Source organism: Amphibalanus amphitrite, unplaced genomic scaffold (assembly GCF_019059575.1).
Source record: "Amphibalanus amphitrite isolate SeventyFive unplaced genomic scaffold, NRLGWU_Aamphi_draft 000266F_arrow, whole genome shotgun sequence".
Taxonomy (NCBI): Eukaryota; Metazoa; Arthropoda; class Thecostraca; order Balanomorpha; family Balanidae; genus Amphibalanus; species Amphibalanus amphitrite.
Genome location: NW_024881761.1, coordinates 482417 through 752739, shown reverse-complemented (window position 1 = coordinate 752739; position 270323 = coordinate 482417). Strand labels below are relative to the sequence as shown.

Genomic DNA, 270323 nt, shown 5'->3' with positions numbered 1-270323 from the left:
GAGTGCAGGATTTGGGGACACAAACCCGACGACCTCAGCTAACACCTCTGACCTCCGTTGACCCTGTCTGTACTCCTGCTGACCTCACTGGTTGACCTCTCTCTGACCTCCGCCCCCCCCCCCCCCCCCCCAGCTACAACAAGGCGTGTCTGGCGTACGACAGCCACCGGCGGCGACCGAAGGAACAGCGCAGCCGCTGCTCCAGCAATCTGGACATGATACGGATCGTGGCCAAATTCCTGGTACACCGCGATCAGCCCTTCAAATACGTCCACCAGGCCGTGTGGTGAGTGGAGGAATACACTACAGGGCAGTGTAGACAGTGGGGGAATACACCGCGATCAGCCCTTCAAATACGTCCACCAGGCCGTGTGGTAAGTGGGTGATTATACCACAGAGGTGGGGAATATACTACAGTGGTAGGGGAATATACTACAGAGGTAGGGGTATATTCTGCAGAGGTGGGGAATATACTAGAGGTAGGAGAATATACTACAGAGGTGAGAAGGCACTACAGATGGGTGGGGTAATATACTACAGAGGTGCGCGAAAGGCCGTTTAAGAGAGTGTTTAGTGGGGGCCGGGGAATATTGTACAGAGGGGCTGATCAGTTATAGAGGAATATTCCACAGTGGTGTATGGTTAGTGTGGGAATACACTACAGAGGGGTGTGGTAATGGAGGAATACACTAAGGAGTGGTGTGTGGAAATGCGCTACAGAGTGGCCTGGGGAATACACTATAAAAGTTGACACCCTCTGTACCCCGTCTGTACTCCCAGTGACCACCAGAAGGTGGAGAGGTACGCCCTGAACACTCCCTGTACCCCTCCTCCCCCCCCCCCCCCGTACCCCGTCTGTACCCCCAGTGACCAGCAGAAGGTGGAAAGGTACGCCCTGGCCCTATTCCAGCCTGTGACACCCCCTGTACCCCCTCTGTACCCCCAGTGACCAGCAGAAGGTGGAGAGGTACGCCCTGGCCCTGTTCCAGCCGCTGACAGAGACGCTGGAGGGGCTCCAGCGCGGCCTGGACCTCGTCACTCGATTCCAGAAACAGCGCCAGGCCGAGATCTGGAACCTGATGCGGATCGTGGTAGGTTCTACCATGCCCTATATTGTAGGGGGTATAACAGCCTATCGTGGTAGGTTCTACAGCCCTACTGTAGGGGGTATAACAGCCTACCGTGGTAGGTTCTACTGCCCTACTGTAGGGGGTATAACAGGCTATCGTGGTAGGTTCTACTGCCGTACTGTGGGAGTTTTCCAGTCGACCGTGGAGGATTTACAGCCTTTTGGGATTCAAACAGGCGTTCTATGTGGTTTTGCAGCTGTTTCGTTGGGGAGGCAGGGGAAAGTTTACAGCTAAACGGTGGAGGTTTTACAGTCGTGCCGTGGTCTGTTCATTTTATTTAGTCGTGCTAACCTGCCAAGTGTCATTTCCACCAGTGACATTTTATTGTACCTTTGTGATGATCTACGGGTTTTCTTGTGTACTATTATCAAACACACGTCACATACATGTATTTGTCTTTGTTTCGATGATACCTGCCGCAGTGTCAGGCACCTGAAGTATCTCACTGCACTGTCCTGTTGATGACCTGTCTCGCTAACGCCTCCGTCCTCTGCTGTCTGTTTCAGCTGCTGGGCCGTCTGGCGGCGGCCGCCCCGGCGGTGGCGGATGGCGCCCCCGCCTTATCCGCTGCCCCCGCCCCCGCCGCCGCCCCCGCCCCGGTGGCGGGAAGTCAGTCGGTGGAGGAGCTGCTCACCGCGGGCCCTGACGGTGAGGACACTCTACTGGTCAGCTGACTTTGCTGAGCTGAGGCCTCTTGCACCAAAATCCTATTGCACCAAAGCTTGGATAAAAACATACAGCAATCCAGCTACATTGATGATCAGCTAGGAGACCAGCATATTCGTTCATTCAGCTGAAATAAGTTGGCACTCACAATATTCAAACACTCACAAACAATGACGACAAACCCAAATGTTCGACATTAGCGCCCGGTCCCCACTGGTCGCCTGGCCGTTTTACTGCGCCGTTTAAGCTTGGATTATTTTGCATCGTATACCCAGTCCAAGTCTCAAATGTAACAATTTGCGTGCAAAATTTAGCAAGCACATGTAGGATTATGTATTGGGCTATTGCAAACAAATTGACCACCTTTAAGATTAGTTTATTCTGAAACCGGTTTTTTCGATTTTACCTAGCAGGTAGTTTAGTGCAAGAGGCCTCTGCTCTTAACCCGCGCCCCGCTGGGGGGGGGGGGGCAGAATCTGCCCCCCCTCCCGTTTTTCGCCAATAACTTCTAAACGCGTTACGCCAGCGACGTCAAACTTTCAGTACCTTATCATACATCAATTTGACACGTTCCCTGAAAATTTGAGCGAAATCCGTGGGAAAATTTTTGAGAAATTGACGTTTTAGTGACGTCATGTTCGCCATTTTCGCCTCAAAAACGGCAAAATTTCAAACGCCGCTAACATCTTCATTTTTAAAGGAATCAAGACGTAACAAAAAAGGTTATACGTGATTCTACTTTGTCTATCAAATGGCTATCTCGGTTTTTTGAAAATTTTGGATTTTGGCCAAAATTTTCTCAAAAAACTGACTTTTTGGGGAAATTATTTATAAAATCCAAAATTTTGAGTGTATCGAAAAAACCGGAATATATGTCAAAGAAGTTGTCTATGTGCACCTACATACCAATTTTTAGAAGAATCGGTTCAAAAATGTGGGAGTTATTCAAAATTTTATGACGTCACGACACACAAAAATTTTGAAAAATGATTTTTTTGGAAGTTCTAGACCTCATACGGAAACAAAAATAGCACCATTCGATTCGTCGTGAAAAACTGCATCGGATAGACACCTTTTTAGGCCTTAACAACCAACTTCAAAATTTGACCTCACTTGACCTGACCTTGACCTGACCTCGACCTGAAATTCATCCAGAGGTGGTCCATATCTTTTATTGAGTGTGCCTATTGAATTCCATGAGTAAAATGACCCATAAAACATGTGTCGCACATGCCCTTTTCTATATTTTGTTTTTGGTGACCTGACCTGACCTGACCTGACCTGACCTTGACCTTGACCTTTGAATGACATTGTGTGCAACGAATATTGTCTTGGTAGTCTAAGAACACGTTTTGGGCAATCAGTCTCAGTCCATTCTTCGCCAACTACGGTGCAAGGCCGATACTGTAGAAACTTGCATTTTGTACCCTTGACCTGACCTTGACCTGACCTCTGACCTACTTAAGCAAAAAATTTTGGGCTCTTAAGATCCGCCTTGTTGAGAGCTTTCGATTGCCGTTTTCCCCGTCTTTCTACGACCATCGGTTCGGAAGTTAGACAGGGGGGGGGCAGAATCTGCCCCCCCCCCCCCCCAGCAGGGCGCGTATGGCTAAATAGCCCAGCGGGGCGCGGGTTAAATCTGGAACACAGCCTTCAAGCGTGGAAATCGCGTCTCAGCACCTCCCATTGGAATACAAAGCATATGTGTTGCTTCCAACTGGTAGGGCACTAAGCCACGTGTTGGGAGCAGAAAATATGCCATGCATTCCAATTGGAGGTGCTGAGACGCGATATGCACGCTTGAAAGCTGTGTTCCAGCCACTAGGGTGGGGTGTTAGGTATCGGTAATGTGCCGAGACTGGATTTTTAACGGTATGTAGTATTTGTTCTTGGCTACACGATCAATACAGTTTTGAATTTCGGTGTTTGCCGTTTAATTCGCTTTTTACTGTGACATTAATATTATGTCGTGACTCCCTTTTGTTGTGTCGTGCTCAGTGCACACCGAGTAGTTGGTTCTGGAATCAGCTGTTCATATTGCGTGATACTGCGGCTGGAGAAGCTCACTCTATTTTGTCTTGCCTTTGCCGTCGTTCACACTATGCATAATGCTCCATGTTTTTTTTCTTTTATTGGACAACCGTTTTGGAATTTATGCTCACTCAGTTTTTGTTGGGGGGGGGGGGTAGGCCCTTTCGGTCCAATGAGACCATTTCAGAGCCGCGAGGATGATAGGATATAGGGGGAGACATTGGTCAGGGCAGGCACCCTAGTGAGTCACCGGGGCCGAGCCCATCCCGAAGGACAGGCCGACCAGCCCCAAGATACTCACTGCACCCGGCTACGGGGTGCGCTCCCTCGGGAGCAGCGGTGCCGCTCCAAGGGAGCAGCCCGCATAAGATAAAGGTGCCCATGTCCATCCCGGAGTTGGGGTTTCGGCGTGGGGGAGAAGGATTTCAGTATCCTGACGATGGAGACGACGGAACGGAGACCCTACAACCATAATTTTGTGGTACAATGGGTATTCTGCCAACGCTGTGATATCTGACGCTAACACCACTTTTTATTTTCGGAAAACTCCAACCCCCGGTCCCCGGCCCCTGGCGGTGTGTCTGTGATGGTAACTGGTCTCTGTGTATCCCCCACAGAGAACTCCAACCCCCGGTCCCCGGCCCCAGGCGGTGTGTCTGTGATGGTAACTGGACTCTGTATCCCCCACAGAGAACTCCAACCCCCGGTCCCCGGGCCCTGTCAGTACTGTCTGTGATGGTAACTGGTCTCTTTATCCCCCACAGAGAACTCCAACCCACGGCCCCCGGCCCCTGGCCAGTGTCCTGAAATTGATTTTTCGGAGAGTGTGATTGAAGCCGCGAGGACGTCGCTATTTCAAAAGGACGTCGATATCGGTGCGGAGCCTAAGCCACTGAAGCCCTTACCTAAATCTCTTAAAATCAGCGATTTTCACTGGCAATATTGACTAATACCACCTCAAGGCACCTCACATGATCATATATAGACACAAAGTAATGCCAGTTTACCCCTAGTAAAATACAAAATTCAAGCATTCACCACAAACACCAAAACAACACTTTGAAGATGTCTAGTTCTTGTCCATGATCGTACATAACAGTCAACAACAAATATGCTTCAACAAAAATCAGCCCAAGAGCCAGCGGCTATCACTAAATATTGACGTCATAAGAGGGATATCATATCGAGCAAGAGGACTGAAGTAAAAAAACAGACGTCCAAACAAAGAGGTGGAAAACAGCTCGGAAAATTAATTTCCATAGCTTCCTGTTATGAAATTCAATTAAGAAAACTCCAAGGTGGATGCTGAATTTTTCTTGGCTGGAAAAAATGTGAAATCATTGTGCACTTTTCAGTTTTGTACCGACGTCGATTAAATGGGAATAAAAAGGTCAATCGACGTCCCCAACATTGCGTGTATTTTTAAGCCAAGGACGACATACTTGAATTAATACTGTTGAAATTCGGTGGCTTTATTTTAATTCAAACAGATAAACATTAAACTTTTTCCCCAACCACTATCAACATATGCAAAATTAACTACTTTTGAAGGGCATGTTCAAGGGGCAGCGCTAACTCGTTACTGTGACCTTCTGAGGGGAAAAAATAATTAAATATGTTACAGTAATTTGATACAAAAGGTATGTTGCGTGCTTATAAATAAATGTCCAAGTAATATATTCGCATGATTACTTTTTATCTATACACTGCACAGTTACTAAAACTGAAAAGTGGAAAACGACGTCCTCAGATCCCTCTATTCCGACATCTTTTCTCCTTCATATGGCAGCATTACCTTCACATGGTAAAGGAAAAAACTTATCCATATCTGACGCACAGAAAACAAAAATAAAATAAAACCGCGTTGTTTACTGTTGCGGCAGTTGGCCAGGAAAGGGGAGTTGAGTGTAAGAGTGAGTTTTCGAGGACTTAGGATATATTTATTGTCATTTTGCATAGCCGTGTTTTTAGGCTACAGAGGTGATATTTCTTTTTGTTAGTTTGCTTTTGGTGTTCGACATACCTATCGACTTTTATCTGTCAGGGACGTCGTTTGGCTTTCCGGGACGTCACAAAGAGAATCTGTTAGGTGTGGGTTTCCACCCAAATTCACGAAAATCAGGACACTGCCCCTGGCGGTGTGTCTGTGATGGTAACTGGTCTCTGTATCCCCCACAGAGAACTCCAACCCCCGGCCCCCGGCCCCAGGCGGTGTCTCGGACGCGCTCTCGCTCGACCCCCACCAAACACGATTTGGCAGCACTGTAAAGACGTCTGCTGGGCGTGTGCTGGGCGTGAAGTTTTCCCTTCACCATAGGGTTTACACACAAACTGGTCAAAGTTTGAGCCAGGATATACTAGTCTAAAAATGCAAAAAACGAACAAATTTTGGCATCAATAGATTCAGCATTTCATCGTGTGCCTCAAACCGTCCATCATTTGGCCTCAAAGGAGGTAAAAATTGTTCAAAATCGAAGTTGAAAAGATGCTTTCTGAGCACATAATCTGGTAGCAATCACGTGACCTGCTATAAGCAGCTTATCGATAATTTACAAACATAATTATTAATATGCTGCTTTAAACAACATTAATCATACATTTTGAGCTTTCAGTACTTTAAATAAGGTCAAAACATCGCATTACACAAAAGTTAATACTGAATAGTCACGTGGGTGTCAGGAAATGTCACAGGTGCGTCAAATTTGTGACTGGGGCTTTACTTTTTGTTTACTTTCAAACATCGGATCTACCTGTTTCTTATAGGTATCTTGCTCTCGCTGTCCGGCCTGCTGGACTCGGCGACACTAGAGACATCTGACGCCGTCTCGGAGAACCTCAACCTGCACGCCGAGTGAGTGGCGGCGCCACCGGGGCGAGGGGCTGTGCTAATGTGCTATATGACTGACTGCAAGACGAAGCTAGGGATTAGGTGTCATCCACCTGGGCCTCGTTTCATAAAGCGAGTTCGTAACTTAACTTACGCCAGTTTTTGGGCTTGTATTGCAAGCGCATGTGAAGCGATAAATTTATTTCCCCTTCTCCCTTCTGTTAGATCAGATCAGATCAGATTTTTTCTCGGGGTGTTGGCTTTGCAACGCCACCCCATCCGTATTAGGTATCTTCGTCTGATATTTTATCGATTCTTGTGATCTTCCTCTTTGGCGTTCATTTGTTATTTCTACATCTCCATAATTGGTATAAGTTGTTCTTCTTTTCCTCCATTGACTGGTGGCAGTCATTTTCAAAAAGGAAGTCTTCTAGTACTTTATCATAGTCCTCAATATATGGTTGTTGGAGTGCCGTGATGGAGTTCCTAGCATCTTTCAGTGCGGGACAGAAGAGCACGAAGTGTTGGATATTTTCTGTTTCCGCCCCGCACAGCTCACAAGCGGTACTTTCCTGACTGTGCCTTTTTCTATCATGCAATGGTAACGTATTCGTGCGAGCCCTGAATAGTATGCTGGATGCTGGTGTATTGTCGTATATTGTTTCTTCCTTAATTTCTTTCTTTCGGCGTTTGTACATTGATATACTCGTTTTATCGTTCATTTCAGAGAGCCACTGCTGACTGTCCCAAGCTCTTAGCTTGTTCTTTACTGCACATTTCTTCATGTTTCTTAGCTCGGGAATTCGGAGTTGCACCATTGCCAGGTATTCAGCTGTAGTCTTTGCCCATTTTGTCCTTTTTTCTTCCAGCTGGATCCGGATGACTTCTTTTAAGAGTTCATTTGTCCCTTGCATTGTGCTTCTTATGTATTGCAGGTGGCCCTCCATGATCCTCGTTTTCATCTGAGTCGATGCCCCCACGTCTCCGCGTAGAGTACAAGTTGGTGCATACCTCGGAGCTCCCAGTATTTGTCTATAAACGGAGTTTTCATAGATTTGCAGTTGCCTTGTTTCCTTGTCGCTTAGTGATATGATGTTGGAGCCATAGAGTATTGATGGGAGCGCTAGACTTTTCCAAAAACATTTTCCAATCATTAGCTTGTTGCAGCTTTTACCGATCATGCCCATCGTCATATTAGACATTTTCTGAGCTTTTCGAATCATTGCCTTTTTATGCTCTTTAAACATGTTTTTCTTGTTGTTAATGGTTACTCCTAAGTATTTTATGTCGTTGACGACCGGTATTCCTTCGATCTCGTTAGGTTGTTCTTTGCTGTTGTAGATGACTACGGCACTTTTATCTTTGTTAATCGCCAAGCCAAAACTTTCGCTGGACTTCGCTAGTGCCTTCAACATGACCTTCGTGTCTTCCATAGATTGACTAATTATCAAACCATCATCTGCGAAAAATAATAACGGTATGTGTACGTGTTCGTTTCGGAACCCTTTTTCTGTCGCTGAAACACTCTTCATAACTAGGTATGTCACAATCTTGAAATAGCTCGTGCTTCCCGTACAACCTTGTTTTATCCCACTAGTTACTTCTATTTCTTCTGTAATGTCCTCATTGAGCTTGATTTGTGTGACGTCTCCGGTATAGATTGAGGCAACTGAGTCAATCACCTTTGGATCGATCTTGTAGTATTTCAATGCTTGGATCATCTTCCCTCTTGCTATAGAGTCAAACGCTTTGCTGTAGTCCACTGCTACTACGAAAAGAGGTTTCTTCTTTCTGTAGCTCTCATCTACGCAGTAGTTTAGAAGGAATAGGTTGTCCTCCACCCGCCCTCCTCTCGTGAAGCCGGCTTGAGTCTCTAGTATCTCGTTGTTTTCTTCTAGATGATTTTCGATTTTTTCCTTGATGACGCTCATGCAAATCTTATAAGAAATATCGGTTAGTGCTATGGGACGTAAGTCTTTTGCTGTCGGCTTCGTCTTTTTCGGAACCATTTTGGTTTTTGAGGTTTTCCACGAGGATGGCTGCTTGTTTGTTGCTATTACATTATTGAGACATCGAGTGAGTGCAGTTTCTGTTATTGCTTGCAAGATAAATAAATTCAACGATTCAAACTATCGTCATCGCTTCATATGCACTTGCAATACAAGACCAAAAACCGACGTAAGTTACGGACTCGCTTTATGAGACGAGGCCCAGGTCGAATTATTCTTCACTTACGTTTGATGCCTGCTATTCAGTAATTATTACCGTTTAGGAAATGCGTGACACCTAGGCAAGTATTTTTTGCGTAGTGAAGAATGAGGATTTTGAGCTCTGTTTTCTTTCAAGCTGACACAATCATGCACTTTTAACCCTGCTTAAGTGATTGCATTGGACAGTCATTACAGAACAGATAGTCATAACAGATTTCATGGAAAAGTAATTACAGAATGGGCTGTAAAACGGCATGTGTTTCATTCGCAGAATCAGCGAGCTGCTACGGGCTGCCGACACCGTGCCGCCACCTGACGGCGAGAACATAGACTGGAGCTTCCTCAACTAGTCGCTGGCGGCGCTGCAGTCGCCGTGAGTGTCCGCTGCGGCCGACTATGAAAAACCAGGGTCAGTTCGGGTGGGCGGCGACAGCCTTTTTTCGAGACTGTACGCGTCTGGGAGGTATCCGAGACTGTACTGCAGTCTGAGTGCCTTGAAAATGATGCCGGCCAGTGCCATAATGATTATAATTATGGCTCTTTATGCAGTTTTGATGAGCGAGAAATAATTGTGTCTAAGGCCTTAGAGACTAGAATGTTACGCGTGCGAGTAGGTGGACATAGTCGAGCTCAAGAGATCCTTGGGCTGGAACTGATGCTTTGCCGGTTGTTTTAGGTTAGACTTGTGATACGAGCGGAGGCATTTCAGAATACTTTTATTGATTTTAGTGTGCGATTTCCAGCCTTTGCGCGCTCGTTTATCCTTTAGCTGTTATTTTAACATAAGGTGGTCATAGTGATTGACTTCATTCAATGAATGATGACCTATACGGTTTACCATGATTATTACCGCTCTATTCGAGGTTTGTGACAGTCACTCGCGCTTTGCACAATGTTACTCTCTTTTACCCTCAATTTCCATTTGAACAACAATATGTGTGTGAGACAGCCGACCGATGCTGAAAATAATTAGTTCTTATTTTATGAGAAGTCACTCGGCTTATTTCAAGCTAATTTCAGGACGACCAATGCTCCTTTAAAAAGAGTATGATTACACCGACTGTCCGAGCCGCTCAGTCATGGACTTGGTTTGGCTTTTAACCGGGAGGGGCTTCTCCAGTCATGTTTACTGTAGCTTAGAGTAGCTCAGAAACTCCCGATGTTTTTTTCTAGTTGATTGCCGATGCTGTTTGTCGAATTGCTGGTTTAGAGGTGACTGAAAGACTTGCCTTACACGCGATCAACGCCCAACTTCAGTTGATGGACGTTGCTCTATGAAAATGTTAATTGTCAAATCGAGATGTTACAATGGATTAGTTCGTTGTTAGTGGTGATTATAAGTGGATGAGCTCGACAATTATTCCATTTTACTTTTGTGCTGTCATTGCGATACTTATTGCGGAAATATGAGAAATGTTTTCTTGTTTCCTAGATATCCTTGGTTTGCTGGTTGTGTAAGTGTCCATATTGTTTATCTAAATGACCATGCTTTCAATGTTTTTGTACGAAGACTATTTTGATGTTTCATGATGTAATAATCGCCTTGCTGATTATGTTATGGCTATCAAATATCGAGGCTATATTATTACCGGCTTTCAGTTACCCAGTATATATTTACTCCGCGCATTACGGTGCGCATACGTGCTTGTGCTACTCCCTGCATTATGTTACGACGTAACGTTACGTTATATACGCTCTCGATCTTGATCCGCAATGCGCGAACTAAAACGAACGAATGAGCCATTTTGGCGGATTGCAATGGGTTTGAAATGACAGGATGACGTGGAAGTGACTCACTAAGACAGGTTGCGCTAGATTGGTAGGCTGGCTCTGACATTGTACTCCGGTGATATCATTGGAATTCCGTTAGATTTTCAATCATGAAATGTTTTGCCATTTTAGCTGAGAATGCACACCAAAAGCGAATACCCTCTTACATAGTTGGATAAAGTTTAACATATATCTATGAAACATTCAGTGAGCTTTTAAAAGATATTGTATGTCGCATACTCAAAAACCTGTTTTCTGTTTACTGCATTCATCTTTGCCCCGTCTTAGGCTCAGCTGTTTTAAGGTTGAAACAGACTCTTTCCGCGTTCAGGAAATCGCATGCGAGAGCCTATTCAAATACATTATAATTCTTCTCGCATCAATCGCTTGCGGGAGGTTCTTGCGATTGATGCGAACGTGTTTCCATGTATTTGAATAGGATCTCGCATGCGATTTCCTGACTACGGAAAGAGTCTGTTTCAGGCTTTATGCCATTCGTCCTGATGGCTCGTGAGGTATTTAGTTTTGCTATCTCCGCCTAGCTGCCTATCTGCCTGCCTATGTATAGTCTGTCAAAGCTAAGAAAGAACGGATTTGGAGTGCTCAATTGTTGATGCACGTGTCTGTATAGATAACTTCCAATACGCCAGATATAATTTTTCTCAAATTTGAGCACATGTAGGCTGTATCTTCTGCGTCCAATGCACGTGTTAAGTGCTTCGAGGCGCTTTAGCTTCTTTAGCTCCGTTCTTTCTTAGGTTTGTCAAACTAGTTATTTGCCTGCCTGTTTAGTTATCTACTCGCTTAGTCATGTTACATCGGTCGACTTTCTTTCGTTGCATTTCGTCCTATTTCGTGCGGTTGTTTTGTGTCTAGTCAGTATTGGTTTGTTATTGCGCGCGTATTTCAGCCGATGTGAAATACACAAACCTACCGCCTGTGGTCGTTTTCAATGTGTGAGCTGCAGAAAGGTGCTCTTCACTAAAACCGAATAACAAAAATCATTGGATATCAGTACCTATTAGCTAAAGACACTGTATTAACATTGCCACAGTTCTGAGGCCTCTTGCACCAAACTACCTAGCTAGGTAAAATCAAAAAACCTGTTTCAGAATAAGCTAATCTAACGGTGGTAAATTTGTTTGCAATAGCCCAATACATAATCCTACATGTGCTTGCTAAATTTTGCACGCAAATTGTTACATTTGAGACTTGGACTGGGTATGCCACGCAATATAACTCAAGCATTGGTGCAAGAGGATTTTGGTGCAAGAGGCCTCTGGTCTCGTGGCCGCTAACTACGTAGTAACTTACACGTAAATATGATGGCAACGACAAAGAAGGGTATTTTTCCGGCACGCAGTCGTTACATAGCTCATTACAGAGCTCGCGTAGTGTTTGTTCAGGATGGGAAGAGTCAAGTTCACCCATAGGTCGGGTGATGGGAAGAGTCAAGGTCACCCATAGGTCGGCGGGTGGGAAGGGTCAAGGTCTACCCGAGGTCGGCGGGTGGGAAGGGTCAAGGTCAACCCGAGGTCGGCGGGTGGGAAGGGTCAAGGTCACCCATAGGTCGGCGGGTGGGAAGGGTCAAGGTCAACCCGAGGTCGGCGGGTGGGAAGAGCCAAGGTCACCCATAGGTCGGTGGATGGGAAGAGTCAAGGTCAACCCGAGGTCGGCGGGTGGGAAGGGTCAAGGTCACCCATAGGTCGGGGGATGGGAAGAGTCCAGGTCACCCATGTGCCGGTGGATGGGAAGAGTCAAGGTCACCCATAGGTCGGCGGGTGGGAAGGGTCAAGGTCACCCATAGGTCGGCGGGTGGGAAGGGTCAAGGTCAACCCGAGGTCGGCGGGTGGGAAGGGTCAAGGTCACCAGAGGTCGGCGGCGGGGATGACAGACGGGAGTCATATGTCGGTGTCTCTGTTATGAATGTTCGAACAGATTCGAGGACTATCGAAGACGTCTGTGAAACAGAGTAATAGTAAAAGTCACGCTGTCAAATCAGACAATCCTACAGACCAGGGCAGACCAGCGGTGTACTCCTCCCACAGAGCACGTGTGGAAGTATAGGCTGTAGGTATATGTTGTGCCCTTATCACAGTCTTGGATTCCCGAAGTGTTGTAGCACCGCAGCCTACATCATAGGTTCTACCTACAGTATGCATGACAGGTCCTAAACTACACAGCGGCTGGTGGTCCGCACCCTTTTTTATTATTCACGTCTCACACACTATAAAGCTGTACCAATCACAGTTGCGCACTTCTAAATTTCTAATCTGAAATTCGTGCTGCTGGTTGTTGGTGTACAATGGTGGCTCAGCCACCCAACACGACAATGCTTATTTGCGGTGATGATATACTTGGAGCGTCCTTAACAAGTAGAGCTCACGATAACATTAGGTGCTATGTTTGATGCTATCTTCGACACTTGCCTATCAAAGCTGTGATGTAGAGCCTGCACACAACTGTCGGCAGTTCTCAGGGCCCTTCCTCGCTGATCACAAATGTTGTCGCTCTCAGGGCCTACATATATTCACAAAGGCGTCCGCGCGAGGTCAGCGAACACCCGCTGGTAAAGTCTGTCCTCAACTGCAACTAGCCATGCTGAGCCTACTCTTTCAAATCTGACCATCCTACGGTCTCTGTTCTCAAATGTGGCCATTATCAGTACTCACAGATGTACCCGTGCCCAGGGCCTGTACTCAAAGATGTGTCCGTGCACTCAGGGCCTGTACTCACAGATGTGTCCGTGCTCAGGGTCTGTACTCACAGATGTGTCCGTGCCGAGCGACATTACACTCGCTAGTGTATAGCCCGCCGGGCAGCATCACCATGCAGTTGCTGCTGGTGCTCTTGTGCACCACGCCGTACAAGAACCACTGGGGCGGCACGTCCACCCGCTCCCCGGTCAGCATGTCCACGAACTCGCCCTCCACCCGCGGCTCCCGCACCCCAACATGCAGCCACTTGCCTGCAGGAGTCAGCGCCTTCATGGCTTCATACTGAGCCTGCGTCCGAGGTACGGCAGGGACGGCCTCCGGGTCATATTGCCGGCAGGCGGAGATGACGGCCTCCGTGCCGCCCAGGAGGGTGAACAGCCGGGCCCGGTAGGCCACCGTCCGGTCGGCGCTCAGACTAAACCCCTCGGGGAGTTTACTCTGGTAGAGGGAGTTGTTTGACTCGGTGAGGGGGTTGGAGGCCGAGTGGAGGGGGTAGAGCTGACAGAGGGTGTTATTACGGCTCCATTTGATACAGGAGGGGGTGCGGAGGCAGAGGGCGGAACACTGGAGGGGGGAGAGGGAGGCAGAGGAGCGGAGGGGGGCGATGGCGTGTTGGACGCACCGGGCGCGGTACTGGTGGCTCTGCGGGACGGACAGAGCCGCGGGGAACGGAGAGAAGAGGAGCAGCAGGCCGAGCCAGCGGAGCGAGAGGCCGAACCTCCAGGCAACTGGCATGGTAGAGAGGGAGAGGCCGAACCTCCAGGGAACTGACATGGTAGAGAATGAGAGAAGCGATGGCTTCTGAGAGGACGACTTCATGTCGAAGTGTTTATTAGTCGGGATCACTGTGCCTGTGCTCAGCGTTCTTTGGGACCTTCCCGACTGGTTCTGGCAGCGTTCCAATTCACTTTTCCAGGAGACTGCTCCGGTGTCTTTCGCCGTGTTCTCGATGTCCGTTCAGCGGTCCTTCAGAGCTGTCGCGGTGTCCCCTCGCTGCTCATCCAGCGTTTTTCTGAGTTCCTGTCACACTACCTCGCCTCTTCTTCGGCTCTACTCTGGTGTTCTTCCTGGACTCTTTTGACTCTTCAGCGCCTTTTCGGTGTTCTTTCTTTGTCTTTCAACCCGCCTTCGCTGTGTTCAGTACGCTCTTTCAGTGTGCTTTCTTGCTCCTGGCAGCTGGTCTGACGCCGAAGCTCCTCCTCCGAGCACGGATGCACTGGTGGAAAATTCACTTCCTTTATATACCTCCGCCAAGAGAAAAAAGGTGGTTTTTATATTACCCTCTTTGTCAAACTCAGTACATACCCAGGAAGGCTATTGCAGCAAGTCGTCGCCAGTGCGAACTTGTAGCTCGCGATGTGCATCAAAGATAATGCATTTTGGCGATATCGTCTCTGAAGTTCTGTAAATGTGTAGATTCTGTATTCCTCAGCGCGCACCCTCACACCGTCAGTCCATCTTGCTCACTGACTCACCGCCTGCCCGGACACAGCTTGGCCCCGGCGGCAGCGACCTGACACCGCCTGAGCGAAGTCCATCCGACTCGCATCGCGGAAAGCATCACTTAGCATCGAAAAGCATCACTGAAACTACACTCCACCCTTGATCTCAAAGGATCAACCCATCGATTGGAAATACTGGGCCTGTCTACGTTCCCGCTCGCTTCTACGTGGAATCTGTCGCTCCTCCTCGCCCACAATCTCAGCTGACTCTCCCTCCACGACTTCCGGCCCACTGTTCCCCTCTGAGCCCGCATCATTCACCACCGGCACGGTAATGACCAGACTCTCACCGTCCCTCTCTCCCTCACTGTCGCCCTCACTAACGGGCCCCTCCTCGACGGCGGCATTCCGTCGGCGTAAATTTCTCACGTGCCACGGCACTCCATCGACTTCTACGACCTGCTCAGAAACGACATCAGACACCGTGCCGGGACGCGACGCATCAACACACCGAGTTCCCCGACGACGTACCCAGACAGGGTCGCCAACACGATACGCGGCTGCCTCACTGTTCACTGGTACGGGGTTGGGCGCCGGCGGTGCAGCAGCGGGCCGCACATTGTCCCTCACATTGTACCGGAACACGACACTCGCGGGTGCAGATCCACCCTCGCGCGGCGTTACATTGTACAGGTGGACTGCCTCGGCCACCGAGCATTGTTTTCGCGCAGCAATGACCTTGATCGTGCGATGGTTCCGCTCAACTATCGAATTGCCAGCCGGCTCATGAACCGCCCTAAATCGAAGACGCACGCCCCACCTCGCTGCAAAAGCCGCAAAACTCCGACTGCGAAAGATGGTGTCATTATCACAAAGCAGCTCCTCAGGTGCCCCGCGCTCGAAGAAGATCTGTTCGAGCTGAGCGATCGTGACATCAGCGTCCGGACGACTCAGGTGTCGCCACAGACCAGAAGTGCACAAACCTTCCTACTTGCCTACAATGTAGGAGACAGGAAAGAGCCGAAGAGGGTAGCCGCGAGACAGATTTCAGTTTGTGTTTTCTGTACAAAAATGACTATAAAAACAGCTAACTGGTAGCAATTGGTCGGTACAATCAGCTGTCAACGGCATTTGGTCATTACATTTCTTTACGTGTCTTCAAAAACAGTTCCTACAAATCTCCTCCATGAGACACCCACGAGACAGTTCCCATTGGATTAACATTGTGTCTCATGAGACACCGTGTAGGTAAAATGTAGGATGAAAAACTACGAAAGTGGTGGGCATGTTTCGAAAAACGGCGCACAAATTCTTGGGGCGCCTTAACAAAACTCCTGTTCGAAAATGGGTTCTGGTAAAGTTTCGTCAGCTGGTTTCCATAGCAACCGCCATTCGTGGGACAAGCTGACGCCATTTGCTATCGCGTTGCGTGGTAACCAGCTATCGGTGTCAGTTGAATTTGAAAGATAATTGTAACAGTGAACAGCTCGCTTCAGTTGCTGTACTGTGCTGTGGATGTGTGTCTTGTGCAGTGTAAGCAAAGTGTATACGGACTTTCACATTATATTTTGTGATGTGATGGTGTGGTAATAGAAGGTTGTGAGCTCTAAGTGGAGTTAAGGAATTGCCAAAGAAATGAAAACTCTGCATGGGCCGGAAATCTGCAGCCTGCACTTCTATAAACTCTTCATAAGAGGTTCGTGGCAGGGGGCATTTTTGGGAGCGATTATGGAGGTGCTGGTAAGTAGGTAGGTACCCAACATAATTGGCTTGATGAGAACTGAAACTGAAAGTCAAATGAATTGTGAAATTGCTTTACCTATCCTATCTGATCACTTCTACTTATTTTTTAAATTTTCCATTCATTTTGATTGATAAAGAACAACATTGAAAGATGCTAACATGCAGGTAACTACCTACCTAGCTCTAATGTAAATAGGTACCTAATAATTTCCTTCAAAAGAATATATAGCTCTTCAATGTACTGGAGATTTAGTAATTGAAGGCATCTCACTTCATTTTGAACATTACCTAGGTATAACTTCCCTAAACTGCATGACAAATTTTCAATTTCCTTGTTGTAACACCAATACCACAAACATTCATCTGGGCACAAGGCTCACAACATCAAATTATTCATGTTTTATAGACAGGTACCTATACAGCAAAAATGCAACAGATATGTGATTATTTTAAACATAGTCTTTGTGTTCAGTTGTGTATATAATAATTTTGTGGGTGGAAAATGTGTCATGAATTGTCTACAGGTCTGTGTAGAATTGTAATAAATATGATTATAGAAAAAGGAATGGCCAGTTAAGTAGTCAACATGTTTACTCAACAACAAGATATGCTGGCATGGAGTTTGCTCATGAGTTTGCTCAAAAACCTTTCAGTTAGTGTGGGAAGCATAGCAATTTGAAGCATATGCTTATAAAACTGATTTGTAATGGGGTTTGTGAAGTTCTCCATAAACTTCACACCTAGCAATGTACCTACCTAATGCATTGCATTACTTTAAAAAGAGGGAGACCATACAACTTGTCAGGTAGGTAGGCTTTGACATTGATTTCAAGATTTCAAGGTGATCTGTGCTTTTGCTTATAACTTGTCCTCATTCTCTGACTAAAGGAGTGGCAATACAATCTGACTTGTTCTATTTTCCTCTTGCCTTGCCATTTTTGACATAATCCTTGCCCAGGCTATATGTTGGTATGATGAAGGTCAATCAGATGACATATTTCAAATATTACAGTCATGATTTCAGTTGAATTTGCCTAACTTTATTTAAACAATATAAGATTACACATTGCATAGCTATAACAGCAATATTTGAGCCACCATTGGCATAGAAATTAATAGGTTGCAAAACATTACTCAGCAAGAAGAAATCAGTCGTTGACAGTGGAGAAAACACATCTAGACTTGACAACAAATTACAATTGATTATTCTTCTACCATTCATGTTGGCATAAGTAATAATTCAAATGGATACTTAGTGCATTTTCTAAAGATTTTAAGCACATGAGATCCATCCAAAGGCACAGACTCGGAACAAAGGCTGTGTTATAAACAAGGATATTGCACCTTTTTGGTATCTTAACATATTGTTATATTCCGACATCCTAAGAAAAATAATATGGTAATCTGCCCTGCTTCATTTGATACGTATCGATGAGTAATTGGATGTTGCGGGAATGCAATTAGTTTTCCGGCAGTTGTCTCCAGCAGCGACAAAATGGCCGCTTACTTTCTGTCAAACATTTGCTTTCATATGGCTAAGTACATTAATTTACTTAGTCTAACTTTGTCTAGCAAATCTCCAGTTTTACTTCGGAAAAACCGGCAGCGTGTTCCACATTGGTGACCCCGCCAGGCGAGGCAGTTCCGTCGGCCGTCGATGTCCTTCGGTCATATAACCCCCAATAAAACTAGCGCGTCGAACGATCGGCAGCATGGATGGTCTCACACCATCCATGGCAGGGACCGACCTCACAGAGCCACGCAGAAAACAGGAATATCGGATTTATCTGCCTCTAAACTGTAATGTATGAATGCGTCGTGAAAATTTTACAAGACAGCTGAGGTTTGCTAAGCAAGAAAAAATAGACCAGGATCTGTATTAGCGAAGAGATTAGCGATGCACGTGAAATGTGTATAGACTGCAGTATAGATGTATAGTCAGCGATGGATTATAAAAGGATTTAAAGCCGCTTCTTAAAGCCTACAGTCAAAACGTTTTCTGAACGTTTGTGGTCCTCAATATGATAGGTATTCTATGATAGGTATTCCATAGCAATTTAATGGGCTTCGTCCCATTAGCAAATATTGCAAAATCGTCCTCAAATAATGTTTTCTTACCTAAATGAAGTAATGTTGATCCAGGAAAAAACTTGTTACACACTCCTTAAAGTTTCATATTCCTAAACAGAAACACTGATGTGCACCGTACACTGCAGCGTTACGTCACTTCACCTTCAGCCCACCAAATGACATGATGTGGAGATGGAATTAAATTGATGAAATACTAGGACTTACTCCACAAGGAGATCGAATGGGTCGGAGCGCTTTCAATATGTATTATACATATCGTCGTCAGCGAATCAATAACGGGTCGAATCGAGTCGGGTATCGAAGAAGACATATCGATTATACATATCGATTCGCTGACGACGATATGTATAATACATATTGAAAGCGCTCCGACCCATTCGATCTCCTTGTGGAGTAAGTCCTAGTATTTCATCAATTCAGCCCACCAAGTAGTAACTGCCCCACTAAACGGGAGAGGGACACTATGGGACGGCAGATGGACGCCCGTCTGGTCCATGTGGAACTGAGCCCTCATTGGATGAGAGGAATTAATTGAGCGTCCCGGTGGTTTTATGAGGGTAGTTCTTGACTTTCCAGTGTTTCCAGACACAGTCAACAACCAGACCGCCTCACTCTAGTCTATTTATACACCAACAGTATGCATTTCAGGTGGAGGTGTACCAAGTCCTGCCTCGCACTTTGCCCAAATCAGCGCATACCGTATGTCTGTCGGCTTCTTAGAAAAATGACGATATATCTGCGGATAGCTTCAGAAATAAAAACACTTCAGGAATAGCGTTTACGTCCTGTAAATATTAATAACTGTAATGTAAATAACCAGCTTTACTTGAAAGTATAGATATGTTGGGATATACCTAAGGATGATCGGTGAGACAAACCGGAGCCATCGGAGACCGTGTAGGAGACAGGCTGGGCTATTTGTGCACCTCTGCCACAGACAGAACCGCGAGGGTCCACAGTCCACAACCGAGAGAAACGACTGGCCCCGGTAGTGCGTTACATCAATTGCCAGTCGCTTCCATACGTCAGACACTTCCAACGAGCCATGCCTCCACTTCATTGGCGCCGGATCGATTGAGCGGCATGCGTCACACTGGCTCACCACATTTTGCACTTGAGCTCGCGTCACGTCCTTTGAAATGTCACGCCGTGCAAAGTACAGTGTCCGACGAACCCCGGGATGTCCGGCGCGGTCATGCACTCCTGCGATGGCCTCCGCAATATCAGCAGAGCCTCCTGGTGCAAGCTGATCCTCCGTCCGGTCCTCTGTCGCGCCGGCCGAGTCTCCCCGCGGCGTCATCCGATCCACCTCAGCGCTGCTACCACCTGCAGCTGCGACTTGATCGCCTCCTCTCAGTACTGCCGAACCCGATGAATCGTCATCAGAGTTAGGCAATGCCAGCCCATTGGCCGCAGCCTCGCAGCCGACCATTGTCTCAGTAGCTGCAGGCGATGACTCATCACGCACCCAGTCTTTCGGCACTCGGGTCAGCTCGTCTGCTCGATTCGCTGCGCTCCGCACTAGAGTTACAGACAGCGACAGCTCGAGCTCATCCACCAGCTGTCGAATCATGTCGACCCTGCGTCTGATCAACATCTCTCCGTGTGCCTTGGTGCGCAGCCGAGTGCGGCCGCTCAACGCATCGTTGATCCAACGGTGCACTGTGACCGAGTCCGTGCGCAGATCGATGACACGCATGTCCCAAGCGACGGCCACGTTGATGCCTCTCACGGCCGCATTTAGCTCCGCAACATTTATGTGTGTGGATTCATCCTTCCTCAGCCAGCATCCGTCTTCAATGACGTCGCCGTCAGGTGACTCCACCACCACACCCGCTGCTACGGAGCTCGCATCCACCCAAACCACAGCGCGGTCGCTCCGCACGCTCCACAGACCGTGTGCCGGATCGTGACTGGCTACCCGAGCCGCGACATGACTAATCTGCTTCTGCAGAACTCCGTCGTAGGTGATGTCATCCCATCCTTGTGTGACGTCATTCACGCGTCGTTTCAGCCAGGCCACGGCAGGGCGGAGCCAACCACACACGGGCATGTGAGCGATCAGGCGTCCGCACCACGAGAACACTCCACGGCGCGTGATCACAGCCGGTGGTGGTCCGACTGGGTTGTCTCTGCTCCACACCAGCCTGCCAAGCTCCCGTGAGACTCGCAGACCGAGCAGACGCGCACCGCCTGCCGCCCGCTCTGGAGGCTTGCACTCGAGACCAAAGTTCGCCAGATGAGCCACCACTCGCTCTGCGCTAACAATGTCCTCGTTCACCAGCAGATCGTCCACGTACGGAAGCACTGCCCGGTTTACGTCCGCGTCACGTTCCAGAACCGTCCGAATCACCGCCTTCATGACGAGCGGAGCCACGCACAATCCATAACCGAGCCGTGTCAAACAATGTCTCTGGTTTTCGATCATCACCGTCTGAAACGGCCACAGCTGGCGGTCAACCTGAATCTGCAAATACGCGTGACGTAGATCTACGACCGCAACGTTTTCGCCATGTCGTCGCCACTTCCTCAGTTGGTCCGCACAGACGTCTGCGTCAGCTGTGTGAGCTGTTAAGTAGTTGTTCAGTTCACGATAGTCAAGCACAGGTCTCACTTTCGATTTGTTCTTTTGTTGGACTGCCATTAAAGGCACCAGACCCTTTGGTGGGCCAAGCTCTGACTCGTTGTAGGGAATAAGCCAGCCCTGCTCCACCCAACGTTTGAGCTCATCGTCAAATTCACGGCGAGCGTCACACGGCACCCTGTACTGTGCGACAGTGTTCTGCAAGCACTCCGGCTCTGCTCCGTCAGTCCACTTCCATTTCATTCTCCACGCCTTAGATGTCGGATCAAAGTACACGGCATAATCTGGTGCATCCACAACTGGTGCCCGGTCCGGGTGCAGGTCGGTCGGTGTCGGTTCGGGTTGCGCCGCCGTCTCATTGCAGCCCGGATGCAGCGATGAGGCTGCTCCATCCGAGACGCCACTGGCAGCCGCTGCAACTGGAGCGGCCGGCACAGCTGAGTCCACTCCAAAGTTCACTTCACTGGATGCACTAACGAACACGCCCTGCAGAGCAGTCACGCCGTTCATTCCCAGAATGAATGAAAAGTTCAAAGGCTTTCTAGCAGACACCAGCACTTCCAACTCAACTCGAGCACCAAACATGGTCTGCACTGACACGTAACCTCTGCCTTCGCATGCGTATCGTTCTCCACTCAGTGTCACAACGTTGATTCGCTCCGCAGACCAGCGGCGGCAAACGGAGGAGTGCGCGACGCTCACGGTGCATCCGGTATCCACGAGGGCTCGACACATCACTCCGTCCACCGACAGGCGCGTGGTCGGCAGAGCGCCACTCACTGGTGAGCCGGAGAGGAGGCTGGCGCTGAGGCCACCTCTCCGCCGCCGTTTTCCGGGCAGGTAGCTGCCACGTGGCCGGGTCGGCTGCACCGGAAGCAGAGCCTGCTTCCGCCCAAACCACCTCGACGTCCACGGCCACCTCGACCACGAAGACAATCGCGGGCCAAGTGGTTGGGCTGTCCGCACGCATAGCAAACGGTGGCTTCCTGACGGCGCGGACCGCGGTGGTCTGCCGCTGCAGCTACCCCCAGAACGCTATCTCGACAGAGGATAGCACGGGCCCGGTCCACCATCTCCGACAGAGACAGGGACTCCATGCGGGCGCCTGTCTGGAGAGCGTGCCGCACGGACTCGGGCAGTCCTGCCACAAATGCGCAGCTCAATCCCTCTTCGTTAATGCCTCCGAAGATCGACGACAGTCTTTGTAGGTCCGCCAGAAACACATCGACGGACTCGTCGACCCGCAGCTGGCGATCTCGGAACTCTTCGTAGGCTTTGAACTTGTCAACTGCAAACGCACGCTGCAAAGCCGCCTTCACTTTCCCTGCGTCCGCCTTGTCGGCTTCACTCAGTTGGCGATAAACAGCCGAGGCACCCCCTGTCAGTCTCAACGGCACCACCACGGCCAAGTCCACTGCCGGTTTTTGCAGGCCACACACCAGTTCCACCTTCTCATACCAACACGAAAAGTCACTAGTGCCATCATACTCCGGGATAAGTTTCAAGTCGAAGTTCGCCATGATTGCCGAAATAGCTTGTAGATTCTGTATTCCTCAGCGCGCACCCTCACACCGTCAGTCCATCTTGCTCACTGACTCACCGCCTGCCCGGACACAGCTTGGCCCCGGCGGCAGCGACCTGACACCGCCTGAGCGAAGTCCATCCGACTCGCATCGCGGAAAGCATCACTTAGCATCGAAAAGCATCACTGAAACTACAAAATGTTTGCGACTTACTAGAGATTCACTGTGCAAGTTTGCAAGCTTTACTTTTAGTATAAGTGATGCCTAGGGTAGTGGTTAGCCGACGATTTTTCTTTGAACACGTAAACATCCCTGTGCAGACACTTGCATGCTTTTAGTGAGAATAACTTTGTCCATTTATGAGGACCACGTTTGAAGGATGTAAACAGTTTGTAAATGTTACAGCCCTTTCAGTTGAGGTCTGGAGAACGGTTCGAAGTTTTAAAGTGCCCGGGCAGCCGGCAGCAATGCTTCTGAGCATCATCCAACAGCAATTTCACTCCTGGGTGCAACCTGCTCCACTACGCTAGTCGAGCGACACTGATAACCCAAGGCCTGCCCCGAACACTTGTTCCATGCCTTTATATTGCCGCTTAAAAGAAAAACTTGCAAAACGACCCAGCTCGTGACCGATCCAACTTCTATAAAAGCCAATCACATCCTATAGATTGTTCAATGTACATACAGGGTGTAACGAAATTATCCGGACATCTATTTTTTCGCCATATCTGCTCGCACAGTTTCTCTTTTAATGTCAGAAGCTGGAAAATTGGATGAATGCATACCTCTGGTATCTGCTCTCAACTCAGCAGTGACCTGACCTTGCGAAATGACTCTTGCTCTGAGTAAGAGTCGAGTCGCCGACGGGGTCATTTGATAGTTTTCGTTTAAGGCAGTGGAGAGAAAGGAGTACAGTCTCTCGTTTCGTAGTAAGGCTACGTGTTGGTGGCATGGTGGCATGAGCCAGAAGCTGGTCTGTCAGCAGCTGGACATCAGCAGCAGCCAGTAGCACATCTGCCTGAGGCGTAATAAGCTGGGACTTGGTGGCAGACTCAGCCCGGCATCGATCGCAAAAGGCGCCCTTTGCCAAGTGGTGAGGAGAGTTGTCAAGATAGCGACAAGGAAACGGCACCAATTAATCCGCATACTGACTCGAATTCTTACCAAGGTAGATAATAAGAGGTCCCACATCATGATTCACCGTTACCCGCCCTTTAGCTTGGTTTTACTGCCCTTCAAACTGGAAAAGACAATGAAATTGACGGGAAAACAACCAGTCCACCACCTTTGGCTTCAGGCCAGGGCGTGTCCACTGGTCGGAGGAAGACACGAATGAGGTGACCTGGTCGGATGGGAAGCTGTTCGAGCTGCGATACCCGTTGAACCGTCAAATCGGCCATGTGTGGGCTGCCAGCAACTCGAATATGCCGGCCGTCGCCGGCGTCAAACATCCGGCCAAAATCCAGACCTGGAGCATGTTCAGCTGCTGTGTAATATTCAAGCTGTTCATGACGACACAGAAAACCACTATCAGTGACGAGTATTACCGGCGCAACATCCTGGCTAGCGATTGGTTGGAGCCACTCAACCAGACGGCACAGGATGGCTCGGTTTCTGAACGTGTACCGATACCTGATTCAAGCCGCGCAGTCTTCATACGGGGCGGCGCACCACCTTCAAGTCCCTAGCAGAATGAGAAGTGATGCCGAGAGGAGCTTTTTGTTCTTCTGGGCTAAAGGGCTATGGCTTGGAAATAGTTCCCATGCAATTCCGTCGATATATTATGGACTATTGCCCATCAGGAGATGAATGAGGGGACACCCGCCACCAGCGCCGCCCAACTGCGGGCACAGGTTGAAAAGGCGCTACTCTATATGAAACCCACTGTGCTGCAAAATCCAGTGGCTGGAATGCTCCAAAAATGTGTACCTGCGCTCTTATGAAAGGTGGCTATATAATAATTCAAAAGGGAAAATATCAGAATGTCTTGCTTCTTAATTACAGCGCGAAGAAAGATGTCCGGATAATTTCGTTACACCCTGTACAAGGTAATATAAACAATTCACTGAAGACGTCAAACCTTTGATGGCGATGCTTTCCCGTTCCGTCGACCGGTTGATTTTGTTTGCGAGTCAAACTTTGTGAGTGGGCGAGAAGCCTGCTAGTTTGCCGAATTGTTAGAAATTGGTCGGACCGCCAGAACGTTAAATTCTCCTTTCCACACACTGAGCGCTGCGCCCACAGATAAGCAAGAGCGCAGTTCTGTGGTTTATTCCGGTGAAATATTCATTTCCCATCTGTCCGCATGGCACACACCAGGTCTATGTTCCAGCGGCGCCGACTCTGCCCGAGTCAGGGCCTTGTTTATTTGACATCGAAAACGCGTAACATATAGCTCGTCATCAAGCAGTTTATGAGGGGAGACATTACACGTACACGCTGCTGCAACAACGAACATGCCTGTATGGGCTACCGGGATAGGCCATCTCCCTACGTGTGTGGTATATGTTATATGTAGGTACTTTGTGTCCATCAAACATAAGTGGCATTTCAAAACCCTTCTATACGCGCCACCCAGTAGCCGTGGTTAGACACATTACGTCACTGGCATCTGTTATGACGTCATTAATATAATCACGAGCCACCAAAACCACGAACTGCGGTGAATTAACCCAATCTCATCGAATTATAGTCAAAACAGCTTCGACGCATAACAATAAGACACATTGAGAGGCTGGCACAGAGCTAGAGGTGTAGGTACAACAGTGGAAAAGCAAAAAGCACATTTCCCAGCAATATACATAATCAGCCACGCCTTGCAGCGTTCCAATGACGTCAAAAATATACACAAACTGACCCAGGACCCTGTGCGTGCATCATTTGACGTCACCTTCCCCATCCGATGACGTCATATGTTCCTTTGCAATGTCGTTTTCGTTACCAGCCCACACTCTTCTTACCTATTACCCAGTAAACATGCCGACGTCGGCCCAACGTCGGTTCAACCTCGGCCCGACATCGGCTGGACGTCGGATATGCCCGCATGTTCCGACGTCCAGCCGAAGTCCAGCCGACGTCGAGGCGACGTCGGGCCGAGGTCGTTTGCCGAGGTTGACGAGATCGTTCGTCGTTGGACCGACGGGGCCGACGTCGGCATGTTTATTGGGACAACGCGCCAAAAATATCAACCGGCGGCGTGATTCGAGCCACCCAGTCGCCGACGTCGGCATGTTTACTGAGACAACACGCCAAAAGCATTAGCCGGCGATGGGATTTGAACCCCGTGTCATTTGAACGCGGGGTTAGTGCGCTAACCTCTACACCACGCAGCCAGATAACGAATTTAGTTTGTTTTGTTGGGTTATGCCCTTTCGGTCTGACAAGACCATTTCAGAGCCGGAAGGATGATAGGATGGAGACATTGGTCTTCTTGGCGAGCACCCTGGGTCCAGTTCATATAGAGTCCCTGGTCCCATTGCTGTTACGTGACACTTATTGGAAAGGGCGACCCCACAATGGATTCATATAGCCAATCTTACACACCTGCACCAACGTTTCCCAAAGTGTCCCTTTGATAAGTGGCACTTTGGCAAAGTGACACTTGCCGACTGGCCTTTCTATATGAACTGGGCCCGGCCCTGGTGAGTTGCCGGGGCTGAGCCTGACCAAAGGATAGGCCGAGCAGCCCCCAAGCACTCACCGCACCCGGCTATGGGCGGGCTCGGCTTACGGGCAATCCCAAATGGGATAAAGTTTCCCGTCCAGTCCGGATCAGGGGGTTGCGGCGCGGAGGAAGGTTTTAGTTTCCTGAGGATATTTTGAATACAGAAGCTCTTTATGAAACATGAAACATGTATTTTATATTATTTTAACGGCCAAAACTGCGGCCGATGTCGGTCCGACGTCGCCCCGACGTCGGACCGACGTCGGCTGGACCTCAGCAATTGATCTCGGTCCGACGTCGGCCCGACGTCGGCTGGACCTCGGCTGGACGTCCGTACATGCGGGCATATCCGACATCCAGCCGACGTCGTGCCGAGGTTGGACCGACGTCGGGCCGACGTCGGCATGCTGATGCCGAGTTGCGGACGTCGGGCCGACGTCGGCATGTTTACTGGGTATTGATCCATCTTCTGAGCTGTCAAAGGGAAAACGTATGACGTCACATACGTTACGCATACGCCTGGTGAAATCGTCGGCCCTTCTCCAGTAACCTATCAGGTATTTATCATGTGACGTCATAAACGTACATGCGTCTGAGGACAATACCGCAGCTTCCATTCCAGCCGTAAAATGTTTTGCGACGCATAACTACATACTTATAAATTAGCATGGCATCGATGGGCGCCGATGACCACTGCAGTCCGGGCGCCCCCAAAAAAAGCCAATTCATCATCATCATCACCGTTGCCCAAACTACCCACCAAAGGCATAAGTTTTGTGACGTAATATGTTTTCACCTGTCACCATCACTATATTTAGACGCACACACCTGGATCTGACGGCCTCCACCCCTCCACTGACTGCCAGGGCTGACAGCAGTCATTCCCAGTGACGTCACAGGCATCACTGACGTCACTGGCTCTCGTTTTTCTGTGTGAAGTTGAGGAACAGCCCTCCCTCCGGTCCCAGTATGACGTCACTGGTAGCCGTGACGTCATTGTTTCTCGGTTATCAGCTCAGGAACAGACCCCCCTCCAGTCGCAGTAAGACGTCACTGGTTCCTCGGTGTGAAGCTGAGGAAGAGCCCTCCCTCAAGTCGCAGTATGACGTCCGGCCTCAGTTTGATGGTGTCCAGGCTGTCGTGGGAGGTGATGTGGAAATTTCGCACCACGCTGGCCAGCAGCACCTTCTCCTCCATCAGCGCAAACTTCTGACCTGCGGGGGTAACATACAATAAGTTAGAATACCTTATCTTTCAGCGCAAACTTCTGACCTGCGGGGGTAAGATACCATCAGTCAGAGTTATCTATCAGGGCAAACTTCTGACCTGCGGGGGTCACGGGGAGGTGAGATAAGCGGTCAGACTGATACACCAATCCACAATCCACAAGAGCGAACTTCTGCCTTGTGAATGTGAGCGTCCATCGTGACAAAATCCTGACGTATCAATGAGCGAAAGGGTGAGATATAAGCCAACTTCTGATCTGTGGGGCACTAACCGGTGATAAACTATAAACACTCAGACTCAGACGTTCCCCTTGTAACCGCTACTGCGGCCTAATCTGTCAGTTCTGTGATGCCGGTCCCGTCCCTGCCCTTATCTGTCAGCTCTGCGGTACCGGTCTCGTCCCTGCGCTAATCTGTCAGCTCCACCACGTACCGATGCAGTTACGGGGCCCGGCGGAGAAGGGCACATACCGGTCCCGTTCCTGTCCTAATCTGTCAGCTCTGTGATACCGGTCCCGTTCCTGTCCTAATCTGTACACACCACCACGTACCGATGCAGTTGCGGGGTCCGGCGGAGAAGGGAACATACCGGTCCCGTTCCTGTCCTAATCTGTACACACCACCACGTACCGATGCAGTTACGGGGCCCGGCGGAGAAGGGAACATACCGGCCCCGTTCCTGTCCTAATCTGTCAGCTCTGCGATACCGGTCCCGTTCCTGTCCTAATCTGTCAGCTCTGTGATACCGGTCCCGTTCCTATCCTAATCTGTGCACACCACCACGTACCGATGCAGTTGCGGGGCCCGGCGGAGAAGGGGACATACCGGCCCCGTTCCTGTCCTAATCTGTCAGCTCTGTGATACCGGTCCCGTTCCTATCCTAATCTGTACACACCACCACGTACCGATGCAGTTGCGGGGCCCGGCGAAGAAGGGAACATACCGGCCCCGTTCCTGTCCTAATCTGTCAGCTCTGTGATACCGGTCCCGTTCCTGTCCTAATCTGTACACACCACCACGTACCGATGCAGTTGCGGGGCCCGGCGGAGAAGGGCACATACCGGTCCCGTTCCTGTCCTTATCTGTCCACCCCACCACGTACCTATGCAGTTCCAGGGTCCGGCGAAGAAGGGAACATACCGGTCCCGTTCCTGTCCTAATCTGTACACACCACCACGTACCGATGCAGTTGCGGGGCCCGGCGAAGAAGGGCACATACCGGTCCCGTTCCAGTCCTAATCTGTCCACTCTGTGATACCGGTCCCGTTCCTGTCCTAATCTGTACACACCACCACGTACCGATGCAGTTGCGGGGCCCGGCCGAGAAGGGAACATACCGGTCCCGTTCCTGTCCTAAACTGGCAGCTCTGGGATACCGGTCCCGTCCCCGTTCTAATCTGTACACACCACCACGTACCGATGCAGTTGCGGGGCCCGGCCGAGAAGGGCACGTAGCTGTACGGGTGGCGTCCCTTGCTGTTCTCCGGACTGAACCTCTCCGGATCGAACCGCTCCGGGTCCGGCCAGTGCACCGGGTCCCGGTGGATGGCGTACACCAGCAGGCCGACGTTGCAGCTGCCCGGAATCGGGTACCCGTCTGCCGGCCGAACACCGTCATTGGTCAGTTTAGGTGAGGGCGCGGGTTCGAATCCCGGCGGGGGCAAACAACCACACAAACAAACAAACAAACAGAGAAAACGGATTTGAGAATTGAGATAATGTTTTAGTTTTCTTTTCTTTTCGCATTGCTGCGTACCTGCCCCCTAGCATTTAATGACAACGTGTGTTATGCGTTATTTTGCTCGACCAGAAAACACAGAAGGGATTCATTTTCAGTAACACTTCAGGTTCGAACTTCGAACCGTAAACCTCGTTAGACAACGGTCAAGTTCAAACCAACGTATCAGCTAACCTGTTTCCTCATATATGCATTATGCAGTCCCGATGACGTCACCGCACTAACTGACCAATGACGGTGTCTGAGGTTAGGTCACCGATGACGTCACCGCACTAACTGACCAATGACGGCATCCGAGTTGAGGTCACCGATGACGTCACTGCACTAACTGACCAATGACGGTGGGTGTTCAAGTTTAGGTCACCGATGAGGCGATGACGTCACCGCACTAACTGACCAATGACGGTGTCCGAGTTGTATTGTATTGTATTGTATTGTATTGTATTTTATACTGGAAACTCTCCACAAGTGGCTATTACGAGCCCAGTTAACATGGCGATGCATTGACAGCACAACATACGTTTGCAAACACACATACATGTAATGAAAGTAACACAGTTGAAAACAAGCAGATAAGGAGGGTATTTGTCACTGTTCCAGCCTGGTCATGAGCTGGCGACGTGACGTGGAAAGTGTAGTCACACGCGAAAGTTTATTCCATGACACGGCGGCTCGGTAAGGAAAAAGTCGCCGCGCGGTCGTCAGCTGGAGGCGAGGGGGCGCGAGTACCGCAGCGCCGGCGGCGGTGGCTCGCGTTCGACGCGAACACACTGTTTGGCGAGGGCGCGCCATGGCTTTGAGCGGCTGGGGGGCTGCGGGGTCATGTAAGGCGCGGTAGATGTTTATCGCGTCGCGACGCATCACTAGCGTGTCGATATCGGGCCACCCAAGCGTCGCGAGGGCGGGGGATATATGGTCGCCTCGGCGTAAACCAGATACCAGTCGGGCGGCAAAATTTATGACCTTCTGCAGTCGGTTCAGGCGGGTGCGTGTCGCCCCACCCCATACTGACAAGCAATACTGAAGGTGAGGGAGGACGTGGGTCTGTACAAGAATTTTGAGGATGTCATTTGAGAGGTGAGATCGGATTTTGAAAAGAGATATGATTATTGCGTTGGTACGCCGGGCGACTGAGGATATGTGGCGCTCCCAGGTGAGGGTCTGATCGAATTCAACGCCCAGGATTTTTAGATGTTTTTGTGGCCGGATTTCTTCGTTATTTATCCGAATCGTGAAGGATGATGCTTTTTCAACTGCATTTACTGTGCCAATGATAATGAAAGAAGTTTTGCTTGCGTTCATTTTCAGACTGTTTCTACTAAACCATTGCTGAAGACATTCAACGTTATTTTCGGCTCGATACCTCAGCGCTTGGAGTTCGTCAGGATTGTTTGGTGCTGAGTCTAGGATTTGGGTATCATCTGCGTAGGATACTAGTCTACCATGGGGCAGGAAAGATGGTAGGTCGTTGATAAAGATGAGGAAGAGGATGGGACCGATTATAGAGCCTTGGGGGACTCCATGTGAGAGAGGAAGAGCCGCTGAGGATCCTCCACGGACAAGTTGGGAGCGACCGGACAGGTAGCTGCTGAACCAGCTGGATGATACACCGTACCACTCTAACTTGTCCAGCAGTATCGGGTGGTCGACGCTGTCGAAGGCCTTGCTCAAGTCGATCGATGTTAGTGACACAAGGTGACCGACATCAATCTTTTCAGCTGTCCATCCGACAATGTCGAGGAGGGCATCTTCCGTAGAGTGTGATGGGCGATAAGCGTATTGGGAGGGTGAGAGGATGTGGTTTGTGATAAGGTAGGAACTGAGTTGGGAGCATACCACTTTTTCAAGGATCTTTGATAAGGCTGGAAGAATTGATATTGGGCGGTAGTTGCTAGGGTCGTTGAGATCTCCTGATTTGTGGATGGGAGTGACGACGGCGACCTTCCAGGCATCTGGAAAGGTACAGGTGGATATGGATGTGTTGACAAGGTGGAGAATATGGGGGACTATGACGGGGAGACAACTCCGGAGGGCGTGCAGGGGTATGCCGTCTAAACCTACTGCCCGTGACGCTCCGAGCCGAGATATAATGCGCGAAAGTTCTGGAAGGGTTACGCAATGTGGGACGAAAGAGGTAGCACATACTCGATTTGGGCGAGGCTCGGCGCTGAGGCCGTGGTCGCGGCGAGCGGCGTGTGCGGCCTCCGCTACGCGAGCACCGACGCTGGCAAAGTGCTTGTTTAGAGAGTCTGCGGAGAGGCTGTTTTCCGCTGTTTTCGATTTGGAGCGGTGGCTTTTAGAGGAGAGGTCCGCGCCGAAGTCTTTCAATCTCGCCCAAAAGCGCCTTGCGTCTTGTCCTAACAATTCCGTGAGGTAGGAACGACGATGCTCGGTCAGCACAACTTTGGCCCTATTGCGCAAGCGACGGTACTCGTTTTTGTCCGCGTCAGAATGGGTTCGATTCCAAGCGCGACGCGCAGCATCTCGCTCGGACATAACAGTTCTTACTTCTTCATTTTTGAGCCAGGGACAGTATGGGCGCTTCACACGTTTAGTTGTAACAGGACAGTGTACACTTACTACGTTATTCCAGATATTCATAAAGCATGTCAGTTTCGTGTTTATATCGGGGGCGAGGTAAAACGAGTTCCAGTTTGCACACAAAATGTCGAGGGAGAAAGCATCCCAATCTACTCTGTTCCAAGCACGTGTCTGAAAAGTCACAGGAGCTCTCCGGGCTCGTCTGGCGGTTGTACGAATGATAACAGGAAAATGATCAGTTAAAAGATGAGTGTGAACAGAGGCTCTGGCATCGATGACAGACGAGTCAGATATGATCAAATCGAGCAATGCGGGCGATGGATGTGGGTGTGTGATATCAGAAACATGTTGAGCAAGATTTAGATCATTCAACAACGCATTGAAATTACGACATTCGGCAGATTCAGCATTCATAAGGTTCACATTAAAATCACCGAGGGCAAAAACACGATTGCCTAATGCAAGTGCGATCTCAAACTGATTACGAATGCAGTCTAATTGTTGTGCGTTCAAAGCACCTGGTGGTCGGTAGAAAGCACCCACAGTCACGGTCGCTCGGCGGGCGCCGCCCACGGACAGCCAGAGGGCTTCCACGCCGGTGCTGTTGTTGTCGCTGTTGGTGTCGTGGAGGCGGGACGTGCGCAGCTCATCAGACACCAGGAGGGCCACGCCGCCCCCTCGGCGCCCGCCAGGACGGTCGCATCTGTATAATGAGTACCCCGGTACGATGAGAGCGCCGTCGAGGACAGAATTAGATAGCCAGGTTTCGGAGATGCATAGAACTTCAATTTCTTCGCTTTGTACAAGGTGGCAGACCTCGTTTAGCCGAGGAGCGAGGGAGCGGGCATTTATGTGGCCGATGCAGTAGGCATTACTCTCTGTCTTATCTTGTTGCGGTAGGTGGGTTTGGTGCGCGGTCAGGCGGGGCGGCTCCAGGAGACAGCGAGCTGCAGGGCGGTCCAGGCGCGCTCGGGGTGGGGATGGGTGGCGCCCTACACGGAGAGGTCCGGCTGGGACCCCGACGCCGGGAGCGGTCAGCTGGTCGCCGCTCCCTCGTGCCTTGGCGCGGCGAACCCGCCACCCGCCTCGGCACCCCCGCCTGGCCGGCCGCCGGGGACGTGCCCCGGCGACCGTCCCACCGTCCGGCATTGTTGACTTTAGCCGGACGGTGAGCCCTCGAGCGGCCCCGGGTGAGGGGGAGCTCGGCCGTCCAGTTTCGTTGTCATGGCGACGAAGGGGAGAGGTGTCGAATTCCTCCGCGTCGTCTTGAAAGTATTCGTGGGCGAGAAAGTAGTTTTTGAAAAATCGAGCAGAACTTGCGTGTAATTATTGTTATATTGAAACACAGGTTACACCAGGTATACAACGCGGGAAAACCTCAATGCTCACAAATAGTTAATCCGGATTTAAGGTAATTTTGGGCCAATGTCACGGCCGGTGCGGTAGGCGCGTCAACGGTGATGTATCTCACGTTTTCGTTGATTTCTTAGAAAATACTTGCGGCTCTTCATCAAAAACACTTCCCAGATATGCACTTGCGGCTTACGATCACAGTAGTAGTAAAAGCACTGGCAGAAGTATAAAGTAACCGGAGAAAACGATGAAAAAACTGAGGAGCGAGATGGGGGTCGCCCGTCTAGCGCGCCACCCACGCACGAATTGAAAGTTGAGGTCACCGATGAGGTCACCGCACTAACTGAGCAATGACGGTGTCCGAGTTGAGGTCACCGATGACGTCACTGCACGGACTGACCAATGACAGTGTCTGAGTTAAGGTCACCGATGACGTCACCGCACTAACTGACCAATGACGGTGTCTGAGTTGAGTCGTCGGCCAATCATGGGCACTGGCGGGAACAGTCGCAGCGTCTCCTTGATGACCATTTCCAGGTACCGGAGCTTCGGCAGGTCGTCGCGGGTCAGCGGCCTGTGAATAAGGTCACAGAGGTCAGAGGTCACAGAGGTCAGAGTTCACAGGGGTCAGAGGTCATAGAGGGGCAGAGGTCATAGAGGGACAGAGGTCTGTAAACAGGTCACAGAGGGTCAAAGGGACATGTCACAGAGCGGTCTGTAAAAAAGGTCACAGAGGGTCAGAGGTCACAAGGGTCACAGAGGTCAGAGGTCAGATGTCACAGAGAGACAGAGGTACAGGCAAAGCTGGTTAGAGATCTGTAAACAAGTCACAGCTGGGGTCAGAGGTCTGTGAAAATCTGTGAAAGTGTCATCGCGGGTCAGAGTCTTGTGGGTAACTAGGAAACTTAGGAGGTCCATCAGCAGTGTAGAGCAAGAAAATGGTCTTGCTCTGACGAAATGGATAAATTGTTAACTCAGCACCATTTCCAAATGGAGAACAATATTCCTTTTTCTAATGATACCTACTACCTTAGATTATTTTGTTTGTGATAAAAAATTAACACAACCGGTATTTCAACAGAATTCACTCCAACTTTGGGATTTCCAGAGAAAAAACGTTACATAGAAACCTCCAGCAACCCGAATTACCAACAACAAAGACCTGAAGTCTCTTCATCAGCGATCTGAATTTACAACACCAGTGACCCGGGCCTGCTCCTCTAGCGACCCGAGTCTGCACCTCTAGTGACCCGCGTTTGAACCTCTCAAGAACCGATGTTTGCACCTCTTGTTACCCGAGCCTGCACCTCTAGTGACCCGAGTTTGGGCCTTAAATAACCCGAGTTTGCACCTCTAGCGAACCGGGCTCGCACCTATAGGGAACCGGGTTTGCACCTCTAGCGACTTGGTTTTACATCTCTAGTGACCCGGGTTTGCACCTGTGGTGACCCGAGTTTGCACCTCTGATGACCCGAGTTTGCACCTCTGGTGACCCGTGACCTACCGCTGCTGGTCGCCGAGGACCTCCACCAGCTCGTCATAGACCTTCTGCTGGACGTCCGCGTTCCTGCCCAGGTTATACAGGGCCCAGTTGGTGCCTGCAGAAGTCGTGTCGTGACCCTGAAACACACCAGGTCAGGTCAGGTCAGGTCAGGTCAGAGGTTATACAGGGCCCAGTTGGTGCCTGCAGAGGTCGTGTCGTGACCCTGAAACACACCAGGTCAGGTCAGGTCAGAGGTTATACAGGGCCCAGTTGGTGCCTGCAGAGGTCGTGTCGTGACCCTGAAACACACCAGGTCAGGTCAGGTCAGAGGTTATACAGGGCCCAGTTGGTGCCTGCAGAGGTCGTGTCGTGACCCTGAAACACACACCAGGTCAGGTCAGGTCAGGTCAGGTCAGAGGTTATACAGGGTCCAGTTGGTGCCTGCAGAGGTCGTGTCGTGACCCTGAAACACACACCAGGTCAGGTCAGGTCAGGTCAGGTCAGAGGTTATACAGGGTCAGAGGTTATACAGGGCCCAGTTGGTGCCTGCAGAGGTCGTGTCGTGACCCTGAAACACACCAGGTCAGGTCAGGTCAGGTCAGGTCAGAGGTTATACAGGGCCCAGTTGGTGCCTGCAGAAGTCGTGTCGTGACCCTGAAACACACCAGGTCAGGTCAGGTCAGAGGTTATACAGGGCCCAGTTGGTGCCTGCAGAGGTCGTGTCGTGACCCTGAAACACACCAGGTCAGGTCAGGTCAGGTCAGAGGTTATACAGGGCCCAGTTGGTGCCTGCAGAGGTCGTGTCGTGACCCTGAAACACACCAGGTCAGGTCAGGTCAGAGGTTATACAGGGCCCAGTTGGTGCCTGCAGAGGTCGTGTCGTGACCCTGAAACACACACCAGGTCAGGCCAGGTCAGGTCAGAGGTTATACAGGGCCCAGTTGGTGCCTGCAGAGGTCGTGTCGTGACCCTGGAACACACACCAGGTCAGGTCAGGTCAGAGGTTATACAGGGCCCAGTTGGTGCCTGCAGAGGTCGTGTCGTGACCCTGAAACACACACCAGGTCAGGTCAGAGAGTCAGTGACTGTGGTCAGTCGAACCTTCTTGGACCAGGGAGCGTTACCAGTTGATCAGTCCTGATTAAAGTGTCCCCGAGCTAGGTCCTGCCCAATATCGGGGTGCACGATGGGTCAGGTCAGGTCAGGTCAGGTTAGGGCGCTGTGTCAGTGGTCAATGTCGGCTATAATCGCTAGGCTATAGCGTCAGCGCAGATAACCGCTCGCCATAATACACCTTTTTGCACTACAAATCGGCATCTGGTCATTCAATTTCGACACTTTGCATTCAATATCGACAGAGCCCCTATTCGAAGCAAATGAGAGAACGCTAAAATTGAATGCAATTCGCCGAAATTGAATGAAAAGATGCCTATTTTGAGTGCAAAAAGGTGTAGTTCAATGTGTATGCACTAGGCACTCGTATGTCGCAATAAACGTATTACATTGACGTTTACATTAGACATTCGCATTCCAAAACGCAATACGCACGACGTTTATCTTGTCCTATCGCTCATAATATAGACGAGAAGTATATTTAACCATGTTGCAACACTCCAGACTCAACATTGAATCCGCGACCTTCGATCTCCTGCTGAGTGCGCCGAAACGAAACCGTCTTTGTTGATAATCGTTCGACACAGACCTGTCTTTGAAACGTCAAAACATTGAGCTAAGAAATATGAGAGAGGATGAACGTCCAAACCGTTTACGCCCGATGAAATGCGTTACCTCACTAGTATAAATGTTTCTGTTGGATTAGAGTATTTTACTAAAAAGGGTGTCTGACTGTAGTACTATAATGACTGTTATGATTTTTCGGTCTGACTGTATGACCTGGACATTAGTTCTCCTGAGACATCGGAACTTAGTACACCGTCTCTAACCTTCTCCAACGTACATAACCTATATGAGTTAGGTACGTGACCTACCTAATCCTAACCCATGTGATCTCCCGCGTCACATGAGCCATGACCCCCCGCACTACGTGACCTCTGACCCCGCACACCACGTGACTTCTGACTAGTGATGTCAAATACACAAAATTGTAATACCGATACCAAACCAATTACCAACCCAAAACCGTAAAAAAAATACCAAAACCGAACCAACTTGGAAACATAAGGGAAATACCAACTTTTTACCAAATTTTCAGCCTCTTATACATTAGTGAGGGGTAACAATACCAACAAAATATCAAACACATTAGGATTGAAATACCAAATACCAAGTTGGTATCGGTTTGGTATCGGCATACCAAAAAGTTGGTATCCGATTGACATCTCTACTTCTGACCCTCCGCACCATGTGACCCCTGCTGACCTCGAACATGAACGTGTCGACCTCCTCCCGAATGTCTGCGTCGCTCAGCGGTCGGCCGTCGATGGTCGAGTGGAGCAGAAGGTCCAGGAAGGCTCGCCGCTTCTTCTTACCTGAAATCAGCGCGGAAATGGTGATCCACAGCACGATTTGGGAAGTATACTCCGCGTCAGAATGGCCGGTGCAATATTTAGGCACTACGAATTCCTTTGTTATGCTTTTGTTTGTTGTATAAAAATTCAGAGGAAGAGTGCCAATGTTTTATTTAATCATTATGTAAAAGTGCATTCCTTCGTAGTGTTGAAAGATAACCGAAGCATCAGCCATCTCCCGCATTGCACTAGGCATGAGATTACGAAATACCAGCATACTAATGCGCATAATTGCTCAGTAGCTCCCTGGTTTATCAGAATACACATGGTAACTTCTATTTGGTACTTTTAACCCTCGCACGACCAGGCCATTTCTCATAACACGAACGACCAGGGGGGGGGGGGTTGTTACGACCCCCCTCCCTGGCGTTTCGAAACGGAAGGTCGTAGAGCTTAGCGGAAAAAACCAACGGATTGCTCTCAACGAGATCTCGCGATTGGTGGTATATTTTTTGGTCCTAGGTCAACATTTGACCTACTTATGACCGGTCAAAGGTCAAATTTTCCGAAAAAAATCAAACTTTTTCAACTTTGCGCAACGATTGCGGCAAAACGGTGAGAGATATTAACTTCAAACCTTCAACAACGTATTCCCCACTCAATTCTGCATCATATATGGTGTTTTGGTGTATTTACCCTATAAAAGTAAGAGGCCTATTGCTGATGAGTGATATGGTGTCACATCACCCTCCGGTGTTTGTCCCGATTCGTCGGCTGTTGACCACGTGGGTATCACCGGCAGAAAACCTAGGGATTCGGCGCACACGTTTGGTAACTGTCGGCCGGAGGCTGTACCTCTTATGACGTCATAACTCCGTGACCTGACATGACCCGATCAATTTTTTTCGGCAAAAGATGCGCAAAGGTTGCCCCAGAGGGTATTGAAAATTTCAGCCCGCTACGACAAGCCGTTTAGCGTGCACTTCGAAAAAACCTCAGGGGGGGTTGATACAACCCCCCCCCCTAGGCGTTCTAGGGTTAATCCGTCCAAACACAGCAGAACCAAGGGGCGACTGTTACAATACTATGAAGGAACTCGCCTGCCTCGTCCGTCACGGCACCGCCGTCGCCTGATGTCGCCTTTTGCAACTCCTCCCGACGGGTTCGGATCACCTGGACACAATTGTGGATACAATTGATACGCTGGATACAATTCGGATACAATTGTGAGAACGAACCGAACCACAGCGGCGCTACAGACTACAGAGTGCTGAGAGACACAGGGGAATGGTTGTCACAGAAAAGTGAGAAATATACGAGAATGGGCGTTACAGAATAGTGAGAAGCACAGCGAAATCGGTGTGATGGAAAGTGAGAACAATAGGAAAATGGGCTACACAGAATAGTAAGAGTTACAGGGGTAGGTATGAGTGACACAGAGTATATACTAAAAAAAAAAACAAAAAAAAACACAGAATGGACTATAGAATAGTGAGAAGCACAGCGACACGAACATCATAGATTAGTGATCAATACAGACAGTGGCGCTCACTACATTGAAAGTAATTCTCGATATTTGATCGAATAGTTTGGTGACATTTTGGTGCGCTATAGGAACGATGAATATACGAGTATACGCTACGGATCATTTTATCGTCGACTACTTTTGTACCATCTACTGTGACTGTTTTGTGGGTTAGGTACACAGTGCCCTGCAAAACGTTCGTTACTAGTGATGTCAATTACGGAAAATCGGAATACCGATACCAAACCTAATACCAACCAAAACCACGGGAGAATACCGAAACCAAACCTTCTTGGGAAACTGAGGGAAATACCAACTTTTTACCGATTTCTTAGCCTCTTATATATTAGTGAGGGCTTATGATACCAACAAAATACTAAACACAGTACGATTGAAATACCAAATACCAAGTTGGTATCGGTTTGGTATCGGTATACCAAAAAGTTGGTATCCGATTGACATCTCTATTCGTTACCAGTCGCGGCGCAACTAGTTTGACGTACCGAGTCGGTGAATCCGTGCAGCAGCTTGAGACTGTCCTTTTGTACTTTGTACAGAGATGACAGTCGAAACACCAGATCGTTTCGCAGCCAGGGACGCATGAACCGGAAAAACACCACCTCGCCCATACTGGAACAAACGAACAGCCATCATATCACATCAAACCCTTAGGCATACCACAAACATAGGAACCGTAAATATAGCGGCTCATACTGAAACTAAACCTATCAAGAAACACCTCACGTCAAATATATACAGCACAATAAAATGGAAAATAAACACGACCTTGCCCACCCTGACGGAACAACATAGCAGCAATAACAGAATAAAACAAATTAAAATTTTAATTAACAAGCAACACGGCTGAGCATCACGAGTTATTGTTAGCGATTTGGCAGCAGAGCGTCTGTGATGTTAGATGTCCCGTTTAGAAGGTCAATCCGTGTGACGTCACCAGCCACTCGTAGACGTGTTATATGACGCCACTACTCTCGTATGTCAGCCCGCACATGCTAAATGACGTCAAAACTCACTCGTAGACTATTATATGACGTCAAAGCTCACTAGTAGACGTGTTATATGACGTCATTACTCTCTCGTAGCCGTGTTATATGACGTCACTTCTCACTTGCAGACGGCCTGCGCAGTGCACGTATTATATGACGTCATTACTCATTTCTGTCTCTATTATGTGACGCCACTACTCACTCGTAGACGGCCTGCACATAGTCTGTTCGAGCTCCATCCTGGGCCTTGATCTGAACGCCCATCGTGGCTTCTGAAAAATAAACGAAATAAATAACTTCAGTGCTGTTCAATGGTGATCAAGCAGAACATTGTCATCGTTTTATTGACTGTCTCCCTGCTGCAAATACGATGCATTACATGACCAAACAAAGCAAGTAGGTACAACATGATCTTACTTCATGGCTCAGTACACATCAGGCATCATATCGCATGCGTAGTAAAATATCCAGTGCGAACTGCGAAGTACACATAATATCTCTGCATATTTCTGTGAATTTATGCATCAATAATGCATAACGGATGTGAAATAGCATGCCGCTAATCATGCATAACCTCATGAAGCCCTGATTGCCCTAGTGATACGCTAGTTACTAGCATGACCGCTGACTCAAACGTTCCGTTGTCCACGCCGTACCGCATATGATATCCAGTGTCGCCTTGGTGATGAATGGGAACACGTTCACCCGCTGGCCGCCAGTGTCCTTCAGCTTGGCCACCAACACCTGCGACTGCTCGTTGAACACGTCCATGAACTGGTCCAGGATGGTGAAGTGGAACGCCGGCGTCAGCATCTTGCGCCGCTTGTGCCACTTGGTGCCTGGAACCGGATCATTGGGGAGGCTTACATAGCGTGGTATTTTACTATGGTTTTCTTTTGACGTTTTGAGGTACCTAAATGTTTCAATAATCACTGAGATGTTAAGCACTGCTTTTTAAAGTGTCTGCTATTTATCGGTATCGGTTGCCTATGTATCGGTTGTCATAGTTGCCCGTGCTGGTGATCAGTCCGGAGTATATATTGCACAGTTTGTTTATCGGTTGTCATAGTTACCGGCGCTGGTGAGCAGACCGGTGTCTATATTGGACAGTTTGTTGATTGGTTGCCATAGTTACCAGTGCTGGTGAGCAGGCCGGTGTCTATATTGCACAGTTTGTTGATTGGTTGCCATAGTTACCGGTGCTGGTGAGCAGACCGGAGTATATAATATATTGCAGTTTATTTATCGGTTGCCATAGTTACCAGTGCTGGTGAGCAGACCGGTGCCCAGCCACGGCTCCAGTGACTGGTACTCCTCTCCTTTCTGGATGTGCTGGTTACTGCTGAAAATCACCTGCAAATCGAGCGATGAGACTGTTAGTAAACTGTTACAGCGCCATACATATGAACAGCAACTCCAGTCCACTAATCACAGCTTCAGTGGGTGCTGACTGACAGGCCTAGCCTCTTGAACACGTTTCTTGAGCTTGGCATGATGCTTCAGCAAGCTCGTGATTCATATGTTTCATTATAGGGGCATTCCACGTCAAGTGGGACAAAAAATGATCATTTTGAACCTCACCTCCTCCGATTTTTGCGAAACTTTGTGAAACTACTCATCTATATGTGAAAAGAAAGGAGACATATTTTTGTCAAGATATGACGTCACGTTTCCGAGATACACGTCATCAAACATTGACTTAGGTAAGGCACATTATCATCTTTAAACCGTCATAACCATTGAAGTTTTAGACATATCACCACGAGACAAAGTGTGAAATGGAGGGAATAGGTCAGGCTTTAATTTGAGGATAACAATATTGACGTAATTAACTAATTAGTGAGCTTTATTAGAATTCAAAAAATAAATTTTGATTTTCTGAAAAATGGGTACCCTTCGATTTTGCTGATTTTTACATATTTTATTCTCCTATACATTAGCTACATCATATAAAAAATCCAGAATGCGCCGACGTCTACGTAACTGTCCTTTGAACTTCGTAATGTCTGGCACTCGCGTGTTTCGTTTTAGCAACCAAGGAGAGGCGCTACCCGGAGATGCTTCTTTCTGCCCCAAACCAAAGAAAACCTAACCTGACCTGACGTGACCTGACCTAATCTAACACGCGTAAATGCGACCCAGCGACCTTTAGATTTCGAGGTGGGTACACTCGGCACACTTACCACGAAGCCACGAAGATAGCTGGTCATCGTAAGCCAGTTTTTATGATGAAATTGGGCATTCTCCGGGCAGCGCCTCTCTTTGGTTGCAAAAAGAAAATACGCCTGACTCTCCCAGCGCTAAGGGAGAAAAGCCCGGTTTAGCCAAAAAAAGGTATTAGAAAATACGGAATTTGAATTGTAGGTGGGGCGGTGGGGAACTTTATCGTGTGCCAATTTCATGGCCCTAGATCAATATAATCAAGATCAAATGAGGTTAAACGTGATCAAATTTGCTATAGTGACTAGTTTGCGTTTATATACGCCCATAGCTCTAAGAGATAGGTACTGGCCGATTTTCCTATTTCTTCCTTTATACGACATTTGCAGTGTTATGAGAATCTCTAGTTAATCTTACCATAAATTTGGCAGTTAATGGCTTGCTAAGAGTAAGATGTCGCCGGCAGAGGCGGGGATCGGCCGACGCGGGAAACGTCATAGTCACATATTGTGTTTGCACCCTAAATAATTTAATTTTACCAGTTGATTTTCGTATTGATTTGAACATTAGCTTGCCTGTACATTTTTAAGCCTTCACACAAAATTTGACACGAATCGATCATAATCAGCGGTAAGAAGCGAGGTGCAAAGGTGGAACCGTCCTGCGCCGGCACAGTCTACCATTCAGGCGGCAACGGCCGGCGCCGGCCGCCGATCCGCTCCGGCAGGAATGTTTGACTTTACACCGCTATTACTAGAAAAGTTGTGGACCGATTTACCTATTTCTTGCGCGGGAGGATTTGCAATTCGATTCTGGACAGATGCTGAAAGTTTGACGCTAATATGATAAATATGGCGTGAGTTATTGGCGATAAACAGGTGGAGTTAGCGAAATCGGCCCCTTCCACCGCCCGTGCTACGTTGCACTACTTGTTGCTATATCATCCAAAGTTATCGTTGGCCCTCTCTAATTTTCTCAGCACCTGTGCACCACGTGTAGTGGAAGACAATATCTAAATTTGAGCAAAATCGAAGGGTACCCATTTTTCACAAATTACATTTTAAGAAATTAATTCAAAATAAAATAAATTCAAATTCACCAAAAAATGTTAAAATTGTCAAATTTTGCTAGCATAACTCCTTATGTATACGTTTCAGTTTGTTTGAAATTAATAGCTTCAAAAATGTTGAAGCTATAGATCTTTCAAGATTGCAATACACGTCCAATTCTGCTAAAAAAAGCAGAAGTTTAGCGACTTGTATCTCTGTAGCCCGAGGGCATATGACAAAATCCTTTCACCCTCAGAGGTTTCACCCAATAGCCAATAAGTATACCAAGTTTGAACAAAATCGCAGAGGTGGCCGATTTTGGCTGTCCCGGTTGACATGGAATGCCCCTATAAGGGATTAGTGCCAAGCGGTATTATTATTTTGGATTACATCTACCTAGAAGTGAAAATGATGTGTGAGTGTTCTCACAAATCTCCGTTACTTAAACTTAAGCATCGCCTTTATGTTGTGCTTTATCTATTTGATCCTTAAGTGCGAATAGATATTTTAATTGATCGTAAGCAGCTCAAGTCACTCCGGAAACTCCAATCATAGGTCCGATCATAAAACTTCATAGTCCGACGGACGGTCATAAAGATGTCTGACTGCAGGCCTATGTTCGGCCATTGAGCCCATGATCGGGCCCATCCCATCACTGACGCCGCAGCAGCCCCCCCCCCGCCCCCACCCCCTCCCAGCAGACGGACAGTCAAGGTCACGCGAAGGTCGCACTGATTTGCCACGCGTCGGTCGCCCCTCCCCCTCCTCCCCCCCCTCCTCCCCCCCCCCTCTCAGCTGGTGGGGAACGAGTGTGATTCTGAAAGTCATGCCTGACAAACAGTCATGGGGCCGAGGCGCAGCCCAGGCTCGGAGCCCTGATATAACCCAGAGCTTTGAGGTGACCGAGAGCCCTGCTCCGTACGCTGTAAAACGTAGCGTAAAAATAGCATGAACATGATAAGCGTCGCCAGAACTGTAGCTTCTAAGATTACCTACTCCTGTTTTGGCTAACGATTCAAGTTTTCATTTTTATGCTGCTGAGACATACTCGAGGGCAGCGCTTTTCGAGGAGCGCTGTGGCCCGAAGGTTTGAACTTTGAATTGTGAAAACGCCCGCCCGCCGCAAAACGCAAACACCGCAAAACGCACGCCCGAAACGCCAACGCAAAGGTCGCAAAAAATAAACAAACGCCCGCCGCAAACCGCAAATAAAAAAAACGCAAAAACGCCGCAAAACAATAAAACCGCCCGCATCGCACGCCCGCTAACCGCCAACCGAAAACGCCTGAAAATCGCCCGCCCGCCGCCAAAAAAAAGCACCGCAAAAAAACGAAAAAGCGGCCGCCAACCGCAAACAAATTTAACACCGCAAACGACGCAAAAAAACCGCCCGCATCGCCCGCCCGCCCGCCCGCCGCCAAAGACAAACACCGCAAAAAACACAAAACGCCCGCCCGCCGCAAAACGTAAACACCGCAAAACGTGTAAAACGCACGCCCGAAAAGCCAACGCAAACGGCAAAAAATCGCCCGACCGCCGCAAACCACACAGAAAAAAACGCCGAAACGCCGAAAAAAATAAAACCGCCCGCACCGCACCGACGCTAACTGCTAACCGAAAACGACTAAAAGTCGCCCGCCAGCCGCCAAACGCAAACACCGCAAATAAGCGCCCGGCCGCAGCAAGATAATAATTTATCAGCGGCTGGCATACCGCTAGGCTGGTCATTTTCACAAAGCAAAAAGATATCTGCAAAAATCTCCTAGATGAAAGCGCCCGATTAAAAAACGGATGGCACGTGCGTGTTCCTCGCCCCCAACTTCCTTCAGGTCAATCGTCATTTGGGTCATCTAACGCATTGACGTATCTGCAAAAATCTCCTAGATGAAAGCGCCCGATTAAAAAACGGATGGCACGTGCGTGTTCCTCGCCCCCAACTTCCTTCAGGTCAATCGTCATTTGGGTCATCTAACGCATTGACGACCGGCTGGGTGGAATGAACATTGCGCCAAGAAACGGAAGTATATTGTCAAAAAGAATCCCCAGAATGGTGGATCCCAAAAGTTTGAAACTACCACTTTGGCCCACTGGACGACACCTTAAACAGTTGCCGACCGGATGACACCCATTGTTTGGTCACCCACGCCATAGTATGCATCATGGGTGCGCCGAAATGACCAAAAGTCCCAATTTCCGGTGTGCAGGGTCATTTTCAACGGCACGTGGCACGTGTTTCTGGACTTTTCCGGCCACTTTGCGACATACCCATGGGTAGTGCACCGAATGGTGGTTGATCTGCATGTAAGAAAATGGGGGGTCGTTTGGATCGTTTTCGAGCAATCTGCCGTGGAACGCATTTTTTTCATTTTGCCCATTGGCTTAACACGGGAATTTTCAAAGTCACGTGGCACGTGCACCAGATGGTCCGCGGAGGGGAGACCCATACCAGAACGTAGATCACCTGGCCCACTAGAAATCCTGAAAAAATCAGAATTTTTGGAGCAGCCGTTTTCAAGAGCATCAAGTTGTACTGATCTCAGGCAGCTTTTGCCAAATTGTCAGGGAACTCAGATTTGTTTTTCAATAGAAAAACACAATTCTAAAGAATAGTGTTTTAACTATTGACAACAAACCTTCGGTTACCGGCATCTGCGATGCCGGGCTCCGCATCGCGGGACCGCAGGTTGTTTGAGCAAGCACCTTTGTAAACGCAGCAAAAACGCCCGCCACCAAACGAGAGGATGAGCCTTGCACGTGCAGACCGGAGTCGGTGTGCTACGGACTGACGTGCACGGCACCCTATTCGCCGGTCTATAGCGGTGTGCCAACTTTGAGTGCAATCGACCCGGCCGTTTTCGAGATCTGGAAGCGGCACCCTGCACGTGCGCACGTGCAAGCTGGGTCTTAATTGACTTTTGCACGGCACCCTTTTCGCCGGTCTCTAGCGGTGTACCGAATTTAATCTGAATTGGCCCAGCCGTTTCCAAGATCTGGAAGCGACCCCTACACGTGCGCCCGTGCAGCTGCACCCCAACCGTGGCACATGAAAATACATACTTACTGACTTGTGAACGGCACCGTACTAACCAGTCTCTTGTGGTATGCCAAATTTTAGCACAGTCGGTCCAGCCGTTCTTGAGATATGGAAGCGTCAGCCTGCACGTGCGCACGTGCAAACTAGGTCCCATCTGATTTGTGCACGGCACCCTACTCGCCGAGCCCTAACGGTGTGCCAACTTTGAATCACAATCGGCCCAGCCGTTCTCGAGATCTGGAAGCGTCACCCTGCCCGTGCGCACGTGCAGCGGCACCCCAACCGTGACACATGGAAATGCATTGCTGGGCGGGTGCCTACATCCATGCCAAGGATCAGCGCAATCGGCAAAATAACTACAGAGTTATTACACTTGCTACCGAAATGACACCTCTTCGTTTTGCACGTGGCACGTGCATTAGGGGTCACCCATACGCATCGAGAGTAGCACACTACGTGTAAGAAAGGAAGGAGCTATCCCACACAAAAGACCGCGAGTGAATCGGTCCAGTGGTTGCAGAGATATGAGGTTTGTTAAGGCACCCCACAGGCGGCCTACTGCCAATATTTAGCAATAATCAGTGTCGCATCCGCACACGGGAGGTATCGCCGTCACCTGTTCGTATACTCTAATGTGGTTGGGTTCAAGTCACAGTCGAGCCCTGCTTTTTTACAGCTTTTCTTAAAAACGGCACATCGTGCAGTGACGTTCTATACATCAATAAAAAGAGCATCAAAAGTTGTATATTATATTAACTTTTCACCTATATATATATATTACTAACGATAAAAGTTATAGAGGAATAAAGACGTATCCATTGACTTTCCATGTTAAAAATTTTCATTTTCAAACGAACTTTATTAGAAAAAAAAAACGATTTCTGCCAGCTTAACGAAGCATACCAGCATGTACTATGCTCCTTTCTCTACAAGATATAAGAGTTTGGACGAAATCTATCTCTAAAATTTTGTACAAAGATCGAATGAAAATGTCTCTGCAAAGTCTCGACATTGCCGTCCATTGACTTAGCATGGGACACAGCAAAATTCCAACTTTGACCTCGTGCAAAGACACGTTCCGAGATTCTGAGGGGTATACAGCGCACACTAGCGTGTACCGGAACGTGTTTGCCATAAAATGCTGGGAAGAAAACCACCTCTTCCTTGGCTCGTTTTTCCGCCATTGGCGATCGCGCAAAAAGTGTCCAAAACCCCGTTGACTTAACATGGGGAAAATGGAATCGCACGTGCCACGCGCAAAAGACTTTTTAGCGAGTAGCGACCGGTGCCATCAGGTAGATCGCCTCCGGGAGCCCATACACTGAACTTTTTACCAAGATTGAGCGATTCGTCTAGGCCCCGCTCAAGTTGTACTGATTCGCTGCCAGACTTGCAAAACATAGCCCGGAGAAGGACCGCTCCGGTTGTTTTTCAATAGAAAAACACAATTCTAACGAATAGTGTTTGTCTACTTCAAACAACCTGCGGTTACCAGCATCTGCGATGCTGGGCTCCGCATCGCGGGACCGCAGGTTGTTTGAGCAAGCACCTCTGTGAACGCAGCAAAAATGCCCGCCGCCAAACGAGAGGACGAGCATTGCACGTGCAGATCGGGGTGGGTGTGCTACAAACTGACGTGCACGGCACCCTATTCGCCGGTCTATACCGGTGTGCCAAATTTGAGTCAGGTCAAGTCAGGTCAACCGGTAGGGGTCGTGACGGGTATTCGTAGTACCTGTCATCCGCCTCTGACAGCTTCGTAACATGTTACGAAGGCACCAAAACTACTTCGTAAACATTCATATGGTTGCTAATTTCGAATTCAGCTCCAAAAACTAGTCTAGAAACATGTAAAACTCGAAAAAGTGAACCGAGGTCACCAAAGGTCAGTGACTTGACCTGACCTTCAGATGAACTTGACACCCACCCTAATAGACACCCCCTAGGAAGCAACATCATATCACATGTTTGGACGTTTGAAACCACGAAAAGCTTGCAAACGCGCGGCTAATGCGAGCCGACATAGGACGCAGAATCGCGATTCCGGCCAAATATGGTCTCGGAAAAGAGGTCACAGGTCAAAGGTCATTTGGGTCAGGGTCATGAAATTTTAAGGGTAGGTGTAAAATTGATCAATGCGAGGGTACTGAAATACTTCGTAAACTTTCAAATGGTTGCTAAATTCGAATTCAGCTCCAAAAAGTAGTCTAGAAACATATAAAACTCGAAAAAGTGAACCGAGGTCACCAAGGGTCAGTGACCTGACCTGACCTTCAGATGACCTTGACACCCACCCTTATAGACACCCCTAGGAAGCAACATCATATCACATGTTTGAACGTTTGAAACCACGAAAAGTTTGCAAACGCGCGGCTAATGCGAGCCGACATAGGACGCAGAATCGCGATTCCGGCCAAATATGGTCTCGGAAAAGAGGTCACAGGATAAAGGTCATTTGGGTCAGGGTCATGAAATTTTATGGGTAGGTGTAAAATTGATCAATGCGAGGGTACTGAAAGTTTCGTTGCGATCGGCCGCTTTTTACGCGAGTTATTCGCGAAAAACCCTAGGGGGGTTGCATCAACCCCTCCGTTAAGGACTCATGTCAACTAGTGACCTCTGAGGTCACGACAATTGACCCAAGATACGGGCTTGGTTTCCGCTAAATGACTTCGCAAAAATGGCCACAGAGCCGCGATTTCTGCATCATCGTGCTTACCTTGCTAAGGCGCGTCGAATGGTATACTTTTTGTTTGGTTGAGGTCAACCTAAGGTTGACCTGACCTGCCCTTGACCTCGGGTCAAGGGCAGGTCAGAGCCCCTCATGTCATGAGGTTGGTCGAATGAGGTCATATCGCATATCAAGTTTCAGCACTTTGTCGCCGGCGTGGCTCGAGCTATCACGAAAAAACCATATGGGAGGAGGCGGGTGCTGCCCCCTCTGCCGGCGAGGGTAAATCAATATTGACGCAATGGTGACGTCACGGTCGCCGTCGACGTCACCATTCAAATCAGAGTCATTGACTTGTGCCGACTATCAAGTTTAATATTGATGCTCCAACGGATCTGATCTTATCAGCCGAAAACACATTACATTCCTTTTTACTCGCTAGATGGCAGAAGCGTCAAACGCCTGAATGTATGCTGTGCCGCAATGCCGGCTCTATTGTATATAACCGCCTAAATGAATGGCGGAGTAATGAGGGATCCGGGAAAACCACTATCTCTTTAGAACTGATGAGTTATGACTCCCACGAAACTGAAGCTTTTGAAGACGATTACCCAGTGTGGTAAATGAGTCTGGCATTTTTGATTTTAGCCAAGCATTTACTCGCTAGATGACGAAGAAGTGTCAAACGCCTGAAAGCATGTTGCGCCGCAGTGCCACCTCTTCCGTATGTAGCCGCATGAATGAAGATTTAAGCGCAATTGGCTCAGCCGTTGTCGCCAATGTGTACCTACATCTAGAGGTCCAACCATGCCGCTGAAAATGATCTATCATTCAAAGCTTCATAACAATGCGCGGAGTAATTTTCCTAACAAACGCAAAAAAAAACTAATAGGCGTGGTTAAAAACGCCCCTGCCCCACTCGGGCGGAGGTTAATGTGTTGTGGTAGCAAACTCATTAATTGTTTCCTGGTCTAGTCTTCTATTTGGATTCGCGGCCAAGTATGCAAAACATAGCCCGGTGAAGGACTGCTCCGGCTGTTTTTTCAATAGAAAAACACAATTCTAACGAATAGTGTTTGTCTAATGAAGAAACAGCCTGCGGTTACTCACCGCCAAACGAGAGGATGAGCCTGGCACGTGCAGACCGGAGTGGGTGTGCTACGAGCTGACGAACAGGACACCCTACTAACCACTCTAGCGGTGTGCAAAATTTGAGTGCAATCGGTCCTGCCGTTTTCGAGATCTTGAAGCGGCACCCTTCACGTGCGCACGTGCAAGCTGGGTCCCAATTGTGTTGTGCACGGCAACCTAGTTGCCGGTCTCTAGCGGTTTACCGAATTTGAGCTAAATCGGCCCAGTCAATTTCAAGATCTGGAAGCGACCCCTGCACGTGCGCACGTGCAGTTGCAATCCAACCGTGACACATACCAATACATACTAACTGACTTGTGCACGGCACCCTACTGATAAGTCTCTAGAAATGTGCCGAATTTGAGTGCAATCGGCCCAGCCGTTCCTGAGATCTGGAAGCGTCACCCTGCACGTGCGCACGTGCAACCTGGATCCCATCTGACTTGTGCACGGCACCCTAATAACCGGTCTCTAGCGGTGTACCAAATTTGAGCTCAATCGGCCCGGCCGTTCTCGAGATCTGGAAGCGTCACCCTGCACGCGCGCACGTGCAGTTGCACCCCAGCCGTAGCACATGGAAAGGTATGGCCCGGTGTGTGCCTACATCCTTGTGTAGTTTCAGCAGAATCTCCTCAGGAATTACCGTGGTATTGTCATTGCAACAAAAGTGACACCTCTCTGTTTTACACGTGTCACGTGCAGTAGGGGTCACCCGCATGCATCGTCCATAGTAAAATACTTGTAAGAAAGGGTATACGCTACCCCATACAAAAAACCGCAAGTGTATCGGTCCAGTGGCTGCGGAGATATAAGTCGTACAAAAACGTCCCCACGGTGGCCGGCCGCTAATATTTAGCATTAAATTCGTGTCGCATCCTTCTATGGGAGGTATCCCTGTCACCTGTTCGTATACTGTCTGAGCCAAGGCCATAATAGGTGTGAGCTCAAATCTCGGTAATGTCGTGCTTTTTTACTAAATTTCTCGAAAACGGCACAACGTGCAATGACGTTCTATATATCACTGGAAAGAGCATCAAAAGTTGTATAAACTATCAACTTTTCACTTAAATATATCTTCAACGTAAAAAGTTATTAAGCAGCAAAGAGGCTCCCATTGACTTTCCATGTTAAAAATTTTCAATCTTAAACGAGCTTAAAAAGACCAAACGAATTCTGAGAGCTTAACGAAGCATAACAACATGTTCTATGGTCGTTTCTTAACAGGTCCTGACAGTTTAAACAAAATCGTATCATATAATTTTGCACAGTGAACGAATGAAAATGTCTCTGCAAAAACGCCCATTGACTTAACATGGGGAGCGAAAAAAGTTCAACTTCAAACTCGTGCATCTCAAGTTAACGAATTCTGACGGGTATACGGCGCACATGGGCGTGTACCTGAACGTGTCGGTCATAAAATGGTGTGCAGCAAACCATACCTTGTTCCGCGATTTTTTCCGCTATTCGCGATCGCGCAAAAAGTGTCCAAAACCCCATTGACTTAACATGGGGAAAATGGAATCGCACGTGCCACGTGCCACGAGGTTTTAAGCGAGTAGCGACCGGTGCCATCAGGTAGATCGCCTGCTGGAGCCCGTACCTTGAACTTTTTACGAAGATTGAGCGATTCGTCTAGGCCCCGGTCAAGTTGTACTGATTCGCTGCCAGACTTGCAAAACATAGCCCGGAGAACGACCGCTCCGGTTGTTTTTCAATAGAAAAACACAATTCTAACGAATAGTGTTTGTCTTTTCAAACAACCTGCGGTTACCAGCATCTGCGATGCTGGGCTCCGCATCGCGGGACCGCAGGTTGTTTGAGCAAGCACCTTTGGAAAAGCAGCAAAAACGCCCGCCGCCAAACGAGAGGATGAGCCTTGCACGTGCAGACCGGAGTCGGTGTGCTACGGACTGACGTGCACGGCACCCTATTCGCCGGCCTTTAGCGGTGTGCCAAATTTGAGTGCAATCGATCCGGCCGTTTTCGAGATCTGGAAGCGACGCCCTGCACGTGCGCACGTGCAACCTGGGTCCCAATTGACTTGTTCACGGCACTCTATTCGCCGGTCTCAAGCGGTGTACCAAATTTGAGCTCAATCGGCCCAGCCGATTTCAAGATCTGGAAGCGACCCCTACACGTGCGCACGTGCCGCTGCACCCCATCCGTGGCACATGAAAATTCATACTAACTGACTTGTTCACGGCACCCTACTACCCAGTCTCTAGTGGTATGCCAAATTTTAGCACAGTCGGTCCAGCCGTTCTTTAGCTATGGAAGCGTCAGCCTGCACGTGCGCACGTGCAAACTGGATCCCATCTGTCTTGTGCACGGCACCCTACTAACCGGTCTCTAGCGGTGTACCAAATCTGAGCTCAATCGGCCCGGCCGTTTTCGAGATCTGGAAGCGTCACGCTGCACGTGCGCACGTGCAGTTGCACCCCAACCGTAACACATGGACACGCATGGTGGCCCGGTGTGTGCCTACATCCTTGTGTATGTAGTTTCAGCAGAATCTCCTCAGGAATTACCGTGGTATTGTCATTACAACAAAAGTGACACCTCTCCGTTTTACACGTGTCACGTGCAGTAGGGGTCACCCGCATGCATCGTCCATAGTAAAATACTTCTAAGAAGGGTATACGCTACCCCATACAAAAAACCGCAAGTGTATCGGTCCAGTGGTTGCGGAGATATACGTCATACAAAAACGTCCCCACGGCGGCCGGCCGCTAATATTTAGCATTTAATCGCATCCTTCAATAGGAGGTATCCCCGTCACCTGTTCGTATACTCTCTGAGCCAAGGCCATATATAGGTCTGAGCTCAAATCTCGGTAATGTCGTGCTTTTTTACTAAATTTCTCAATAACGGCCCGACGTGCAGGAACGATCTATACATCATTGGAAAGAGCATCAAAAGTTGTACAACCTATCAACTTTTCACTTAAATATATCTTTAACGTACAAAGTTATTAAGCAGCAAAGACGCTCCCATTGACTTTCCATGTTAAAATTTTTCATTTTTAGAGAAGCCTTAAAACAACAAACGAATTCTGACAGCTTAACGAAGCATAACACCATGTTCTATGGTCGTTTCTCAACAGGTCCTGAAAGTTTAAACAAAATCGTATCATATAATTTTGTACAATGAGCGAATGAAAATGTCTCTGAAAAAATGTCCATAGACTTAACATGGGGAGCTAAAAAACTTCAACTTCAAAGTCTTACTACAAAAAATATCGACTTCTTACGGGTAGACGGCGCACATGGGCGTGTACCTGAATGTGTCGTCCATAAAAAGGTGTGCAGCAAACCATACCTTGATCGGCGATTTTTTCCGCTATTCGCGATCGCGCAAAAAGTGTCCCAAACCCCCATTGACTTACTATGGGAAAAATGGAATCGCACGTGTCACGCGCCACGAGATTTTAAGAGAGTTGCGACTGGTGTCAGCAGGTAGATCGCCTCCGGGAGCCCATACTCTGAAATTTTTACGAAAATCGCAATGTACGTTTAGGCTGGAGTCAAGTTGCCTCAATCTCAGGCCAACTTGCAAAACATAGCCCGGAGAAGGACCGCTCCGGTTGTTTTTCAATAGAAAAACACAATTCTAACGAATAGTGTTTGTCTTTTCAAACAACCTGCGGTTACGGCATCTGCGATGCCGGGCTCCGCATCGCGGGACCGCAGGTTGTTTGAGCAAGCACCTTTGTAAACGCAGCAAAAACGCCCGCCACCAAACGAGAGGATGAGCCTTGCACGTGCAGACCGCAGTCGGTGTGCTACGGACTGACGTGCACGGCACCCTATTCGTCGGTCTATAGCAGTGTGCCAAATTTGAGTGCAATCGACCCGGCCGTTTTCGAGATCTGGACGCGACACCCTGCACGTGCGCACGTGCAGCCTAGGCCCCAATTGACTTGTGCACGGCACTCTATTCGCCGGTTTCTAGCGGTGTACCAAATTGGAGCTCAATCGGCCCCGTCAATTTCAAGATCTGGAAGCGACCCCTACACGTGCGCTGGTGCAGCTGCACCCCAACCGTGGCACATGAAAATACATACTAACTGACTTGTGCACGGCACCCTACTAACCAGTCTCTAGCGGTATGCCAAATTTCAGCACAGTCGGCCCAGCCGTTCTTGAGATCTGGAAGCGTCAGCCTGCACGTGCGCACGTGCATACGGGTCCCATCTCACTTGTGCACGGCACCCTACTTACCAGCCTCTAGCGGTGTGCCAAGTTTGATCACAATCGGCCCAGCCGTTCTCGAGATCTGGAAGCGTCACCCTGCCCGTGCGCACGTGCAGCGGCACCCCAACCGTGACACATGGAAATGCATTGCGCGGCAGGTGCCTACAACCATGCCAAGTATCAGCGCAATCGGCAAACTAACTACAGAGTTATTAGACTTGTTACCGAACTGACACCTCTTCGTTTTGCACGTGGCACGTGCATTAGGGGTCACCCATACGCATCGAGAACAGCACATTACGTGTAAGAAAGGAAGAAGCTATCCCACACAAAAGACCGCGAGTGAATCAGTCAAGCAGTTGTGGAGATAGAAGCTTTGCAAGGCGCTTCCACGGCGGCCGACTGCTAATATTTAGCAATAATCAGTGTCGCATCCGCACACGGGAGGTATCCCCGTCACCTGTTCGTATACTCTAATGTGGTTGGGTTCAAGTCACAGTCGAGCCCTGCTTTTTTACAGCTTTTCTTAAAAACGGCACATCGTGCAGTGACGTTCTATACATAGTTGGAAAGAGCAGCGAAAGTTGTATATTTTATTAACTTTTCACTTTGATACATCTGCAACGTAAAAAGTTATTAAGCAACAAAGACGCTCCCATTGACTTTCCATGTTAAAAATTTTAAATTTCAAATTAACTTTAAAAGAAAAAATGAGTTTTGCCACCTTAACGAAGCATACCAGCAAGTACTATGCTCTTTCCTCTACAAGATATAAGAGTTTGGGCGAAATCTATCTCTAAAATTTTGTACAAAGATCGAATGAAAATGTCTCTGCAAAGTCTCGACATCACCGTCCATTGACTTAACATGGGACACAGCAAAATTCCAACTTTGACCTCGTGCAAAGACACGTTCCGAGATTCTGAGGGGTATACAGCGCACACTGGCGTGTACCCAAACGTGTTTGCCATAAAATGCTGGGAAGAAAACCACCTCTTCCTTGGCTCGTTTTCCCGCTATTGGCGATCGCGCAAAAAGTGTCCAAAACCCCGTTGACTTAACATGGGGAAAATGGAATCGCACGTGCCACGCGCAAAAGACTTCTTAGCGAGTAGCGACCGGTGCCATCAGGTAGATCGCCCCCGGGAGCCCATACCCTGAAATTTTTACGAAGATTGAACGATTCGTCTAGGCCCCCGTCAAGATGTCTCGATTCGCGGCCAACTTTGCAAAACATAGCCCGGAGAACGACCGCTCCGGTTGTTTTTCAATAGAAAAACACAATTCTAACGAATAGTGTTTGTCTTTTCAAACAACCTGCGGTTACCGGCATCTGCGATGCCGGGCTCCGCATCGCGGGACCGCAGGTTGTTTGAGCAAGCACCTTTGTAAACGCAGCAAAAACGCCCGCCACCAAACGAGAGGATGAGCCTTGCACGTGCAGACCGGAGTCGGTGTGCTACGGACTGACGTGCACGGCACCCCATTCGCCGGTCTATAGCGGTGTGCCAAATTTGAGTGCAATCGACCTGGCCGTTTTCGAGATCCGAAGCGACACCCTGCACGTGCGCACGTGTAGCCTGGGCCCCAATTGACTTGTGCACGGCACTCTATTCGCCGGTTTCTAGCGATGTACCCAATTTAATCTCAATCGGCCCAGCCGTTTCCAAGATCGGGAAATGACCCCCACACGTGCGCACGTGCAGCTGTACCCCAACCTCGGCACATGAAAATACATACTTACTGACTTTTGCACGGCACCCTACTAACCAGTCTCTAGCGGTATGCCAAATTTGAGCACAGTCGGCCCACCCGTTCTTGAGATCTGGAAGCGTCAGCCTGCACGACGTGCACGTGCGCACGTGCCAAATGGGTCCCATCTGAGTTGTGCACGGCACCCTACTCGCCGATCCCTAACGGTGTGCCAACTTTGATCACAATCGGCCCAGCCGTTCTCGAGATCTGGAAGCGTCACCCTGCCCGTGCGCACGTGCAGCGGCACCCCAACCGTGACACATGGAAATGCATTGCCTATTCGCCGGTTTCTAGCGATGTACCCAATTTAATCTCAATCGGCCCAGCCGTTTCCAAGATCGGGAAATGACCCCCACACGTGCGCACGTGCAGCTGTACCCCAACCTCGGCACATGAAAATACATACTTACTGACTTTTGCACGGCACCCTACTAACCAGTCTCTAGCGGTATGCCAAATTTGAGCACAGTCGGCCCACCCGTTCTTGAGATCTGGAAGCGTCAGCCTGCACGACGTGCACGTGCGCACGTGCCAAATGGGTCCCATCTGAGTTGTGCACGGCACCCTACTCGCCGATCCCTAACGGTGTGCCAACTTTGATCACAATCGGCCCAGCCGTTCTCGAGATCTGGAAGCGTCACCCTGCCCGTGCGCACGTGCAGCGGCACCCCAACCGTGACACATGGAAATGCATTGCCCGGTAGTTGCCTACGTCCATGCCAAGTATCAGTGCAATCGGCAAAGTAACTACAGAGTTATTAGACTTGTTACCGAACTGACACCTCTTCGTTTTGCACGTGGCACGTGCATTAGGGGTCACCCATACGCATCGAGAGTAGCACACTACGTGTAAGAAGGGAAGAGGCTATCCCACTCAAAAGACCGCGAGTGAAGCGGTCAAGCGGTTGTGGAGATATAAGCATTGCAAAGGCGCCCCCGCAACGGCCGACTGCTAATATTTAGCAATAATCAGTGTCGCATCCGCACACGGGAGGTATCGCCGTCACCTGTTCGTATACTCTAATGTGGTTGGGTTCAAGTCACAGTCGAGCCCTGCTTTTTTACAGCTTTTCTTGAAAACGGCACACCGTGCAGTGACGTTCTATACATCAGTGGAAAGAGCATCAAAAGTTGTATATTATATTAACTTTTCACCTATATATATTACTAACGATAAAAGTTATAGAGGAATAAAGACGCACCCATTGACTTTCCATGTTAAAAATTTTCATTTTCAAACGAACTTTATTAGAAAAAACGATTTCTGCCAGCTTAACGAAGCATACCAGCATGTACTATGCTCTTTTCTCTACAAGATATAAGAGTTTGGGCGAAATCTATCTCTAAAATTTTGTACAAAGATCGAATGAAAATGTCTCTGCAAAGTCTCGACATCGCCGTCCATTGACTTAACATGGGACACAGCAAAATTCCAACTTTGATCTCGTGCAAAGACACGTTCCGAGATTCTGAGGGGTATACAGCGCACCCTAGCGTGTACCCAAACGTGTTTGCCATAAAATGCTGGGAAGAAAACCACCTCTTCCTTGGCTCGTTTTTCCGCTATTGGCGATCGCGCAAAAAGTGTCCAAAACCCCGTTCACTTAACATGGGGAAAATGGAATCGCACGTGCCACGCGCAAACGAATTCTTAGCGAGTAGCGACCGGTGCCATCAGGTAGATCGCCTCCGGGAGCCCATACACTGAACTTTTTACGAAGATTGAGCGATTCGTTTAGGCCAGACTCAAGATGTCTCGATTCGCTGCCAGACTTGCAAAACATAGCCCGGAGAACGACCGCTCCGGTTGTTTTTCAATGAAAAACACAATTCTAACGAATAGTGTTTGTCTTTTCAAACAACCTGCGGTTACAAACAAGCATAGTTTTAGTTGACGTTGTAATTACCTCTTCACTTCCCTGTCCCGAGTCTTTTTATGTTATTCAATGAACTGACCTGTTGTCTTGTTCGCACTATTTAGTTAAATCTGACCTAACCTACAGAAAGGTTACGACAAGATGCATCTGTTTGCTGTTTAGTGTTCACCCTGCCGTTTAACAGTTGTTAAGCAAGCACCTTTGTAAACGCCGCAAAAACGCCCGACGCCAAACGAGAGGAGGAGCCTTGCACGTGCAGACCGGAGTGGGTGTGCTACGAACTGACGTGCACTGCACTCTAGTGTGAGCTCAAATCTCGGTAATGTCGTGCTTTTACACTAAATTTCTCGAAAACGGCACGGTGACTGGCCATGTCATGTCCGGCCGCCACCCAGCCGCCCGCCGCGCCTGGCCGGGCTGCTGCTTCGCCGGCCGGGTGGCGCGGGCGGCCCTCCTGGCTCCCGCCCGTCTGGGATGCGCTCCCCATCCGCAGGGCGTCGGCGGCGCCCAAGAGGCACAAGAATAACGGCGGTGTTGCGGGCGGCTTGCGGGGTTACGGTGCCGCGCTCCTTCTCCGGCCCCATCGCCGTCCGTCCCCCCTCCCCGGTGCCGTTTTCTTCCAGGGGAGGCGCCCCGGCCGCCGTGCTGGGGCGTAACGCAGTCCGTGCTTTTAGCACAGCAAAATATCCACCCAGGCTAGATTAAAGTCACGACAACCTAGGATTAAGAGTGGCTACAGACTTCAGACTTTATGCAGACTTAACATTGAGGTATTATATGTGCAACTAAATGACACACATGGTGTTTGTTCTAACCTTCTCAACAGAAAGTGGACGTGTCAGGACAGCACCCCTTGGTGACCATTATACTCAAGGGGTGTAGGAACTGATTCCCCAGGGGTGAAGCGATAGAAGCAAAAACATGAGTCACTAGTTCCCTCCTGTGTCTTCCCTCCAGCAGGAAAAAATATATGCGTGATGCCCAATGTGACTAATAACTGCATATCATAAAGCTGAAAATATTGTACAAAGTTGTGACAACACAAGCAAACTATGCATGTCACTGCTCTTGTTATTGCTATATGAGACCCCACAAGACACAAAAATATGTCGCTGCAATGTGAGCTATTCTTATAGGGTTATTGTAGTTGTCCAGTGACCAAGGCCAAACAATATTGGCCGAAATATTTGGACTTGCATACGCAATACAATCCCAGTGAATTCCAGTGAATTTATTCTACAATTTCACTACATCAAAAGTGAATGAAATTAAGTGATAATCAAAGACTCTGGAAAAAAATGTCTCTGCAAAGTCTCGACATCGCCGTCCATTGACTTAACATGGGACACAGCAAAATTCCAACTTTGACCTCGTGCAAAGACACGTTCCGAGATTCTGAGGGGTATACAGCGCACACTAGCGTGTACCCAAACGTGTTTGCCATAAAATGCTGGGAAGAAAACCACCTCTTCCTTGGCTCGTTTTTCCGCTATTGGCGATCGCGCAAAAAGTGTCCAAAACCCCGTTGACTTAACATGGGGAAAATGGAATCGCACGTGCCACGCGCAAAAGACTTCTTAGCGAGTAGCGACCGGTGCCATCAGGTAGATCGCCTGCGGGAGCCCATACACTGAACTTTTTACGAAGATTGAACGATTCGTTTAGGCCCCGGTCAAGTTGTACTGATTCGCGGCCAGACTTGCAAAACATAGCCCGGAGAACGACCGCTCCGGTTGTTTTTCAATAGAAAAACACAATTCTAACGAATGGTGTTTGTCTTTTCAAACAACCTGCGGTTAACGTCGGGTATGACTTCACCGAAGGTCAATATCTGGAGTTATTGGTGACAAACTGTGATGACCTTAGTACACCGAAGGTCAATATGCACGTGCGCACGTGCAAAATGAGTCCCATCTGATTTGTGCACGGCACCCTACTCGCCGATCCCTAACGGTGTGCCAACTTTGATCACAATCGGCCCAGCCGTTCTCGAGATCTGGAAGCGTCACCCTGCCCGTGCGCACGTGCAGCGGCACCCCAACCGTGACACATGGAAATGCATTGCCCGGCGGTTGCCTACATCCATGCCAAGGATCAGCGCAATCGGCAAAATATCTACAGAGTTATTACACTTGCTACCGAACTGACACCTCTTCGTTTTGCACGTGGCACGTGCATTAGGGGTCACCCATACGCATCGAGAGTAGCACACTACGTTTGGGAAAGGAAGAAACTACCCCACACAAAAGACCGCGAGTGAATCGGTCCAGTGGTTGCAGAGATATAAGGTTTGTAAAGGCGCCCCCACGGCGGCCGACTGCTAATATTTAGCAATACTTAGTGTCGCATCCGCACACGGGAGGTATCCCCGTCACCCGTTCGTATAGTCTAATGTGGTTGGGTTCAAGTCACAGTCGAGCCCTGCTTTTTTACAACTTTTCTTAAAAACGGCACATCGTGCAGTGACGTTCTATACATTGTTGGAAAGAGCATCGAAAGTTGTATGTTTTATTAACTTTTCACTTTGATACATCTGCAACGTAAAAAGTTATTAAGCAACAAAGACGCTCCCATTGACTTTCCATGTTAAAATTTTTAAATTTCAAATGAACTTTATAGAAAAAGATGAGTTCTGCCAGCTTAACGAAGCATAACGGCATGTACTATGCTCTTTCCTCTACAAGATATAAGAGTTTGGGCGAAATCTATCTCTAAAATTTTGTACAAAAATCGAATGAAAATGTCTCTGCAAAGTCTCGACATCGCCGTCCATTGACTTAACATGGGACACAGCAAAATTCCAACTTTGACCTCGTGCAAAGACACGTTCCGAGATTCTGAGGGGTATACAGCGCACACTAGCGTGTACCCAAACGTGTTTGCCATAAAATGCTGGGAAGAAAACTACCTCTTCCTTGGCTCGTTTTTTCCGCTATTGGCGATCGCGCAAAAAGTGTCCAAAACCACGTTCACTTAACATGGGGAAAATGGAATCGCACGTGCCACGCGCAAACGAATTCTTAGCGAGTAGCGACCGGTGCCATCAGGTAGATCGCCTCCGGGAGCCCATACCCTGAACTTTTTACCAAGATTGAACGATTCGTCTAGGCTGCGACCAAGATGTCTCGATTCGCGGCCAACTTTGCAAAACATAGCCCGGAGAACGACCGCTCCGGTTGTTTTTCAATAGAAAAACACAATTCTAACGAATAGTGTTTGTCTTTTCAAACAACCTGCGGTTACGGGACCGCAGGTTGTTTGAGCAAGCACCTTTGTAAACGCAGCAAAAACGCCCGCCGCCAAACGAGAGGATGAGCCTTGCACGTGCAGACCGGAGTCGGTGTGCTACGGACTGACGTGCACGGCACCCTATTCGCCGGTCTATAGCGGTGTGCCAAATTTGAGTGCAATCGACCCGGCCGTTTTCGAGATCTGGAAGCGACACCCTGCACGTGCGCACGTGCAGCCTGGGCCCCAATTGACTTGTGCACGGCACCCTATTCGCCGGTTTCTAGCGATGTACCAAATATAACCCTCGCCCCGTTGGGGGGGGCCATTTTGGCCCCCCCCCCTGTGGTTTTTCCTGAATAGCAAGAAAACGGCGGCGCGCAGCGCCGCCAAATTTTCAGTACCTTCGCGGGCATCAATTTGACACCTTCACACCAAATTTCAAGTCTTAGGTCACCTTAGGTCAGGAGTTATTGAGGTCAAACTGAGGTCATGTTCGAGCAAAAATGACCAAAAAACATGCAATCTTGAAACGCTCACCAAATCTACAGTTATCAAGCAATTTCAAAGTTCTTTATATGGTGTAGTAGACAAAAAGCGGCGCTACAAAACTGCTATCTCGGATTTTCAAAATTTTGGTTTTTTGACCCCAAAAAATTCAAAAAATTGATTTTTTTAGAAAAACTAAAAAAAAATCCAAAATTTTTCCGAATTTCGAAAAAAACCGGAATATATGTGATAGTCCCTGCGCTCTTCTATATACATACCAAATTTCAGATCGATATCTCGTTTTTTGGCCAAGTTATAGCGAAAAAACTGTTCAAAAATGATGACGTCAAATTTTTGAACTCAATTTTTAGCGATTCTAGACCACGTACGGCAAAACAAAGACCACCATTGAACTCCCCGTGACGAGCTGCATCGATTCGATACCCATTTTATGCAAAAATATTAACTTTAAAATTTGACCTAATTTGACCTGACCTTGACCTGACCTTGACCTGACCTTGACCAAAACGTGACCTAAGCTGGCCCCAAAGGCTGCCTGACCCACATAATCGCATTCGTCATGTAAAATGGACCATAAAACATGTATCACACGACACTTTCATATTGTGACCCCCCCGTGACCTGACCTCTGTGACCTGACCTGGTATCAGTGACCTCAAATAGCAAAATATGTGTTTGAAGAACCTTTCCCCATCGATGACTTTCAATGAAATGCATTTTACTCGATTTTACAACGCATTTCTTGAAATGCCTTTAAACGGTGAAAATTGGACCTTTGACCTGACCTGTGACGTCATCGGTTTGACCTAGGTCAATAAAATTGGGTCACAAGGTAGTTCCCTGATAGGGCTATCCAACACCGTTTGCCGCTTGTCGCTAGGTTGCGTGGTTCTCGAGATCTTAGGGGGGGCCAAAATGCCCCCCCCCCCCAACGGGGCGCGTTGCTCGGCAGAGCCCAACGGGGCGCGGGATAATATGAATCGGCCCAGCCGTTTCCAAGATCGGGAAACGACCCCTACACGTGCGCACGTGCAGCTGCACCCCAACCGCGGCACATGAAAATACATACTAACTGACCTGTGCACGGCACCCTTCTGATCGGTCTCTAGAAGTGTACCGAATTTGAGTGCAATCGGCCCGGCCGTTCTCGAGATCTGGAAGCGTCAGCCTGCACGTGCGCACGTGCAAACTGGGTCCCATCTGACTTGTGCACGGCACCCTACTCGCCGATCCCTAACGGTGTGCCAACTTTGATCACAATCGGCCCAGCCGTTCTCGAGATCTGGAAGCGTCACCCTGCCCGTGCGCACGTGCAGCGGCACTCCAACCGTGACAAATGGAAATGCATTGCGCGGCGGGTGCCTACAACCATGCCAAGTATCAGCGCAATCGGCAAACTAACTACAGAGTTATTAGACTTGTTACCGAACTGACACCTCTTCGTTTTGCACGTGGCACGTGCATTAGGGGTCACCCATACGCATCGAGAATAGCACAATACGTGCCAGAAAGGAAGAAGCTATCCCACACAAAAGACCGCGAGTGAATCGGTCCAGTGGTTGCAGAGATATAAGGTTAGTAAAGGCACCCCACAGGCGGCTGACTGCTAATATTTAGCAATAATCAGTGTCGCATCCGCACACGGGAGGTATCGCCGTCACCTGTTCGTATACTCTAATGTGGTTGGGTTCAAGTCACAGTCGAGTCCTGCTTTTTTACAGCTTTTCTTAAAAACGGCACATCGTGCAGTGACGTTCTATACATTGTTGGAAAGAGCATCGAAAGTTGTATATTTTATTAACTTTTCACTTTGATACATCTGCAACGTAAAAAGTTATTAAGCAACAAAGACGCCCCCATTGACTTTCCATGTTAAAGATTTTCATTTTCAAACGAACTTTTTTAGAAAAAACGATTTCTGCCAGCTTAACGAAGCATAACAGCATGTACTATGCTCCTTTCTCTACAAGATATAAGAGTTTGGGCGAATTCTATCTCTAAAATTTTGTACAAAGATCGAATGAAAATGTCTCTGCAAAGTCTCGGCATCGCCGTCCATTGACTTAACATGGGACACAGCAAAATTCCAACTTTGACCTCGTGCAAAGACACGTTCCGAGATTCTGAGGGGTATACAGCGCACACTGGCGTGTACCGGAACGTGTTTGCCATGAAATGCTGGGAAGAAAACCACCTCTTCCTTGGCTCGTTTTCCCGCCATTCGCCATCGCGCAAAAAGTGTCCAAAACCCCGTTGACTTAACATGGGGAAAATGGAATCGCACGTGCCACGCGCAAAAGACTTCTTAGCGAGTAGCGACCGGTGCCATAAGGTAGATCGCCTGCGGGAGCCCATACCCTGAACTTTTTACGAAGATTGAACGATTCGTTTAGGCCCCGCTCAAGATGTCTCGATTCGCGGCCAGACTTGCAAAACATAGCCCGGACAACGACCGCTCCGGTTGTTTTTCAATAGAAAAACACAATTCTAACGAATAGTGTTTGTCTTTTCAAACAACCTGCGGTTACCTGCCCGTGCGCACGTGCAGCGGCACCCCAACCGTGACACATGGAAATGCATTGCGCGGCGGGTGCCTACATCCATGCAAAGGATCAGCGCAATCGGCAAACTAACTACACAGTTATTAGACTTGTTACCGAACTGACACCTCTTCGTTTTGCACGTGGCACGTGCATTAGGGGTCACCCATACGCATCGAGAGTAGCACACTACGTTTGGGAAAGGAAGAAACTATCCCACACAAAAGACCGCGAGTGAATCGGTCAAGCGGTTGTGGAGATATAAGCTTTACAAAGGCACCCCCACGGCAGCCGACTGCTAATATTTAGCAATAATCAGTGTCGCATCCGCACACGGGAGGTATCCCCGTCACCTGTTCGTATACTCTAATGTGGTTGGATTAATGATTAATGACCTTACCCTCGTAGTTTGAAAAAGTTAGATCAAAACACTTGTTTATTAATAATTTCGAGCACAGCTCTTCATCAGAATACAAAGCTAAAAATGTCACGATAAAAATCCAATCTTTGACTGCATAACTCATTGCAAAATATTTCCCGCCAAACATTTTTGCGCGCAAATTCTCGAGCAAATAGTACAATCAGGTTCAACCGTTTTCAAGATCTAACAGCATGTTTGACCTAAAAATTAAATAAAGTGTTACACATCCAACCAACAAAAATATATCACTTTATAGTACCTCGACCAATAATTTGAGGCTATTGCTTACATGCATTGTTAAAAGCTTATTAAAAAAAAACATTCGCAATCAACCTGCCTATCTCTACTGATATCAATATCACGATAGCCTAAGGTCAAATAGCCAACGCTAATATTCTTTTAACATTCATGTCACACCCCATGGTAAAACATCACAAAATCACAATGCGAACAAAAACACACACACAAACACATATTAGCTCATCAGTACGCGCATACATATTCATTATATATATCTTCATGAGTGTCACAAATGTGGCTCATCACATGATCGGCCATGAGGTCACGTTCGAATTGAGGACAGGCTTTCGATTCCTGATAAAGATCGACTCCGCAATCTTTCGATCTGGGTGATCTTTGGCCCTATACAGAATTCTAGCCTCGATGGGGGATGGAGTGAGGCCAATGCCAGGATGGCACTCTGTAAAGTGGTCACCCATAGGCGTGTCCTCTTTTCTGTTGGCGATATCCCGGTAATGCTCATTGAACCTCAACCGTATGGGTCTCTTGGTTTCCCCCACATACTCCGTCATGTCACCATTTTCCATACATGCCTTGCATTGTAACGAGTACACAACATTCTTTACAGTACACTGTCCTCCGAAACCACTCTTACAGATGTTGCAGCGGTTTCTGCCTGGACAGAGCGGCTGTGTAAAAGCTGAGCGAACTAAACTTTTTCTGAGTTTGTTTTCATTCCTCCACGCAAGCCTAACGTTAAGTCCCGATCTCTTCACCACATACTTTACTTTGTGTAGCAAGTTCTCATCAATGTACGGCAAAGTCAAAAATCCATCAGATCCCACTTTACTTTTGTTAACGTTCTTGTTTTTCTTAGCTCTGCTCAACCTCACCTCCCGGATCAGCCTTTTTAACAATTTGGGCGAGTACCCGTTCCCCAACAATAAAGAACGAATCTTTTCCACGCTGGCATCTTCCTTACTCTGGTTTGACGAATTGTTCAAGGCCCTGTGAAACATATTTCTGATCATGTTGTGCTTTGTGGCTTTGGGGTGTGCTGAATCTGCATGAAGAACAATCCCCGAGTTAGTCGGTTTCAGATACAATTCTGTCTCTAGTGTCGCCTCCCCTGTGCTGGTAGTAGCTGCAGAGACCAAGGTGTCCAAGAAGGGGACCCCTCTTTCCTTGTCAGAATGATCCAAGGTAAACTGTATCTTTGGATGCAGACTATTTAGATACCGGAGGAACTCCAGTAGTTCTTCCTTACCATGTGTCCAAATCCCAGCGTAGTCGTCAATGTACCGCACTAGGAAGTCTGGTTTGTGGGCCGCATTGGAAAGAGCTTGTTGTTCCAGTCTATCCAAGAAAATTATTGCTAAGGGTGGAGCACACGGGTTCCCCATGGCAATGCCCTCTTTTTGACGAAAGAAATCTTCTCCAAACGAGAAAACATTATTCTGGAGACACTGATCTAAGAGAGTGCAAATGTAAGGTCATTAATCATTAATCAAAATGCTTTAATATGATCCTCGCACAAGCACTGAGAAACTAATGTGGTTGGGTTCAAGTCAAAGTCGAGCCCTGATTTTTTACAGCTTTTCTTAAAAACGGCACATCGTGCAGTGACGTTCTATGCATCAGTGGAAAGAGCATCAAAAGTTGTATATTATATTAACTTTTCACCTATATATCTTACTAAAGATAAAAGTTATAGAGGAATAAAGACGCTCCCATTGACTTTCCATGTTAAAAATTTTCATTTTCAAACGAACTTTATTAGAAAAAACGATTTCTGCCAGCTTAACGATGGATAACGGCATGTACTATGCTCTTTCCTCTATAAGATGTAAGAGTTTGGGCGAAATCTATCTCTAAAATTTTGTACAAAGATCGAATGAAAATGTCTCTGCAAAGTCTCGACATCGCCGTCCATTGACTTAACATGGGACACAACAAAATTCCAACTTTGACCTCGTGCAAAGACACGTTCCGAGATTCTGAGGGGTATACAGCGCACACGAGCGTGTACCTGAACGTGTTTGCCATAAAATGCTGGGAAGAAAACCACCTCCTTCTTGGCTCGTTTTCCCGCCATTGGCGATCGCGCAAAAAGTGTCCAAAACCCCGTTGACTTAACATGGGGAAAATGGAATCGCACGTGCCACGCGCAAAAGACTTCTTAGCGAGTAGCGACCGGTGCCATCAGGTAGATCGCCTCCGGGAGCCCATACCCTGAACTTTTTACGAAGATTGAACGATTCGTTTAGGCCCCGCTCAAGTTGCCCCAATTCGCTGCCAGACTTGCAAAACATAGCCCGGACAACGACCGGTCCGGTTGTTTTTCAATAGAAAAACACAATTCTAACGAATAGTGTTTGTCTTTTCAAACAACCTGCGGTTACCCGCCTCCAAACGAGAGGATGAGCCTTGCACGTGCAGACCGGAGTCGGTGTGCTACGGACTGGCGTGCACGGCACCCTATTCGCCGGTCTATAGCGGTGTGCCAAATTTGAGTGCAATCGACCCGGCCGTTTTCGAGATCTGGAAGCGACACCCTGCACGTGCGCACGTGCAGCCTGGGCCCCAATTGACTTGTGCACGGCACCCTACTCGCCGAGCCCTAACGGTGTGCCAGCTTTGATCACAATCGGCCCAGCCGTTCTCGAGATCTGGAAGCGTCACCCTGCCCGTGCGCACGTGCAGCGGCACCCCAACCGTGACACATGGAAATGCATTGCGCGGCGGGTGCCTACATCCATGCAAAGGATCAGCGCAATCGGCAAACTAACTACACAGTTATTAGACTTGTTACCGAACTGACACCTCTTCGTTTTGCACGTGGCACGTGCATTAGGGGTCACCCATACGCATCGAGAGTAGCACACTACGTTTGGGAAAGGAAGAAACTATCCCACACAAAAGACCGCGAGTGAATCGGTCAAGCGGTTGTGGAGATATAAGCTTTACAAAGGCACCCCCACGGCAGCCGACTGCTAATATTTAGCAATAATCAGTGTCGCATCCGCACACGGGAAGCATCGCCGTCACCTGTTCGTATACTCTAATGTGGTGGGGTTCAAGTCACAGTCGAGCCCTGCTTTTTTACAGCTTTTCTTAAAAACGGCACATCGTGCAGTGACGTTCTATACATTGTTGGAAAGAGCATCGAAAGTTGTATATTTTATTAACTTTTCACTTTGGTATATCTGCAACGTAAAAAGTTATTAAGCAACAAAGACGCTCCCATTGACTTTCCATGTTAAAAATTTTAATTTTCAAATGAACTTTATAAGAAAAAATGAGTTTTGCCAGCTTAACGAAGGATAACGGCATGTACTATGCTCTTTCCTCTACAAGATATAAGAGTTTGGGCGAAATCTATCTCTAAAATTTTGTACAAAAATCGAATGAAAATGTCTCTGCAAAGTCTCGACATCGCCGTCCATTGACTTAACATGGGACACAGCAAAATTCCAACTTTGACCTCGTGCAAAGACACGTTCCGAGATTCTGAGGGGTATACAGCGCACACTAGCGTGTACCCAAACGTGTTTGCCATAAAATGCTGGGAAGAAAACTACCTCTTCCTTGGCTCGTTTTTTCCGCTATTGGCGATCGCGCAAAAAGTGTCCAAAACCACGTTCACTTAACATGGGGAAAATGGAATCGCACGTGCCACGCGCAAACGAATTCTTAGCGAGTAGCGACCGGTGCCATCAGGTAGATCGCCTCCGGGAGCCCATACCCTGAACTTTTTACCAAGATTGAACGATTCGTCTAGGCTGCGACCAAGATGTCTCGATTCGCGGCCAACTTTGCAAAACATAGCCCGGAGAACGACCGCTCCGGTTGTTTTTCAATAGAAAAACACAATTCTAACGAATAGTGTTTGTCTTTTCAAACAACCTGCGGTTACCTCGGTCACCATGGTTATTCCAAGATCTGGAAGCGACCCCTACACGTGCGCACGTGCAGCTGCACCCCAACCGCGGCACATAAAAATACATACTTACTGACTTGTGCACGGCACCCTACTAACCAGTCTCTAGTGGTATGCCAAATTTGAGCACAGTCGGTCCAGCCGTTCTTGAGATATGGAAGCGTCAGCCTGCACGTGCGCACGTGCAAACTGGGTCCCATCTGACTTGTGCACGGCACCCTACTCGTCGAGCCCTAACGGTGTGCCAACTTTGATCACAATCGGCCCAGCCGTTCTCGAGATCTGGAAGCGTCACCCTGCCCGTGCGCACGTGCAGCGGCACCCCAACCGTGACACATGGAAAGGCATTGCGGGGCGGGTGCCTACATCCATGCCAAGGATCAGCGCAATCGGCAAAATAACTACAGAGTTATTACACTTGCTACCGAACTGACACCTCTTCGTTTTGCACGTGGCACGTGCATTAGAGGTCACCCATACGCATCGAGAGTAGCACACTACGTTTGGGAAAGGAAGAAACTATCCCACACAAAAGACCGCGAGTGCATCGGTCCTGTGGTTGCAGAGATATAAGGTTTGCAAAGGCGCCCCAACGGCGGCCGACTGCTAATATTTAGCAATAATCAGTGTCGCATCCGCACTCGGGAGGTATCGCCGTCACCTGTTCGTATACTCTAATGTGGTTGGGTTCATCTAATGAAACAACAACCTGCGGTTATGAAGAAACAACCTGCGGTTTGACCTCGGGTCAAGGGCAGGTCAGAGCCCCTCATGTCATGAGGTTGGTCGAATGAGGTCATATCGCATATCAAGTTTCAGCACTTTGTCGCCGGCGTGATTCGAGCTATCACGAAAAAACCATATGGGAGGAGGCGGGTGCTGCCCCCTCTGCCGGCGAGGGTTAATCAATATTGACGCAATGGTGACGTCACGGTCGCCGTCGACGTCACCATTCGAATCAGAGTCAGTGACTTGTGCCGAATATCAAGTTTAATATTGATGCTTCAACGGATCTATATCAGCCAAATACACCTCACATTCCTTTTTACTCGCTAGATGGCAGAAGCGTCAAACGCCTGAATGTATGCTGTGCCGCAATGCTGGCTCTATTGTATATAACCGCCTAAATGAATGGCGGAGTAATGAGGGATCCGGGATAACCACTATCTCTTTAGAACTGATGACTCGCACGAAACTGAAGCTTTTGAGGACGATTATCGAGTGTGGTAAATGCGTCTGGCATTTTCAATCCAAACATTCCGTTTTACTCGCTAGATGACGCAGAAGTGTCAAACGCCTGAAAGCATGTTGCGCCGCAGTGCCCCCTCTTCCGTATGTAGCCGCATGAATGAAGATTTAAGCGCAATCGGCGCAGCCGTTGTCGCCGGTGTCAGGTGTGTGCCTACATAGAGGTCCAACCATGCCGCTGAAATTGATCTATCATACAAAGCTTTATAACAATGCGCGTAGTAATTTTATTAACAAACGCAAAAAAAAACTAATAGGTGTGGCTACAAGCGCCCCCGCCCCAATCGGGCGGAGGTTATTGTGTTTTGGTAGCACTCACCGATTGTTTCCTGGTCTAGTCTTCTACAGCAATCACAGACACAGTTCGATTGCGGCCAACCATGCAAAACATAGCCCGGTGAAGGACTGGTGAAGGACTGCTCTGGTTGTTTTTTTTTCAATAGAAAACACAATTCTAACGAATAGTGTTTGTCTAATGAAGAAACAACCTGCGGTTACCCGCCGCCAAACGAGAGGATGAGCCTGGCACGTGCAGACCGGAGTGGGTGCGCTACGAACTGACGAACAGGACAATCTACTAACCACTCTAGAGGTGTGTAAAATTTGAGTGCAATCGGCCCGGTCGTTTTCGAGATCTTGAAGCGGCACCCTTCACGTGCGCACGTGCAAGCTGGGTCCCAACTGACTTGTGCACGGCACCCTAGTTGCCGGTCTCTAGTGGTGTACGGAATTTGAGCTCAATCGGCCCAGCCGTTTTCAAGATATGGAAGCGACCCCTATCACGTGCGTACGTGCAGTTGCACCCCAACCGTGACACATGAATATACATACTAACTGACTTGTGCACAGCACCCTACTAACCGGTCTCTAAAGGTGTGCCGAACTTGAATGCAATCGGCCCAGCCGTTCCTGAGACCTGGAAGCGTCACCCTGCACGTGCGCACGTGCAAGATGGGTCCTAACTGACTTGCGCACGGCACCGGTCTCTAGCGCTGTACCAAATTTGAACTCAATCGGCCCGGCCGTTCTCGAGATCTCGAAGCGTCACCCTGCACGTGCGCACGTGCAGTTGCACCCCAACCATAGCACATGAAAAGGCATGGTCCGGCGGGTGCCTACATCCTTGTGTAGTTTCAGTGCAATCAGCCAAGTAATTACCGTGTTATTGTCATTACAACAAAAGTGACACCTCTCCGTTTCACACGTGTCACGTGCAGTAGGGGTCACCGGCATGCATCATCCATAGTAAATACTTCTAAGAAGGGTATACGCTACCCCACACAAAAAACCGCAAGAGTATCGGTCCCCTGCTTGCGGAGATATAAGTCGTACAAAAACGTCCCCACGGAGGCCGGCCGCTAATATTTAGCATTAAATCGCATCCTTCAATGGGAGGTATCCCCGTCACCTGTTCGTATACTGTCTGAGCAAGACCATATATAGGTGTGAGCTCAAATCTCGGTAATGTCGTGCTTTTTTACTAAATTTCTCAAAAACGGCACAACGTGCAATAACGCTCTATATATCATTGGAAGGAGCATCAAAAGTTGTATATCCTATCAACTTTTCACTTAAATATATCTTCAACGTACAAAGTTATTAAGCACCAAAGACGCTCCCATTGACTTTCCATGTTAAAATTTTTCAACTTTAAACGAGCTTAAAAAGAACAAACGAATTCTGACAGCTTAAAGAAGCATAACAACATGTTCTATGGTCTTTTCTTAACATGTCCTGAAGGTTTAAACAAAATCGTATCATATAATTTTGTACAATGAGCGAATGTAAATGTCTCTGCAAAAACGCCCATTGACTTAACATGGGGAGCGAAAAAAGTTCAACTTTGACCTCGTGCAAAGACACGTTACGAAGTTCTGACGTGTATACCGCGCACACTGGCGTGTACCGGAACGTGTTTGCCATAAAATGCTAGGAAGAAAACCACCTCCTTCTTGGCTCGTTTTTCCGCCATTCCCGATGGCGCAAAAAGTGCCCCAAACCCCCATTGACTTAACATGGGGAAAATGGAATCGCACGTGCCACGTGCCACGAGGTTTTAAGCGAGTAGCGACCGGTGCCATCAGGTAGATCGCCTGCGGGAGCCCATACCCTGAACTTTTTACGGAAATTGAGCGATTCGTCTAGGCCCCTGTCAAGTTGTACTGATTCGCGGCCAGACTTGCAAAACATAGCCCGGAGAACGACCGCTCCGGTTGTTTTTCAATAGAAAAACACAATTCTAACGAATAGTGTTTGTCTTTTCAAACAACCTGCGGTTACGCAGGTTGTTTGAGCAAGCACCTCTGTGAACGCAGCAAAAACGCCCGCCGCCAAACGAGAGGAAGAGCATTGCACGTGCAGACCGGGGTGGGTGTGCTACGCCGCCAATTGCAAACAAACGACGCAAAAAAAAATCGGCACCGCAAAACAAAAAACAAAAAAGCACCGCCCGCCCGCCCACCGCCAAACATCGCCGCCGCAAAACCGCCCGCATCGCACGCGCGCCCGCCGCCAACCGTAAAACGCCGCAAAAACGGCCTCCCGCCGTCAAACGCAAAAACCGCAAAAAAGCGCCCGGCCGCCGCCAACCGAAAATAAACCTTATACCGAAAACGACGCAAAAACAAAACCACCCGCATCGCGGCGGGCGGGCGATGGGCGAATTTTTCCATGGGCGATTTTTTTAGCCAAACTCAGACTCGGGCTCTGAGTGGCGAGTATTCATGAGTGGTATTCATCATTAAAGGGACCCTCCCACCTTAACATTAGATTTGAGTTGAGATAGCCAAAATGGGGTCCCTGGCTCACAATTACCGGTTTCGGCACTCACAACATCGAGAAATGCCTTAAATCGGAAATATTGAATTTCAAAATTGCAGCATTTTGATTCAGAGGGGCTAATGCTTAGGAATACCCCTCTGAATGTGTGACGTCAGCGCAGATATCTAACGATTTTTAAATGTTTGACTAAAACGTTTTGTAGCACGCGGTGGTATATGCTATTTGCGCGCAACATCTGCCGCAAACGCCGCACTTCTAAAATAAAGTCGCTAGAAACAGCGGAGATCCCAAAAAGTAAACAAAAGTAAAAGTCTAATATCTTGAAAACCGGTGAATATTTTTCGGTGAAATTTGGTAGATATTCGTTTTCGCTCTTTCTGAACCGAGCGACATCACTTTCATGCCAATTCATAAACTTTTTTGAAGGTGGGAGGGTCCCTTTAAAAAACCTCCCCTCAGGTATGCAAGGTGACCACATATGTCTCCATGTGCATACACTACACACCTGGAAAGCCTGTAATGTAAGTAATGTGTCTCGTGTGTCTATCTATGGTTTCCGATTTATGTACTCCACCAGCCTGAAAATGGCGTCACAGAGCAAACGTCACAGCAGCCGTCACAGCAGTCGAAAACGGATTGTATTATTTTGTATTTAATCACCTTTTGCTGGCGTCACAGTCATCGGTGACGTCATTACTCGCGTCTCTCGGCGCTCTGACACTAGTAATAAGCCATTGTTCATAATGTTCTCGATAAATTCGTGTACTGTGCATCACGGTAAATAGATTTCTGCGACGCTGGACGTGGCCGAAAAAAAGATGAAGCGGAAAGTGAGTAAGTAAGACCTACCTGACACACGGGACAGTTGTTTTGAACATCACCAGTTGAACCACGAGGCAGATCCATACTAACGAATAGTTTTCCATCTCTTGGTATATTAGCCGTAGGCTAATATTCCAGGCAGCGGCACGAGGAGCCGGATGGAGGAAACATGGATGCACGCTTGGTAAGGGCAGGATTGTATATTAGGACGTGAGATTTACCAAAAGGCATCCACGCACCGCGCTGCCCGCCCTTGACGCAATTAGCAAGTAAGTTGGCTCCAAATGTGATAGCCAAATTTCAATTACGTTAATTCAAGTTCGAAAGATGATTGGTGTTACTAAAAATAAGACTACGTCAAGAGCCCGTTACGATGTAACGGAAGACAAACCAGCCACTCCACACCTAGGCAGTTTTCACACGCATTCCTGCATTCACACTCGTCATTTCGTGCACCGGCCTGCCCGCTGCACAACGTAATATTTATGGCAACTATACTGTCTAATGCATGATTGTTGCTCCAAATGGTTATCTTTTTCACAGACTGGAGTGTGTTTTACATGAAAATATAATGTGGTAGATGATACCTGTTCACCACTAAATGTGTGAAATGTTCAAATCATGTTGGTATGTGGATAAGAACCGAGACTAGGAATTTAAAGTGTAGAAATGTTCGGTGGCTGCTGGACGCATCTGCAACTGAGCTCATGGTCCTAATCATCCGCGAAAGCGACGAAACTACAGGAATATCACGATAAAGATGCGCAGTACCGTGTATGTTCATGGCATACAGCTGCAAGCTAAGACAAAACTAGAAAGTAGAAACGATCTTTGGGTAGAACAAAAATGAAGCACTACCGATGCAGAACTACTTGGAGTCACAGGAACCAATGTGTCCAACATATCAATCAATTAACATACTAAGGACGCATGTGTAAGGACGCATGTGCAACTGTAATCCCTCTTGATCGACTACAAGAATGGAAAGAAAAGGCCAACGGAGTAAAACTTCACCATGTGAATCTGTGTATAACAACTAGGATTCGTGATCAAGTATGCACAACAGGTGTGAGGTGAGAATGCGTTGTTATTGCGATACCACATCAACTGATACCATATTGCAACTGCATTTTGCACTCTTTCTTGCATATTGATAAGATCAAAAGTAAGGCGATAATGTGGATAAGTGTGTTGGCCGATGTCGAAGACTGACGGTGATTACGAACTGATTGACAGGCGACCGGATTGACGGTGATGTGCCTGACCGATCGTTGGGGTGCATGTCGCATCTGATGTCCATGGAAAACGGCAAAGGAGAAAACAGGACTATGGTGAAGGGCTGTTCTAACAACACATGAAACAGGAATGAGCACTAACACCTGCCAATGAAAGCAGTGAAAACAGCGAAACTGCCTGTTTATCCTGCCATGGTGCTAATGCCCAAAGTCAAGTTTTGTTTGTGTGTGTGTGGAAAGCGGTAGGGCGCTATACGCTAAGCTATCATCCGTTTTAGCTTTGGTATCACAATACAAGTATTAGGTGCTCGCACACTACTGCCAGTAGTACAGTCGGTACTGAGTAGCCCGCAGCTAATAACAACCTGATATTTCCTTCCTCCACAAACGTAAATGGCGGCTAGCATTTTGGAAGTGTCTTTACATGATGAGTCTGATCGACGATGATGAATGAAATAATCATTTGAATTCGTTGAAAGATAACGATGTCCGGGTCACAACGAAGTGACTTAAAACTTGCAGGATGAAGAACTGATGATTGGGCCGATGAATGTGGCTTGTGCTGCAGCCGAGGCCTGTGGAGACGGCAGACCGGTGAGGTACAAATGGAGCAAGGAAACGAGACGTGAATGTACACCAAGCACAATGATATTTAGCTATCATAAGCGTTGACAATGGTGAATAGTCGAGCTGTTTGCCATGTTGGACATTAACATCATAGTCATTGCAATATCAAGCTCCCCAAATTGTCATTAGCTTTCGCAGCCCAAGTCCAGTATTGAGTGCTCAAAGAACTTGCCAAGGCAATATAGTTGTGAGAAGCCCAAAGTTCATGGACGCGGATGATGACATTTGCTTCTAGCAAAAAGTAGACGACGTCCAGCGCTGTAATCGAGCAGTGCCACTGCCAGCAACGGAGAAGGTTTGCGAAACAAAATAATACCGGGAATTCGGTTAGATGGTTATGGGATGGACCATATTAAGGCATTTAGAATATCCCGCGCACGGTTTCCTGAAAACCTGAAAATCGTAGATAGTGGGAAAACCTCAGGGGGGCGGATATCCGCCCCCCGTCGGTGCGCGGGATATATTTGATTGATATGTGTAGACATTGCTTTAAAAATACAGTAAAACACTGAAAACCAAAGCAACGTTGGAATGATTTTCCGTAGGTATGCGTTTAGTTAGCCAAGCAAACAAAGTCACAGGCTCTTGCACATATTACAGAGTGCTCCGGCACTGGTGTAACAAACAACTCACTTGCACTGGGGTTCTGGCTCACAGAGTAGATCCAACAGATAACAGGTCGCATTCAGCATTGCGCCGGACACTATACTGAAAATGTTGACAAGTGTCTGTCAGTAAACGCAAACATCAATCCCAATAGATAGGTACATGAAGACGATGACAAACATGTTGGCATTGTGTAGGAATGAGGACAGTAAATGATCACACAAAATGTAAAGCATTCTGCAACGTGTTGACAATGGACATTCAAATATGAATTCATACCAGCCGTACGCAAGTGTCTTCGAAAATGTTGATCTCTTGATGGTGATGGAGAAGGTTTATCACGTCCACAGGCTTCAAGAAGTCGATCCATTGTCCGCATATTGTTAAATTTGGTCAAGATATGTCCGTTTTCAACGCATGCGTAAACCGATGGCGAGAACATTTAGAACGTTTGAGCATGTGACTGAAATACTCAAAGACACAAGTTGGAGGAAGGAGCAGGCGAAAAAAAAAGAAAGATAAGAACGCAGTGTATGAGCATCGTGTTCCAGTGCTAAAAATGCAACTGAGCAGGAAATGCAATATCATGTGTGGATCGCTCATGAGTGTGAACACATGCTTACATAGATGCAAACCTACACTATTACGAAAACATGACTGCTTTTTACGAGTGATTAACTGCTACATTCAGTGGACTGCATCATGTGGTACATGTTTGCGGGCGGAGCATGTCTACCGAATTCATTGGCAATTCAATTAAAACAAACACAGACATACGTAGAACTAGATGATGAGAGCTTGTGTAAGCGGGTGCACAGGTGGCCAATGTATATCTGCAGATAACTAATAGCTAGTGACAAATAAAAAAGTGCCAGCAACGGCCAGCGCAATGGGTGCTCCCTGATCGACGGTAAAATCTTCAACGGTATCGACGGTAAAGACGACTGGTAATGCACCTGTGAAAATAGGAGAAGCAGCGGATGATTAGCTGACATGACGGCAAGTCGAAACGAATCGTCGAGAAAATATAATATGTCAAGTCCGCGGATTTCTAAGCTTATGATTTTTCAATTTCGACGACTGAGAGTGAAAATGCATTTCAGATGAGATATTATATAAATTTTACTAAAACCCTTAGAAGTCAATAGGCAGAGGGCTACAAGCCTACTTGATTCCACGTTGAATACCCACCCATAAAGGTCAGTTCATCCGAGTATTACCAAATACTAACGTTTTGTAGGCATACAATACCGTAAAAACGTTTGGAATCTTGGAGCAGAGCTGTTCGTTCAGCTAACAGCATCCTTTGATAAATAAATAGGCCGGAGGCAGAAACTGGCACTTGAGAGTGCAGAGGCAGTCATCACACAGTCCCAGAAGACGTGACTGGACAAGGCGTCCAAGCGGCGCCTGGTCATACACGTTGCCATTGGATACTGCGAAATCAGCCTGCAGGCACATAAGGACAATGAGTTAAAGTTTTGAACACGCTTTTCGTTCCCTTGTTGCATTATGAACGTATATCTGCTGATAGGTGCCATAGTTTGTCCTAAGTTCGACCCTCACTGTAAACGTCTCTTCGAACACAGCACGAGAATTGCTAGCTGAATTACTAAGAAGAGGAAAATGGTTGTCGCACGTTGAATTTCACTGATGAAAAACTTTATCAAAGTTATTTCTTTCTGGCTCCTATTTCCCAGACCCCTCAGGCCTCAGCTCGTATTTGCTCATATTTACAACCCCACAGGGATAGACGATTTGTCAGGAGTGATAACTGAACTAATTAATAAATCGCACCGCGTTTAACACAACGGTATCAATGGGCGCTAACCAGTTTTCTCAGTAATTCTCGTGCTGTGTTCAAAAAGATGTTTACAGTCAGGGCCGAACTTTAAAAAGAAAACGAACTATAGTAACTGTCACCTAAGTGACAAATAAAAAATTACCAGCAACGGGAAGTACAATATGTGTTCCGTGGTCGACGGCAAAATCTTCTACGGTATCGACGGTAAGGATGACTTGTACTATACCTGTTGACATAAAGATGTAACGGATGATTAGTTAACATGGCGGAAGGGCGAAACGAGTCGTCGCGAAAATATCATATGTCAAGTCAGCGAATAGTTGCTTATAGCTTATAGTTGTATATAGTAGTTACAAGAGTATAGTTGTGACATCCGATGGTGGTGAGTAAAATGAATTGCAGGCTAGACACACGATAAATATTAATAAAAAGTACGTAAAGCCAATAAACAGAAGGCTAGAAGCGTAATTGATTCAACGTTGAATGCCAGTAACTAGGAATAAAGGTCATCCTATTCGGGCATCAACGCGTCCAGCAAATATTAACGTTTTGTAGGCATACAATACCGTAAAGCGATTTGGAATCTTGGAGCAGAGCTGGTCGTTCAGTTACCAACATCCTTTGATAAAGAAATAGGCCGGAGGCAGAAACTGGCACTTGAGATTGCAGAGGCAGTCATCACACAGTCCCGGAAGACGTGGCTGGACAAGGCGTCCAAGCGGCGCCTGGTCATACACGGTTGCTATTGAATACTGCGAAAACAACCTGCAGGCACATCATGACAAGGAATAAACGTTTTGAATAGGTACGCTTTTCGTTACCTATATGATCAAACATGACATTGACACTATGACCGAATAAAACAAATCACCTCCAAACGGTAATAAACGTAATGTTTTTGTTTATAAAAAATCAGGTTTAGTAGCGTGTACCATTATGCTCCCATTCCACTTACTGGTCACAGATCCAAACTCATGAAGCTCCTAGATGCCGTTCATGATGACGAGTGTGTTCAATGAAGCTTCTTCTGCTGCATGATGCACTGGTATGGTATGGTATGGTATTTGTAGCTTACGGGCCACCACAGCGTCCTGTATTTGGGCCCGGTTCTGTCGTCCGTCTTCGTTGTTGGTCCGTCCGTTGTCTTGAAGTGTCCGTCGTCTTCTTGGCTCGTAAGGGTGGGCTGAGGGGTGGGACTGGGTTCCTAGCTATCTCCTCCCGGGTAGCCGGATTGCCCCTTCTATTATTATTTTTTTTGTTTTTTTTTTTGCCATTTTGCCATTCTGGGGTCTTTTATTTTGATTCTCATTGTTTTGAATATTGTTTTTTCTTTTTGGCTTCTTTTTTGGCTTTTTTGGCTTTTTTGTCCTTGGCTCTAGGGGAGGAGATTTACAGGTCATTGATCAGCCCAGTGTTGTGTCTTTAGTGGATGAGTAGTGTTGTTAGCTCGGGGTGTAAGTCCCCGAGCAGTGTTGTGAGTGTTAGTGGGATGTTGGCGTCTCTGCAGTATGTTTGTATGTGTGTCCTGTGGTGTTGGTATTGTGGACATGTGAGTAGCAGATGTTTGACAGTGATGAAAGTGTTGCAGGTGTTGCATTTCGGTCTCGGGCTTCTTGTGATGATGTAGTTGTGTGTGATAGCGGTGTGTCCAATGCGAAGTCGTGTGATAGCCCTCTCGTTTTTGCGTGAGTTCATGTTCTTGGTGTGCCAGTGTTCTATGCGTGGTTGAATGCATCATGCACTTCTGGACAGTGATTGATATCCGACTTGCTTGGGCGAGTGTATGCGAGTGATGTGTAGTGGTGACCAATTGTACCAAAAGAAAATGACATTGAGAACATGATTTGCAAGCGCAACATGCGGCACAACTCACGTGCATACAACGACAAGAAAAACAGGAAAGTGTCGTAAATGACGCCATAAAACATTGTATGGCCTACAAATATATCCGCAACGCAATGCTGGCTTGAGCTAATTCAGTACCTACTTTCGCGGGAACACTTTAAACTCATGTAGGTAATGTTCACACGACGCAAAACTCATATACAAACATACAACACTAAAAACACAGAACACGGACATTTTGTAGCAGTATTGCATTGTATCAGCAGCGAGGTGGAAAACTGGCGGCACCTTTGTCTCCAACTACGTGCCAGCGGTGCAATAGGCAGCTGGCATTCAGATCTAGCAATAATGTGTGCTCATGATGTTAGTGGCAACTGTGAGGAGGATGAAACAATTCTGAATTTGATAGGACAAAACTGTCTGGCCAATCTGTTCCGAGCACAACTCACTTTCCCTGGACATGTAGAGTATGTGTTGCTGTGAGTTACTTATCAGATGTCACATCGCTCTGCTTATGGTAGACCTACAATATGTGACTTGCATGTAAACCCTGCCAGCAGCATGAAGTTTCGCACAACAAAACTGTTTTCTCTGTGTGGGCTTGCATATTTCGTTGGCAGCAGGCAGGCACAATGCGAGTTCCATACACCACTGACTACATGCACTCATGCACGTATTTACTTGAAAACTAGTACCTATGCACTCATTCACTAAATTACTTGTAAGATGACACGCACATCCTCACATACGCACATACATACCCACACACCCACATCCACCCTTACACACTCACAGGCACACATGCTCACAAATACCAATCATTCAGGGTTTCCGATGAGATGAAGTGTGTCTACTGTTTTCTGCCACATTACGTCATCACCTAAAAGGATCGAATCAAAAGTATCTAGGGTTAAGAAGCATAAGCAATTGCTGACACATACTTGTCACTTACTTCTAATATGCCCTACTGCAACCATAAGATTCAGTTGAACCACTTTGCTCATCTTTACTTTCAAGCTGACAATCAGCATTGACGAATCAGCATTGGTTTGGCCTTCATGAAAGCTTACGTCAATAGCGCAAATAAATAACTTGCTTGTGGACGAATGGCTTTTAGTATGAATGCACATAGGTAAAGTGAACTGCGCACATGCTGTGACAAACTTTTGTTTGCCTAGTAAGAAAACAGTAGACACACTTGCTAGTTTGGATAAAGGGATATTCTCGTGCGTGTAAACGGTTAATATATTCGAATTTGAGGTTGACGAAATGTCAACGGTTGTTTGTGACGAACGGGGACTATATAGTAACAGTTACTGAAGTTTGGAGGACGTATCGACTGCTGAAATAATGTTTGCCAATGAACAAGAACATCATGCGATAACATGATTAACTATATACGTTATTTCCGACTAACATTGCGTCGTAGTTTCGGATATTCCGAATGGCACTTAAAACCTTAACAAATACTTTTGTTTTCGGCCATCGTACAATGCTTGAAACAGTGCCTAAAACAAACAGTCAACGTCCGTAAATATAGTCTGGTGCAGTATGTGCACTGAGGGTATTGAAAACAACGCTCCTCAGGACATGGCACGCCCGACATGCAGGTCATCGAGAGTACAGTATGACGAGAATATCCCTTTAGTTGTCTAGAAGTTGAAGGTCTTGAAGTAGAAGGTCTTGAAGTTGAAGGTCCGCGGAGAAAGCTCGCCACCGTAGACACTATAGCCGGGGATAACAGCAGCAATTGAAATTGCGTTTGGCAAATAAGTGATGATGAGGCACAACTGCAAATGCAAATGACCGCCTTCCATTAGCAACGTGCTATAGTAACATAATTGGCAGAAGAAAACAGCTCATTTGTAGCCTCATTTGACGGACATCTGTTGAAGGAAATATATTTTCTTTTAACCTTTAACAAGTCCGCAAACTTTGTTGTGGCATGAGCGATTAAGCGCTACAAGTTGAAGCATGATCTAACGAAAAAGGAAACAATACCTAAGCTCATGATGCATAGACAGCTATGCACTGAGATTCCGGATGCGGCAGTGAAAGCTTGTGTCAACTGACGCAAGGTTGCAATGCTATTTACCGACGAAAAACGCGATTTTGAAGCATTTTCCTGGATGAAGTGAATGTAGACTCAGACGTATCAGGCAATAGTCTGCTTGGATAATGATAAATATCAATTAAAGAGAAGCTTTGCACTCACTCATTGTGCAAATGTAGCAGCCTAATAGCATTTACATGAATAAACTCAATTTTATCTTCAATTGCTGCCGTGATATCTTATCCCCGACCTTGCCTCGCACATGACGACCCGTGGGGGGAGTCTGGTATCCACCGCCAGCAATTGTGCACACTGGTTCGGTGGACTGGACGTAAAATGACGCCACTCTACAACAGACTCGTGATCTCCGAGTGAGATCGATCTCCAAGTGAGACCTGGGTTTAGAGGCGCTCTAGCATGGAAAGCTCCTCAAGGCTCCCGTCGCGTGCCTCGCAAATGATACGAGCCATACGCGCCCCCCGGGATTTTAGCCCATGCAGGCTGTTTTTTTAGATGAAGTCTCCACTAACGTTACGTCAGCTTGTGCGTCACCAGTTTCAACAACGAGAATAGTTTATGTTTGGATTAGACGGATGATATGCTTCCTAGCAATGTGGATACATAAATGAACTGTCAGGTAAGCTGAAGCCACCAAAGGTAGATTAGATATCGAACAAGTTTTGTGCAAATTTTATTGCACAGTTTTGTTTTTAAAACAAAGAATGCATTATGCAGTCATTGCTTCGTGCATTCCATTGGAAGCAAAGCTTCTAATCATCGTCTGCAAGTGAACTGATGATTTTAAGAATGGACGGCACCAAAGTAGGACACCGGTATTTGACAGAATACGTTAATTAACACAAATACGATTAAAGGGACCCTCCCACCTTCAAAAAAGTTTATGAATTGGCATGAAAGTGATGTCGCTCGGTTCAGAAAGAGCGAAAACGAATATCTACCAAATTTCACCGAAAAATATTCACCGGTTTTCAAGATATTGGACTTTTACTTTTGTTTACTTTTTGGGATCTCCGCTGTTCCTAGCGACTTTATTTGGAAGCAATAGTTCGGCAGCTCAAAGCAACATATACCACCACGTGCTACAAAACGTTTTAGTCAAACATTTGAAATTCGTTAGATATCTGCGATGACGTCACACATTCAGAGGGGTATTCCTATGCATTAGCCCCTCGGAATCAAACTGCTGCAATTTTGAAATTCAATATTTCCGATTTAAGGCATTTCTCGATGTTGTGAGTGCCGAAACTGGTAATTGTGAGCCAGGGACCCCATTTTGGCTATCTCAACTCAAATCTAATGTCAAGGTGGGAGGGTCCCTTTAAAGGGACCCTCTCACGTTAACATTAGTTTTGAGTTGAGATACCCAAATTGGGGTCCTTGGCTGGAAATCACCGGTTTCGACACTCACAACATCGAGAAATGCCTTAGATCGAAAATATTTAGATTCAAAGTTGCAGCACTTTGGATTCAGAGGGGCTAATGCATTTGGATGCCCCCTCTTAATGTTGACATCACCGTTTTACTTAAACTTTGGTAAGACAATTTTTGCCATGGTTTTATAGATACTAAATTGCGCGTGACATTTCCCGCGCTTTCAAGATACCACATTATTGCTTCCAAATGACGTCATAGGAACAGGTAAGGCCCCGGAAAGGGAAAAATGTTGAAGTCTTATGTCCAGACTGGTGTTTGATTCACCGTGATTGAATCGATTGGATTGAATCAAACAAAATTTGTTGAATCAAAAAGGTTTTATTCACCGTCCGGATGGTTTGATTCACAAGCCATGATTGAATCAAACGCATTGGGAATCAGGGTTGATTGAATCAAACAAATTAACGATTCATGAACCTTTAAAAAATGAAGCGAACATAGTTCATCAACAAATGTTAACACTACTGCCATGTGATGATAGTTGCATACCAACAAAAAGAACACAACAAATACAATACTATCCCTGATATTTATCTTTATTTTTAAATCGAATCAAAAAAGAATCGTTCAATAACTTTTTGGCTGAATCAAACGTGAATCATTCCTTTTTTATTCTCTGAATCAAAAGGAATCGATTCACCAAATTTTTGGAAGGAATCGAACAGTGATTGAATCAAACAAAAAACAAATGAATCAATGATTGAATCGATCCAAAAAAGGTGAATCAATAACCAGTCTGCTTATGGCCCAACAAAAACGAGCAATATTTTAAGTGAAATTTGGTGGATATTCATGTTTGTTCTTTCTGAACCAAGATACATCTCTTTCATGCCAATTCGTTAACTTTTTCGAGGTGAGAGGGTCCCTTTAAATTTGTTATTTGAATCAAGAGGTGACGCATGTCGCCGCACGAACGACCCAGCCAGCCTGCCTTCGTGGTTAGCGTGGGAGCTCGGTCCACAACCACGGCGATGATGCCCAGCTGTGGAGCCGTACAAGCACAGGCGCAAGACTAAGCAACCACGGGCAGATCTTCTTTTCAATGTGTGGTGTGTGCACGCCACCACACTCCCCAGCAACAGGGATTTACTATGCAGCAAGGGCGGGCAATCGGAGAGATTGCCGGTACGGCGGACAGCCAGGTGCCCACACCGTACCAAAGTAGATATGCTGGGATTTTTAGCAAGCCCTTGGTCTCGAAGGTCTCGAAGTCTCGAAGAATCTCGTCGGTGTTGATGGCGGACAATCTACCAATTGGAGAGATTGCCGGTACGGCGGACAGCATGGTGCCCATTCCGTACCACGTCGTCTTCGGCCCATGTCTCGAATAATCTCGCTGATGTCGATGGCGGACAATCTACCGATTGCCGGTACGGCGGACAGCATGGTGCCCATTCCGTACCACGTCGCCTTGGGGCCCAGGTCCGGTCTCGAAGAGTCTCGTTGATGTTGATGGCGGACAATCTACCGATTGGAGAGATTGCCGGTACGGCGGACAGCATGGTGCCCATTCCGTACCACGTCGTCTTCGGGCCCAGTCTCGAAGACTCTCGTTGATGTTGATGGCGGACAATCTACCGATTGCCGGTACGGCGGACAGCATGGTGCCCATTCCGTACCACGTCGGGGGCCCAGGTCTGGTCTCGAAGAGTCTCGTTGATGTTGATGGCGGACAATCTACCGATTGGAGAGATTGCCGGTACGGCGGACAGCATGGTGCCCATTCCGTACCACGTCGTCTTCGAGCCCAGTCTCGAAGACTCTCGTTGATGTTGATGGCGGACAATCTACCGATTGCCGGTACGGCGGACAGCATGGTGCCCATTCCGTACCACGTCGGGGGCCCAGGTCTGGTCTCGAAGAGTCTCGTTGATGTTGATGGCGGACAATCTACCGATTGGAGAGATTGCCGGTACGGCGGACAGCATGGTGCCCATTCCGTACTACGTCGTCCCGGCGCCCAGTCTCGAAGAATCTCGTTGATATTGATGGTGGACAATCTACCGATTGGAGAGATTGCCGGTACGGCGGACAGCATGGTGCCCATTCCGTACCACGTCGTCCCGGGACCCAGTCTCGAAGAGTCTCGTTGATGTTGATGGCGGACAATCTACCGATTGGAGAGATTGCCGGTACGGCGGACAGCATGGTGCCCATTCCGTACCACGTCGTCCCGGCGCCCAGTCTCGAAGAGTCTCGTTGATGTTAATGACGGACAATCTACCGATTGGAGAGATTGCCGGTACGGCGGACAGCATGGTGCCCATTCCGTACCACGTCGTCCCGGGACCCAGTCTCGAAGAGTCTCGTTGATGTTAATGGCGGACAATCTACCAATTGGAGAGATTGCCGGTACGGCGGACAGCATGGTGCCCATTCCGTACCACGTCGTCCCGAGACCCAGTCTCGAAGAGTCTCGTTGATGTTGATGGCGGACAATCTACCGATTGGAGAGATTGCCGGTACGGTTGGCAGCGTGGTGCCTTACCGTTACCACAGCGAGCTGGACTCTCTTTGCTGACAGCCATGAGCCAGTGAAGCATGTTGCGTTGGACAATGTGACATCACTCTAGATTTTCCGTGTTATCTAAGTCAGAAATGTACGGGATGCTTCCAAGAAGTACCCTGAATAAATGATAAATTGAAATTACCATCGTATTTTAGAGAGCATCAACCGTGGAAAGCCACAAATATGTTTATTTCATTTTAGATAAATTTATGTATATTTTGCATGTCCGTGATGCGATATAGACTTGGGTCATTCCACATGATACAACATCTGGCCTGTCGCGCATACTGTTTATCAAAATGTTTTGAAAATCTGACGGAGTGGCGTGTAAAGGCGCACTTTTAGTAGTTTATATTTGCTTAGAATAACCTACTTATTGAATTGATGAAAATGTGATGAACGCAATTTGAGTAAACACTACAAAGTACAAATCTATGTAATCTTGGGGAAATTGGGCCACAATTAGTGCACATGTTTCAAGGTGAAACGATGCGGCGAATAAAAAAGAAAACATTCCATGCTTATAATTTTGTCCCATGCCTTCGAAAACCCGCCACTAAAACTGATAAACAATGGCCAAAAATAGCCAAACCAGTCAACTGTGCATGGCGAGCAGGCATGCAGGAGTGCCCTTCCAAGCCCATGTGACCCGATTACGTTAATACCAGTTTAATTCTTGCCCACTGGGCCACACCACTCCCCGCTCCTATGAAACAAACAACGTGGCGTTACTTAAAATAATATATGTCTGCAAGGACCAAAAATAAGAAGCAACAGTACACGACTGTATTCAACCTCACCTAACTTGATGTTTTTGAAACAAAATCTGGCGCCAGTTTAAAACACGGAAAATCCATGAGCGATGCGTAGTGTCCACTTTTACGAGATGCGGCGACCCTTACCACGCCGGCCCCGACCAGCAGACGTGGAGGCTGGCCGCTTAGACGGTTTGGTGGTTGTGGGTCGTCGTCGTCCACGCTGTATTTTACTGCGCACAAGACAGCAGTGTTGCCGTGAGGTGAGGTATATATGATCTGCAAGGATCAGTGCCTCGTCCGTCTGCGACATTTTCTGGATGACGTGCTGTACGTCACTTACAGACACGTTCACTCCCTTGGCATGCAGCTCGTCGCACACAACAGAGGCCACGTCGCGTGTGTGCAGCCGCCTCCAAGCCACGTGGACAGCGTCTCCGATGACATTATCGGCGCTACTCCACTGGCCGTCATCCTCGGCAGCCACAAAGTGACGCCACGTCTTTGCGGCATTGATTTTCATTTGGCGCTCGAAGATCTCGGCCTCCAGCACGTCTGGATTCAGACGCTGAACTTGAATCTCCTCGACAGTTGGCCACTGGTCACTGGGAATGTGCAGGTGATGTGGGTGTCTGACACGCGACACCACCACCGTCCAGAACCCGGGCGTCTCTACCCACGCTTTCACTTTGGCCACCACTCGATCCAGCGTGGCGCCCTGGCCTTTAAAGCCGGTGAATGCGCTGCCGCCCTCCAGCGGCGGTCCAACACGAAACTCGGTCCGACTCTCTTCACCGCCGCCTATCGCCCGATTGTTTTTGCCCTTGTCACGGGCGCGCTTTACCATCCGTATTGGCACCAGATCGTCGGCATCTTCGATGCCGAGGATATTTGGGCCACGATTCTCGGTGTAGTTTGGAACACGCACCACAATGAACTCGGGCAGATGAGGCGGGTGCTTTGGCGTGTGAAATACCAGCTGGACGGTGCTAGACGCCGCGACCAGCTCGTCGAGACGATGCTCATCGCCGTCGACCGTGTGACCGTTGACCTTCACAATGACACTGCCCACGGGAACCTGGTACATACGCTCACGGTCCGAGGCCGGCGTGTCCAGCGGAGTGGTCAGCGTGACGCCACTGGTTCGCACCCTTTCTCTGTACTCACAGCTGGACAGTGTTACCTGCCAGTCATCCTCCAAGTACAGCGGTCCGACGAACTCGACGTGAGCGCCATTGAACAGACCGACACTGGGTGCCACGTTTTCCAACAGCATAAGCGGCAGACCACTGCACGCAAAGAACACTGCCGGTATGCTGCGGAACTCTCTGGGTGACACCTTTTGCAGTCGGGCTGCTTTTTTCGTCGGTAAATGCTGTGCGTTCACGGCCATTACCGGCGTGTCACGCTCGTTGGCGAAGCGAACGAGCGCCCTGGCGTTGTCCGACTCGACGGTAGCACGATTCACGGCCAGCTCGCTGAACCAATGGTTACCGTGCAGTGTGACAGCGCCGGCCCAAAGTGGATCAGCAGCCATGTGCTCGGCGGTGGCCGTGTTGTCGCGGAGCCACTGCAGACTGGCGTGTGTCGCCCTGCCGTAGCGGAACGATGGAATGATCACCTTTGTGAAATGGTCGGCTAGCTCGTCGTTCTGGACAGTGCGCCGCACTTCATTTAAGTAGACGGTCTCGTAATCGCCGTCCAGTGCTGCCGCACGGAAACGAGCCACCGCACGGCGCTCACCATCATTGAGCGTGTTCGGCTCCCGTGAAGCGGCGTGACTCCACGCCGCGAAGCCGTCCACAGTTTCCAGCGCCGGCATACGAAACACCTCACGGAAGGCGAGCATGCCCAGCCGCGATGCCTCGCAGCAGTCTTTGCCGTCGTCCATTCGCTGGCGGAGACTCCACACAGGACTGTCGCCGATCGGCAGTATCTGTGCCGGGTCACCGACAAGCACGACGCCGATGTCGTCCAAATTGATGCCGGCCTCCTCGAGTCGCTTTACTATCCAGCGCATCATCCTGCGCTGGATCATTGAGAACTCGTCGAATATGAGAAGACCCAGCTCAGGACCGAGCCTTTCACACAGTGATGCGAACTGTCGGCTCTCGGCCGGCAAAGGGTCATCGCCTACTTGACCGACTCTTATAGCAAAGAGACGGTGGATGGTGGTCGCACCGTGTGCCATGTGGAACGATGCGCAGCCCGTTGGCGCCGAAAGTTTGACTACGTCAGTCCAGTCGGCCTCATCAGAGACGAGCAGCTCGTTCAACTCGTGCACGGCAGAGCGCAGCGTAGTCGATTTGCCCGCGCCAGGATCACCCAGCAGGAATGCACGCAGTGCCTTGGGCCGTTTGTCCCTAATATCGGGGACCAGGGGCGCGACCGGCTCGGCGATGCGTGAAGACCGATTACGGCGCCATTTGGCCACCGCCTGATCGTAGGCATTCCATTCACGACAGGAGCGTCGCCACTCGCGCTGTTCTTTCAGATAGCCTGTGACCAGACGCGGCAGCACCAGCTGACGTCCACTCGGCGTCACCGGAGCAGAATGCGCAGCGTCTCCGGCGCTCAGACTAGCCAGTCGGCCATAGTTGCGACGCACATGTTCTGGATTGACTATGCGATCGCCGAGCCACTGCGCCTGGAAGTCGTAGCCGGCCGGGTTTGCGACGCTCGCCGCCGCTCTGTCAGCTCGCTGCACTGCGTCGTCAATGTCCTCTGCAGGACACGCCAGCATGGCGTCCAGAGCCGTCTGGTAGAAGCGATCACGCACACGCTGAGCCATCAGCTCACGCTCTTCCTCTACCTCAGGCGGCTCGACAACATCAGCAGCATCGTCAGCGTTGTCGCCGTCGTCGTCATCGTCGCTGTCCGATTCGTCAGACACGTCCTCGCCTGTGGCTGCCGTCGCTCGGCGTTTGTGGTCTTCGTAATACCGAGTGACCCACACAGGCTTGTGTACGTCAGATGCCATCAGCTGCTCGTACATGGCTCTCCAGTGAGCGGCTATGGCGCAGTCAGTGAGACAATCTAGTGGCGGCATCAGCTCCTGCGATGTCAGGCACGGCTGACACCACAGCACGATGTCGCGAGCATACTTCCAGAAATTGACTCTGGCCGGATTTGCCTTTGATATGCCATGATGTGGTGCCAACATGACTGTTTTCAGCACACCACACCATGAAGACTGGCGACGACTTATCTGGAATACGCGCTGACCATCTATAGTTTTCTCAGTGCACGTGAACGTGTCGCAAAACTCGTAGACTGACATTTTGCGCTGAATATCGGCCAGAGGAATATTGCCATGTCGAATGTTGTCGCCCAGCCGCGCGTTGAAGCGCTCCACCGAGTCGGCATACACGTACACCGGATTGTCAGCGGCATTGGCCGGTTTCACCACGCGGCAGCCGCTCATACTGAATCTCTTCACGTCCAAATTCTTCTGCAGCAGCGGCAGCTGCCAGTTTTTGTGCACTGCCTGAAAGATGGACTGACACATGGATGCCGCCGCCTGGTTGTACATTTTCTGTACGACACCGATATCCACGTTGTCGCTCGCCTCACGGCGTTCCATTGCCGACAACAGCATGTCGCCGGTGGTCCTGATCGGAGCCACCGGCTTCATGGCATACTTGAGCGCGTACTCGACGCTACCGTCGCCGCGGGACTGAGCGAGGAGCACGTTAAATGTGTAGCCACCGCTGTCCGTTGGCGAGCTTTTCCATTCGACACGCGGCGTACGGGTGAGCCACGCGGGCACCACTGCCTTGTCGTCGACGTTGTTGAGGACGTGCAGGATGGTGAACGGGTCATGACTACCTAGCCATTTGTCGTTTGAGGCCGTCTCGAACTGATATATGCGAGGATCGTGTGCATCTTTCACCACAGCCGGCTCGGTGCGGAGACGCCGTGGCATGCGTCTCTTGCACACAATCACCTCTTTTTTTACCTGCTTGGCACGTCCATCTGCCGAACGGGCCGCCTCGGTTGCCGCCTTGTCCACGACCGGTCGCCGCACGGCACACCCGTCTTTGGCAGACGGCGCGTCTCCGCGTCCGCTGTGGCCCGTGTGTCGCAGCGTGCCGTTGATGACGCGCACATAGAGCTCGTCAATGGCGGCAAAGTCGCCAGTTGACAGCGCGTCGTCCAGCTGGACGGCCATGCTAGCACGGCAAACGGTTGTTTTGCGATCGTAGGCAAAGTCAAAAGTGCGCTCGCCGTCTTTTGTGAAGCCGGCATTCCAGTTGGTGTAGCAGCGACCGATGTGCCTGACATACTCTTGTTGACAGTCACGCCAGGCCGCGCTGACGCGCGTCTCAAGAGTGACGCGAGAACCATCGCTCTCCAAAGTGGGGTCTTCCACCCGCAAATCTCTTTCGATCTCTGCCACCTTGTTCTTCAGAGAGGTCTGAAGCTGGTGTAGGAATCGTGAGAACGATTCACTGATCACGTGACGGTGAATGTGTGGGTTGGCGTTAGCACCCCACTCAGAGCGCACCAGGAAGTATGTTGCAGAGTGTCGTGCCACAGATAGTGCCAAGGTGTCCAGCTCACCAATCAGCGCCGACACCCACGCCACGATGCCGGGATGTCGCAGCGTGTTGGCTAGCCGTGCATGGAGATAGCGCTCGTCACTGAGCGCCTCATTCACGGCAGCGTTGTCACACAGCCGATGAATAGCCGGATGATGATTGTAGGGAACGGCTCGTGTCTGCCACAGGTACACCTCCATGGGGATTGCATCAGACCGCCACGGCGGCGGGCTCTCAAGGTAGCGAGCAATGCCGATGGCGTCCTGCTTTTGCACTCGCCAGTAAGCGTCAGAATCCTCCAGTTTTGAGCGTAGACAAAGCAGCGACTGAGCAAGCCTTTTGCACAGCGCCGGGTCGTTTTCCAGTTGCTCCTTGGTTGGCAGCCCGTCTGGAAAATCGGTCATTCTGATGGCAACATTGGCTTCCTGGCCGGTCTTATCACGACTCAGCTGGTTGCTGACAACGAACTGAAGGTCAACGTTGCCTTCCGCCTCGGGCTGACGCGACATCCAGTGAAGCCAGTTCTGTCGCCAGGAGGTGACTGGCTGACGAATGCTGACCTTACGGTCCTGGTACGGATCGGCGTCACCCGAGCGGAACACCTCTGGGAAAGCCATCTGCATGTAGCCGGGTGTCGACTCGGGCAGCGGATTTTCCCGGTCGACTCCCGGCATCGGTATGTGAAGGAGCGCAGAACGCGCGATACCCTGCCGGCGAATGTCTTCGGGACGTTCACTCTGCGGCCCGCAGACGGCACCGGCAGAAATGCCGCCAGCGCGGACGCCCTCATCGTTGCCGAACTCGCGGCCAAGCATCTCCAGCTCTTCACAACAGCGTAACAGCACGCTACTCGGCTCGCCGGTCGAGTCAACATTGTCTCCGTCGACGGGGGCGGGCAGCAGCCAGCCGTTAGCAACGGCACAGTTGAGAACGTGACGCATGGTGACGTCGATTTCATCGGCGTCCGATTCGTCGTCGTCATCTGTGCGTCGCTCGTGCTGCCCTCCGTTGTGGCGGTCGGCAGCCGCGTCGACAGCTTGACCCACCACAAAGTTCTCAATGACCTCCCATAAGTCATCCTGGCCAGCCTCTGTGGTGTCGGCACCCTCACCGCTGCGCGACAGCCGGAAGCTTTTCCACAGCTCGTCGGCCATGGTGAAGCCAGACTCTAGCCAATTGCAGAACTCGTTGAAACGCAACACCTTGTCTGCACGGGCGTGAATGTCGCTGGCCAGTACGACACGAAGACCGGCAGGCGTGCTCGGCCGGTCCGGCTCGGACAGCCGCCGCTGCAGCGCCGCGAGATTTTCGTTTGAAAACGGCATCCACTGTTCGCCGACAAAGCGATAGAATGGACGCGTCTGCCGTGGGTTGTATTTACACTCCATGGTGCGTTCCATAAAGTACTTGGCCCTCAGTATGGTCTGCATGTTTACCATGGCCTCGGCAGACGTGCCGTCTCGTCTGCTCTGCACCAGCACAACGAATGGCAGCCTTTCAAAATCATACCATGGTAAATTCCGCGCCCGGCAGGCATCCTTCAGCGGATAGGAAATGGTGCCGTGCTTGCAGAACGGAACCTGGTTGGCACGCAAACGCAGCACGCTGACAACCAGATGCACTGGCCGCAGCACCATTGTCTCAGCGGGTGTCCATGACTTAACAAACTGATGATACGCCTCGTCTGAGTATACATCAGTGGCTACCAGATTTTCTGCCGAGAACAGGCTGATGTCCGTCGGCTCTGGCTCGTCACTGTCGTCCTCTGGAGCACCGTTGTTTGCAGCCGATGCGCTCAGCGCTGGCTGGGAGGCGACGGGCCGCTCGGCGCCGCCGACAAAGTCGCCAACGTCATTCGGATCGGGACGTAATTGATTTATGTCCGACACCAGCGGCCGAGGTACAATGTTATTGTTGGCGTCAACCTCATATGCTGATGAACATGCTGTACAAACGCCCGTGACGTCTCGGTCAGTGAAAACTGTGCCGTTGGCACCCCTGAATTCGGGGTCTAGCGTCACTGTACAACGCCCGCCTTCACGGAGCAGCGACGAGCGCGATACGGCGCCAGAAACAACGCTGTCCGGCGGCAAATTAACCAAACGGCCAAGCTCAGGCACCTGGATCTGATAGTCGGGATACGGCAATCCGGGCGTCTGCTGGTTGCACTTGACGCAACGCACACGGCGAAGCGAATTGTACAAGGCATGGATGTCACGTAGTACCTGTAAGTTGGAGAACTCAAGCTCGGACGACGGATCTTCAGAATCCGTGTCGAGTGGATCGTGCCACGCCTGGCAGCATTTTGCCTCGCGCGGACTGTCCACGGTGAAACGGCCGGCTGTGAACTGACTGCTGGAAATAGGACGGAAGCGTCTGCGCTTCGCCTGCGTGCCCAGTGTGACGACGCCACTGTTTGACGTTCGGGTCAGTACGGCACGACGACCAGTCCATTCAGCAGCTCTGTCATCACCACGGTAATGATAGCTAGCCAGAACCTCAGTCTCCTCTGTATCATCAGATGCGTCCAGGACACGTAATGAGCGAAGCTGCATTGCCGGTGGCGGTAACGCGTCTCCCGCCGTCCGAGCGCCCATGGCCACCCAGGTGGACGGCTTCTCTTCCGCCGTGCAGGTCACAAAGTCTGCTGGAGTGTCGCACGTGATGCCGACCAGCCGGTCGCATGTGAAACGAACTCTGTGCTGTTCGCCGGCATAGTTGTAATGACCGAGCGGATACTTGGACGCAGCTCTAGCATCAATAACACGCAGAGTGCCGCAATCGACACACGAACGTAGGAAGAACGATGTTAGAGCACCGACATCTGCAATGGCAGGGGCTGCAGTGCGCTGAGGCGGCGCCTGCGCCACCGGCCTGCGCTGTTGACGCCTACCTGACGTGGCGGAGCGAGTGACAAACATTACGCTGTACTGGACGCGAGTGGCGTTGCCACGATCTTCGTGGCACTGTGGTCCAGCAAAGGTTTCCAATAGATGAGTGTATTTTGCATGGTTTTGTCTTAGCTTATGATGAACATCTCGAAGCAGAAGTTCGAAATGCTCGTCTGAGAGTGTCTCCGACCAGGGGTCAGCTTGAAACTCGGCCCAGCGATCAGCTCCATGTCTGGATATGAATATCTCACGGAGGGTAGAGAAACGGTAAAATTTATACCAGCCCTTACCGTAGTAGTGCAGCTGGAGGAGATTATGCCGGTCCTCCCAAGTTTGCGGACCCCGGTGAGGCTGCAGACCTTCCTCCTCCGCTCGACGTGGATGTTTAGAGTAGAAGCGATCTACAAGGCGAAGCGTTTCGTGGAACAGATCCTTGTCCTCCAGAACGGCGGCCACTGTTTGACCAGCCTTTTTTACCATGTTCTTGAATCGGAGCCACGAGTAAAACGCGTAACGTAATTGGCCACTACGCGATGGAGCAGGAAACCCACGTCGCTTTAAGTGGCAAAGATAAATTTGGCGTTTTTCTCCATGATCACCAATAAGGTACGTCACAACGACTTTGGTGCTGTCTCGGTATGGCCAGGGGCCGATTAAATTGTTGTCCACTGATGAGCTGAGATCAGTCGTCACACTTTCTATGACAACACAATGCGAAGACTTATCCACGAAGTCATCCAGCATGGCACGAGTCAGCGTGGAAACCCCGTCGATGTCTAAATCTGACTGAATGTAGCCAGCCGTAGATGACATGCGTCCTTGGGGGTTATGGCCGTTCACAGGAACAGCCAATGGCGACTGAAGTTCTGATTCATTGCAAATACTCTCTGCTGGGTCAATGAGCAATTGACCAGATTCCTTACCATCTGCTTGAATAGCCTGAGGAATAGTAGCGTCCGTGGCGGTATCCTTTCTCCGAAGTGGTACCACAGCCTTACCTTTCCTCGGACGACCGCCGCGACGCTGAGCGTTTCCTCCCGTAGCACTAGACTCCGACTGTCCTATCTTTGAAGAGTCAGCTTCAAGTGCTCCAACCGACTGAACGGTGTTTTGAGGAGCTAATTCTTTGGTCTCTGCTACATCAAGTTCCATAGGGGCTGTACGTTTTGATGATGGCGGTGGTGGGCACCGTTTCTTAGGACGCCCAACGCGTGCCTTTTTGGCAGTAGCGCTGACTACGGTGTCAGACTCCTCACAGCTTTTTGCTGCGTCCTCATTTTTCCCATGATCTGTACCCAGTGGAACGACCGGAATGGTTTTGGAAACGATCACTGGCACGTCTGCGCCCTCAGAGGCTGTTTGCGCTTCTACACAGACATCTTCGACGTTGATTGAACGTCCGAAGAGATGCGTGAAAATACGTTTCTGTTTTTTGGGACGGCCAACTGGCCGTTTTGCTGCATTGCCACAGACTGAAGTGTTGAGACTCGTGGCAGCTGCGGAGCCCTCCTTACTCTCTGTTTTTGCCACAGTATCTAGGCACTTTGCCTGGCGACCGCCTCGTCCCTTAACAATAGTCCAAGCACCATCATTGTCGGTGCTCTGCTCAGTGATGACCGGTGAATTCTGGGCAGTTGGTGCCTCCTGAGGTGCTGGCGGTGTTGGGGGAGATGGAGCGACCATGTGCAGGTCATAGTGCTGCCCCCGACTATAATAGCATAAGTGAATAGGAGACTGGTTTGGTGCTCCATGAGCAGCCACCTGATGACCGTTTTCCCACACATAGATGAGACGGTGAAGCACACGTGCTGCTGCTCTTATCTCTGGCTCACCACCGAACTTACCTCCCTTGCGCATGGCATTGATGTAGCCGTCCAGGTCAGGGAACACTTCCCTAAGAAGTTCATCTTTGCGCTCCTCTTCACATATCTTTTGCCGAAGGGCCACGTGATCTAGCAAGGGATCACCGACAGCATAGGCGAGCGCCCGGAACAGACAGTTGCCGTCGCCATGTATGCCAATGATGTTAGCACCGTAGTCAGTGTAAACGGGGTCCTGCCTGCTGACCACTGGAGTGGATTGCCAATCATGATAATAAATCCTTCCAGACCTGGCCTCACGGGACATCCCCGTCAGCACCTCCACGAACGATGGCTTTACGCCCTCCGCTATTTTGGCGTAACTTGTTTTTTGCATGGCGAAAATATCCTATCCCTGGGAGGTCTCAATAGATGTTGGCTGATTGCACCCAAGGCTTTACCTCAGCACAGACACAGCCGTGACCAGAGCTGAACCACAATGTAGCAAGACAATGCAGTATATCTGCAAATAGCGAGCAAAGAAAAGTCACCGAAAATAACGTGGCTGTGAAGCAGGTCAAAGGATAATAATATGTCAAGTCACTGATAACTGAGAAGACTGCCTTTCACGGGGTTCCTTGGAAAAAAAACATCAAATATGAAAGGTAAGTAAATATCGATGCTATTTAATTTCCAACTTCACCCACGTGGTACCGGGGGGGGGGGGGGGGGGGGTAATTCGCCACACCAGTTTATCTCAACAAAAACGAATGTTTTATTAGCATATGCCGAAGTATGCCTTTAGCATTAGCGCGAGCGTGCGGTAAAAGCTTTTTGGATTAAACCGCATAATGTTGAAGGCAATTGGACAAAGGTTTCGGCCCATGGGCAAAACATTTTATCAGCGAACTTTTGAAGCATTTCCTGAGACGGAGGAAGGCGCTGGAAAAAAGCTTAACTGATAGAAATCTAACGTGAACTTACGTGTTGCATTTGGTCGCTTTGAACTATTGAACAGATTGTAAATGTTGGTTTTCAATAACATTATATTTTAAATCCTAATGTACAGACATATTAGTTAATCACCTACATTTATGGCGTCAATTTCATGCCTTTTACAACTGCCATGAATTCACCAAAAAAAAAAAACGCATTTCACATTGATCAGTAAAAACTTTATTCATACTGACATGGGTAAAAAACCAAGCGCTCACTTCACAGGATGGTATACCTTCCACTCTTCTCTAACATTCAAAACGAACGTTACTCTAGCTTCTCATATGACATATGAAATAGATGGTCTTGGTTTGATATGAATCCAACTCAGAGCCAGACACAAGGATGGAACACAGTGATCTTGAGTCGGCTTGGTTTATTATCTTAAAGGGACACTCCCACCTTAACATTAGTTTTGAGTTGAGATAGCCAAATTGGTGGCCATGGCCTGCAAATACCGGTTTGGGCACTCACAACATCGAAAAATGCTTTAATTCGAAGATATGGAATTTCAAACTTGCAGTTTTCGGATTCTAAGGGGCTAATGCATTGGAATGCCCCCTTAGAATTTGTGACGTCAGCGGAGATCTAACGATTTTTAAATCTTAGACTAAAACCATCGTTAACACGTGGTGGTATACGCTGCTTTGCGCGCAACGTCTGCCGCACTTTAAGGCTGCCAAATTATTGCTTCCAAATAAAGTCGCTAGTAACAGGGGAGATCCCAAAAAGTAAACAAAAGTAAAAGCCTAATATCTTGAAAACCAGTGAATATTTTTCGGTGAAATTTGGTAGATATTCGTTTTCGCTCTTTCTGAACCAAGGGACATCACTTTCATGCCAATTCATTAACTTTTTTGAAGGTGGGAGGGTCCCTTTAAGGTCAGGGAATATGTACATTTTTTAGTTCTTGATATTCGTTCTTGGTTTTTTCACTTCTTTCAAGCATGTACAATTGTTAAAGAAGCTTAAATATGGAAATTAAACGGCACATGCTAAAATAAATATCACACTTGGGCCGGAATGTTTCATTCAGGACCTCGGGCTTTGTTGAATTTTCCGCCCTCGACCTTCGGTCTCGTGCGGAAAACTCAACAAATCCCTCGGTCCTGAATGAAACATTTTACCGGCCCCGTGTGATATTATATAAAGTGATCATCCGACCTTAACCCGCGCCCCACGGGGGGGGGGGCTATTCATAGCCCCTACTGTTTTTCTGCAATAACTTCCAAACCGCTTGACGTATAAACGCCAAACTTTAAGTACCTTCGGCTGCATCAATTTAACACCTTGTGTTAAAATATGAACTTCGTAGCTACTATAGGTCGGCCGGAAATGACGTCAGAGTGACGTCATGTTCGGCCGATTTCGACGCAAAGCATTGAACCACGGCAATCGCTCCCAAGAGCTCAGTTTTTAAGCTAGATCCAATTTCTTTGCGTGAAAGGACTCAGAATAGACTGCGCTATCAAACTGCTATCTCGGACTTCCAAAATTTCGAAAATTTCGGAAATTTCATATCATAAAATTCATATGGCACTCCTTCATACGGCAGCTATTACCTTCACATGGTAAAGGAAAAACCTATCCATATCCGACGCACAGAAAACGAAAACAAAACCGCGTTGTTTACTGTTGCGGCCAGCGGTGTAGGAAAGGAAAGTTGGGTATAAGAGTGGGTATGTGAGGCCTTAGCGTATATTTATTGTCATTTTGCATAGCCGTGTTTTTAGGCTACAGAGGTGATATTTCTTTTTGTTAGTTTGCTTTTAATGTTCGATATACCTGTCGACTTTTATCTGTCAGGGACAGGGACGTCGTTTGGCTTTCCGGGACGTCACAAAGAGAATCTGTTAAGGTATGGGTTTCCACCCAATATCACGAAAATCAGGACACTGGGCCTTTTTGGCCACACCAGATTATCTCGGAAAGAATGCAAGCTAGAAAGAGGTGATAAAAAGCAATATATAGCTCGCTACAAGATTTGTCAGAGTCATCTGGGTCATTGACATTGACTTACGCCGTCTGCTGCGGCTCCAAAGCCAAGCCAGCCAGCGGAATTGGGAGAGCTCAGTCACCCGCAGCTGGCAGCTCAGTATGTTTCCTTATCATTGTACTAGCATTATAAAAACGGGGGTGATTTTTCCCCCATTGATTTATAATGGGGAGGTATGATGAGGAAAAACTCCTGCTAAATTTCTCGCTACTTTCACGAAAAACCTCAGGGGTAGTAAACCACCCCCTGTCGGTGCGCGGGTTAAAAAGAAAATATTCAATAAATAACAATCTGCAGACAAGATGAAAATATACGAAAAAAGGACGAATGTGCATTACAGGTATACACTATAAACAAATCAGAAAACGAGACGAAAAGAAGGATATGTAAACATAAAATGGATAAAAGACTATGATGACGCGTTGATATACTTCTTCACATGTCTGTTAACCCGCGCCCTGCAGTGGGGGGGGGGGGGGGAAGGGTTGAACACCCCTCCCCAATGCAGTTTTTCGCGAGTATCTAAAAAAGGTTGCAAAATTGACCTGACCTTAGGTCACCGATATAACAAATTATGAGATATACAAATGTTCATAGTGATTTCCTCAAGCAAAAGCCAGAGTCGCAAATTTCTGGGATGTAAATCAGACACACACTTTTTAGGAGGTACACCAATATAAATACACCAATACACCAATATAAATATAAATACACAATATAAATATAAATACACAATATAAATATAAATACACAATATAAATATAAATACGCAATATAATACACAGTGGCGTAGCCAGAAATCGGCGAAAGGGGGGCCATGGTGCTCGAAGGGGCGACTTTGTCCCTTGAGAGGGGCGCCATTGTGAGCTAGTGTCAGGGGCGTCAGTCTAAAATGTAACGTTATATATTCATGCATGATTTACTAGGTGTTGCAAAATACGAGGATAAGAACCAGGTTTCGCTGTTTTTTTCCATAAAATCCAATTAATGCAATTTGCAGCCCGGTGTTTTTTTATCAAAAACCTTGATCTTTATGCATGCACGATATAGGAAACGAGATCAGGCTACGGACATTTTATTCTCAAAATACGCACCCATGCGAATTCGAAACGGTAAAATATACGTTGATCGATAAGCACAATCTTTATTCTTTGCAACCCTCGCCGGCCGAGGGGGGGGGGGCGGGTGCCGCCCCCCATAGGGTTTTTCGCGATAGCTCCGAACACGCTGGCGATAGAGACCTGAAACTTGGCATACCTTACCTTTGATTCAAGCCGGATCTTTTGACACCAACCGCATTTTTGGGTCAGGTCAGGTCACTGACCCTCTCTGGTGACCTGACCTTCGGGCTTCGACCAGTTCGACTTAACCTTAAAAATGATTTAAGTAGTTTTGCAAATGTTTTTGACGCTCTTTCGAACGCCGCCTATTGTGGGTCTCAACGTGGCCCACAAGCTGAGTTAGAAGTGGGTGTTCAAACACCCCCAGCAGGTTCAATTAAAAAAAAACGCATACGCTGGAGGCGGCACCGCACTGCTAAGCGGGGGTGGTATCGCAATAATGGGCGGCACTGTGCTGAGACGCACCACTTGAATTGAGGGGTGGGGTGGCATTGTACGGTGAAGGGGCGGCGTCGCATTGAGGGGCGGTATCGCAACGAGGGGTGGCACTAACGAGGCTGCCTTATAAGAAACGCTTGGCACATCCTAGCCCAGCTCGGCGCTGCCTGGCTGCTGCATCTTCAAAATATGACACGCTGAACCGGAAAATGGCACCCGTGACCGTCGCCGAGGTCGCCGAGGTCATCCCAAGCTACGAATAGTAAAAATCTAATAATTTTCGCTAATAACTTCTGAAAGAGGCAAACTAGAGCGATGAAAACGCCTTAATCTCAAGGCGTATTATAAGGGATTTTCACTGGGTCGGCAATCACAATTAGGGGCGGCATTTTGCACTCATAGGGGCGGCACTTGGCATCTGAGGGGGGCGGCATACCTACTGATATTTAATGACCAAAAAAGACACGTTCGATGGTTCTTTTATAACTCTTTCTAAGTAATGATTTCAGATTCAACCTAGGCTCAGCGGTATTACGTTTATTTTTCCGGGATATAGTATTTCTCTCGTCATAATGCGATAAATGAACTATAATTTGACTTCACAAAAATTAATTTAAAAATTTTACCTGAGGTCAAGTTCATGACCTCACCAGAAATAAAACATGTTGCATACCAGTCGATCCGTATCGTCAAGTTTAAAACATTCCCAGTGTTTTATGGCTCTATCTACATAGAACAGTGGTCGGCAGGTCGCACGAGTGGTGCCCACTTTATGGGCGCTGGACGGGGCCATTACCCCCACTTGTCATACCCCATTGCTTACACACCAAGGGTCGCTGATATTCGGCCATATCCTTTGACGCCTCTATTTTTCTGCATATGAATAAAATACAACACAATTAACTCTCTTTTTTATGGAGAGGGAGAGCGGGTGGAGTAAGGTCGATATCATATACTCATAAGATACCTAAATGTAAATCACTAGGGAAGGAAGTATCCATTCCATAGCTCCATAGCAACCACCTAGCAACGTGAAACGAAGCTGTAAACAACTCGCGTTTGTCTCAGATGCGCATTTTTCGGAGCATATAAGCAGAATGTTATCCTGGGCCTCATAATGAATGTTGAAAACAGAATGACCATTTGACTATCAACAAGGACGATTTTTGCGAAATTCATGTTTATTCCGTAATTACCTACCTTCCTAAAAAGTAAACAGATGCTAAACAAGTTAGCCGAGCCGACGTAGATGGTCGAGCGTGGCAGGGCAGCGTCAAACTCACCGTGTCTGTTCTTTCCCGAGTCTTCAAGTCTTCTAGCAAAACGACAGAAAACTCACAAGCTTCAACGAAATTAGACAGCAACAATTTATAACGAATATTTCGAAATAATATCTGATCACTTCTATCACAACTGACAGCTAAATCAACAACGGCAGCCGTCAAGGGTCCCGAAGCGATGATGAGCGATGCAAGCGATTCACATCCACTTTTTCCCAAAGCACATGACTTCGTTAATCTGGGCACCTTCACTTCGGGGTTGAAAGCAGTGCGGCTGGTTACGGGCGATCGTGATGCGTGTCTTTGCAATGTAACAGGAAAATCTCAGTATGAGCGGAACGAGGGGATCGACCCGCGTCCCGCCCCAACCCGGCCTGTAACTCAACCCGCGCCCCACTGGGGTCTTTTTGTTGGGATGTACGTCGCGCATCGGGGGCCGCGCCGCAGAGCGGAGCGTCACGTGCAGGGTGACGCTTCCAGATCTCGAGAACGGCCGGGCCGATTGTGCTCAGATTTGGCACACCGCTAGAGACCGCGCAGTAGGCTGCCTTGCACAGGTCAGGTGGGCCCCAGGTTGCACGTGCGGCGTGCGCACGTGCAGGGTGACGCTTCCAGATCTCAGGAACGGCTGGGCCGATTGCACTCAAATTCGGCACACTTCTAGAGACTGATCAGAAGGGTGCCATGCACAAGTCAGTTAGTATGTAGGTATTTGTATGTGTCACGGTTGGATTGCAACTGCACGTGCGCACGTGCAAGGGTCGCTTCCATGTCTTGAAATTGACTGGGCCGATTTAGCTCAAATTCGGTACACCGCTAGAGACCGGCAACTAGGGTGCCGTGCACAACACACCCTATTTCTCCATGTTCCCATGTTTTTTCCATGTTTTTTTTCCAACAACGGCAGCCGTCAAGGGTCCCGAAGCGATGCTGAGCGATCCACAAAACTTCGCTGATGTTGAAAAGGGAACAGAAGAGCTCTAAAAATAGCCGTATTCACGTTTTTTTGTAATAACTTTTGATTCAAGCGAGCCGCGACATAACTTCTGCCAGCATCAGGTTCCTCTCGTCGAGACGCGTCGAATTAAACATTTGTTGACCTTGAAAGGTCATTTTGAAAATTTGACCTCAGGTCAAGGTCATGACCTGACCGGAAAGGGTCATGCTGCATATCAGTCGATCCGTATCGTCGAGCCAATTACATCTGACGTGTTTTCATCGCTTTAGCACGTCTCTATCAAAAGTTATAGCAAAAAAACTGCTGGTAACCGTCCATGACCTGAGATGACCTCAGGGGCACACAGAGGGGTCAAAGAAAGGTGCATTTTTTTCCGATTCAGTGTGTCATGGTTACCCATGAATCGATGTTTGAGAGGGTTTTAAACACCATTCGTCCCAAAGAGGCGCATTTCAATTTTCTCCCACTGACTGATAATGGAAAGATCGCAAAATTGACCTGTCCTTCGGTCACCGATATCAAAATTCCGAGATATACATTTTTACATACTATTACTGTTATCAATCGCTAAAAGTTTCAAGGCGATCACTCAGTCGGTGTGGCTATGAAGAAGATTGAAACTTTGTCTGAGGTCAGGTCACTTGACGTGACCTGGTGACCTGCCCTTGAGAGCTCTGGGTCTGAAATTTTCACATGTGCGGAATAGATGCATGAACAGGTATGCCCAAAACGACGGCGCGATGTCTGCGAATAACCGCAGGGAGGGGGTGTTCAAACCCCCCCCCCCCGGCCCGGCGCGGGTTAAATAAATAATAAAGATTTTACTTTAAAAATAGCCCGAAAAGTGGGGGGCCATGCCCCCCCGCCCCTATTTCTACGCCTATGCGGCTTCATCTGGACAATTTTGGAGGACAACGGCTAGGGACAAGGTGTTCCTGGATTCTGCAGATCGGGGTGTCACTTGTCAGATAACAGTCGGGTCAGCTCAAGCTTGCCCCCACTGGCGAAAATTCGTGGCGCCGCCACTGGAGACGTCCCGGGCAGTGCCGTCCCGGCTGACCCGAGCTGGGTGAGGGCGCCAGCCGGTAACTTCCGAACCGATGGTCGTAGAAAGACGGGGAAAACGGCAATCGAAAGCTCTCAACAAGGCAGATCTTAAGAGCCCATTTTTTTTGCTTAAGTAGGTCAGAGGTCAGGTCAAGGTCAGATCAAGGATACAAAATGCAAGCTTCTACAGTATCGGCCTTGCACCGTAGTTTGGACGAAGACGGATCGCCCAAAACGTGTTCTTAGCTACAAAGACAATATTCGTTGCATCAAATATTATTCAAAGCTCAAGGGCAAGGTCAGGTCAGGTCAGGTCACCAAAAACAAAGTATAGAAAAGGGCATGTGCGACAGAAGTTTTATGAGTCATTTTATTTATAGAATTCAATAGGCACACTCAATAAGTGATATGGACCACATCTGGATAAATTTCAGGTCGAGGTCAGGTCAAGGTCAGGTCAAGTGAGGTCAAATTTTGAAATTGGTTGTTAAGGCCTAAAAAGGTGTCTATCTAATGCAGTTTTTCAAGACGCTCCAATCCTTTCCTTGTTAAAATTTTTCATTTTTAAACGAGCTTAAAAAGAACAAACGAATTCTGACAGCTGAACGAAGCATAACAACAAGTTTTATGGTCTTTTCTAAACAAGACCGACCTGAACTCATGTGACCTTTAAAAAATACGAGTTACACAAGTTGCAGACCTTGGGAAGCTACTACGTCCTGTAAGTTTCATTTTTTGTGAAAGTTCCTCCGGTACTGAGGGCGGTGCGAAGTTGCGACCTCTGAGGACAGTGCACAGGTTCACTCATGACGTCATAGGTCAGTGACCTTACCTAACCAGAAAATGCGGTCGGTGTCATAAGATCCGGCTTGAATTATAGGTCAGGTTTTCCAAGTTTTCAGCACTTTGTCGCCGGCGTGTCCTGAGCTATCACGAAAAACCCTATGTGAAGAGGCGGGTGCTGCCTCTGGCCCTCTGCCGGCGAGGGTTAATCAATATTGACGCAATGGTGACGTCACGGTCGCCGTCGACGTCACCATTCGAATCAGAGTCAGTGACTTGTGCCGAATATCAAGTTTAATATTGATGCTTCAACGGATCTGTATATCAGCCGAAAACACCTTACATTCCTTTTTACTCGCTAGATGGCAGGAGCGACAAACGCCTGAATGTATGCTGTGCCGCAATGCCGGCTCTATTGTATAAAACCGCCTAAATGAATGGCGGAGTAATGAGGGATCCTAGAAAACCACTATCTCTTCGGAGGTTAATGTGTTTTGGTAGCAAACTCACAGAGTGTTTCCTGGTCTAGTCTTCTACAGCAATCACAAACACATTTCGATTCGCGGCCAACCATGCAAAACATAGCCCGGTGAAGGACTGTTCCCGTTGTTTTTCAATAGAAAAACAATTCTAACGAATAGTGTTTGTCTAATGAAGAAACAACCTGCGGTTACCCGCCGCCAAACGAGAGGATGAGCCTGGCACGTGCAGACCGGAGTGGGTGTGCTACGAACTGACGAACATGACACTCTACTAACCACTCTAGCGGTGTGCAAAATTTGAGTGCAATCGGCCCGGCCGTTTTCGAGATCTTGAAGCGGCACCCTTCACGTGCGCACGTGCAAGTTGGGTCCCAATTGTGTTGTGCACGGCACCCTAGTTGCCGGTTTCTAGCGGTGTACCGAATTTGAGCTAAACCGGCCCTGCCGTTTTCAAGATCTGGAAGCGACCCCTACACGTGCGCACGTGCAGCTCCACCCCATCCGTGGCACATGAAAATACATACTAACTGACTTGTTCACAGCACCCTACTACCCAGTCTCTTGTGGTATGCCAAATTTGAACACAGTCGGTCCAGCCAGTCTTTAGCTATGGAAGCGTCAGCCTGCACGTGCGCACGTGCAAAATGGATCCCATCTGACTTGTGCACGGCACCCTACTAACCGGTCTCTAGCGGTGTACCAAATTTGAGCTCAATCGGCCCGGCAGTTCTCGAGATCTGGAAGTGTCACCCTGCACGCGCGCACGTGCAGTTGCACCCCAGCCGTAGCACATGGAAAGGCATGGCCCGGTGTGTGCCTACATCCTTGTGTAGTTTCAGCAAAATCTCCTCAGGAATTACCGTGGTATTGTCATTACAACAAAAGTGACACCTCTCCGCTTTACACGTGTCACGTGCGGTAGGGGTCACCCGCATGCATCGTCCATAGTAAAATACTTGTAAGAAGGGTATACGCTACCCCATACAAAAAACCGCAAGTGTATCGGTCCAGTGGCTGCGGAGATATAAGTCGTACAAAAACGTCCCCACGACGGCCGGCCGCTAATATTTAGCATTAAATTCGTGTCGCATCCTTCTATGGGAGGTATCCCTGTCACCTGTTCGTATACTGTCGCCTAGGCCATATATAGGTGTGAGCTCAAATCTCGGTAATGTCGTGCTTTTTTACTAAATTTCTCGAAAACGGCACAACGTGCAATAATGTTCTATATATCACTGGAAAGAGCATCAAAAGTTGTATAACCTATCAACTTTTCACTTAATTATGTCTTTCACGTAAAAAGCTATTAAGCATCAAAGACGCTCCCATTGACTTTGCATGTTAAAATTTTTCATCTTTAAACGAGCTTAAAAAGAACAAACGAATTCTGACAGCTTAACGAAGCATAACGGCATGTACTACGGCCTATTCTGAATAAGTGTTGAAAGTTTGGACAAAATCGTATCATATAATTTTGTACAATGAACGAATGAAAATGTCTCTGCAAAAACGCCCATTGACTTAACATGGGGAGCGAAAAAATTTCAACTTTGACCTCGTGCAAAGGCACGTTACGAAATTCTGAGGGGTATACGGCGCACACTAGCGTGTACCCAAACGTGTTTGCCATAAAATGCTGGGATGAAAACCACCCCTTTCTTGGCTCGTTTTTCCGCCATTCCCGATGGCGGAAAAAGTGCCCCAAACCCCCATTGACTAAACATGGGGAAAATGGAATCGCACGTGCCACGTGCCACGAGGTTTTAAGCGAGTAGCGACCGGTGCCATCAGGTAGATCGCCTCCGGGAGCCCATACCCTGAAATTTTTACGAAGATTGAGCGATTCGTCTAGGCCCCTACCAAGTTGCCCCAATTCGCGGCCAGACTTGCAAAACATAGCCCGGAGAAGGACCGCTCCGGTTGTTTTTCAATAGAAAAACACAATTCTAACGAATAGTGTTTGTCTTTTCAAACAACCTGCGGTTACCGGCATCTGCGATGCCGGGCTCCGCATCGCGGGACCGCAGGTTGTTTGAGCAAGCACCTTTGTAAACGCAGCAAAAACGCCCGCCACCAAACGAGAGGATGAGCCTTGCACGTGCAGACCGGAGTCGGTGTGCTACGGACTGACGTGCACGGCACCCCATTCGCCGGTCTATAGCGGTGTGCCAAATTTGAGTGCAATCGACCTGGCCGTTTTCGAGATCCGAAGCGACACCCTGCACGTGCGCACGTGTAGCCTGGGCCCCAATTGACTTGTGCACGGCACTCTATTCGCCGGTTTCTAGCGATGTACCCAATTTAATCTCAATCGGCCCAGCCGTTTCCAAGATCGGGAAATGACCCCCACACGTGCGCACGTGCAGCTGTACCCCAACCTCGGCACATGAAAATACATACTTACTGACTTTTGCACGGCACCCTACTAACCAGTCTCTAGCGGTATGCCAAATTTGAGCACAGTCGGCCCACCCGTTCTTGAGATCTGGAAGCGTCAGCCTGCACGACGTGCACGTGCGCACGTGCCAAATGGGTCCCATCTGAGTTGTGCACGGCACCCTACTCGCCGATCCCTAACGGTGTGCCAACTTTGATCACAATCGGCCCAGCCGTTCTCGAGATCTGGAAGCGTCACCCTGCCCGTGCGCACGTGCAGCGGCACCCCAACCGTGACACATGGAAATGCATTGCCTATTCGCCGGTTTCTAGCGATGTACCCAATTTAATCTCAATCGGCCCAGCCGTTTCCAAGATCGGGAAATGACCCCCACACGTGCGCACGTGCAGCTGTACCCCAACCTCGGCACATGAAAATACATACTTACTGACTTTTGCACGGCACCCTACTAACCAGTCTCTAGCGGTATGCCAAATTTGAGCACAGTCGGCCCACCCGTTCTTGAGATCTGGAAGCGTCAGCCTGCACGACGTGCACGTGCGCACGTGCCAAATGGGTCCCATCTGAGTTGTGCACGGCACCCTACTCGCCGATCCCTAACGGTGTGCCAACTTTGATCACAATCGGCCCAGCCGTTCTCGAGATCTGGAAGCGTCACCCTGCCCGTGCGCACGTGCAGCGGCACCCCAACCGTGACACATGGAAATGCATTGCCCGGTAGTTGCCTACGTCCATGCCAAGTATCAGTGCAATCGGCAAAGTAACTACAGAGTTATTAGACTTGTTACCGAACTGACACCTCTTCGTTTTGCACGTGGCACGTGCATTAGGGGTCACCCATACGCATCGAGAGTAGCACACTACGTGTAAGAAGGGAAGAGGCTATCCCACTCAAAAGACCGCGAGTGAAGCGGTCAAGCGGTTGTGGAGATATAAGCATTGCAAAGGCGCCCCCGCAACGGCCGACTGCTAATATTTAGCAATAATCAGTGTCGCATCCGCACACGGGAGGTATCGCCGTCACCTGTTCGTATACTCTAATGTGGTTGGGTTCAAGTCACAGTCGAGCCCTGCTTTTTTACAGCTTTTCTTGAAAACGGCACACCGTGCAGTGACGTTCTATACATCAGTGGAAAGAGCATCAAAAGTTGTATATTATATTAACTTTTCACCTATATATATTACTAACGATAAAAGTTATAGAGGAATAAAGACGCACCCATTGACTTTCCATGTTAAAAATTTTCATTTTCAAACGAACTTTATTAGAAAAAACGATTTCTGCCAGCTTAACGAAGCATACCAGCATGTACTATGCTCTTTTCTCTACAAGATATAAGAGTTTGGGCGAAATCTATCTCTAAAATTTTGTACAAAGATCGAATGAAAATGTCTCTGCAAAGTCTCGACATCGCCGTCCATTGACTTAACATGGGACACAGCAAAATTCCAACTTTGATCTCGTGCAAAGACACGTTCCGAGATTCTGAGGGGTATACAGCGCACCCTAGCGTGTACCCAAACGTGTTTGCCATAAAATGCTGGGAAGAAAACCACCTCTTCCTTGGCTCGTTTTTCCGCTATTGGCGATCGCGCAAAAAGTGTCCAAAACCCCGTTCACTTAACATGGGGAAAATGGAATCGCACGTGCCACGCGCAAACGAATTCTTAGCGAGTAGCGACCGGTGCCATCAGGTAGATCGCCTCCGGGAGCCCATACACTGAACTTTTTACGAAGATTGAGCGATTCGTTTAGGCCAGACTCAAGATGTCTCGATTCGCTGCCAGACTTGCAAAACATAGCCCGGAGAACGACCGCTCCGGTTGTTTTTCAATGAAAAACACAATTCTAACGAATAGTGTTTGTCTTTTCAAACAACCTGCGGTTACAAACAAGCATAGTTTTAGTTGACGTTGTAATTACCTCTTCACTTCCCTGTCCCGAGTCTTTTTATGTTATTCAATGAACTGACCTGTTGTCTTGTTCGCACTATTTAGTTAAATCTGACCTAACCTACAGAAAGGTTACGACAAGATGCATCTGTTTGCTGTTTAGTGTTCACCCTGCCGTTTAACAGTTGTTAAGCAAGCACCTTTGTAAACGCCGCAAAAACGCCCGACGCCAAACGAGAGGAGGAGCCTTGCACGTGCAGACCGGAGTGGGTGTGCTACGAACTGACGTGCACTGCACTCTAGTGTGAGCTCAAATCTCGGTAATGTCGTGCTTTTACACTAAATTTCTCGAAAACGGCACGGTGACTGGCCATGTCATGTCCGGCCGCCACCCAGCCGCCCGCCGCGCCTGGCCGGGCTGCTGCTTCGCCGGCCGGGTGGCGCGGGCGGCCCTCCTGGCTCCCGCCCGTCTGGGATGCGCTCCCCATCCGCAGGGCGTCGGCGGCGCCCAAGAGGCACAAGAATAACGGCGGTGTTGCGGGCGGCTTGCGGGGTTACGGTGCCGCGCTCCTTCTCCGGCCCCATCGCCGTCCGTCCCCCCTCCCCGGTGCCGTTTTCTTCCAGGGGAGGCGCCCCGGCCGCCGTGCTGGGGCGTAACGCAGTCCGTGCTTTTAGCACAGCAAAATATCCACCCAGGCTAGATTAAAGTCACGACAACCTAGGATTAAGAGTGGCTACAGACTTCAGACTTTATGCAGACTTAACATTGAGGTATTATATGTGCAACTAAATGACACACATGGTGTTTGTTCTAACCTTCTCAACAGAAAGTGGACGTGTCAGGACAGCACCCCTTGGTGACCATTATACTCAAGGGGTGTAGGAACTGATTCCCCAGGGGTGAAGCGATAGAAGCAAAAACATGAGTCACTAGTTCCCTCCTGTGTCTTCCCTCCAGCAGGAAAAAATATATGCGTGATGCCCAATGTGACTAATAACTGCATATCATAAAGCTGAAAATATTGTACAAAGTTGTGACAACACAAGCAAACTATGCATGTCACTGCTCTTGTTATTGCTATATGAGACCCCACAAGACACAAAAATATGTCGCTGCAATGTGAGCTATTCTTATAGGGTTATTGTAGTTGTCCAGTGACCAAGGCCAAACAATATTGGCCGAAATATTTGGACTTGCATACGCAATACAATCCCAGTGAATTCCAGTGAATTTATTCTACAATTTCACTACATCAAAAGTGAATGAAATTAAGTGATAATCAAAGACTCTGGAAAAAAATGTCTCTGCAAAGTCTCGACATCGCCGTCCATTGACTTAACATGGGACACAGCAAAATTCCAACTTTGACCTCGTGCAAAGACACGTTCCGAGATTCTGAGGGGTATACAGCGCACACTAGCGTGTACCCAAACGTGTTTGCCATAAAATGCTGGGAAGAAAACCACCTCTTCCTTGGCTCGTTTTTCCGCTATTGGCGATCGCGCAAAAAGTGTCCAAAACCCCGTTGACTTAACATGGGGAAAATGGAATCGCACGTGCCACGCGCAAAAGACTTCTTAGCGAGTAGCGACCGGTGCCATCAGGTAGATCGCCTGCGGGAGCCCATACACTGAACTTTTTACGAAGATTGAACGATTCGTTTAGGCCCCGGTCAAGTTGTACTGATTCGCGGCCAGACTTGCAAAACATAGCCCGGAGAACGACCGCTCCGGTTGTTTTTCAATAGAAAAACACAATTCTAACGAATGGTGTTTGTCTTTTCAAACAACCTGCGGTTAACGTCGGGTATGACTTCACCGAAGGTCAATATCTGGAGTTATTGGTGACAAACTGTGATGACCTTAGTACCCAGCATCTGCGATGCTGGGCTCCGCATCGCGGGACCGCAGGTTGTTTGAGCAAGCACCTTTGTAAACGCCGCAAAAACGCCCGACGCCAAACGAGAGGAGGAGCCTTGCACGTGCAGACCGGAGTGGGTGTGCTACGAACTGACGTGCACTGCACTCTAGTGTGAGCTCAAATCTCGGTAATGTCGTGCTTTTACACTAAATTTCTCGAAAACGGCACGGTGACTGGCCATGTCATGTCCGGCCGCCACCCAGCCGCCCGCCGCGCCTGGCCGGGCTGCTGCTTCGCCGGCCGGGTGGCGCGGGCGGCCCTCCTGGCTCCCGCCCGTCTGGGATGCGCTCCCCATCCGCAGGGCGTCGGCGGCGCCCAAGAGGCACAAGAATAACGGCGGTGTTGCGGGCGGCTTGCGGGGTTACGGTGCCGCGCTCCTTCTCCGGCCCCATCGCCGTCCGTCCCCCCTCCCCGGTGCCGTTTTCTTCCAGGGGAGGCGCCCCGGCCGCCGTGCTGGGGCGTAACGCAGTCCGTGCTTTTAGCACAGCAAAATATCCACCCAGGCTAGATTAAAGTCACGACAACCTAGGATTAACAGTGGCTACAGACTTCAGACTTTATGCAGACTTAACATTGAGGTATTATATGTGCAACTAAATGACACACATGGTGTTTGTTCTAACCTTCTCAACAGAAAGTGGACGTGTCAGGACAGCACCCCTTGGTGACCATTATACTCAAGGGGTGTAGGAACTGATTCCCCAGGGGTGAAGCGATAGAAGCAAAAACATGAGTCACTAGTTCCCTCCTGTGTCTTCCCTCCAGCAGGAAAAAATATATGCGTGATGCCCAATGTGACTAATAACTGCATATCATAAAGCTGAAAATATTGTACAAAGTTGTGACAACACAAGCAAACTATGCATGTCACTGCTCTTGTTATTGCTATATGAGACCCCACAAGACACAAAAATATGTCGCTGCAATGTGAGCTATTCTTATAGGGTTATTGTAGTTGTCCAGTGACCAAGGCCAAACAATATTGGCCGAAATATTTGGACTTGCATACGCAATACAATCCCAGTGAATTCCAGTGAATTTATTCTACAATTTCACTACATCAAAAGTGAATGAAATTAAGTGATAATCAAAGACTCTGGAAAAAAATGTCTCTGCAAAGTCTCGACATCGCCGTCCATTGACTTAACATGGGACACAGCAAAATTCCAACTTTGACCTCGTGCAAAGACACGTTCCGAGATTCTGAGGGGTATACAGCGCACACTAGCGTGTACCCAAACGTGTTTGCCATAAAATGCTGGGAAGAAAACCACCTCTTCCTTGGCTCGTTTTTCCGCTATTGGCGATCGCGCAAAAAGTGTCCAAAACCCCGTTGACTTAACATGGGGAAAATGGAATCGCACGTGCCACGCGCAAAAGACTTCTTAGCGAGTAGCGACCGGTGCCATCAGGTAGATCGCCTGCGGGAGCCCATACACTGAACTTTTTACGAAGATTGAACGATTCGTTTAGGCCCCGGTCAAGTTGTACTGATTCGCGGCCAGACTTGCAAAACATAGCCCGGAGAACGACCGCTCCGGTTGTTTTTCAATAGAAAAACACAATTCTAACGAATGGTGTTTGTCTTTTCAAACAACCTGCGGTTAACGTCGGGTATGACTTCACCGAAGGTCAATATCTGGAGTTATTGGTGACAAACTGTGATGACCTTAGTACACCGAAGGTCAATATGCACGTGCGCACGTGCAAAATGAGTCCCATCTGATTTGTGCACGGCACCCTACTCGCCGATCCCTAACGGTGTGCCAACTTTGATCACAATCGGCCCAGCCGTTCTCGAGATCTGGAAGCGTCACCCTGCCCGTGCGCACGTGCAGCGGCACCCCAACCGTGACACATGGAAATGCATTGCCCGGCGGTTGCCTACATCCATGCCAAGGATCAGCGCAATCGGCAAAATATCTACAGAGTTATTACACTTGCTACCGAACTGACACCTCTTCGTTTTGCACGTGGCACGTGCATTAGGGGTCACCCATACGCATCGAGAGTAGCACACTACGTTTGGGAAAGGAAGAAACTACCCCACACAAAAGACCGCGAGTGAATCGGTCCAGTGGTTGCAGAGATATAAGGTTTGTAAAGGCGCCCCCACGGCGGCCGACTGCTAATATTTAGCAATACTTAGTGTCGCATCCGCACACGGGAGGTATCCCCGTCACCCGTTCGTATAGTCTAATGTGGTTGGGTTCAAGTCACAGTCGAGCCCTGCTTTTTTACAACTTTTCTTAAAAACGGCACATCGTGCAGTGACGTTCTATACATTGTTGGAAAGAGCATCGAAAGTTGTATGTTTTATTAACTTTTCACTTTGATACATCTGCAACGTAAAAAGTTATTAAGCAACAAAGACGCTCCCATTGACTTTCCATGTTAAAATTTTTAAATTTCAAATGAACTTTATAGAAAAAGATGAGTTCTGCCAGCTTAACGAAGCATAACGGCATGTACTATGCTCTTTCCTCTACAAGATATAAGAGTTTGGGCGAAATCTATCTCTAAAATTTTGTACAAAAATCGAATGAAAATGTCTCTGCAAAGTCTCGACATCGCCGTCCATTGACTTAACATGGGACACAGCAAAATTCCAACTTTGACCTCGTGCAAAGACACGTTCCGAGATTCTGAGGGGTATACAGCGCACACTAGCGTGTACCCAAACGTGTTTGCCATAAAATGCTGGGAAGAAAACTACCTCTTCCTTGGCTCGTTTTTTCCGCTATTGGCGATCGCGCAAAAAGTGTCCAAAACCACGTTCACTTAACATGGGGAAAATGGAATCGCACGTGCCACGCGCAAACGAATTCTTAGCGAGTAGCGACCGGTGCCATCAGGTAGATCGCCTCCGGGAGCCCATACCCTGAACTTTTTACCAAGATTGAACGATTCGTCTAGGCTGCGACCAAGATGTCTCGATTCGCGGCCAACTTTGCAAAACATAGCCCGGACAACGACCGCTCCGGTTGTTTTTCAATAGAAAAACACAATTCTAACGAATAGTGTTTGTCTTTTCAAACAACCTGCGGTTACCAACCGTGACACATTTAAACACATTGCCCGGTGGGTGCCTACATCCTTGTTATAATGTAGTTATTGCCATTACTAGTGGTATGCCAAATTTGAGTGCAATCGACCCGGCCGTTTTCGAGATCTGGAAGCGTCGCCCTGCACGTGCGCACGTGCAAACTGGGTCCCATCTGACTTGTGCACGGCACCCTACTCGCCGATCCCTAACGGTGTGCCAACTTTGATCACAATCGGCCCAGCCGTTCTCGAGATCTGGAAGCGTCACCCTGCCCGTGTGCACGTGCAGCGGCACCCCAACCGTGACACATGGAAATGCATTGCGCGGCGGGTGCCTACAACCATGCCAAGTATCAGCGCAATCGGCAAACTAACTACAGAGTTATTAGACTTGTTACCGAACTGACACCTCTTGGTTTTGCACGTGGCACGTGCATTAGGGGTCACCCATACGCAACGAGAACAGCACACTACGTGTAAGAAAGGAAGAAGCTATCCCACACAAAAGACCGCGAGTGAATCGGTCCAGTGGTTGCAGAGATATAAGGTTTGTAAAGGCACCCCACAGGCGGCCGACTGCTAATATTTAGCAATAATCAGTGTCGCATCCGCACACGGGAGGTATCGCCGTCACCTGTTCGTATACTCTAATGTGGTTGGGTTCAAGTCACAGTCGAGCCCTGATTGTTTACAGCTTTTCTTAAAAACGGCACATCGTACAGTGACGTTCTATACATTGTTGGAAAGAGCATCGAAAGTTGTATATTTTATTCACTTTTCACTTTGATACATCTGCAACGTAAAAAGTTATTAAGCAACAAAGACGCTCCCATTGACTTTCCATGTTAAAATTTTTAATTTTCAAATGAACTTTATAAGAAAAAATGAGTTTTGCCAGCTTAACGAAGCATAAAGGCATGTACTATGCTCTTTCCTCTACAAGATATAAGAGTTTGGGCGAAATCTATCTCTAAAATTTTGTACAAAGATCGAATGAAAATGTCTCTGCAAAGTCTCGGCATCGCCGTCCATTGACTTAACATGGGACACAGCAAAATTCCAACTTTGACCTCGTGCAAAGACACGTTCCGAGATTCTGAGGGGTATACAGCGCACACTGGCGTGTACCCAAACGTGTTTGCCATAAAATGCTGGGAAGAAAACCACCTCTTCCTTGGCTCGTTTTCCCGCCATTGGCGATCGCGCAAAAAGTGTCCAAAACCCCGTTGACTTTACATGGGGAAAATGGAATCGCACGTGCCACGCGCAAAAGACTTCTTAGCGAGTACCGACCGATGCCATCAGGTAGATCGCCTGCGGGAGCCCATACCCTGAAATTTTTACCAAGATTGAGCGATTCGTTTAGGCCCCGGTCAAGATGTCTCGATTCGCTGCCAGACTTGCAAAACATAGCCCGGAGAACGACCGCTCCGGTTGTTTTTCAATAGAAAAACACAATTCTAACGAATAGTGTTTGTCTTTTCAAACAACCTGCGGTTACACCGAAGGTCAATATGCACGTGCGCACGTGCAAAATGAGTCCCATCTGATTTGTGCACGGCACCCTACTCGCCGATCCCTAACGGTGTGCCAACTTTGATCACAATCGGCCCAGCCGTTCTCGAGATCTGGAAGCGTCACCCTGCCCGTGCGTACACCGAAGGTCAATATGCACGTGCGCACGTGCAAAATGAGTCCCATCTGATTTGTGCACGGCACCCTACTCGCCGATCCCTAACGGTGTGCCAACTTTGATCACAATCGGCCCAGCCGTTCTCGAGATCTGGAAGCGTCACCCTGCCCGTGCGCACGTGCAGCGGCACCCCAACCGTGACACATGGAAATGCATTGCCCGGCGGTTGCCTACATCCATGCCAAGGATCAGCGCAATCGGCAAAATATCTACAGAGTTATTACACTTGCTACCGAACTGACACCTCTTCGTTTTGCACGTGGCACGTGCATTAGGGGTCACCCATACGCATCGAGAGTAGCACACTACGTTTGGGAAAGGAAGAAACTACCCCACACAAAAGACCGCGAGTGAATCGGTCCAGTGGTTGCAGAGATATAAGGTTTGTAAAGGCGCCCCCACGGCGGCCGACTGCTAATATTTAGCAATACTTAGTGTCGCATCCGCACACGGGAGGTATCCCCGTCACCCGTTCGTATAGTCTAATGTGGTTGGGTTCAAGTCACAGTCGAGCCCTGCTTTTTTACAACTTTTCTTAAAAACGGCACATCGTGCAGTGACGTTCTATACATTGTTGGAAAGAGCATCGAAAGTTGTATGTTTTATTAACTTTTCACTTTGATACATCTGCAACGTAAAAAGTTATTAAGCAACAAAGACGCTCCCATTGACTTTCCATGTTAAAATTTTTAAATTTCAAATGAACTTTATAGAAAAAGATGAGTTCTGCCAGCTTAACGAAGCATAACGGCATGTACTATGCTCTTTCCTCTACAAGATATAAGAGTTTGGGCGAAATCTATCTCTAAAATTTTGTACAAAAATCGAATGAAAATGTCTCTGCAAAGTCTCGACATCGCCGTCCATTGACTTAACATGGGACACAGCAAAATTCCAACTTTGACCTCGTGCAAAGACACGTTCCGAGATTCTGAGGGGTATACAGCGCACACTAGCGTGTACCCAAACGTGTTTGCCATAAAATGCTGGGAAGAAAACTACCTCTTCCTTGGCTCGTTTTTTCCGCTATTGGCGATCGCGCAAAAAGTGTCCAAAACCACGTTCACTTAACATGGGGAAAATGGAATCGCACGTGCCACGCGCAAACGAATTCTTAGCGAGTAGCGACCGGTGCCATCAGGTAGATCGCCTCCGGGAGCCCATACCCTGAACTTTTTACCAAGATTGAACGATTCGTCTAGGCTGCGACCAAGATGTCTCGATTCGCGGCCAACTTTGCAAAACATAGCCCGGAGAACGACCGCTCCGGTTGTTTTTCAATAGAAAAACACAATTCTAACGAATAGTGTTTGTCTTTTCAAACAACCTGCGGTTACGGGACCGCAGGTTGTTTGAGCAAGCACCTTTGTAAACGCAGCAAAAACGCCCGCCGCCAAACGAGAGGATGAGCCTTGCACGTGCAGACCGGAGTCGGTGTGCTACGGACTGACGTGCACGGCACCCTATTCGCCGGTCTATAGCGGTGTGCCAAATTTGAGTGCAATCGACCCGGCCGTTTTCGAGATCTGGAAGCGACACCCTGCACGTGCGCACGTGCAGCCTGGGCCCCAATTGACTTGTGCACGGCACCCTATTCGCCGGTTTCTAGCGATGTACCAAATATAACCCTCGCCCCGTTGGGGGGGGCCATTTTGGCCCCCCCCCCTGTGGTTTTTCCTGAATAGCAAGAAAACGGCGGCGCGCAGCGCCGCCAAATTTTCAGTACCTTCGCGGGCATCAATTTGACACCTTCACACCAAATTTCAAGTCTTAGGTCACCTTAGGTCAGGAGTTATTGAGGTCAAACTGAGGTCATGTTCGAGCAAAAATGACCAAAAAACATGCAATCTTGAAACGCTCACCAAATCTACAGTTATCAAGCAATTTCAAAGTTCTTTATATGGTGTAGTAGACAAAAAGCGGCGCTACAAAACTGCTATCTCGGATTTTCAAAATTTTGGTTTTTTGACCCCAAAAAATTCAAAAAATTGATTTTTTTAGAAAAACTAAAAAAAAATCCAAAATTTTTCCGAATTTCGAAAAAACCGGAATATATGTGATAGTCCCTGCGCTCTTCTATATACATACCAAATTTCAGATCGATATCTCGTTTTTTGGCCAAGTTATAGCGAAAAAACTGTTCAAAAATGATGACGTCAAATTTTTGAACTCAATTTTTAGCGATTCTAGACCACGTACGGCAAAACAAAGACCACCATTGAACTCCCCGTGACGAGCTGCATCGATTCGATACCCATTTTATGCAAAAATATTAACTTTAAAATTTGACCTAATTTGACCTGACCTTGACCTGACCTTGACCTGACCTTGACCAAAACGTGACCTAAGCTGGCCCCAAAGGCTGCCTGACCCACATAATCGCATTCGTCATGTAAAATGGACCATAAAACATGTATCACACGACACTTTCATATTGTGACCCCCCCGTGACCTGACCTCTGTGACCTGACCTGGTATCAGTGACCTCAAATAGCAAAATATGTGTTTGAAGAACCTTTCCCCATCGATGACTTTCAATGAAATGCATTTTACTCGATTTTACAACGCATTTCTTGAAATGCCTTTAAACGGTGAAAATTGGACCTTTGACCTGACCTGTGACGTCATCGGTTTGACCTAGGTCAATAAAATTGGGTCACAAGGTAGTTCCCTGATAGGGCTATCCAACACCGTTTGCCGCTTGTCGCTAGGTTGCGTGGTTCTCGAGATCTTAGGGGGGGCCAAAATGCCCCCCCCCCCCCAACGGGGCGCGTTGCTCGGCAGAGCCCAACGGGGCGCGGGATAATATGAATCGGCCCAGCCGTTTCCAAGATCGGGAAACGACCCCTACACGTGCGCACGTGCAGCTGCACCCCAACCGCGGCACATGAAAATACATACTAACTGACCTGTGCACGGCACCCTTCTGATCGGTCTCTAGAAGTGTACCGAATTTGAGTGCAATCGGCCCGGCCGTTCTCGAGATCTGGAAGCGTCAGCCTGCACGTGCGCACGTGCAAACTGGGTCCCATCTGACTTGTGCACGGCACCCTACTCGCCGATCCCTAACGGTGTGCCAACTTTGATCACAATCGGCCCAGCCGTTCTCGAGATCTGGAAGCGTCACCCTGCCCGTGCGCACGTGCAGCGGCACTCCAACCGTGACAAATGGAAATGCATTGCGCGGCGGGTGCCTACAACCATGCCAAGTATCAGCGCAATCGGCAAACTAACTACAGAGTTATTAGACTTGTTACCGAACTGACACCTCTTCGTTTTGCACGTGGCACGTGCATTAGGGGTCACCCATACGCATCGAGAATAGCACAATACGTGCCAGAAAGGAAGAAGCTATCCCACACAAAAGACCGCGAGTGAATCGGTCCAGTGGTTGCAGAGATATAAGGTTAGTAAAGGCACCCCACAGGCGGCTGACTGCTAATATTTAGCAATAATCAGTGTCGCATCCGCACACGGGAGGTATCGCCGTCACCTGTTCGTATACTCTAATGTGGTTGGGTTCAAGTCACAGTCGAGTCCTGCTTTTTTACAGCTTTTCTTAAAAACGGCACATCGTGCAGTGACGTTCTATACATTGTTGGAAAGAGCATCGAAAGTTGTATATTTTATTAACTTTTCACTTTGATACATCTGCAACGTAAAAAGTTATTAAGCAACAAAGACGCCCCCATTGACTTTCCATGTTAAAGATTTTCATTTTCAAACGAACTTTTTTAGAAAAAACGATTTCTGCCAGCTTAACGAAGCATAACAGCATGTACTATGCTCCTTTCTCTACAAGATATAAGAGTTTGGGCGAATTCTATCTCTAAAATTTTGTACAAAGATCGAATGAAAATGTCTCTGCAAAGTCTCGGCATCGCCGTCCATTGACTTAACATGGGACACAGCAAAATTCCAACTTTGACCTCGTGCAAAGACACGTTCCGAGATTCTGAGGGGTATACAGCGCACACTGGCGTGTACCGGAACGTGTTTGCCATGAAATGCTGGGAAGAAAACCACCTCTTCCTTGGCTCGTTTTCCCGCCATTCGCCATCGCGCAAAAAGTGTCCAAAACCCCGTTGACTTAACATGGGGAAAATGGAATCGCACGTGCCACGCGCAAAAGACTTCTTAGCGAGTAGCGACCGGTGCCATAAGGTAGATCGCCTGCGGGAGCCCATACCCTGAACTTTTTACGAAGATTGAACGATTCGTTTAGGCCCCGCTCAAGATGTCTCGATTCGCGGCCAGACTTGCAAAACATAGCCCGGACAACGACCGCTCCGGTTGTTTTTCAATAGAAAAACACAATTCTAACGAATAGTGTTTGTCTTTTCAAACAACCTGCGGTTACCTGCCCGTGCGCACGTGCAGCGGCACCCCAACCGTGACACATGGAAATGCATTGCGCGGCGGGTGCCTACATCCATGCAAAGGATCAGCGCAATCGGCAAACTAACTACACAGTTATTAGACTTGTTACCGAACTGACACCTCTTCGTTTTGCACGTGGCACGTGCATTAGGGGTCACCCATACGCATCGAGAGTAGCACACTACGTTTGGGAAAGGAAGAAACTATCCCACACAAAAGACCGCGAGTGAATCGGTCAAGCGGTTGTGGAGATATAAGCTTTACAAAGGCACCCCCACGGCAGCCGACTGCTAATATTTAGCAATAATCAGTGTCGCATCCGCACACGGGAGGTATCCCCGTCACCTGTTCGTATACTCTAATGTGGTTGGATTAATGATTAATGACCTTACCCTCGTAGTTTGAAAAAGTTAGATCAAAACACTTGTTTATTAATAATTTCGAGCACAGCTCTTCATCAGAATACAAAGCTAAAAATGTCACGATAAAAATCCAATCTTTGACTGCATAACTCATTGCAAAATATTTCCCGCCAAACATTTTTGCGCGCAAATTCTCGAGCAAATAGTACAATCAGGTTCAACCGTTTTCAAGATCTAACAGCATGTTTGACCTAAAAATTAAATAAAGTGTTACACATCCAACCAACAAAAATATATCACTTTATAGTACCTCGACCAATAATTTGAGGCTATTGCTTACATGCATTGTTAAAAGCTTATTAAAAAAAAACATTCGCAATCAACCTGCCTATCTCTACTGATATCAATATCACGATAGCCTAAGGTCAAATAGCCAACGCTAATATTCTTTTAACATTCATGTCACACCCCATGGTAAAACATCACAAAATCACAATGCGAACAAAAACACACACACAAACACATATTAGCTCATCAGTACGCGCATACATATTCATTATATATATCTTCATGAGTGTCACAAATGTGGCTCATCACATGATCGGCCATGAGGTCACGTTCGAATTGAGGACAGGCTTTCGATTCCTGATAAAGATCGACTCCGCAATCTTTCGATCTGGGTGATCTTTGGCCCTATACAGAATTCTAGCCTCGATGGGGGATGGAGTGAGGCCAATGCCAGGATGGCACTCTGTAAAGTGGTCACCCATAGGCGTGTCCTCTTTTCTGTTGGCGATATCCCGGTAATGCTCATTGAACCTCAACCGTATGGGTCTCTTGGTTTCCCCCACATACTCCGTCATGTCACCATTTTCCATACATGCCTTGCATTGTAACGAGTACACAACATTCTTTACAGTACACTGTCCTCCGAAACCACTCTTACAGATGTTGCAGCGGTTTCTGCCTGGACAGAGCGGCTGTGTAAAAGCTGAGCGAACTAAACTTTTTCTGAGTTTGTTTTCATTCCTCCACGCAAGCCTAACGTTAAGTCCCGATCTCTTCACCACATACTTTACTTTGTGTAGCAAGTTCTCATCAATGTACGGCAAAGTCAAAAATCCATCAGATCCCACTTTACTTTTGTTAACGTTCTTGTTTTTCTTAGCTCTGCTCAACCTCACCTCCCGGATCAGCCTTTTTAACAATTTGGGCGAGTACCCGTTCCCCAACAATAAAGAACGAATCTTTTCCACGCTGGCATCTTCCTTACTCTGGTTTGACGAATTGTTCAAGGCCCTGTGAAACATATTTCTGATCATGTTGTGCTTTGTGGCTTTGGGGTGTGCTGAATCTGCATGAAGAACAATCCCCGAGTTAGTCGGTTTCAGATACAATTCTGTCTCTAGTGTCGCCTCCCCTGTGCTGGTAGTAGCTGCAGAGACCAAGGTGTCCAAGAAGGGGACCCCTCTTTCCTTGTCAGAATGATCCAAGGTAAACTGTATCTTTGGATGCAGACTATTTAGATACCGGAGGAACTCCAGTAGTTCTTCCTTACCATGTGTCCAAATCCCAGCGTAGTCGTCAATGTACCGCACTAGGAAGTCTGGTTTGTGGGCCGCATTGGAAAGAGCTTGTTGTTCCAGTCTATCCAAGAAAATTATTGCTAAGGGTGGAGCACACGGGTTCCCCATGGCAATGCCCTCTTTTTGACGAAAGAAATCTTCTCCAAACGAGAAAACATTATTCTGGAGACACTGATCTAAGAGAGTGCAAATGTAAGGTCATTAATCATTAATCAAAATGCTTTAATATGATCCTCGCACAAGCACTGAGAAACTAATGTGGTTGGGTTCAAGTCAAAGTCGAGCCCTGATTTTTTACAGCTTTTCTTAAAAACGGCACATCGTGCAGTGACGTTCTATGCATCAGTGGAAAGAGCATCAAAAGTTGTATATTATATTAACTTTTCACCTATATATCTTACTAAAGATAAAAGTTATAGAGGAATAAAGACGCTCCCATTGACTTTCCATGTTAAAAATTTTCATTTTCAAACGAACTTTATTAGAAAAAACGATTTCTGCCAGCTTAACGATGGATAACGGCATGTACTATGCTCTTTCCTCTATAATATGTAAGAGTTTGGGCGAAATCTATCTCTAAAATTTTGTACAAAGATCGAATGAAAATGTCTCTGCAAAGTCTCGACATCGCCGTCCATTGACTTAACATGGGACACAACAAAATTCCAACTTTGACCTCGTGCAAAGACACGTTCCGAGATTCTGAGGGGTATACAGCGCACACGAGCGTGTACCTGAACGTGTTTGCCATAAAATGCTGGGAAGAAAACCACCTCCTTCTTGGCTCGTTTTCCCGCCATTGGCGATCGCGCAAAAAGTGTCCAAAACCCCGTTGACTTAACATGGGGAAAATGGAATCGCACGTGCCACGCGCAAAAGACTTCTTAGCGAGTAGCGACCGGTGCCATCAGGTAGATCGCCTCCGGGAGCCCATACCCTGAACTTTTTACGAAGATTGAACGATTCGTTTAGGCCCCGCTCAAGTTGCCCCAATTCGCTGCCAGACTTGCAAAACATAGCCCGGACAACGACCGGTCCGGTTGTTTTTCAATAGAAAAACACAATTCTAACGAATAGTGTTTGTCTTTTCAAACAACCTGCGGTTACCCGCCTCCAAACGAGAGGATGAGCCTTGCACGTGCAGACCGGAGTCGGTGTGCTACGGACTGGCGTGCACGGCACCCTATTCGCCGGTCTATAGCGGTGTGCCAAATTTGAGTGCAATCGACCCGGCCGTTTTCGAGATCTGGAAGCGACACCCTGCACGTGCGCACGTGCAGCCTGGGCCCCAATTGACTTGTGCACGGCACCCTACTCGCCGAGCCCTAACGGTGTGCCAGCTTTGATCACAATCGGCCCAGCCGTTCTCGAGATCTGGAAGCGTCACCCTGCCCGTGCGCACGTGCAGCGGCACCCCAACCGTGACACATGGAAATGCATTGCGCGGCGGGTGCCTACATCCATGCAAAGGATCAGCGCAATCGGCAAACTAACTACACAGTTATTAGACTTGTTACCGAACTGACACCTCTTCGTTTTGCACGTGGCACGTGCATTAGGGGTCACCCATACGCATCGAGAGTAGCACACTACGTTTGGGAAAGGAAGAAACTATCCCACACAAAAGACCGCGAGTGAATCGGTCAAGCGGTTGTGGAGATATAAGCTTTACAAAGGCACCCCCACGGCAGCCGACTGCTAATATTTAGCAATAATCAGTGTCGCATCCGCACACGGGAAGCATCGCCGTCACCTGTTCGTATACTCTAATGTGGTGGGGTTCAAGTCACAGTCGAGCCCTGCTTTTTTACAGCTTTTCTTAAAAACGGCACATCGTGCAGTGACGTTCTATACATTGTTGGAAAGAGCATCGAAAGTTGTATATTTTATTAACTTTTCACTTTGGTATATCTGCAACGTAAAAAGTTATTAAGCAACAAAGACGCTCCCATTGACTTTCCATGTTAAAAATTTTAATTTTCAAATGAACTTTATAAGAAAAAATGAGTTTTGCCAGCTTAACGAAGGATAACGGCATGTACTATGCTCTTTCCTCTACAAGATATAAGAGTTTGGGCGAAATCTATCTCTAAAATTTTGTACAAAAATCGAATGAAAATGTCTCTGCAAAGTCTCGACATCGCCGTCCATTGACTTAACATGGGACACAGCAAAATTCCAACTTTGACCTCGTGCAAAGACACGTTCCGAGATTCTGAGGGGTATACAGCGCACACTAGCGTGTACCCAAACGTGTTTGCCATAAAATGCTGGGAAGAAAACTACCTCTTCCTTGGCTCGTTTTTTTCCGCTATTGGCGATCGCGCAAAAAGTGTCCAAAACCACGTTCACTTAACATGGGGAAAATGGAATCGCACGTGCCACGCGCAAACGAATTCTTAGCGAGTAGCGACCGGTGCCATCAGGTAGATCGCCTCCGGGAGCCCATACCCTGAACTTTTTACCAAGATTGAACGATTCGTCTAGGCTGCGACCAAGATGTCTCGATTCGCGGCCAACTTTGCAAAACATAGCCCGGAGAACGACCGCTCCGGTTGTTTTTCAATAGAAAAACACAATTCTAACGAATAGTGTTTGTCTTTTCAAACAACCTGCGGTTACCTCGGTCACCATGGTTATTCCAAGATCTGGAAGCGACCCCTACACGTGCGCACGTGCAGCTGCACCCCAACCGCGGCACATAAAAATACATACTTACTGACTTGTGCACGGCACCCTACTAACCAGTCTCTAGTGGTATGCCAAATTTGAGCACAGTCGGTCCAGCCGTTCTTGAGATATGGAAGCGTCAGCCTGCACGTGCGCACGTGCAAACTGGGTCCCATCTGACTTGTGCACGGCACCCTACTCGTCGAGCCCTAACGGTGTGCCAACTTTGATCACAATCGGCCCAGCCGTTCTCGAGATCTGGAAGCGTCACCCTGCCCGTGCGCACGTGCAGCGGCACCCCAACCGTGACACATGGAAAGGCATTGCGGGGCGGGTGCCTACATCCATGCCAAGGATCAGCGCAATCGGCAAAATAACTACAGAGTTATTACACTTGCTACCGAACTGACACCTCTTCGTTTTGCACGTGGCACGTGCATTAGAGGTCACCCATACGCATCGAGAGTAGCACACTACGTTTGGGAAAGGAAGAAACTATCCCACACAAAAGACCGCGAGTGCATCGGTCCTGTGGTTGCAGAGATATAAGGTTTGCAAAGGCGCCCCAACGGCGGCCGACTGCTAATATTTAGCAATAATCAGTGTCGCATCCGCACTCGGGAGGTATCGCCGTCACCTGTTCGTATACTCTAATGTGGTTGGGTTCATCTAATGAAACAACAACCTGCGGTTATGAAGAAACAACCTGCGGTTTGACCTCGGGTCAAGGGCAGGTCAGAGCCCCTCATGTCATGAGGTTGGTCGAATGAGGTCATATCGCATATCAAGTTTCAGCACTTTGTCGCCGGCGTGATTCGAGCTATCACGAAAAAACCATATGGGAGGAGGCGGGTGCTGCCCCCTCTGCCGGCGAGGGTTAATCAATATTGACGCAATGGTGACGTCACGGTCGCCGTCGACGTCACCATTCGAATCAGAGTCAGTGACTTGTGCCGAATATCAAGTTTAATATTGATGCTTCAACGGATCTATATCAGCCAAATACACCTCACATTCCTTTTTACTCGCTAGATGGCAGAAGCGTCAAACGCCTGAATGTATGCTGTGCCGCAATGCTGGCTCTATTGTATATAACCGCCTAAATGAATGGCGGAGTAATGAGGGATCCGGGATAACCACTATCTCTTTAGAACTGATGACTCGCACGAAACTGAAGCTTTTGAGGACGATTATCGAGTGTGGTAAATGCGTCTGGCATTTTCAATCCAAACATTCCGTTTTACTCGCTAGATGACGCAGAAGTGTCAAACGCCTGAAAGCATGTTGCGCCGCAGTGCCCCCTCTTCCGTATGTAGCCGCATGAATGAAGATTTAAGCGCAATCGGCGCAGCCGTTGTCGCCGGTGTCAGGTGTGTGCCTACATAGAGGTCCAACCATGCCGCTGAAATTGATCTATCATACAAAGCTTTATAACAATGCGCGTAGTAATTTTATTAACAAACGCAAAAAAAAAACTAATAGGTGTGGCTACAAGCGCCCCCGCCCCAATCGGGCGGAGGTTATTGTGTTTTGGTAGCACTCACCGATTGTTTCCTGGTCTAGTCTTCTACAGCAATCACAGACACAGTTCGATTGCGGCCAACCATGCAAAACATAGCCCGGTGAAGGACTGGTGAAGGACTGCTCTGGTTGTTTTTTTTTCAATAGAAAACACAATTCTAACGAATAGTGTTTGTCTAATGAAGAAACAACCTGCGGTTACCCGCCGCCAAACGAGAGGATGAGCCTGGCACGTGCAGACCGGAGTGGGTGCGCTACGAACTGACGAACAGGACAATCTACTAACCACTCTAGAGGTGTGTAAAATTTGAGTGCAATCGGCCCGGTCGTTTTCGAGATCTTGAAGCGGCACCCTTCACGTGCGCACGTGCAAGCTGGGTCCCAACTGACTTGTGCACGGCACCCTAGTTGCCGGTCTCTAGTGGTGTACGGAATTTGAGCTCAATCGGCCCAGCCGTTTTCAAGATATGGAAGCGACCCCTATCACGTGCGTACGTGCAGTTGCACCCCAACCGTGACACATGAATATACATACTAACTGACTTGTGCACAGCACCCTACTAACCGGTCTCTAAAGGTGTGCCGAACTTGAATGCAATCGGCCCAGCCGTTCCTGAGACCTGGAAGCGTCACCCTGCACGTGCGCACGTGCAAGATGGGTCCTAACTGACTTGCGCACGGCACCGGTCTCTAGCGCTGTACCAAATTTGAACTCAATCGGCCCGGCCGTTCTCGAGATCTCGAAGCGTCACCCTGCACGTGCGCACGTGCAGTTGCACCCCAACCATAGCACATGAAAAGGCATGGTCCGGCGGGTGCCTACATCCTTGTGTAGTTTCAGTGCAATCAGCCAAGTAATTACCGTGTTATTGTCATTACAACAAAAGTGACACCTCTCCGTTTCACACGTGTCACGTGCAGTAGGGGTCACCGGCATGCATCATCCATAGTAAATACTTCTAAGAAGGGTATACGCTACCCCACACAAAAAACCGCAAGAGTATCGGTCCCCTGCTTGCGGAGATATAAGTCGTACAAAAACGTCCCCACGGAGGCCGGCCGCTAATATTTAGCATTAAATCGCATCCTTCAATGGGAGGTATCCCCGTCACCTGTTCGTATACTGTCTGAGCAAGACCATATATAGGTGTGAGCTCAAATCTCGGTAATGTCGTGCTTTTTTACTAAATTTCTCAAAAACGGCACAACGTGCAATAACGCTCTATATATCATTGGAAGGAGCATCAAAAGTTGTATATCCTATCAACTTTTCACTTAAATATATCTTCAACGTACAAAGTTATTAAGCACCAAAGACGCTCCCATTGACTTTCCATGTTAAAATTTTTCAACTTTAAACGAGCTTAAAAAGAACAAACGAATTCTGACAGCTTAAAGAAGCATAACAACATGTTCTATGGTCTTTTCTTAACATGTCCTGAAGGTTTAAACAAAATCGTATCATATAATTTTGTACAATGAGCGAATGTAAATGTCTCTGCAAAAACGCCCATTGACTTAACATGGGGAGCGAAAAAAGTTCAACTTTGACCTCGTGCAAAGACACGTTACGAAGTTCTGACGTGTATACCGCGCACACTGGCGTGTACCGGAACGTGTTTGCCATAAAATGCTAGGAAGAAAACCACCTCCTTCTTGGCTCGTTTTTCCGCCATTCCCGATGGCGCAAAAAGTGCCCCAAACCCCCATTGACTTAACATGGGGAAAATGGAATCGCACGTGCCACGTGCCACGAGGTTTTAAGCGAGTAGCGACCGGTGCCATCAGGTAGATCGCCTGCGGGAGCCCATACCCTGAACTTTTTACGGAAATTGAGCGATTCGTCTAGGCCCCTGTCAAGTTGTACTGATTCGCGGCCAGACTTGCAAAACATAGCCCGGAGAACGACCGCTCCGGTTGTTTTTCAATAGAAAAACACAATTCTAACGAATAGTGTTTGTCTTTTCAAACAACCTGCGGTTACAGCATCTGCGATGCTGGGCTCCGCATCGCGGGACCGCAGGTTGTTTGAGCAAGCACCTTTGTAAACGCAGCAAAAACGCCCGCCGCCAAACGAGAGGATGAGCCTTGCACGTGCAGACCGGAGTCGGTGTGTTACAAACTGACGTGCACGGCACCCTACTCGCTGATCTATAGCGGTGTGCCAAATTTGAGTGTAATCGGCTCGGCCATTTTCGAGATCTGGAAGCGTCACCCTGCACGTGCGCACGTGCAAGCTGTGTCCAATTGCATTGTGCATGGGACCCTATTCGCCGGTCCCTAGCGGTGTACCAAATTCGAGCTCAATCGGCCCAGCCGTTTTCAAGATCTTGAAACGACCCCTCCACGTGCGCACGTGCAGTTGCATCTCAACCGTGACACATGGAAATACATACTAACTGACTTGTGCACGGCACCCTACTGATCGATCTCTAGATGTTTGCCGAATTTGAGTGCAATCGGTCCAGCCGTTCTTGAAATCTGGAAGCGTCACCCTGCACGTGCGCACGTGCAAGATGGGTCCAAACTGACTTGCGCACGGCACCCTACTAATCGGTCTCTAGCGGTGTACCAAATTTGAACTCAATCGGCCCGGCCGTTCTCGAGATCTGGAAGCGTCACCCTGCACGTGCGCACGTGCAGTTGCACCCCAATCGTGGCACATGGAAATACATACTAAATGACTGCAACCTACTGATCGGTATCAAGCGTTATGCCAAATTTGAACACAATCGGTCCAGCCGTTCTCGAGATCTGGAAGCGTCACCCTGCACGTGCGCACGTGCAGTTGCACCCCTACCAAGACACATGGAAATGCATCGCCTGGAAAGTGTCTACCTCCATGCCAAGTTTTAGCGCAATCGGCCCAGTAATTACCGCGAGCTATTGCGCTTATTACAAAACAGGCACCTCTTGGCTTTGCACGTGGAACGTGCGTTAGGGGTCACCCATATGCATCGAGAGTAGCACACTATGTGAAAGAAGGGAAAAAGCTACCCCACACAAAAAAACCGCACGTGTATCAGCCCAGTGGTTGCCGAGATATAAGTCGTACAAAAACGTCCCCACGGCGGCCGGCCGCTATTTAGCAGTAAAATCGTGTCGCATCCTTCTATTAGAGGTATCCCCGTCACCTGTTCGTATACTGTCTGAGCAAAGGCCATACGTTACGGTCCAAACTCCATAGTGAGGCGGACATACGAATTTACGAGAGTTTAGCGACGAAATGATTCACTTAATTGTTAAGTAATGGGTACCATTAGGTAGACCATAAATTTTATCTAGCATCTCACCGTAGATGCAGTAAAAAGTGCTTTACTTTTCAATGTATGTAAAGACTTGCTCAGCTCAATCAGTTCACTCTGTATTGGCTCAAGCCGTATCATGCGAACGCAATACAAACTAGAGCACCGACAGCGCAGCGCTCCCCAACTCACTGCTCGCCCAGTCCACCCGGGCCGCCGCCACGACGGCCCCCCCCCCCCCCGCAAGTAGGCATCCCGCACTGCACCGACAGCCGCGGGCGACCAGCTGACCGGCCAGCTGACCGGCCAGCAGCCGGCGGGCGGCAAGCCACGGATGGCCGACCCGCCGGCGCGGCGAGGGAGGGGAGGGACGCAGCTGAAAGACCCGACTACATATATCAAAGAATGATACATTATATGTAATCATCGATGACGCGACATAAATCTGCTTTATTGGGTTTAGCGGTGTAGTCTGTGATGCCATCACAATGAAAATAGCCTAGTTTTGTAGAGCATCAAATTCTGATTCCATAACGACTCTCGCTAGTCCATTTTCAATTGTAAATAAGCCTTTTATTGCGATGCAAAGTCCCGAAATGGTGCCGACGGCGGCCGGTCCCCCGATGGTACCATACCATAGATGGTAAACAGGTTAGTTCACATTCCCGCCGCTATGCGGGCGGCGGCGGCGCCACCTGTCCTCGTGTCCGCCTGACACCGTAACGATATAGGTCTGAGCTCAAATCTCGGTAATGTCGTGCTTTTTTACTATATTTCTCAAAAACGGCACCACGTGCAATAAAGTTGTATATATCATTGGAAAGAGCATCAAAAGTTGTATAACCTATCAACTTTTCACATAAATATATCTCAACTGTAAAAAGTTATTAAGCAGCAAAGACGCTCCCATTGACTTTCCATGTTAAAATTTTTCATTTTTAAACGAGCCTAAAAAGAACAAACGAATTTGCACAGCTTAAAGAAGCATAACAACATGTTCTATGGTCTTTTCTCAACAAGTCCTGGAAGTTTAAACAAAATCGTATCATATAATTTTGTACAATGAGCGAATGAAAAAGTCTCTGCAAAAATGCCCATTGACTTAACATGGGGAGCGAAAAAAGTTCAACTTTGACCTCGTGCAAAGTCACGTTACGAAGTTCTGAGGGGTATACGGCGCACACTAGCGTGTACCCAAACGTGTTTGCCATAAAATGCTGGGAAGAAAACCACCTCTTCCTTGGCTCGTTTTCCCGCTATTCGCGATCGCGCAAAAAGTGTCCAAAACCCCATTGACTTAACATGGGGAAAATGGAATCGCACGTGCCACGTGCCACGAGGTTTTAAGCGAGTAGCGACCGAAGCCATCAGGTAGATCGCCCCCGGGAGCCCATACCCTGAAATTTTTACGAAAATCGCAATGCACGTTTAGGCCCCGGTCAAGTTGCCCCAATTCGCGGCCAGACTTGCAAAACATAGCCCGGAGACGGACCGCTCCGGTTGTTTTTCAATAGAAAAACACAATTCTAACGAATAGTGTTTGTCTTTTCAAACAACCTGCGGTTACTTCTGTTATGACCAGCGACCCTATGTTTTTTTTTTTTAGCCTTCGAGCCTCCAGAAGTCTCGGAATTCAAGAAATAGTAGTGCTTTTATACAGAAAGAAAACGCACAACTTAAGTTTTATAGCTAGCAGTGAATAGCAACACATGAGGAAGAGCAATCCGATAAATTAGAAGATTGTCCCTCCTTATGGGAACGCAATTTGAGAATAAAAACCTTTTTCGGGATAACTTCCCGAACCGGGGCATTCCAAAACCACCATTCTGCACCCGTCATACCAGCATCTGCGATGCTGGGCTCCGCATCGCGGGACCGCAGGTTGTTTGAGCAAGCACCTCTTTGACCCACTCACCATTGAACGCAGCAAAAACGCCCGCCGCCAAACGAGAGAACGAGCATTGCACGTGCAGACCGGAGTGGGTGTGCTACAAACTGACAAGCACGGCATCCTATTCGCCGGTCTATAGTGGTGCGCCAAATTTGAGTGTAATCGGCCCGGCCGTTTTCGAGATCTTGAAGCGGCACCCTTCACGTGCGCACGTGCAAGTTGGGTCCCAATTGTGTTGTGCACGGCACCCTAGTTGCCGGTTTCTAGAAGTGTACCGAATTTGAGCTAAATCGGCCCTGCCATTTTCAAGATCTGGAAGCGACCCCTACACGGCCGCACGTGCAGTTGCACCCCAACCGTGACACACGGAAATACAAACTAACTGACTTGTGCACAGCACCCTACTAACCGGTCTCTAAAGGTGTGCCGAATCTGAATGCAATCGTCCCAGCCGTTCCTGAGATCTGGAAGCGTCACCCTGCACGTGCGCACGTGCAACCTGGGGCCCAGCTGACCTGTGCAAGGCACCCTACTGCGCGGTCTCTAGCGGTGTGCCAAATCTGAGCACAATCGGCCCGGCCGTTCTCGAGATCTGGAAGCGTCACCCTGCACGTGCGCACGTGCAGTTGCACCCCAACCGTAGCACATGGAAAGGCATGGTCCGGCGGGTGCCTCCATCCTTGTGTGGTTTCAACAGAATCTCCCCAGGAATTACCGTGGTATTGTCATTACAACAAAAGTGACACCTCTCCGTTTTACACGTGTCACGTGCAGTGGGGGTCACCCGCATGCATCGTGCATAGTAAACTGCTTGTAAGAAGGGTATACCCTACCCCACACAAAAAAACCGCAAGTGAATCGGTCCAGTGGTTGCGGAGATATAACTCCTGCAAAAACGTCCCCACGGCGGTCGGCTGCTAATATTAAGCATTAAATCGCATCCTTCAATGAGAGGTATCCCCGTCACCTGTTCGTATACTGTCTGAGCCAAGACCATATATAGGTCTGAGCTCAAATCTCGATAGAGTCGTGCTTTTTTACTTAATTTCTCAAAAACGGCACAGCGTGCAATAACGCTCTATATATCATTGGAAAGAGCATCAAAAGTTGTATATCCTATCAACTTTTCACTTAAATATATCTTCAACGTACAAGTTATTAAGCACCAAAGACGCTCCCATTGACTTTCCATGTTAAAAATTTTCATTTTTAAACGAGCTTAAAAAGTACAAACGAATTCTGACAGCTTAACGAAGCATAACAACATGTTCTATGGTCTCTTCTCAACAGGTCCTGAAAGTTTAAACAAAATCGTATCATATAATTTTGTACAATGAGCGAATGAAAATGTCTCTGCAAAAACGCCCATAGACTTAACATGGGGAGCGAAAAAAGTTCAACTTCAAAGTCGTACTACAAAAAATATCGACTACTTACGGGTATACGGTACACGGGGGCGTGTACCTGAACGTGTCGGCCATAAAATGGTGTGCAGCAAACCATACCTTGACCTGCGATTTTTCCCGCTATTCGCGATCGCGCAAAAAGTGTCCAAAACCCCGTTGACTTAACATGGGGAAAATGGAATCGCACGTGCCACGCGCAAAAGAATTCTTAGCGAGTAGCGACCGGTGCCATCAGGTAGATCGCCTCCGGGAGCCCATACCCTGAACTTTTTACGAAGATTGAGCGATTCGTCTAGGCCCCGGTCAAGATGTCTCGATTCGCTGCCAGACTTGCAAAACATAGCCCGGAGAAGGACCGCTCCGGTTGTTTTTCAATAGAAAAACACAATTCTAACGAATAGTGTTTGTCTTTTCAAACAACCTGCGGTTACCAGCATCTGCGATGCTGGGCTCCGCATCGCGGGACCGCAGGTTGTTTGAGCAAGCACCTCTGTAACGCCGCTAAAGGTGTGCCGAATTTAAATGCAATCAGCCCAGCCGTTTCTGAGATCTGAAAGCCTCACCCTGCACGTGCGCACGTGCAAGCTGGGTCCCAAATGACTTGTGGACGGCACCCTAGTTGCCGGTCTCTAGCGGTGTACCGAATTTAAGCTCAATCGGCCCAGCCGTTTTCAAGATCTGGAAGCGACCCCTACACGTGCGCACGTGCAGTTGCACCCCAACCGAGACACATGAGTATACATACTAACTGACTTGTGCACAGCACCCTACTAAACGGTCTCTAAAGGTGTGCCGAATTTGAATGCAATCGGCCCAGCCGTTCCTGAGATCTGGAAGCGTCACCCTGCACGTGCGCACGTGCAACCTGGGGCCCAGCAGACCTGTGCAAGACACCCTACTACGCGATCTCTAGCGGTGTGCCAAATCTGAGCACAATTGGCCCGGCCGTTCTCGAGATCTGGAAGCGTCACCCTGCACGTGCGCACGTGCAGTTGCACCCCAATCGTGGCACATGGAAATACATACTAAATGACTGCAACCTACTGATCGGTATCAAGCGTTATGCCAAATTTGAACACAATCGGTCCAGCCGTTCTCGAGATCTGGAAGCGTCACCCTGCACGTGCGCACGTGCAGTTGCACCCCTACCAAGACACATGGAAATGCATCGCCTGGAAAGTGTCTACCTCCATGCCAAGTTTTAGCGCAATCGGCCCAGTAATTACCGCGAGCTATTGCGCTTATTACAAAACAGGCACCTCTTGGCTTTGCACGTGGAACCACGGGTGGAGAATTATGCTGGACTGGGGGTGCTCGAGCTCTCCCAATTCCACGCCGGCCACGCCGGCTTTGCTTTGGAGCCGCGGCCGGGCGGCGCGGGTCAAGGTCACCGCTAGGCGGCGGCGGATTTGCTGCGCCCGAGCACCCCCAGCTGGTCACAATTCTCCACCTATGCGTGGAACGTGCGTTAGGGGTCACCCATATGCATCGAGAGTAGCACACTATGTGAAAGAAGGGAAAAAGCTACCCCACACAAAAAAAAAACGCACGTGTATCAGCCCAGTGGTTGCCGAGATATAAGTCGTACAAAAACGTCCCCACGGCGGCCGGCCGCTATTTAGCAGTAAAATCGTGTCGCATCCTTCTATGGGAGGTATCCCCGTCACCTGTTTGTATACTGTCTGAGCAAAGGCCATACATTACGGTCCAAACTCCATAGTGAGGCGGACATACGAATTTACGAGAGTTTAGCGACGAAATGATTCACTTAATTGTTAAGTAATGGGTACCATTAGGTAGACCATAAATTTTATCTAGCATCTCACCGTAGATGCAGTAAAAAGTGCTTTACTTTTCAATGTATATAAAGACTTGCTCAGCTCAATCAGTTCACTCTGTATTGGCTCAAGCCGTATCATGCGAACGCAATACAAACTAGAGCACCGACAGCGCAGCGCTCCCCAACTCACTGCTCGCCCAGTCCACCCGGGCCGCCGCCACGACGGCCCCCCGCAAGTAGGCATCCCGCACTGCACCGACAGCCGCGGGCGACCAGCTGACCGGCCAGCTGACCGGCCAGCAGCCGGCGGGCGGCAAGCCGCGGATGGCCGACCCGCCGGCGCGGCGAGGGAGGGGAGGGACGCAGCTGAAAGACCCGACTACATATATATCAAAGAAACATTATATGTAATCATCGATGACGCGACATAAATCTGCTTTATTGGGGTTAGCGGTGTAGTCTGTGATGCCATCACAATGAAAATAGCCTAGTTTTGTAGAGCATCAAATTCTGATTCCATAACGACTCTCGCTAGTCCATTTTCAATTGTAAATAAGCCTTTTATTGCGATGCAAAGTCCCGAAATGGTGCCGACGGCGGCCGGGTCCCCCGATGATACCATACCATAGATGGTAAACAGGTTAGTTCACATTCCCGCCGCTATGCGGGCGGCGGCGGCGCCACCTGTCCTCGTGTCCGCCTGACACCGTAACGATATAGGTCTGAGCTCAAATCTCGGTAATGTCGTGCTTTTTTACTATATTTCTCAAAAACGGCACCACGTGCAATAAAGTTGTATATATCATTGGAAAGAGCATCAAAAGTTGTATAAAATATCAACTTTTGACGTAAACATATCTTTAACGTAAAAAGTTATAAAGCAGCAAAGACGCTCCCATTGACTTTCCATGTTAAAATTTTTCATTTTTAAACGAGCTTCAAAAGAGCAAACGAATTCTGACAGCTTAACGAAGCATAACAACATGTTCTATGGTCTTTTTTCAACAAGTCCTGAAAGTTTAAACAAAATCGTATCATATAATTTTGTACAATGAGCGGATGAAAATGCCTCTGCAAAAACACCCATTGACTTAACATGGGGAGCGAAAAAAGTTCAACTTCAAACTCGTGCAACTCAAGTTAACGAATTCTGACGGGTATACGGCGCACACTGGCGTGTACCAGAACGTGTTTGCCATAAAATGCTGGGAAGAAAACCACCTCCTTCTTGGCTCGTTTTCCCGCCATTGGCGATCGCGCAAAAAGTGTCCAAAACCCCGTTGACTTAACACGGGGAAAATGGAATCGCACGTGCCACGTGCCACGAGGTTTTAAGCGAGTAGCGACCGGTGCCACCAGGTAGATCGCCCCCGGGAGCCCATACCCTGAAATTTTTACGAAGATTGAGCGATTCGTCTAGGCCCCTACCAAGTTGCCCCAATTCGCGGCCAGACTTGCAAAACATAGCCCGGAGAAGGACCGCTCCGGTTGTTTTTCAATAGAAAAACACAATTCTAACGAATAGTGTTTGTCTTTTCTAACAACCTGCGGTTACTTCAAACAACCTGCGGTTAACGCCGCAAAAACGCCACCCGCCAAACGAGAGGATGAGCCTTGCACGTGCAGATCGGAGTGGGTGTGCTACGAACTGACGTGCACTGCACTCTGCTAACCGGTCTCTAGCGGTGTGCCAAATTTGAGTGCAATCGACCCGGCCGTTTCGAGATCTGGAAGCGACACCCTGCACGTGCGCATGTGCAAAATGGTCCCATCTGACTTTTGCACGGCACCCTATTCGCCGGTCTCTAGCGGTGTACCAAATTTGAGCTCAATCGGCCCGGCCGTTCTCGAGATCTGAAAGTGTCACCCTGCACGTGCGCACGTGCAGCTGCACCCCAACCGTGACACATGAAAATACATACTAACTGACCTGCGCACGGCACCCTAATGATCGGTCTCTTAAGGTGTGCCAAATTTGAATGCAATCGGCCCGGCCGTTCCAGAGATCTGGAAGCGTCACCCTGCACGTGCGCACGTGCAAAATGGTCCCATCTGACTTTTGCACGGCACCCTATTCGCCGGTCTCTAGCGGTGTACCAAATTTGAGCTCAATCGGCCCGGCCGTTCTCGAGATCTGAAAGTGTCACCCTGCACGTGCGCACGTGCAGCTGCACCCCAACCGTGACACATGAAAATACATACTAACTGACCTGCGCACGGCACCCTAATGATCGGTCTCTTAAGGTGTGCCAAATTTGAATGCAATCGGCCCGGCCGTTCCAGAGATCTGGAAGCGTCACCCTGCACGTGCGCACGTGCAGCGGCACCCCTACCGTGGCACATGAAAATGGATCGCCTGGTAGGTGACTACCTCCATGCCAAGTTTCAGCGCAATCGGCCCAATAATTACCGAGTTATTGCACTTATTACAAAACTGACACCTCTCCGTATTACACGTGTCACGTGCAGTAGGGGTCACCCGCATGCATCGTCCACAGTAAAATACTTCTAAGAAGGGTATACGCTACCCCACACAAAAAACCGCAAGTGTATTGGTCCAGTGGCTGCGGAGATATAAGTCGTACAAAAACGTCGCCACGGCGGCCGGCTGCTAATGTTTAGTATTAAATCGCATCCTTCAATGGGAGGTATCCCTGTCACCTGTTCGTATACTGTCTGAGTCAAGGCCATATATAGGTCTGAGCTCAAATCTCGGTAAAGTCGTGCTTTTTTACCAAATTCCTCGAAAACGGCACGACGTGCAATAACGTTCTATATATCATTGGAAAGAGCATCAAAAGTTGTATAACCTATCAACTTTTCACTTAAATATATCTCAACTGTAAAAAGTTATTAAGCAAGAAAGACGCTCCCATTGACTTTCCATGTTAAAATTTTTCTTTTTCAAACGAGCTTAAAAAGAAGAAACGAATTTGCACAGCTTAAAGAAGCATAACAACATGTTCTATGGTCTTTTCTCAACAAGTCCTGAAAGTTTAAACAAAATCGTATCATATAATTTTGTACAATGAGCGAATGAAAATGTCTCTGCAAAAATGTCCATAGACTTAACATGGGGAGCAAAAAAACTTCAACTTCAAAGTCTTACTACAAAAAAAATCGACTTCTTACGGGTAGACGGCGCACATGGGCGTGTACCTGAATGTGTCGGCCATAAAAAGGTGTGCAGCAAACCATACCTTGATCGGCGATTTTTTCCGCTATTTGCGATTGCGCAAAAAGTGTCCCAAACCCCCATAGACTTACTATGGGAAAAATGGAATCGCACGTGCCACGCGCCACGAGATTTTAAGAGAGTTGCGACTGGTGTCAGCAGGTAGATCGCCTCCGGGAGCCCATACACTGAACTTTTTATGAAAATCGCAATGCACATTTAGGCCCCCGTCAAGATGTCTCGATTCGCGGCCAACTTTGTAAAACATAGCCCGGAGAAGGACCGCTCCGGTTGTTTTTCAATAGAAAAACACAATTCTAACGAATAGTGTTTGTCTTTTCAAACAACCTGCGGTTAATAACTTATAAACCGCGGCTTTACCTCTGCTGCCTCGGGACTGTTGATAACCACGTGTATAGCGCCACGCCGAGTTGGAGGTGGAAACCACCCTCACCTCGGGGCTGTATATAGTCCGGTGGAAGTCACCCTCACCTCGGCGCCCTATATAGTCCGGTGGAAGTCACCCTCACCTCGGCGGCCTCGGGGCTGTATATAGTTCGGTGGAAGCCACCCTCACCTCGGCGGCCTGGGGGCTGTATATAGTCCGGTGGAAGCCCCCCCCCTCACCTCGGCGGCCTCGGGGCTGTATATAGTCCGGTGGAAGCCCCCCTCACCTCGGCGGCCTCGGGGCTGTTGATGACCACGTAGTCCACACCGAGCTGCAGGTGGAAGAAGCCGCGGTACTGACGCACATAGTGCATCAGCATGTCCAGCAGGTCTGAGAACACGGAAAAACAGGAGGTCTGAGAACACGGGAAAACAGGGGTGAGAAGACGGAAAATTAGGTCTGAGAACAGTAGCGGCGGAACACCTTCAATTAAGGGGGAGGGGGGCCCGCATTGCCGACTTTTGGTCTTATTCTTTCCATGCAACGCCCATAGGGCTAATGTTAAAATGCCAAAATCAGAGGGGGGCACTGTGCCCCGGTGCCCTCCCCGTTCCGCCGCCTATGTCTGAGAACACGGAAAAAACAGGGGTCCTGCCAAAATAGAGAAACAGGAGGTATGGAAACACGGAAAAAACAGGCATTCTGCCAAAACGGAAAAACGGGTCTGAGAACACGAGAAAACAGGTCTGAGAACACGAGAAAACAGGTGTGTGAGCACGGGAAAACAGGAGGTCTGAGAACGCAGAAAACAACACGATGGGTAATGGTCGCCATTTGAACCTGCTACATGTCCAGGAGGTCTGATAAAAACACACCGGAAAAACAACATCGATGGCAAATAGCTGTCCGGCAGTGTTCGCCACGGGCCGGGCCAGCCCAACGGGCCATGGGCCGGGCTGGGCTACGGGCTGGGCCGGGCCCCCAAATATCATTAGTTAACGGGCTATGGACGGGCCGGGCCAAGAGCTTTGTGCACTATGGGTTTTGCGACTAATGTCAATTTAAGAAAATTTTAAAACTGATGCAAACAAAACCCACTGGGAAAATACAAAAACTAAACCAAATTTAAGCAATGTGAAAGAAAAGCTTCTTGATAATGAATTTTGGGAATCTTGAGAATTATCCAATATCACATCATGTCACACATAGGAGGGTTTTCATAAAAATTCCGCAAGCAAAAAGATCAGAGAATCTCTAGCATCATTAGTTTGTAATAAAAGTTAAAATGTAGTCATCAGAATAACTTACTTAGCACTACAACTCCAAAAACTAAGAAGCCACTCAACAATGATGGGCTACAGGGCTACATTAAGTTTAACACTTATATATGGCGATAGTGAGACAATTCCAACACAGTCTTTTTTCCTTCACAGACGGCTTTTTAACGAACAGAACCTTAAAAGGATACTCACAAAACACACTGTAAGTAACGAGGAACTCTACAGAGTATTTCGCGATGAAAGCTTCTTTAAATGTCCATAAATTTGTCAAAATAAATCACAACAAACCAGCCCCTTCTCAACAAAATTTGCAATCATGGCGGCGGCGCTATGTTTATGTGGCGGCATCTATAGGTAGTATACACAACAGTATATCAAATAAATACGTTTTTTAGTGAGTATCAAGGTGAAAAACAAAATTTAACAAATAAAAAATAAAACCTAAATCACGAAGTCTGAAAACTCGAACGAAAAACAAAACAAAAACTTGATCATATATGTTTTATTATACAATTGGTCAAAATCGCTACCTGCCGCAGCTGCGACAATTAAGAAGTGTTCGCTCATTTTCGATTGATGATGATGATGCGTAAAAGTCGCAAAAGTACCCAATGATATTTCAAGCTTACCATGTTTTCTGCTTACGCTGCTAGCGATATCCATATCTTGAAAAGAGCCTAACATAAAATAGCAAGGATAGTTGTCCACAGAGATTCGGTTGACACCTCTTATACGGCCTTGGTTGACACGTGGGCATGAATTGAAAATAGATAGGTTTTGCTGATAAATGGATGGATTTTCTCTTTTTTTGGAAGACAGTGCTAAAGTTAGTGTCACCTATTTTGTATGCTTTCTCAGGCTTTTGATATTGCAGCATCTATGGAGTGAATTTAACAGCAAGGTCAATCCCAGACAGATTCATCAATTCCCATAAGTCAAGCTTTTTTTCTGCTGGTAAGTGCTGGGAAGTACAGAGTATGTGGCAAATACTTCCTTCAAGTATGCATTAGAGTCACCAATTATGAATGATAATGTTCACACACATCAGCTTGCAAGATAACTTTACTCATAGAATGTAGTTAATATACCTAATCATGTAAACTTTTTATAGGTGTGTAATCATGACCTGATTGACTGAGGTGCTTGCTGTTACTGTTAAAATTTGTGCCATAGGTGCTTGAAATGATTATATTCATTGAAAAGAAGGGAGTCATGATTGCCATGTTAATATTCATGCAATTTGAATTGTTCTCAAAATAGTGTAATCAATCATGCTTATTATAGCAATAGACTAAGACAATAACTAGATTGCTTTTTTTGACGGGCCGGGCCGGGCTGGGCTTGGAATATTTGCCAAGAGCGGGCTACGGGCTGGGCCGGGCTCTGAACCCATGGGCCCGGGCCGGGCTGGGCTGGGGATTTTGGGGCCCGTGGCGAACACTGCTGTCCGGCTCTGAATCCATGTCACCATATCAGGTTGGAGCCTGTCACAACAAGGCATTCTCTTCGTATCTGCTTACAGCCCGTAAAAACAACGTTTTCATGTAAATGTTTACGCCATGAACTGAATTGTCATACGTCTACCCTTTGTGTTATGAAAGGGCCTAAAGTTTGGACAATCGTGGTATCTTATATAAATTAGAGCCTAAACATCGCATGCCGCCTATTATGATAAAAATGATTCTAAATTATGCTACATAAACTTAAAGCTACCTGAATTACGAACACTATACAACAAAGCATCCTATCCAAAGCATCCACGTTTTAAACCTATGTGTGCCCCATCGAAGACTCTTCAATACAAGTCGGAGTACCGGGACCAATAATAACTTTTACCCACTACCCAGTGAAAGTCCGTTATAACAATTTCAAACAAAGCATCCATTTTAAACTATAATTTAATTCTGCGTCATAACACATTGTGGTCCGTCCATGTATGCGCTTCTTCATCCAGTCACGACCTTTGACCTTTGGCCGTGACCTTTAGCGGCCGGGTCGTATTGACCGTCTGCAGTCTGGCCGGCCGGTCGGCAGTAGACCCATCGCGCGGACCGATAGATCCGCCGGCGCGGACCAGCCCCATGGCTGGCACTCTATCGTCGGTACAGGGACACGGTGACAGACCCATCGCGCGGACCTGTCCTATAATACACCGCATCATCGGCCGCCGGGGGATGGGGGGGGGGGGCAGAGAGCCACAGAGGAAATCGATGAGAGGGTAACCCAAGGCCGGCACGGCGGCATGACGTAGGATCTGGGCACATGGTGGACACTGGTGAGAAGTAAACCAACACAACACAAACAAAAACTGATCCCGGATGGGCTAAATGAACAATGACTTGATGAGATGAAGAGACTGAACAATGAACATGCACAGTAGATGTGCAAGCGCACCGACAAATGAACCATTCTGCAGGGGAATGGCGACTTTAGCACGGGTGAGGAGGGCCGTGGTCACTAAAAGACGATACCCTGACCGCTCTGACAGATTGACCGATGACCTGCTGGAACTTCAGTAAAACAGGTAGGTACATGACCTGTCGACATCTGGCCTGGGACCCTATATGACCAGTCGACCTCTGTCCTGTGACCTGACATGACCCGACTGCGCCATGACCCGAGCGCCACTGACATTCGATACTTTCTGACCTGCGCTTCCTGACTCTTACCTTTTCCAGCCCTCATTGACTTGTGACATTCCCGACTTTTCATTGACCTTTGGCCTTATACGAGCATCGAGCATGCCCTATCATTCATTGGCCGGCAGCCTTATAGCCTTATTTGACCTTTCACTGACCTGTGACCTGCCAGGGGACCAGCAGCGTGTGTCCCAGCACCGGGTACACGGGTTTGGGTCCGGGCAGGTTTCTGATCTGCTGCTGGTGGACGGAGAGGCCGCGTCTAACCAGCAGCGCCACGGGCAGCAGCAGCGCCAGCAGCAGCAGCACGGGCGGCGTCAGCAGCGACCAGCAGCCGGCCAGCAGCCGGCCCAACAGGCCAGCAGACACCTCCAGCATGGCGGCCGACGCTGCTCCTCACTAACGCTGAAAATGGAGAGAACACAGATTAGACAGAAATTGGTAGAAGATGGGGAGACAGCTAGAAAGCTCACTGCTGATGAGGTGATGCTACACTCATTTGGCCCTACGAGGTGCTGTGTTTGTCTGTCTGTCTGTTTTTATGATAATTAGTGTCTGGGAGTTTTAGTACTCGAAATTGTCGGCATCAACTTGCGCCGACAAGTTGATGCCGACCTGCATACACTGAACGGAATCATTGCACTTAGGTACTCCAAGATTTATTTGGTTTTGGAGTGGTGAGGTGAAAGGGAGGTAATACCCCTCTTGTACATTATTCACATTATTCTTGTATAGTCGACTGCAGAATGATGTTCCACTTTTCACAGGCAATTATTTGCCTGGAGTGGTAGGCTGTGCCGCATCACACAGGCCGAGTTCACAAATTATAGCTTTGTCCCAATGCTCACAATCGACACGCTTAATTGAGTGATAAACGGCACAACTTAGCGCTCCGGTCAACTGATAGCTTCTGAGGAATGGAACATAATTCTGTAGTCGACTATACATCATATCTTGTATATTATTCACTGTAAGATCATTCATTCACATGTTACACCACTAGTAACTATGACGATTTAAGCGTATAAGAGGATAGCGTCTTCTTATCGAGACGGGAATAAAATGCGGGCGTCGTAAATGCGGTATCGCCAGATTAGCCAAGGCCGGGCAGATACAGATAATATGCCTACAGTGCGCCATGTTCTGTGGTCAGATCGGCAATGATTAACCAAGGCCGTATAAAGAGTGATTAACTCCTCCACAGGTCTGTAACAAGGCCATGTAAAAAGTTGAGCGCCTGTGACGCCGCCTCTGGATATGAGCCGCGGTATAAGAAGCCACCATTCGATGGGAATCAGTCCTTACGCTGTAACCTGTCAGCTATATGTAGATGCACCGTCAAGGCCGGATGAACCGGTCTGTGGCGCGCCGACTCTCACACTCTCCCTCTGTCCTTCTCTCTCCCTCTCTCTCTCTCTCTCTCTCTCTCTCTCTCTCTCTCTGTCTCTCTCTCTCTCTCCCTCTCTCTCTCTCTCTCTCTCTCTCTCTCCCCTCTCTCTCTCTCTTTCTCTCCCTCCACCACATCCACCACACATCTTCAGACAGGCACCAAGCTGCCCAGTCCCCCCCCCCCCCCGAGTACGCCCGCGGACTCTCCAAAGGCGTCTCCCCCTCGCCCCCACACCCACCCCTCAACACACACCCCTCGTGCCGGGTGGTGTGTCCTTGGCTGCAGTACATAACACAGGCGTCGGTCTGCGCACAACCAATGATAGTTCGCAGGGACAGGGGCGCGCCTTGCTGCTGAGGTTAACACTCGACACACCCGTGTACTGAATGCGGCCGGCTATTTGTTGTTTCTCATTTCTATCAGAGGTTTTCAATGCAACAGTTAGTTAAACCACGAGAACACCATGCTGGATCTGCGTAGCGGTATAGTCGGTAGGCCCGGGAAAATGTACATTCAACGCCCAATAGGAGTCTTAAAACACTTAGCTCCATACCAGAGTACACGTGAACCCTGTTTATGCTCGCTTCATGTCATGGCGTATTGGGTTAACCCGCGCCCTGCTGGGGGGGGTGTTTGAACACCCCCCCCTTGTGGTTTTTCGCGAATATCTCAAAAACGGCGGCGCGGAGCGCCGCCGTTTTTGGTACACCTTATCATACATCAATTCTACACATGTTGTGAAAATTTCAGACCAAGGTCATTCAAGGTCAGGTCACCAGGTCACTTGAAGTGACCTCACCTCATAAAAAGTTTCAATGTCTGTCATAGCTACACCGAGTGACCGATCGCTTTGAAACTTTCAGCGATTGCTAAGAGCAATAGCATGTACAAAATGTATATCTCAGAATTTTGATATTGATGACCTAAGGTCAGGTCAATTTTGCGACCTCCCCATTATAAGTCAATGGGAGAAAATTGAAATGCGCCTCTTTTGGACAAAAGACATTATAAACACTCCCAAACACCTAATTACAAGTAGTTTAGACACACTGAACATGAAAATGGTGTCCGTGACCCTTGTTTATGCCCTGAGGTCATCTTAGGTCACGAATGGTATCTAACAGTTTTTCGCAAATAACTTTTGATAGAGGCATGCTAGAGCGATGAAAACGCCTTAGATGTGTTCAGCTCGACGATACGGATCGACTGATATGCAACATGACCCTTTCCGGTCAGGTCATGACCTTGACCTGAGGTCAAATTTTCAAGTTGACCTTTCAAGGTCAACTTATAGTTCATTCGATGCGTCTTGACGAGAGGAACACAATGCCGGTAAAAGTAAGCTCGTACAAGGCTTGGGTCAAAAGTTATTGCAGAAAAACTGTTTCCGAAAAAATCAGCTATTTTTGCAGTTTTTGCCCCCTGCAGGCAAAACCGTTGACGTTAGGTCAAATCTGAGAGGATCACTCAGAGAGGGCTTTAATAGGGCTATCGAATGCGCTTTTCCGCGGCGCTGTAGCTCTATTGGTTCTCGAGCTATGCGTTGGCTTCTTGGAAATTTTCGACATTCGACCTGGAAATCGGCGAAATTTTGCCTTCAATGACCTCTGGTGACCTGACCTTTGACCTGACCAAAAAATTGACCGAAGTGATTTCGTCATTATTTTTGACGCTCTTTCGAACGCCGCCTTCCGCGTATCGCTACGTGGCCCAGGAGCCGAGTTACAAGGGGGGGTGTTCAAACACCCCCCCCCCCCCAGCAGGGCGTGGAAATCCAGGACCCCCAGCCGGGCGCGGGTTAACAGGTTAAAGGTAGTGTGCCAGCTTTCCTGGATCGTATGGAGTTAATGGCCCAGATAAGGAGAACCGGATTTTTAGAACTTATCCATACCTTCAAAACTCATGGAAACGTCTTAAATTCTTCAAATTTTGAGTACCCCAGTGCGAAATTCGCCCCGACGGGTTGTCGGTCGTACCCCAACCACATTTCACACCACTATGAACAATAAATGCACACACTGAAATCGCTTTTACCGATAGGCTCATCCAATCAAGTTTCGATAAACCCGTTCATCATCATCTCCTGCGGTTTCGAACACGCCTGTTAGGTGGTGCGGTAGACCGCGCCCAAAGCCAGGGCCCCGGTAACGTGAGGTTGCCGAGTCGGGGCAGCGTGCGCTGACCCAAGCCGGGGCCGCGCGTCCTCCCGGTGTCATGTGATAGCCCGGGGCTGCCCGGGGATGCGGTAGACCGCGCCCAAAGCCGCGGTCCCGGCTTGGGTCAGCGCACGCTGCCCCGACTCGGCTACCTCACGTTACCGGGGCCCTGGCTTTGGGCGCGGTCTACCGCAGGTGGCTTCTGCTCATACTTTGTGGTGCGGTGGTGGTGCGTCGGGCCGCGCGCTCTGACTTCGGCCAAGAAAAATGCGTCAGCTGATCATTGTCATTTCTGCCACTTTCATGTGGTGAGATGGGGTCATAACTTTAGAGACGGCTGTTTCATATCAATTATTTTACATAAAATAATATTTCAAACCATAAATTAATGTTCGACAGCCAAATTAAAGAAACAATACCAATACAGGCTTACAGTTTAAATTCGACATTGTGTTGTCTACGATTAGACAGCTGATAACTCATTCCCGTACGTCGTAACTCTATAATGACCTTTGCTTATTGTCACATGTGCGCCGCATTCGCGATTGTTGCCGACGCCTGTTTGCAGGTCAGCCCACTACAGTTGTTATACATATCGAAAAACCGATAAACTTTTAGGCAAAAAAAGCACTATTTTAGGCCCATTTTTGATTTTTTTTTTGCGATATTAGGTAAAAACAGAAGCTTCTTATCCTAGGAAAAATAAAATGGGAAATCATTGGAAGGTGGCACACTACCTTTAACGATGGTATTTAACAATAACCCACGCCAATGAATCACACATCACTCTCACTCGCACTTACTCATTCTTTCACTCTCACTCTCATCTCTCACTCTTACTCTCTTACTCTCTCACACCCTCCCTCTCTCGTCTCTCTCTCTCTCTCTCACTCTCCTTTTTTCTCTCTCTTTCTCTCTCTCTCTCTTTCTCTCTCTCTCTCTCTCTCTCTCTCTCTCTCTCTCTCTCTCTCTCTCTCTCTCTCTCTCTCTCTCTCTCTCCCCTTTCGTTCCTCTCCTCTTAGGAAATACACTCGTCAATCACACGTTCTTCAGGTTATCCCGCATACATATAACATGACCGTGAAAATACGGGGTTTCGGGCCCCGAATTTGCATCACGAAGTCCTAACTGACTGCTGCGTACTTACTGGTCAGCATTCCGCTGTGAATTACGTGTAGCGTATGTAGACTTGAATGGTGAGAGTGCGTCACAGTCGCCAGTGTGCAATGTTTCAGCCGATGTGCCAGGATAAACGAGAGAGTAGTAGGTAGGACTTCTATTTATAGTAGGTACTGTGGACAGCGTATAAATATAACGACAGCGTGCGGTAACACTACATATAATCATAGACTCGTAGTACTTGCAAAAAAAAAGATAGTACACCTGAAGTATGTGAAATTGTGTATGTATTATAACCGACCGAATAGTTGCCTACCGCCATCGCCCATCAGTATCTACAGGTATCTAAAGGTATCTACAGTATCTACATGTAGGAGGTATCTACAGTATCTACATGTAGGTACAGGCATCGGTCTGGATAAAATATTTTCGTGGCTGAAAAAGCAGATGCTGAAGAATAAAGTCGCAATGCGTCACTTGCTTTTCTAATTTATTTAGTCTATGCTTATTTAACATAAGCAAATGATTGTAGGTATTACCAATTCAATCTTATTAACGTTTTTGATCAGTGTTTAAAAAATCTCCTATCTCAATAAACATGCATACCTACCGCTACTTCAACTGTCGAATTGCCACTTCCTATACATCCAAACGACGGCAAGGGGATAAGCCAAGGTGTGGAACTGATTGGCCAAATGGACAGCTTTATTCATGCGATTCCAGCAGTACATCTTTTGCTAACATTTGTATTGTACGTTCATTGCTCAACTTCCCGTTTAGAATTCTACATTCCGAAACGATTTACCTGCCTGATTAAAACTTTATGATGGGAGTTTTGATGACTAAGGCTCACTACATCAAATCAAATGCTGCCCTTATGATGCATTGTTGCACGTAATGTGTGAGCGATATGACACATTCAGCACTTGTGTATTACATATTTCTATTGCACAACAGTTGACATTTGATAACCTTGGGTGGCACTTGCAACAGACACCCTCGTCTAGACCTGAGTCAGACACACTCCAAAATCCGGCAACACCCACTCTTTAGTCTGGCATTCCCCACTCTGCGGTCTGAGTGCCCTGAACCCACCGCGAGGGTGCACGTCCGGCCGCAACTCCTCAACTGTCCACACAGAGGCTTTTGTTTGGCATCGATGTGATAACACCGCTTCAACTGACGAGTTTTACGTCACACAGCATGCTCATAATCTTTGGGCTTACTACGCACTTGAAAGCCTGCGTCAACCTGCACAAAAACAAGGTCACGTATCTTGATGTGCAGACAGGATGTGTCATTCAAACTGTCGATGCAGACGCACGTGGCCTCTTTCCGAAGTGTCCTTCGAGGTGGTAAATTCAGACGATAAGACACACCCACAGGAGTTCGGCGTGTTTGTCTGTCTATCAGCTGTGTTATCGGGTATATCAGGGAGCCTCTCTCTCTCTCTCTCTCTCTCTCTCTCTCTCTCTCTCTCTCTCTCTCGTTGTCCTCAAAATACCCTACCTGAGCTGTGGGGCGGCGACCCTCTCAGACGATATCTCACGCCAGGTCGTTCCGGTCAAGTGGTGACCTCAGGCGACAGACGGACACTCCCAGGGAACGGGCAGAACTCAGGTTATGTTTGTTTGCACTGGTCGAAACGGGTTGTCATATATTTGCCGAGCTTTGTGCAGTTCCAGACTAAAGATGTCCAGCAATGGGATCATTCGAGTCATCGTAAGTGGGTGTAGGTAGAACCATTATCGTTCCATGAAACTGTTTCTAAATCCATACAGTACATATGACATAGGCATAACGACACATGCATTCGGTTCAACAGCAAAGGACACCGACAGGGCGCTAAAATGCATAAGGCGATGGAAGCATGAATAGTGAAGACTAGGAAAAGGGGCGACCTCAGACTGTGCTTATTTGTTTATTTCATCTGTTTCTAAATATTTCTGGGCTTTCGAAGCACTGGCGGCGAAAAAGCATTTGCACAGAAAAGATTGAAACGAATGTAGCATTGGCTAGTTAAATACCATTCATAATCATTATTCGCATAATTAGGCACAAGAACAGCAGGCGACCGCTGACATGGAGGCTGTATCAACACACGCCGTCATGTTTCCGACACCACCCGGACCTACTCTGCCGTACACAGAACACAGTACACACCCCTCTGAGACAGCACAGACGCCGCCATAACTCGGCGCCACGCGACGGCGACACGACCCAGGCGGGCCGGCAGGTCAAAGGTCGCCGCCGGCGGCCCCGCCGCGCCCCCCATACACCAGTACACGGTGTACTGGTGTTACACCACCCCGGCCGGCTGTGTTTAGGAATTAGCGCCGCTGGGGGCCAGATGCCGCCCCCGGATCCGGGTGTAATCCATCACACTGCGGTCTGTCCAGCGTCTGCTGATCGCTCCCTCTGGGGTCAGGTGGTTTGTTTATGTTAGTTATGTTATCAGTGTGATGACTGGCTAGTCTGGGTGGTGTTGGGCAGTTCATAAAGTGTGAGATCGTATTACAGCGATAACAGGTGTTGGCGGATGTTGGCAAAATAATGAAATACTTTCATAATTTCAATTTTGCAGAAATTTTGAAATACACAGCAAAAGAGTTATCCCGAAAGGCACAGTCTATGCAGATGACATCACAAAACTAAAAATCATTTCGTCTTCGATTGATTGCATTTCAAGGGACCCTCCAACCTTCAAGAAGTTAATGAATTAGCGTGAAAGTGATGTCGCTCTATTCAGAAAGAGCGAAAACGAATATCTACCAAATTTCACTGAAATATATTTACCGGTTTTCAAGACATTAGACTTTTACTTTTGTTTACTTTTTGGGATCTCCGCTGTTCCTAGCGACTTTATTTGGAAGCAATAGTTTTGGCAGCTGAAAGTGCGGCAATTGTCGCGCGCAAAGCAGCATATACCACCGCGTGCTACAAAACGTTTTAGTAAAAGATTTAACCCGCGCCCCACTGGGCGTCCCGCTTTTCTGCAATAACTTCTAAACCGCTTGACGTATCGACGCCAAACTTTCAGTACCTTCGGCTGCATCAATTTGACACTTTGTGTCAAAATATGAATTTCGTAGCTACCATAGGTCGGCCGGAAATGACGTCAGAGTGACGTCATGTTCGGCCGATTTCGACGCAAAACATTGAAGCACGGCAATCGCTCCCAAGAGCTCAGTTTTTAAGCTAGATCCATTTTCTTTGCAGGAAAAGACTCATGATGGACTGCGCTATCAGACTGCTATCTCGGATTTTCAAAATGTTGAAAATTATGAAAAATTTATAAAACAAAATTCAAAATTTATATTTTTATATTTTTTTCAAAAAGTTTTTGACTTTACCAAAAAAATTGGAATATATGTGAAAGAACGCATGCTTATGACTTACTCTAGCAAGTTTTAGCTAAATATCTTAAAAAATGACCAAGTTATACGCATTATTGCAAAAAATTCACAATTATTAATTTTTCAAACCAATTTTCAGTACGTATTTGTTATCGTACGCCAATATAAATAGCACCATCGTGTTCCTGAGCTCAAATTGCATAAATGGACACCTTTTTTGTTGAAAAATTTTAACTTCAAAATTTGACCTTTTTTGACCTGAAAGTGACCTGACCTAAGCTGAATTCGACTCAAAATGACCTCAAATGACTCAGACGACATCAACTTCGAAATATATGGCCTAAATTGACCATAAAACATGTGTCACGTGACCGACGCATGATATAATATTTCCGTGACCTGTGATGACCTGACCCTGACCTGAAAATCAAAGTACAAGTTTGGTACCCTCAGGGTATCTAAAGCATCTGTTCACAAGTGTGTAAACAAAAAATGAGCCTGATCTGACTTGTAAGACGGCGGCTAGAGCCCAAAATGTGAACAAGCCAAAATGCTAATAGTTTTTACTTTGACCTGACCTGTGACGTCATCGGTGACCTCGAGGTCAATGAAAATAGGTTTCGCTCGACAGTTTCTCCAGGGCTATTAGACGCCGTTTGAATTTTGACGATCGGCCCAGTAGTTTCGTACATAGATAGGAGCGGGGCTCTGGAGAGTCCCCCCCCCCCCCCGTCACTCGCGTTATGGAAAATACCCCAGTCATGCGCGGGTTAAGATGGGGTATCATTGGCTTTCTCTCATCACGAGCAGCGGGCTCGTTTTATTCTGCGAAGCTCTAGCTCGACCAGGGGCGAAACGGCAAGGTGATATACGTGCGATACGGCTGGCAAGACACCAATACGTGCGAGAGGGCACGAATAGTCGCAGGTGGTGCACCATGGAGTGGCAACAAATAGCAAAATACTACGGCAAATAAAACACACCTCGTCCAAAACGTCGCGGCAGTCGGCAGTCATGAGGCGTGAACTACATATGAGCGATCACCAATTATAACTCATTTATATGTTTCAGCAAGTCAGCATATTTGCGGAATTAACAAACTACTACGCAGAAAAACAAACGCCACTCCACAGCCAACTTAAGCTACAGAACCATCCGTTACTCCACAGCTGACCGTGATATAACACAAATGGCTGTCTACACAAATGATTATACTAACTTTGTAGCCGATCGTACCTACTTTCGTAACTATTCGCAACTGCAAAACTGATAGTAGTTCCATAACTGATGGTACTTAGCAACTGATCGTACATATATCATTGATAACAACACTGATAGTAACTGATTAGTAACTATCAGTTGCCATCAACACACAAAACTTACTGGCCGTAACGCTGGAACTGATTATAAACGCACTAATGACCCTATGTAAATAATGTCAAAGATCTCGATCACAGGCTCAACTCCGCAACTCTGACTGCATCACACGTGAATAAACACACATCAACATTCAACATGCCTACCAATTGTTGCACCATTGGATGTTTGCCCAAAAGACGGTAAGAAATGGAGACCACGGTCTCCATTCCTGTACGCCGGACGGTGTTTGTAAGTACCTATCTCCGAGCCCGTATGCAGTCTTAGCCCGGCGGGCCCTCGACTTTTTATCAGACTATGTAGGTGGTTTATGGTACGATAATGTTTATGGTACGTCCTATATTTGGACTGCGAAACGAGCCTTTAATCTACACGATATTTTACAAAACTCTGTGTGACGCGAGCCAAACAGGTAAATAAGAACGCATGCGGTGCATATGTGTATCGCCATGTGTGTATGTGTACCCTCGCCGGCCGAGCAGCAGGGGTGCCGCGCCCTGTACGTTTTTTCTCTCGCAAAACTCCCTGCTGATAGAGAGCTGAGACTTAGCACGTCTCTGACCTTTGACTCAAGCCGGATCTTGTCACAACAACCGTATTTTCAGGTCAGAACAGGTCACTGACCTATAACGTCATAAGTGAGCCTCTTTACAGTCCTAAAACGACGCAACGTCGCAACAGCCTCAGTGCCACAGGAGCTTTTACAACGACAATTTCTTTGCCAGCATCGTGTTACCCCCGTCAAGACGCATCGAATGGGCTATAAATTGACCTTGAAAGGTCATTTTGAAAAGTTTACCTCAGGTCAAGGTCACAACCTGACCGGAAAGGGTCATGTTGCATATTAGTCGATTCGTATCGTCCAGCTGAACACATCTGAGGTGTTTTCATCGCTCTAGCTTGTCTCTATCAAAAGTTACTGTCCAAAACTGCTGGAGACCTTTTATGACCTGATATGACCTCAGGGACATAAAAAGAGGTTACGGGTGCTATTTTCGATTCAACTTCTCAATTTTACCTGTACATTGATGTTAGAGAGTGTTTGGAATGGCGTTCGTCCAAAAGAGGCTCTTTTCAATATTCTCCCATTGACTTGTAATGGAGAGGTCGCAAAATTGACCTGACCTTAGGTCAACGATATCAAATTTCCGAGATTAACATTTTGTACATACTGTTACTCTTGTCAATCTGAAAATTTCAAGCCGATCGTTTGGTGGGTGTAGCTATGATGGGGATTCAAACATTTCTGACGTGAGGTCACCTGACGTGACCTGGTGACCTGAGCTTGAAAGTCCTGGGCCTGAAATTTTCATAACATGTGCGAACAAGATGCATTAACAGGTGCGCCAAAAAAGTTTTTGAGATATCTGCGAAAAACCGCAGGAGGGTGTTCAAACACCCTTGGCCCGGCGCAGGATATATATTGGAGCGGAAGGAAGCTGATTGGCCAGTCTTCAGTGACGTTCTCCACACGAGAGTAGCCTAAACGAAACTGGTCATGACAACATCAAAGAGAAGACCTGGATAGTAGAATATATGACCATGCAGCTTGCAGAGCTTTCTCCCCCTAGCCATGGGAGCCGAACCGTCCTGTTAGGTTATATTGCACTCCACGGGAAGGCGGAGAGCAATCATCGTCAGTTCCTCGGCGCCATTAGGTCGGTACGGCGTCTAGTGGGCCACCATTGAGAGGCTGCCTACATACATGCCTACGCAATGGCAGCCGCTTCGGAAGGCGCTAAATCACGAATAAATAAGCCTATTGTTGATGGCTGATAATGTTATGCATTGGAAATGGACAGTAACATAGGTTGTGCCTCATTTTGTGCATGCGTGAATTGTGAATTTTTTTAGGTAGGTATTTTGGACGCTCGGCTTTTACTAGTCAACTACCACTTTGAGCGAAAATTCAAGGCGCGATATAACCACACCTATGTGGTAGCTCATGAGATCAGGCTCTCTCTCGGTCCGAACGATGAGAAGCAAAGATCGCGTTCCGTTTGACCGCTCAAACCTCTGTAAAATCAGCCAGATCCTCATCACCTGTTGTAACCTGCCTGCAGTGTATAACACATATAAAGGACACCGCTGCCACCCTCACCTTTCCGAGTGCTCTGTACCAGTCGCCCCCTCTCTCTCTCTCCGCTCTCTCGCTCTCTCCTGCTCGGCGTGTGCTCCTCCCTGGCCGGCTCCCACCTGACTGACTGCCGGTCGGCCGGTCGGAGTCGGACGGCGGGCTGGGAGCCGGCGCAGCGCCCTCGACAGGCGCCGGCAGACGCCGAGCGGGAGCACGGGAGGTCGGGAGGTGGGGGCCACTCCAGGCAGAGCGAGGAGCACGGGAGGTGGGGGGCAGGCAGACGCCGCGGGAGCACGGGAGGTGCGCCGGCAGAGCGGCGGGAGCACGGGAGGTGGGGGCCACTCCAGGCAGAGCGGGGGAGCACGGGAGGAGGTGGGGCCAGGCAGCACGGCGACACAGGGGTAGAGCAGCGGGAGCACGGGAGGTGCGCCAGGCAGAGCGGGTAGAGCAGAGGAGCCGACACAGAGCGGGGGAGTCACCGAGGCAGAGCGTGTACATAGAGCAGGGGAGCCGAGACAGAGGAGGGGAGTCGCCGAGGCAGAGTGTGCACTGTGCAGAGGTGGCATCAGAGGCCAGTAATGGGAGGGGAGGGGGGCAGGAGGGAGTAGGATAGAGGGTGTGAGAGAGCGCAAGGGTTGGTGAAAGGGAGAGAAAGAGAGAAAGCGAAAAAAAGAAAGAGAGGAAAGGGTGGAGCGAAAGAACAAAGAGAGAAAGAGAGTGAAGAGAGAGAGAGAGAGAGAGAGAGAGAGAGAGAGAGAGAGAGAGAGAGAGAGAGAGAGAGAGAAACGAGACAGAGACGAGACAGACATACAGACAGACAGATGGAGAAGATGGGAAGCGGGAGAGCTGTGATGCAAGGACCGAGGTTCTCAGAGTGGAGTGTATAGAAAATAATGAATATTCCATGATGCTGCATCAGTTATAGTGAGTCTCTCCAACGCCCGGAGCCCCACCGGCAGTGCTAATGGTACGGCCGGGTCCATGCTCGTAGCTCATTTCAAGGTTAACGAGACTCGCATATGCACACCTAGGAGCTGTTTTTAGTCACGGCGATGGAGGTGCTGGTGCTGGGACACAGAGAAAGAGGAGAGAGGAGGGAGGGAGCCGGAGAGAGGGTGGGAGGGAGAGAGGATACTCATGCCCCAAAGATCTAACGAAAACAAAACACGCTAGCGTCAATCCGTAGACAGTGTTTGAAAGCATCGACAGTGTTTTGTTTTTGGTGACTGATTATATCGGTCGTGTGTCGCTGTCAAACCGGGCCGGGCCGGGTTGGGGGTGAGGAGGGCCGTGACTCACTGACTTTTGTTTTCCGAACCATCACAAAGCGGGGAGGGGGACCGAGTATCTTAACCCGCGACCTGCTGGGGGATGGCGTTTGAACACCCCCTCCCTGTGGTTTTTCGTGAATATCTCAAAAACGGCGTCGCGCAAGGTCATTCAAGGTCAGGTCACCAGGTCACTTGAAGTGACCTCACCTCATAAACAGTTTCAACTTTCAATGTCTAGCATAGCTACGCCGAGTGACCGATCGTTTTGAAACCTTCAGCGATTGCTAACAGCAATAGCATGTACAAAATTTATATCTCAGAATTTTGATATCGATGACCTAAGGTCAGATCAATTTTGCGACCTTCCCAGTCCCAATTATATATATATTATATATTCAATGGGAGAAAACTGAAATGCGCCGCTTTTGGAGGAAAGCCATTCCATTATAAACAATCCCAAAACTGAATTACACGTAACTTAGACACACTAAGCATAAAAATGATGTCCATGACCCCTGTTCATGCCCCTGAGGTAATTCCAGGTCACGAATGGTATCTAACAGTTTTTTTTCGCAAATAAATTTTGATAGAGGCATGCGAGAGCGATGAAAACGCCTTAGATGCGTCCAGCTCGACGATACCGATCGACTGATATACAACATGACCATTTTCGGTCAGGTCATGACCTTGACCTGAAGTCAAATTTTCATGTTGTCTTTTCAAAGTCAAGTAATAGTTCATTCGATGCGTCTTGACGAGAGGAACGCGATGTCGGTAAAAGTAGCCTCGTGCAAGGCTTGGATCAAAAGTTATTGCAGAAAAGTTTCCGAAAAAACAGCTATTCTGGCAGTTTTTGCCCCCTGCAGGCAAAACCGTTAACGTTAGGTGAAATCTGAGGGTATTGCTTAGAAAGGGCGTTAATATATAGGGCTATCGAATGCGCTTTTTCGTGGCGCTGCAGCTCTATTGGTTCCCGAGTTATGCGTTGGCTTCTTGGAAATTGTCGACATTCGACCTGAAAATCGGTGAAACTTTGCCTTCAGTGACCTCTGGTGACCTGACCTGACCTGACCTGACCTGACCAAAAAAGTGACCGAATTGATTTCGTCATTATTTTTGGCGTTCTTTCGAAGTCGAACTCCGCCTTCCGCGTATCGCTACGTGGCCCAGGAGCCGAGTTAGAAGAGGGGTGTTCAACCCCCCCCCCCCAGCAGGGCGTGGAAATCCAGGACCCCCAGCCGGGCGCGGGTTAACTTTATAATGTGATAATTTGACAGTTTTTCTTGATGCTATCTTAGCATTGGATAGACGTTTGATTAATACCATGTATCATGATAAAGCGATGAAATTTACTGATTAGGAGAATTGGAGACATGATCGAATATTGCAGGGCTGCGGAGTCAATGGATTTACGGCGACTCCGACTCCGACTCCGACTCCGGCTTTCAAAAACCAACTCCGACTCCGACTCCGACTCCGGGCAGAAATGTCGACTCCGATCGACTCCAACTCCCGACTCCGACTCCGCACACCTGGCAGGGCTGCGGAGTCGACAGATTTTCGGTGACTCCGACTCCGACTCCGGCTGGGGTTTCCAATATCGACTCCGACTCCGACTCCGACTCCGGTCACAACTGTCGACTCCGACCGACTCCGACTCCGACTCCGACTCCGACTCCGCAGCCCTGGAATATTGTCACGGATTGTCTGACTGTTCAGTACATGTAATCATTTATTGCTTGTGACATTAGTAAAGGATTTGAGACGAATTGTGCATTCATTGTTTTTTGTGTGATCATTTCTACCTTGCAAGACCGACGAAGAGCAGTGCTCGAAACTTGGAAAGTCCTATTCTTAACAAATTCAAGAACTTTCGATAAAAATATTTGCACTCTTACTTTGAGGATTAGGTCAAGTAATGAAGCTGTAAGTCATGATTTTCCTTATAGTGCTTAGTATAAGCATTATTTCAGCAATTTATTAAAAAAAACAGCGCATAGCTTGGGAACCAAAGAGGAACAGAGCCACGGAAAAGTGCATTCGATAGCAATTCCGCGCACCGAGGGGGGGGCGGTTAATCGCCCCCCCCCCCGAGGTTTTTCGGTGATAGCGGAAAAACCGCGGCGCGTAGCGCCGCAAAATTTCGCATGACTTTTCCCTCATTAATTATACACATGATATGCAAGTTGTACGAAATTGACAAACATGATGTCCTGACCTCTCAAGGTCAGGTCGCCAGGTCACTTCGAATGACCTAGGATCAAATCACTTTTTTGCAAATTTGTCACCGTGTCAGAGCTACAGTAGATGACGGCGGCCATTGAAAGTCATAGGATGTTGTGAGGTCATGGATGGCTACAATTTGTATATCTCGGAATTTTGATACCCATCGATGACCTAAGGTCAGGTCAATTTCTTGACCTCCCCATTATAAGTCAATGGGGAAAAATCAACCCTATGTTTTCCCCCCTGAAACGCGTTGGAATGGCCCCATAGGTATACCAATACCATGAATAACTTCATATACGATTAACACGCGCAGTGGAAGGGTTGCGAGTACTACGCCCAGTGGAAGGGGGGGGGGGCGGATGTCGCCCCCCCCTAAGATCTCAGCTCCCACTGGAGCTAGAAAGACGAAAATTGGAGGGTAGGTGGAGGCCCTGGGGAAGTCTGTTCTGTGTGAATTTTATGACCCTAGGTCAATATCTTCAAGGTCAAATGAGGTCAAATGTGGTCAAATCTGCCATATTAGCGACTTCTTTGCGTTTACACGCCAATAACTCAAAAAGTTACCGGCCGATTTTCTTTTTTCTTTCACTATACGAAAGAACAGACATTTGTGAGTATGTATAGTGAATTTCTAGTTAATCCAACAGTAAATATGGCAGTTAGAAGCCTGCTAAGCGTAAGATGTCGCCGGCTGAGGCGGGATCGGCCGCCGCGGGAAACGCGGCAATCACAATTTTGTGTTTACACACTCATAACTCAAGTTGTTATCGGCCGATTTTCAAAATTCTTTGACCATAAGATTGCCTGTACATTTCTTAGTCTTCTCACAAAATTTGACGCGAATCGAACAAAATCAACGGCAAGGAGCGCGATGTAAAGACGTAACCAGTGGTCGATAAAACTTCCAACGTGCCAACGCTCGTTAGAGCAAGATATTAGCAATACTTGGAAGAGCTGGAGACAGTCCGCCCGTCTACATGGATGCTTCCTTACGCCTAAAATACAGCATTGACTTATGACTTTCTAATCGTCCGGTGCTGTTATCGGCTGCTCGGTACCGCGTGTATGCTCCCTCATTCACTCCTGGTCACCCTTCGGTCACCCCTCGCTGGGTCGGGCCAGTCGGCTATTTTTATCCTCTTTCCGGCTAGGCCACCCGCTGAGCTCCCGCCGTGCCGCGCCGTCTGCGAGGGACCTGACCCTTCTGCCGGCAGAGGTTTCTCCAGGTGTCTCCAAGGAGCCATCGTAGCGCTAGGGGTGTGCTCCGCATACACATACATTGATTTTCGCCCTTACTAGCAGGGCCGCTGGCACGCGTTGGCAGCGCCCTGCGGGCATTTTTTCGCTTAGAGTCATTTTGTGGTAAGGAGGATCAGAAAATCACCCTTCCAACTTTCTCCAGGCCTGGGTGTTTTATCGAGCGCGCCTGAAAACGCACAGTGGACCGGAATCACACTTCGATTGCGTTACTTCGTATTAGGTAATACGATCAAAAGTGCACTCTTTGCTCAATCAATAAGGACAAGTGCGTTAAAGTACACATATAAACTTTTAAATTAAAAGCTTTAAAATCCTAAATTTCAACATCTCTACGCTGATGATAATCGTTAGTTGTTTCAGACTTTGACGCGAAAACGTAGGCATTCAGATCCATCGTGTGACCGGTCACTGTATGCAGTAGTGTGATGGTTTGAGTTGGGGAGTCAAGGCCGTGTGGGGAGAAGGTGAGGAGATACCGGTGTGCCGACGCGACGGATGGCAGTGATTAGACAGTTGTGCATGCATTGTTCATCTAGCATATTATTTGCTTGGGCGAATCTATAGGCATGGCGCCTGTTTATCCGTCTAACTCAAAGGAAAGGTGTGAGTACCAATACTGGTCGTACTTTTCATAGTCTCAAAGAGAGCCTGAAGAAACACACGGAAGGATTACATAAGGACCGGCCTAATTCGGAAAGAAAAATGCTGGCGTCGGCATTGTTGGGGCACTAGCCAATATCAGTCTGGGATACAACCATCAGGTAAGAAGGACGTTTAAATCATCGTTGGTTGTATACGTGCATTCTTGCATTGTTGTGTTTTGTAATGATGATCATGCATGTTAGTGTAGTTGTGATGCTTGTATGCTGCTCCAGAACGCATCGGTACCCAAGTAGATATATTGGTCGAAACGGCACCATCATTTAGGAATTAGTCATGTCTTAATTAACCCTCGCACTTGGAGAGGTGGGGCCTGAGGGGTGTGTCGAAAGCCCCCCCCCCTCGTTTTTTTCGCGAATAACTCGCGCAAACAGTGGCTGATCGCGACAAAACTTACAACATCTACAAGTGAATTCAGTTTGTAATAAATATGTCATGACCATGACCCAAATGACCTTTGACCAGTCACCTGCTTCTTCAGATTATTCAGGCTGGAATCGAGATTAGCGCATATGTCAGCAAGCACATTCCGTGTGTTTTCTGTCTTTTTGTAGCTATTAACGTTTTAACATGTGAGATGTTGTTTGTGCCATGCATAATAGTGGCTCCAAAGGTCACTTGAAGGTCAGGTCAAAGTCATTGACCATAATTGACTTAGATTACTTTTCGATGTTTGTAAGTTAGTTTTTGGAGCTGATTTCGAATGAATCGCCCATTCGAACATTTAGGAAGTAATTGTGGTGCCTATGTAACATGTCACTATAAAGTTTTAGCCCGATATCGTTGAAAATAGCTAAGGTATACGCGTCATAGTCAACATTTCACTATAATTAACTTTTCAAATCAATTTGTTCGTACGTTTTTGACATCGTACACCAATATAAAAAGTACCGGCGTGTTACTGAGCATAAATACCATCCAATAGGCATCCTTTTTGTTGAAAATTTTCAACTGTAAAATTTGACCTTTTTAGCCGAAAGTGACCTGACCTCAGCTATACCTATTAAGCTGAAGATGACCTCCAATGACACAAACGACACTTATTTCAAAATCTATGGCCAGAATGAGCCATATAACATGTGTCCCGTGACCGAGTCATGATTCGACAATCGACAGTCGACCTCCGTCGACCTCAGTTGACCCGACCTTAGTGTTCTTGCAGCATGCAAACACCAACTTGATGAATACTAAGGATCACAACACAAAAACGTTGAAATCGAGCATATGTCTCTCATGTTTTCACGATTGGAGCCATTCGGGAAAATTTCTTTAGACTTCGTCTGACCTCTATATGACCTCAGGTCAACCGAATCAAGAAAAAACGGGATGTATGTGATGGTACGCGGTGAGCTTAGCATATCCTGAAAGTTGGAATACATCGATGAACAACTCTAGATTTTATGGAAAGAAATAGTGTTTTTTTTTTCGCAGGCATTTTGACAATGGACCGGTTTTTACCTTGGGATTTGACCTGAGGTCACCGGAGCTCAATGCTCCCAGGACACGTGTCAAATGAATGCTTCAAATTGTGTCTGATATTTGGTAGCGCTACGTTCCACGGCACTCACGTCGAAAAGCTCTTCATTCGGTTTCCGCTCAATATGTCCAATTTTAACCCTAGAACGCCTAGGGGGGGGGGGTTGTATCAACCCCCCCCCCTGAGGTTTTTTCGAAGTGCACGCTAAACGGCTTGTCGTAGCGGGCTGAAATTTTCAATACCCTCTGGGGCAACCTTTGCGCATCTTTTGCCGAAAAAAAATTGATCGGGTCATGTCAGGTCACGGAGTTATGACGTCATAAGAGGTACAGCCTCCGGCCGACAGTTACCAAACGTGTGCGCCGAATCCCTAGGTTTTCTGCCGGTGATACCCACATTGTTTGATGGATCATGATGAAACTTCCCATGCATGTTGGGGCAAGCATTGGCTATCGTGTGGTGCAAGAAAATTGACCGGGTCAGGTCAGGTCACGGAGCTATGACGTCACAAGAGGAACAGCGTCCGGTACTATTTTTGAAAAGCGCCCGAACCACTATTTTGCTAATTCTTGTCACCTCAATGGGAATATGCAGCAATATTAGCTTCTATAGGGAGCAAATGGACCTCCCAAATCCAAAAATACAATCAGATTTCAAAAATTTAAATTTTGATTTTTCGAATTTCTGCCGCCGACTGTGACCTTGCCGACTTCCGGCGCTCCCAACGCGCCATTTTTAGAGCTAGGGAAACGAAATACATACCAAACGATAGAGAATTGATCAAGGAACACGATAGTGAAGGTTTCAAGTCGATATCTCCCACCGTTTTGCCGCAATCGCCGCGGAAAGTTGAAAAAGTTTGATTTTTTCGGAAAATTTGACCTTTGACCGGTCATAAGTAGGTCAAATATTGACCTAGGACCAAAAAATATACCACCAATCGCGAGATCTCGTTGAGAGCAATCCGTTGGTTTTTTCTGCTAAGCTCTACGACCTTCCGTTTCGAAACGCCAGGGGGGGGTCGTAACAACCCCCCCCCCCCTGGTCGTTCGTGTTATGAGAAATGGCCTGGTCGTGCGAGGGTTAACCCTCGCCGGCACAGGCCATTTTGAGTCCTTCGACGGCACGGGGGGGGGGGGGGGGGTTGGTACGACCCCCCTCGCGTTTGGCCCCTGATTGAGCTAGAGCTTCGCGGAAAAAACGAGCGCGTTGCCCGTCACGAGAGGAAGCCAATGATACCCAATTTTAAGGTCCTAGGTCATCGGTTGACCTTCCAGGTCAGGTCAATGACCCAAAAATCGAGAATATCGGGACCTGTTAGAAAGTCGTAAAGCGTGGCTGCTAAGGGGTTTTCCGGGGTGCTGATCACGAATATCGTGTTAGTTTTGATCACAGATGATGCCGTCAAGCGTTTAGACCAGGTCGGGTCAGGTCAGGTCAGGTCAGGTCAACCGGTAGGGGTCGTGACGGGTATTCGTAGTACCTGTCATCCGCCTCTGACAGCTTCGTAACATGTTACGAAGGCACCAAAACTACTTCGTAAATGTTCAAATGGTTGCTAAATTCGACTTCAGCTCCAAAAACTAGCCTAGAAACATCTAAAACTCGAAAAAGTGAACCGAGGTCACAACAGGTCAATGACCTGACCTGACCTTCAGGTGACCTTGACACCCACCCTAATGCATGGGAGCCGATAGGCGTTATCACAAGTGTATTCGCGGCCATTGGGGTGACGTAAGAAAAGAAGAAAACAACTGGCCCCAAGAACTTTAAATTATCAGTTAGCATGCATCTTTTCCTTGATCTGTAGAGAATTTACCATTAATTGCTAGAGAAAATTGCATTTAAAATCTTCCATCTATGTTTTTTTTTTTCATCGTTTGCACAATACGTTCTTTTATTAATCTAGAAACACTAATTAGAAATAGTTCCCGCATCATCAAGAACAATAGGGAAGGCTTGAAGTGAATACAATAATCTAAACGGTGTTGTAATCTATGTGAAGACACTTCTAAAATTGCCTGTAGAAATATTGAAGGCAAAAGTTCAACTTTTTCACAAGACGGATGTCTATAAACCTATTCAACGTGTGACAACTCAGCCGGTATTTCGTCGCCTACAGCCCAGCTTTCCCTAGTGACCGATAGAGGCGCTGCTATCGATGTCCGCCCGTGCCGCCTAACGCAACATTAAATCACATGTTTGAACGTTTGAAACGACGAAAAGCTTACAAACGCGCGGCTAATGCGAGCCGACATACGCCGAATCGCGATTTCGGCCAAACATGGTCACGGAAAAGAGGTCACAGGTCAAAGGTCATTGGGGTCAGGGTCATGAAATTTTTAGGGTAGGTACAAAATTGATCAATGCGAGGGTACTGCAAGTTTCGTCGCGATCAGCCGCTTTTTACGCGAGTTATTCGCGAAAAACCTTAGGGGGGGTTGCATCAGTCCCCCCCCCCCCTGTGCCGGCGAGGGTTAACCTGACCTTGTACCGATTTGTACCGGTTTTTGTGACCTGGTGCCCTGAGCTGAAATGACTGACACCTGAAATTTTCAGGATAGGTGGCAAAAGGCTCATTCCCAGACGTTGTGCCAAATTTTGCGGCGCTACGCGACACCAACTTTTACGCTATTCGCGAAAAAAAACTTAGGGAGGCTGCTTCCCCCCCCGCCATGCGAGGGCTAAGTTGGAGACAGTGATGGGACTAAGATGTTCGTTGGAGCAACTCCAAGCATTTTATCGACCTCTGGGTCACGTAACCGTCCCGCCCCGGCACAGTCTACAATTCAGGCGGCGCGTAACGGCTAGCGCCGGCCGCCGCGCAGCCGCGCCGCCGCGCCGCCGCGGCGGCAGGATGTTTGACTTTACACCGCTATTACTAGAAAAGTTGTGAACCGATTTTCTTATTTCTTGCACGAGAAGATCCGCAGTTCAATTCTAGACAGGTAGTCAAAGTTTCACATTGATATTATGTTTGCGGCGTGAGTTATTGGCGAAAAACAGGTGGGGTGGGCGAAATCCGCCCCCCCCCCCTTCCACTGCGCGTGTTAACCTTGACTACCTTGAGGCCTTTTTGCTGTTGGCCAGCTGTAAGGTCATGTGACGTCATCAAAGGCCGTCACCAACGTTTCTTGCCAATAACTCCTTACAGGAACAAGATACAGCCGCGCGGATGGTCTCATTGTGTTCAGCTCGTCAAGGCGCATCGAATGATATACATAATGACTTCGAGGTCACGTGACCTGAGGTCAACCTTTGACCTTGACCCTTCGAGGTTAACATTTAGGTATATGATTGGATGCGGATTGACGAGATGATCACGATGATGCCCTAATTTGTTCCTAGCTTGACTAATTCAAACGTTATTCGAGAAAAACTCCATATCTAGCGCCGCCATTTTGACTTTTTGGACCCCTGTGAGACGTCATCTTTGACCTGACCTGAAAATGACCTTTGTAAAAATTGTTGACCTTGTCCGTACCTACCCCATGCCGTTTACCGCTTGTCGCTATCTTGCTTCGTCCTCGAGATCTCAGGGGGGGGGGCGGTCATCCGCCCCCCCCCCCCGTCGGTTGTAAGTTGGCGCAGACCCCCGTCGGTGCGCGGGTCAACAGATGCGCGAAAAACGGTGGCACTGCGGGACGCCATTTTTGAAATATTCTTGAGGAAAAAAAACTTAACTGAAAGGAAGCGTAAAAACGCTCCCCCAGCACGGCGCAGGTTGATTAGGCTATTATCGAATGAGTTTCTGGGCTTTTCTATTCATCCCCGAGTTATGCACTGAATTGTTGGAAATTGTCGAAATAGGCAAAACTTGAACATCAATGACCTCTCGGGTCTCGGGACTTGACCTTTGGGCCTTGACCTGACCTAAAAGTCACCCTTAATTTCGTCAGTATTTTAACGCTCTTTCGAACGCCGCCTACCACGGGCTGTCACGTGGCCATGGAGTCGAGCTAGAAGGGTTTGTTCTAATGCCCCTCTTCCCTTAGCAGGGCGTGGAAATCCAGGAGCCACAGTGGGGCAGGGGTTGAAATACAAATGTCTCAGCGCTACAGCCTGAATTGACCTCTGCATTCTCCGTCTCCAGCACTGCCAGGCGAACGGCCGATGATTGGACCTAGGTGGCAGCACGTGCTATCTGATACAGCGCAGATGGCGCGGCGGAGCCACGCACTCAGAGGACCAACAGCTCACATTTAGCAGCCTTTACCGGGCCTGACTTTGGTCCTGATGCATTCCCGATCGCTCAGAGGGAAAAGTTGTAGGTAGTTGAGTTATAAAAAATTATTGCATTATGTGAACAACTTACCCTCGCCCGCACATGGGGGGGTGGTTGCCACCCCCCCAGGTAGTCTTTCTGCTCTGCACTCAACATTTTTAGAGCTAGAAGGCTGATTTTTCGTATAGCTGCTCCTCTATCCTTTCTTGATGTCCACTGAAAATTTCAAGTTTCTGTGGTTTTTGGTTTCGGAGATATGACCTTGTTTTTCAGGTCATGTCATGACCCAAATGGCCAATTCTCAAAATCTTGCGTTGGCTATGGGCCTTGTGAGCTTTTAACACCTTGATTTCGGCCTTTTATGCCAATCCTACCTCCCACCTATCATGAAACATGTTGTTCGACGATGTACAGAGGTCAAGGTCAGGGTCAAGGTCAACCTAGGTCATCTAAGATAATTGCGTTTTAGGCAAGCTGAATTTACTTTTTTTGAAATTTTTTGACTACATTTTTGGTAAAAGCTTCTCAGATCATGATTTCATGTAATATGGACACATAATCTATCGGTGCACACATCAGTATACACACGGACACACACAGACATACAAACACATATTATTGACCTTGACCTAACTTGACCTGAGATGACCTCAGCAGCAAAAACCTGGTCGGGTAGTGTGACAAAGAGGTTCTAGCTGGCTTGGCACCAGAAAACGGCATCGTCATCGGTATATGACAAGCAGCGCGCTTGATATCCAACGGTGACCTAAAACAGCAACATTTTTTAGTTTGACCTGACCTGGAAGGTCAATGACTGACCTGAGAAGGTAAAACTGGGTATCATTGGATTCGTCTCTTCCCAAAGAATCTTTTTGGTCTTTACCGCTAAGCTCTATCTCCAACAGGAACGAAACGGCGCGGGGGGGTGGCAACCACCCCCCCCCCCATGTGCGTTCTAGGATGGGAAAATGGCATGTGCGGGCGAGGGTTAAGAGCAGAGTTGCGCTACAGCAGTTGCGACTAGTTTTTTTTTTTCCAATTCAACCCATCATACCAAGCTGGAACAATTTTAGGTAGGTATTTCGACATAACCTAATCATTTAAAAACCTATGTAACTGCAATTTTAATCAATGTTCAAGCACCGATGATTAAAAGCATAGGTAAATTTCCTCCCACATGTAACTGTCAACGCTGATTTATTGTTAAAAAACTCATTACCAGCATTCAAAGACCCACCGCTGACACCGCCTATAAGTTCAGAAGCGAGGAAAAGGTGACAGGAATCACGACAGTTTATTTCAGGACTCACAACTCCTCCTTTTAGCTAGGTAACTTTCTGGTAGCTGGTAATACAATGTTGTCAACCCATCAGTTGACAGCATGACATTTTTTATGACACTGACACAGACACAGGTAATGACACATCAACTTTCAACTGCCCTGATAATAACATGAACACTGCCAATAACAGGGTCACCGACGATGGCACTCATAATGACTGACTATAGTCTGACAAACCTCAGAGAGAACCGGCCTTTAAAAGAGCAACCGCCGTTGATGCATGTGACTTTATATTGCCTCAAATATATCCGAGAACTTTTCTTTCCCATACGCCGATATATCCCTTTAGCATTATCCTAGCCGTGCAGGAAACATTGCACATTATCTTCCCTGCACTGCTTTCCGGCACGGGTATCCGGCATGATAACCCACAGTTCTGGTGATTTTTAATAAAGAACGACGTAATAAAAACTATTTATAAACGATCAATGATAATGACTCATCAATCATAACTGAATAAACTAAATAAGAATAAACTTTTTTTATAATTTTAACAAAAATGGTTTGACGACGTATGGTAAATATCTTTCTGAGATTGCTCAGGAAAAAATAAGAACCTCGGTCTTCAAATAACAAAAAAAAAATCCGGCACTCGGCTACGCCTGGTGTCTACATTTTTTTTTAAGACCTCGGTTTCCATTTTTCTTTCCCAGAGTCGTTCGGTATCACGTCCTTTAACCCGCGCCCCACTGGGGTCTGCGTATAACACGCCCTACTGGGGGGGGGCTATTCATAGCCCCCCTCCTAACTCCGAAACTACTACCACCCTTGTGGCGCAGTTGGCAAGTGCGTTCACGTTTGTTGTGGGAGGTCCTTGGATCAAAGCTGACCTCTGGCAGCGTTTTCCTCGGCCGGCTCCTACCCAGGAGATGGCAGTAACTGGGGAGTGTTCGCTCGGTCGTGGGGATTACCGCTGTGCCAGCCAGCGCCCTCGGCCGCAGGTACACGGGCCTGATCCGCCTTTAAACAGATCCTTCGGTCCGGTGACATGTCCCGAGGGCACGGCCTCGCTTCATGTCCCGGAGCAGCCCTCTGACCTGCCGGGCCCGAGAAATCGGGATAGCCCCAGCGTGCGCACCAGTGCGGTGCCACCTGGGGTGCGTGACAGAAAGCGTGCGGTCAAGGCTGTCCCGCGTAGCGGGTGCCGAAAACGATTCGTACCACTGCCGTGTATATAGTGTACTAACCCAGTATGAATGTGTGCTACTAACGACAAAAGCCCGGGTCGGGCAGCAAAAAATATTAAAAAAAAACTCCGAAACTACTGGGCCGATCGTCAAAATTCAAACGGTGTCTGATAGCCCCGGAAAAACTGTCGAGCTAAGCCTAATTTCATTGACCTCGAGGTCACCGATGACGTCACAGGTCAGGTCAAAGTAAAAATTATTAGCATTTTGGCTTGTTCACGTTTTGGGCTCTGGCCGCCGTCTTACAAGTCAGATCAGGCTCATTTTTGGATCACACACTCGTGAACAAATGCTCTAGATACCCTGAGGGTACCAAACTTGTACTTTGATTTTCAGGTCAAGGTCAGGTCATCACAGGTCACGAAAATATATTATGCGTCGGTCACGTGACACATGTTTTATGGTCCATTTAGGTCCGAGATTTTGAATTTGATGTCGTCTGTGTCATTTGAGGTCATTTTGAGTCGAATTTAGCTTAGGTCAGGTCACTTTCAGGTCAAAAAAGGTCAAATTTTGAAGTTGAAATTTTTCAACAAAAAAAGGTGTCTATTGGATGCCGTTTGAGCTCAGGAACACGATGGTGCTATTTATATTGGAGTGCGATGTCAAATACGTGCTGAAAAATTGATTTGAAAAATTAACAATTGTGAATTTTTTGCAATAATGCGTAAAACTTGGCCATTTTTGAAGCTTTTAGCTAAAACTTGCTAGAGTTAGTCATAATAATGCGTTCTATCACATATATTCCGTTTTTTCGAAAAATCAAAAACTTTTTGAAAAAAATGTAAAAATATAAATTGTGGATTTTATTATATTAAATTTTCCAAATCTTCACAATTTCGAAAATCCGAGATAGCAGTTTGATAGCGCCGTCTATTCTGAGTCCTCTCATGCAAAGAAATTGGATCTAGCTTAAAAACTGAGCTCTGCGGAGCGATTGCCGTGGTTCAATGTTTTGCGTCGAAATCGGCCGATCATGACGTCACTCTGACGTCATTTTCGGCCGACCTATAGTAGTTACGAAGTTTAAATTTTGACACAAGGTGTCATATTGATGCAGCCTAAGGTACTGAAAGTTTGGTGTCGATGTTAGAGTGAGTTTGCGAAATTTGTGGATCCGCGGATTTCCTAGGGAATGGCCGCGAAGTCCCTAGTGGCTCCGCGGATGAACATCAAGTCTAGTATATTCGCGGATAAACGGGCGGGGATCCGCGGATGAACAAGACTCTTCAGGATAACCGCGAACTCCCTGAAGAGTTGACGAGATCCGCGAACCACCCGGGGAATCCGCGGAGTAACGATTCATTCTAGTGAGTTTGCGAAGTTCCTATGCGTTTCATACAGCTATCTAGACTAGAATGCATGGGATATTGGGTAGATCATCTGTGACTTAACCCGCGCCCCGTTGGGGTCTGCCGAGCAACGCGCCCTATTGGGGGGGAGGGGGCATTCCCCCCTAAGATCTCGAGAACCACGTAACATAGCGGCAAGCCGCAAACGGTGTTGGATAGCCCCATCGGGGAACTACCTTGTGACCCAATTTCATTGACCTAGGTCAAAGCGATAACGTCACAGGTCAGGTCAAATGTCGAATTTTCACCGTTTACAGGCATCTCAAGAAATGTGTTGTGCTTGTAAAATCGAGTAAAATGCATGTCACTGAAAATCAACCATGGGGAATTGTTCTTCAAACACATATTTTGCTAGTTGAGGTCACTGATGCCAGGTCAGGTCACAGAGGGTCACAATATGAAAATATGATGTGATGCATGTTTTATGGTCCATTTTACATGACAAATGCGATTATGTGGGTAAGGCAGCCTTTGGGGCCAGTTTAGGTTATGCTCTGGTGAAGGTCAGGTCAAGGTCAGGTCAAATTAGCTCAAATTTCAAAGTTGATATTTTTGCGCGGGTTGATAGGTACGTGTTGGGTTCTCGTATCGGAGTTCAGCATTGCCCCTCCAGTCCAAATGTTCCCCAGAATAGATATACCTACTGTGGCGCCGGGCTGGAGCGGCTGTAGGCGCGGTGCTGACCGGTCGGGTCAGGTCGGCTGTGGCAAAAGGGCAAGTTGGGGGGAGGGGGCAACTGCCCCACCAACTGTACAGGAAGCTCCGCCCCTGAGGAAGAGTGAGCATTACTGTTATTCATACAAACTTGCATACATTCACATGATCGCTCAGACGCCTTTCCAGCTTTCCATTCATGGTTGGGAGAAAAGTAAGCAGACTGGTCGCAGAAGTTCAACCACGCCAAAAATGGCTTACCGTCTATTATTTAATTGCATATTGATATTTGCGAGCGACTTCTAAGCGAGATGAAAGAATAATTCACGAACCCACTAGAATGAATCGGTACCTACTCCGCGAATTCCAACAGCAACTGGGAAAACACCAATACGGGCGAGGGTTAAGTCGCAGACGATCTAACCAATATGCCCTTGCATTCTTGATTCTTGTCATAAGATAGCTGCATGAAACGCAAAGGACCTTCGCAAACTCACTAGAATGAATCGTTACTCCGCGGATTCCCTGGGTGGTTCGCGGATCTCGTCAACTCTTCAGGGAGTTCGCGGTTATCCTGAAGAGTCTTGTTCATCCGCGGATCCCCGCCCGTTTATCCGCGAATATACTAGACTTGATGTTCATCCGCGGAGCCACTAGGGACTCCGTGGATTCCCTAGGGACTCCGCGGATCCACCGATTTCGCAAACTCACTCTAACATCGATACGTCAAGCGGTTTGGAAGTTATTGCAGAAAAACGGGAGGGGGGCTATGAATAGCCCCCCCCCCCAGTGGGCCGCGGGTTAACACAAATTGTCTTTGAACCATACATTTCCATGTGAGCAAAACGCATGTAAAGTGATTTAGGCGCCTTGCCTACGCTCTTTCCCCGGTTTTCAGGCTATAGTAACGAACTTCAAAATCTATGACTATCCGTCTTAGATATTGATATGCATGAAATACATCATCTGTCATCCGGCATTTTTTATGAACACATAAATTTAACAGGTATCAAGAAAAAAAATTGTTTAGACACCACTCAGTATGTTTGTTCGAATTTCTTGTTCGTGATTTTGTTGTCGGATAACTATTTATAACAAAAAAAGACGCTGAACAATCAGAGTCGCAATTGCATTTGTGAAAACCCATTGGTAACCAAAATAATGGTCAAAATATTGATGAAGCTACTTCGGTACATAGTTGTAGCATAAAACCAATAATAGATAAACAACAAGTGCCTATGTGACTAAATATTTCAGTCCTTACACTGATATATAATGTTTGCTCTGAAGCAAAGGCCCGATACAAATATTCAGCCATAGACCCCTATATATCGATATATAGTGGTCTATGATTCAGCACAAAATTATAGCATTAGACAACCACACTTGGCCAGGATGTATTATGTGTCTTGATGCGACTTCAGTGCCGAAGTCAAGAAGAAATCCTTCACATGGCGAACAAATCCTTTATCTGGTGAAGGAATCCTCCACCAGACGGGGTAATCCCTCACCTTAGGGGTTCATAGCCACCGCCACTCTGGGGACCAAACAGGAGACGAAATCTAAGTCAAATATGAGCCTACGCTTTAGTTAAGCACAGGAAAAAATGCATTTTATTGAGGTCGTAAGACTAATCCGATGGCATCATATTAGTCGTGGAGCAATTACGATACGATTATAGTACTTTTTTTTCTCGACCCTCACTGTGTCTCTTTTCACACAGCACGAGAATTGCTAGCTGAATTACTGAGAAAGCTGGTTGGCGCACATTGGTTTCACAGACAAAAAAGTTCATATATTTCTACCTGGCTCCTATTTCCCAGATAGGTACGCAGCTCTTACTAGCCTATATTTACAACTCCACAATGATAGACAACTTTCCAGGAATTATAGCTGATTAATGAATTGCACGCGCTGAACATAACGGTACATTAGCCATTTTCACGACAGACTGTCTGACGAATGCATCAAATTTGACCTAACCCGCACCAAATCTATTTTACAGCAAATGTCTTCATATCTTAATTTACTTCAGTGTTTTAATCGAAATTTGTCTGATAATTAAAAAAGGGATCTATAAGCATCTGTGCAACCCAAACAGACGACTTCTGAGAAACAAAATGAACCTAATTTGAACAAATTCGCACCAAATTTGCAACTATTCTGCACCAAATGTGTACCAGATGACCATCGTGAAAACGGCAATTATAATTAGTGTTAATTGCTCAACTTATCTTGAAATTATCATTCATATATCTTTAATTAACACGCGCACCGACGGGGGGGGCGGATATCCGCCCCCCCCCCCCTGAGGTTTTTCGCAAATAGCGGGAAAAACGCGGCGCGTAGCGCCGCGAAATTTGGTACGACTATTTTCTCATCAATTTTACACATGGTGTGCAAGTTTGAACCTCCTAACTTTTAAGGTCAGGTCACCAGGTCGCTTTGAATGACCCAACCTCAAGTTACTTTTTTGCAACTTTGTCATCGTGCCAGAGCTATAGTAGATGTCGGAGGCCTTTGAAAGTCGCAGGATGTTATAAGGTCATTAGTAGCTACAATTTGTGTATCTCGGAATTTTGATATCGATGACCGAAGGTCAGGTCAATTTCTCGACCTCCCCATTATAAGTCAATGGGGGAAAAATCAACTCCCTGTTTTTACCACTAAAACGGGTCGGAATGGCCCCATAAACCATACATGACCTCATATACGATCAACCTTCACTACCTTGAGGTCTGTTTTGCTGTTGGGCAGCTGTAAGGTCATGTGACGTCATCAAAGGTCACCAGCGGTTTTTTGACAATAACTCCGTACAGGAACAAGATACAGCCGCGCGGATGGTCTCATTGTGTTCAGCTCGTCAAGGCGCATCGAATGTTATACATGATGACCTCGAGGTCACGTGACCTGAGGTCAACCTTTGACCTTGACCTTTCGAGGTCAACATATACATCATTCGATGCGGATTGACGAGAGGATCACGATGATGCCCTTAGTTTGTTCCTATATTAACTAGTTCGAAAGTTATTCGAGAAAAACTCTCCCTATACCTAGCGCCGCCATTTTGACTTTTTTGACCCCTGTGACGTCATCTTTGACCTGACCTGAAAATGACCTTTGTAAAAATTGTAGACCTTATCCGTGCGTATCCCTTGCCGTTTACCGCTTGTCGCTATCTTGCTTCGTTCTCGAGATCTCAGGGGGGGCGGTCATCCGCCCCCCCCCCCGTCGGTACGAAGTTGGCGCAGACCCCCGTCGGTGCGCGGGTTAATACAATGTGCGCTAACCACTTTTCTCAGTAATTCAAGTAGAAATTCTGATGCTGCGTTAAAAAAAATGTTCACAGTAAGGGTCAATCTTAAAAAAACGAATATAGCAATCTGGCGGGCCCTCGAACAACATTACATGGCTCGATATTACATTACACCGTACGTACCGAGTTGGTGACGTAGCGCGCCTCCGAGGCGCTGAACACGGTGAACTCGATATTGAACTCCGTACGTACCGAGTTGGTGACGTAGCGCGCCTCCGAGGCGCTGAACACGGTGAACTCCATATTGAACTCCGTACGTAAAAAGTTGGTGACGTAGCGCGCCTCCGAGGCGCTGAACACGGTGAACTCCATATTGAACTCCGTACGTACCGAGTTGGTGACGTAGCGCGCCTCCGAGGCGCTGAACACGGTGAACTCCATATTGAGCTCCGTACGTACCGAGTTGGTGACGTAGCGCGCCTCCGAGGCGCTGAACACGGTGAACTCGATATTGAACTCCGTACGTACCGAGTTGGTGACGTAGCGCGCCTCCGAGGCGCTGAACACGGTGAACTCCATATTGAGCTCCGTACGTACCGAGTTGGTGACGTAGCGCGCCTCCGAGGCGCTGAACACGGTGAACTCCATATTGAACTCCGTACGTACCGAGTTGGTGACGTAGCGCGCCTCGTGGCGCTGAACACGGTGAACTCCATATTGAGCTCCGTACGTACCGAGTTGGTGACGTAGCGCGCCTCCGAGGCGCTGAACACGGTGAACTCCATATTGAGCTCCGTACGTACCGAGTTGGTGACGTAGCGCGCCTCCGAGGCGCTGAACACGGTGAACTCCATATTGAACTCTGTACGTACCGAGTTGGTGACGTAGCGCGCCTCCGAGGCGCTGAACACGGTGAACTCCATATTGAACTCCGTACGTACTGAGTTGGTGACGTAGCGCGCCTCCGAGGCGCTGAACACGGTGACCTCCATATTGAACTCCGTACGTACCGAGTTGGTGACGTAGCGCGCCTCCGAGGCGCTGAACACGGTGAACTCCATATTGAACTCCGTACGTACCAAGTTGGTGACGTAGCGCGCCTCCGAGGCGCTGAACACGGTGAACTCCTCGTCGTCGTGGTCCTGCAGATTCCTCAGTCGGTCCCGGTGTCTGCCGAAACAGTCGGCGAGAAAGGCCGGAGAAATGTCAGATACGGAGAGAAAACAGGGAGCATGTGAGAGTCGGCGAGAAAAGGGAGAAATGTCACATACGGAGAGAAAAAGGAGCATGTGAGAGTCGGCGAGAATGGAGAGAAATGTCAGATACGGAGAGAGAAAAGGGAGCATGTGAGAGCCGCCGAATAAAGGAAAGAATGTGAGATATGGAGAGAGTAGAGACAAATGTGAGATATAGAGAGCAAAGAGAAGTATAAGATATAGAGAAAGATAAGATATAGAAAAGATTAGCTATAGAGCAAAGAGAAATGGGAGGTATAATAGGGAGCAAAAAGAAATGTGAGATTCCGAAAGATTAGTTGAAAAGGGAAAACGATACTTAGAGATATTCAGAGAGGTAACGCAAACGGAGATGCGTAAATAGAAGATATTGTGATTCAGAAAGATTCAAAATGAAGAAAGATGCATGACATGCAAAAAGATTCAGAGACAAGAAGAGAAAATTTGATATTGAGAGAGAAAAGAGAGGTGTAAATTTAGAGATATTTGGAGAGAAAAAGACTATTGTGAGATCAATAAGAACAAAATGTGAGTTTCAGACAGATGTGGCAGGTCACATTCAAGGTGATTTAGAAATAAAAACACTTAAGCTCCAGAGAAACTAACGGCTCGTGATACTAAAAGAGAAGACACACGTGAGATACCTAACGTGAGATTGAAAAAGATCATTTTCACATCAGAGTTGCAAAAGGCGAGAGTTTAGAGAAAAAGACATGCCAGAATCAGAAGAGGCGCGTAAAATGAGGAAGACCGAAGAAGCCGCTTAAGCTTATGAGAAAAGGGGAACTTGAGTCTCAACGCGAAGAGAAAGGTGAAATTCGGGGTAATTCAGAGTTATAAATCCACCGTTATTCAAGGATAAAAGATATGTGAGGCAAGCAAGATATACATAGAGACACGAACAGACACCAGGTGAAAAGCGCAAAAAAATGAGATCGGTTGAGGTACACTAGCTAGCAAAAAGTGGGCTATGACCGTATCATGAAGATAGCGAGGATAATACACATGCTCTCTCTATCCCTCTCTCTCTCTCCCTCTCTCTTTTTTTTCTCTCTCTCTCTGTCTCTGTCTCTGTCTCTGTCTCTGTCTCTGTCTCTCTCTCTTTCTTTCTCTCTCTCTCTCTCTCTCTCTCTCTCTCTCTCTCTCTCTCTCTCTCTCTCTCTCTCTCTCTCTCTCTCTCTCTCTCTCTCTCTTCTTCCCGGATACAAGGTGAACCTAAACCGCTCGAGTGTTTATGTTTTTATTGACCGGATCCTAACGACGGCATTAATCTGGGCACGATCTGAACCCACCGCGGCGGAGAGCGGTATTCGGGAATTACATTGATAAGATAGATGTCTGCTCAGAACAAAAGGAACGTAGCCAGATACGTGGCCAAAGTCACTGAAACTTCGAAGACATCATCGCAATTCACATCTTTGATCCAAATACTATTGTTCCAGATGCACTGGTCATGCTCCTGTGACTACATATATAAGTGATTTCGTAATGATTCAAACGTAGCTTGTTTATCTTTCTCTGGCTTTTCAGAGTTTTTAGCCGTGTAATCTATTCGCTTCGCTTTGAGCTAACATAAAATATTATCCATAATTTGTGTTATGCTAGCCCTCGCCCGTATCGGGGGGGGGGGGTCGAACGGACCCCCCTCCTCAATTTTTTTCGCGAATAACTCGCGTAATAAGCGGCCAATTACGACGAAAGTTTCAGTACCCTCGAGCCAATCAATTCTACACCTACTCTAATAATTTCATGCTCCTGACCCAAACCACCTTTGACCTGTGACCTATTTCTTGAGGCCATGTTTGGCCTGAATCGCGATTCGGCGTATATCGGCTCGCTGGGCGTTTGCAGTCTTTTCATGGTTTCAAGCGTTCAAACATGTGATATGATGCTGGTCCCACGCATTAGAGTGGGCATCAAGGTCACCTGAAGGTCAGGTCCGGTCATTGACCTTTGATGACCTCGGCTCACTTTTTCGAGTTTTACATGGTTGTAGACTAGTTTTTGGAGCTGAATTCGAATTTAGAACCATTTGAAAATTTACGAACTAGTTTTGTTGACTTCGTAACATGTAACGGAGCTCTCAGGGTCGGTTGACACCTACAACGAATACCCGGCAGGACCCCTGCTGGGACCTGACCTGAGGTCAGTTTTACCAACAGAAAAATAGCCGCTTGCCGGAATTTTTTGCCTAAAGACCGCTTCACATAGGAAGCGTATGTATAAACGGTAATGCCCTATCCGCTTACGTGCCCACCCCGCTTACGCTCTGCATGTGAAGCGGTCTTTCGGCAAAAAAATCCGGCAGGCAGCTATTTTTATGTTGGTAAAACTGGCCTCTGACCTGACCCGAACTGGCCTAAATACATGAAGACATCATCATCTGTGATCAAAACTAACATGATATTCGTAATCAGCAACCCGAAAACCCTGTAGAAGCTACACTTTAGGACGTTCTAACAGGTCCCGATTTTCCCGTCTTTTGAGTCATTGACCTGACCTGGAAGGTCAACCAATGGCATAAGACCTTACAATTGGGTATCATCGGCTTCCTATAGTCACGAGCAACACGCTCGTTTTTTTCTGCGAAGTTCTATCTCGATCAGGGGCAAATCGGCAAGGGGTTTCAACGGACCCCCCCCCCTTGCCGGCTGGAAAAACACCAATAGGGGCGAGGGCTAGACGACGGACGTCGCACTAGCTATTTGTACCATATCCTCTCACTTGACTGTCAACCTATTTCCACATTTCCACTTCTTACTGGACCCCTTTGGCCTTTACACATTTATCCACTTCCCATTTGACTGTGATACCTGTTTCCCCATTTAACTGCTCTTGTTAGCTTTTCTCCAATTCATTACCAGAATCTGTTACTCATCCACCATTTCTCTTCTGATCCTGTCACCTCATTCCTCACTTGATGCTGTTGCTAATTATTCCCCATTCCTTACTTGACTCTTTTACCCCATTCCTCACCTGCTTCTATTAACCCGCGCCCCACTGGGGTCTGCGCATAACGGTAACCGGACAAAAAGTCAAAAGGAATAAAGTCAAAAGACAAATAGTCAAAAGACAAAAAGTCAAATGCAAAAAGTCAAACGGGATAAAAGTCAAAAAGATAAAAGTCAAAACGGATAAAAGTCAAAAGACAAAAAGTCAAAAGCAAAAAGTCAAAATGTGCAAAAGTCAAAAACGCAAAAAGTCAAATGACAAAAAGTCCAAAATGCAAAAAGTCAAAAATGAAAAAGTCAAAAAGGATAAAAGTCAAAACGGAAAAAAGTCAAAAGACAAAAAGTCAAAAGCAAAAAGTCAAAACGTGTAAAAGTCAAAAGACAAAAAGTCAAAAATGCAAAAAGTCAAAAGGATAAAAGTCAAAACGGAAAAAAGTCAAAAGACAAAAAGTCAAAACGAGTAAAAGTCAAAACGGAATAAAGTTTAAAGACAAAAAGTCAAAAGCAAAAAGTCAAAACGGGTAAAAGTCAAAAGACAAAAAGTCAAAAAATGAAAAAGTATAAAATAGAAAAGTCGAAGTCAAAGTCTGAAATAAAAAGTCAAAAGGATAAAAGTCGAAGCATCGATCTTTTCATCTTTTGAAAAAAAAAATATTATACAGCGCAACGTACCCTACCCACTGAAGTTGTAAGGAACATGTGAGTACGCGAGGGATTCTGACAGGTACCGGGGTCCGCAGCAGCGGGGCAGGGACGCTGGCTGCGGTGGTGGGGCCCACGCTCACATAATACGCGTTGAGCGCTTCCGGCGTGCACGCTGGCGCAGCAGCAGTGGCACTCTTCCCATAAGCGTAGGAACCATGGGTGCAAGGGTGCAGCTGCACCCATATTATTTCTCCAGTGGGTGCAGACCATGTATTCTGCACCCACAATAATCTGAACCAAAACCCCTTTTCTCATCAACACTACTTCCCATACAGCACGGCAAATTCAGGATATGTTGCCTACTATCCATCTTTCGAAGCATTTGCTACTGTGCAGATGGTCTTCAATACATTTGTGCTGAAGAAAAAAAAAGGAAATGGAGCATGTGATTGAACACATACCGAACCAATGACCCACTGTCCAAATTTTTAGCCCGATATCTTCGAAAATGGCTAAGTTGGCCGCTTTTACTTTTTGCGGTAGTCAATATTGACAATATTAACCCTCGCACGTGTGCAGCGTTTTCCAGTGTAGGGGAGGGGGGGGGGGTCGGTCGGACCTCCCTGCTGTTCGGCCCCTGATCGAGCTAAAGCTTCGCGGCAAAAACGAGGGTGTTGCCTGTGACGAGAGGAAGCCGATGATACCCAACTTTAAGGTCCTAGGTCATTGGTTGACCTTCCAGGTCAGGTCAATATTCCAAAAGTCGGGAAAATCGGGACCTGCCAGAAATGCGTAAAGTGAAGCTGTTATCGGGTTTTTCGGGGTGCTGATCACGAATATCTGATGTTAGTTTTGATCACAGATGATTTCTTCGTGCATTTAGGCCAGATCGGGTCAGGTCAGGTCAGGTCAACCATGAAGCGTCCTACCGGCTATCCATAGTAGGTGTCAACTACCACTGACGGCGTCGTAGCATGTTACGAAGGCACTAAAACTACTTCGTAAACGTTTAAATGGATGCTTAATCCGAAATCAGCCTGAAAAACTACCCTAGAAACATGCTAAACTCGAAAAAGTGAATCGAGGTCATCAAAGGTCAATGACCTGACCTGACCTTCAGGTGACCTTCACACCCACCGTGATGCATGGGACGAACATCATTTCACATGTTTGGACGTCTACAATCACAAAAAGACTGGAAGCGCACGGATAATGTGAGCTGACATACGCCAAATCGCGATTCCGGCCGAACATGGTCTCGAGAATCAGGTCACAGCACAGGTCAAAGGTCTTGGGTCAGCGTCATGAAATTTTCAGAGTAGGTGTAAAACTGATCAACTCGAGGGTACTAAAAGTTACGTCGCGATCGGCCGCTTTTTGCGCGAGTTATTTGCAAAAAACATGGGGGGGTGTTCATCTGACCCCCCTAAACATGCGAGGATCAATGCTTCCAAATGCACTTATCGGTCGGTACCTTTTCGAAATGGTAGGTACACCCTCAAAGCTCGTAACGAGCCTTCGCTCGGGTGTCGCTCCCTACCCCCCCCCCCCCCCGCTTCACCGGCCATGGCTAGATTTCTGCACCCATGCACCCACAATGTTCCAGCCGTTCCTACGCCCATGCTTCCCCGCCCCGATCACCGGCCGCAGCACTGTCCACATCCTCGCCGGTCCTGCCTCACGCAGCTGGTCAGCATAGTATGCCGCGTGGTCACGTCTGATGGCCGCTCGACACTGCCGGTTCACCACCGTATACTCGGCGCGCGGGCCGAGCGGTGCGCGCCGCCGCGCCAACAGCGCTCGCGTGGCGTCCGTGGTGCGCGGAGCACCGGGCGGCGGCAGCCCCTCCCCCATGGGAGAGGGTGAAAAGCAGTGCCTCCTCTAAGCAGTTTTGACTGGGGGGCCCGATCACGGGCAATGACTAAGGTAACCCCTACCAAAAACGTCTAAGACTAAAAAATGACTAAGGTACCCCTCAGTGACCAGTTTGGAGGATGACTGCGGGGGCTGCAGCTCCCGCAGTTAACATGTTAGCAGTTAGAGGACTGAGGTTTTTGACTTCTAGGAATTTTGACATTGATCATTTGACTTTTTGTCTTATGGTTTTTTAGATATATGACTTTTTACTTTTGACTTTTTCTTATTTGACTTTTTCCATTTGATTTTTATCATTTTGACTTTTTTGCCGTTTTTTCACTTTTTGTCTTTTGACTTTTCGCGTTTTTTGACTTTTTGCCATTTGACTTTTTGCTTTTGACTTTTTGCGTTTTTGACTTTTCGCCATTTTGACTTTTTGCCATTTGAATTTTTTGCTTTTGACTTTTTTCGTTTTTGACTTTTCGCCATTTTGACTTTTTGCCATTTGACTTTTTGCTTTTGACTTTTTGCGTTTTTGACTTTTTGCCATTTTGACTTTTCGCCATTTGACTTTTTGCTTTTGACTTTTTGCGTTTTTGACTTTTCGCCATTTTGACTTTTTGCCATTTGACTTTTTGCATTTTTGACTTTTGGACGTTTTGACTTTTTGCCATTTCACTTTTTGTCTTTTGACTTTTATCCGTTTTGACTTTTATCCATTTGACTTTTTTCCATTTGACTTTTATCCATTTTGACTTTTTGCATTTGACTTTTTGTCTTTTGACATTTTGTCTTTTGACTTTTTGTCCTGGAATCGCGCATAACACGCCCTACTGGGGGGGGGGGGCTATTCATAGCCCCCCCCTCCTAACTCCGAAACTACTGGGCCGATCGTAAAAATTCAAACGGCGTCTGATAGCCCCGGAAAAACTGTCGAAAGAAACCTAATTTCATTGACCTCGACGTCACCGATGACGTCACAGGTCAGGTCAAAGTGAAAATTATTAGCATTTTGGCTTCTTCACGTTTTGGGCTCTGGCCGCCGTCTTACGAGTCAGATCAGGCTCGTTTTTGGTTCACACACTCGTGAACAGATGCTCTAGATACTCTGAGGGTACCAAACTTGTACTTTGATTTTCAGGTCAAGGTCAGGTCATCACTGGTCACGAAAATATTATATCATCCGTCGGTCACGTGACACATGTTTTATGGTCCATTTAAGCCAAAAATTTCGAATTTGATGTCGTCTGTGTTATTCGAGGTCATTTTGAGTCAAATTTAGCTTAGCTCAGGTCACTTTCAGGTCAAAGAAGGTCAAATTTTGAAGTTAAATTTTTTTAACAAAAAAGGTGTCTATTGGATGCAATTTGAGCTCAGGAACACGATTCTGCTATTTATATTGGCGTACGATGTCAAATTCGTGCTGAGAAATTGATTTGAAAAATTAATAATTGTTAATTTTTTGCAATAATGCGTATATCTTGGCCATTTTTGAAGATATTTAGCTAAAACTTGCTAGAGTTAGTCATAATAATGCGTTCTATCACATATATTCCGTTTTTTTCGAAAAGTTAAAAAACATTGGAAAAAATGTAAAAATATAAATTTTGAATTTTATTATATAAAATTTTCGAAATTTTCAAACTTTCGAAAATCCAAGATAGCAGTTTCATAGCGCAGTCAATTCTGAGTCCTCTCATGCAAAGAAATTGGATCTAGCTTAAAAACTGAGCTCTTGGGAGCGATTGCCGTGGTTCAATGTTTTGCGTCGAAATCGGCCAAACATGACGTCACTCTGACGTCATTTTCGGCTGACCTATGGTAGGTACGAAGTTCAAATTTTGACACCAGGTGTCAAATTGATGCAGCCGAAGGTACTGAAAGTTTGGTGTTGATACGTCAAGCAGTTTGGAAGTTATTGCAGAAAAACGGGAGGGGGGCTATAAATTAACCCGCGCCCCAGTGGGGCGCGGGTTAATCTCTATCCCTCACCTGACTTTGTTGTAACATGATTATTCGTATGATACTTTTACCCCAATCATCACTTGATCCTGTTAAGCCTCGCCTGAACTTGTCAATCCTCACCTGATCCTGTTAGCTCTTACCTGATCATGTTGATCCTCTCTTTATTTTGTTAAACCTCACCTGATCCTGTGGATCTTCACCTGATCCTGTTACCATCACCTGATCCTGTTACCATCACCTGATCCTGTTACCATCACCTGATCCTGTTACCATCACCTGATCCTGTTAACTCTCACCTGATCATGTTACCATCACCGATCCTGTTACCATCACCTGATCCTGTTAACTCTCACCTGATCCTGTTACCATCACCCGATCCTGTTACCATCACCTGATCCTGTTAACTCTCACCCGATCCTATTCACTCTCACCTGATCATGTTACCATCACCTGATCGTGTTACCATCACCCGATCCTGTTACCATCACCCGATCCTGTTGACCCCGACCTCATCCTCACCTCATTCTGTTGATCCACATGCCGACAAGGATGACGAACGTCGCCCCCACGATCCCGCACATGACCAGCGCGAACGTCGTGACGTTTCTCCTCCGGGCGCGGTCGGCCGGCGAGTCCCACGGGCCGGGTCCCGCCTCCAGCACCGTGCCGTTCACCGTCCTCGGCGGACTCCGGCGAACTCCCGGGGTGGAGTCGTCACCAGAGTCCTCCGCCGAGTCACCAGAGTCCTCCGCCGAGTCACCCGGGTCCTCCGCCGAGTCACCCGGGTCCTCCGCCGAGTCACCAGAGTCCTGCACCCAGCTGCTGGTGGCAGCGGCGGAGTTGTCCCCGTCCGCGGCGCCGTCCTCGCTGGTCGTTTTCCTGTCGGTGATGTCGCCGTCCTCGTTGCTGCTGTTGTCATCATCTCCATCGTCACTGTTGATGTTGCTGTTGCTGTTGTCATTTCTGTTCTCGCTGCTGTCGTCGTCGTTGTTATTGTTGCTTACGTCTGGTCCGTCGGATGTGTTTTCATGCAGCTCTGACGGAGCTCCCCTTTCCTTTCCTTCATCAGCCGTGTCAGCACTAGGAACATTTGTCTGGGTGGGTCCGGACGAGTCCACTGCAGGGCTAGTTGGAGGGGAGGCCACTTGTGAAGGCGAGGACGAGACCACAGCCGCGGAGTCGTCTCGGCTTGAAGTCAGTGAGGTGACTTTGGGCAAGTCCACTGCAGGGCTATCAGGGGAAGTCAATTGATAGGGCGGGTCTACTGCAGGATTGCCAGGGGAGGTCACTTGAGAGGATACCTTTTCCCCAATGGCCTTCGGTGAGGCTGCTGACTCGGAAGGCGCCTCCACATCTTCTTGTTCTACCTCCTCTAGAACTGGCACAGCTGAAGGAGCGTCTACTGATATCGTGTGGTCATCAGTGTCTGCTGGCTGGGTTTTCTGAGGAGGAGTCCGACTCTCCGGGACTGTCCGAGGCACATCTGAGGCCGCCTCAGAAGACCCGCCATCTCGCGGTTCTGCGGCGCCCTCGTCGGACGATTCGACTGCTGCCGCGGCTGGTGACCGGATGGTGGAAGCAGCGTTAGTGGTGCCATCAGAAGGAGGAGGCTGCTGGGCACCACCATCGCCGCCGGGAGGGAGTTCCTCACTGCCGGGTGTGTCGGAGGACTGGGCGTCCTCACTCCCAGAGTGGAGGTCCCTCCTGGACCTCACGGCCAGCGGTGTGCCCCCAGCAGCGGCTGAAATGTAGACCAAGGAGCGTCATTCGTTGTCTGGTCCGATAGGTAATGCGGCAGCGAGTCTCACCTCGGTTCAAATTTGTATGAATTGGTTTGAAACCAAACATAGTCGCAGTGGCATTCCTTTACCGTTTGTCAATGCACTGATTTCTCGCTTTTCCTAGACATGCTGCATCAGGCGGGCTTTGGATATCACCCGATGGTGAGATACCCACCGACATGTGACGGATTCTTATCGACTTACCGTTCATTTGCATCTTGCAAGATCGAATGACTACAAAAGCAAGGATGGCAACTCGTACCGCAAAAAAAAAACATACAGTTGAACACTCGAAATTTGTTCCATCGGCTGGTAACGCAGTGATGGCGTAAAAAACATCACTTGAATTCTCCCGGCGCGGTGGTAATAAGCGCATACTTTTCGTAAAAAGATCACTCTTCTCCCTAAGTGACGCAGGCATTGCAGCAGCTGCAATTCATGAACATTTACCGATGTCTTCGTTATGAAAGCAAACAAACATCATTTCCTTGAAAAATGCCTTCTTTGAGTCACACAGCAAGCATAATGCAGCGGCATTGTATAGTTTTTAGACGTCGAACAAGCAATTTCGCCACAACACCACCACAGCGGGCAATGTCGCCATTCTGGATCCACCAATGACCATCAAGGACGTTGCTGACGTCACCCCACCACCACCACCACCACCACCACTATCACCATCACCACTGGTTGCTCACCGTTTGTGACCAGCAGCTCTGCGCGGTGCCCGGTCTCGACGCCCGCAGCGTGCACCAGGGCGTGGTCGCCGGCGTGTCTGTACGGAGCAGACGCCGCCCCAGACGGCTCGGCGGCCTCCAGTGACGTCACCACCACACATGACGTCACTGGAAAACATTGCAGCGGGGCGGTCAGGCAGGGCAGAAACTCTGAGGTGATTTGCCAGTATATGCATCATTTAAAAGGGGGCATGAGAAGAGAGAAAGTAATGCGTACATCAGCTGATATCGATCAGATAGAACTCTTTGCATGGGGCACTGATGGGAAACATTGGAAACAAGTTTAAAGCGTTCATTCGATAGCTTGTAAAAATATGATGACTTTAATTGTATCTTAAACTCAGGGTATGATAGATGAAAGATAAAACGATCGATGTTCGATGATCTAACTAAAACGATTTTTAAAAGCTGAATGATAGGTATTTGAAAAGAAATGCTCGCGAACTTTTCCTAAAGCAAAAAAAAAAGGACCGTGTGCAATACAAAATCTGTTATTTATTATTCTTGGACGCTAGGCCCTTGAGTAAATGGAATCGTCTGTTTTTCGATCATGTTGGACACATTTACTTTTGTTGCTTTATGGGGTTAAACACTAAAAAAGCAAGCGCCTTAATTTTTCATTTCAACCGCAAATTATCCTAGTCTGAGTTTGTTTGCGTTCCTATACCGGTAATGTATGGAATTTTTTGCCAAAAGAACTTCAACAAATTCGTGTTTGCCATCGACAAAAAATGACAATTTTCATCCACTATTAACCTCCTTAAAAGCTCATTGGGTTCCGCAACTAAAATTACGTCTAGGATAAATAAACCATGCTCTTCTCCCAGTAAGCTGCCTATCTGCAGTAGAATGTAGGACAGTAGAATTTAGGAACTATGTGATCGTCTGTATACGATTATTTGATGAACTCTTACATAAGGTATGCTTACCGAATATCAGCGAGAGCGCCCATGGATACACACTTGCAACGGCACGCATATCTGAAATAAAACTCAGCCATAAGTAGGAATGAAATATACACTGACACATAAAAACAAGGGAGATTTTAACTACGTGAGCTATCATAAACAAACCTGGTATGACTGCTTTCTACGGCAAAATGGGTAAATGGCAGTGCATTGTCACTGACTATTAAGTCTTGACAATCGGCATTATCTAGTGATCAACACCACCGTAGTTCTACGATACAGGCCACAACATTATTTAGCGATCAACACAGCTGCAGCTTTACGATATATGTAAGTCACTGCACCAGACCCATTTTATATAAATAAAGAATAGGTGTAACAATAAAGTATTCTAATAATATAAATAAATAAATAAATAGATAAATATATATATATATATATATATATATATATATATATATATATATATAATTAAATATAAATGGGACACCGAGAGTAAAATGAAATTTCATTTCACTCTCGGTGTCACTGAACACACAGACCCTGCTGAGTCTACACAAAACCGGTGTCACTGAACACACAGACCCTGCTAAGTCTACACAAACCGGTGTCACTGAACACACAGACCCTGCTAAGTCTACACAAAACCGGTGTCACTGAACACACAGACCCTGCTAAGTCTACACAAAAACAGCTTTAAAACACAAAGAAACCACTTTTTCAGATAGCTATAAGCACTCAGCATGAAACTGCAGCTCACCTGAAATATTGCCGGCTCGGCAGACGATTACCGGTTTCAGTTCAACCGTCCGTCCGTCCGTCCGTCCGTCCGTCCGTCCGTCCTTGATCTGTTGGTCTGTCTGTCCTTGATCTGTCGGTTGGCTCTTAGGTACGTTGACCCGTCCGTTTGAGCGCTTGTTCGTCCTTTGGTTCGTTGATCCGTCCGTCCAGCCGTTGGTCTGTTGGTCCACCGATCAACCGATCCTTTGGTCCTCTGGTGGTCTTCTGGTCCTCTGGTCACCCAGTCCTCTGGTCACCCAGTCCTCTGGTCCTCTGATCCACCTGTCCTCCGATCCTCTTGTGGTCACTGTATCCACTGGTCCTCTGGTCCCCTGGTCTACCAGTCCTCCTGTCCTCCAGTCCTCCAGTCCTCCAGTCCTCCAGTCCTCCAGTCCTCCGGTCCTCCGGTCCTCCAGTCCTCCAGTCCTCCAGTCCTCCTGTCCTCCTGTCCTCTGGTCCTCCAGTCCTCTGATCTTCTGGTCCCTGTTTCCCTGGTCCTCACCGATGTCGCTGCCGATCCCAGTCCGGGTGGACGGGTCCTGACACCGACAGCGCTACTGATAGCGCTGATATCAGCACACCGCTGATAGCTCCGGTATCAGCACACCGCTGATAGCACGCGCAGTGCTGATAGCGCTCCCACAGTGCGCCAACGGTCCTATGACGTCACAGCGCACCACACACGGGTCTTATGACGTCACAGCGCGACACTGGTCTTATGGCGTCACAACGCGACTGCTTTCATGACGTAACCAACGTGCCACATGCTAGTTCTGAGACGTCACAACGTGCCATGAACTGGTTCTATGACGTCACAGCGCGTAGCTGAGACATGGTTTATAAACTGTAAAGTGACCATCCCACCTTAAATTAGTTTTGAGTTGTGAGATAGCCAAATTGGGGTCCCTGGCTCGCACTTACCGGTTTGCGCACTCACAACATCGAGGAAGGCTTCAATTCGAAGATATTTAATTTCAAATTTGCAGCACTTTGGATTCAGAGGGACTAATGCATTTGAATGCCCCCTATGAATTTGTGACAGCGCAGATCTAGCGATTTTAAACCTTATCCCTCGCCCATATTGGTGTTTTTCCAGCCGCGAACGTATAAGGGGGGGGGGGTCTGTTGGACCCCCCCTTGCTGTTTCGCCCCTGATCGAGCTAGAGCTTCGCGGAAAAAACTAGCGTGTTGCCCGTGACGAGAGAAAGCCGATGATACCCAATTTTAAGGTCCTAGGTCATCGGTTGACCTTCCAGGTCAGGTCAATGACCCAAAGGTCGGGAAAATCGGGACCTGTTATAAAGTCGTAAAGCGTGGCTGCTATGGGGTTTTTCGGGGTGCTGATCACGAATATCATGTTAGTTTTGATCACAGATGATGTCTTCATGCATATAGGCCAGGTCGGGTCAGGTCAGGTCAGGTCAACCAGTAAGGGTATTCGTAGTAGGTGGCAACCGCCTCTGACAGCTTCGTAACATGTTACGAAGGCACCAAAACTACTTCGTAAATGTTTATATGGTTGCTAAATTCGAATTCAGCTCCAAAAACTGGCCTAGAAACATGTAAAACTCGAAAAAGTGAACCGAGGTCATCAAAGGTCAATGACCTGACTTGACCTTCCGGTGACCTTGACACCCACCCTCATGCATGGGAGCAACATCATATCCCATGTTTGAACGCTTAAAACCACGAAAAGACTGCAAACGCGCTGCTAATGCGAGCCGACATACGCCGAATAGCGATTCCGGCCAAACATGGTCTCGAAAAGTAGGTCACAGGTCAAAGGTCCTTAGGGTCAGGGTCATGAAAATTTAAGGGTAGGTGTAAAATTAATTAACGCGAGGGTACTGAAACTTTCGTCGCGATCGGCCGCTTTTTACGCGAGTTATTCGCGAAAAACCGAGGGGGGGTCCGTTCGACCCCCCCCCCCTTACACGGGCGAGGGCTATACTAACATGTTTGCGGAGCAGTGGTGGTATCATCTATTTTCGCGCAGCATGTGCCGCCAGTGTCGCACTTTTTAACCCGCACCCTGGTGGAGTCTGTTTATAACGCGACCTGGTGGGGGGGAGGGCTATTTTTTCTCCCCCTCGTATATCCGAAACAACTGGACGGATCTGCAAAATTAAACCGGCGTTCGAAGGCCCTGTCAAATTTGTCCAGGGAAATCCAATTTCATTGACCTCGGGGTCACCGATGACGTCACAAGTCAGGTCAAAGATAAAATGTTTTGCCGTTCACGAGTCTTCAAGGGAATGCGCTATATCATCGAGTAAAACAGATTTTGTAGAAAATCAGCGGTAGGGCGTCAGTTGCCTAGTGCATATGTTGCTATTAGAGGTCAATTATAATACCAGGTCAGGTTACAGGTCAGGTCACCAAGGGTCAGCAAATGAATCAAAATTTACCGGAGCACTGTGATGCATGTTTTATGACCAATATTTCATTACCAACTCAATGGTGTTGGTTATAAGACCATCAGGACAGTTTAGGTCGCTTCCTGGTGGAGGTCAGGTCAATGTCAGGTCAAAAAAGGTCAAATTTCAAAGTTGCTATTTTTGCTTAAAAAAAAAATGGGCATCGATCCGATGCAACTCGTCACGGCAAGTCTAATGGTGGTCTTTGTTTTGCGCTACGTTGTGTAGAATTGCTAAAAATTGGGCTTGAAAATTTGACGTCATAAACTTTGAAGTTGTTTTCACTATAACTTGGCCAAAAAGTGGTATTGATCTAAAATTTGGTATGTGAATAGAAGTGGATAGGGGCTATCACATATATTCCGTTTTTGAAATTCGAATACATTTTTCTTTTTGGATTTTTTTTAGTTTTGTCATCAAAAAGTTTGTTTTTATTTTTGGGGGTTAAAATCCTACAATTTTAAAATTTCGAGATGGCGGTTTAGTAGATCTGGTCATGGGCGTCACCACCACTAGGGACACTAGGTACAGGGACCCGCAGTTGCTACTGTACACATATATTACCAATTTAGAATTGCGGTATTATTTGCTAAGCGCTGGCCATTGGAAAAAGGAAATGTAGCGCAAAGTATGGAGGAATACCACATGTTTGCTCCTAGGACGTATGTTTTGTCTAATTCCTCTTACCGCCACAGATATTCTTCCAAAACTACAATCGTGCTATTTTTCCGCGCCGGTTGCCTCCCCAGAGCCCGTCCTTGGTATCGCCTATAGCTTCCGTTCCCGCTACGTGAATGAAAGTCACGTGACTACTACAGGTTTGCGCTCAGTACTAACACACCTAGCCCGAGGGCCGGTCCGTAGCGGGGAGGGGTAGAACGCCTGAGCTCCAGCGCAGTGGAGGTGGTGGTGGCCCGTATCATAAAGAGGCAACCGTAAGCAGAACTACAATTGCCGCAGTATAAGATTATGATCAAGTTTTCCTTAAATGTAGGTATTGATTGACAAGGAAGTGCAAACTGCAATGCTTATCCGATATAATAAAACGGTGTCCAAGGCCTTGGAAGAACTATAAAACATATTCAGCAACGTATAAATTTCTGATACAGGCCATGACCTTTCACCTTGCCTCCGGGGAGGACCGCTCAGGAAGCCACATACCGAACGAATCGAGGCCTCGCAGCGCGGCGGCAGAGGAGAGTGGATAAACCATCGCCAGATCTTTCGTTTACTTATGTTTCCAGAAGAAGGGGGGGTGGAGGGTGAGGGCTGTTTTCAACCCACTCACCAATCCTTTCCTTATTAACTTATAGCTTACCGAAAAATGCAACACAATGGTGGCCGTCACGAGATGTAGCGAAGAGTGCCTCAGCCACACCGGCTTTGAGTAAACTTTAAGCATTGGAATTCGGGCCAGTGATCCTGAAGCGTTATCTTTTTTTTGGTCGTGCATAAGCTGGGACGACGTGGTCCAAGTTAATTGCGAAGAAACGGTTTTAGTTTCAGAACATTTATGAGGCTAGTCGCGCCAAATAGTATACGTTTGTTGCAAAATGTCAAATAGTGATACCACAGAGTTGACGTGCTATCCAGATGATGGAATTTATTTGACACAAGAAGTCCACAAGTGGCATCGTTAGTCATCCTGCATACCTATAAATCGATTCGTCACCTTGGTTCGAGCTCAATAGTTCTTTTCGCGGATGATCGGTTTCGTTTTCTTTCTTTTTTTTGGGGGGGGGGGGGGTGGGGGGCAGTTAATGAGCCAGTAACCACCCTCCCCAGTCCCCCAAACAACAATTGTTGACAAATACTGTGATGGCCTAAAAAAATGCCCTCAATTGTGTCACGTAGGGGAGAATGAGCTAAGTTGAGCCGTTTTTTTCGTAAGCTACAGGCTAACTTACTGATCATTTTTTCTGCGTTTACGGGTTGGACGGACAGAGTGGTCATTTGCGCATGTAATGGTGGCCAGAAATGTTTCATACCGCTTATTTTTGTACTGAAAGGCTGCGTCAAAAATCATCTTGCACGTTGCTCATCTTACCCCATGGGCGGGGTAAGTTGAGACACGTCGTGGGGAAAGTTGAGCATGGATAGAAAAAGCGAACCTCTTCTTTTCCCGGGCGCGGCGAAGAGTGGGCTCTTTTATTTACTCCATGGCATACATACTTATGGCAAAGTTTTTTTCCTCCATCAAAAAGTAACTGTTTAAAGCCTTCCAATAAATCGTCAAGTTTTCTATCAAGGAAGAAATCATATTATCCTTCAGATAATCTGCAAATCACTTACAACTTGTGTAATTGTGACGTGTGCCCCCTGGGGGTCCGGAAGCGGTGGGGAGTATGTTTTCGAAAAAAATATGGTTTAATAAAATTTCTTTCATCGGGGGTGTTTTTCTTTCCGAGATGGTTGCCGACCTGCGCCGTGCTCTGGAACAACCTCAGGTGAGTGTTTTCGGCTGGTAGATCCTCAAATGGTTGATTAATGAGTTGATTTTTCTTGCTGTTTGATTTCTCTCTTGTTCAAACGTAATTACACACCCATTTCCAATTGCTGATCGGTCCGTTGGTTTCAAGCTGACCGATTCCTTTCCGCCACCGTTCCTTGCGCCTGGGGCTCGTCACAAACAATATTTATAATGAGGCTGGCTTGTTGCTTGTCAACATATAGTCTTCACTGCCTAGGATGGCATCTGTCTCATAAGGAATTTAGGACACGGATGTCTCCCCAAAGCATATAATTTTGATGCCTCCCTTGAGGACATAACCTGAAGCCACCATCTGATACCTGATAGCTACCCACCATTCTCTCCCTTTCTAATGCCTATCATCCCAAAGATAATCGAGTACATCCCCATTTAATGTCGCCCTCAATGCTGAGATTAGATCTCCCGCTGGTCCTTACACTAAATGACGCATACCTCAATCTCCCTCAGACTCACTCTCTTTGTCATACCTCTCTCATCCCACTACAATAAATTTGATCCCGCGTCGACCCCTCAGTCCCTCCCAGCAATTGTTCTAACTCCCTCCAGCGGTACATATCAGGGACAATAAACGCAATTTGTTCAATAGACTCCGTGATTAGTGTAAATTTCATCTAAGCTTACTCTTACCTCCCAACGACTTATCGCGCCCCATTCCAACATTGGAATTGTGTGTGCTCTTCCTAGCACCTCTTGGGCTCCCTGGCCCAATATCCTCGAACACCTACATCACTTGACCCTGATTACTTGTCTTAAGGTGCAACGCAGGTAGCGATTACATTATTAGCGTTCGTCGATGGGTGTGATTGGTTCAATCAATCTCTGCCGGCCCACTCTCTTCGAACACCTACATTAGTGATGTCAATTACAGAAAATCTGAATACCGATACCAAACCAAATACCAACATAAGCGATGAAGAAATACCGATACCGAACCAATTTCATAACATGAGGGAAATACCGACTTTTTACCAATTTCTCAGCCTCTTATACATTAGTGAGGGCTCATAATACCAACAAAATACCAAGTACATTAGGATTGAAATACCAAATACCAAGTTGGTATCGGTTTGGTATCGGTATACCAAAAAATTGGTATCCGATTGACATCTCTAACTACATCATTTGACCCCGATTACTTGTCTAAAGATCGACGCGGGTAGCGTCAGTTATTAGCGTTCCTCGGTGGCTTATGATTGGTCCGTCAACCTCTGCCGCTCACGGCACATCTCTGTTTCCCTACTAAAACCCCGCGGCCGGACGTTGGTTACTGACCCTTGCAGCCCTTCTGTGAGAGACCGTCTTACGCGTTTTCACCTAACGAACCGGTGGACACAAGCCTGCTACCCCGGCGACCGCAGTCTCACTGGGCTCATAGACAGGTACCTACTCAGTACTCTCATGCAGTCATGGCACCCGCAAGTGGCGCCTTCGGATCATTGACCGGTGTGATTCGAAAGACTCCATGACTGAATCTATCCTGCAATTTTATCCGACGCCGTGGAATTCTGTCCTGCAGATGTGTGTTCAAGCGCGTTAGCGTCATGAGTGATGCATGCTGCGATCCTTCCGACGGTGGACTTAATTCACTTACCTCATCCCGGCGGTATTCTCCTCGCCTTATCCTCTATCATTTTCGTATTTGTCACTCACCTTCGGCAGTGTGCTCCCTCGTCCTGTCTCTCTCTCTGACTCACCTCTCAGCTTGGGCGTCTTATGGCGTTCTTTGTTCTGATATCTGCCTAACATATTTACTTACTTCCTCCGTAACGTGAGACAGTTCCAATCCTAGTAGACTTAGACGTATCAGCAGAGTCAAAAACACATGAAAGTGTTGCAACATACCTCCTCTTCGGCTAGCATCCATCCTTAGATCTGTTCCTCCTTGTGTAATTCCGGTTTCAATACCTATCGACCACTTCAGAGTCACTCCTTCTGTATCTCCTTACCTGTCTGATCCGTGGAATCCCTTCAGTCCATGTGCGCACCGCTGCGCGGTACGAGTCAATTGTTACCCGCGACATGAACAAAAAAAAAACATTGGATAGAGAAATCTGCGCCGCCAAATACTCAGACCATCTACTACCTTTCATCTACACGATATTTACGCCTATCAGCCGAAACGTCTACCGTAGCTTGCTATATTCACTCAGTGACGTCATATTTCTAGGAGATGGCCAGTTTCATACTTGTTGATTGGTAATGACGTCATAAGATCCTGTCGCCTGCGGGTTAGTACACTCTGACTTCTCTTCGTTCAACCTTGGAGACGCTAACTTTGATCGGAATTTCAACTCGACTATTCTGAGAGTTGCCCGTGATTTAATGAAGTAATTCTCGGTAGTGCCCAATCATTTGTGATCATGAATATTTTTTTTGTGGATTGTTGCCTGGCGTCCCTCGCCACGTTGTCGCAAATTTCTCTGGGGTCTTAAGTATTTGCATCAAGGGAACTCTAAGGTAGTGCGCCGGATTAGTCTCAATTTGGCATTTTGATTTAAAAACAATCCAACCCATGTGGTTTCATGTTATCTTACTGAACCGATTTTTGAGAATCAATTTTATAATGCAGATTTTTATTGACATACTCGACCAGATGATTTATTCAACTTGCAATTGACAATTGACTTGTGGTGTTCTAATTTAAGGAAGCTCGGTTTACCGATTGCTATGTTGTTGAAGGTATACAAATTTTGGCAAATGTGATATCCAATTATTCGAGTGGGAACATCAGCAATGAGAAATGGTTATATCAAATCAAGGGGGGGGGGCTGTGTCCAGTCATGAGGACATGTTAAACTTTCGGACAATTTTATGCTATGCAACTGGAATTGTGCGGTCGGTTGGCAGGCCGAGTTCAGCACAACAAGCTATGCTTAGTGCGAGCTCTGATTTCTCAACTCTGCCCATTCACCCATTCAGACTAAATAAAAAAGGCAAGAGCAGTAACTTTTAACAAGCTAATGGGAACTGGCCTATGGAGAATGGTGCTAATTTCAAACTAAATTAATGGCTCAACAAAGACTCAGACTGGTGTAATCATCGTTGTATCTCTTCCGTCACCCGACAAAGATTGTTATAGTCACTGATGCCTTATAAATTTCAATTCCAAGATACCCCTTTTTAAGTGAAACCATACTGGTCCGAAACTGTGGTGCTAGCATCCGAGGCCAGATATGAGATCAGTCGTGACTTGTGACTGAGAGGTCAATGGTCATAAGCATTGAAATTCCATGTTTAATAGATCATGTCAATAGAAAGGGATCAAATAACCTTGGATGTTACTGGGAATAATCTGACTTGAATTGGTGCACGTTACTGGTTTATCATCTGAATTTACTAACTGGCATATCCCGCTGACTGAGTGGGTACTCATGCCATTCGTCAGGGTCAGCGGAACGCAAACTAACCAATAAGCTCCTTGCTTCTTGGCTGACGCTTAGGCAAAAGATAGTTTTGAAACAAAAATGTCTGGTATCAAACCTTAATCTGGATCATGGGGTGATCTGCCACAATTTCATATCATCTTTGCATTCTTCAATTTCAACGTATCCCTTCAAAACTTTGTAAGCACGGTTGCCAGTGGCTTTCCACGCCACACATGACATGAGATGGAATGTCATCCTAGCTTGGGTGGTAATGACCTTTGACATATTGTAGTACCTGTTCGTTAGGGAATGACACTAGAAATGTGACTGGGGTGGGTCATTTTCTTCCTTTCAATTTCTAAGTTTTAGTGATGCGCGCTCAATCATAACACAATTAATTCTCCATTCCTGCCTTTAGCCTATAATTATCTGCTAATCTGAGTTGGTAGCATGCCTCGCGATGTACAGTTTGCTTTCGACTGACAAAGGTAACCAGTTTCTCCCAGAATTAGACTGTAGAGTTGTTCACCAAGATTTACTAAATTTTGATCATATGTGACTGCTGTCTATTTCTCCCCTTTTTGACCACCCGCAAATTTGTCCGTCTTCCTACTGAGATCAGCGTGGGTCAATCGTTGAAAGAAGGGTTCGTCCAACTGTCTTAACAGATAATTTCTTTCTCTCAGCAGGTCCATATTGGTGCATTGTTCGCGGTTCCGCTGAGCTGAGGGCTTGCTGGGCCAGCGCTCTCCAATCCGATGGGGACCGGATGGCGGATAGCATTCGTGAGATTCAACTGTCCTTGCCGTTTGCCTTAGCTGGGTTAAATTAGCATGACGGTCACTTTTGCCTGCTGGTTAAATGAGTTATCACGCCTTACTTGAAAGGTTTCGACAAATTGAACGTATTCCAATGCAATGATCACTAAATGTTATTTAGATCATTTGAGAATGTGCCCTGTGATCAAAAGCTATCTTATGAAGTTTAGATGTTGAAACGAAGTTGAAACTCAGACCTTTGGCTTGTTGTTGGTCTGAGTCCTTTAAACAAAAGATATTTCATTGAATCTACATATACAAGATTTGTAAATTAAGCCAACGTGGAGGGTTAGGTGATAAGCATCCTTAAACGCTTGTAATTATGAGCTTAGCGGTGACATGACCTTGTTCCACACCTGACCGGCGACCATTCTGACTCATCGACGCTTTTGGCGCCGCCTAGTGGATGTAATAGGTTATACTGGCTAGGTGGTAGTAGAGTGCCACGCATCTAATTCGTACCAAAAGCTTTCATTTATGGGGTCGATCTTTGTAAAGACTGAATTAAAACGTTTTGCTTCGACATCCTCCTCCCTCTCTCTCTCTCTCTCTCTCTCTCTCTCTCTCTCTCTCTCTCTCTCGCTCTCGCTCTCTCTCTCTCTCTCGCTCTCTCGCTCACTCACTCCCTCGCTCACTCACCCACTCGCTCACTCACCCACTCGCTCACTCACTCACCGACTAACTCACTCACTCACTCACTCACTCACTCACTAACTCAATCAATCACTCACTCATTCACTCACTCACTCACTCACTCACTCACTCTCTCTCTCTCTCTCTCTCTCTCTCTCTCTTTCTCTCTCTCTCGCTCACTCTCTCTCCCTCTAATGTACATACGCACTCACGCCCCCATTCACTCACCCACTCCCGCACGCGCCCACTCATTCACTCATCCTCTCACTCACTTATTTCAGCTCACGCATAAATGCGTGCACACGAGCGAGCTCTCGCGGCCGTATTGGGAACCAGCCCGGCCTATTTCACGCCAGGTGGCACTGTCAGCTGCATCTGAGCGCTGTCGGAGTTTGTACCGAAAGAGTTGGGTCTTGTAGGTGGCGCTAGGGGCGCTGCCGTCGGTGCAGCTATTAACCTGTTAATTGTTTAAGGTCAAGGGGCATACGTTTTCCATTTCGTTCTGACTACAATCGCTCAGTTTTAGTAAAACCTACGGGGCCCAACATACTCCCAAAATTACTCACATTAACTACTTCAAAGAACGGGTGGGCGTGATCACGTTCCCGAATCCCGGTGTTAACTAACATGATTGGGCTGGAAGTGTAGGCAATGCTGCCCGGCGGCATAATGCGTGGTGTGACCGTGCACGTTACATGGTTCCTGTCAATTAATTGGGGTCTGCAGACCGTTCAGTAATCCGATCTGAACAAAACGGTCCCTGTCATACCTGAATGGTGATTATAGGCGGTGGTAATTCCTCGCTTCCCTCCGTAACCAACTCTAGTTGAGTACAAGCAGGGTGACATATTTTGTCATAGTCACGTCACATCGAACGGTAACTCGCTTGACGTTTATGATTAAAGGTCTCAAATGATGCATCAATTTAACAACCGTGACATTTCTGCGTTAATCTTTGATATACCTCGAAGGGGGAGCTGGCATCAATGTCAGTTAGGTACTGATAATGCTAGGGGAGAAAGGGGGATTGAATGACAGGTTACGAACAGCGATAAATTTATAACGATTGAAATGGTGATTCAGATTTGTATCGGTTATATGAACGCGAATCACGAAACGACTCAATGCTGATTTAATAACAACCCGGAAGGCAATTCAGTCTTGTTCTGGCGCTGAGCTGTCGAAGGAGCAGAATAATGTTTAACGTTTACGATGTCGTACTCTCCTTATCCAATTGTAACTGAACACATTACGACTTCTGGGCCGCCTTCATGACAAACCGTATCCGAATGATGAGTCTATCCCATGAATGTGACAATCCTACGATGACCGTCGATTTATCTCGAATAGCACTTTGTAAGAATTGAGAATCGATTGATACGCCTTGGATTAACACTAGACTGATAGTGGATTGAAACGCTGATCTACCGAGACCAGCCAAGTCAGATTGTAGAGCAGCTTATATTGACCTACTAGCAAAAAAAAAAAACGAATTTGTGGTGGTCGCGTCGTGAGGGCGTGATCATTGCGTTTCCGTTGATTCGTGATCAGATCGCCGCGATGCAGTCCCGGTGAGCCTGTGAGGTTATGCCGGCGTAAAGTCGTGTGGTCGACGTGACAACTTAAAGATAATTACGCTAGCGGTCTCTGTGAATCCGAATCAGCAACATATCTGAGGTAACCCTCCCTTCTTTCCCAGACAGATTGTTAAATTTTCACGCTATATTTACAAACTGACGATACAATACTGGTCAATTTCAACCGGTGTACCACGATCGGTTGTCAGCTCGCCAATGCCAACTTAGCCTTAAATCTAATCCTAACGCCCTAACCGCAAAAAGATTATTTACAAAGCATCGCCAATTGAACTGTCATGACGTCATCTGACGTAGTTTGACGCGTCAGTGGTGACCAGCGCCCCAAAAAATGACACCACCTGACCTGTTCCCCTCCCCTCTAATGCATTGGCCCCCGCACCCTACCGCGGTCGGGCCGCGAGCGCAAATGACCGACACTAGTGCTAGCACCAATACAAGTGTAAGATGAGCCATTAGCGCGCACGGACTGTTACTGACCCGCCCCGGCTTCCCAATAACCCCTCTCCCTTCTATCCACAGACAAGGCCAGACCATTCGGGCCCATTAGCCTGTCTGCCCACCCTTACAAACAGATCGTACCGCGGCCTGCCCGGCCGGGACGCAATATGGAGCGCGCGAGACCATCCTACCGCCCTCCCCTACACGGTGTTAACCCATTACCCTCCTAATGGTGGCTCAAGTTAGACCTCAGGGAGTGGCATTTGTAATCCAGATCAGAGACATCCGATGGGTAAATGGGAGGTGAATTGTCCATGACGGGGAGGCAGTCTTGATGAGGCGGACAGATGAGATGACTCACTTGACAGTTTGATGATGGTTGACACGTCGAATCTCCGTCGCGGCAGCAGAGTCCCTCCGCTCCGGCAGGGGTGGGGTCGGCCAGCCTCAGACTGAGACGTGCCGGCCGACCCGCCGTCCAGATGAGCTCTCCTCCCCCGTGGTCTGTCACCCGTGGTCCGATACCGTGCTCTGTCCCCCTCTCTTCTTCTGCGGTCCGATTTTATTCCTTTCGTTATCCGGTTCCGGCGGGGGTCGATTTCTGTGACCGGGACAGTTAATCGGTCCTTTCCTGGCATGACCTCCGGCGGCAGCCCTGACCGGGGCTGAAAATTGGCGACATCCCGTCTCGCATCCGGAGTCGAGACCGTCGCCCTCCTCCCTCCATTCCGCCGGAACGTGACGTCATCCTCACTTGCTCGGCTCATCCGTCTCAGCTGTCTCCTGCCGGATGACGTTTTCACACTCGATTTTCACCGGATGTCGGTGGCTGGTCCAGCACCGGGGCAGGTGGTTCCGACTGCGCTGCGTTTGTCGGCGGCCACTGCGCCGGCCCGGATGGGTGTGTTTGTACTCCACCCTTCGGCGAGCCTTTGATCCTCGCTTAAAGGGACCCTCCCACCTTCAAAAAAGTTAATGAATTGGCATGAAAGTGATGTCGCTAGGTTCAGAAAGAGCAAAAACGAATATCTACCAAATTTCATCGAAAAATATTCACCGGTTTTCAAGATATTAGACTTTTACTTTTGTTTACTTTTTGGGATCTCCGCTGTTCCTAGCGACTTTATTTGAAAGTGCGGCATTTGTTGCGCGCAAAGCAGCATATACCACCGCGTGCTACAAAACGTTTTAGTCAAACATTTAACGGACGTTCGAAAGCCCGATGACGTCATCAGATTCCCGTAATGGTTAAGAGATAGGGACCACGCTGGTCCCACCCTGCAAGTAAAGGGAAGAAATTTCTTGAACACCATAAAGCTGCGGGGGTTGCGACCAGGATAAATGGTGGTTTCTGAGCCTGGCCGCAAACTTGGCTATCTCAACTCAAAACTAATGTTAAGGTGGGAGGGTCCCTTTAATGGTGACCGGCCGACGAGTCGGGGGTCGTTTGGTCGACCCCCTCCCCACGCCGACTCAGCGCCGCGGCAGGCAGTGCGATCGTCCTTACGTATAGAGTGTGAGAGATGTCCTTTTTGACGTACGGAGAAAAAAAAATGTCACAGCTTCCAGCTGTTACATAATCAACAAAGAAAAAACAATTTCCTACCATTTTTATTCAGCAGAAACAAGCGCAGCTCAGTTTGGTTTTCGACAGCGGAGACAACAATGGCTTATCCGGCTCATCTTACCCCAGGTGAAAATGGCTCATCTTACCCCACCCGTGGCCATTTTCGATTAATGACACCTGCTAAGGAAAATAACCATGCACCGCAGATAACAACCATCTCATTTTAAAGGCAAACATGTCTTAGTTATTAGGGGCGATACCACATGTTACCGGGGCTGAGCGTGAGAACGTTGCCGTCTCACGTGAAAGACGTGAAAGACGTGAACATCGTAAGCAAACGGCACATGGAAGCTCAAGTCAACGCTACGACGGTCAGCATCTGGAGCTGCCGGCCTTGGTGGTGGACACCAACGGACCGAACCTGCTCGGCCGAGATTGGCTGAGAGTCTTGAAGCTCAACTGGCAAGACATCAAGCAGGTGAGATTTGGGGATGACCCTCGTGTTCAAGAGCTTAAAAAGAAATACGCTGATGTGTTTTCATCTGAACTTGGATGTTTGAAAGATGTTGAAGTTAAGTTTGAACTTGATGAGTCTGTGTCGCCACGCTTCTGCCGTGCCCGAAACATCCCATACGCCTACAGGAAGCAGGTGGAGGAACAGCTGGAGGCAGAAGTGGAAGCTGGTATCCTGGAGCCAGTTCGAACATCCGAGTGGGCCTGTCAGATTGTGCCCATTGTGAAGCCGGACGGTAAGACTATCCGCATCTGTGGGAATTTCAAACAGACGGCAAACCGAGCCATCAAAGTTGATAAACATCCGGTTCCGAGGGTGAAAGACATGTTTGCAAAGCTAGCGGGTGGAAAAGTGTTCGCAAAGTTGGATCTGAGCAGGGCGTATCAGCAGTTAAAAGTAGCTGAAGAGCACCGCCATTTGCTTACCATTAACACGCATCGCGGCCTGTTCAGGTACCGTCGTCTGGCGTTCGGAGTCTCGTCAGCTGTGGGAATTTTCCAGCGCGAGATGGAGAGACTGCTGGCGGGAGTCCCCGGAGCCTTCATATATCTGGATGACATCTTGCTGTGTGGACACGACGAAGACGAGCTTCTGCAGCGGCTGGAACGTGTTCTGCGGCTCTTCCAGGAGGCAGGACTCAAGGTAAAGCCGGAGAAATGCTTGTTTTTGGCTCACAAAGTAGAATATTTGGGCTACGTCTTGGACAGTGATGGAGTTCATGCTACGGAGGCGAAAGTCCGTGCAATTACGGATTCGCCTGTCCCGTCAAATGTGGCCGAGCTCAAGTCGTTCCTGGGAATATTCAACTATTACTCTCGTTTCATTCCGAGCCGTGCCCAGACTCTGTCACCGTTGTATGATCTCTTAAAAAAAGACACGCCATGGTCCTGGGAAAAACGCCATCAAGTATCATTCAACGAGTGCAAAAAGTTGCTGGTTTCAAATCAGCTGCTGGTTCATTTTGATCCAGAACTGCCAATGGTCCTGGCATGTGACGCTTCCTGTCGGGGAACTGGTGCGGTGCTCTCCCACGTTTTTCCTGATGGGTCAGAGAGACCTATTGGCTACGCCTCTAGAACTCTTCAGCCGGCAGAGGCAGCCTACAGTCAAATCGAACGGGAGGCGTTGGCCATCATTTTTGGCGTGACAAGTTTTAGAGATTACATATATGGAGCCCATTTTCAGCTCGTTACTGATCATAAACCATTGATTTGCTTGTTCGGGGAGAACAAGGGCATGCCCGAAATGGCTAGTTCTCGAATCAAACGCTGGGCCATACGATTGTCTGAGTTCTCGTACACCATTCGCTACAAGTCCACGCATGACATCGCCCATGCCGACGGATTGAGCAGACTGCCTCTTCCACAGCATCATCACCGAGTGCGTTCGGAGGAGGGAGATGTGCTGCTCATCAATCATCTGGAGGAGACTGGCATCCTCAGTCCGGACAAGTTAGCCGTGCTCACCAATAGAGACCCTGTTCTGAGTCGAGTCTTACACTGCATTCGGACTGGTTGGCCAGACAAACCTGATGACGCACTAAAGCCGTTTGCAATGCGCCAAACAGAGCTGCACACTGTCAAAAACGTGATAATGTGGGGTACTCGAGTGGTAATACCGGATACCGCTCGTAGATCTATACTCACTGAGCTGCACAGCTGTCATTTTGGAATGGTAAAGATGAAGGCCCTCGCTCGTACCGCTGTATGGTGGCCTGGAATTGATAGGGATGTGGAGACTCTGGCCGCGCGGTGTTACATGTGCCGAGTTCATAGCCCGAGCCCGCCGAAGGAGGAGCTGCATCCCTGGCAGTATCCTCCAAGGAGCTGGTCCAGACTCCACATAGATTTTGCTGGACCGAAGAATGGGAAGTATTTTTTGGTCCTAGTGGACGCGCATTCAAAATGGATTGAAGTGGCTATGATGAACTCGATGGAGGCAAAGTCTACCGTGAAGACACTGACAGGCATGTTCGCGCGTTTCGGTCTACCGGACGTTATTGTGAGTGACAATGCGCCCACGTTTACCAGCTCTGAGTTTCAGCAGTTCCTGACTCGGAACCGGATCGATCACCGTACCATCGCACCCTACTGTCCACAGTCCAACGGCCTGGCGGAGAGAGCGGTCCGTGAGCTAAAGGTTCGACTGGACAAACTGTCTGATGTGTCTTATCTTTCCATGCAGGAAGTCATCGACAAATGGCTGTTCCTGTACAGAGTCACGCCGCACGCCACCACCGGAGAGACGCCTGGCCAACTTCTTCTGGGGTACAAGCCCATCACAAGGTTGGACAAGCTGAAACCAGACATTGAAGGTAAAGTGAGGCAGAATCAGTTGGCGCAGGTGCAAGGCCACAGGCGAAAATGTCCGACAAAAAGGCAACCATTTGAGATTGGTCAATTGGTTTGGGCAAGACAGTATGGCAGACATGCCCCATTGTGGGCAACAGCGGTCGTAAAGAAGTGTTTACATCCACTGTACTGGGTCGTGTTAAACGGTCAGATGCAAAAACGTCACATGAATCAATTGTGTGCGCAGGACGTGACTGCACCGGAGCCGGAGGTGACTGCACCGGAGCCGGAGGTGACTGCACCGGAGCCGGAGGTGGCTGCGGATCGGCGGACGGTGGACCTCGCTCTGATGCCGGCGCCGCTTCAGCAGCCGCTGAATCCTGCTGCTGCCGACGGCGACGGCGAGTGCTCGCCATCTCGGCAAACGAGCCTCCGGTGTGCCGCACCGTCTGCGGCCGGGGCGTCCGAGTGTTCCGCTGCCGAGTCGGCTGGCGGTGCTGCACTGGCCGCCTCTGCCGAGCGGCGCTCACCGGCGGCCGCTGTGGGACGGCCATCGACTGGTGATGCGGGCGAGTGTGTATCGATTGGCAGTGATACGTTGGAGCATGCACCGCGTCAAGCTCCTGAGAATCCTGAACAATCGCGGCGCTATCCTGTGCGAGAGCGGCGACCGGTTCAACTATATCCTGCGTAGGGTGTTTCCGGGTGTCCATTGTGTTGTTTATGTTTGGTAGTCTCAATTTAGTTGGCCATTTTTGTTGATAGTGGAAATTTGGGGTGGAGGTGTTGTGGCTGGGATTGGCTGTGCCGTGCCGGCCAGCTGGGCTAGATAGCCTGAGGCGCTGATGGCGTGACCTGGCGGCCGGCGTCCGGCGGCCGCGCGGCTGGGTGTGCCAGTCTGTGCCCGGTGCCCACACGGGCTGGTGTCGTGACGACAATACAGTGCTGCTTGGACCTCTCAGTATTTAACAATTAGCGCCATAGGAGCTGAGAAACATGGGGTGGCTAAACTTGCCCCTTGGCTCATCTTACCTCACTCTCCCCTATTTGGGGCTCTCAACCTTGATTTGTTAAAGTTATTTGTCTGTTCATCATAAAAGCTGTCAAATTTGCCGTATCATTAAACTTTTATTGAATTTGTATTTCACACTTATCTAAAATGAACAATTTTGTCACTGGCTTCTTTTATGAATGGAATTGGATGGTCGCATGAATGAACGAATGAATAGCTCCATTTGAGCATCAGCTGAAATCAATCCTAAAATGCAATCTACCAGTCTGCAACGAAAAGGTTTAAAAACCAGTGCAAGTTAGGTGCAGTTTCTAATCTATGCCGTTTTTTAATAAGTGTCTCATAGCTTCTTAATCTTGAGCCGCTTCTCTCACGATTCATTTTATGCGGTGCTTACATTGTTCAAGAAGTTATAGTATTCGAGCTTGTTGGTCTTAAAAACTGCTATCGAAGTAAATTAGAGTGTTTCGGGCTTCGGCACTTAAAAACCAATCAATATTTAATCCTCACCCATTTAGGCATTTCTTTTAAGCGTCTTACATGTAGCGGAGGGGCGTAGAAACCCTCAGCCATTTGGCCCTTGATAAAAAGAGCCAGAGCTTTGCTGAAAAATAAAAAAAGGAGCGAGCTGCTCGTGACGAGAGAAATCCGATAATTTGAGGGTTCTGGTCATCGCTGACGAGAGAAAGCCAATTACTTTTATGTCCTGGTCAATGCTGAGATCCTAGGTCACTGGTTGACCTCCCAGATCAGGTTAATAATCCAAAAGCACGGAAAATTGGGTCCTGCTAGAATTTCTACTAGTGAAGTTTGCTGGGACTTGGCTTGCTTCTGACTCCGAATTTGCACTTGCTTTGATCAAAGATGATGTATCAATAGGGGCGCAGCCAGGAATTTTTTTGGAGGGGGCTAGAATTGGTGAGGGCGCCAATTTCGGGTCAGGAGGGCGCCAATTTCGGCTCAGAAGGAAGCTGTCAATGCCGAGCAAGGACGACAAAATTTACACTCGTTTTTCCCTTACATGGTCACGCGACCTTATTCCACTCAAACTACGGTTTATTCTAGGTATTCCAGATGAAAACTGCCTTTACATTGTACGTATTTCAAACGGAAGCGAGGCGCGGCAGTCTCGCAGGCAAACACAAACGGGCTGCGAATGTCTGCATTACTGGTGTATTTTTCGACACCGGCCATGGCTCAGTTCCTCCGTCCTTCGGCTCAAATTCAGGTCTCAAATTCTGGTGTCAAGCGTTTTCTGGCTTACGGCCGACCCAAAAAGGACGATAGTGATAAGTGAATGAGTTGATGAGAGTGAATAAGATGAGTGAATAGTTTGCCGGTCGAGCCAATGGCACTGACGTGCTCGATTTGATAGAGTATCAAAGCATTTGGGGTAGGACGGGTCACGCCAGATCACCCATTAGGCGTTCTGCCGGCTATCCACAGAATGTTAACCAGCACTTACAGCCTTGCAACATACTGCATAGGCACTATAACTGATATCTAGGTATGCCTAGTTTTCAAATGCTTAAATTGGTACTAAATTTCAAACCAACACTTCCTAAAAACCACAGTAAAAAGGTGTAAATTTAAGGAAGTTAACCGAGATCATTTCAAGTACATGACCTTAACCTGAGTTTCACGTGACCTTGGCACCCACAACAATTAACCTTCCAGGCGGTGGGGGGGGCATTTTTTTGCCCCCCCTTTAGTTTTTTCGATATATCTCGAGAACCGCTGCGCCGATCGTCACCAAACTTTCAGTACCCTCCCGAGAGCAGCTAGCGCACATGGTGACCAAAAATTTTTCCAAAGGCTATGATAGGTTGGCCGCTATTGACGTCAGAGTGACGTCATTTTTGCCATTTTCGACCCAAAAAAAGGTTTCGCGGGAAGAGCTGTAAGGCCTACAGCTTTAGAGATACATAAAAATGTTTCAGACATAAAAGATGTTGAATTAAGAGGGCTACAAAACTGCTATTTCGGTTTTTCGAATTTTTTGGATTTTGACCCCCAAAAATAAAAAAATAGATTTTTTGAATATAATAGACTAAAAATCCAAAAAGTTTTTTTGAATTTCGAAAAAACCGGAATATATGTGATAGCCCCTACCGCCTTCTATCTACATACCAAATTTGAGATCGATACCTCTTTTTTTGGCCAAGTTATAGCGAAAAAACTGTTCAAAATTGATGACGTCAAATTTTCAAACTCAATTTTTAGCAATTCTAGACCTCGTAGCGCAAAACAAAGACCACCATTAGACTCCCCGTGACGAGCTGCATCGAATCGATACCCACTTTATGCAAAAATATCAACTTTGAAATTTGACCTTTTTTGACCTGACCTTGACCTGACCTCCACCAGAAAGTGACCTAAACCGTACCTGATGGTCTTATAACCAACACCATTGAGTTGGAAATGAAAAACTGGCCATAAAACATGCATGGCATAACCTTAGTAAAGTTGGGCTCATGTGGTGACCCTTGGTGACCTTTGGTGACCTGACCTGTGACCTGACCTGGTATGACCAGTGACCTCTAATAGCAACATATGTACTAGACAACTGACGCCTTATCGCTGATTTTCGACAAAATGCGTTTTACTCGGTGTTATAGCGCTTTCCCTAGAAGCCCCGTGAACGGTGAAACATTTTATCTTTGACCTGACCTGTGACGTCATCGGTGACCCCGAGGTCAATGAAATTTGGTTTCCCTCGACAAATTTGACAGGGCTATCGAACGCCGTTTGAATTTTCCGGATCCGTCCAGTAGTTTCGGAGATACGGGGGGGGGCAAAAAAGTGCCCCCCCCCCCCCCCACCGCGCGGAAGGTGGCTGGTAGGCCCACCGCCTGCCGGGTTAATGAGACAAACATTAGATAGTATATTTCACATGTTGTCACGTTGCTAATCACGAAACGACTATGGAAACACACAGAAGATGTGCGCTGACTGGCAATTGCTATTCTGGCCTGACATGATCTTGAGAAAAATAATCACAGGTTAACCCTAGAACGCCTAGGGGGGGGGGTTGTATCAACCCCCCCTGAGGTTTTTTCGAAGTGCTCGCTAAACGGCTTGTCGTAGCGGGCTGAAATTTTCAATACCCTCTGGGGCAACCTTTGCGCATCTTTTGCCGAAAAAAAAATGATCGGGTCATGTCAGGTCACGGAGTTATGACGTCATAAGAGGTACAGCCTCCGGCCGACAGTTACCAAACGTGTGCGCCGAATCCCTAGGTTTTCTGCCAGTGATACCCACATTGTTTGATGGATCATGATGAAACTTCCCATGCATGTTGGGGCAAGCATTGGCTATCGTGTGGTGCAAAAAAATTGACCGGGTCAGGTCAGGTCACGGAGCTATGACGTCACAAGAGGAACAGCGTCCGGTACTATTTTTGAAAAGCGCCCGAACCACTATTTTGCTAATTCTTGTCACCTCAATGGGAATATGCAGCAATATTAGCTTCTATAGGGAGCAAATGGACCTCCCAAATCCAAAAATACAATCAGATTTCAAAAATTTAAATTTTGATTTTTCGAATTTCTGCCGCCGACTGTGACCTTGCCGACTTCCGGCGCTCCCAACGCGCCATTTTTAGAGCTAGGGAAACGAAATACATACCAAACGATAGAGAATTGATCAAGGAACACGATAGTGAAGGTTTCAAGTCGATATCTCTCACCGTTTTGCCGCAATCGCCGCGGAAAGTTGAAAAAGTTTGATTTTTTCGGAAAATTTGACCTTTGACCGGTCATAAGTAGGTCAAATGTTGACCTAGGACCAAAAAATATACCACCAATCGCGAGATCTCGTTGAGAGCAATCCGTTGGTTTTTTCCGCTAAGCTCTACGACCTTCCGTTTCGAAACGCCAGGGGGGGGGTCGTAACAACCCCCCCCCCTGGTCGTTCGTGTTATGAGAAATGGCCTGGTCGTGCGAGGGTTAAAGGTAATTTGGTTCAGGGATTTAAAATTTTCAGACAAGATGCAAAAATGATCAGGGCTATTTAATTTTCCGGGAAGTTGTAAAATTGATACTCCAGGGCACCAAAGAATCGTCGCAATCCTTCGCTTTGCCGCGATTTATTGGTGAAAAACAGGGGGTAAAAACAATGCGAATAAAACCAAACGTTTTGGACAACAACGTGCCTTCGTCAGTGGAGAAAAATAAGCGTATAGGTTTAACATCGATGAGAACTAAATGCGGCACCGTCTCGGTCTGGCCAGCCGGGTTGCCGATAAAATACACAAATGTTTATAAGCTGCCATGATGTGCTTAAAAAACTGCTGAAAATACCGGGTGGCCCAGAAAAAACGTTCCCAACTTTAAATCAATATTTCTCAGAAAGCGATAACGATACAACATTACAACTTCCAATAGTCAATGCGGCATACATTTTCAGTGGATGGTATGATTTTTATGTTATTCGGTCAATTACTTTTAAATGGTTCGTGTTTCTAGCATGCCATGTAAAAATTACTTTTTTGCTCAGATGTTTACTAAAAAATGTGAGTGAACGGGCCACTCCCATCTCGGCAACACGGCCTGCAGTCATGACTGCTACTGGCAACTAGTCTCATTGATGGGTCAGGCCTCAGGGTGACACATTCCCTCTAGCTTTTTTCCTTATTCGGTCGATTTACTGTTTGATCTTCTTGAAGGGAGGGCGATCAGCAGTAACCCATGCACCGTGCCACTCCTGCTCGAAACAGGACTTGTTAAAACAAATGGCATCCATTAACACTATTTTGGCTCAGTATTTGAATATTTGGCACATACGTGGGACAAAAATATTTAAAATAACAACACGCGTGCTGGTTTTATTCACGTGTTCTATTTTTTCCATTTTTTTCTAACATGGTAGGTACGTCTAAGCCAATCATTACCTACTGCCGTTCAACATCAGCAAAAAAAGCAAAAACGTCTTACTTCATTCAACATAAGATTGCTGGCTTGAAAATGATGTTACAGTGTTATAATTTAGCATACCAATGCGCAAAGAAGTGACGCAACCTTGATAAAAATTTTGGCTCGTTATTAGCACTCGAATTTGAGATATAGGCCTCCAAAGTTCGGAACGTTTTTTTTGGGCCACCCGGTATATCTTAAAAAAATAAAGATAACTACTTCATCGATTTTATCGAAAGAACTAACATGTAACTCTAATTACTTATTTCTTGCCACTGACGGAGGCACTTTTTTGTGCGAAACGTCCGGGTCTTATTCGTATTGTTATTACTTATTGTATTGTCATTCCCCGTGAGAAAAAAGGATAACTCTTCAGACAGTAACCATAACAGCGAAACGGCTTAACCCTCGCCCATGTAGGGGGGGGGGTTGGTGCAACCCCCCCCCTGAGGTTTTTCGGAAATAAGGCAAAAACGGCGGCGCGCAGCGCCGCCAAATTTTGGGTACCTTATGGGGCAAACCTTGCGCATCTTTTGATAAAAAAAAATTGACCGGGTCATGTCAGGTCACGGAGTTATGACGTCACAAAGGGAACAGCCTCCAGCCGGATTTTCACAAACTGAGTGCCAACGCCCGAGGTTTCCTGCCGGTGGTACGGACATCGGTTGATGGATCGTGATGAAACTTCCCATGCATGTTGGGGCAAGTATTGGCTATCATATGGTATAAGAAACTTGACCGGGTCAGGTCAGGTCACGGAGCTATGACGTCACAAGAGGAACAGCGTCCGGTACTATTTTTGAAAAGCGCCCGAACCACTATTTTGCTAATTCTTGTCACCTCAATGAGAATATGCAGCAATATTAGCTTCTATAGGGAGCAAATAGACCTCCCAAATCCAAAAATACAATCAGATTTCAAAAATTTATTTTTTGATTTTTCGAATTTCTTCCGCCGACTGTGACCTTGCCGACTTCCGGCGCTCCCAACGCGCCATTTTTAGAGCTAGGGAAACGAAATACATACCAAACGATAGAGAATTGATCAAGGAACACGATAGTGAAGTTTTCAAGTCGATATCTCCCACCGTTTTTGCCGCAATCGCCGCGGAAAGTTGAAAAAAGTCTATTTTTCCGAAAATTTGACCTTTGACCGGTCAAAAGTAGGTCAAATGTTGACCTAGGACCAAAAAATAAACCACCAATCGCGAGATCTCGGCGAGAGCAATCCGTTGGTCTTTTCCGCTAAGCTCTACGACGCTCCGTTTTCAAACGCCAAGGGGGGGGGGGGTCGCACCAACCCCCCCCCCCCCCTGCATGGGCGAAGGTGGCTTACGGGCGAGGGTTAATGTAACACAATTCGCTGTGTATACGAAACCTATAAGTCCCTAAAAGTAATCCTATTTACAACTTTTAAAAAGATACAGCTTATACAGCTTGGGCATACAATTTTTTTCTGCATTTAGATAATATTCATTTATCTCCACAGAATATGGTAAATTAGTGCTGCTGAAGTTAGCTTTCGAAGCGTCTCCTCCAGGCATTCCACAGCTCTCGTGCCATTTTGGATCACGGAACATGGCTGGGTGCAGGACAGGTCGTCTGCGAGCTTGGACGGACCACGTGACCACCTCCTCCCCTCCCCCTCACTCCCGTCCCCTTCCCCAGCAGGGCGTCCGATCTAACCGCGCCCCAGGCAGTCGGCTCGGTCCGACCCTCCCTGGTCGAGCCACGGCCCGGTGCCGCCTGAGTTTGTGCCGGGTGCAAAACTGGAGCAGTAACTAGCGCCGGAACTAGTAGTCAGCACGACCATCGTCAGATGGCAGGAGTAAATGGAATAAGCGGTTCCAGGTTTCAGAAGGAATGGGGCAGGAAAAAGCGCTGAAAACAATGTTTTGCTGATATAGCCACAAAAAGTTCACTGAATTAGGAGAGCAGCACATCAGTTTAAAGCCCTTAAGATGGTGGTTTTAATAAGCACACAATCATTTCTCAATTCGCCTCCAACGGTGTCACAGGCAAAGAATACGCTGAAATACTAGTGTGTACAGAAGCAACTGCGGGTCCCTGTACATTGTCCCTAGAAGTTTTGAAATCATCGAAAACTACTAGGGATTGTCCCTAAAAGTTTTTAGAGCTCCTTTTACTGGGGACACGCAAAGAACCCGGGACACGATAATGGCGGCAACTTGCTCAGCTCTCCGAACACATGTTGTGAACGGTCGCGTCAACATCGCCACGGTAAATAAAAAGGCCCGCGAGCGGTGTGCCTCCCCTCAGATCTGACGATACCCTACAGGCACGTGTGTGTGGTCGCCGTAAATCTGGATACGGCAGGCCGGCACTCGTCCAAGAAATCGGTCGAGTTTGTTTCCTAGTCACTATTTGGAAGGGGAAATCGGGTTATAGCGCAGTCACGTGATCATCCTTGATCACGTGACTTTCTAGCCCGGGGAGACACCCGAGCCGATTCTGGAGGTGCCCAACATGATTGCTGAAACGAACTCGGCTGGTTACATCCAGGTCCAGCTTATAAACCCGACCGATGACGACATGCAGCTGCCCCGCGCCGGTTACGAGCTGGGGCAGACTCAGCTGTATGAGGGGCTGGTCGCCACAGTGCGCGTGGACCCGGTGGGAGGTCAGGATCAGGGCAGTAGGTACTGGGCCGCCGCTCTGGGCCGGCCGCCGCGCTGGTCAAGCCAACATTTCCTAAATCTCATTCCTAAAATTCCCTCTGGAACATCTGAGTGGGGATCGGAGACGGCGGGTAGAGTGGGGAGGGGGGGCATCAGGGCGCCATGCCCCTCAAAGGGAAATCAGGGGGCCATCATATCATTTGCCCCCCCCCCCAAAAAAACAAGCGATGGGCCCCCATGGGCATATGGTGCCCGGCCCTTATTCGATTGTCACGAGGCTCAAGAAACCCACGCCAGCTATTAACAGCTCCCATACGGGTCTTTGAGGGTCCTACACTGACCTCTGATGACCCTTCCGTGGTGAAACCCACGCCAGCTATTAACAGCTCCCATACCGGTCTTTGAGGGTCCTACACTGACCTCTGATTACCCGTCCGTGGTGGTCAAGCGCCCACATTGACCGTGGAGGACCCGCATTGACCTCTGAGGGCCTTCCGCTGGCCTTTAAGGGCCCCTAAACCGGCCTCAGTGGCCCATCTGGCGTCTAAGGGCCTCACAACGGCCTCTGGTGGCATCATTTCTGTCTCTGGGGTACCAAAACTAACCTTTAGGTGTCCCTGAAGGCCCTATACTGGATTTTGAAGACCCGATGGCGGCCTCTAACGGCCCGCATCGGCCTCTGAGGGCCCACCTTGGCTTTTGAGGGCACTCTGCTGGTCTCTGGGGTCCAACGCTGGCCCATGCCGGTCTTTTAGGACCCCAAACTGACCTCTGGGCTCTGTGGCCCCATGCTGGCCTGTAAGGGCCCATATTAGCCTCTGAAGACCTCGCACTGGATTCCGAAGATCCGATGCCGGTCCTTGTTATGGCCTGCATCGGCCTCTGGGCTCTGAGGGCCCATCTTGGCCTCTGAGGGCCCTCTGCTGGCATCTGGGGTTCAACGCCAGCCCACGCCGTTTTTTAGGGCCCCGCACTGATCCCTGAGGGTTCCATGCTTGCCAGTAAGGACCCACATTAGCCTCTAAGAGCCCAAGTCGGCCTCTGGTGGTCTCAAACTGCCATTAGGCCCTATACTGGTCTCTGAGTGTCTTAACCCTCGCATGTGTGCGGCGTTTGCCAGCTTCTAATGTGTAGGGGGGGGGTCGGTTGGACCCCCCCCCCCTTGCCGTTTGGCCCCTGATCGAGCTAGAGCTTCGCGGAAAAAACGAGCGTGTTGCCCGTGACGAGAGGAAGCCGATGATACCCAATTTTAAGGTCCTAGGTCATTGGTTGACCTTCCAGGTCAGGTCAATGACCCAAAGTCGGGAAAATCGGGACCTATTAGAAAGTCGTAAATTGTGGCTGCTAAGGGGTTTTTCGGGGTGCTGAGGCCAGTTTTACCAACAGAAAAATAGCAGCCCGGCGCAATTTTTCTGTCAAAAACCCGCCGACGAGTTTCACCAACCAGGCGAAAAAATATCCGCCGGCGTGAAAAAATATCAGCCAGAAAAATAGCCAACGAGTTTCACCAACGGCAAATGCGGCATTAATGGAGTGTTTATCTGCGCCATTATATGTAGAAAAACAGCCCAAAAAAATAGACAGGCGACCCCGTCTATTTTTTTGATGTCGTGTTGGAATAATTGGCCCCATTTGTTACTAATTATCGTGATTTGCGCTTCTCAGTTGATATAATAATTTAGTATCATTCATGGCCAATTTGTAAAGCATCTGGGCTTCAAGATTAGAAGAGGAATACTGATGATATTGCGTAAAGAAAGAGCCTTTGTCACCAGGCAGGACCAAAAGGAACCAACAAGACGGGTGTTTGGTGTTGTGGTGTTAGTTTTTTCGTTTTATATTATTTTTTTGCTACAAGCACCCAACAGGAAGATGATAGCGCATTAACTAGTGGTCAGCTTACAAGTTCATTGCTCGCACGGAAGTGGAAAATAATGATGGAAGATCATTTTCGAAAATCGAAGGTGCTTGAAGATATCAATATGCTGGAAGGAGAGGCGGTAAATGTCAAGTTTAAGTCCTAAGAAGATTTCATTGATAAATTTTTCATATTTTAACATTATTTGACATCCTGAATCCAAAAATGATACTCATATGTCTCGCAAATAAAAGAAAAAAACATAATCAAACCTGACCTAACCTTACCTACTTACCTATAACCTACCAACCTACCACCTACAAACCTACCCTAACCTAACCTAACCTACAAACCTACTTACCTACAACCTAAAACCTACAAACCTACAACCTAACCTAACCTAAAACCTAAAATTTTTGCTGTTTCATATTCGTATCAAAAGCGCCACAATTGTAGTTAGGACCTAAACTTGACATATACCGGAGAGGCAGAGAGGGTAGGCTCATTGGACTCAAGATTTTAAATAAATATGTCCCTGTTTTCACATATTCAGCTACATTTGACATTGCAAGGCGCCAGCTACTAATGGCACTACACTACTACTTTTGGGTGGAACTTCTTGAGCTGTGCGGAATAGGGAAGGTGCATTGACATTGCTAAGACCAAAATGGCAAGATTTTCAAGATAAATGACAATAAATTTAAAAAAGAAATTGAATAGCATGAAAAAAATGTATAAAGGCTTCTTTTTTAAGCAAAACGTGCAAAGTTTGCATGGTTGCGAATCCGAACAAACTTGCTGAATGCTGTCATAAGATTGTGCCACTGAACTCAGCAAGTCATGCTGCCAATATTGAAGGAAAAGAAAATAATAGTATTGTTGTAAAATGTAAATGAATCCATAACTGTTGTGTGCACTGTGCTGATATTGAATGCATGTGTATGTTGCATGCATGAGTCATGCAGGGGTCATGTTAAAACTGGCTGTAAGTATTGTGAGTTAGTTTTGCTAAATTGTGGAGGCACCAGGCAAATTGCGGCCAAAATGTTAGTCGTTCACCTCAGCGCTGAAATTACTGCACACAGAGTTTTCAGATCATGCGCCGAAATGTTCATGCAGCCCGTCCGTTACACTGGTCATGTTGACAGTGACAAGGATTTTTTCCCAGTCTCATGTTGAAATACAATAATAATTCACTTAGCTTGATTTTTGCTTATGTTTTCATGCCAGTTCCTAGAATAAAGCAGCCAATATTTTCTGTCATGTGAGAAATATAATGAAAATATGCACAATTGCAGGCTGTGGCATGTTGTGAAGTTTTTCCTTGTTTATTGCTGAGTTTTTTCCAGTCTCTGCTGCAAAAACGGTGGTGAATCCACCGTCGTCCGACGGTTTCGATGACGCCAATCATCGGCGAGTGTTGCTATGATGGCCGACCTGACTGAGCGCACAGCGGCAGCCGCCGTCGCCAATAACGACAGTGAGGACACCTCCGAGTCGGACGGAGACGCCGCCGCGGACGACTTCACCGTGCTGGACGAGGTGGAGCGCTCGAGCCGACAGGCCGTGCACCGCGTGCGCTGCCCGACTGGCTGGCGCACCCGCAGCCGATTGGCGACCGGCGGCCGGCGCCGGCCAATCTGCCGTTCCTGGTGCAGGTGACGGTGCTGCCCGAGCTGCTGGCGGCCGCAGAGTCGCCGCTGCCACCGGCCGACCTCTGCGTCTCGGCGCCGGCCGGCCGCGGTAAGACGCTGGCGCTCGCGCTGCTACTGGTGCAGGCGCGGCGCCGCGGTGCGCCGGCCGCCGGGTGCGCGCGCTAGCTGTGCTACCCACACAGGCGCTGCCCGCTCAGGTGCCCGCCGTGTTCCGCCAGTACGACGCCGACACGCCGCTCTGCGTCCGGCTGCTGGGTGGAGACACAGTGGCACGAGGGGGGCACCAACTGGTGGCGGTGGGGCCGCGCGGCCCGGTCTCCCCGGCTGATCGTGGTGAGCACTCCCGGCTGGCTGATGGATCACATAACCAGCGCCGAGGGCTTCTCGCTAGCGCACCTGCGCTACCTGGTGATCGACGAAGCCGACCGGGTGATCGAGATGGCCGAGACGGGCTGGCTGAAAGCGGTGGAGCGGGTGGCGGCGGCCACGGCCCGCCGCCCTGCATCGCCGGCCGGCTGACGGCCGCCGCCGTCTGCGCGCCTCACCTGCCGCTGCAGAAGCTGCCGTTCTTGGCCACCCTGTCACAGAACCCGGAGGCCGGAGAAGCTGGAGCGAATGTCGCTGTTCCAGCCGCGACTGCTGGGCGGCCGCCGCCGTCGCACTGCCCGGTCAGTTCGTCGGCAGGTTCACCACGCCGGCCGAGCTGAGCGAGTCGTTCAACGTGGTGGCGCCGCAGCCGCAGAAGCCGCTGCTGATGCACAGTTTGCTCCGACAGCCCGACTGGCGGCGCTCGCTCGTGTTGGTCAACTGGAACGAGGCGGCGCACCAGCTGGAGCTACCGCTGTCGGTGCTGGGCGCGCGCGAGGCCGAGTTCCCTGGGGCAGTGCCGGCGGGCCAGCGGCGGCGCGCGCTAGCTGAGATGGCCGCGCTGGTGTGCTCGAGGCTATGGCGCGCGGTATTGACGTGGACGCCGTGGACGCGGTCGTGTCGTACGACATCCCGGCGCTGTTGAAGGCACACTGCGTGCGTCGGACGGCGCGCGTCAGCCGGGCCGGCCGGGCGGTCACGCTAATGTTTGAGCGGCAGCGCAGCCATTTCCAGCGGCTGATGGCGCAGGCGGGCAAGGCGGACGGCCGGGTGCGGGAGACGCCGGTGCCGCTGTACGAGCTGCGCCAGCACGAGGCGACCTACGTCAGTGGATTTCCACACTAGCTTCTAGTTGATCGCTTTTTTTCACCTTTTTACGCTCATCGCTCATGATTTATCTACATTTTAGAAATATTACAATGAATAGGTGTTTACCTTGTCATCAGCCTAGAAAAGTTAAAGTAAGTAAGGCGTTTTTAGTTGCATAATGTATATTTGTTCATGAACACGGATTTAACGTGTCCTAACTCCCAAATACTTCGATATTAGACCCGAGTTTTGCAAACCAGTCGAACGATCATTTGGTTGGGGCGTAGCCAGACGGCTCGACTGGGCGTGGAAGCCGGCGAAAAGGTGGTCACCACGCGATTATCATGTAAAGCGGTCTCCGTCGGACGATTGTGTCCGTGCGCAACGAATGATCTCGGCACACGTGGATGAGTTCGGCAGGACTCTCCACTGAGCGGTACTGGGCGCAGTCGAACGACGGTCGACGAAGCTAGCGCAGGTATTGTTACGAGCCGGACCAGTGTAGCGGGGCCGGAGCTTATATTGTTTGCTGTGTGGCGTTCCTTCGTCTTGACCGGGCCCGGCAAACGGCGCCTGCATATCGGCTGAAACCACCTAGCCGGGCAGCATGACCTCCACCTCGCCGAAGTGGGGCGAACGACCGCCCTCAGCCCTGCAATGACCGCGGTGCAGTTAATCTGGGTAGGTATCTTCCTCAGGTATGACACTCGCCTTGGCACAAGGCTTTATATAGGCCTTGGCGAATCCTTAGCCCTCTTGGTCCTAGAAGTAGGTGTAATGCAGTGCGCGCGAAGCCGCCTCGCAGCACCGCAGTTCACTCGCTCGGCAGCGGAACTGTCCGTCCAGCTTCAGGTGGCGCCTCTGGGAACAATGTTTGCCGCTTCTTCCCCACTCTTTTGACATCTAGGAAAGAGATGCGACTCCCGGATCCGTCGGGAGCGGGTCCCATCTATTATAGTCCCCACCTCATAAAAGGTGGGAGTGGGGGTCCATACATTGCGTGCACGTTCGACACGATTATTTTCTACAAGGTGCGACTAAAAGCAGGCAAAAAGGTTAATTGCAAGTTAAAGGTATTGTAAAAATGAAATATAATAGGCTGACAGGAAAAAAAGATCCACTAAAACCATAGATATACAGACTAGATAGGACACGCCCATTGGCTCCCCATACTAGCGAACATGTAGGTCAGGCGGCCATGTTGGGGCAGCCGTCTACATAGACACGCATTGGCTACAGCACGTAAAGTGAATGGGGGTGGAGCGGTTTCGAGCCCGTTTTCCAAACCAATTTTTGAGTTATTGGGAGGCTGCAGATGGCCAGTATGGTTATGAAATGATTAGTTAGAGCCTATAGCCTCACCAAATGTATTTGAAATCAATTTTTCATCATCGTACCGTACCGCAGCGAGGGATTAGTCACCCCTTGTTCCCATACGGTTTACTCGTGCTTGTTCGGTACACGCTGGCCTCAGAGAGCTGAAAGTTGGTACAACTGACCTTTCATTAAATCCGGATCTTATGACACTAATCACCCTTTCAGGTCATGCCCGGTCACTGACCTATGACGTCATAATAGAGCCACCGCGCGGTCATGACATGCCGCAACTTCGCAATGCCTTCAGTGCCAGAGGAGCTTTCACAGGGAGATCAAACTAACAGAACCTTGTACCCTCCAGAGGCCTTATAGCTTGTATATCTAATATTTTTCCTGATGGTCACCTGAGGTCAGGTCGGTCACGTGACATCGCCATCACAAGTCAATGGGGAAAGGTGGTAACTGCTATTTTGGTGCCGAAAATGATTGAAGATTATGCAAACGCACGAAACCATGAGATAATACACATTACACATCTTGTAAACCAATTTTTAACTTTTGCACCGTTTACTTTAGCGACATAGATTACGTCACAAAGCCAGAGTCGGAGTTTTAGGTAAATCATTCGATTAAATTGAGCTGGCGAGTCGGGACAGTCACCAATGGACTGAAGACCGTCAAAATCGAAATGAGCTATACGGCCCTCTTAGATCAACGTGACGTAAGGTCAGAATTCTAGGTTGAACTTATCCTAGCACAAGCATATCATCGACGCGCCTGAGCATGGTGACTAGGATAATGCCTATATCGCTAACGTTTATCAGCAAATTAGACGCTACTACATCAGCACCGCCCGTCCTGCCGTCGATGCCGCCACAGACGGGTGCCGCTGCTCCCTGGGAGCCGCCTCGGTGTCCGACCTGCCGTCGGGGCCACCATAGACGGGTGCCGCTATTCCCTGTAGACTGCCTCTGTTGCCCGGTCTGCCGTCGGGGCCACCCCACACATAAACGTGTGCCACTGCTCCCAAGGTGCCGCCCGGCCTGCTGTCGGGGCCGCTACAGACAGATGCAGCTGCTGCCGGAGTGCCGCCCGGCCTGACCATCGGGGCAGCCACAGACGGGTGACGCTGCTCCCTGGGCACCGCCCAGCCTGCCCGTCGAGACCGCCTCTGACGAGTGACGCTCCCTGGGGCGTGCTGTCCGGATCGACATTTTCCCGTTCTTGTGTGCGTTTCGAGACTGCTTGGAACAGGCCAACGTCCTAGTCGCAGCTTTCTCTAGCCTTTGCTTCAGCCCCCGCTGCTCTGGCAGCTATTGAAATGGTCCTGAGGAAAATAAAAACAACCAATCATGCCTACTTCTTAGTTCTCCTATAGGGATAGGGCGATGAGCGGACTCGACAATGACATGCACACACTGACATGTTCACACACATTCACACATGAGGCGATCAATCATGGTCCATGGAATGCAAATATTTATGAGCGAGAAAGAAATGAGATTGATTATCGAAAAATCTTGATGTAACTTCAAAAAATATCGGGTTAAAAGAGTATGAACTGTCAAACTTGGTATCAAGCATTCTAGAGAGGCCCATATCTTTGCAGCCATACATGCTGTTTAGCGAAGAGTTATCATGTTGTGTAGCTTAGCCATTCTTCCTTGAAATTACGCATTGTTTTTGGGGAGTCAACAAGCATTTGGGGAGTCAACTCGGCACATTCCACCAGGCACTTACTAAATCATCGGTGCCAAACCTGTTCTGTTTGCAGTAACTCCTATTTAATGCCTGGACACATTTTGATGAAACTTTGTGTGTTGTTGGGCACCCACTTCCCTTGGCAATGCAATGAGAAATGTGGTTTGGGTGCAAGCGCGTGCTGGGTATTTTTATGACTCCAGAATGGCAGGATGCATTGCATACAAAATTGGGACACTGGTTGGAGACCAATCTGATGAGTGCCTTATAAGTTTAAGCAATCACTTGAGGCATACTAGGTATTGTATGTGTACACAATTGTACATGTGCAGAACACGTATCTATTTCTCACAAACATCTGGAATGATTGTGCTCAAAGTTGGTATGGTATGTTGTAACAGTATAAACAGATCATGGGCTGCTTTCACATGTTAGCAATGACACAGCAGTGGACTCTGCTCACCTTGCACAACTATATGCCACTCACCTGCAGGTGAGCAGGGAAGAAAGACCTGATGGGACTGCACCATAGCACAGCCAAACTGGTCTGTGCAATCGAAGGAGCCCTCATCATGAAGTGTGCCGCATGACCAAGCTTGCCCCCTTCCGACACATGTTGCCGCCAGTCCATCTTCACCTGAATGCGCCAGTCCTTTCGCTGTACACACCTGGGTCTGGAGGAAACCTAGAAAGTGAAAAAATGACAGGCATCTGTTAATGTGTTGAATAACTGGTAACAAGGGGCTGGGTGGAGGTTTGTTCAAATGAAATACCCTTTGTAACTATACATTTATATTCACTGCATCTTGATGCTACTGAGGTCTTAACAGACCATTGTTTAATCAATTGTCCTTATGGCCAACTGTTGTTATGGATTGTGATGTATCCACATTAAAACATGAACAGAGACTATATCACAAATGACAAAACACAAAGAACAATACTAACTGCAATTTATATCCATTTCTAAAACATCCTCTCAGACTTAACTGAAAAAGAAATCTTCTATTTACCTGTGGAGAAACACACCCCTTCTTCCTTCAAACTGGTTGGAGCAGTTGCTAGCTAGGCATCTTGCAGCCTTTTTGAGTACTTGTGACTTGCACATATAACTGAACCTGAAAGATAGATACAATAATTGATCATTTTCTTGAGTCAATTACCTGGGCTACATTACCAAGTAACTACGCATCAGGAAAGGATTTTCCTACTCGCTCACCGCTGTACTCAGTTTGAAATGTGCATTTACCAACTTTGCTCCTAAAACCCAGGTCAATGAAGACTTAGGTATTTCAAACCATTTAGATGGCAAGAGAAATATTGCAATATCTGTAAGGCTATAAAATGGTTCACAATTTTGGAATTTCATATGTAGACCATTGTTTTTAAGGCGCCAACCTGGCAACCACAGCCCAGACGGCAATGCCGATAACATATTGCCAGTGCAGAGGTGCTCATCAGCTGCACAGGGTGGCTTAGATTTGCAGCAGAAAGGTAAATATTTTTGTGCTGAGCATTGCTGGCCATAACATCATAAAATGCAGATCTGCTGCACTAGCATATCATATCTGCTCCAAGAAAATGGTGAACAGATAAGTCAGTCTTCAGAGACATAACGCAGTCACTGACTGCAAGTCAGCATGTGACTTAAATTTCAAGTCTTATATTGCAGCATTTCCTATCAACAGCAAAGATATATAAGCTTGTGGTAAAAATGTAGGTCTTGCTAGTCAGTGCAGCTGATATCTGTTGCAGATTTTCAGAGGACTGAAGCAGACATGTCGCCCCAGCTTGTGCGGCTTGCTGACTGTGTTGACGCGCTTTGCTGTCTGGCGCACAGTAACTTTTCAGAAGCTGAAGTGTTTTTAAATATGAAATGAGGATATATTTGACATAGTGCTATAATTTAACCTACCATAGGCCTACAATAAAACTCATTTTAGCACCAGCATTTTGCATCACAAACTACACTTTTCAATGCCTAGATCTTTTGTTGTTTATATAGTAAATAAGGAAGAAAATAAAGGTATGAGATCCTACTGTACTTCCACATAATGTTTTTCCAACAAAATGTACTATCAACCCCTTAAATACCCTCAAATGCAAAGCAGCATACCTGTCAGACAATGGCGCCATCCGGGTAACACTCCCTCCTTTCTATCTTCATATATCTAAATCAAAACTAGTTGAGCACAATTCAACCTCCGTTTGACATTCTCCAAGCTTCAATCTATGAGCTGAACTCCTGAGACAAACACTATTCACTCTAAAAATACCAAAAAATGTGCCGTAAACTTTCCCATTTTCCCGTTCACTTACACAGAGCTGCCCCGCCGAGGGCTGCCCCAACATGGCGGCGCCCTCTGCATGCCGTCGCTAAACAGCTGCCCTATCTACTATCTAGTCTGTATATCTATGACTAAAACGCACGCTTCCTATCGTGACCGTCATAAATGACGTAGATTTACAATTTGGTGGTCTTGTATTGGCAAGTTTATTATGGTCTATTTTGTGGTTACAACTCTTAAAAATATATGTTATGGATTCCAATAATAATATTTCTAAATCTTTGTTGTAGTGGCATTAAAAAAACACGCTTAACTTTAATTGAAACATGTTTTAAATAATTTATCAGTCTCCTTGACCATTATCGATATTAAAATATCAGCTGACTGCCGGCGACAAATATTTCCGGCCGATATTGGCTGGAATTTTTTTGTTGGTGAAACTCGTGGCTGTGTGGCGTCTATTTTTTCGGCTGGATATTTTATTTCGGCGGCCGGCTGGTATTTTTTGGTAAAACTGGCCTCTGATCACGAATATCGTGTTAGTTTTGATCACAGATGATGTCTTTAAGCATTTAGGCCAGGTCGAGTCAGGTCAGGTCAGGTCAACCAGTAGGGGTTGTGACGGGTATTCGTAGTACGTGTCAACCGCCTCTGACAGCTTCGTAACATGTTACGAAGGCACCAAAACTACTTCGTAAATGTTCAAATGGTTGCTAAATTCGAATTCAGCTCCAAAAACTAGCCTAGAAACATGTAAAACTCGAAAAAGTGAACCGAGGTCACCCGAGGTCACCAAAGGTCAATGACCTGACCTGACCTTCAGGTGACCTTGACACCCATTCTAATGCATGGGAGCAACATCAAATCACATGTTTGAACGTTTGAAACCACGAAAAGCTTGCAAACGCGCGGCTAATGCGAGCCGACATACGCGGAATCGCGATTCCGGCCAAACATGGTCTCGGAAAATAGGTCACAGGTCAAAGGTCATTTGGGTCAGGGTCATGAAATTTTCAGGGTAGGTGTAAAATTGATCAATGAGAGGGTACTGAAAGTTTCGTCGCGATCGGTCGCTTTTTGCGCGAGTTATTCGCGAAAAACCATGGGGGGGGGTCCATCCGACCCCCCCCCCCTACACATGCGAGGGTTAAACTGGTCTCTGAGGCCCCAAACCGACCTCTAAACACACCGGCCTCTGATGGCTCAGTTTCTGTCTTTGAGACCGAAGACTGGCCCTTATGTGCCTCTGAGGGCCCCGAACTGGCTTCTGAAGGATCGATGCCGGTCTCTGAGGACCCACACCAGTCTTTAAGAGCCCCACACTGATATTTGAGGACCCATACTAGGGTCCCGAATTGGTCTCTTTAGGCCCCAACCAGCCTATAAGGTCTCTAAACCGGCCACTGATGGCCCAATTTTGCTCTCTGGGACCCAAGACTTACCTTTGGGCGTCACGAACTGGCCTTTGCGGGCCCATATCGGCCTCTGGGGCCCCATAGCGGCCTTTGAGGCCGGTATGGTAATAAAGGGGCCCCTGCAAGCTAGCACCGCCCCCCCCCCCCCGAGGGTCGACAGGGCCCTTTGAGGCCCTTTGCCAAATTGCCCCCCCCCCCCCAAACGCCAAGTCTGCGACCGTCCCTGTCTTGTCAGTCCTTCGTCAAGCTAAACTCGTTCACCGAAACCCCGAGTTACCCGCTGCCTAATATGCAGCGCATAGTAGAAGATCTGGGGCGAAACACGGGCTTTGTGAGCTAGATGGACATAACTAAGAGCTTCTGCCTTCTACCAGATACGGGTGCCGCCTGAGTGCGCCAAGCTCGCTGGTTTCATAACACCCTTCGTGGGCTACAAGCCAACGTTCCAGCTGGCTCAGAAGCACGGGGTTAAAAGTACAAACCGAGTAAGACCAGGCTTCTCTGTCGTTCAGTGCCGACCCTACTGAACTTACTGAAGAAGAACGTGCCCTATGTATTCACCGAGGAGTGTAGGGAGTCTTGTGAAGCGCTGAGACGGTGTTTATGCGAGAGTCCGGTGCTCAGGTACCACGACTTCTCGGTTAAATGCCCATTTCACGTCTAAACCGACGCGAGCTGACGAGCACTGTGAGCGGCGCTGCATCAGACGCTGAATCCTTCGCCCCAGTGGGGGGGGGGGGCATATGTTACCACCCCGTCACGTTTTTTGCGTGTGAATAAAAAACCGCGGCGCGTAGCGCCGCGCCGCTTGGGGTAGCTTTTTGTACAGGTCTCACGGGTTTTAGAGGTAGGTTTTGCAACTAGAAAATTTAGTGTACTTCAGGCTATATCTTCGCCGTCTTAAGCTTTTAACCCGCAACCGCCTGGGGGGGGGGGGGGTCGGATCCGGACCCCCCTCCGTTTTTCTTGAATAACTCATGAACCGCTTACGCTATCAACTTGAAACTTAGCATAACGTCTCCCCCATCAATTTTACCTCTCCTGTGTAATATTTAAGAAAATGTTTCCAAAAAAATTTGAGATATATCGATTTTAGTGATGTAACTACATGGCGTTTTCAGTAAAAAAGTGATAAATGTTTAAAAAATCGCCAAAAATCGAGGTTTAAAGCAAATTGCAAATTAAGGCCATGAATAGACGCAGTTTAACGAATTCTTTAAAATGGCTATCTCGGATTTTCCATAAATTGCGTTTTCTCCCCTAAAAGTTCAAAAAACTATATTTTTTTGGAAAACAGCTAATAAATCCAAAATTTTTGGAATTTCTAAAAAACAGAATATATGTTATAGAGCTCTATTAGAACATTAGATGTCCTAAATTTCAACTTTCTATCTTGATTTTTGACCCCCAAATTGTAAAATATAGCTCCAACATGCATAGGGCATAGTGACGTCATAAGCATTTTCGTGAATTAGAGGCACTTCTGAACATCGCATGTGAAAACAAATGGCACCACTAGATTTCTGGGACAAAGCTCGTCTAAAAAAGGCATTTTTTATGTCAAAAATAAAAAGTTGAAAAATTGACTTTTTTCTTAGCCCTCGTTTAGTTATGTATGGTATAAACGATTTTTTATGCTTTCAATACACACTTATCACCAGTACAGTGATTTGGGGTCACATATAACCATTACCATCGGATTCGGCGTGAAAAATAAGCCATAAAACATGTGTCGCACGCCCATGTAGCAGAAAGTGAAAACCGTGACCTTTCGTGACCTGACCTGACCTTGACCCGTACTTAGTATGACCCCAATACGCACATGGTACCTTCACTAGGTCTTTGAGGTCATTTTTGTGAGTTTCGAGCATCAGCTATCGATTCCGCTGTCCGTAAGCCTAATGTAACAAGGCTACATCTTGGGACGTCTTAACCCGCGCCCCAGTGGCGGTCTCCGCCAACTTCGCCCTAGTGGGGGGGGGGGGGGCATATGTTACCACCCACCTCTAACTCAAAAACTAAGAGGGCTAGAAAGACGCGGTAAAAAGCAGTCGATAGCTCTTGATGCGTACGTTTGAAAGTATTTCAGTCATTTTTCATCTTAGAGCAATATTGGGGTCACCAGAGGTCATCAAAGGTCAAAATTTGCGAATTGTCATTATATTTTTCAGAAAACATGCCATTATCTCAGGAACTATGATAGCTAGAAAAACGCTGGGAAAAGCAATCGATAGCTTTTGAACTCTTCTTTTGATAAGGTCATCAAGAAAAATGACCTCAGGTCAACGGTTTAGCCTCCAGAGGGCAAAAACTCCAAAAATAGCTGTTTTTAAGAAAAGTGTTTTTCGACAATAACTTTTGACTAAAAAAAGCTAGGTCATTTCTAATGCCAGAATCGTGTTCCTCTCGCCGAGACGCGTCGAATGAACTATAATTTGACCTTGAAAGGTCAACTTCAAAATTTGACCTCAGGTCAAGGTCATGACCTGACCGGAAAAGGTCATGTTGCATATCAGTCGATGCGTCTCGGCAAGACAAACAGAATGAGGCCAACCCCAGCGTTCTATCTCTTTCCAATCGAGAGTTATTGGCAAAAAACTGTTTGTAGCCTCAAATGACCTCGGATGACCTTTCAAGAGGCTATCAGCAAAAAAGACACCTTGGTCGTCACGGGTGGTCCAAATCATTGTTATCCTGAAATATTTGGACTGTTCCTATGCGTACACACGGATCTAGAGGCATTTTCGTTTTTCTCCATTGACTTATAATGGAAAGGTCACGCCACTGACCTGACCTTAGGTCACGCATATAAAAAATCCGAGATATACAAATTGTAGGCACCCATAACATCATGTAATCCACCAAGTTTGAAACCTCTCTGACAAACACTGCAGGCTGGACATGATTGCAAACTTTTTTTAGGCTTGGTCAGTTAACCCACGAGCCGCTGGGGGGGGGGCATAAAGTTGCCCCCCCCTCTTTACGTTTTGTGAAATATCTCCGAAACCTGATAAGCTACGAACGTGAAACTTGGCATAGCTTCAAATGAATACCTAGGCAATGTTTGAGGAAAGTTTGGTGGTTGTAGCACCTAAGATGACGTCACAGTGACGTCATAAAGTTTTGTCGTTTTCCGATATGGACCGTTTCTGATGACGCTGAGCATGAAACTCGACTGTAAATGAACTAGACAGCACCTGCTGTCATCCTAAAACATCTTACTACACTTCCATCTAGTTTCTGACCAATAATCGGCCCTTTATATTCGGTCCCATATATGTGATGTATCGTGAGGAATATGAGAGTCGCAAATCTATAATTTCACTTATGACGTCACTGTGACGTCATTTCAAATGGGATCGACACCAAATTTGTACACCACCTCGGCTAGGTATTCAGGAAGATGTGTGCAAAGTTTCGCTTCTCTATCTCTTCGCGTTGCGACGATATCGTCGCAGAAGTAAAGGGGGGGCAACTTTATGCCCCCCCCCCCCAGCGGCCGGCGGGTGGCGCGGAGGCCCAGCGGCCGCCGGGTTAACTTGACCTAGTGACCTGACCTGACATGACCTGGGGTCAAAAATTTCACACATTGTCCAAAATTGATGTACCAAAAGCTACCCCAAGCGGCGCGGCGCTACGCGCCGCGGTTTTTTATTTATACGAAAAAAAAACGCGACAGGGTGGTAACATATCCCCCCCCACTGAGGCGAAGGTTAACATTTTTCAGATCGGGACCCCGCCCGCCATACTCCCCTCCCCATACTCAGCAGCAGTCATCATACCGTGGCGCACTGGCCACATACCTTCCATCCCCGCACCTCATCCCCACCAGTGTCAGCGCCGTCGGGACAGAGAGCCGGTCGGCCGCCGCCGCCGTAGCGTCAGCAAATTCTCGTCTAGAACAGACGACCGTCCTCAGTAACCCCGCACGTTGGAGCGACAGGGGCACATCACAAGCCCCGACTGAGCCCTCAGCCCACTGGGGCGTAGTGGCTACAGCCCGTCGGCACCTGCCTGCCCTCACTGCGACTCATCCACAGCTCAGTCAGCACCGTCGGGACCGAGCACCGGCCGCCGTCGCCGCAGAGTCAGCAGTCCCATCCGAGTCGGGTGACTGTCTCCAACGACCCAGGGGCGGAGCCGCGAGGGTACGTCACCAACCCCTCCCCGAAGAGCCCCAAATGGTCACCAGGGGACAGCACAGGACCGAAGTCGCAAAATCCATCAGCAATGGAAGGGGACGTTGAAAACACTCAAGTAAAAGTTACATCAAACACTGGACGTCATATCGTAGCTAATATTCAAGAAATCTACAAGAAACCAGTAAAATTTCAAGACATAAATTGCATCCCAGACGGTACCCTGGAAAGCGGACCAATCAGAGAAGTGTTGGCAATGACGCATCAGAGCGGCAGAGGAGCGCTCGCCGCCGGAGGCTGACAGACAGATCCCTGGGGGACTCCGGCCGAGGGACACACGCCCGATCCCACCATGTAAGTTCCCTGAAATTATCCTGGCGGCTGGGTGGGGTAAATTAAACTGGGTTTTAAGAAATTTATATTATTAATTAACCACGTAAAGAATACAGCTAAATATCAGTACCGTACACGCGTACAGGCTGGACGCAGGTTACCAAGGCTGATTTAGGAATATTGTGTGTGGATTTTACCTGATTGGTTATTATTCGGAAAATGCGTTGTAACTTGGGAAATGATTTACTCCATGATAGAAGCTGCGGAAAAGGCAGAACTTTTCGTTAGCCCGCGCCGGGCCGGGGGGGTGTTTGAACGCTTCCATGACAAAATATCGAAACGCAAAATATCGAAGCGCAAAATATCGAACGCAAATTATCGAAAGCAAAATATCGAAGTCGCAAATTATCGAAATCGCAAAATATCGAAATCGCAAAATATCGAATTGCAAATTATCGAAATCGCAAAATATCGAAATTGCAAAATATCGAATCGCAAAATATCGAATTGCAAAATATCGAAATCGCAAAATATCGAATAGCATAATATCGAAAGCAAAATATCAAAACGCAAACTATCGAAACGCAAAATATCGAAAGACAAAATATCGGAAGACAAAATATCGAAAGACAAAATATCGAAAGACAAAATATTAAAAGACAAAATATCGAAAGACAAAATATCGAAAAGGCAAAATATCGAACGCAGAATATCGAAAAGACAAAATAGCGAACGCAAAATATCGAACAGACAAAATATCGAACGCAAAATATCGAAAAAGCAGAATATCGAACGCAGAATATCGAAAAGGCAAAATATCGAACGCAAAATATCGAACAGACAAAATATCGAACGCAAAATATCGAAAAGGCAAAATATCGAACGCAAAATATCGAAAAGGCAAAATATCGAACGCAAAATATCGAAAAGACAAAATAACGAACGCAAAGTGTCGAAAAGGTAAAATATCGACTTGAAATGGCCCTCTGCGGACTCCTTAGAGCTCTGTCGAACTCATCGGGCCCTCTGTTATCTGTAGGCCTCAAAGAGCAATCAGCGGGTCCATGACAGACTTGGAAAACTCTGATATTTTTTGTAGATCTCAGCAGTGGCGGCGGAAGGTAATTTCGGATGGGGGTGCAAAGTTTTCTCAAGGGGCCCCTCTGGAAGCTTCGCCCCCCCCCGATATTTTTAGTGTTTATCATTGCTTTATGAAAAACGAAGATTTTGGAAAACTATCCCCAAAAACACGACGCAGTGAAATTAAAATGATGTTAACCCGCGCCTGCTGGGGTATATTCCATAACACAACTGACTGGGGGGGGGGCTATTTGGAGCCCCCCCCCCCCCTCCTATCTCCGAAGCTACTGGACCGATTTTCAAAACTCAAACGGTGTTTGATAGCAGTGGCGGATCCAAGGGAGGGCAAATAGGGCAATTGCCCTCCACAAAGGACATCATTTTTAGCATTACGTCTATGGCAGTGCATGAAAAGAAACAATAAATTGTGATGTTTTGCCCTTCCCAAAACTCTGGGTTGGATCCGCCTATGTTTGATAGCCCTGGAAGATCTGTCGAGCGAAACCTAATTTCGACAGAGTTCGACAGAGCTCTAAGGAGTCCGCAGAGGGCCATTTCAAGTCGATATTTTACCTTTTCGACGCTTTGCGTTCGTTATTTTGTCATTTCGATATTTTGCGTTCGATATTTTGCCTTTTCGATATTCTGCGTTCGATATTCTGCCTTTTCGATATTTTGCGTTCGATATTTTGTCTGTTCGATATTTTGCGTTCGATATTTTGTCTTTTCGATATTCTGCGTTCGATATTTTATCTTTTCGATATTCTGCGTTCCATATTTTGCCTTTTCGATATTTTGTCTTTCGATATTTTGTCTGTTCGATATTTTGCGTTCGATATTTTGTCTTTTCGATATTCTGCGTTCGATATTTTGTCTGTTCGATATTTTGTCTTTCGATATTTTGTCTTTCGATGTTCTGTCTTTCGATATTTTGTCTTTCAATATTTTGTCTTTCGATATTTTGCGTTTCGATATTTTGCTTTCGATATTATGCTATTCGATATTTTGCGAGTTCGATATTTTGCAATTCGATATTATGCAATTCGATATTTTGCGATGTCGATATTTTGCGATGTCGATATTTTGCGGTTCGATATTTTGCGATTTCGATATTTTGCGCATTCGATATTTTGCTTTCGATCTTCTGCCACTTCGATAATTTGTCTTCGATATTTTGCTATTCGATATTTTGCTTTTCGATATTTTGTCCGGAACCCGTTTGAACACCCCCCCCCCTGCGGTTTTTCGCAGATATCTCAAAAACGACGGCGCGGAGCGCCGCCGTTTTTGGCACACCTGTTTGTGCATCTTTTTCGCACATGTTGTGAAAATTTCAGACCCAGGTCGCCTTAGGTCAGGTCACCAGGTCACGCCAAGTGACCTCACCTCAGAAAAAATAGGAATGCTCGTCATAGCTACACCGATTGATCGATTGCCTTGAAACTTTCAGCGATTGATAAGAGCAACTATATCTACAAAATGTATATCTCGGAATTTTGATATCGGTGACCTAAGGTCAGGTCAATTTTGCGGCCTCTCCATTATAAGTCAACGGGAGAAAATTGAAAAGCGTCTGTTTTGCACGAACGCTATTCTGGACACTCTCAAACATCGAGATATAGGTACAATTGACACACTGAACCGGAAAATGGCAACTTTGACCCCTCGTTATGTCCCCGAGGTCATCTCAGGTCACGAACAGAATCTATCAGTTTTTCGCTAATAACTTCTGATAGAGGCGTGCTAGAGCGCTGAAAACGCCTTAGATGTGTTCGGCTCGACGTTGCGGATCGACTGATATGCAACATGACCTTTTCCCGGTCAGGTCATGACCTTGACCTGAGGTCAAATTTTCAAGCTGACCTTTCAAGGTCAAATTATAGTTCATTCGACGCGTCTCGACGAGAGGAACACGATGCTGGCAAAAGTAATGTCATGGCTCGAGTCAAAAGTTATTGCCAAAAAACCACTTTTCGTAAAAACGGCTATTTTTGGAGTTTTTGCCCTCTGGAGGCTAAACGTTGACCTGAGGTCAAATCTGAGAACATTACTCAGAAAGGTCTGTAAAAGGGCTATCGAATGCGCTTTTCCGCAGCGCTGTAGCTCTATCGGTTCCCGAGATAGCCGTTGGCAGTTTCCAAAATGTTGAAATAGTCAACATTTTACCTTTGGTGACCTCTGGTGACCTGACCTTTGACATGACCAAAAAAATGAGCGAAGTGTTTTCGTCCTTATTTTAGACGTTCTTTCGATTGCCACTTACCGCGTGTCGCTACGTGGCCCAGGAGCCGAGTTAGACGGGGGTGTTCAGACATCCCCCCCCCCGGCCCGGCGCGGAATCTCAGAGCACCGGCCCGGCGCGGGTTAGGAATCAGGACCTTAGTGGGTTGGCGAGAAAAACTGGCACAAACAGCGTAGGTAATATTTTGTTTCCAATGATTGAACCTGGCTTAGTTTCCGGAACGTGTAATAAGATAAGATCTGTTTAGCTTTGTTGGTTAGGAAATCTGATTATGATTAAATGTTAGGTAACCATTACCAAACCAGAGTATGATATCAGTTGTAAAGGAAAATGTTCATTATTGACAGACTTATCGTCGCTGGCGGAGAGGCGTACCATTTTTTTAACTGTTTTATTGTTAACGCTTGCTCGCTTTGCTTCGCTTCACAAATATGTATATAAATCTGTTATTTTCATAAAGAGTCTTGAGGGAAATTTCGGGAAAGGGTAGGAAGTTATCAGTACGAAATGAAGGGACGGAAAGAGAGGGAGAACACGAGGGTAAATCGGGACGATCGGGATGAGGGAGAAACATGGGCGGCAGCAGAGAAAGACGGTAGCCTGCGCACACTGACTCATCCGCGCACTGGTCGGAGGCTGAGTAGCTGCCAGCTGGCCAGGAGAGGTTCCAGAAAGGTGAGTGATTTTCTTTCATTGTAATGTTAAGGTGTTCCGAAATCAGTAGAAGGCTTTCTGTTAATTCTCCGAAGGTCTGTCCAAGTACATAGATATCAGGATAGGATTCGGGAAGTAGGATTAAAGATATTAGGATGTACACCCGTTTGTTAGTTTATAGGATCAACGACTAAAATATGCCCTGCATCCCTTTCATACGCCCATCCTAGCCCCGACGAGTTACTGGTGATCAGTTCTCGTCGTAACCCGTCCATATGCTCATCCTAAGCCCCGACGAGTTACTGGTGATCAGTTCTCGTCGTAACCCGTCCAAACGCTCATCCTAAAGCCCCGACGAGTTACTGGTGATCAGTTCTTGTCGTACCCGTCCAAACGCTTATCCTAAAGCCCCGACGAGTTACTGGTGATCAGTTCTTGTCGTACCCCGTCCATACGCTAATCCAAAGCCCCGACGAGTTACTGGTGATCAGTTCTTGTCGTACCCGTCCAAACGCTCATCCTAAAGCCCCGACGAGTTACTGATGATCAGTTCTTGTCGTACCCCGTCCATACGCTCATCCAAAGCCCCGATGAGTTACTGGTGATCAGTTCTTTCCGTACCCCGTCCATACGCTCATCCTAAAGCCCCGACGAGTTACTGGTGATCAGTTCTTGTCGTACCCCGTCCATACTCTCAGTGGCGCAGCCAGGGGGGGGGGGGGGTGGTGAAAGGGGTGAGATTTCACCCCCGTCTCTTATCCTAGGGGCCCACCGTCGATTCAAACTGTAACGTTATGCAGCCTGACAATTTTTTTATCATAATGTCAAGGTCCGTCATAGGACTGAAAAACAGCTTTCAGGCCTGGTAGCCCCCCCCCCTCTTTAGGATTTATAGTCCCATTTTATGATTTAACCCGGCAGTTGCTGGGGTATTTCGCCACCCACCGTTTGCTGGGGGGGGGGGGGGGAGGGCGTTAAACGCCCCCAGCCGATAACTCGAGAACCAATAGGCGCATCGAAACGCACGAGGCGGCAAACCAAAGAGCGCGACGAGACGCTTCAGATGAGTATTTTAAAGTTGAATTTTGAGGTCATAGGTCGGGTCAAGGTCAGGTCAAACACCTGAAATCGGGCTTTCAGTAGCATGGACTTCAGGACTTCGCAATGGGCGCCTCTCGTCATAAACTCTGTCCAAACGGTGCACAATCCATCATATAAGGCCTACAAGAGTGTCAGCTCCATGTAGGGGTCAGTCAAGCATAGGTCAGGGTCAAGGTCAGGTCAACCGGGTAGGCACATATCCCCGAAAATCAAAACTGATATTCGCAGCCTGTGACACATGTTTTATAGGTAATTTGGGGCGTAGAACACGATGGTGACATTCATTTTATCATACGTGTACGTGTTTGGCTCAAAAGGTTCAATTAAGAAATGCATGTATCATGGTCGTGAAGTAGTCACGAAAAATTGCCAAGATTCAGTTCAAGATTATTGAAAATGCGGAGCGATAATCAATAATCGAAGATAGCCATTTGATTTATCATGGTATTGGCAGTCTAATGGCGTTTACGGCATGTCTGTATGTCTTTTCTGTGATTTTATATGATTTTTTGAACATATGCCGTTTTTGGTCGAAAACTCAGAAATCATGACGTCACTAAAACCTCGATATCTCAAAAATTTTCCGACTGATTTTTTTGAAACTTTGTCACAATAAACTTCGATTAATTCCCTACAGGTACCCAAAATTTGGCGCGCCTACGGCGCGCCGTTTTTATGCTATGGCCCGGCGAAAAAAGTGGGGGCGTTTAACGCCCCCCCAGCAACTCGCGGGTTAAGAGGGTACATTCAAGACCCGATTGAACTAATCCAAGGCCTAGGAGGGCCCGTTCCATGGCATGAGAGGGCCATTTCAGGCCTGAGAGGGCCCATTTCAGGCCTGAAGGGGCCATTTGAAGCTTGAGAGGACACATTTCAGGCCCTAGGGGGCCTGTTTGAGGGCTGAGAGGGGCCCATTTCAGGCCTGAGAGGGCCCATTTGATACCTGTGAGGGCCCATTTCAGGCCTGAAGGGGTAGGGGAGGACCGTACAAGAGTACGCACCTAATGCATTTTGTCGTCTCACGCCGTTCGGTTTTGGTTTACGGCTACGATCAGTATATTCCGATAAAGCCTGATCATTTATCCACAAACTGTCATGACCACAGCGGCCTACGTCCAATTTAAAGCGTGACCGTAAGCAATTTTCTAACACCCTGCATTTGCGTACTCTTGCCCGATAGGCAGTACAAGAGTACGCACTTCGTGCGGGTGGAGTACGCACTACGTGTATGCATTCCTACTCGCTGGAATCAATGCATTCATGCAAGTAATTAAACTATTGTTATCTTTATTGCCGCAGCCACTAAAACAGTCACTCTTAACAGAGTCGAGGCGCCCCGCTGTGGTCGTGCAAATGCCCCCTGGTCTACCAGAAACAGTGATGCTCTTCGTGGTTTCCCCAACTGCTCGGCGTCCCCCCGAGTGTCATCCACCTTGTTGGCCAATCCCGTGAATCTGCTGAGGGGTTGCGCGCCTGATGCACTAAGTTGATTAATGCAACACAACCACGCACTCTGAAAACTGCGTACTCTTGTCCGCCACGGCAATGCGTACTCATGGCCGACACATACGGTAGACACAAAGCGGGCTGAGAGCTGGCGCCACAGTCGTCGCGTAAACAATTGGGACTTGACACACACACCAGATTCCCCGTGGTATCTTGATAGGAAAAAATGAAAATTCTATTGCCGCTCCCTGAGGAAGGTCACACCCTTTCCTGCACCCAGGGGCGTAGGCAGGGGGGGGGGGGCCACTGGGTCATGGCCCCCCCTTGGGCGCCGAAGGCGCCCTTTGCGAAGGCGCCCTCCAATCGCAAATGCAATTGTAATAGAATCGAATCGAAAAACAATCGCGACTGGAGGGCGCCCAATCGCGAATGTGTTTGCAGGGAAAATACGGTTGGAGGGCGCCATTCCAAATACGCACTCCAAATACGATTGGAGGGCTCCCTTGGGCGCCCTCCAACCGCATTTGTAGGCTAAAGCTTTCTAAGCGTAGCGGTAGTCGCCTATGTAAGCCTGTTGATCGCTGCCCTCCTACCCACTGGCGCCCTCATTTGATCGTTGTACTCCTACCTATTGGCGCTCTCTGGTAAACAGGCGCCCTCTCACCCGAAGGCGCCCTCCTGTAGGTCGCCACCTTGCCCTACACAATGGTGCCCTTCTGCTGGTCGGCACCCTCATAATTATTGGCGCTCTCCCACCAATTGTGCCCTCGTGAAATTTTGATGGCCGCCCTCCTCCCTTTTGGCACCCTCTTGTTGAGTGCCACCCTTCTAGCCATTGCATGGCGCCCTCTTACCTATTGGTTCCCTAGTCCCTCCTGTTGAATGTTAATCGGGGCCCTTCTACCTATTGGCGCCCTCGTGTTGATCGCCACCCTCCTAACCACTGACGCCCTCCTGTTGATCGCCGCCCTCCTACCCACTGGCACTTTCCTGCTAAATTGGCGCCCTCCCCACAGGTCCCCTCCTGTTTAATGTCATCCTCTTGGGCAAAGGCACCCTCCTCACCATTGCCACCCTTCTGTTGAACTTGATCGTCACCCTTCCACTCATTGGCGACCTCTTGTTGATCGCCACCTTCCTATCTATTGGTGCTCTCCTGTTCCTTGCCGCCGTCTCACCTGGTGGCACCCTCCTGTTGATTGTTGATCGGGGCCCTCCTACCTATTGGCGCCCTCCTGTTGATCGCCGCCCTTCTACCCATTGGCGCCCTCCTGCTGCTTGCCACCCTCCTACCTATCGGTGCTCTCCTGTCGAAACTCGGGATGTTGATCGGGGCTCTCCTACCTATTAGCGACCTCCTGTCGATCGCAGGCAGCCCTTCTACCTATTGGCGACCTCCGTTGATCGCTGCCCTCCTATAATTTATCTACTCCTTTGGCATGTTTCCCAACTTAGCAGTTCTCTTGCACATATTGATGTCTTTCCTGATTTATCTACTTTGTTCATTTGTGGCCTGTGAAAACTGCCACAAATGAACGTGCATTCAGCATAATGAATGAAGCATACCAAAACTGTCTCCGCTCTACCATGCATAAAACACGTCTTTGGTCTTAACGGATTGATCTTACTTTACATGCATCATGACATCTATTTTATATGGATCACGATTAAGTATTGTCAACAGGTTCGGCTGCAACAGCAGGCATCAGTTTCGGTGATTGAAGCTGGTTATTTAGGTATTCAACACTGTAATATGCATCTGTGAGAAGGCCATGAGGGCTGGTCGAGGTAATTTGGATGAGAAGCCCGAGGAGGCTAATCAATCTCATGAGGAACAGTCCTGTTATGGTTCACCTATCTTTCTGTTTCTGCCGCCTTCTCGTTGTGCGCTTGTGTTTACGCACCTCGCGCTCCGGTATCAATCCGATATGGTGGTCTGGTGTGTATGCCACCGCCAATAAACTTTTCTACATCGTCACCCATGGGCGAAGCTTCCTATACAGTTTGTGTGGCACCGGCCCCACCAAACCTTAGGTATTTTTACACCTTCAAATTTGGTAAAAGAGCGAGAAGAGCTTTGAACAGTGAGCACGTAAAATATGTGCCTAAAAGGCGGAGGAAAAGGTTGTTTTCAAAAATTTCGCGCGCATTCGGCGCGCACAACAACACTTCTTTAGTAGGAACTTATAGCCAATCACTTCCAACCTTTTCGTCACGTGTCAGAATAACCCGCGCCAGGACATTTCTTCAGACATGCGGTAGAAAAATCCCATATACCACTACGCTACGAGCTTCCGTTTTTTCCTGTTGGGGGAGGGAACTGGGTGAGCGAGAGGGGCACACCTTTTGGTACATTACTCTTACACGTGCTTTATAAAATGTAAACCATAGTCGCTAAAAGCAAGGTCATCAGGCCATGTCGAGTGACCTAACTTAAAAAAAATGTTTTAAGCATAGTCACTTAAGCTGAGCGGGTGACTTGACCTTTTGTGACCTGGAGTAAAAACAAAATACACTCGATGGAAAATCAATGCAGCATAACCTATACCAAGGTACGCAAAAAAACTGGTGGCGCAGTAAAAAAAGGCCTCCCACCCCCCCCCCCCCCCCCTCCGCTGAGCGATCGTTAAGGATTTTTATCTCGCGAACGTATGGCGCCCTCCTTGGGTGAGGTGGCGCCCTCCAAACCCTTGGCCCCCCCCTTCTCGATTTTCTAAATACGCCGCTGCCTGCACCCCAAAAAGTCTAAAAGCGATGTGAAAAACACGTCTAAGCCTCTAAAAAAGACAAGTGAACCCGTAGCGCGCCCACCTTCCACCATCGAAGCCGCGTGAGAGACAGCTTCCTTAGGACTCGAGATGACGCTGATGAGGCGTTGCTAAGCAACCGAAACAGCTACTGCGTACTCTTGTCGCCTGCGTCCTCTTACCCGCCCTTACCCTACATTTCAGGCCCTAGAGGGCATGTTTGAGGCCTGATAGGGCCCATTTCAGGCCTGAGAGGGGCCATTTCAGGCCTGAGAGGGGCCCATTTCAGGCCTGAGAGGGGCCCATTTCAGGCCTGAGGGGGCCCATTTCAGGTCTGAGAGGGTCCATTTTTCAGGTCTGAGAGGGCTAATGTCAGGCCTGAGAGGGCCCATTTCAGGCCTGAGAGGGCTATTGTCAGGTCTGAGAGGGCCCATTTCAGGCCCTAGAGGACCTATTTGAGGCCTGAGAGGGGCCATTTCAGGCCTGAGAGGGCCCATTTGATGCTGTGAGGGCCCATTTCAGGCCTGAGAGGGGCCCATTTCAGGCTTGAGGGGGCCCATTTCAAGCTTGAGAGGGCCCATTTCATGCCCTAGAGGGCCTGTTTGAGGCTAGAGAGGGCCCGTTTGAGGCCAGAGAGGGCCCGTTTGAGGCCAGAGAGGGCCCGTTTGAGGCCAGAGAGGGCCCGTTTGAGGGCTGAGAGGGGCCCATTTCAGGCATAAGAGACACCATTGCAGACCTAAGAGGGCCCAGTTACGGTATGAGGGGGCCCTTTTTTCGACATGATAGGGACATTTCCGGGCTGAGGGGGCCATTTCAGGTCTGAGAGGGCCAATTTTAGGTCTGAGAGGGCTAATGTCAGGCCTAACAGGGCCCATTTCAGGCCCTAGAGGACCTAGTTGAGGCCTGAGAGGGGCCCATTTCAGGTCTGATTGTTTGTTTGTTTGTTTGTTTGTTGGGGGTTAGGGGCGCGCCGACTACGAGGTCATTTTGCGCCCATTTCAGGTCTGAGAGGGCTAATGTCAGGCCTGAGAGGGCCCATTTCAGGCCCGAGAGGACCTATTTGAGGCCTGAGAGGGTCTACTTCAGGCCTGAGAAGGGCCCATTTCAGGTCTGAGAGGGCCCAGTTCAGGCCTGAGAAGACATCCCAGGAATGAAAGGATCATCCTATGTGTGGGAGGGTCTGTACTCCGTGCCTGATCTGGGTCTGAGAGGGCCTACCCCAATCCTGATTGAGCCGATATCATGTTTGATATCCCTCGCCGGCCGAGGGGGGGGGGGGCGGGTGCCGCCCTCCCCATAGGGTTTTTTTTTCGCGATAGCTCCGAACACGCTGGCGATGGAGAGCTGAAACTTTGCATACCTGATCTTTAATTCAAGTCGGATCTTTTGAAACAAACCGCATTTTCGGATCAGGTCAGGTCACTGACCTATCACGTCATAAGTGAACCTCTGCACGGTCTTCAGATGTCGCAACTTCGCAACGCCCTCACTGCCAGAGAAGATGTCACAGGGAAATGAAACTTGCAGGATCTAGTATCCATTATAAGTCTCACAACTTGTATACCTCGGATTTTTCCTAAAGGTCATATGAGGTCAGGTCATTTTCGTGACCTCACCATTAGGTATAATGTCAATGGGGAAAAATGAAATCTGCTATTCTGGCGCCGAGAACGATCTCCAACTATCTCAAGCACACAGAATCGTGATTTGATGCACTCCTTGCAAGGTTAGATGCGTCACTTTTGCAATGTTGACCTTGCGTGACGTCATTTATGACGTCATCAAGGTCATATTAGTTTTTCGTCAATAACTCTTGATCAAATTGAGCTAGCGAGTAGGGGAAGCCACCAATGGACTCAGGAAGACCTGCCGAATCGAATGATATGCAACTTGACCTCTTTCGACCAACTTCGTGACCTGGGGGGTGCTGACCTGACCTTGACCTGAGGTCAACACTCTAAGTTGACCTGACCCGAACAAAAAGTATATCATTCGACGCGCCTGAGCAAGGCGAACACGATGCTGCCAAAATCGCGGCTCTGTGGCCATTTTTTGCGAAATTATTCACCAAAAACTGAACCGTACCTTGGGGCACTTGACCTGACCTCAGAGGTCACCGGTTGATCTAGGACCTTAAGATCGAGTACCAATCTCTGCGTCTCGTAACGGCGCACACGCTCGTTTTTTCTGCGAGGCGCTAGCTCCACCAGGGGCGAAACGGCGAGGGGGGGTCGTACCCACCCCCTCCCCCACCCACCCCCCGGCCGGCCCGTATGTAGAAAACCAATAGGTCCGGCGAGGGATATAGGCCAACTCACCACATGTATATTGATGGCCCAGTTCATGTCTAATGGGCCCATCTCAAGACTCATAGATTTTATGCTTCAGGAAGACTACCCCAAGCGTGAGGGGGCCCATAGAGTTTTTTGAGGCTAATGGAGATCAGAAGCGGCGGAAATCCTTCAATTAAGGGGGGGGGGGGCACTGCCGACTTTTGGTCCCATTCTTTCCATGCAATGCCCATAGGGCTAATGTTAAAATGCCAAAATCAAAGGGGGGCACGGTGCCCCAGTGCCCTCCCCGTTCCGCCGCCTATGATGGAGGTCCAGCAGTACGATATGTCAGCCTCTGAGAAAGCCATGCAGGGCCCTGCCAAGCCGACATCTGAAAATGTTCTCCTCAGGCCTGTGCCTTCCTCACCGCCCGGCCCCACCCCGACGTCTAGGGGTTTGACGCCTAGGTATTTATCAGGACCCCACACCGGTCCATGATGGCTCCAAACTGACACCTGAGGCTCCTGCACCGGCTTTTGAGGGGCCCACCGACCTCTGATAGCCACCACGCAGGACTCAAAAGACCATGTCGATTGTTATTTGTTGATATCTAAACCCCGAAGTCTTGGAATGCCTGTGCTCTATGCAGATTCTTGAGGGCTTTACGTGGGCTCGTAAATATCCCAAACTGGCAGGGGTGAAAAATGCCTCAGGCTGTCACCGACGGAAGGTCCAGCTGACTCACGCCTAATTTTGACATTTGAGCAGTAGCTAAATGAAGTTTGAGATGCGCTGAGGACCTCAATGTACGCCTATCATGAAATAATCAATTTTCGACAGTCACAACTCACATCATTGTGCTGCAGTTATTGTTATCACAAACCACTGACACCATAGGCGGCGGAACGGGGGGGGGGGCACCGTGCCCCCTTGATTTTGGCATTTTAACATTAGCCCTATAGGCGTTGCATGGAAAGAATGGGACCAAAAGTCGGCAGTGCCCCCCCCCCCTTATGATTGAAGGTGTTCCGCCGCTACTGACTGACACGTAGATAAAAGGAAGAAGCTGTAGAACAGCGCTGAGTGTATTGTCCGTTCAAAGCGGAAGCAAATTTTCGCTCTATTTAATGCATGGCTTGAGGTCGTTTCGACACGAAGAGAAACGTCACAAACAAGATGATCATCCAAAATTCCATTTAGGTGAATGTTTTCCAGAAAAGGAGATGGAACAACGGTTGATCATAAATCATAATCCTCAAAATACGGGTGGCTCTCGTCGAGTGACGTTCAGCATGCTCCTTCTAAAACTCGGTTCGGTTAGAGAGTAGTTGATTAGTATGTAGCACCAACAATCCAGTCAGCTGGTTGCCGCCGGCGCGGTCGGTCGTGCTACGCTCCGCTCCAGCCCGCACCGCCCGCGTGGCGAGTGAGTGCGTGTCCGACCATAACGAGTGACCGCGCGCGAAACTGGTGACTTTTTTGGGGCTCACACTAGCTTTATGAACGTGTGAGTCCTCCAGTGAACGCGGAGCCTGCGGCGGCAGCGTCGTTTTCTTTTTTGCGAGTGCTGCCGTACGCCCGTGATGAGTGACCGCGCGGAGGCCAGGCCGAGGCAGGCCTCGTCTCGGGATGGTGGTGCCAGAGACACATCCGCACTAGTGCACAGTGACACTACTAGCGAGCGACAATCGGTGAGCGAGCTAGTAAGGAACTACAGTGACCCGCCCGAAGGACAGAAAAGAGACAGATCCGAGTCCGGCGATCCTGCACCAGCCGGCAAGCGTGGCGCAAGGGAGTTGGGCGGTGAGCCCACGCCCAGTCCGTCGGCTCTCGGCGGCCGCGGCTTCAGAGAGCGGCTGGAAGACGCGATCGACGGCCTGGAGAGTCGGCTCGTCGCCTCCTTCTCACGTGAGCTCCACGAGTTCCGCGAGTCGCTAACAGCCGAAATCGACAAGCTCAACGAGCGTGTCAGAGACCTGGAGCGGCACGTCGAGGTGCGAGACGGGGTCATCGATCAGCTAAACGACGATCTCCGCCAGTCCAGAGCTGACATCACGGCCCTTCAAACCAGAGTTGAAGATGCAGAAATAAACTCCCGCCTGCCATGCCTCATCTTCTCCGGTACAGCCATGGCGCCCCGCCGCTCGGCCCGCCTGGGCGCGCCCTTGATCAACCAGACATCGCCGGGGGCGGCTGACGCCGCCGGTGCGACCGTATCGAGCGCCGGTCGAGGACGCGCGCCCATGACGTCACAGTCAGCTGACCGCCAGGTCACGGCCGGCCCGGGCCAGTCGGCGGCGGACGGCGGGCGGGCCCGGTCGGGCGCGCGGGTCGGTGACCGAGAGGAGCGGGAGGATGTGAACACACTCGTCGTGGACACCCTCAACCAGTGTATGCCCGGTCTCAACCTGTCGTCAGCGGACATAGATCGGGCTCATCGGCTGCCAGGCGCGAACCACCGGATCATCGTCCGCTTCGTGCGCTCTGGAGAAGGCAGCCTACGAGACAGGATCATGACCCGGCGCATGGAGTTGAAGGGCAAAGACCTCTACGTCAACGAGTCGCTGACGAAGATGAGAGGACTGATCTTCAGATCTCTACTGGCTGCCAAACGCGAGAAGAAGGTTTACACAGTCTACTCACGGGGCGGCCAAGTATTCTTCAAGCAAGAGCAGTACGGCACCGGAAAGCGGGTAGACTCTTTGGAGCAGGTGCGTCGGCTCGGCTACACAGTACTCGAGCGCTGAGTACCGGCTCGCCTGTACGGAGAACTGCGCGACCGCCTGCACTCCGGGCCGTGTTCGGCGACGTCTGCTAACTTACCGGTGCCAACTTCATCAATCAGGTGATGTCGTTCGAACGGGTTCATCAGTCCCACGTCTAATAATAATCGTTGTTTGCCGGAATTGTGTACCTAAGACATAAGTTAGGGTTTAAGTTCAACTTCAAGCAATTGTATCAACTTTCAACAGTGCAGTTAATCATTGTACTTGTAGGTCGACTTCTTGTTAGTCGTTTCGCTGATTACCTTGCTAACTTTTTGTCGCGGGCTCCGCGTTCTGTTTACTTAGTTGTTTTTCACTCTATATGTTTTCCTTGTCATACCCCTTATTGCATTACTTAACCCGCGCCCCACTGGGGTCTGCGTATAACACGCCCTACTGGGGGGGGGGGGCTATTCATAGCCCCCCCTCCTAACTCCGAAACTACTGGGCCGATCGTCAAAATTCAAACGGCGTCTGATAGCCCCGGAAACACTGTCGAGCGAAACCTACTTTCATTGACCTCGAGGTCACCGATGACGTCACAGGTCAGGTCAAAGTAAAAATTATTAGCATTTTGGCTTGTTCACGTTTTGGGCTCTGGCCGCCGTCTTACAAGTCAGATCAGGCTCATTTTTGGATCACACACTCGTGAACAGATGCTCTAGATACCCTGAGGGTACCAAACTTGTACTTTGATTTTCAGGTCAAGGTCAGGTCATCACAGGTCACGAAAATATTATATCATGAGTCGGTCACGTGACACATGTTTTATGGTCCATTTAGGTCCGAGATTTCGAATTTGATGTCGTCTGTGTCATTGGAGGTCATTTTGAGTCGAATTTAGCTTAGGTCAGGTCACTTTCAGGTCAAAAAAGGTCAAATTTTGAAGTTGAAATTTTTCAAAAAAAAGGGGTCTATTGGATGCAGTTTGAGCTCAGGAACACGATGGTGCTATTTATATTGGCGTAAGATGTCAAATACGTGCTGAAAAATTGATTTGAAAAATTAATAATTGTGAATTTTTTGCAATAATGCGTAAAACTTGGCCATTTTTAAAGATATTTAGCTAAAACGTGCTAGAGTTAGTCATGATAATGCGTTCTATCACATATATTCCGGTTTTTTCGGAAAGTTTAAAACTCTTTGAAAAAATGTAAAAATATAAATTTTGGATTTTATTATATTAAATTTTCCAAATTTTCAAAATTTTGAAAATCCGAGATAGCAGTTTGATAGTGCAGTCTATTCTGAGTCCTCTCATGCAAAGAAATTGGATCTAGCTTAAAAACTGAGCTCTTGGGAGCGATTGCCGTGGTTCAAGGTTTTGCGTCGAAATCGGCCGAACATGACGTCACTCTGACGTCATTTCCGGCCGACCTATAGTATATACGAAGTTCAAATTTTGACACAAGGTGTCAAATTGATGCAGCCTAAGGTACTGAAAGTTTGGCGTCGATACGTCAAGCGGTTTGGAAGTTATTGCAGAAAAACGGGAGGGGGGCTATAAATAGCCCCCCCCCCAGTGGGGCGCGGGTTAATACTGTTGTCATCCATACTATCATTGTCACTGTTTATTGCGCCAACACTGGTTTTTGTTTCCCCCAAGAGACTATCTGTTCGTCCGTCTGTCTTGATTTTCCACAGATTAGGCATCATGTCCCGGAGCAGTGCGGCGTCGGCGGGGGGATCGGCGGCGGCGCTCGGCTCGGCCCGTCCTCGGCGGGTGGCGGGGGCGGCGGCGGCGAGACTGGGAGCGCGAGCGGTCTTCTATAGAACCCGAGGACAACAGCCGACTGCCCTCCTTGCGACCGGCGACGCTCGTACCTTTTTCCTCTTCTCACAAGCTGGAGCCCTGGTGAGCGTTAACACTTCCAACTACACAGATACAAACGCTATATTTGCGCAATCCAGCACCATGCCACAAATCCGCAGACGTGCCGACACCGTCAAATACCCAACGCCGAATGCATGCAAAGAAATGAAGACGCGTGAGCACATTTTTCAATACTTGCAAGAATATGGGTTCCATTAAAATCATATCAATTAATGTCAGAGGCCTAGGATCTCAACACAAGCGAAGAGACGTAATGCATTACATAAAAAAATCTAAACAGTAACATAATCCTTCTTCAAGACACTCACTTGACGCAGGATAAAATACCATCGTTTAATACTCTTTGGGAAGGAAAGGCATACCACTCTTACTATACAAGTAACAGTAGAGGTGTGTCTATACTCATCAATAAAAATAGCCAACACGAAATAATAAACAAATACGTAGACAATAAAGGCAATTATCTCATACTTGAATGTAAAATAAATTCTGTCAACTACTTGGTAGGCAGTATATATGGCCCGAATCGGGATGAGCCGCAGTTCTACGAACAATTAGGTCAAATACTAGAAAATGCAAACTATGATAATATCATCCTCGGTGGGGACTTTAATTTCGCGGCAAATGCAGAAGATGATAGTTATGGATATATTCGTGAGAATAATGTTAATGCGAGGAAGAAATACATGTCAATATGCAATGAAAATAACTTAATTGATATATGGCGACATAAAAACCCAACGCAACAACAGTACACGTGGTTCACATCCAATTTAAACAAGGGAGCAAGATTGGATATCTTTTTCGTTAGCAACCACCTGGTCGCCAGCTGCTCAGATTTGCAAATACTCCCTGGATATAAAACGGATCATAATATCATTTCAATGCGGGTACAAACCAATGAACCACAAAGAGGACCCGGCCTGTGGAAATTTAATGAATCTTTATTACATGATGAAAAATACATACAAATCGTAAATGAATGCATCCAGAGAACGATTGAGGAGTACGCTGTACCTCTGTACACGAAAGAATTTCTTTCAAATGCAGAAAACTTAAACAAAATAGAATTCAAAATAGATACGTGAAGAATCATTGACCTTTTCCTCGAAAATGTAAAAACAATGCCAAAAGTTATATTGAATGCGGTGAGCTTTCAGCTACAAGCCTTCGTCAAGCCAACAAAATGACACGATACAAAATTCAAAATTCATGTCCACATGCAACACTCTAGAATTGAATTATTAAACTGCCATTGTCGATACTCGTGCCTGTTAATGGAACAAACCTATCACTCCGCTAAAATCCAAGTACACATAATGATATGCAACAACATGTGATAAAGATAGTTGCACCAAACACATGATCTCAGATGTCACATATCGACTACCAGGCGACGGGGACCGTCGGCATACAATCACATGATAGGCCATATAATCACATCGGATTGATTGATAGGCCGTACAATCACACGGATACCTAGGCATACAATCACATGATAGGCCAAGAAGACAGGTTATAGTTTATCTTTGGTCGGTTTCTTCGGATCAGTATGGACTCGGCTATCTTACGGTCGGGATGGTCTTTAGCCTTGTACAAAATTTTAACACCGAGAGGAATGTGGGGAACATCGGTTGTAGCGTGGCACATCATGAAATGGTCGCCCATCGGCGTCCCCTCAGATCTATTTACAGCATCACGTACATGCTCATTAAATCGCAAACGAACGGGACGTTTCGTTTCTCCAATATACATACTAGGCTCCCCTCCCTCATCACATAGTTTACAATTTAAACAATAAACAACATTCGTTTGAGTACAATCGCCTGTAAATCCTGACGCGCACGTGTTGCATCTCCGTCCCCCCGGACACTGAGGTTTTGAAAGTGACGATCTGATCAGCATGTTTCTAAGTTTTTGGGGGTTCTTCCATGCTAGTCTAAGGTTGAAGCCGGATTTCCTTACCTTACTCTGAATTTTGCATACAAGCTCCTCATCAACGTATGGCAGAGACAAGAAACCGTCCTTGCATTTCTTTTGACTTATGCGATCAGCACGTTTTTGTCTCTCTCCCCGCCTGACCTCTTCTAGCAGCCTTTGGAGAATTCTCTTTGGATACCCGTTCTTAACTAGAAGTCCCCAAATCTTATCTATGCTAATCTTCTCCTTTTCCCTGTTTGAAGAATTCCTCATCGCACGGCGGAACTGATTCCTGGCAATGTTGTGCTTGGTCGCTGTAGGGTGGGCCGATTTGTAATGGAGGATAATCCCTGAGTTCCCAAGAGTCGCCAAACTCTTGTAGTATCGCGATGGGCAATCCCTGCGCCCCGCCCATCGCTATTCTTTTCTTAGATAGGTTCGAAAGGAAAGCTTTGGAGAATCTGGAAGAGAAGCCATCATTTTTTGTCCGCTACATCGACGATTACGCGGGGATTTGGACGTATGGTCAGCAGTCACTCATCGACTTTGTGGCCTATCTGAACTCCCTGCATCTGACCCTACGATTCACCTTAGAACATTCTGGGGGGCAGTCTGGGGTGTCATTTTTGGACACGCTGGTTACTATTACCAGCAGCGGCAATGTGACCAAAATTGAAACTGAACTTTTCATTAAGCCAACGAACTCAGGGATTATCCTCCATTACAAATCGGCCCACCCTACAGCGACCAAGCACAACATTGCCAGGAATCAGTTCCGCCGTGCGATGAGGAATTCTTCAAACAGGGAAAAGGAGAAGATTAGCATAGATAAGATTTGGGGACTTCTAGTTAAGAACGGGTATCCAAAGAGAATTCTCCAAAGGCTGCTAGAAGAGGTCAGGCGGGGAGAGAGACAAAAACGTGCTGATCGCATAAGTCAAAAGAAATGCAAGGACGGTTTCTTGTCTCTGCCATACGTTGATGAGGAGCTTGTATGCAAAATTCAGAGTAAGGTAAGGAAATCCGGCTTCAACCTTAGACTAGCATGGAAGAACCCCAAAAAAACTTAGAAACATGCTGATCAGATCGTCACTTTCAAAACCTCAGTGTCCGGGGGGGGGGGGACGGAGATGCAAACACGTGCGCGTCAGGATTTACAGGCGATTGTACTCAAACGAATGTTGTTTATTGTTTAAATTGTAAACTATGTGATGAGGGAGGGGAGCCTAGTATGTATATTGGAGAAACGAAACGTCCCGTTCGTTTGCGATTTAATGAGCATGTACGTGATGCTGTAAATAGATCTGAGGGGACGCCGATGGGCGACCATTTCATGATGTGCCACGCTACAACCGATGTTCCCCACATTCCTCTCGGTGTTAAAATTTTGTACAAGGCTAAAGACCATCCCGACCGTAAGATAGCCGAGTCCATACTGATCCGAAGAAACCGACCAAATATAAACTATAACCTGTCTTCTTGGCCTATCATGTGATTGTATGCCTAGGTATCCGTGTACGGCCTATCAATCAATCCGATGTGATTGTATGGCCTATCATGTGATTGTATGCCGACGGTCCCCGTCGCCTGATAATTGATATGTGACATCTGAGATCATGTGTTTGGTGCAACTATCTTTATCACATGTTGTTGCATATCATTATGTGTACTTGGATTTTAGCGGAGTGATAGGTTTGTTCCATAAACAGGCACGAGTATCGACAATGGCAGTTTAATAATTCAATTCTAGAGTGTTGCATGTGGACATGAATTTTGAATTTTGTATCGTGTCATTTTGTTGGTTTGACGAAGGCTTGTAGCCGAAAGCTCACCGCATTCAATATAACTTTTGGCATTGTTTTTACATTTTCGAGGAAAAGGTCAATGATTCTTCACGTATCTATTCTCGCTATGTTCCTCGCTAGAGCACTTCACACCATTAAAAGAATTCAAAATAGGTGATGACCTATTTTATGAAACTCTTCTGATGCTCATCAGAGGAGAAACTGTTAAATACTCAAAAATTAAAGCAAGACATTTCAAACTAAAAGAAAAAGAATTAATTACGAAGGTAGCTTATGCAAGCTCAGCTTTTACAATCAACAGATCGGAAGAAAATAGCTCACAGCTTAAGAGTTGTAAGGAGGAGCTAGAGAAGTTTAGGGAGCCTTTTGTTCACGGTTTAATTGTAAGATCCAGAATAAGATGGCACGAAGAAGGCGAAAGGTCATCTAAATATTTCCTCGGTTTAGAGAAGAGAAATGCAATGAGGAAAAGCCCAGCAGAGCTTATCTCTGACAATCATAAAATTACAGAAGCGTCAGAAATCCTTAAGGCCTTCACCAACGACTTAACCATAAATTTAACAAAATAAACAGTGCTCCCAAAGAAGTAGTTGAAAAACTCGCACTTGAGAATATCCATGAAAAAATAAACACACATGAACGAGCACTCCTTGAGAACACGATCTCTTATCAAGAATTAACACAGGCAATGCAAAAAATGAACAAAGGAAAATCCCCAGGCTCAAATGGGTATACGGCATGTTTCTTTAGAAAATTCTGGCAGAAATTAGGGCCCTTCCTTTACAGAGCATTTATATATTGTACCAAACTTGGCAAAACCCTTCTTTCTCATCGAGAGGGGATCATAACAATGATCCCCAAGGCCGGAAAACAACTCAACACTTTAAAAGGTTGGCGCCCAATAACGTTGTTGAATGTTGATTTCAAAATAATTTCGTCAGCTATCTCGGCACGAATCCAAAAAGTAATAGGAAAGCTAATAGACCCTTGTCAAACAGCCTACATCAAAGGACGATACATAGGTGAAAATACACGCTTAATATATGACGTGATAAATCTCCTTTCAAACAGAAAAGAATCAGGGTTAGTTATGTCTGCTAACTTTGAAGCCGCATTTGATTCTCTCTCGTGGGAGATGATACTGGAAGTGTTAACCCTCGCCCCGTTGGGGGGGGCCATTTTGGCCCCCCCTGTGGTTTTTCCTGAATAACAAGAAAACGGCGGCGCGCAGCGCCGCCAAATTTTCAGTACCTTCCCGGGCATCAATTTGACACCTTCACACCAAATTTCAAGTCTTAGGTCACCTTAGGTCAGGAGTTATTGAGGTCAAACTGAGGTCATGTTCGAGCAAAAATGACCAAAAAACATGCAATCTTGAAACGCTCACCAAATCTACAGTTATCAAGCAATTTCAAAGTTCTTTATATGGTGTAGTAGACAAAAAGCGGCGCTACAAAACTGCTATCTCGGATTTTCAAAATGTTGGGTTTTTGACCACAAAAAATTCAAAAAATTGATTTTTTTAGAAAAACTAAAAAAAAATCCAAAATTTTTCCGAATTTCGAAAAAACCGGAATATGTGTGATAGTCCCTGCGCTCTTCTATATACATACCAAATTTCAGATCGATATCTCGTTTTTTGGCCAAGTTATAGCGAAAAAACTGTTCAAAAATGATGACGTCAAATTTTTGAACTCAATTTTTAGCGATTCTAGACCACGTACAGCAAAACAAAGACCACCATTGAACTCCCCGTGACGAGCTGCATCGATTCGATACCCATTTTGTGCAAACATATTAACTTTAAAATTTGACCTAATTTGACCTGACCTTGACCTGACCTTGACCTGACCTTGACCAAAACGTGACCTAAGCTGGCCCCAAAGGCTGCCTGACCCACATAATCGCATTCGTCATGTAAAATGGACCATAAAACATGTATCACACGACACTTTCATATTGTGACCCCCCCCGTGACCTGACCTCTGTGACCTGACCTGGTATCAGTGACCTCAAATAGCAAAATATGTGTTTGAAGAACATTTCCCCATCGATGACTTTCAATGAAATGCATTTTACTCGATTTTACAACGCATTTCTTGAAGTGCCTATAAACGGTGAAAATTGGACCTTTGACCTGACCTGTGACGTCAACGGTTTGACCTAGGTCAATAAAATTGGGTCACAAGGTAGTTCCCTGATAGGGCTATCCAACACCGTTTGCCGCTTGTCGCTAGGTTGCGTGGTTCTCGAGACCTTAGGGGGGGCCAAAATGGCCCCCCCCCAACGGGGCGCGTTGCTCGGCAGAGCCCAACGGGGCGCGGGTTAAAACAGTACAACTTTGGACCAAATTTCATAGAAATCATTAAACTTCTATATTTAAACAACGATAACTTCTCCCGAATAATATTAAACGGGCATTTGGGGGATAAAATATAACTGAATTGCGGAATCCGACAAGGAGACCCGACTTCGGGCTACCTTTTCAACCTCGCAGTGAACCTGCTTACGCAACAAATCAAGAAATCAAGAAAAGTTACCGGCATCAAAATTTCAGACAGTGTGGAAGTAAGAATTTCTCAATATGCCGACGATACCATCTTATTCCTAAAGAATGAAACAGAATACGTTAAAGGAGCCATACAAGAATTGCAAAGATTCTCAGAAGCATCAGGACTTAACCCGCGCCCGGCTGGGGGTCCTGGATTTCCACGCCCTGCTGGGGGGGGGGTGTTTGAACACCCCCCCCCCTTGTAACTCGGCTCCTGGGCCGCGTAGCGATACGCGGAAGGCGGCGTTCGAAAGAGCGTCAAAAATAATGACGAAATCACTTCTGTCAATTTTTTGGTCAGGTCAAAGGTCAGGTCACCAGAGGTCATTGAAGGCAAAATTTCGCCGATTTCCAGGTCGAATGTCGAAAATTTCCAAGAAGCCAACGCATAACTCGAGAAACAATAGAGCTACAGCGCCGCGGAAAGCGCATTCGATAGCCCTATTAAAGCCCTTTCTGAGTAATTCTCTCAGATTTGACCTAACGTCAACGGTTTTGCCTGCAGGGGGCAAAAATTACAAAAATAGCCGATTTTTTCGGAAACAGTTTTTCTGCAATAACTTTTGACCCAAGCCTTGTACGAGCTTACTTTTACCGGCATTGTATTCCTCTCGTCAAGACGCATCGAATGAACTATAAGTTGACCTTGAACGGTCAACTTGAAAATTTGACCTCAGGTCAAGGTCATGACCTGACCGGAAAGGGTCATGTTGCATATCAGTCGATCCGTATCGTCAAACTGAACACATCTAAGGCGTTTTCATCGCTCTAGCATGCCTCTATCAAAAGTTATTTGCGAAAAACTGTTAGATACCATTCGTGACCTAAGATGACCTCAGTCCATAAACAAGGGTCACGGACACCATTTTAATGTTCAGTGTGTCTAAACCACTTGTAATTCGGTGTTTGGGAGTGTTTATAATGTCTTTTGTCCAAAAGAGGCGCATTTCAATTTTCTCCCATTGACTTATAATGGGGAGGTCGCAAAATTGACCTGACCTTAGGTCATCGATATCAAAATTCTGAGATAAACATTTTGTACATGCTATTGCTCTTAGCAATCGCTGAAAGTTTCAAAGCGATCGGTCACTCGGTGTAGCTATGACAGACATTGAAACTTTTTATGAGGTGAAGTCACTTCAAGTGACCTGGTGACCTGACCTTGAATGACCTTGGTCTGAAATTTTCACAACATGTGTAGAATTGAGGTGCAATAAGGTGTACAAAAAACGGCGGCGCTCCGCGCCGCCGTTTTTGAGATATTCGCGAAAAACCACAAGGGGGGGTGTTCAAACACCCCCCCAGCAGGGCGCGGGTTAACTTAAACATTGACAAAACATGTTGTCTGCAGATTGGCTGCGCAAGGCAGTTCAACAACGTTGGTTGCAGCCAAATCAAGTTTGTTGACCAATTGAAAATATTAGGAATAACGTTCATTGAAAATAACAAAAACATTACTCAGGTCAATTTCGAACCGAAAGTCACTCAGATTCAAACAGAAATTCAACATTGGCGTAGCAGAAACATTACAACGCTAGGGCGAATAACAGTCGTCAAGTCCCTGTTGATGTCAAAATTGTTCATCTATTTATGGCCCTACCTGACCCCTCTAGAAAAGAATTCAAAAGGCTTGAGAGAATCTTATTTGAATTTGTTTGGGGTGGTAAGCGAGATCCAATAAAACGCGCGAAACTTATACAAAACTTTACCGCAGGTGGTCTTCGCATGATAGATGTCCAATCCTTCTGCGCTAGCATGAAGCTGACATGGCTCAAAAGAATAATGACATCAAACGCATCATGGTCACGTATAGTCGAAATTGAACTACCACCAATTGAAAACGTGCTTCAATTTGGCAGTAAACAACTAGAGAAATTGATGAAGAAGGTTGAAAACAAATTTTGGAGCGACGTACTAAAAAGTTTTGCAAACTTTAGCAGAGTATACGTACCTGATGAGGCTAACGTACTTTTCGAAAGCATATGGTTTTCAGATTACACGAAATTCCAATGTTCAATAATACGTAGTTGGTACAAAAAAGGAATTCGGCTCATAAATGATTTGTTTAACGAAAATACAGGGACCTTGCATACCAAAGAGAGCCTCGAAAATGCTTACGACGTGAAAATGACATTTTTATGTTATTCGAGCTTAATCAGGAGCTTACCTGATTATATAAAAAACCAACAATTAGATAAAACACTTGGGCCGATAATGCCACATAGAATGTGCGTGGTGTTAAACAATGAAAAATTTTCACGTCAAGCGTACGAAGCAAATGTAAAACATAAGCAGTTAGAAATACGGAATGCTAATGAACGCCAAAAAGCAAAGTGGATCAGAGATATTGGGGGATTTGAGGAAAATAGCCTTGCAATCTTAACCCACGAGCCGCTGGGGGGGGGGGGGCATAAAGTTGCCCCCCTTTACGTTTTGTGAAATATCTCCGAAACCTGATGAGCTACGAACGTGAAACTTGGCATAGCTTCAAATGAATACCTAGGCAATGTTTGAGAAAAGTTTGGTGGTTGTAGCACCTAAGATGACGTCACAGTGACGTCATAAAGTTTTGTCGTTTTCCGATATGGACCGTTTCTGATGACGCTGAGCATGAAACTCAACTGTAAATGAACTAGACAGCACCTGCTGTCATCCTAAAACATCTAACTACACTTCCATCTAGTTTCTGACCAATAATCGACCCTTCATATTCGGTCCCATATGTCTGATGTATCGTGAGGAATATGAGAGTCGCAAATCTATAATTTCACTTATGACGTCACTGTGATGGCCTCTCAGACCATCAGTCTCGGGGGCCTCCTTAGAACAGTGTGGATAGAGGGGCCTCCTCAGATTCACTATAGGACCTCTATGACCACCAGTCTCAGGGGCCTCCTGTGGCTAGTATGAATATAAGAGCCTCTCTGACCATCAGTCTCAGGGGCCTCTTCTGACTAGTGTGGATAGAGGGCCCTCCCAGACCACCGGTTTCAGGGGCCTCCTGTGGCCAGTATGAACAGAAGGGCCTCACAGCCCATCAGTCTCAGGGGCCTCTTCTGCCTGGTGTGAATTGATGAGGGCCTCTCAGACCATCAGTCTCAGGGGCCTCCTCTGCCTAGTGTGAATATAAGGGCTTCACAGGCCATCAGTCTCAGGTGACTCTTCTGACTAGTGTGGATAGAGGGACCTCCCAGACCACAAGCCTCAGATACCTCCTGTGGTCAGTATGAATAGAAGGGCCTCTCAGTTTATCAGTCTCATGGGCTTCCTCTGCCTGGTGTGATTATAAGGGCCTCTCAGACCATCAGTCTCAGGGGCCTCCTCTGACTACAGTGTAGATGGAGGGGCTTCCTAGACCATCAGTCTCAGGGGCCTCTTCTGACTATTGAGGATGGAGGGGCCTCCTCTGACTAGTGAGGGTAGGGACTAGGGGGCCTCCCAGACCGCCAGTGTCAGGGGCCTATTCTGACTAGTATGGATAGAGGGGCCTCCCAGACCGCCAGTGTCAGGGGCCTATTCTGACTAGTATGGATAGAGGGGCCTCCCAGACCGCCAGTGTCAGGGGCCTCCCCAGACCAGTGTGGATATTGGGGCCTCCTCAGATCCACTAGGGCCCCTCAGGCCATAAGTCTCAGAGGCCTTTGCTCACAAGTATGGATAGAGGGCCTCCTTGGACCCACTAGGGTCCCTTGGAGTCCGTACGTGGGGATCCGTGGAACTTATTTTTACCGAGTTTGTTTATTCTGGAAGGTGACGACTTCCTCTCAACTCGAGACGGGAGGGCCTCGAGTAAAAAGTGGGGGGGCCAAAACACATGGTTGGCCCCCCCCCCACCTCAAAAAGTGGGTGGGCACTTGCCCACCTGGCCCCCCCGGTTCCTACGCCTATGGATCATGATACTACACTTCAAGAAAGCACAACACTCGAAAACTCAACAGATCGACAGTCTTGGCAGCGCGCCAAATAAGTCCACCAAGGGTTCACGTTGATAGTGGGAACTGCAAACGCCTCAGGTACCTGGACGATGCACTGACTGTTCAGGTTGTTTCCCGGGCTTACCGACAGCTTCACTCTCTGAGACACCTGAGGAACTCCGCTACCCTCGACGTTTTGGAGGCAGAGGCTGCTTGGGACACCTGTTATGTTGAGCGACGCCAGCACGTCAGTTATGCAGAGCGATGTCTGTGAGCGCGGATCGAGAAGAGCGTAGACGTCCTTGTAGCGACCTCTCTCTCCATGGATGCGCACCGGAACTATCTGTAGCAACATCACGCTGTCAGCTGGACGAGGGAAAGACGTGGACGTCACAGTTCGCTTGACTGATGTGTCTTGTACGGGCTGGTGCGAGTCTTCTGCATTTCGAGCTTGATGCTGACCATCCCATGGCGACGGTGATCCTCGAACCACACGCTTACTTCCGTGCAAGAGCTCGTGATGTCTCATAGCGCACCCATTCTGTCCGCATGGTCTGGCATACCGGCAGTTGCGGATCTGATGGCCGTGTTGTAGACATACAAAACACAGTCCTTGACGCGACACAAACTGTGCTCTCATGTCAACAGGCCAGCTGAGGAAGTTGTTGCACTCCACGAGATGATGAACCTCTCCACAACAGCTGCACACGTCCCGCCCTGAACCAGATGTCAGCAGTGTTGCACGCTTTGTCGTTGGACGCCGCTCAGCAAGGGTAGAAGATTGCACACAGTTTCGAACTATCCTCACCTGCTTGCCCAGCCAGGTGCAGAAGGAAGCCAGAGAGGAGGCACTGCTCTCATGCTCGACCTCGTACTTGCTCCATTCACATCGGAGATCTGGCGGCAGCTTCTGCACGACTCTTTGTAGGTTCTCGTGACTGACTAAGTCTCCCTCGTAATGCAGGCTTTGCAACACTGTCACGGTGCAGTTAACAGTTGCGTGGAAGTCTTCCAGAGCTGAAGCATTGAAGGCAGCTGGACGAGGTGCACCGAACAGGGCGTTCAGATGGGCGCGGACGACGTCTCTTTCCCTTCCAAGCCTCTCCTTCAGTACACTCAGTGCTTCTGGATAGAGTTCAGGATTGTACATAAATCCGGATATGGACCTCTGTGCCAAGCCAGTGACTGACGATTGCAAGTGAACCATCTTCTCCGTGCGGGACAGACTCGGCTGCGAGCCCACCAGAGCTTGGAAGAGGCTGAACCACTGAGGCCACTCCAGACAGTTCCCGCTGAACTGTGGCAGCTTCACCTTTGGGATGCTCTTGCTGAACCCCCCACAGTGTTCGTGTGCCTCTACTGGGTGCTTGGATTTCTCAGATTTGCCTTCTTTCTCAGTATAGAGACTTTCAGCAAAGTCATCCTTTCGTTCCCACTGCAGGTCATCCAGCGCTGCTTTCTGTAAGTCTTCCTCCAGTTTTGCCATTTCATGAGCATCTGTCGCTTCGAGCAGTCTTCTTCGTCTTGCCAGCTCTTGCTCTTGTGCTTCCAGCTCTAGTCGTTCCCGAGTTTTCTTGAGTTCTACTTCTTTCAGGCGTCTTTGTATCTCAGCTTCTCGTGCTCTTGTTTCATCTGGGCTGGCTGAAAGTCGTGATTTTGCAGTGATGTGAGATCTTCCTGAAGCGACAGATGGAGCCTCATCTTTCCTGGCTTCTAGGTGCTCTTTGATTCTTTCCACTGCTTCTGCATGCTGTTTCTCGACATCTTCTATGTAGCTCTCAGCTGCTTTTGCCTCTTCGTCTGATGTCAGTAGAGAAGTGAACTGGTCGTGTACCTCCTGCACAGCATCTAGTGCCACGTCCAGTTCCTTGAGGATTTCACCCAGTTGTGTGCGACTGCCCTTCGCTTCGATGACGATGAATGCTCGTCTCCTTGTCCGTGTCAGAGTACCCAGCTTCCTTGCTCGACTGCTCTTCAATGCTTTCAGTTTTTCTTCTGGCTTCATCTCCTGCTGATTAGATGTAGATGCCATGATGCTGGGATGTAGATACATCTGAAACTGTCACCACCGCTACCCGTTCAGCTTCGTACTCGTACACGCGCTGCTTCCGGCCTAGCTCTTTATTGGATCGTGCCTTGTAGTTAGCGGTTTCTGCAACAGACCCACACACACACATACAGCGCTCCGTCAGTTGATGCCAAACCATGGCGTGCACAGGCTAACGTCCAGACCAACTGGCATGCAGACAATCAGGCACGCAATGGCTGAAGTAACGTAGTGATATAAAGCAAGAACGTAATACCGAAACACTGACATTCTGCGTGTGAATGCGAAGCGTGAACCCAAGCAAAAGCAAGAACACAAGCCACAACACACCCAGCAGCACATTGCAATACGGACCCACAAGTTAGTCATCAGGTTACCCACCAGAAGTATTTCCGACTGACGGTGGTGGTGAGGCTAGCGCATGCAGACACGTAGCAGCCAGACATGTCTTCATGCGTCACAAAAACAATCATTTTCACACTCAGTCTCGCACTGCAAAAGAAACAAAGTTAGTGGTCACTTGGAGGTCGTCACAATTGGCAAGAAAAGTTTATTACTATAGGAAGGTAAATGCTTGTTGTTGTCCTGGCTCTTCATCTTAATCTGCAAATATCCAACCATGTGTTTTATAGGTACCATAAATAACAAATTTTAGGTGCCATGGATTGATGCCAAGACAAAGAACAATATCTTGAGTCTACATCAAGGCTCAAGCATTTTAGCTGAAAAACCTGATGAGTACAAATTACTAATTTATTCTGAATTTTAAAAATTCAAAGAGTGAAGCTACACTACCAACAGAAATTAGTTCAGACTTGTCTGACCAATTCAGTTTCCTTCATGAGCAATTGTTATGCTCAATAATTCAACCTGTCATCAGCAAATGTGCTGCTAGAGCTTCTTTTGTTATCCTATACTAAACCAGCAAAAATAAGTGATTGTTATGATATTTTTGTGTTAGCAATTTAATGATTAAATATTTCTAAAAAATGATTGCTAGTGAAGAGAGTATTTACAATCCACACAGAACTAGATCAAATATGACGTTTGGGATAGTAACTACTGTCTTTATATTTCCTGTTAAATTATGTGTAGATATAGCAATGCGAGCAAAGTAGGCACCAACCTATTGTATCAACTTTACATGCAGTCCTACTTCAGCCACCCAGACCTGAATTTTGAGCTCACAACATGCAGGAATATACTAACGAATGTAAGGAAACGATGGTTTCTGCATTAACAAAAAGCAGCATTTACGATGGATTTTCTATAACATGATACACTTTTGCTATTATATTATAGAAAATTTCACTATTTCCCCTTACCTTATAGTTTCAACTGCTGTCTGCCGCCGATTCAAACACACTACCTTCGCTGCTATCTTCTCAACGGCATTTTCAGAAGCTGCGCCGTGTTGTCACGAGTGCGCAGGATTTGCCCTAGCGTTTTCGCCACTGAAATTTTGTTCGTGTCTCCGGAGACAGCCGTAAGGTCTAGTTTCGCGGCAAGCGCCAAAGAGAATCGTCTTTATGGATTCCGGCCGGCTCTAGGAGTCATCACCTTCTCGCCACCTTTTGTCTCCGTGTCTCCGGATGTTATATGAAGCTCACGTAATGAACTATATGATTCAATGTAAATGAAATTTTTGAGTGCATGAGTGAATACGGAGGAGAACTTTTAAAGAATAATGAGAAAGGAGAATAGGTAGGTTGTGTCTCCGACCACCTTCCATTTTGGAAAGACTCTGTCTCAAACACCGGTTGGAGAGTTGGCACAATTTTTCACCTCTGGTAATGAAATTGCAAATTTGTGGCATCTCTAGTAGCAACGGCCGGCCGCCGTCGGTTCCGTCCGCACATCTGGTTGAGGGGCGTCTCCTGTCGCCATCTGTCATCGTGAATGGGGCCGTGCCGACGCGTCAGACGGGACGAACGGGGGAAGTCGGTCCAGAGTCACTGCGCCGCGCGGTTGTGTGAGCAAGCCGTGGGCTAGGTACCGCTCCAGGTCAGACCATGGTTGGCACTGATGTAGCAGAATACAAGTATTAATAAGCAAATTCTTGTTTGTGATAGTCTAGATTTGTAGGACCGTAGTTGTTCTTGCCGTTCAACCACGCGATTCCAATAATAAACAGAATGTAAAATACAAAGTTGGGCCTGTATTCAATTCACGGCCACAGAAACAAAAGATAACAAACAAATTGACTTTGCCAAGGTCCGAAGACAGACTGATCCGCCGAGCAGTAAAGACAGAAGTGCACGGCTGCGACTCAAAGACCGAAGTGCCCTACCGCGCGGCACCGGCCGAGTTCACGACACACACACACATACGTCACATATACACGTCAGACATACAGATGTACGTCATATCATAGCACCAATCAGAAGCGGGCAAGTACATGCGTCGCAGGTGAGGAAGGAGGACCATATAAGGATATTGTAAGTGGGCGAGGGGGCTGTGCAGTAAGTAGGTACAGAGGGAGGTGGAGGACGGGGTAGGAACGAATTTCGTTACACTGAAGAGTGCGGCGACACTACAGAGCTGTGAACGAAGACGGTGAACGGCGAGATGTGGTGACCGCTTGACTGACCTGTGCCCAAAGTCGTCGTTATGCGCCAAACTCCATATAGAAGCGGACATTGGGGCTCAGATTGCTATTATGAGTAAAATATAAGTCATTTTCTTCATTAAACGGTTGTTTTTCTATGTGGCGATCATTTATGAAGCACGCTACACTTAGTTACCAACGAACGATATCATAATACCTCCATTTTTGCCATTATACTGATTGCGGCCGAGTGCGACGGTGGCGCCGACTATCGGCTACTCGTGCAACTAGGTCTCGCGGTTGCTCCGGCGGCCAAATTTCAGATGAAAACGTCCTTGTGTGGAGACTTAACGATAAACTGAAAAATGCGGTTCACTACAATCAATTTCAGTAATATATGTTCACCCTGACGTACGTTTTACCAATATTCGGGAAGAATAGGTACCGGGATTTGGCAGCAGAAGATAAAATGTTTATCCTCATTACAAATTGTGTTATACCTGCAGTATATGGTCAAAATATGTCTTAATATATGCGAGATGTCATGCTGTTTGCCGTAGTATAACGACATTGTTTCATGAAAGACTCAATACAAATATAACGGGAGTGATGTATCCTAATTTCATTTGATGGTGCAAATATTTTTTTCTTTCATGTCCCAATCCCGGGTCGAATTTTTCTCTCCTATGTATAAAAAGTGCAGAGATATGTTGCTCAGTTAGTGAGCTACAGCGTAGTATAGCGACATTTTTATGTAAGCTGCGTATTTTTTCATACTGTGCTAGTTTCCACGAAAATCCGTGCTTACACTGACCAATATTTTTTTCTTCCCAAGCCAGATCCCAGGTCAAATTTTTATCAGCCATGGATAAAAAAATGCTTAACTATGTTGCTCAGATAGTGATCTACAACGTAGTATAGCGACATTTTTATGTAACTTTCCTATTTTTTCATACTGTGCTCATTTCCACGGAAATCCGTGCTTATGCTGAACAATATTTTTTTTTTCTGCCATGGCCAGATCCCAGATCCCAGGTCCGATTTTTATACGTCATGGATAAAAAATACATAGATATGTTGCTCAAATAGCGAACTACAGCGTAGTATAGCGACATTTTTATGTAGCTTCCCTATTTTCTCATACTGTGCACATTTCCACGAAAATCCGTGCTTACGCTGACCAACATTTTTTTTCTTCCCTGGCCAGATCCCAGGTCCAATTTTTATCCGCCATGGATAAAAAATACATAAATATGTTGCTCAGATGGTGAGCTATACCGTAGTATAGCGACATTTTCATGTAACTTGCTTATTATTTTCATACTGCGCTATTACCCACCAAATTTCGTGCTCTCGCTGGCCTTAGTTCTCTGGCGTTGCCGTTAGGCGGCGCTGGCGTCGCGTCCCCCGCTATGGCCGCGCCTGGCGCATAACATGATCTACCGCTGGGGTCAGTGCGTGAGAAGCTGGACTCGGCACCAACGGAGGACGCAGCTGGACGAGGAAGCTGTGCTGTGTTGGTAATGAACTAAAGCACTTAACCCGCGCACCGACGGGGGGGGGGCGGATATCCGCCCCCCCCCCCCCCCCCACTGAGGTTTTTCGCGGATAGCGGGAAAACCGCGGCGCGTAGCGCCGCGAAATTTGGTACGACTATTCTCTCATCAATTTTACACATGGTGTGCAAGTTTGAACCTCCTAACTTGTAAGGTCAGGTCACCAGGTCGCTTTGAATGACCCAACCTCAAGTCACTTTTTTGCAATTTTGTCACCGTGCCAGAGCCACAGTAGATGTTGGAGGCCTTTGAAAGTCGCAGGATGTTATGAGGTCATTAGTAGCTACAATTTGTATATCTCGGAATTTTGATATCGATGACCTAAGGTCAGGTCAATTTCTCGACCTCCCCATTATAAGTCAATGGGGGAAAAATCAACTCCCTGTTTTTACCACTAAAACGGGTCGGAATGGCCCCATAAACCATACATGACTTCATATACGATCAACCTTCACTACCTTGAGGTCTGTTTTGCTGTTGGGCAGCTGTAAGGTCATGTGACGTCATCAAAGGTCACCAAAGGTTTTTTGCCAATAACTCCGTACAGGAACAAGATACAGCCGCGCGGATGGTCTCATTTACCGGGGTTACATGAGCAAGTAAATGCGTATCAGGAACGGATTTTCCTATTCGCTCACCATTGTAGTCCGTTTATAATGCGTATTAACTCTGCTCATGTAACCCCGAGCATTGTGTTCAGCTCGTCAAGGCGCATCGAATGATATACATGATGACCTCGAGGTCACGTGTCCTGAGGTCAACATTTGACCTTGACCTTTCGAGGTCAACATATATATCATATAGATGTGGATTGATGAGAGGATCACGATGATGCCCTTAGTTTGTTTCTACCTTGACTAGTTCGAAAGTTTTTCGAGAAAAACTCTCTTCGTATCTAGCGCCGCTATTTTGACTTTTTTGACCTCTGTGACGTCATCTTTGACCTGACCTGAAAATGACCTTTGTAAAAATTGTAGACCTTGTCCGTGCGTATCCCATGCCGTTTACCGCTTGTCGCTATCTTGCTTCGTTCTCGAGATCTCAGGGGGGGGGCGGTCATCCGCCCCCCCCCCCCGTCGGTACGAAGTTGGCGCAGACCCCCGTCGGTGCGCGGGTTTTGTAACTAATCCATGACAGATATAAAATGACGATACTAACTCAACTTTATTGTAAAAGACAAAGCTTTCGATACACACAATATCTTGATCACTGTCTAGGATATGCAGAATATCACGTAAAAATGACTACCTCCCTCCATCTGAGATTATCCTTAAGTTGTCCGGACAATATAATGTCATCAGCCTAATGCTTCATCTGCTTCTGTTCTAGAGGGACGTCTGCCGGTTACAACCGGAAGGTTTCCGACGGGACTTGGCAGAACCCACAACAGCAGTATGAACCCGGCGTGGAGTTAATGCGTACCTAATTGCTCGCATGAGCAACGGCGAAGAGCGACTTCCAGGCGAAGCTGGTAAGCAGTTTATGGGGTGGGGGTTAGCTTAGAGCTGTTCAACAACGGCTGTCCTTCACCCAAGTCTAAAGGCTGAGACACACTCTTTCTACAGCCAGAAAATCTATTGCGAGAGCCCATTAACCCTCGCCGGCCGAGGGGGGGGGGGCGGGTGCCGCCCCCCCCCCATAGGGTTTTTTCGCGATAGCTCCGAACACTCTGGCGATAGAGAGCTGAAACTTGGCATACCTGACCTTTGATCCAAGCCGGATCTTTTGACACCAACCGCATTTTTGGGTCAGGTCAGGTCACTGACCTATGACGTCATAAGTGAACCTCTGCACGGTCTTCAGATGTCGCAACTTCGCAACGCCCTCACTGCCAGAGGAGATGTCACAGGGAAATGAAACTTGCAGGATCTAGTATCCATTATGAGTCCCACAACTTGTTTATCTCGGATTTTTCCTAAAGGTCATATGAGGTCAGGTCATTTTCGTGACCTCACCATTATAAGTCAATGGGGAAAAATGAAAACTGCTATTCTGGCGCCGGGAACGATCTCCAACTATCTCAAGCACACAGAATCGTGATTTGATGCACTCCTTGCAAGGTTAGATGCGTCACTTTTGCAATGTTGACCTTGCGTGACGTCATTTATGACGTCATCAAGGTCATATTCGTTTTTCGTCAATAACTCTTGATCAAATTGAGCTAGCGAGTCGGGAAAGTCACCAATGGACTCAGGAAGGCCTGCCGAATCGAATGATATGCGACATGACCTCTTTCGACCAACTTCGTGACCTGGGGGTGCTGACCTGACCTTGACCTGAGGTCAACACCCCAAGTTGACCTGACCCGGACAAAAAGTATATCATTCGACGCGCCTGAGCGAGGCGAACACGATGCTGCCAAAACCGGCGCTCTGCGGCCGTTTTTGGCGAAGTTATTCACCAAAAACTGAACCGTACCTTGGGGCACTTGACCTGACCTCAGAGGTCACCGGTTGACCTAGGACCTTAAAATCGGGTACCAATCTCTGCGTCTCGTAACGGCGCACACGCTCGTTTTTTCCGCGACGCGCTAGCTCCACCAGGGGCGAAACGGCGAGGGGGGGGTCGTACCCGCCCCCCCCCCCCCCTCGGCCGGCGCGTATGTAGAAAACCAATAGGTCCGGCGAGGGTTAATTAAATAGGTACATGAAATCACGGTCGCATCAACCGCTTACAGGGATGTGCGAACGATTGACGCGATTGTAATAACATGTATTTGAATAGGCTCTCGCATTCCATTTTCTGTCTTCGGAAAGAGCCTGTTTCAGCATTAAGGGGGCTCTACTAGACAGCTCTGCTTGTGAAAGGGGCTTCATTGTTATCTTGATAAACTAGGAACCGATTTTAATTGTCAAACGACGTTCATTATATCTGTCGAGTGCTTTCGCGAGGAACTTCGTAAGGCGTAATATAGACGTAAAACATTTATTACCTACCTAATGACTTTTCCTGGAATGAGAAATGTTTAGAAGTACAAATTTAAGTATTGAATTTTTATTTCCTGTTTTAATTAGCTATTCAAAGTATATCACATTCGATTTTTAAGCACTTTTCGTAGGAAAAAAAGTTATAAATAAGTATTCTACAATGTCATAAAATGGCATTCAACATGTTTCAGCGTAAGCTGAAGTTTCCATATTAGAACATTGCATGTAGTAGCTAGCTGTAAAGCCTGATTGATATACCTACAAGTGCACATATTGTTGTTTTTGTCCACAGCCGCAAAATTCCTGGAGATGCGCTGGGACATGGATCATAGCAAGGTGGCTCTCAGCGGCAGCTGTCCGCTGAGATGTGTCTGAAACAGCCAGAAGGAAGTCTCGAGTTGTGGATCCAGGGCACTTCTGATCGGAAGGCGGGACCAGCTGTAGGGAGACTACAGCAAAGCCGTCTCTTACAGTGGATGGTTCTCAATCTGCTGCACAGACTCCTACTGCAGAGTACGAACTGGGGTTCGACGTGTTAGAACTGGGGTTAGACCGGTTACCAGTGCTCGTGTTCGTCACCTGTTGTTTGTCACTGCTGTGCTGCTGCTGTATGTCATGGTTGCCACCTGCTAAGCGTTCACAATGTATTTTAACCCGCGCCCGGCTGGGGGTCCTGGATTTCCACGCCCTGCTGGGGGGGGGGGGGTGTCTGAACACCCCCCCTTCTAACTCGGCTCCTGGGCCACGTAGCGATACGCGGAAGGCGGCGTTCGAAAGAGCGCCAAAAATAATGACGAAATCACTTCGGTCAATTTTTTGGTCAGGTCAAAGGTCAGGTCACCAGAGGTCATTGAAGGCAAAATTTCGCCGATTTCCAGGTCGAATGTCGACAATTTCCAAGAAGCCAACGCATAACTCGGGAACCAATAGAGCTACAGTGCCGCGGAAAAGCGCATTCGATAGCCCTATTAACGCCCTTTCTGAGTAATTCTCTCAGATTTGACCTAACGTCAACGGTTTTGCCTGCAGGGGGCAAAAACTGCAAAAATAGCCGATTTTTTCGAAAACAGTTTTTCTGCAATAACTTTTGACCCAAGCCTTGTACGAGCTTACTTTTACCGGCATCGTGTTCCTCTCGTCAAGACGCATCGAATGAACTATAACTTGACCTTAAAAGGTCAACTTGAAAATTTGACCTCAGGTCAAGGTCATGACCTGACCGGAAAGGGTCATGTTGCATATCAGTCGATCCGTATCGTCAAGCTGAACACATCTAAGGCGTTTTCATCGCTCTAGCATGCCTCTATCAAAAGTTATTTGCGAAAAACTGTTGGATACCATTCGTGACCTAAGATGACCTCAGGGCATAAACAGGGGTCACAGACACCATTTTCATGTTCAGTAAGTCTAAACCAATGGTAATCCAGTGTTTGGGAGTGTTTATAATGTCTTTTGTCCAAAAGAAGCGCATTTCAATTTTCTCCCTTTGACTTATAATGGGGAGGTCGCAAAATTGACCTGACCTTAGGTCATCGATATTAAAATTCTGAGATATACATTTTGTACATGCTATTGCTCTTAGCAATCGCTTAAAGTTTCAAAGCGATCGGTCACTCGGTGTAGCTATGGCAGACATTGAAACTTTTTATGAGGTGAGGTCACTTCAAGTGACCTGGTGACCTGACCTTGAATGACCTTGGTCTGAAATTTTCACAACATGTGTAGAATTGATGTATGATAAGGTGTACCAAAAACGGCGGCGCTCCGCGCCGCCGTTTTTGAGATATTCGCGAAAAACCACAAGGGGGGGTGTTCAAACACCCCCCCCCCCCAGCAGGGCGCGGGTTAAGTGAAGTTTGTATGTAAACAAGTATGTGTATACAAATATTTGTATGTTTACAGACAAAATAAATAGTCATGGTCAACTTGACTGGGACCCGATCTGTTTCCCAGTGCGGTTTTTTACTGGCTTCTCCGTACGGGGAAAAAAGCAGACAAGGCAGTGGGGCCATTGCCAAGCCGGGGAACGGCCGGGGTTCGCGCGGGGAAAAGGTCTGGGAACGTTAGGGGAAAATCACGGTTTCCCCGATCGGGGAAGGTCTCCAGTAAGCATAAACCCGTATAGCCGGGTGGGGGAATGTGCGGGGCTCGCACAGGATCTTCTTGGGGAAAATGTTCGATAACCCCGTACGGGGAACCGACCTTAACAACGGGTTTTAACCATAGTCGGCGCGGGGGTAGCTTGGGGAACGCTCGGGCAGTTATACCGTTTCCCCGTACGAATCCCGCACAAAGTTCCCCGTACAAAGTGTCTCAAATCCCAAGCGAACGCTCCGTTTTCCCCAGGAGAACGGTTGGGGTTTCCCCGAGCCTGCCCCAAGCTCGCCATAGGCCTTCCCCGTACGGGGAAAGCTCCGATTTGCTGGCTGGGTATATAAGTCAATGGGAGAAAATTGAAACACGTCTGTTTTGCACAAACGCCATTCTAGACACTCTCAAACATCAGGATGCAGGTAAAATTGACACGCTAAACCGGAAAATGGCACCTGTGACCCCTTGTTATGTCCTCGAGGTCATATCAGGTTACGAATGATATCAAACAGTTTTTCGCTAATAACTTCTAAAAGAGGCATGCTGGAGCGATGAAAACACCTTAGATGTATTCGGCTTGACGATGCGGATCGACTGATATGCAACATGGCTTTTTCCGGTCAGGTCATGACCTTGACCTGAGGTCAAATTTTCAAGTTGACCGTTCGAGGTCAAATTATAGTTCATTCGACGCGTCTGAACGAGAGGAATACGATGCTGGCAAAAGTATCGTCGTGGTTCTTTTGAGTCAAAAGTTATTGCCGGAAAAGAAACACTTTTCGTAAAAAGCGGCTATTTTTGGAGTTTTTGCCCTCTGGAGGCTAATCCGTTGACCTGAGGTTAAATATGAGCGCATGTTAGCGAAAGAGCGTTAAAAGAGCTATCGAATGCGTTTTTCTACGGCGCTGTAGCTCTATCGGTTCCCGAGTTAGCCATTGCCAATTTCCAAAATGTTGAAATAGCCAACATTTTACCTTTGGTGACCTCTAGTGACCTGACTTTTGACCTGACCTAAAAACTAACTAAAATGTTTTCGCCCTTATTTTAGACGTTCTTTCGAATGCTGCTTACCGCGTGTCGCTACGTGGCCCAGGAGTCGAGTTTGGGGGAGGGGGTGTTCAGACATCCCCCGGCCCGGCGCGGAATTCGCGGAGCACTGGCCCGGCGCGGGTTCGAAATCTTTAGTACCCTCTAGTTGATCAATTTTACACCTACTCTAAAAATTTCATGACCCTGTCCCTGACCCAGATGACCTTTGACCTGTGACCTGATTCTCGAGACCATGTTCGGCCGGAATCGCGATTTGTCGTATGTCAGCTCACATTATCCGTGCGTATCCAGTCTTTTTGTGATTATAAACGTCCAAACATGTGAAATGATGTTCGTCCCACGCAAAACGGTGGGTGTCAAGGTCAACTGAAGGTCAGGTCAGGTCATTGACCTTTGATGACCTCAGTTCCTTTTTTCGAGTTTTACATGTTTTATGGTAGTTTTTCGGGCTGATTTAGAATTTAGCATCCATTTGAACATTTACGAAGTAGTTTTAGTGCCTTGGTAACATGTTACGACGCCGTCAGTGGTAGCTGACATCTACTATGGATAGCCGGCAGGACGCCTACTGGTCTACCTGGCCTGATCTGACCCGACCTGGCCTAAATACATGAAGACATCATCTGTGATCAAACTAACATGAAATTCGTGATCGGCGCCCCGAAAAAAAAACATAACAGCTTCACTTTACGAAGTTTTAGCAGGTCCCCATTTTCCCGACTTTTGAATCATTGACCTGACCTCGAAGGTCACCCAATGTTCTAGGACCTTAACCCTCGCCGGCACAGGCCATTTTGCGTCCTTCGACGGCACAAGGGGGGGGGGGTACGACTCCCCCTCACGTTTGGCCCCTGATCGAGCTAGAGCTTCGCGGAAAAAAACGAGCGTGTTGCCCGTCACGAGAGGAAGCCGATGATACCCAATTTTAAGGTCCTAGGTCATCGGGTGACCTTCCAGGTCAGGTCAATGACCCAAAAATCGGGAAAATCGGGACCTGTTAGAAAGTCGTAAAGTGTGGCTGCTATGGGGTTTTCCGGGGTACTGATCACGAATATCGTGTTAGTTTTGATCACAGATGATGTCTTTAAGCATTTAGACCAGGTCGGGTCAGGTCATGTCAGGTCAACCGGTAGGGGTCGTGACGGGTATTCGTAGTACATGTCAACCGCCTCTGACAGCTTCGTAACATGTTACGAAGGCACCAAAACTACTTCGTAAATGTTCAAATGGTTGCTAAATTCGAAATCAGCTCAAAAAACTAGCCTAGAAACATGTAAAACTCGAAAAAATGAACCGAGGTTACCAAAGGTCAATGACCTGACCTGACCTTCAGGTGACCTTGACATCCACCCTAATGCATGAGGGCAGCATCACTTTGAAAATTTAGCACATTTTGCGCGCCAAACCGGCTCATTTCTTAATGTCATAATGGTGAACATTTGTAACAGATCTTTGACAGAACTGTATGCAGGAGTTAAGCTGCAAGCCAGCACGTGAAAATAGTGCACGTGCTCTAAAATGCACACATATTCATCGAAAATGTAGCTTTGAGTCGCACACGTTGACTGACATGCCCTGCGCCAACAAACAAAAAGCTTTATGTGTCGAAATTTATGCCAAAACACAGTCTTACCGAAGCACTCAAACTCAGTTCAGCAAACGCTTTATCTGCAGACTTTCCGATGCTCCCAGCAAGACGGCCTTTTCCAATTTCAATCGCTGGGCTTAAGAGTTAAGAGTGCAAACGTGCAACTGGTTGGGGTCTAACCGACGTGTGCCGACGCACGGTGGATCACTTCCGACGCCGCATCGGTGTCTGTCTGAATAGGCGTGGCCAGCACTTTGAACACTCAGCCAATATATATTAACCCTAGAACGCCTAGGGGGGGGTTGTATCAACCCCCCCCCCCCCAGAGGTTTTTTCGAAGTGCACGCTAAACGGCTTGTCGTAGCGGGCTGAAATTTTCAATACCCTCTGGGGCAACCTTTGCGCATCTTTTGCCGAAAAAAAATTGATCGGGTCATGTCAGGTCACGGAGTTATGACGTCATAAGAGGTACAGCCTCCGGCCGACAGTTACCAAACGTGTGCGCCGAATCCCTAGGTTTTCTGCCGGTGATACCCACATTGTTTGATGGATCATGATGAAACTTCCCATGCATGTTGGGGCAAGCATTGGCTATCGTGTGGTGCAAGAAAATTGACCGGGTCAGGTCAGGTCACGGAGCTATGACGTCACAAGAGGAACAGCGTCCGGTACTATTTTTGAAAAGCGCCCGAACCACTATTTTGCTAATTCTTGTCACCTCAATGGGAATATGCAGCAATATTAGCTTCTATAGGGAGCAAATGGACCTCCCAAATCCAAAAATACAATCAGATTTCAAAAATCTAAATTTTGATTTTTCGAATTTCTGCCGCCGACTGTGACCTTGCCGACTTCCGGCGCTCCCAACGCGCCATTTTTAGAGCTAGGGAAACGAAATACATACCAAACGATAGAGAATTGATCAAGGAACACGATAGTGAAGGTTTCAAGTCGATATTTTCCACCGTTTTGCTGCAATCGCCGCGGAAAGTTGAAAAAGTTTGATTTTTCGGAAAATTTGACCTTTGACCGGTCATAAGTAGGTCAAATGTTGACCTAGGACCAAAAAGTATACCACCAATCGCGAGATCTCGTTGAGAGCAATCCGTTGGTTTTTTCCGCTAAGCTCTACAACCTTCCGTTTCGAAACGCCAGGGGGGGGGGGGGTCGTAACAACCCCCCCTGGTCGTTCGTGTTATGAGAAATGGCCTGGTCGTGCGAGGGTTAACACATGGTTTCCCGTGTGTAAATGGTTTTAACGCACGACGTGGAAAAGGGCGGATCCAGCCGGCCGTCTTGGGGGCGGGGGGGGGGGCAACCGGTTGGGACTAGCCAAACCTAGGGTACCCCCAAATCTAGTTTTCTCACCGGTTTTAGGCCACTTATTTTTCACCCCTTCGCCTTTTCATGAAAAAAAACGAAACGAAAACATTTGCAAAAAGTGAGATATTCCGTCTCAGCTGAAACAAGGAACTACCTTTTTGGTAACGTAGAATAAAGGCATAAATCTTCCACGTGAGCTGTCAAGCCAGGTAAAGAGGGGGATTTTTTCTTAAATGTTTTCTTCCCTTTAGTTTTCCTTTGTGACCCACAACCGCTAATTCAGGGAGGGCAAGCTGCCCCAACGGTTCCTAGCCCTATGAAAAATTGTAGGGGCAGGGGGCCCAGCTCCCGCGCCCATGACCACAAAGTTCAGGCCCATGACCCGGCGTCGAGCTCAAATTCAGACTCGGCAATGTTGATGGTGTGTCCGAGTTAAGACAAGCTGAGCTTATGCTGGGTTCAGCTAGGACGATTGAAGAGGTATCCTGTTGGGCTAAATGCCGGAAATCTCAAGCTCTAATTTTACATTTAATGCTTAATTATCCTACTATGTTGAGTGAAAACTACCCATGTGTCATTAAGTATAACTTCAAATAGTGGGTTTAGTTAGTGACATATGGTGGAGCATTAGGGGTTTTAGGGGTGCACATGCACCCCCTAACTGAATAAAGCACCTTCTCAAAATGACGCTTAAAAAACTTCAAAAACAAGTACAGGTAAGGGGAAATTGTGTCTTCCTCTGTTAACCCGCGCGGGGCTGGGGGGGGGTAAATTTTACCCCCCCTCGCGAATTTTTGCAATATCTCAAAAACGGCGGCGCGCAGCGCCGCCAAACCTTCAGTACCTTTTCTTACATCAATTTGACACGTTCCCTCAAAATTTGAGCGAAATCTGTCGGACATTTTTTGAGAAATTGACGTTTTAGTGACGTCATGTTCGCCATTTTTGCCTCAAAAACGGCAAAATTTCAAACGTCGCTAACATCTTCAATTTTAAAGGAATCAAGACGTAACAAAAAAGGTTATACGTAATTCTACTTTGTCTATCAAATGGCTATCTCGGTTTTTTGAAAACTTTGGATTTTTGCCCAAATTTTTCCAAAAAACTGACTTTTTTGGGAAAATAACAATAAAATCCAAAATTTTGAGTGTATCGAAAAAACCGGAATATATGTCAGAGAAGTGGTCTATGTGACCTACATACCAATTTTAAGAAGAATCTGTTCAAAAATGTGGGAGTTATTAAACATTTTATGACGTCACGACACACAAAAAATTTGAAAAATGATTTTTTGGGAAGTTCTAGACCTTTTACGGAAACAAAAATAGCACCATTCGATTCGCCGTGAAAAACTGCATCAGATAGACACCTTTTTAGGCCTTAACAACCAACTTCAAAATTTGACCTCACTTGACCTGACCTTGACCGACTTCGACCTGAAATTCATCCAGAGGTGGTCCATATCACTTATTGAGTGTGCCTATTGAATTATATGATTTAAATGACCCATAAAACATGTGTCGCACATGCCTTTTTCTATATTTTGTTTTTGGTGACCTGACCTGACCTGACCTGACCTTGACCTTGACCTTTGAATGATATTGTATGCAACGAATATTGTCTTGGTAGCCTAAGAACACGTTTTGGGCAATCAGTCTCAGTCCATGACTCCATTCTTCTGCAACTACGGTGCAAGGCCGATACTGTAGAAACTTACAATTTGTACCCTTGACCTGACCTTGACCTTGACCTCAAAATTTAAATTGAGTACATGTTTTTAGTTGTTCGTGATGAGATCTTTCGATTGGCGTTTGAATTTTCCAAATCGGACCATTAGTTCGGGAGATAACAGGGGGGGGGGGGGTAAAATTTACACCCCCCAGCCCCGCGCGTTCGGCTGGAGACCCCAGCCCCGCGCGGGTTAACCCTCGCCCGTTATAAGGGGGAGGGGTCGAACAGACCACACCCCCTCGGTTTTTCGCGAATAACTCGCGTAAAAACCGGCTAATCGCGACGAAACTTTCAGGATCCTCGAGTTAATCAATTTTGCATTTACCCTAAAACTTTAATTACCCTGACCCAAGTGACCTATGACCTGTGACCTATTTCTCGAGACCATGTTTGGCCGGGATCGCGATTCGGCGTATGTTGGCTCGCATTAGCCGCGCGTTTGCAGTCTTTTCGTGGTTTCAAGCGTTCAAACATGTGATATGATGTTGGTCTCATGCATTTGGATGGATGTGAAGGTCACCTGAAGGTCAGGTCATGTCATTGACCTTTGATGACCTCAGTTCACTTTTTCGAGTTTTACATGTTTCTAGGCTAGTTTTTGGAGCTGAACTCGAATTCAGCAACCATTTGAACATTAACGAAGTACTTTTGGTGCCTTCGTAACATGTTACGAAGCTGTCAGAGGCGGTTGACACGTACTACGAATACCCGGCAGGACCACTACTGGTTGACCTGACCCGACCTGGCCTAAATGCATGAAGACATCTTCTAGGATTAAAACTAACACGATATTCGTGATCAGCACCCCGAAAAAGCTCAGCCACACTTACGACCTCTAACAGGTCCCAATTTTCCCGACTTTTGGGTCATTGACCTGACCTGGAAGGTCAACCATGAACCAATGACCTAGGACCTTAAATTGGGTATCATCGTCTTCCTCTCGTCACGGGCAGCACGCTCGTTTTTTTTTTTGCGAAGCTTTAGCTCCATCAGCGGCCAAACGGCAAGGGGGGCAACGGACCCCCCCCCCCTTTATACGTTCGCGGGTAACAAAACGCCAATACGGGCGAGGTTTAAATCCATATACATTCAGGCATGAGACAAGAAAGCTCCTGGTTAATAGTGTTAATGAACTATGAAGAAGCTTCAGCTATTAAGAAGCTTCTGAAATCTCTCAAGCTGAAGTTGATTATACTCAGTGTTGTTATGATCATTCCTCAGTTTTCTGACAAGAATCACACATTTGGCCATGGCAAACGTTGAAAATACCTTTTTCTTTAAAAAGTGCCTAATGTCCATCTTATTTTCCAACAAATTTGCAATTAAAACCAACCAGTACACAATACCTACAGAACACGTGCCTATGAATGCGAATAACAATGTGATATCATGTCGATTTCTCCTACATGTTAACCCTCGCCGGCACAGGCCATTTTGACTCTGGTTGGCAGAGTTTTTCACGTTTGCCCCAAG

At 47.8% G+C, this 270323-nt stretch overlaps 6 protein-coding genes and 2 long non-coding RNA genes across 25 annotated transcripts; 2 read left to right on the top strand and 6 right to left on the bottom strand.

Annotated features, from left to right (window-relative positions):
• Nucleotides 1–133: 133 nt before the first annotated feature.
• LOC122386890 (inhibitor of nuclear factor kappa-B kinase subunit beta-like) lies at nt 134–11572 on the top strand (the record flags this gene model as incomplete). Its single annotated transcript, XM_043376603.1, has 5 exons — nt 134–286; nt 947–1091; nt 1637–1778; nt 6591–6678; nt 9136–11572. Coding segments are annotated over 5 exons (607 nt in total), but the record flags the coding sequence as incomplete, so codon positions are not given.
• Nucleotides 11573–14242: 2670 nt separating this feature from the next.
• LOC122386902 lies at nt 14243–19890 on the bottom strand. Its single transcript, XM_043376628.1, has 2 exons — nt 19567–19890; nt 14243–15761 (listed from the first exon to the last, which is right to left on the bottom strand). Exons 1-2 carry the CDS (start codon nt 19685–19687, stop codon nt 14968–14970), a joined length of 915 nt encoding a protein of 304 aa, XP_043232563.1. The 5' UTR covers nt 19688–19890; the 3' UTR covers nt 14243–14967.
• Nucleotides 19891–19980: 90 nt separating this feature from the next.
• LOC122386889 lies at nt 19981–21721 on the bottom strand. The gene is made up of 3 exons (XM_043376601.1): nt 21242–21721; nt 20096–21061; nt 19981–19986 (listed from the first exon to the last, which is right to left on the bottom strand). Exons 1-3 carry the CDS (start codon nt 21719–21721, stop codon nt 19981–19983), a joined length of 1452 nt encoding a protein of 483 aa, XP_043232536.1.
• A 5462-nt stretch (nt 21722–27183) lies between these two features.
• On the bottom strand, nt 27184–153440 carry LOC122386891 (cytochrome P450 4V2-like). The gene is made up of 13 exons (XM_043376604.1): nt 153333–153440; nt 141992–142238; nt 138201–138304; nt 41002–41092; nt 40396–40578; nt 39942–40011; nt 39236–39362; nt 38308–38380; nt 37119–37228; nt 34761–34876; nt 33709–33830; nt 29042–29221; nt 27184–27612 (listed from the first exon to the last, which is right to left on the bottom strand). Exons 2-13 carry the CDS (start codon nt 142209–142211, stop codon nt 27449–27451), a joined length of 1560 nt encoding a protein of 519 aa, XP_043232539.1. The 5' UTR covers nt 142212–142238; nt 153333–153440; the 3' UTR covers nt 27184–27448.
• On the bottom strand, nt 76214–82420 carry LOC122386893. Of its 3 annotated transcripts, none has more exons than XR_006257446.1 (4): nt 78567–82420; nt 77754–78376; nt 77028–77256; nt 76214–76763 (listed from the first exon to the last, which is right to left on the bottom strand). It is a non-coding gene; the product is annotated as an uncharacterized LOC122386893 (long non-coding RNA). The 3 variants fall into 3 exon arrangements; XR_006257445.1 differs by having other exon boundaries at nt 77059–77256; XR_006257444.1 differs by lacking the exon at nt 76214–76763 and having other exon boundaries at nt 76871–77256.
• A 16329-nt stretch (nt 153441–169769) lies between the features above and the next one.
• Nucleotides 169770–185945, bottom strand: LOC122386892 (dual specificity protein kinase splA-like). The gene is made up of 6 exons (XM_043376605.1): nt 185061–185945; nt 184322–184372; nt 183354–183500; nt 181394–182615; nt 173301–173391; nt 169770–170502 (listed from the first exon to the last, which is right to left on the bottom strand). Exons 2-6 carry the CDS (start codon nt 184368–184370, stop codon nt 170473–170475), a joined length of 1539 nt encoding a protein of 512 aa, XP_043232540.1. The 5' UTR covers nt 184371–184372; nt 185061–185945; the 3' UTR covers nt 169770–170472.
• Nucleotides 185946–192198: 6253 nt separating this feature from the next.
• On the top strand, nt 192199–202166 carry LOC122386900 (uncharacterized protein K02A2.6-like). Of its 16 annotated transcripts, none has more exons than XM_043376619.1 (7): nt 192199–192216; nt 194040–194138; nt 198637–198885; nt 199050–199156; nt 199374–199563; nt 201106–201235; nt 201460–202166. In XM_043376619.1, the coding sequence occupies exons 5-7, from the start codon at nt 199429–199431 to the stop codon at nt 201774–201776; spliced, it is 582 nt and encodes a 193-aa protein (XP_043232554.1). In that variant the 5' UTR covers nt 192199–192216; nt 194040–194138; nt 198637–198885; nt 199050–199156; nt 199374–199428; the 3' UTR covers nt 201777–202166. The 16 variants fall into 16 exon arrangements, with proteins under 16 accessions (XP_043232554.1, XP_043232547.1, XP_043232558.1 ...); XM_043376625.1 differs by lacking the exon at nt 192199–192216 and adding an exon at nt 192251–192315 and having other exon boundaries at nt 198614–198885; XM_043376626.1 differs by lacking the exon at nt 192199–192216 and adding an exon at nt 192266–192315.
• A 13538-nt stretch (nt 202167–215704) lies between these two features.
• LOC122386899 lies at nt 215705–219841 on the bottom strand. Its single transcript, XR_006257450.1, has 4 exons — nt 219599–219841; nt 218496–218600; nt 217970–218167; nt 215705–217108 (listed from the first exon to the last, which is right to left on the bottom strand). It is a non-coding gene; the product is annotated as an uncharacterized LOC122386899 (long non-coding RNA).
• Nucleotides 219842–270323: the final 50482 nt, after the last annotated feature.

Excerpts from the sequence above, each read along its gene's own strand:
- LOC122386892 (XM_043376605.1), bottom strand. The coding sequence starts at position 184,370 with ATGCGTGCCGTTGCAAGTGTGTATCCATGGGCGCTCTCGCTGATATTC. Across the intron at positions 182,616-183,353 it reads AGAGCTGCTGGTCACAAACG|CCGCTGCTGGGGGCACACCG; the intron begins GTGAGCAACCAG and ends TCTACATTTCAG. Across the intron at positions 173,392-181,393 it reads ATGTGGATCAACAGAATGAG|ACACCGGGACCGACTGAGGA; the intron begins GTGAGGATGAGG and ends CTGTTTCGGCAG.
- LOC122386900 (XM_043376612.1), top strand. The coding sequence starts at position 199,429 with ATGGAGAGACTGCTGGCGGGAGTCCCCGGAGCCTTCATATATCTGGAT. Across the intron at positions 199,564-200,289 it reads TCCAGGAGGCAGGACTCAAG|CATCATCACCGAGTGCGTTC; the intron begins GTAAAGCCGGAG and ends CCTCTTCCACAG.
- LOC122386902 (XM_043376628.1), bottom strand. The coding sequence starts at position 19,687 with ATGAAGTGGAGGCATGGCTCGTTGGAAGTGTCTGACGTATGGAAGCGA. Across the intron at positions 15,762-19,566 it reads CTGTGGACCCTCGCGGTTCT|GTCTGTGGCGACACCTGAGT; the intron begins GTCTGTGGCAGA and ends TGTGCACTTCTG.
- LOC122386891 (XM_043376604.1), bottom strand. The coding sequence starts at position 142,211 with ATGCTGGAGGTGTCTGCTGGCCTGTTGGGCCGGCTGCTGGCCGGCTGC. Across the intron at positions 39,363-39,941 it reads TATGTGCAGGCCGTCTACGA|TATGGGCGAGGTGGTGTTTT; the intron begins GTGAGTAGTGGC and ends CGTTTGTTCCAG. Across the intron at positions 38,381-39,235 it reads TGCACGGATTCACCGACTCG|GTGATCCGAACCCGTCGGGA; the intron begins GTACGTCAAACT and ends AATTGTGTCCAG.
- LOC122386889 (XM_043376601.1), bottom strand. The coding sequence starts at position 21,721 with ATGAACGGCGTGACTGCTCTGCAGGGCGTGTTCGTTAGTGCATCCAGT. Across the intron at positions 21,062-21,241 it reads AACAAAAGAACAAATCGAAA|ACGGTGATGATCGAAAACCA; the intron begins GTGAGACCTGTG and ends TGGCCGTTTCAG.